This window comes from Sceloporus occidentalis, unplaced genomic scaffold (genome assembly GCF_023333645.1).
Source record: "Sceloporus occidentalis isolate IW3139 unplaced genomic scaffold, rSceOcc1.0.p SCAF_3, whole genome shotgun sequence".
NCBI lineage: Eukaryota > Metazoa > Chordata > Lepidosauria > Squamata > Phrynosomatidae > Sceloporus > Sceloporus occidentalis.
In genome coordinates, this window is record NW_028316983.1 from 131,480,126 (window position 1) to 131,704,976 (window position 224,851).

Below are 224,851 nucleotides of genomic sequence, written 5' to 3' on the forward strand. Positions count from 1 at the left end.
GTTAGCATCAGATATCCATCAAGGCTATGAAATCAGATATATTAGCCCCAGGCATATCCACTTTGCTCATGGACCCTGTGTGTACAGAGTGAGCAAGGTGGCTATGTCTGGGTAATATATCTTGATTTTATGGCCTCTCACTGTGTCACCCTCAGACACTGTCTGAGGCCACTCTATCTTCCATGGACCCCTCTCTTCAGGACTGGTAATTACGTATCACCTTTTCTAAGTCCTGATTTCTTGCTAGCCAACCTTCCACTCCTAATTTACTCTTAGCCTTATATGGTTCTTAAGGTTGTGTTGGATTTGTGTGTTTGCATGCACCTTCAACATTTCTAAATGAAACTGGAGTCTGCTGTTAGCAGTGGTATAGACAGGTGAAAAGTTCCCTTAAGTTAACCACCTCTTACAGGCCCCCTTTTGAGCTAACAATTCCCCACAAATACCAAGGTGACACTGACACTATTGGTGGGGACCCCCAAGTCCCTCCTCCACCTTTTTAAGGTAACACAACCCAGCAAGACTTTCCGTAACATACCTAGGGGTAACTTCTCAGCATTGTAGTACAGTAACCGTTTTACTAATGGAAAAGAATTCCCCTGGAAGACTAAAAAAAAGGCAACAGGTAACCAGTATTGCAAAATACAATATATTGCTGACACAACAGATGGTTATCAGAAAAGAAAGCAATTTTAGACACTGTTAACAGAGCAAGAAGAGAAAGAGAAATGTGTATTATCTACTACAATGCTTGGTGGAAATGTATGGAAAGCAGGAATAAATTATACATCACATTGTTTTAATCCCCTTCAAAACTGAGCCCAGAAAGCAGTCAGTTTATCAAGTTTGTTTTTTAAACAATTAACAGCTGTAAACCAACTGGATAAGGCTGATTTTAGGTTAAGGCACATTGTCTTCTGAACATAAACTATGTAGAACAAGCACAGGTTTACTTAACAGCTCACTGCACCCCTAACCCCCGCCCTCCAACTCTTGCGTTTTTTGACATTGAAATGAAATCTTGATTCTTTTGCATGTTAGGGCGAGTCCAGCATGGCGACGTTTCAGCATATCCAGCCGCTCCTTCCGTGCCTCAGAAGCGTCCACCTTGTTTTCATAGTCTCTCAACAACAGTATATGCCCAAGTAAGCCACACTTCTGCTGAAGCCTCTCATTGTCCATTCGCATCTTATCCCGAGCCTGTTTAGTCTTCGTTAGGATCTCTCTCTTTTGAGCCACTAAACCTTCAGCTGCCATTAGCTGGGCCTTTTGGCCTTGATTTTCTGCTTCCACAAACTGCAGCTTTTCTTTCACTGGAGATATGATTTGTACCGTGTTAGTAATCCTTCTGCGGAGCTTCAGAAGCTCCTCATTGCGCTCTTCGATCTTCTCATTGTAGGTCTGGTTCTCAATCTTCAACTGCTCAAAATCTATTAAGTGCAGGCCTTCTGCCAGCTCCTCCTGGGCTTTTAGGTTAGCTTCAAGTTTTTGGATCCTGTGTTTCAACTTTATATACTCTAGACGAACCTGGAATGAAGAAGAAGAAAAAACTACCATGGAACTACTTGAAGTACTACCAGAATTACCACTCAGCCCATTTTATCCTCCCCAGTCACCTTAAATTCCAAAGCAGTCCAAGTGTCTTGCAGCCTGCCTGATGATACTTCAGCTACTTTATCATGTTTACTAGTGAATACCTCCTGTAAGAAAGGCTTCATCCCCATTGTCTTAAACTGGAAATTAGAAACTTATTTTGGCCTGAGGGCTAAGTTGGCTCCAAGGAAGCACATTGGGGAGCAACATCCCATCAGCAGGTGGGCCCACATCCACTACTGGCATGTTGTTTTTCCTCATACATGCATAAAATGGGTTTTTGCTTTGAAGCAAACATACTTGGTATGTAGTGACAGTGCATCTCCAAGTATTTTGTGTGTGTGTGAGGCTGGTTAAGGAACGTTAATCCCCAAGGCAAATGTTAATCCCCAAGGCAAATATCTACAGTAAGTAAGGTGAATGGGGTGAGGATGGAAACATCCCTGCAAAGTTCCTCTGAATCCTTCCACAGCTTCTGATGATACCAGCCTTGCTAAATAAACTTATTGGCCTCCTTGCTGGGGTGAGGTTGATATTGTTCTGCACTGGCTTTGAATGTTCCTAAAGGGCTGGCTGGTGTTTATTATTATCGGAAGGTTGCAAACCTGAGTCGAGCTTAAGCCCTTTTGCTGGTACTGAATGCACAACCTTATGGCTTTGAGTGGCTGCAGTATAGGCATTTAACCACTGTGCCACCATGCCTCCTCTATCTATCTACTTGCATTGGCATGCTTTTGAACCGCTAAGTTGGCAGAAGCTGGGACTAGCGACAGCAGCCGGCTCCATTATGTGGTACGTGGACCTCGGACTGCCAACCTTTTTACTGTCATAACTGGTGTCTTGACCATAAGCCACCGTAATGTCTTGCCGATGATGGAATTTGAAGCTTGTTTTCTGGATTTTAAGAATTTCTCTAACCACATGGGCAGGGGGGGGGCACCTGCATGAATACCTTTCTATACAACCTGGACTGAGGGCAACAGAAGTATAGTGCCTAGGTCAAGGGAAGTAATAGTGCCACTCTATTCTGCTCTGGTCAGACCCCACCTGGAATACTGTGTCCAGTTCTGGACACCACAATTCAAAAAGGATGCTGGGAAACTGGAGTGTTTCCAAAGGAGGGTGAGTAAAATGGTGAAGGGTCTGGAAACCAAGCCCTATGAGGAACGACTAAGGGAGCTGGGGATGTTTAGCCTGGAGAAGAGAAGGTTAAGAGGTGATATGATAGCCCTGTTTAAATATTTGAAGGGATGTCATATTGAGGAGGGAGCAAGCTTGTTTTCTGCTGCTCCAGAGAATAGGACTTGGAGCAATGGATGCAAGCTCCAGGAAAATAGATTCCACCTCAACATTAGGAGGAACCTCCTGAGAGTAAGGGCTGTTCGACAGTGGAACACACTCCCTCACAGTCTCCTTCCTTGGAGGTCTTTAAGCAGAGGCTGGATGGCCATCTGTCACTGGAGATGCTTTGATTGTGAGTTCCTGCATGGCAGAATAGGCTTGGACTGGATGGCCCTTGTGGCCTCTTCAACTCCATGCTTCTATGAACAGTCAGGGCACCTTGAGAGAACTTGGCCTATGACCAAGATGGCCACTTTTCCTTCCTCTCCTCACCTCGGTCATCTCCCTCTCCTTGCCCTGCTCCCTGGCCTGGATCTGCTCGACCTCCCGGACGGCGGCCTGCCTGCCCCCGAGCCTCCTGCCCATGGTGAAGACGGCCACCTCCTTCTTGAGGGCCTGGTGGGCCTTCCACTGGGCCTCCAGCTTGGCCAGCCTCTCGCGGCAGGCGCCCTGCAGGGCGTCCAGCTGCTGCCGGTACCAGGAGCCCTCGGCGGCCTGCTGGCTGCGCAGCTCCTCCAGCAGCGACAGGTAGCGGCTGAAGCGCTGCTCGCGGTCGGAGATGTGCTGCTCCAGCTCCGCCCGGGCGGGGGCCGCCTCCTTGCCGACTTTGCCCAGCAGCTCGGCCAGCTTGCCCTGGATCTTGGCGTCGTGGAGGAGGCGGCGGCGGCGCTCGGCCTGCAGCCTCCGGCACTCCTCGGTCAGCTCCTCCCGGAGGCGGCGCTCCTGGGCCAGGCGCTCCTGGCGCTGCTCCTCGCTCTCGAAGCCCGCCGCCTCCGAGCCCTGGCTCTCCGGGCTGGAGCCCAGCCGCAGCGACCCCCCGCTCAGGCAGCGCTGCTCCAGCTCCCGCAGGCTGATGCTGATGCGGCGGCCCAGCTCCTCGCCCACCGCCAGCAGAGGCGGCTCCAGCAGCTCCCCCGCCGAGAAGGACGACGACGTCGGCAAGGGCGGCGTCCCCCGGGAGGACCGGGGCGCAAGGGACGCCGCCTCTTCCTCCTCCTCCTCCTCCTCCTCCTCGGCTTCGGTGGGCGCTGCCTCCGCCTCCGCCTCCGCCGCCTCCTCTTCCTGGGGCTTTGCCTCCTCCGCCGCCTCCTCCTCGCCATCCGGAGGCTCTCCGGGGGCTGCCGGTGGGGGTGGCTCCTCCGGCTTCTCTTCGGCCTCCTCTGCCTGCGCTTCTCCCTCAGCCTCCGAGGAGGAGAAGGCGGACACTGACTCGGCCTCCGGAGCCTCGGAGTGGAGCGAAGCGGCGGAGGCCTTTGCAGGGCCCTCCTCCTTCTCCTCCTCCGCTTTCTCCGTCCCTTCTTCCTTCATTTCTTCCTTCCCTTCCTCCTCCTGGAGCTCAGGAGCGGCCTCAGCCTCGGCCGCCTCCGGCTCAAGGCCCGCAGGAGCCTGGGGACCCTCCTCCTCCGCCATCTTCTCGTCAACTGCCGTTCCTAACTCCGAGCAGTGTCTCTAATCAACGAGGCTCCGCCCTTCTCGACTCTGATTGGCCGCTTCCTCCCCGAGGGTTCTAATTGGGCGGGGCTTGGAGTTCCTTCTCCTCCGCCATCTTCTCCTCTACTGCCTTTCCTAACCGAGAGGCGGTGTCGCTGCCTTCCGTCACTAAGCAACAAGCCTCTGGCTCCGCCCCCCCTCCGCGGTTGCGAGGGGAAACGCATAGATTCTTTGTAATTGGGCGGGCAATAAATAAATCATTTATTTATTTATTTATTATCCCCGTCCTCGACTCTGATTGGTCGCTTTCTCCCCCAGGGTTCTAATTGGGCGGGGCCTGGAGCTCTTCCTTCTCCATCTTCAACTGCCTTTCCTAACCCAGAGTCGCGTCGCTAAGCAACAAGGCTCCGCCCCCACTCCTTCGCGGTTGCGAGGGGAAACGCATCCCTGTCCTCGGCTCTGATTGGCCGCTTCCTCCCCGAGGCTTCTAATTGGGCGGGAGCCCTTTCCTCCCGTCGCGGACTCTGACGTCACTGGAGCGCGCCGGCCCCGTTTCCTCGGAGCGAAGGGAAAAAAAGGCACCCAAGATGGCGGAGCTGGGGAAGAAGTACTGCGTCTATTGCTTGGCCGAGGTGAGCTCGCTCCGCTTCCGCTGCACCGAGTGCGCCGACATCGAGCTCTGCCCCGAGTGCTTCTCGGCCGGCGCGGAGATCGGGCCTCACCGGCGCTGGCACGGCTACCAGCTGGTGGACGGAGGGCGCTTCACCCTCTGGGGCGCCGAGGCCGAGGGCGGATGGAGCAGCCGCGAGGAGCAGCTCCTCCTCGACGCCATCGAGCAGTTCGGCTTCGGGAACTGGGTAAGGCCTCGGCAAGCGGGGGCTAAGGACAGAATGAACTTCAACAGGGAGAGATGTCAGCTAGAAGAAATGAAATGCACAGATATAGGATCATTAAGGAGACTTTATACGTGTGAAAGGAGTCCAAGTGGACCACAAGTTGAACATGAGTCAACAGTGTGATGCAGCAGCTAACAAGGCCAATGCGATTCTAGGCTGCATCAATAGAAGTATAGTGTCTAGATCAAGGGAAGTCATAGTGCCACTCTATTCTGCTCTGGTCAGACCCCACCTGGAATACAGTGTCCAATTCAAATGGCCATCTGTCAGTGGGGATGCTTTGATTGAGAGTTCCTGCATGGCAGAAGGGGGTCGGACTGGGGGGTCCTTGTGGACTCATCCAACTCTAGGATTCCTCCCTTTCTTCTTCGTGGTCTCAGAAACAGAGCACTGAAAATAACTGAACACTATTCGCAGCCGCTGACCTGAGGGAACGACTGTCATCATCATCATCATCATCATCATCATCAAGCATTTCTAGGCTCATCGCCACACTTACTTTAGTGTGCCCATGCCATCCTAAACTACAAGTCTGGCCCAAGACACTCAGGTCAGCCCAGACAAGCTTGCTTTCCAAGCGCATTTGTCAGATGGCATCCCGTCGCCGTTGGTTTTCACTTCATTTCAAAGTGTACACTGAGACCAGCGATTCTCAAACTCTGGTCCTCCAAGTATTTTGGACTTCAGCTCCCAGGAGCCCCAGCCAAAAGCCAAGCATCCTGGGAACTCAAGTTCAAAATACCCAGAGGACCAAAGTTTGGGCACCGCTGCTTTAAACTACATAGTTTGAGCTTGATGTATTTAAAGGGTTTCCAGCTCCCACATCATTTTGCAGTCCCTTGCTCTATGCTGCTGATGGTGAAAATGTAAAATACAGCCATGGGTCCTCATGGTTGCCACCTTATTTGTCTTTTACCATGTAGACAGGAGAATCATTTAGGCATTAGTTTTCAAAGGAGTAGCCATGTTACTCTCTTGCAGCATTAAAAAGAGAAAGGAAGGAAAGAAGAGGGGGAAAGGACACCTGGCAGAACCTTTAAGACTAACTGGTTTCTGTGTTTGAATGAGCTTTTGTGGATATTAACCCACTTCTTCAGATGCAGGATTGTGTGGTATTAAGGCCTCAGGCATAGAGCTGTGAGGGTGGGATAGAATGTAATTGGGCCCAGAAGGATGCAAACCATGTCCCAAATAAAGTGCTGAAATAGATCTGAGCTGGTTGTCTGCAGTGTTGCATATCACTAAACCTGAGGGTTTATAGCTTTTGGAATTACATTAGAAACTGATAGACTGGCTCTGTGAATAGAAAATGCTTAAGGCTCAATTGAGATCTTAGGACTCTAATTTATTACTTTGCCCTCCAGGTTAGGACCTAGCCTTTATGTGCATACAGTAAACTAAAGTTGGTACTTGGAGACGGAGACTGTTCATATGAATGTATCCCAGTATTCTGAAATCTGCATTTATCAACTATGGCTTAAAAGTAATCAAAATGTGAGCCATTCCTATAAGAAAACCGCACCCCTTTGAAGTCTGATAAAGCCTGTCATCTGCATCATGCTGGAAAGATGCCTGGTTAAGAAAGACTGAGTAATACCAACTATGAATGCATGTGGGGCTTGGAAGAGGACTAGTAATCTATACCTCTCCAAGTGATAGATGTGGAAGGTTTTAACCAGTGAAAGGGCGGCTGCCAATTAGTTTTTGTAAGTTAATACACTCTATGTGGCTTCAAGCTTATACTGAAGCCACGCAACAGTAAAATGTATGGCGTGTGTGCCCATGGTATGCGTGCTGCACGCCATTGTGAGCATGCGCCCCATTGTTTTCAACGGGGCTTGAGCATATGCAGAATTCCCCTTACGTGGAGGGATCCAGAATGGATCCCCCGCGTAAGGAAAGGGCCCACTGTAATGGAGAATGTCATCCAGCCTTTGTGGAAGGGAGATCTGTTTGTAGCGTTCTCTCATTTTTGTGTTAAGACTTTTTCCGATGTTCATTTTTAACATGTTCGATTTGGTCGTTTTATTTATATTGCTATATTTTGTATCAATTTATACCTTCGCTATGTATTTGATTATTTAGTATAGCAGTTGCAGACTTGCTTCTATTCTTGTATTATTTTCATTACCATTTATTTGATCTGTTGTGAGCCTCTTTGCGTGAAATCATCCAAGAAACCCGCATGCAAATTAATTGATTATGGTAATTAAGAAACAGTGCTGTATTTGCACCCACATTTCATATTTCATACATCTTTTTAGACAGGGATAGGGAACCTGTGGCATTTTAAACAATGTGGACTCCAGGTGCTACCATCCCTTGGGATATTGGTTAGGGCTGGCCAGTCTTACATCTGGAGGACTACAGGTTCCTTTCCCTTTTTGTAAACAGTTGAATTAAGATCCCCCATATTAATAATTCTGGTACTCTTTCGTTCTGTTCTAGGAAGATATGGCTGCCCATGTTGGAGCATCACGAACACCGCAGGAAGTGATGGAACACTATGTGAGCATGTATATACACGGTAACCTTGGGAAAGCCTGCATCCCTGACATTATTCCCAACAGAGTGACTGATCATACCTGCCCAAGTGGTGGTCCACTTTCACCTAGCTTAACAATGCCTCTGCCACCCTTAGACATATCTGTGGCTGAACAACAACAGCTGGGTTACATGCCACTTCGTGATGATTATGAGATTGAGTATGACCAAGATGCTGAGATTCTGATCAGTGGCCTTTCAGTTAATTACGATGACGATGATGTGGAAATAGAATTAAAAAGAGCCCACGTAGACATGTACGTAAGAAAACTGAAGGAGAGGCAGCGCCGAAAGAACATCGCTCGTGACTACAACCTGGTTCCTGTTTTTCTGGGGAAAGACAGAAGAGACAAAGAAAAACCTTTGAAACGCAAAATCACAAAAGAAGAAAAAGAGCTGAGGTTAAAACTGCGGTCTCTCTATCAGTTTATGTCTTGTAAGGAGTTTGATGACTTTTTTGAGAACCTGCACAAGGAGAAGGTACTTCGAACCAAGATTAGGGAACTGCAGAGGTATCGACGGAATGGTATAACAAAAATGGAAGAGTCTGCAGAATATGAGGCAGCTAGACACAAGCGGGAAAAAAGGAAAGAAAATAAAAATATTAGTACTTCTAAGAGAGGAAAGGAAGATGGTAAGGATGGGGAATTTGCTACAATTGAAAATCTACCTGGCTTTGAACTGTTATCTGACCGAGAGAAAGTACTTTGTAGTTCTATTAACCTGAGTCCAGCACGTTACGTGACTGTTAAAACTATCATCATTAAAGATCATCTTCAAAAAAGACAAGGCATTCCATCAAAAAGTCGCCTTCCTAGTTACTTGGATAAAGTGCTAAAGAAAAGGATTTTAAATTTCTTAACAGAAAGTGGTTGGATATCAAGAGACGCTTCCTGAATCTTGTCCACTTTGGAATAGCATTATTATGAACAAAAGACCCGTTGTTGTTAAGAATATTTTGTTTACCTGCCTCCTTAAAACACACAAACACACCTAGGTTATATCTTGTAATATGTCGTTTCCTCAACCAATAGATTTTTTTTTAATTACATCATGCAAATGGTAACTCTTACTTTGTGCCCCACACTTGGACGTCATCTTGAGAAACATCACGATGAAATGGCTCACTGATTTGGTGAAACACGGAACCCTAGCAGTAGTTTTTGAGCATTTCTGCTGTACAAGCTGTTTTTGTAGGGGGTAGGGGAACCCTCACTTGTGTTTTTGGAGGATGCTATTTTCTGCACATTTACGTGGAAGTGACTTGAGATCGAATCTTCTGATCCTTTTGTTGAATGAGCCTGCATGTGCTGCATGTACCTCTTACTAAAGCTTGGATACCGAATTACAGAAGCACAGCAAAATTAGGATTTCTTGACAAGTATCTTTAGCTATGAACCTGTTTTGTTGTTCATTAGCAAAGCAATGTGTTCCGCTAGACTGGCAGCAAGATACCAGACAACAGGGCTTTAAAAATGCAGTACTCTATGGTGATCAGTTTTAATGGTAGATTGGCTTAATCATATAGGAGTGGGCAAATTCCTGGGGGCAATTTTGCCGGGGGGTGGGCAGCAATCACCACCCTCATCTCAAAATGTGATATATTGTTTTGCCTAAAAGGGGAGTTGACCCTCCACTTTCCGTTTTGAGAAAACCAGCAGAAATAAATACTAAAGCAGGGTTGGGAGTCATGGTGCTCTTCTGATGATGGACTGCAACTCCCAGGATTCCTCATGACAAGCAATACTGTCTAAGACTTCTGGGAGTTGCTTTTAGGAAACATTTAGAGGGCTGTATGATTCTCTCAACCTGAGCTACAACAAGGCTTCTCTTGGAAGCTTCTTATCACTAGTAATTCTTTTTCAGCCCTGTGGTCTTGGGCAGGCTATGCGATTTTCACCCCAATCTGGTTAAATATAGACCAGCTGCAGTTGGAAGGCTTGGCAAATATGTAGTATTCCAATTTTAAATGCAGTGGTGAGCCAAGAGTCCAGTGTGTTACTGCTTTTTAAAAACATTAATTTCATTTGATTGAAGGGGTAATGGGTGTCATCCAGACTGTCTGTGTGTTGCTAGGTTTTTAAATTAAAAAAAAAAACCCAGCTACATTGCCCTACAATGAGCTTAGGATAAGCCTGCACCAGTTGACTGACTAGGTTCACCAGGCGTGCAGCATAGCCTGGAAGGGACTTCATAACCTCCTTGGCTATTTGGGCATCATTTGGGAATCAATTGCAAGTTATGAAGGCTCATGCTATTGCAACACATAGTAGAGCAGACAGAAATCAAAGGATAAAAGGCAGGACTGTTGCTGTGAAAGGTGTTGTGTTTACTCATCCATTGCCATTTCATTTGCTGTTGGCACAGGTAGAACATCACGTAGCCATAGTCCAGGAATCCTTGTACAATTTGCCCAGTGCCTTTCTAATTAAGAACAGCACTCTTTGCTCGTCTCCAATCCGCTTTTAAACCTGGGGTAGCAGTGGCTTCACAAGCAGTTTTGCTGTGTAGTATAGAAACAAAAGGTTGAAAGCACCCTGGACTATATGTGTACAAGCTTTCCAGCATCAGCAGAAGTTGTGTTGATTATGCTGGATGCTGCAATGAATGCTTCTCATGCACCCAGTTTGCTAGAGAATGAGCCTTGCTATTTGTTACCTACAAATTTCTGGCCCTTGAAAACACAGTTCTCTGTACAGCAAGGGCAGCGCAGTCATAAGTTTTCAACAGTCATTTTTATTTCAGTGGGACTTTATCCACAGTAAATGTGCTTAAAATTCCTGTTTTCCAAAACTGTTTGTGAATACAGTACTGTTATATATGTGTATAATTCTGGACTTCTCCAATTCAGATGCAAGTGGTGGATTATAATTTAAATGTTCTTTCCATGAAATAAATTAGCACATCAGAGAGTGGTTTAGGGAAGCATTAACAATGATGTACCATTTCGTATCAGTGGTAGCATGTTCTACTATCTCAATCTGCTGTAGATCTAGCCTCTCTGTTACAAGTAGCTGTTGCTTCATATACTAATGTTTTATCACCAATCCGCAACTCTGTTTAGCTAGTCTGGTAACTTTGGCATATTCCAACTTCCAGCAGTTCATCAAATAGTAATGGTACGAAGACCACCGTCCTCAAGAAAACTTCAATTTCTGTGCTTCTCCATATGTTTCTTCTCAGATTGAGTTTGATCATTTACCATTTTGCCTTTAAAACTCTGCTCAGAAGTGTTGAGGGTGGGAATCATGTGGCTCTCCAGATGATGTTGTACTGTAGGTCCCAGCAGCCTAAAGCAGCATAGCTAGTGGTGAGGAATACAGTCCAGTAGATGAAGAGCTATGATTCCCAGCCATGTTATAGATTAGATACCCAGCTTTAGATTTTGGCCTTACTCAACAGTCTCATAATCTTCAGTGAGACTGAAGCACAACTAAGGGCCTTATCATATGAGGGAAAAAAGTCAAAGGAGATTGGGAGAGTAGTGGCTTTCTCTGTGCCTCATCTCATGCTGCTATAGCACTTCTGTTCTTCCCGAGGGTGGCAGTTGTAAAAGCATGCCTTTTGCGAAAGGGATTTTTTTGGCATGACAAAAGGCACATTTTTATGACTTTCTGTCTCCCTTGGAAAGAGAACAAAACTGCTACAGCAACATGCAGAGAGGCACTGACAAAGCCGCTACTCTTCCAGTCCCTTTCAGCTTTCTTTTCTCAAGTCTCTAACTCTCACAAACAGCAGGCCTTTTTAAATTCCTAAACGTTGTTACATTATCTAGATGTTTATTTAGGTCTAGAAGATCCATCAGAAATTGATAGTCTGTATGCTATCAATATATCTGTGAGATCATTTCAAAGAATCTCACAGATAGGGGAGACTAATGTAAGCCTTACATTTTGTTAGCCCTTTACTGATGCCTGAGAAGAGCAACTGGTGCTAAACATAACTTATTGATATTCCAAAAGTTTTCAGTGTGTGCGTTTATTACATCTGCAAAGGCTTTTACAGCGAGCACTTTCATAAGAAACATATGTTCTTGCAAAGCCTCTTTAAAAGTTTTCAAATAAATACTTTAATATCACTAATGTTTCATTAACGTTATTTAGAAGTGAATTGCTGGACTAGATCTCTGAACTAATGCTTGAGAAATATGGGTAGCAGAATTATTCCCTAACATGCATGCACATAAGTAGCACTGGGACAATTATTTTCATTGTTCAAGAAAGACAAATTGTACTTTTCACTGTGGTATGAACCAGATTATAACTGTTCAGTTGTCCTCCTTTTAATTATTTAATAATACACTTAAATTAATTTGATCTGTTTTACAGTATCAGGGTGCATTAGAGGGAAATATCTGTGCTGCTACCCAAACAATGTATGCTACTATCATTTTCCCTTCTCCATTAGAAAAAACATTATTAAAAGGGCTCCACAATTTCACATGGCTTTTTTCTAGCGAATATGACCATAGTGTCCGCTCTGCTGTGGATACAGGTAACTGGAAGCTCATCCCTAGAACTACAGAAGGGGATGTGGCAGTCATTCATTATAAAGCAAAAAGAGAATGCAAAACCTATGTCTGTATTTCCATTCTTGGCAGGCATTCCAAGCCTGGGACAAGCCCACACACCTGCTCAGTGCATGGGGGGAAGGGTTTTTTGTTTCCACATTGAACAGAATTTCAAGTACATACTTTTGTGATGTGAGGATATGCTAATCCATAATTTTGATGAATAACTATTATGAGGAGTATGGTCAATCTAACTAGAAGGAGTTGTCTTCACTAGGATGTATATTTGATGTTTTAAAGTAGGGCCCGACTGAGCTGCAAGTATAGCTGTATAGCAATAGCTACAAGGGAAAGCATCATATTTATGCAAGATGCCCATCTGGCAAGTTGAAACTTGGCTGAGCACTATGATGTGCTGGATGGATGTATATACAAATAGTTGTGTAGGCACAAATCAGGCCCATCCACATAGCCAAATCAGTGTAAACAAAATTCTGAAAAACAATGTACAACCAAATTTGGAAGGGGACATTTTTGTTTAAACAAATATATACATTTACACATAAAGAAAGTCATACTGGAGACTTGTACTTCACTACATTGTAAATTATTTCTGTAACTGAAAAATGTCACTACGCAAATTAAAAAATTAACAAGGAAAACCATAGTCATATTAAAAAAGCCTGAGTTAAGGTCTATGGTAGCATTTCAATACAAGTAAGGAAAACGTTTTGCCCCAAATGTACTTATAGGGAGAAATTGTTATAACCGATGATGGATATGACAGCCCCCAACCTTTGGTGCCAGGACATTGCAAAGAAAATTTATCGTCTTGTTTCAGGATTAATCGTTGTAACTTTAGGAAAAACCATCACAGTACCTGGAACGAAGGGTGTATTAAAGCCAGTGTGATGCAAGTATTGGATTATGACTCTGGAGATCAGGATTCAAAACCCACTGGGTGACCTTGACCAAGTCACACTCTCTCAGCCTCAGAGGATGGCAATGGCAAACTTCTCAACAAATCTTGTCAAGAAAACCACATGATAGGTTTGCCTTAGGGTCACCAGAAGTCACTTGAGCAACACGACAACAAAGAATGTATTTGCAAACCCCACACAAATACAATCAGGACTTCCTTCTCCTGCTACAGTTCTCCACAATGCCCAGTTTTCTAGGATTCATGGAGCTGCAGGAATGGGGAAAATTGCCAGTTTGGATAAAATCAGTGGGGTCTACGGGAAATATCTGCTTTTCTCAATCAGGCAGCTTATTACATCTACATATTTAAACCCAAATACATATGTTGGTTATTTGATGAGCACATGCTATGGATTGGTGTAGCTTTTAGAAGCATCAACTCTCACTTAGGATAAGCATCAGATAAAGGAATATGGATCTCCATCTGACAGATGAACACAAAATGGCTGACTGAGCAATCTGCAAGCCTACTTGAGTTCTCTCCATGTCAACATGATATATAAACTGCTGACTAAAAACACTTGAAATCTGAGAGGTAGCTCAAGAATATGCTTGTGTATGTTGAATCTGTTTTGACAAGACTACAGACAACAGTTGCCTGTATGAATCAGCCATTGAAAAGGGATGCCTGAATTTAGGCTATATATTTCCCTGGGGGACGCATTAATGTTGTAGTATAACATTCAATCCATCCTTCACAAAAGCAGGAGCAACCTATGGAAGACCCACCTGCCAAATCATGCTGCTAAATTGGGTTAGTGCTGCTCCCACCAAAACAACCATTATTCTAAGTCAGGGATAGGAATCATATTGCCCTCCCCATGCTATGCAGTGCAATAGAACTCCCACCACTGGCTGAGGTGCTGTAACCTTCAGTTCAGCAACAGCTATTCCCTGGCCATACTATTCCCAACTCCAGGCAAGAGGGGCAGTGGTTTTTACATTCTCTACAGCTTTGAAAGTAAAACCAAGATAATTTTCATATAAAGGTTGTATACTGTTTTGGAGACTAGGGTTACAGATGAGTAATTGAATGGGCATTTAAATGAAAATAATCTTGTTTTCATCTGCAGTATTTATCACTGCTACTACAGAATTGGTGAAGCTAAATAGACTAACTACACAGGAGAGCATTTAGAATCTGACTTTAGCATGAAACAAGCCTTTTCAAGTTTGCTATTTTTGTTCTGGCACTCTGATAAGTACAGCAATGTGAGTTTAAATATGATAGTACGCCTCACTTCCAGTATAAATCAGTGCAGATACTGAAAATGAAATGCTTCCAAGAAAGACTTGCGCTCAAACATGGTTCATTCAAAATAATCTAGTGTTAACCAGCAGGGTCCCAGGAAAAGTCTTCACCAGCCTTCTTTTAGCTATCTGTACTTGTGGACAAGCACTAACCTGTTGTCTCTGGCCTGTAGAGTTGTTCCCCATGTATGCACACACCAATAGAAGACTGAGAGTTTTATATCTGGAAAGTGCACAGTCCTAGCCCTGCTCCATTCTCTCTATATATGAAAGGACTGAAGCATGAAAGAGAGAAAAGCTTGGTTGTACTCCAAAGTACCAATTTCTGCAGAGATCCATCAACTTCTGTGGGCTCTCTACAGGAAGATATGTGAACAGATACATGCTTAATTAACTCAGCTATTATTGTCTTTCAAATTATTTCATCAAAATTTGTATAGCACTTCAAAGTTAGTAGTAGACTGATGCCACTTGTTATTAGGTACATTACTTGGAACAAAGGAAGTTTAGATGCTAGACTGGTGTGTAACCTTCTCTTTATGAAGGAATAAGCAAGAAACGGTGTGATATAAGATATAAAATTACACTGTACGTTCAAAGCCTTTCATCTTGGATAATATCTACAGTGCATTATTTTTGTTGATAAATTACCCAGTTACAATGCAGAATACCTCTGAATAATCACTATAAGGATACACAGGACTTTTACTTGGAATTCATACCACCTGCTTATTCATCTCTCCACATTATCCATATTCATTAAAAAAAAGTTTTAACATTGCTTCATCTGCACTGATGCTCCAACCATCATTTGGTTTAGCTTCCCACATCTTGTAGTGGAGCACTGTTCAGGAATCATAACGGTTGTGAGATGCTTTGATTATTTCAGGTAATATCGCTAAGGTTCTTTCACAACACCTACTAAAGCAGGCCTCAAAGTACGGCCGTGCAGCTTATATCCAACCTTAGATACTAAAGCAACAGTGCCAGGCTCTTTCTCTTCCATAGGAACATGGAACAAAGCTTCGTGTTCATATGGGTCAAATTTGGCTCCAAGTGGATTCAGTTTAATCAAGCCATGCTTTTTGAACACTTTCTGTATTTGAGCTTCTGTCATGGCAAGGCCCTCGTAAAGGTTCTTCAGGTGAGGATTTTCATCCTTCAGTTCCTCTTTGGGAACTGACTCAGTTGCTTTTTCCAAAACATCGGCAACTTCCAGTAAGTCCTTGCAGAAACTCTGAATTCCTAAGATGGAAAACCACAGTGAAACTTTAGGCACTCCATAAAGATACACTAACATTTCAAGTGACAGTAAGATGGAACTATTATTTTATGTTTACTTCTGAGATTTAAAATCGAATGAGATAAAGATTGGGCCAAGATATTATTTCTCTGCAGATGTAGTTACACTCATGGTATGGTCAATGATTTGAACAAGTTGGTGGCAGCAAGGAATAGAAAAAAGATGGGGAGAGGGGTTCACCATCTTTTAACTATTACTTCTCAAATGCCTGGCTCTGACTTATACTCTAGGCCAGGAGTGAACAACATTTTAGTGGCGCAAGCAAAGAGACTACTGCAAAAAACAACAAACAAAAACCACACAGACACACATACAGAAGTGGTCAGAAGTCCATGCCTGATTTGAGAAACATGGATTTTTAAAAACAGGGCTTCAACCTATAACTTTCATACCATTGATTTCACTGAATTACCCTTTCACTGGATTTAACTCAAATCTGTATGTTTATGAAAGCTGAGCATAACATTTACAGCTGGTGCTTTACTAGCAATCCAGACTTGTTCAAATCCACATTTAACTCCACCATGTAATATGGAGTTAACATCTATATAATAAAGTTATGTACATTTTTCCTTCCTTCTCGCTAACAAATGGATGCCACGGATATCTTATACACTTGAGTCTGTTTCAGAATGGAATGTCTGGCAGATGCAGTTTGTTAGGAATGCAAATATTTACATCTCCTTCAACTTATAGCGACTTAGTCTACATCTGGCCTCTCTTCTCTTATTTACAAAATGGAAATAAAATAAAATTACAGTTATACTCAAAGATATAGTCTACCAACTGAAAACAGGGCGTAGAATTCTCAGCATGCTCAAAGCAACACTGCAGTGTCATTTCTGAGTATCCATGTTTCAGTTTTCACTTATGTTTATAATGATGCTTTGGTTCTAGTACCAACAATCCTACACCCACCATATAACTTTGCTTCTTCTACCAATTTCTGAGTTCTCTGTCGTAGATTTTCAGCATCAGCCAGGGCACGTTTATATTTGTCCTGAAAAATAAAAATGAACAGTGGCAATGTAAGATTAGATGCTATGTGTTAAGCAGGCATGCAAAATGCACTATCCCATACCCGCTGGTTCATCCTAAAGCTATTCTTTCCTCACTATCCTTTGATCTATCCTAATTTATAACGGGTATAAATTAACATACAGAAGGAGGAGAAACACTAATCAAAAGCAGGATAAGATGTAAGAAACATGAAGTATACTATTAAAGCCTACGACCATCTGCAACTTTTGTGGCTCACTTGTATTACTCCAAGCCTTTCAAACTCAAGCTTTGCAGTATGAACACCTAATATAAACAGCTATTCAGTCCATTTGGATAACAAAGGTACATGTACGCTTCTTTTCTGTGGCACACTGATCAATTTACATAAATATAGCAATCTTCCTTGGAAGCCAACCCTATTTATCAATTAATTAATTCAAGGCAAACCCTAACCATCACACCCTTTCACACAATGTGAACCTACAACATTAATTAACTAGGGGGGTGGGGGGGGTTGAAAAAATTGCTATTGTAGTAGCAGTGATAAATTGTAAAGACTTCAGGATAGTCTCAAATTATTTATATATCACTTTATTTCATATCTTTCCTATGCTGATGCTATCACTTCAATTCCTGATTTCTGAATCGATTAACAAAATGTTATTTGAGTATTCTTATCCACTAAATTACAGTTGAGCAACTTGAACCTGCCACATGTGTTAGGCAAAAAGAGCGATTATCTGGAAGCCCACAAATGGTCCACTCCCACACTAATTGGCTCAAGTGAACAAGCAGAAAAACCACAACGATCCTTACAGTAATTTCTTTTAATTGTTCTTCCAGTTTGGTCTTCTCCTCTGTAAGTATCTTTCTGGCAGAGTCAGAATCAGGCTTCTGTTGAACATGGTTCTGGTTTGAGTCCTCTTCTACATTTGGTCCAGTGCTTTTCTCCTGTGTCACAGTACACAGCAGTTGAGAAGTTCTGAAACAAAATAAGGATCATTAAAACTGAAGCAACTTTCTGAGAGTAAAAGAAATTATCTAAGTGAAATTATATCACCCCCTGAGAAGGAAACCTCAGTAAACCAACTAATGACAAACACTGAATTTATTAGTCTTCTTTTTCAGAGCCCACAACAGATTCCATCAGTAAAATGATCTGCATTCATTGTTAAGACAACTAGGTTGCTGGATTTATGTTCAACCAAGATATGTTTCTGATTAAATTTATAGCTTATTATTCAGTTATATACATTATCAATAGGTACAAAAACACTTTCCAACAAATTTACATCAAAGTCTTGGATGACAGTTGATGAAGTGAGTTACTATGTGGCAGTTTTATGCTTCAAAGTCACCTTTCACACTCACAGTATATAAACTCATCCAAATTTTACAAAAAAAGCTGGTTTGAATTAACAAGATATCCTTACTATTGAATAATCTTCCTTCGGATCAATCTATCACTGTAGATATAACAACTTTATTAGCATAATTCAGAAAGATGGGGGCAAAATGGTATCTACAGGACCAATCTGGGGGGGGGGGGGCATATGCAGGCCATTTTTTCACCCAGCTTTAGGAAGACTTCTGTTCAACTATACCTTTTGATATTATTGTGATTGTCTTACTGCATTATAATTTTATTTGTAAGCCATCAATGTCCTGAAATACACAACTGTAAATGTGTGCCCTTACCTTTTGGTCCCTTAATCACCTGTCCAGTCATTCATACCATGCAGATCAGACTAATGTAGCATATTCTGGAGAGTACTTAGAAATGTTAATTAATGCAAACTGCAACAATCAAGACGGAAGAAGGGCTAGCTTCATAAAGTGAAACATCCTCACATTATGCTGTCTGCATTGGCTATTCAGTTGTTTTTGACCGAATTTGAAATGCTAGTTTTAACTTTTCCAACCTTTACGTAATCTGAGAACCAGAAGGACTACCATCCCATGTGTGTCTATCACTACCCTCAGTTCACCATGGAGGACACGCTCTCCACATTCTGCCATCTTCAAAAATGAAATAGGTAGGTCCATGAAACATGGGTTTTCTTGGAAGAGAGAATAATAAGAGTGAAAACACATGATAACTCCTTTCCAAAGAGAACACCTGGCTCAACTGCTGCTTGGCTCTTCATGAGCTATAAAAACTTGGCACTCTATTGAGTGACTGGCAGGCCTTTGCCTACAGATGAAGAAAGGCAATTAATTCAACCTCACTCCTTATGAAACCTGATACCATAACTCCTCAAGTTGATTCTTTCGGTCCACAGTCTCCAACTTGGGACTTTAGCCTAACGACAGATCCTATGGTTTTAACATCCAGTCAGGATCTTGTCTGGACTTTTCCATACCCCACCACTCCATGTTCTCTACTTCTTAAGTCACTTAAGACTTCTAGAGTACTCAGAAGTTGTAAGTTGCATCTACATTGATGAAATAATCCAGTTTGACACTACTTTAACTGTCATGGCTCAATGCTATGGAACTGTGGGCATTGTAGCTTGTTGCGGTATCACAGCTCTCTGACAGAGAAGGCACAATGTCTCACAAAAGTACAGTTCCCAGAATTCCACAGCCTTGAGCCATGGCAGTTAAAGTGATATCAAACCGAATTAGTTCTGCAGCGCGGATTCAGTCCCAATCACTGAAGTTGATCTTATCTCAGATTAAAGAGGCCATGGGAAATAGTTTTGCAGATGAAACATATCAACACAGGTTTGGCAGATTTTAGAAAAACTGAGAATAAGAAGAAAAACAGCTTTTCTGAAGTGCTGGAGTTTATTAATTTATGCAATTTTAAAGGCTTTGAGAAGACTATAATGAGCTTTACATTGTATTTAGTAGTTTGCTGTCAAATCCTGAGTGGGGGTAAATTTTTCAAGGGAGACTGCATGATTTTAATTGTAGCACAGGCTTATAGGCCCCTTCAAGACAGTGAAGTCTCAAGCCATTGACAACTGCAAAAGGACCAGCAACTCCGGAAGGACAGCATTTATAAATTTCACAAATTTCACAGTTAATATTTTCACCAGTAAATGGCTAAATTTATGTACTTGCATGTGTGAACCAGAGCTCACAAAGCTTTAAGATAACAGAAACCTTTGCAATTCAGAAAAATCTGTCGAAGTCCTATATATGGAAATCTAGCTATGCAAGACAGAAAAGGCAGGTAGGAAAGGCTGGAGTGAAGACTGGGTCAGTAGGACCAGTTCTGCCATTAAATGGAGTGAACAAACTGTCTGGGCAGATGAGCTCGGATGTCATTGAAGAAGGGGAAAACCTTGCTGCCACAGAGGTGCTGTCAGGATCCTCTGCCTCAGATAGAAGCAAGTAACTGCTAGCTTGACCAGTGTAGGTTTCTGAGGATACAGGTGAGACCCCACTGCCTGAAGCTTTATTTCAGGCAGCAAAGTGGTTTGAGTGTTGGACTATCAATTCTGGAGGCCAGGATTCGATTCCCAGCTTGGCCATGAAACCCACTGGGTGATCTTGGGCAAGCCACCATGCTCTTACCCTCAGAGAAAGGAATGTGTAAACCCCCTCTGAACAAATCTTGCCAAGAAAACCCCATGATAGGTTTACCATAAACCAGAAACTACTTGAAGGTGATAGAAAGATAGAGAATGACAAAACAGATAGGTTTTTAGATGGGATGGGGAAGATGGTGTTAGGCGAAATACAAGCAGGTATAAGGAGCTAGGGTAATGAAGGAGAGATAGGGGAAGAAAGAAGATGTAAGGACTTGAATGGTTTGAATGGGGAAGATGTGAGGTAATGTTTTTATGTGAGATATTTTTGTATGTGTATGTACATGTATTGATATTAGGAGGAACTTCCTGACAGTAAGGGCTGTTCAACAGTGGAACTTGTTGAACTTATGGTGGAGTCTTCTTCTTTGGAGGTCTTTAAACAGAGGCTGGATGGCCATCTGTTGGAGGTACTTTGATTGTGAGTTCCTGCAGGGCTGAAGGGGGTTGGACTGGATGGCCCTTGAGGTTTCTTTCAACTCTACGATCCTACATGTGAATAGAAAACAGTAACTCTTATCTGATTTTCAAAAGCTGTGACTCTAGACAGTGAGGTTGAAAAGGCAGGAATGTGCACAGACATGGATCTCATGAACTTTGTACTGACCCCACAGTGATGCAGAGCCCTTAAATGAGGCTGAGAGGCCCATCTCTCAAACCAGGCAACCATTGAATAGCTATTACATGACCACTCTTTCATCCTGAAGAGCCCCACCAGGACCCAGAGGAGAAATGAGCTGAAGACATTTTTATTTAGGCAGGCATTTGGTGGGCGAATTTTACTGGTGTAGTGTGAGGGGCTGTTTTTAATGGTGTTTATTGTTTTTAACTACAGCTGACTCTCTGCATTAGTGCTTTCCACTTTCGCAGTTTTGATTATTCGCAGATTTAGTTAATATGTTCTCTCTAGGAATCTCAGTGCAACTCTGCCAGATGTTGACCGCAGAGTGTGCTGGAGAGCCTAGGAGAAGTTCACAGAGAAAACACTGCCTTGGGCATTTGTAGGTCCTCCAGCATGATCCCATGGCCAGATTTTGGCAGATGTTGACCACAGAGTTGCACTGGAGGACCTGGAGATTCCCAGAGGTGCCCTCTCCAGTAAAAACATAGTGTTGTTTTCCTTTATTTGCATTTTTTTCTCACTTCCATGAGGGTCCTTCACTCCTCAGCCCAGCGAATGTGGAGGGACCGCTGTATGCTGTTTTTAACAGGCTTTAATATCAGTAATAGTTAATTAATTTTTAGCTTTTGAAAATCAATGTTTGAATCCCATCTTTTTACGTTGTTGTGACCTGCCTTGCATCCCACTATGGGATGTGTGTGTGTGTGTGTGTGTGTGTATATATATATATATGTATATATATATATATAAACAGTGCACACATATACACATATATAAACACACTTGTCCCTCCATATTTGCTAGGGTTAGGGGCACAATACCCCTGTGAATATTGAAAAACGCAAATAACCAAAATGCCATGTTTTTACCTGAGAGGACACCTCTCTTCTATGTCCTCCGGTGCAACTCTGTGGACAACATCCGACAGATACTGACCATAGAACTGCCCTGGAGGAGCTGCAAAGGCCTAGTAGAGTAGTCTCTCTGGGAATCTCTAGATCTCTCAGTGCAACTTTTAAAGTTGACCATAGAGTTGCACTGGAGGACCCAGATATTCCTAGAGAGAACATATGAATCAAATTCCTGGATAATCAAAGCTGCAAATATAGAGGGATGAGTGTATATACATACTATATATATATATATATATATATATATATATTTGTGTATATATATGTACACACACACATACATACACACATACACAGTATATATGTTTCTTCTTCGTGGTCTCTGCGAATCATACAAATGGGTTTTACTGCGCCTGCGCAGTGCTGCTCGGAACCTTCTGGAATCACTGGGCAGAGTTAACTCTGCAACATATTGAAACTTTTTGGCGGTAACTCCGCCCACCCGTTATAAAGCCCCTGCCTTCCCGCTCTTTTCCCCAGTTCCTTTTTTCCGCCGCGCTAGCTGCTTCTAGGAACTTTCGCTTGCTCTTGCTTGATTGGAATCACTCTCGTTTTTGACCTTCGGACTGTTTTTGACCATTCTCTCTCTCCCGCCCCTGGTAACTTTGGACCTTCGGACTGTTTGACTTCGTCTTTGGATCTCGCTTTGACTCGCAGGATGTCTCCTCCTTTCAAGAAATGTGACATCTGCAGCGGAAAGGTTCCTGTTCAGGACCCCCATTCCTCTTGCCTCTTCTGCCTGGGCCGGGACCACGACCCCAGGGTCTGCAGCCTCTGTAAGTCCATGTCCTCCCAAGCCCGTAAGAATCGGGAGTCGCGGCTTACGTCTGCTATTGCCCAGGGCAAGATCAGGGAAGGGGACCCTCGCCCGGCGTCTGCTCCTTCTGCCTCGGCTCCACCTGCCCAGGCTCGTAGCGGCCCTTCCAGCGCCCCTCCTTCTACTTCTCTGGGGCAGGACAAGGGGAGTTCAGACTCTTCTCGCCAGCCGGCCCGCGATGCCGCTCCCAAACCCCCGAAACATCCCCGCACATCGGGATCAGTCGGGCAGGAAACGGCTACCGGCCGTACGGAGGGAGTCTCCTCTGAGACATCGGGAACGTCCCGGGCGGCTCCGGAGAAGAAGAGGTCCAAGTCCAAGCCTGGATCGGACCCCACACCGAGGAACACTGCCTCCGAGGAACCCTCGGGCTCGAGGGATTCCGCTGCCTGTACCGAAGAGCGCGCTAGTCGGACGGCTACTATCTCGGAGTCCCCGATCCAGTTCTTCCCTCCGGATGCACCGCCTCGTCACAAGTCAGCCAAGAAGAGGCAGTCTTCAGCCCCGGAGGCGACCTCATCCTCTTCGGCTAAGAGGTCCAAGTCGACCTCCAAGACTAGCTCCCATACGAGCTCACCTTCCAAGAGGCGCTCGGACGACGCTTCCCTCCCTCGCAAACCTCACCGGGAGTCCCGCCGTGACCGCCCGCGTCCCGACTCTCCGGGACGGGTCGACCCTCTGGCCACGCCTATGGTGGGCAATCGTTCACCCACGGGAGACCTTCACCATTCGACTGCGAGCCGCGTTCGGGACACCGCTGCCCAGACTGTGCCAACTCAGACTCAGTCGGCGACAACGCTCCCTTTCCTCCTGTCGGACGACGAGGAGGTAGCTGATCAGCCACCGAGGTCTCCTTCTCCAGTTTTGCTGGCTCCACGCTCTCCGACTGATCCTCAGTATTATTACGACTCGGAGACGGACCAATTTTTTCTCCCGGTCCCTAAGGAGGTGGTCCTCTCCAAATCTTCCCGAGGTCGGGACCGTCCCCGGGATTTGGACCAACCTCGCGGCCAAGGATTCCATCGTCGCGAACTTCCTGACCGACCAGGCCCATCGGCAGCGGCTCCATCTCGGCGTGTGGACAGGCCTGTCGAGCACCCCAGACCGTATGCTGCGGTGGACTTGGTAGTTTCTGATTCCGAACCCGAGCCTGTGGATTCGGAATACTCTTCGGGAGATGACGATCCGGCCCGGAGCTCTCCACAGCTCTTGCACCACCCAGAGACGGCCTCTCCTACAGATGATGTCAGGTCGTTCCTCGAGCATGTCATCAAGATGTCCAGGGCTCTGGACATTGACCTCCAATATCCCGAGGAAGAGGCCAGGGACCCCCTTGAACGCAGGGTTCGCAGCAGGGCCCACTCTACACCTCTGGTTCCCTTTATGCCGTCCCTGGAAGCCCTGGTCAGACGCTCGTGGGACTGCCCCTCTTCCCTGGTGGGGCCGCCGCGCAAGATCGAATCCCTTTATAAGGTTTCGGCCCCAACAGCTCCGTGGCTGACCTCCCACCCTCGGCAGAATTCTGCTATTGTCGAGGGTGCCCAGCAAACTGCGACTCAACGGCAAGCGGCTGTGCCGTTTGATAAGGAGGCCAAGAAGGTCGATGCCTTGGCCAGGAAGGCATACGCGGCTGCAGCACTGGCGGTGAAGGCGACCAACTACACCGCTTGTATGGGTGCATATATTCAGACCCTTATGGAAGGCATCTCCCCCATCGTGCCCGACGTTCCGGATGAAGCCCAGCGAACCCTCACTGAGATTAGGGATGAGACCCATTCCATCGGCGCATGGCTCATCACTGCTTCCAGGAACGTCGTAGAGTGCTCGGGCAGGGCCATGGCGGCTTCCCTTGCCCTAAGGAGGCACGCTTGGTTGCGGGGTTCGGACCTCAACGCCAACGTGAGGTCTACGATCGAGGACATGCCGATAGATGATTCGGGCCTCTTCCATGCTGAGACGGATGACAAGCTAAACCGGAAGTTTAGGCTGAAGGCAGCGGCGAGGAAGCACGGTATGTCTGCCCCCACCCCTGCTCCATTCCGTAGGAGGTTCCGCCCTTGGCAACAGCAGCAAGGCCAATTCAGCAGGTCCTCCTACCAGGACCGGCAGTTTCAACAACAGGGCTCTCAACGCCAGAGATACCCTTCCCAGTCTCCGTCATCCTCTGGTCGCCGCAACCAGCCTTCTCGGTACCGCAAGAACCAACGGCAGGACCCTGACCAATCCAAAAAGAGGGCATGAGACCTTTCCGCGCACTTCGCCTCTCCCAGATACTTTTTGGACATTCTTAGGCCCTTTATCAACGTGTGGGCCTCCATCTCCTCCGACTCTTGGGTGCTAAACATCGTCCGTAGGGGCTATACCCTCGAGTTCGAAGAGCTCCCGACCACCGGGGCTTTCATTTCCACCCCACCCTCGGACACCCTTCTCGACGAAGTGCGCGCCTTACTGGACAAAGGGGCTATTTCCCCCCTATCCCCTGATTCCTTCCATGCGGCCTTTTTCTCCAGGTACTTCACGGTACCGAAGTCCGATGGGGGCATTAGACCAATTCTGGACTTGAGAGATTTGAACCTCTTCCTCCAATACCGCCGTTTTCGTATGGTAACTTTGGCCTCCATTTTGCCTCTCCTACACCAGGGCCTGTGGTTCGCGACGATCGATTTGAAGGACGCCTACTTCCACATCGGAATTCGGGAGTCCCACAGGAGATTCCTCGCCTTCGCCGTCGGCTCCGACGCCTTCCATTACAATGTTCTTCCATTCGGTCTAGCCACAGCTCCACGAGTCTTCACAAAGTGCATGGCCCCGGTGGTAGCTTACCTCCACCAAAAGGGTTACAGAGTCTTCCCTTATTTAGACGACTGGCTGTTTGTCGCGGACTCCCAACAGGACCTTCAGGATGCAATTTCATTCGCAATCCGGCTGCTGGACTCTCTCGGACTGGTAATCAACAGAGAGAAGTCACATCTCACCCCGTCCAGACAGGTCAAATTCATCGGAGCCATCCTCGACTCCGAAAGATGCTCCGCCTTTCTTCCACCAGACCGGTTCCAAGCACTGGTAAAATCACTGAGCCCCTGCGTATCCCACAGAAGAGTGAGAGCCAGGGACGTCCAGATCGCCCTGGGACACATGGCGTCCACGACCTTCGTGACACCGTGGTCGAGACTTCGCCTACGTCCACTCCAGGCTTGGTTTCTCTCGGTCTTCTCTCCGATGGAGGATTCCCCGTCCAGATGGTTAACGGTACCGAGACCGGTGGCCGCCTCCCTGGGTTGGTGGCTGGACGAACACAACGTGTGCGCCGGGATGCCCTTCCACCAGCCGCAGCCAGAGGTCACGTTGACAACCGACGCATCCCTAGAGGGCTGGGGCGCCCACCTCCTCGACCTAGTCGTAAAGGACAGGTGGTCGGACTCGGACAGTCTTCTTCACATCAATGCCCTCGAGATGCTTGCAGTCGAAAAGGCTCTGAGGGCCTTCGAACCCGCTGTGACAGGCAAGGTGGTGCTCTTGAAGACGGACAACACCACCGTGATGTATTACATCAACAAACAGGGTGGCACCAGGTCAAGCACACTCCTCGAGCTTACTCTCCGCATCTGGGAGTGGTGCATTCGGAGACAGGTTCTTCTTCAAGCAATCCACCTGCCGGGAGAGGACAACGACTTGGCAGACCGTCTGAGCAGATCGTCCTCGGTGTGCCACGAGTGGAGACTCCATCCGGAAACGGTCAGCGTCTTGTTCGACAGGTGGGGAACCCCCCAGATCGACGTCTTCGCGACCGCTTGGAACAGCCATTGTCCCCAGTTCTGCTCCAGGAGGCCAATGACCGGATCCCTCGGAGACGCATTCGCCTTCCTGTGGACGGAGGAGTTCCTTTACGCCTTTCCCCCCTTTCCTCTTATCATCAGGGTGGTCTCCAAGATGATGCTAGACCACACGGACGCGATCTTGATCACGCCATGGTGGCCGAGACAGCCCTGGTTCGCATCCCTTCTACATCTTTCCAGGAGGTGCTTTCTTCGTCTCGAACCTCGCCCGGACCTGCTGTCGATCCGGGACGGACGGATCCTCCATCCGGACATCGACAGCCTACCGCTGGTGGCTTGGAGAATCCTACCCTGACCGCCCTCCCTGACGCCGTGAAGTCGGTGATCCTGGCTGCGAGGAAACCTTCTACTCAGCGTTCCTATGCCTTTAAATGGAGGAGGTTTTGCCTCTTCCTTGAACAAAAGGGCTTATCTCCTGCACAGGTTTCCACTCCAGTGGTACTGGAGTTTTTGATGGCACTTTTGGATGAGGGGCTTTCCCTCGCATCCATCAAATGTTATCTCTCTGCCATCTGCGCAAAATATCAGTTCGGGGGGAGGGTGTCTTTTTTCAAGGACCCCTTGGTGAAAGGGTTCCTGAGGGGTTGTGCCAACCTTTATCCTCCTGCCTCGATACCGACACCGGCTTGGAGCTTGGAGTCGGTACTGTCCGCCCTCCAATCCAAGCCTTTTGAACCGATGGCCACAGCGGACTTGAGACTATTGACTTGGAAAACCGCCTTTCTTGTGGCCATCACCTCTGCCCGCCGTGCGGGCGAACTCTGTGCCTTACGGAGGGACCAGCCTTTTCTGAGATTCCACAGGGACAAGGTGGTTCTCCGTACGGACATTACCTTCTTGCCTAAGGTAGTGTCCGCTTTCCACATGTGCCAGGACATTGTACTGCCTACCCTCGCGTCGAACCCGACGTCAGAGGAGGAGCGGCGTCTGCATTCTCTTGATGTCAGGAGAGCACTGGCATTCTACCTGGACAGAACTGCTGCCTTCAGTCGGTCCGAGAGACTCTTCCAGTGCTACTCGGTACCGAAGCGGGGGTTGCCTGTGTCTGCGCAGAGGTTGTCCAAATGGGTGGCTGGTACCATCCACCTCTGCTATGATCTGTTAGGCAAGCCTCTCCCTGGTAGGGTTCGGTCCCATTCCACGAGGTCAGTGGCAGCATCCTCTGCATTTCTGTCAGGGATCCCCCTCGAGGATGTCTGCAAGGCCGCTGTCTGGTCCCAACCTCTGACTTTTATAAAACATTACAGGTTGGACACCAGAGCCATTCGAGACGCAGCTTTCGGGAGGGCTGTGTTGGTTTCAGGGTTGCATTAATTGCACTACTGATGGTTGTGTTTCAGCACTTATGTACATATGTTACTGTGTCAATTTGTTGAATGATAATTTGCACAATTTCCATGGACTGGTCTTGCACGACCGCTTGTTCCCTTCTCAGGTTTAGCAATGTTATTGCTATGTTTGGTCTGTGCATCTACAAAAAGACTGACTCCTTTTATGGTTCAGGGTGTTTATTGTAATAAATATGCCTTTGGTTTACCATAGCTATGGTCTCAGGACACTCCCTCCGCCGCATACCTAAGCTTGTCAGTCTAAACCCATTTGTATGATTCGCAGAGACCACGAAGAAGAAGGACAGGTTGCTCACCTGTAACGGTATTTCTTCGAGTGGTCATCTGCGAATACATACAAATCCCACCCGTCCGTCCCCTCAGTGTCCTGCTCTCTTTGGCTCTCTTCCTTCGCCTGCTTGGCGGAAAAATTGCGGAACTGGGGAAAAGAGCGGGAAGGCAGGGGCCTTATAACGGGTGGGCGGAGTTACCGCCAAAAAGTTTCAATATGTTGCAGAGTTAACTCTGCCCAGTGATTCCAGAAGGTTCCGAGCAGCACTGCGCAGGCGCAGTGAAACCCATTTGTATGTATTCGCAGATGACCACTCGAAGAAATACCGTTACAGGTAAGCAACCTGTCCATATCTATACAGACACTATATATACACACAGAGACACAATATAAATGTGTGTATGTACATATATATATATATATATACTCTATGTGTGTATAGATATACATATGTAAATATATACATACACATATTTATACACAGAGTATATATGTATGTATGTATATATCTATCTCTATATATATAGTATATATACATGTAAATATACATACACACACACAATATATATATATATATATATATACATAAACATACACAGACAGTGTGTGTGTGTATATATATATATTCAAACATATACATATTTGAAATTAATAAATAAATTAAACGAGGGATGGAGGGAAGGGCTTTTTGGCCCAGAGTGCAGGCCCCATTCTCCTCCTCCTGCTCTTCGCCTTAGCGTTCTAGCCGCCTTACCTCCACGGAGGCCCCGCGGAGAGGAAGACGTTCCTCCCGGCTAGCCCCATCACCCGCCGCACTCCCCTTACGGCCGCCGCCATAACGCCGCTTCCAGCTCCTTCCCCTTGACGCTCAACGGAAGTCGCCTCCAGCCAATCAGCGGCCAGGTGAAGAGCGCAGGGAGGCGGAAACAGCCAATCAGCAGCGCCGCTGAGGAAGGACGCTACGCTAGGAGGTGGGGCCTCGGCCTCTGGGGCCTCGTCGCAGAGAACACGTTCCCTGGGCCGCGAGGCGGTTGGCGCAGGCGCAGCTGCAGTCGGCCAAGTGCGCAGGCGCAAAGAAGGCGAGCGTTGTGGCCAAAGACAATAACTGTGCTCTTTAAGGAATTTTTGGACTTCAACTCCCAGAATCCCAGACTATTGGCCAACATGGCTGAGGCTTCTGGGAGATGAAGTCCAAAATCTCTCAAAGGCCACAGTTTGGGGACCACTGCATAGTTTTACTGCATGAACATATTCAGCTAACCATTCAGAACTCGTGATACAAACATTTAGGTAGACTTAGTCCCAAAACACACTGGAGAAATAACCCAGTTTGAGAACGCTTTAACTCTTTTTCTGGCTCAAGGCTGTGGAATTCTGGGAGTTGGAGTTTGTTGTGGGGTCCAGACCCCACAACAAACTCCAACTCCCAGAATTCCACAGCCTTGAGCCAGAAAAAGAGTTAAAGCGTTCTCAAACTGGGTTATTAATCCAGTGTGGATGCAGCCCTAATTTCACCACAATTGTACCCTGGATATTTCTTCAATGAAGTAATCTCATACAGCAAATTTTGGTCTTCCAACAACACCTCCTCAGAAAACCTTTCACACAAACTTTGTTTTACAATTTACATAGCCCTTATTTTGTCCCAACACTTAATCCAGATTTCTCCTTTGACCACATATTGTTCCTGACAGAAAATATTCTCTCCACAGTTGCTGTGCTTCCTTGAAGTCAAAGAATATACCTTACAATATTACAAAAGTTTTGAAAGTCTCAGTGTTCTTCACTCATTTGGGGACAAAAAATCTTTAACCATCGTCGGATACAGAAATTTTCTTTATTCCATTTATCCAATTGCCTCACGATTGTAGATTTTATGAGGGTCTACCAATGTAATACACAGGTTTCTTCTGTGTCTCTGTGTGCAGTGCAATGAATTCCGCATTCAAGCTGTCTTGTATTTATAGTTTCTTGTGGGTTTGGGGGGTTCTGTGGCCATGTTCTAGAAGAGTTTATTCCTGACGCTTCGCCAGGATCTGTGGCTGGCACCTTCAGAGATACACAGATGCTGGCGAAATGTCAGGAATAAACTCTTCTAGAACATGGCCACAGAGCCCCCCAAACCCACAAAAAAACTATGGATGCCGGCCATGAAAGCCTTCAACTTCACATTGTCTTGTATTTCTTTCCATTCAGGTGTCTTCCTTAATAGCACCCAACTGAACACCTCAGTGGCTGCATCCACACAGCAGAAATAATCCAGGTTGACACCACTTTAACTGCCATGGGTCAATGCTATTGAATTCTAGGAAGTGTAGTTTGTTGCGCCACCATGGAGTCCTGGTGGCACAGTGGTTAAATGCCTGTACTGTAGCCACTTACTAACAAATCACAAGGTTGTGAGTTCAATACCAGCCAGGGCTCAGGGTCAACTCAGCCTGGCATCCTTCCGTAGGTTGCTAAAATGAGTACCCAGCTTGTGGGGGCAATTAGCTTACACTTTGTAAACCGCTTAGTACATGAGTAAGCTGTACAGAAATGTACTTGCTATAATGTAAGAGAGCATAGCATAAAGGCCACAATGTTTTATATGCCACACAAGATCCTTCCTTCACCATCTTTTCTTTTCTAGACAGGGATTCGCGTTCCCGTATCTTTAACAGCCACAGAAGATGAAGATGCTCAACATCCATAGGTTTCCCATGAATGGGGATACACAAAGTTTGATATCTTGCTTGAAGTATCCAAAATTACCCAACTGCACCTATACCTAGGCTTATGCACGCATTTCATTTACAAACTTGGAACAATCACTTTGACCTGACTCTGTGGTTATGGTTGCGTTAAGGATTGTTGTTGAACTGGTGGAAGAGAAGTGCTTTGCCTACTCAAAAAGCACTTTTAGAAGGACTGGCTTTTAACTTTACAACATGCGGTCTCTGAACAAGTGCAGGCCTTTGACAGGAAATTAAATAAAAGTCAATGAATGGTGCAACTCTGTGTATATCTCTTCAGAAGATATACAAGTCGGTCGTTCAAATCTGCAGAGGTTCAGTTCCAGACCCCTCACTCCATCCGCAGATGCCAAAAACCGCAGGAACTCAAGTTCCGTGTTTTTAATGATTTTGCACAGCCACACCACCACAGACATGTGCCACCATTGGGGATAATGTGGTGGGGTCATCCCTGGATGCTAAAATCCACAGACAGCAAACCGTGGTTGGGACAGTCGAACTGTACATAAAAGATGAATTGCATCCTGTAAAACAGATAAACTGACTCTTAAAAAGGCACCTACCTCCACAGGAGTGGGGACAATATAGAATATGGAGTGCATGCAGCCCCTTTCAGCCTCACCCCCAAAATGTATATATTTACTTTGCAAACAGTGCTTCATTTTCTCCATATCTCCCCTCCTTAGGGTATCTTAGACCCAGAAGAAGCCCTTTTCAGACTGGGAATATATAATCCTTTTTGGAATCCAAAGCCCCAGAAGGACCAAAAACATAGCAAAATTATTGCATGTGGCCTCTAAGTAGTATAATTGATTTACAGAAAGACCAAAGGTTTAAAAAATTAAAGGTTTCGGTGTGTGGCAGGCAGCCCTCTAAGGAGACCAATGTGGTCTCTAGCCTACCCATCCCAACTGCCCCTGCTGTGGCCTGACTGTATTAGGGTGAAGAGGAACTTTTCGGGAAGCATATTGACTCATTTTGTACTGCTACATAGTGACAGAGGTACAAAGAAAAGTACAATTTCCTAACTCTTTTGTACCTCACTTTTGTTTGATATTTTAATTAAGTACTTCAACACAGGAAAGTACAATTATTTCCATATCACAGATGGGGAATTGCTTGGAAAGACACCCTAATTTGAGCCTAATAAGGAAGCAAGGATTCATAGCTCTCTCACAATCACTATAGTGCATCATTGCTGTTGTGTGCCTTCAAGTTGTTTCCAACTTATGACAACCCTGAGATGGTTTTCTTGGCCAGATTTGTTCAGAGAAAGGTTTGCCTTTGCCACTTTCTGAGGCCAAGAGAGTGTGACTTTCCTAAGGTCACCCAGTGGGTTCCCATGGATGAGTAGGGAATCGAATCCTGGTCCTCAGAGTCCCAATCCAACACTCAGACCATTACACCATGCTTATTTTCCGCTGCTCTAGAGAATAGGATCTGGAACAATGGATGCAAGCTATAGGAAAAGAGTTTCTGCCTCAACATTAGGAGGAACTTCCTGACAATAAGAGCTGTTTGACAGTGGAATATACTCCCTTGGAGAGTGGTGGAGTATCCTTCTTTGGAAGTTCTTAAACAGAGGCTGGATGGCCATCTGTCAGGGGTGCTTTGATTGTGAGTTCCTGCATGGCAAAAGTAGGGTTGGACTGAATGGCCCTTGGGGTCTCTTCCAACTATGATTCTATGTATTCCATTCCATATATGTATAGTGTGCCCGCGCTGAGTGCGGGCTTGGCATCTGTGGTTTGAGCTTCCGCAGACAGCAAGGCCCAGCTTTCTAAATGGACACACATGCATGTGGCAGTGCAAGCAAGAGCATGCACCCATTGAGAAGAACAGGACTTAAGGGTCAGCGTTTTTTAATATCCATGGGGGGGGGGTCCAAAACGGATCCCCGGGGATAGCAAGGGCACACTGTATTGTTTCATGTATTCTCATGTATTCATCACCTCTCTCGTGTATGCCACACTTTCTCTCGGCCTCAGGGGAAGGCAAGGGCAAATCCCCTCTGAAGAAACTTTACAAGAAAACCCAGTGATAAATTTGCCTTAGGGTCTCCATAAGTCGGAAATGATTTGAAGGCACAAAACAACAACAACAACAACACCTCACAGGGCTGTTGTGATGATAAGGTGGTGGATGGGACCATGTGTTGTTTGTTGGAACCTGACTTGTTTGATGGAAGGGAGGAGAATAAAAAAGAAATGTGATCAAAAGCTGTTTGTGTGTGTGTGTGTGTGTGTGTGTTCCCAAATGTGGCTGTTAGATATGGATGTGGATGTGTGGGGGGACACCAAGACTTGGCTCAGCTCTCTCAGAAGGGGGTGCTGGGAACCTTCAAAGCCTGTCCTTTTGTGAGGAAGGAAGGGAGCCAGCATGTAGTATAACCAGCCCCACACACTGACTGACTGCCCTGGGCATCAGGGAAAAGTTGCTCAGGCCCCTTGGCCCCAGGGAAGCCAGACCATGGTGCCGCTAGGGCTGTTCTTTAAGGAGGTAAGAGGGAAGGCACCCCAAAACCTGACCAGACCCACTTCCATCAGGGGAAGGACGTGCTAAAACAAATTGCTATATTTGCCCACAGGGAAACCATGCTTGCCCATAGGGATACAGTGGGTCCTTGTTATCTGCTGGGGTTTGGTTCCAGAAACCCTCATGGATAACAAAATCCGTGGATGTTCGAGTCGCATTAAATATAATGGAAAAGGAAAATGGTGTCTCTAATATAAAATGGAAAATCAAGATTTGCTATTTGGAATTTATACTTTAAATATATATACATATATTCAAGCCGTAGATGCTTGAATCTGTGGATAAAAAATCCATTGATAAGGAGGGCTGACTGTACTTGCCTGTAGAGAAATAACGGAAGATACATGCCCATAGGGAAAGACCGGAGAATACTGGCCTACAGAGAAATATTGGAGGATACTTCCCCATAGGGATACATTGGAGGATACTTGCTGATAGGGATACATAGGAGAATACTTGCCCATAGAGATACATTGGAGAGTACTTCCTCACAGGGAAAGACAGGAGAATAGCAATAGCAAGTACATTTCTATATCGCTTACTGGTGTACTGGGCGGTTTGCAAAGTGTAAGCTACTTTAGGTAAATTTAGAAGAACATTTGCCCACAGGGAAACATTAGATGATACTTGTCTATAGAGAAAGATCGGAGAATACTTGCCTATAGAGAAACACTGGAGGATACTTGTTGGTAGGAAAATACAGGAGAATACTTCCCCATAGGGAAACATAGAGGAATACTTCCCCATAAGGAAACATAGGGGAATAACTGCCCATAGAGACAGATAGGAGGCTATTGCCCAAAAGGGAAACATAGGAGAACACTTCCCCATAGGGAAACATAGGGGAATACTTCCCCATAGGGAAACATATAGGGGAACACTTTCCCATAGGGAAACATAGGGGAACACTTCCCCATAGGGAAACATAGGAGAACACTTCCCCATAGGGAAACATAGGGGAATACTTCCCCATAAGGAAACATATAGGGGAACACTTCCCCTTAGGGAAACATAGGAGAACACTTCCCCATAGGGAAACATAGGAGAACACTTTCCCATAGGGAAACATATAGGGGAACACTTTCCCATAGGGGAACACTTTCCCATAGGGAAACACTTTCCCATAGGGAAACACAGGGGAACACTTTCCCATAGGGAAACATATAGGGGAACACTTTCCCATAGGGGAACACTTTCCCATAGGGAAACACAGGGGAACACTTCCCCATAGGGAAACATATAGGGGAACACTTTCCCATAGGGAAACACAGGGGAAAACTTCCCCATAGGGAAACACAGGGGAACACTTCCCATAGGTCTTTGGTGTCAAGGCGTCCCATTTGAGGGGTCTTCTTCTTCTTCTTCCAGGGACGCAGGGCCCCTGTGTGTCCGGAAGGTGGCGCTGTCCCCCTCCTGGGCGTGGAAGACCCGGCGCGTCCTCTTTCCCACGCAGCGCCACACCGCCTCCCTCCTTCCCTGCCTCCTTCCATCCTTCCTTCCTTCCCTCCTTCATCTGCTCCATTGGCATCACCCTCATCCTCGCCCTGAGGCCGGGGATGGCGCCCTCGGCGGTGGCTGGGGAGCGGAGCAGGAGCAGGAGCAGGAGCCGGCTGAGCCCTGTGGGGCTGGCGGTGGTGCTGCTGCTGCTGCCCTTGGGGCTGGGGGAGGGGGAGGCTGGGGGAGCCCCCCGGGCGGCTTCCCCGGCCCCGGCCTCCCTCCTCAGCACCTCCTTCGTCCTCAAAGGCGACGCCATTCACAACCAGGCGATGGTCCACTGGACGGGAGACAACAGCAGCGTAAGTGGGAATGAGGCCATGGACCCTGCTGGGCTCCCCCTCTCTCAGGGGGCCACGGAATGGAGCAAGGCTGGAAACACCAAAGGCACTGCTTGCCCATAGGGAGAACCAGACTTGCCCAGAGAGAAGCATTGGGGTGCACACTGGGAATGCATACTATGGCTTCCCTAGGGGCAAGTGTGGTTTCCCTATGGGCAAGTATGGTTTCTCCATAGGCAAGTGTGGCTTCCCTAGGGGCAAGTGTAGTTTTCCTTAGGCAAGTGTGGTTTCCCTATGGACAAGTATGGTTTCCCTATGGGCAAGTGTGGTTTCCCTATGGGCAAGTGTGGTTTCCCTATGGGCAAGTGTGGTTTCCCTATGGGCAAGTGTGGTTTCCCTATGGACAAGTATGGTTTCCCTATGGGCAAGTGTGGTTTCCCTATGGGCAAGTGTGGTTTCCCTATGGGCAAGTATGGTTTCTCCATAGGCAAGTGTGGCTTCCCTAGGGGCAAGTGTAGTTTTCCTTAGGCAAGTGTGGTTTCCCTATGGACAAGTATGGTTTCCCTATGGGCAAGTGTGGTTTCCCTATGGGCAAGTGTGGTTTCCCTATGGGCAAGTGTGGTTTCCCTATGGGCAAGTGTGGTTTCCCTATGGACAAGTATGGTTTCCCTATGGGCAAGTGTGGTTTCCCTATGGGCAAGTGTGGTTTCCCTATGGGCAAGTATGGTTTCTCCATAGGCAAGTGTGGCTTCCCTAGGGGCAAGTGTAGTTTTCCTTAGGCAAGTGTGGTTTCCCTATGGACAAGTATGGTTTCCCTATGGGCAAGTGTGGTTTCCCTATGGGCAAGTGTGGTTTCCCTATGGGCAAGTGTGGTTTCCCTATGGGCAAGTGTGGTTTCCCTATGGGCAAGTATGGTTTCTCCATAGGCAAGTGTGGCTTCCCTAGGGGCAAGTGTAGTTTTCCTTAGGCAAGTGTGGTTTCCGTATGGGCAAGTGTGGTTTCCCTATGGGCAAGTGTAGTTTTCCTTAGGCAAGTGTGGTTTCCCTATGAGCAAGTATGGTTTCTCAATGGGCAAGTGTGGTTTCCCTATGGGCAAGTGTGGTCTCCCTATGGGCAAGTGTAGTTTTCCTTAGGCAAGTGTGGTTTCCGTATGGGCAAGTGTGGTTTCCCTATGGGCAAGTGTGGTTTCCCTATGGGCAAGTGTAGTTTTCCTTAGGCAAGTGTGGTTTCCCTATGGACAAGTATGGTTTCCCTATGGGCAAGTGTGGTTTCCCTATGGGCAAGTATGGTTTCCCTATGGGCAAGTATGGTTTCCCTATGGGCAAGTGTGGTTTCCCTATGGGCAAGTGTGGTTTCCCTATGGGCAAGTGTGGTTTCCCTATGAGCAAGTATGGTTTCCCAATGGGCAAGTGTGGTTTCCCTATGGGCAAGTGTGGTTTCCCTATGGGCAAGTATGGTTTCCCTATGGGCAAGTGTGGTTTCCCTATGAGCAAGTATGGTTTCTCAATGGGCAAGTGTGGTTTCCCTATGGGCAAGTGTGGTTTCCCTATGGGCAAGTGTGGTTTCCCTATGGGCAAGTGTGGTTTCCCTATGAGCAAGTATGGTTTCCCAATGGGCAAGTGTGGTTTCCCTATGGGCAAGTGTGGTTTCCCTATGGGCAAGTATGGTTTCCCTATGGGCAAGTGTGGTTTCCCTATGAGCAAGTATGGTTTCTCAATGGGCAAGTGTGGTTTCCCTATGGGCAAGTGTGGTTTCCCTATGAGCAAGTATGGTTTCTCAATGGGCAAGTGTGGTTTCCCTATGGGCAAGTGTGGTCTCCCTATGGGCAAGTGTAGTTTTCCTTAGGCAAGTGTGGTTTCCCTATGGGCAAGTATGGTTTCCCTATGGGCAAGTGTGGTTTCCCTATGGGCAAGTGTAGTTTTCCTTAGGCAAGTGTGGTTTCCCTATGGGCAAGTATGGTTTCCCTATGGGCAAGTATGGTTTCCCTATGGGCAAGTGTGGTTTCCCTATGGGCAAGTGTGGTTTCCCTATGGGCAAGTGTGGTTTCCCTATGAGCAAGTATGGTTTCCCAATGGGCAAGTGTGGTTTCCCTATGGGCAAGTGTGGTTTCCCTATGGGCAAGTATGGTTTCCCTATGGGCAAGTGTGGTTTCCCTATGAGCAAGTATGGTTTCTCAATGGGCAAGTGTGGTTTCCCTATGGGCAAGTGTGGTTTCCCTATGGGCAAGTGTGGTTTCCCTATGGGCAAGTGTGGTTTCCCTATGAGCAAGTATGGTTTCTCAATGGGCAAGTGTGGTTTCCCTATGGGCAAGTGTGGTCTCCCTATGGGCAAGTGTGGTTTCCCTATGGGCAAGTGTGGTTTCCCTATGAGCAAGTATGGTTTCCCAATGGGCAAGTGTGGTTTCCCTATGGGCAAGTGTGGTTTCCCTATGGGCAAGTATGGTTTCCCTATGGGCAAGTGTGGTTTCCCTATGAGCAAGTATGGTTTCTCAATGGGCAAGTGTGGTTTCCCTATGGGCAAGTGTGGTTTCCCTATGGGCAAGTGTGGTTTCCCTATGGGCAAGTGTGGTTTCCCTATGAGCAAGTATGGTTTCTCAATGGGCAAGTGTGGTTTCCCTATGGGCAAGTGTGGTCTCCCTATGGGCAAGTGTAGTTTTCCTTAGGCAAGTGTGGTTTCCCTATGGGCAAGTATGGTTTCCCTATGGGCAAGTGTGGTTTCCCTATGGGCAAGTGTAGTTTTCCTTAGGCAAGTGTGGTTTCCCTATGGGCAAGTATGGTTTCCCTATGGGCAAGTATGGTTTCCCTATGGGCAAGTGTGGTTTCCCTATGGGCAAGTGTGGTTTCCCTATGGGCAAGTATGGTTTCCCTATGGGCAAGTATGGTTTCCCTATGGGCAAGTGTGGTTTCCCTATGGGCAAGTGTGGTTTCCCTATGGGCAAGTGTGGTTTCCCTATGGGCAAGTGTGGTTTCCCTATGGGCAAGTGTGGTTTCCCTATGAGCAAGTATGGTTTCTCAATGGGCAAGTGTGGTTTCCCTATGGGCAAGTGTGATTTCCCTATGGGCAAGTGTGGTTTCCCTATGGGCAAGTGTGGTTTCCCTATGGGCAAGTGTGGTTTCCCTATGGGCAAGTGTGGTTTCCCTATGGGCAAGTGTGGTTTCCCTATGGGCAAGTATGGTTTCCCTATGGGCAAGTGTGGTTTCCCTATGGGCAAGTATGGTTTCCCTATGGGCAAGTGTGGTTTCCCCATGGGCAAGTGTAGTTTTCCTTAGGCCAGTGTTGTTTCCCTATGGGCAAGTGTGGTTTCCCTATGGGCAAGTGTAGTTTTCCTTAGGCAAGTGTGGTTTCCCTATGGGCAAGTGTAGTTTTCCTTAGGCAAGTGTCGTTTCCCTATGGGCAAGTGTAGTTTTCCTTAGGCAAGTGTGGTTTCCCTATGGGCAAGTGTGGTTTCCCTACGGGCAAGTGTGGTTTCTCCATAGGCAAGTGTAGTTTTCCTTAGGCAAGTGTGGTTTCCCTATGGGCAAGTGTAGTTTCTCCTTAGGCAAGTGTGGTTTTTGCATAGGCAAGTATGGTTTCTCTATGGGCATGTATTGTTTTTCTGTGGGTAAGTATGGTTTCTCTATGGGCAAGTATGTTTTTTCTATGGGCAAATATGGCTTCCCTATGGGCAAGTATGGTTTCCCTATGGGCAAGTATGGTTAGCCGGTATAAATTCACGTTTCACTAGTCCTGCTGGGAATGGAGGACATTTGGACATTCCTCCTGGACAAAAAGAAAAGGTAGGGTTTGAAATGGAGGAAAAAAGAGAAGGTCTGGCCCCCCTGCTCTGTGGAGACCTGCTGAGCCCATAGAAAGTGGGGTGTGTGGGGGGGACCCTCTTCCCACTCCTCCCCAAATGAACACATGACCAAAACTTTTTTTGGGGGTGGTCTTTAGACAATCCTCCCCTCCCCTTCCTTTTAGAAGGGTCTCCTCTTCCTTACTCTCTCGGGGGACAGCAAGACCTGAATGGGCTTTTCGAGTCTCCAGACTGGGTTGGGAGAAGTTGGGCCCCTAGTAGACCCCCTCTCTTATTAGAGAAGAGCTTCCAACTCAAGCCACTCTTTCTTTGGTCCTTCCAGCCATGTTAACTGCCCTCCAAGGATGTCCGCCTTTCACAGGACATATCCTTCATTTCAATCTTCTGGCCCGTAGAAATTCCCAAATGGTCCTCCCTTTGGAGCATGACAAAGAAGCATGGATTTATATTGATATGAGTGTTTTTAGCTTTTCGTACATTCTGCAGTGCCTTGACCTCCTTTGCAGTTTGGACAGCTGGCCACCTTGACCCTGACCCATGAGGAGCCTGTGGATGAGACATCTCCAAGACATGTCCTCCATTGCTCTGCTCACATCCTGAAAACTCAGTCCTGTGAGCTCCCTTATTGAGTCTATCCATCTGATGTGCTGTTGTCCTCTCTTTCTACTTCCTTCCACCTTTCCTAGCTTTATTATCTTTTCTAATGAGTCATGCCTTCTCATGATGTGGCCAAAGTATGATAGCTTCACTTTGATCATCTAGGCTTCCAGGGAGATTTCAGGGTTGGTCTGTTCAAGGACCCATTTGTTTGTCTTTTTGGCTGTCCACAGTATCATCAGTGCTCTCCTCCAGCCCCGCATCTCAAATGAATTGATTTTCTTCCTATCCGCTTTCTTCACTGTCCAGCTCTTGCATCCATACATGGTGATGGGGAACACAATGGCTTGGACAATTCTAATTTAAGTGCTCAGGTGTATTTCTTTACTCTTTAGGATCTTTTCTAGCTCTTTCATGGCTGCCCTTCCCACTCCCAGTCTTCTTCTGATGTCTAAGGGCGTGAATTTGGTCCTGCTGGGGTCTTTTCAGAATGAGGTAGAGGCTTATTAAACTTCCTGGATGGTCCCAGGTACAATTTGCCTGCTTGCTGTGCGCGCAACACTTCTTCTTCTTAAGACATACCTTTTCTTCCCAGAGCACTTTGGGAATTTTCATCTCTTAGGAGAAAGAAGTCCACACTGAGAGACTTGCTGGTTAGCAGTGTGTGCAGAAGTGGAGGGCAGGGGAGGACCCTGATATTCCCTAAGTTTGTACAGTATTTGTATAATATAGGGCTCACTCAGGGTCTTAGGCACTTCCCTAAGTCTTTGGGAATGCCTACTGCATGGATGACTTGACCAGCCTGTCATCCCAAATTTCCCTCTGCTGATTTCTCACTAATTTCATATAGGTTTTCACTTTGCTCACTCCAGAAGAGAGAAAAAGAGAGATGGGCAGTGCTAATGGCACTGGTGGAGAGAGCCTATTAGGATGTGCATGCAGAAAGCAGGCGGCATGGTCCAGTCATGTGGAAAGTCAGCAGCAATTCTGTTTCTCAGTTTCAATGGGAATGCAATGCTTTATTCACATTAGAAAGTGTCTGCCTGGGACAGGGAAAAGATGGCAACATCACATCTATTCCTTTCTGGTTGTCAGGGTGAGAGGAGTTACAGACTTTCAGACTCTCAAGGTACAGTTTGCACCATTGCTTCCCATTTGCCTTTTGTTTGTTCCTCACTGTTTGCTGTTGTTTCCAAATACCCTAAAGGCACCTGATCCTGTCTGATCTTGGAAGCTAAACAGGGTCAGCCCTTCTTAGTACTTGGAGAGGAGACTGCCAATGAATACCAGTTGCTGTTAGGCTATATTTCCAGAGGAAGGAGCTGGAAAAACTACTTCTGAATATCCCTTGCTGAAGAAAGCCCTATGAAAGTCTCCATAAGTTGACAAGTGACCTGAAGGCGCACACACACACATGTGTCCCTTGCTCTTTGTAAAGCTCAGGGTAGATTGATTTTAAATCACTGTTTAAAGATGATTTAATCGATGTTTTAAATTATTTTCTTATTTTGTGAACTGTATGTTTCCTGCACAGATGTACTTTAATAGTATTTGAATGTGGACAACAACTAAAACATAGTAGTTTTCAAATTAAAAAAAAACCTCTCTATACTAAGAGGATAATATAATGTCTTTGATCATGCTGCCTACATGTCGCTTTCTCTACTACAGAATGCCTGCTTCCAGACAGTGGATACAATGGATGGATTTTTTTTGGCAGTCTCTGTACACATGAAGGCATAATGAATAAGCCAAATGATATGTAATTTTGGCAACTAATCATCATATAATTAAATGCATTGTAGAACTGGTAACAGGATTAATAACAGGGATTGGTGTGTTGGATGGTTGAATAATTAAAATTAAAGTTGAAGACTAGGCAAGGGGTGCTGACCATTTACCATACACTTCTTCCTCTCCCAACAGCAAGTTCTCCTCAGGGGGCAGTTCTCCTTGGGGGTCAGGGAAAAAGATCTTGGAACAATAATACACCTCAGAAAAATCTATGAAATTAATGGGGTTGCTTTAAGTCAAGGTGCAACTTGAAAGCCCATACTTCGATTTTGCTTTATATGCAAAAGCTGAAACCCTGGAGAGCTGCTGTCAGTCAGTGTTGAGGAGGCTGTGGTAGATGAACCACTGGTTTGACACTATAAAGCAGCTTCCCATTAGTGTTATCATCTCCACCCCCATCTGTATGTAAATTTTCGCCCCCTTTCCTTGCTATATATGTGGTTGGGGTAGTCCCACATTTAAAGACATCTGCTTTCACCTACGCACATTAAAAGACATTTGCTTTCACCTAAATAAAATTTGAACCTAAGCAAAATTGTACCAGCTACTTCTTGCATGTCCTGGTTCAGACTGTGGGGGGAAACCACTTTCAAGAATTAACCTCACCATCCACCTCAAAGGTCTGTAGTTTTGTGTAGATGTGGATGCTTAGCTTACTCTTTTCAGCAATTTTATTTTGATAGCCTGCGGTTATCAATTTCTTAGACTACTAAAGCAAATTCTTTACTGAATATCTACACTTATAGTTACTTTAGCAGCATAAATGATATTAGTTCTGTGTCAATACCTTGTTTGTTAGTTTCATTTTGTCCAAGATTTCTTGGGATGGCAGAAGTGATGCAATTAAATATTTATGTGACACAAACACACACAAGAAAATTAACCTTTTCTCTGCATTTTATTGATAAGGATTGGATCTGGACTACATTAGTCATGCTTTAGTCACATTCAGATAAATGAGACTTGGAATTAGGTTCCATGTAGGCTGTGTATTGCTGTGTGCTTTTCCATATTTGCAATTACTATTGTCTTAGTTTTCCTTTGTAAATTTGCATCCATTCATTCTTCCTCTGCTGAAAATGTGCAGCCATCCAAGTGCATGCAAAACCGATGGATGGCTACATGTGCAATAATGGACATTTGTAGGAATTTCTGATGTTGCTGTTAACTGCCCTGTACTTGACTCCGACTCATGGCAATCCTGTGGATGAGACACCTCCAAGATTCCCTGTCCTACATTGCTCTGCTTAGATCCTGTAAATTCATACAGTTGGAGCTTGGTATCTGTGGGGGATCTATTCTGGACCCTGCTGCAGATACAAAAAATGCAGGACCTCAAGGCCTGTTATCCCTAATGGCAGTGTGACTGCTAATATGGCTGCTAATGTGGCCATGCACACACACCACCATTGGGAACAATGGGGCTTGCTGTATGCAGGCGCTTAAATTTGCAGATGGCAAGGTTGCGGATAATGACACTCCACTGTACTTGTGACTAACTTCATTGAGTATATCTATCTGGCTTGAGGTCTTCCTCTCTTCCTGCTTCCCCCCACCTTTTCTATCATTCTTGTCTTTTCAAATGAGTCATGCCTTCTCATGATGTGACCAAAGTATGACAGTGTCAGTTTAATCATCTTGGCTTCCAAGGAGATTTCAAGATTGATCTGTTCAAGGACTGTCCACAAGTTGATTTTCTTCTTATCTGCTTTCTTCACAGTCCAGCTCTCACATCTGTACATGGTGATAGGGAATACAATGGTGTAGATGATTCTAACTTTAATGCTTAATTGTATATATTTAGGGGTGGAATAGACCGCCATGAAGGGCTAGCTTCAAGCAAGCCGCAGTCCCAATCTCCCTTTTTGCAGGCCCAAAAAGAGGCGGCAAAGAGCTGCTCTTGTTTTTGCCAGCAAAAAGCCAGCTTTTCTTTGCTACTTTGGCTTTAAGATGCTCCAGCGCTGTGTGGCATCTAAACAATGCATTTCCAGAGCACCTGAAAGCTGTCCCACATGTGGGCAGCCGAGCGACGTGAAGCTGGCTTACTGGTGTCTTGGGGGCATGCGTCATGCATACGCCATGCTTCCAAGCCAGCTGAAAGCCGGCTTTTCATGCTGGTCTGTTCCGGCTCTTACTGTTTAAGATCTTTTCGAGTTCTTTCATTGCTACCCTTCCCATTCCTAGTCCTCTTCTGATTTCTTGGCTGCAATCTCCATTCTGATCGATGTTTGATCCAAATCTTTAACATTTTCAATTTCTTCATTACCTAGGATGAATTTACGTAGGTCGCCCATGGTCATTATTTTTGTTTTCTTTATGTTCAGCTTTAAGCCTGCCTTTGCACTTTCTTCTTTGACCTTCTTTAATAGTTGTTTCAAGTCTGTGATGCTTTCTGCTAGTAGTATGGTGTCATCAGCATATCCTCGTTCTTCCTTTCTTCACTCCTCCTTCTGCTGACTCTAAACCTGCTCCTCTTATGACATTCTGTGTGTACAAGTTGAATAAATAGGGTGATAGAATGCAGCCTTGCCTGATGCCTTTGCCATTTGGGAGCCATTCTGTTTCTCCATATTCTGTTTTAACAGTTGCCTCTTGTCCTAAGTACAGATTTCTCATTGGAACCATCAAATGTAATGGCACTTACATATCTTTAAGAGAGCAGATACTCCAGTAAAAACTGCATTGTTTTTTACTGGAGAGTTTAAGGAGTACTGAGCACACAAAAAGCCCAAACTCCTGTGAAGCATATGTGTCCCTATCACATGCTATCCGACAGGAATGAGGAGTATTTTAATCATGTACACTACATGGTGTATATCATGTCTCAGGAGTCCTGTGTGTGCGTGTGCACACCTTCAAGTTGCCTGTTGACTTAGGCAACCCCATGAATTTCCTAGGGTTTTTTAAGGCAAGGAATACTCAGAGGTGGTATTGCCAGTTACTTCCTCTGAAATATATCCTAACCGCTCCTGGTATTTGTTAGTGATCTTCTATCCAAGTACTAACCAGGCTGACCCTGCTTAGCTTACAAGATCAGACAAGGTCTGATGAGACATGGCAGTGATGTCTAATTTAAGCCTCACTGATTTTGATAGAATTAAAGCATAACTAATTTATAGCATAATCCTGTACGTGTCCCTCACAAGTAAGGCTTGCTGAGTTCAGTGAGATCTATTCTCAAGCACTGATGTCTGTTGTGGTGGGTACAATAGGTAGTCCTCCAGATGTTCTTGAACTGCAACTATTGGCTACCCTAGCTAGGACTGATGAGAACTGTACTCCAGCAATATCTGGAGGGCCATGGTTTCCCACTCCTGTAGTCTGTATCTAAATAATTAGGAGACATTCATTTTACAATCCAGTTTTCAAGCAGAACAGTTTCTTTTCATTTCACTTGCAAAGAAGGCACACAGAAACGAGCACTTACCATCAAAATGTTGAAAGAAGAATTTGGCAGAGCTTAACTGCACTGATTTGACATAAATGTGTGTGTCCTATTCATTCTTTCAGACAAGGAAAAGTTCTCTGCTTGGGCAGTTAACTTCTAATAATACTTTCCATGATATTATTCAGCACCATTTTGAGCATAATGTAATGTTTGCATAATATGTATGTATTATAGTCAAGTTAAAAAATTAAATTAAATATTTTTGCATCTTACAACTATATTGGGTAGATTTATATTTTGTACAAAGTGAACAGAAAAGGGTGTGAACACATAAGCATGAAGTAAAAAATAATAATGGAAAATGTGGGGCTTTGCACACACGATTATGTAACTAATTCAAAATCACAGTGTATGTTCTGATAAAAACAAAAATTCAAAATACGAACAGACAAGATTTAATTTCAAGCATGCATTCATACTGTGTCCTTAAATCTGACAATGAGTATCTGGGGGTGTGGAGAATGCTATCCTGCAGGTTCACTGAAGCCAGGACATGAAGTGTGGTGGGGGAAGTTTGGCAGATCTTTTTTGAAAGCAATAGGGAGATCACAAGTCAGCTCTGTCCCTACTTGACCCTGTAGATTCAAACTACAGGAAAAGAGATTCCATCTAAACATTAGAAAAAACATTCTGACACTAAGAGTTGTTTAACAGTTGAATGTGCTGCCTCAGAGTGTGGTGGAGTCTCCTCCTTTGGAGGTTTTTAAACATAGGCTGGATGGCCATCTGTTGGGAGTGCTTTGATGTTGTCTTCCTGCATGGCAGGGGGTTGGTGGATGGCTCTTGTGGTTCTTTCAACTCTATGGCCTGTTACAGACTGCCAAAATAAAGCTGCTTCAGGTCTCTTTGGAGGTATGCTATTTAAATGATGCATGGGTCCTAAGAGTCCGGAGTTCGCACCAAAGCCACACTCCATTCCTAAGCACTGGAGTGCAGCTTTTGGTGCAGCTTCCGGATTCTTAGGATGCATGCATCATTTAAATAGCATACCTCCAAAGAGACCCGAAGCAGCTTTATTTTGGCAGTCTGTAACAGGCCCATGATTCTGTGATTCTACCTGGAACATTCTTTTTGGAGCCTACCATCTGCAGGTTGCCTACCTCTTTGGATCCTACAATCTCCCCCAGGAGTTTACCCCCACAGACTTTGTAGAAGTTGTAAATTGAAGGAGCTCCTACCATATAAAAAAAATGCATCCCAGGTACATTAATATTGCCACTTTTTCCATGATCCAAGCTTGGGTCAACCAATTCTGCATTAGATAATAAGTGATCTCAGTATCGCTTTTATATTGTTCCATAGCTCGTGATTTGTTGTTATAAATATCACTTGAAATGCATAGTCTTGAAATGTGAACATGTAGGAAATGAAGGTTCAGCTGCCTTTATTTGAATTTGAACTTTATAAATCATATATGGATCATCAAACAAAAGTTTACAAAGATTATCTTGGTTTCCCCCCCCCCCCCCTCTTGGATGTATTTTCTATGTGAAATGATTACATCTGTTAGAGTGCTATTCCTGTTGCTAGAACTGTATATATTTAAAAATTACAGTCTACATTTCTTTGTAAAATAAACTCAAAGCAACTTAGAAGGAACAGAAAGATCAAGAAACAAGATGGATAGTCATTAATTTGTTAAATAAAGGTTTGATGATGGAGGACATAATTTTATATAGGGACAGCAAAAGAATGAAGCTAAGAAATAGCATGTGGAAGATAACAATTTAAGAAAGATTTTTCAGTATCTGAATATTTTTCTGTCCCCTAGAGTAAGTCTGATAAATAAATTTTGAGTATCTACGTCAGGATGGGCAAAGTGTGGACATGGAATACTATGTGGACCCCAAAGTTGGTTTTGTGGCCCCCAGTTCCCCCAGACCATCTTTTTTCTAGCCAATGAGGGGATGTGTATCCCCCACCCCTATATTAACACTGGTTTAGGTTAGTTGTCCGGCTGTTTAACTGCAATCCAATACTGTAAAATATTTTTAAAATAACTCTGTGTGGCTGTCTCAATTTACCTTTCTTATTCAATAAGAGTGTCATTTTGTTAACAAGGGCAGTAGGAAGGATTGGTTGCTCTCTTGCCTCTGACCATTGCAGAGCTATCCTATGAGCTTAGTAAAGCTTTTCCCACCAGCAATGAGGATTATGTGTAATAATCTCTAAAGAGGATCGTGAACAGTCATTACATCAGTGACAAAGACTACTGCTTGCCTAGTGGGTAGAGAGTGTTGGATTAGGAGCATGGAGAGACACATTTAAATTCTCATTCTGTTATGAAACACACTAGGTAACACTGGGCCAGTCACACACCACATCTACCCTACCTGTCGTGAGGATTAAGAGGAGGATTATGTATGTTACCCTGAATCCTTTCTGGAAGAGTCAGTATAGAAATAAAATGTGCAATTATATTTTTAACGTTGTTGTTTCAGTTATTTATTATATTTATTGTTGATTCTCTTTCTCTTAAATGCTTTAAAATGCTCTATCATAGTTTGACTCATATCCAATTGCTCAGTTGTTATTATTATTATTATTATTATTATTATTATTATTATCCTTTATTTATAAAGCGCTGTAAATTTATAGTTGATTTTTTTGACCAGACATTTCTTAGTCATAGCAGTGACCCATTGCAGAGTCAGGAAGCTTAGCATGGTGTTCTTGGGAATGGGTAGGGAGCAATACTTCCATATCCCACATGCCTTTTATAAAGCTGTAGTCTATAGACATGCACAAATACACATACCTTGCTAGTTGGTTGTTTTGGAACCTTGCAAGCTCTGACACCATTAGCATGTAGCACAATGGGTTTCCCACAGAATTATATTATCTTTTCCTCAATATACTGGATAGTGGCTTCTCTGGCTTAGCAGTGGCTGATATGATCCCAGAGTAGGACTTTAGTGGTGGTGTAGTACTAGAAATTGGGTGAAAATTAGGCCCCTTCAGGATGACTTTTAGGTGGGCTGAAGATGTAAGCAGTACTAAGGCCTCCAAGGATCTCCTCCTTGCTGATGGATGATTTGTTCTCCTTTTGTATGGAGCAGTGGAAGGATTTTGCAGGTACAGCAGCCCTGTATGCTGGTGGTAACAGTGACAGTATCAGTGATTATAACCCCTTGGCTGTATAAAACTTATTTGGAAAAGCTGAGAGATGTCTGTCAAGTGGATTATTTATTTTTAAAGCATTTTGCCTCATTCTTCAGCTACAAAGGCTTTAAAAGATCAATAATGACAGTTCCTGTTCTCTGGCTAATTAGTTTCTTGTAAGGAATTTGGTACAGCCAGTAATTATTACTATTCCCTTAAGACACTGAATCTGTTTTAAAAAAAAAACAGTGAAAGAGGATGGAACGGACTCACTGCAGAAATCCATGTGTAGTAGAAGATATCTGTAGTTACTGTGATATAGATCATGTTACAGAGGTCCATGTTTTCATCTTCTAATATAATTTGTCTTAAACTATCACTGCTGTTTCATAGGAAAAAAACAAATGCTTATTTCAGATATTATTGGCCTGTTACAGACTGCCAAAATAAAGCTGCTTCGGGTCTCTTTGGAGGTATGCTATTTAAATGATGCATGGGTCCTAAGAGTCCGGAGGTCGTGCCAAAGCCACACTCCATTCCCAAGCACTGGAGTGCAGCTTTGGTGCAGCTTCCGGATTCTTAGGATGCATGCATCATGTAAACAGCATACCTCCAAAGAGACCCGAAGCAGCTTTATTTTGGCAGTCTGTAACAGGCCATAGTCTTGAAATATATCTGCTTTGTAGGAAAATAAATAAATATCCATCCTGCTTTACCTTAATAAGAGTGACAGCTAAATGAAGATTGTTCAGAAAGCCAATAAACATCTGAAGACTAGATGCTGAGGGCAAACAACAGGCAGAGCTATTTCCTTAATGCCCGGATTATGAGTTTTCCAGAGGCCTCTAGAACAATATGCTCAGCTAGGTAGGTATCTGGCCTGATCTAGAATGGATGTTGTTATAATTTAAAATGCTATGCATTATGAAGATGAATGTTCTTTTATTTTTTAAAAAAAGCAATCAGAAAAGCTGATCTTTACTTTGGGATTAATTACTAATCTCATTATTTTTTAAAATTTACTTTTTAATTTGGCCTTTTCACTGTATAGATAGTTTGATGAGGTAATTCTTTTTTAAAAAAGAGATCAGTCTTCTCAGTGCACATTAAAAAGCATGCATTCTCTCTCTCTCTCTCTCTCTCTCTCACACACACACACAGACACACACTTTCAGGACTTTGCAAGCTCTTTTTTGAAAAAAAAAAACACCTTTTTTCCTGGCAAGTTTGCATAGATTTCCTTGTGCTTCTTCAGTGTAGCAAAAAAGCAGATCCAGCATTCTTTCTCCTTCTAAGCAAAAGGATTAATGGGTCGGGTGGTGCAAAAGTACATATTGAATGAAGAATTCCCACCAGAAAAATCAGGCAATGAATCAAAGAAAATATCTTGCAGAGAAAATGGAAGAGAAAAATCATGTTACGGAATCTGCCATTTCTTTGAGAATCATAGCTTGTAGAAGTATTGCAGCAATTTCAACATCAAGTTGTATTTCAGAGTCAAAAATCCAGTTTGGATGTCTTGGTAAGTCAGGGTTCCAAGGGAACCTGGAGATATTAGAGATTACTGCGTGAGCCCTGTCCTCACTGCAATCACGCTTGTTAAAGAAAACAGAATTATACCTGTTAGTAAACAGCCATTATCACACATCATCTCAATAATACTACTGTGGCTACATCTGCCAACCTGCTGTCTTCCTGACTCCCCCTTAACCCCATCTCCCTGCCCTATGCTCTACCCAGCATGCCTTTTGGGCTATTTTACTTTACTTTATTTTTTATTTTCAATTTTTCATGCACGTTCAGCTTTTCTACTGTGATTTAAGGGTTTTTTTTTTGGGGGGGGGGAATTAAATAGGAGGAAAAATAAAGGCAACCAGCCTGCTTGGGAAAAACAGGGGAGAAGGTGGAGACACTGACACCACATGATTGCCAATATTGCACCTGCCCTTGCAGTGATATTTTGCACTTGGGGACTAGCATGATTGTAAGCCCATTGATGGGTTGCAACTGCCCCAGCAATGACATTTCGCACTTGGGGACAAGCATGATTGAGAGTTCATTGTCAGGTTTCCCCTGTCAGTGAAAAGGGACGACCTAACCATGCCTCAGAGAGATAGCAGGTATAGGTTGGAAGTGTCATTGTGCAATAAGTATCACCAAAATTGCTTTTTTCCAGCTCTAACCACTGTTTAAAAATCATGTGTGATGAAGTTAATTGTTCACGAGTGGTATGCTATCAATGACCATAAACAGAAGTGGCTGAAGAAAACACAGATCTTCCATCCATGTTTACTTAGCATGACGAGTAACTACCCCAGTTCTGAGGGCTGCATTTATTCACACACTGGACCTTGGAAGTCTACACCTCTCTCACAGCCCCCTAGGACCAGTGGCATCACTAGGGAGTGCAGGGGTGTGGAGGTGCAGGGGTGTGGCCCGACACTTTGGTCGCCGCTCCCTTCACACCAGGTGACATCAGTGCCTAGGACCCCCCCCTTTTAATAATTAACCCCCCCTTTTTTGCTGAAAAAGCCCCCACATTATAACTGCATAGAACCATTTAGTAGAGTTGTTTCAAATGATCAAGGATCTGTTACAATCTGATCCAGAGGAAAAGGTTTAACTATTTGCCCACTATTTGCCCACCATTTCACAGACAAAATTGATTGGATTCACTCTGACTTAAATGCCAGAGTTGATACAGTCCCAGTGGATGTAACCTTGGCTCCAGTATTGATGGATACTGTTCAGTTTGTGCAGCCTGAGGATGTGGGCCGGATGCTTGGAGAGATGAGAGCCACCGCATGTGTACCAGACTCTTGCCTCTCCTGGTTAATTAAACAGGCCAGTGGAGGACTGGCTGAGTGAGTAAGGGAAGTGACTAATGCCATTCTTTATAAAAAGAATGATAAAAAGCGTGTGCATTGAAAGAAGCTCAAGTACTAGTTTCATTGAACTGTGAGCTCTCCCACTCAAGGTCGCTCTGAACATTGTGAGTTTGCAGCAGAGAAAGCATTTCCATGTTTTTAAAAAGTTGATGGCTGGTAGGAGATCCTCAAGTATGACATGACTATTTACACATAATTCCCATGCATTTCTCTATATTGTACAGGTTTTCACGTACATTTTGAGTTGAAAAATGTCATAATGAGAGGAGAGAAAATGTTCTGCCGCAAGAATTTCTCATGGCAATGAGAAATCTGCCATGAAAGTAATAAGGTATAACATTTTATTTCTTACTTGCTGCAGAAGAATCATAAGTGGAAGTGGAAAAGCTTAAGTTTAAAATTACCCTTTTTGTTACCCAAATTGATGTACACACACATCTTTCACACAAATATCAAGCAGGAAGGGATACTTGACAAAAGGTATCATTAAGTTTATTTGGGTTATGAGTAATTAGAATTCAGTTCCTTATGCTCAAGTGCAGACCTATTAATTCAGTACTTCAAAGAAAAATGACTTATCTAATAAGAATATTGCAAAATACTAAATATTGCTCTTGGCTAACTGAGCAACTTAATAGATACACAACACAGATGTATAACTCATTAAGAAATGTCAGACAAGAAGAAGCTATGTCTGCAGAGAGAGCTAGCCAGTCACTAAGCAACTAGGAGTGAGGAGCAGACCTTCACCAAAACACAGCTGCAGTGAAGCAAATTGGTGTTGAGGTGAAGTGGCAAAGTCACGGAACCAGCTGTGTATAGTGTGCAGGGGGGATTTTTAAAAGCGCTAGGAAACAGTGATGTTACATCGATTACCTTTTGCAAAGCCGCATACATTTCAGACAGTCTTCTCAGCAGCTCTCTTCAACGTATCAAAAGTCTTATTTCCAGCCTCTTAAAATTTAACTCCATGTAATGAACCTCTGGTAGCCTCTATTCCTGAGCAAATCAAATTTGGAGGAGGGTACCTTGAAAAAGAGAAGAACTACGAAAGAAAGAAGAGAGCTTATTTCCCTTTGCAACTCCACTTTTTCAAGTCAGGTGTATCTGGGTTGGTTTGGGGACATATATTTGCCTGACAGAAGATGCATGTACAGTCGGCCCTTCTTATACACGGATTTCTTATACACGGATTCAAGCATACACGGTTTGAAAATGTTCAAAAAAAGTATAAATTTCAAATATCAAACCTTGATTTTCCAATTTTTATAAGGGACACCATTTTGCTATGTCGTTATATTTAATGGGACTTGAGCATCCACGGATTTTGTTATCCACAAGGGATCTTGGAACCACACCCCAGTATATAACAAGGGTCCACTGTACTTGGAGGAGGAAAGTCAGTTTTGAGGTGTCCTATTCACATTGAACCTAGACAATGAGGATATTGAAGTAGTAAAAGAGTTCCCATACCTTGGATGAAACATTGATTAGAATGAAGACTGCAGCCAAGAAATCAGAAGAAGACTAGGGATGGCAAAGGCAGCAATGAAAGAATTAGAAAAGATCCTAAAGCGTAAATATATGCAACTGAGCACTAAAGTTAGAATTGTTTAAGCTATTGCATTCCCTTTTACCATGTATGGATGTGAGAGCTGGACAGTGAAGAAAGCAGTTAGGAAGAAAATCAAGTAATCTGATATGTGGTGCTGGAGAAAAGTGCCAAGAATACTGTGGACAGCCAAATAGACAAACAAATGGGTCTTTGAGCAAATCAAGCCTGAAATCTCCCTGGAAGCCAAGATGAGCAGACTGAGGCTGTCATACTTCGGTTACATAAGGCATGATTCATTGGAAAAGACATAATGCTAGGAAAGATAAAGGGAAGTAGAATGATGTCCTGAACCTGCATGGCTCCCAGCGTTGTGGGCAAAGGAACCACTTTGATGGCCTCCTGGAAGGGAGACCAGAAGCCCTTGCAGCCGACGCAGCGCACTGTGACATCAGATGATAGGTGAGGCCAAAGGGATTATAAAATTGGTGCACCCTTGCACATGGTCTCCTTTGGGTGTAGTTCCTCTGGAACTGCCTCGCTAGGGTCCGAAGGGCTGGGGGCAGGGAAAGACTATGCCCTTGAGGTTGGTCTGGGGACTTTCTCTCACGTGTAAACTGGCTTGGGTGGGAGCATCCAGATTTGCTTTCCACAAGAAGGCTGGTCGGGGAGCAGCCCAGTTAATGGATTGCACCACTGAGGTCAGGTGTCACCCATGGGAAGGCTGTGGAGGTGGTCAGTGAATGACTACTGGCTGAAGCTGAACCCACATCAGATTGCTCCCCCTATTGCTTCTTCCAGGAATATCACATTGTAAACAAGTCAATAAAATGACTCTTATTTAACACCAGCCTTGTATCTGGTCTTGTTATTCTGGGTTGTTCATCAAAAAGAGGAAGACCACAAGCTAGAAGGTCATAGGAAATTAGAATTCACTACCTTATTATCAAGTGCAGACATATTAATTTAGTATTTCAAAGAAGAAATGACTTATCGAATAAGAATATTGCAAACCACTGAATGTTGCTCTTGGCTAACTGAGCAGCTTAATAGACTCAATTAAGGAGGCCACAATTATGAATTTGCAGGACTAAGCAGAACAGTGGAGGACAGGGGTCTTGCAGATGTCTCATCCATGGGGTCACCATAGGTTGGGCTTGACTCGAGGGCAGTTAACAACAGCAACAACAAGAAAGAATTAAGCACCCTGTTGTGTTTTTAACCAACGACTATACTTGATTTCAAAAATCTGACCCAGAGTATCTCTGTGATACTTGAAGGGTTAGGGGGAAAGTGGGATATTCCAGATTAAGGTTGCCAAATTGAAACAGGAAATAACTCTTGTACCTTAAATTGTTGTGTAGAAGTCTTGTTTATAACACAAGCAGGTACTTGCTGAAATCCCCTATTCTGCATAACAGTTAAAGGCAGATTTAACAAGCAAGGTTCTTAAAAGCTGGTGGAGCACTGAGTAAACTTATTCAACAGCTCAATGTGCATTGAAAAGTCCTGTTTGAAATCACTGGTCAGCATTTACAACCAGTTAGAGGCTCCCACTTTGTGCCACTGACAGCCCCAAGCATGGTTGCTTATTTGTTCATTTGTACATCCATAGCCTACATCAGAATTCAAAGTGTGATAGAATGAAAGAAACCTTTGTAGTCTGTATCATGAGAATCATTGCATATGAATCCTCTGAATCGCTGCACTCTAACACCACAGCTCAACAGCAGAGATGGTGGCAGCATGCTTGCAGAAGCAGGGAAGGGATGGGGTTTTATATATGCTTTTATTAAAAGGGGTTTGCATATTTGCATCTGAGGAAGTAGGCTCAAGTCTGCAAAAGTCCATGCTTCCAGTTTCTTTCTTTCAGTTCATCTCGAAGGTGCATACTGATTTTCCAGAGTAATACAGCTATGTCTTTGAATTATGCTTTTATGTTTGTACTATTCACTTTAGTTTCACTACTACTGTCTGCCAGTATACCATAGTTCCTGTAGGATTCCTTTCCCCTCTTAGGTTTGAGGTTCTATAGCTTCAACCTACCGACGGCCCCAGCTCCTATGTAACACCTTAGCTCACTTAGAAGCTTACAGCTCTGTAATTGCTAATTCCACAGTTGCAAAGTCTCTGAAAGGCTTTTACCCACCAGCATAGCCAGTCTAGAGAAGTTGTGAGTGTGAAGCAATAACTTTATTATAATGGAATTAAGATAAATGGCTTCAGATTACTTAGTGTATAAAAGCATGTGGTTTCAGTTAAGCACTTTCCTGTATGTCACCGTTCCTCAAATAACTACCAATCTCTCCCACCCATATAAGTGTATCTGATATAAATCCACCCTTACCATTTAATCAAAACAACAAGCAAAGTTGATCCTAATTCCTCTAAATTCCACCTCCTACTCCTCAGTTTTCAAAAGCGTTCTTTCAAACTCAAAAAAATCACCTAATATCTCCAATGTTGCAAACACTCTTTCCTTCTCAAAAGACTACAGTCATCTCTCCCGATTCGCGAGGCAAGCCAGAAAGGATGTGTGTAGTGCCGCACGTGGGAATGCGCCACCATTGTAATCAATGGGGCTCCAATATTAGCAATATTCCCGATTCAGGGGGGTTGAGAATGGACCCCCGCAAATCGGAAGGGATGACTGTACTTATCTTAAACTATCTAATATACTCTCATGCATATTTCTGTATACATCATGGGATATAATACAGTACCAAGAGAAACAATATTGAAAAACATTGCCAAGCAATAGCTGTAGCTTGTGGTGGGGATAGACAGATGGACAGACAAACAAAATACAGTCTCCTAAATAGGAATTGTGCTATCTCGAATAATTTTTTCCTTCAGTCCCCAAATTTCTAGTATGGCAATAACTTAAAATGCCAGTTGAAATATAGCAATAGAAGCAGTAGAAATACAGCTTAGGCATCCAAAGAAAAGGAAAGGGTGGTTACCAAGGGAATGCAAACACAGCAGATGTAAGAGTTCTAGGTGTAAACAGTTTTCAGTGTCTCTCCTTGATGCTAGAAATTTCAGGACTGAAGGAAAATTTTATTTTGGGGGGACAGAACTTTTATTGGGAGGGGCAATTCTCTCATTCTGTCCTCCAGGATGTACACCCCTGTTTAAAAAATAATGTTTATATAGATTGCAGAATGTCATAATCAGCTTTCATTTAATAAAAACTAGATAAGTTTACTAAATTGAAAACTGGAGAGGTCTTCCATACTTTCAATGGATTTGTAGAAGAAGGAATTTCAGCAATGTTGTTTGTCATCCAACCAAGTAACCTGCTGAATTTCCTGCATCTACACAACCATGAAAAGTATGGAAGCTCTCTCTAGTTTTCATTCTGGCAGTCCTACAATGATTACAGTGCACACTGAATAATTGTACAGTATGGGCATGGCTTTGTCACTGGAAACTAGCCAACAGGGAATCTTAGATGCTGGAATCAAGTTTCCAAGTCCTTCCTACTTCTCCCCACAACATCCTTCCCCAAGATTTTAAAGGTTCAACTTCTTTTCTGTTGAAGCACTTCAATTCCAGACCTGCAGATCTGACCCATAGTGTGGTTGTGGTATGCATATTTTAAAGAAGGCATTCAGAGTCTTATGAGGAGAAATCCTACGGGATATTATGCCACTGTTTCTGTGTTTGCTGTATTTTATTGTGTTTTTATTATTAGCATATGTATGCTGCTTTCTTTAAAGTTGTAACAAGCCAAATAATGGCCCGGTACACATGGGTGGTGAAACGCTGCTCCTGTTTGCTGTGCAGCAGCATCAAGATGTGGCTGCACAGATGTGCACTTAAAAATAAGCCGCTCTGGGTGACTCCTTTTTTGCGCCGTCATAAGGGCTGCAGCCTTATGATCTCGCTTCTGCTGACAGGTGTCTGTATGCGGTGCCACAGCTGCGCAGCTGTGGTGCCCGCTGTGTGGACGGATGCAAGCACCTGTGATGTCACTAGGGCTGGGCGCCTCTGGACGCCCAGCCCTATCGAGTCCTAATATCGCCGCAACGTGCCCGTCTGTACCAGACCAATGTTATCTTTCTTTGAAATCTCATGCATTTACCATTATTTTAAAATATATGTGCCTTGGTTTCCAAACTAGTTCAAATGGAACAGAAATGTATTACTAACCACTAGAAGTACCCAGCTCCACTAGTGGCACTACCTTTCTGTGGTGGTGGAACTGTGTGAACCTGTGAGACAAGTGTGTAACCATATGATTCCCCCTAGGGGAATTATTAGCTCAATATGGCTGGGTTACACACCCCAGGATCTTCTCTGTGTTTATGGAGGTGAGGGACAAACAAAACCGCATAGACAAACTCTCCAAAGATTATATTTTATTTTAAGAGGTAACACACATACACTTTACATACACTTTCACAAGAACTGAGAAATAAAGATGTTAGTGTGCAACAGAATCAGGTCTTCTAATGAAAATACTGTGCCTAATGGTTTCTGCTCCTCTTGAAGATGTTCCTGGGAACGTACAGTAGGATCTCAGTTGCTCCCTGGCAGCATGAGTTTGGCGAGCGAGTGAGGGGTCTAGCAGAATGGAATCTGGCAGAGCTTCTGCCTGTGCATCAAGCTAATCCACCAACAAACAGAAGTTTGGGGTTTAAATAGGGTTTTTGAACCCTGAGGTATAGTCCAGCGGTTGTCTGGCTGGATGGTCCAAATCTTTGATGGTCCAAATCTGTGCAGAGGTAGGCATACTAGAACCCTTTTGAATGTCTCTTACCATAAAAACCTTACAATGAGGCAATCCAAAATGAAATAATAGATAGTGACAGAAGATAAGACTTCCAGGTTGGATGGCACTCAGTGAGCTACTGGGGTAGAGCAAAGGATAACTATGAGTAGTGTGTGGCTAATGATGCAGCTAGACTCAAAGGGAAAGGATGTCCAGCCGCCAATGTGCTCAGAGGTGAAAAGAAAATAATGGCCCACAGATTGGAAACAATCAGTATACATTCCAGTCCACAAGAAAGAGGACACCAGGGATCACATTTTAAACATACTCTCCAAATCTGGTGAAAAATCATGTACTTGTTTTTGTCATGATGCTCAAACAAACAGATTAACAGTTGGAAACATCATTTTGTTTATATACGTAGACAAATTAATACAGGAAATGTGGACTCAAAAACACAGACAGAAATCTGATTATTTTATGGCAATTAATCACATAATTGGAAACTGAACCTATAAACTGTGGGGGCAAAGGAAGTAAGTATAAAATTGTATGTTTATAATTAATTGCCTGGTAAGATCTGGCTTCCTGGTTTTGTTTATTAATGATAAAATGAAATAAGTGAAGGTGAACAACTAGGAAGGCTAATGGAAATTAGAATTGTATCTGTTCTTTGTACAGAGAAGCAAGGAATTCTATTTTTTTTATATCTGTAATAAAAATCCAATAAAACAATATAGTACAAAATGAGAAATGCGTTTATCCTCAAGGAATGAAGACTATGGTTTTCCCTAGAAAAATTATCTCAATAGAAGTCTAGCTGATTGTTTCAGAGTATTTGAACATAGACTAAAAGGCAAAAATGTGTACAATATGGCACATAGACCAAAACATAAAACATTTCATCCATTAGCAAAGTTACTTATGGAACGATTGGTATCATTTGCCCTAGAAACATTACCTCGGTTGGTTATTTTGCAATAACTGAAAGTTAACTACTGGTAGATGGAGAGGAGTATAATATATGTTACATAGGCCAATTTATTTAGCCATAAACAAATTTATTGTCATTGTTTTTGCCTGTAGCTTCGGTTCGTTTGGGGTTTGTTTTGCTTGATATTTTAATTTAATATTTAATTAATGTGGAGTTTTTCTTGTTTTTTCATTAAATTAGACAAGGTATGTATAACTTTGACTCAAGGTCTTAAATAGGGTGCTAAGATCTGTATTAAGTCTGTTAGTTTAAAGGCATCCTGTAAAAATAGTACGGTAATAAATTTTGCCTGTAGATCCTCATCCAATGACAGTAAGGTTGTAAGCCACCAAATAGTGACAAAGAAGGGATGGCTTTGTCATATCATGTATGAAGAATGCCTGCTTTATATGGGGCAAGCCAAACACATTAATACAATTAATTCAACAAACATTTGGTTTAATATGTTGTGTTAAAGGATTTCCATGTTTACTCAAGCTCTAAAAGTTTGGGAAAATACCTTCCATGCTGTTAACAAATGCATGGTAATATGGATATCTATGATATTCCTAGGTGGTAGTTAGTTCCAACTTTACCACTTTTGGTGAAGAACAGCAATTAGTGAGGGAGTGGCCTTTTTAAATCCAGAGGTTGTGTGTTCCTTAGAATAGGAGTCCACGCAGCTGAAACTGTCATGGAAGTAAAGCTACATTACCAATAACCTTTTGGAGAGGGGATTGTTGCACATTAGCCTGGTTGTAAAGCAAAGAAATTACATGTATGTCAGCGATACTGTCTCCAAATACATATGGTTTCCAAGAGACATAGTAGGCCATTCTCTTTATGGGGTTATCCACAGGGGGAAAAGGCTCATGTTCCCCCTGGACTCATGTCATCTAGTTCAGATGATGTGGGTCAAAACTCAGGGGGCAGGATCAGGCCTAATTTGCCAGACTGGTTGAGATCTGTCCCAATCCCAGGGTAAACAGCTGTCACTTTGGGATAATTTGAACCCTGGTTTGCTGCAGAGTTTCCTGGGCTGTTTAGGCAGCCCTTGAGCTCCTTACATTGCTGTGCTGTCGCTCATACTCAGAAACCCCCCATTGCCACATTTGATGTGCAAATGGGGTGCCTGACCACATGGGTGCAGCCAGGCACCCCATTTCCACATCAGATGCAGCAACCGGAGGCTTCTGAGTACTAGCAATGGTGCGGAAAGGTAAGAATCACACACCAGTAGTGGCTCCTGGGTTGGCACAGTGTGTAAACACCCGCCCTATGAGGTACAAGGCTAGAAGGTAGCAAAGACAACAGTGACACGGAGACTTAGCAGTTTTGTGGTAAAATAAATATAGGAAGCAACAGCTCTAGATATTCTACCTGCTGAGTTCCATATAAGGGGCTGAAGCACAGTGTTCTTATATCAGCTGGATGTTGTTGTTGTTACTGCTTGCTAACAAGTCAACTTCTACTTATGCAGGGCCCCCATAAATGTTCTTAAGGTATTCAGGGGTTCAGCATTGGCAGGCAGATTATTAATTTCACCTATTTGCAACAGGAGGGCAAATGACTTTTCCCATTCATTATCACTGAAGTTTCCTCAGATATGAACACTCTTACAAGCACAGTGTGCACTGTATTTAAATGTGCTCTCCATATGTTCAGTGTAACTTACTGCCAAGTAAGTATACATATAATAGAGTGCAGGCAGTTCATTGACAATTTCAGGAAAGGCTTAACTACATTGGAGTCTTGGTCCAATTTTGTCACATCGCGTCAGGGGTGCTCAGTGCCCAAACCTATTTGTGGGGCAGCTTGAGCCCACCACCCATCACCATTCCAAGGTTTCTAATGTGTGGCAACCCTACAAATGAGAGACTTCCAAGAATCCTGATCATCAACAGTTTTGCTCAGGTCTTACAAACTCAGGGCCATGGCTTCCTCTTTTCTTACTGCCTGCCACTTTACCAAGCATTATTGCTTTTCCAATGAGTTGTCCTATCTCATGATTTGACCAAAGTCCAATAGCCTTTGCTTAAGTGCCTGGCAGGCACCAGATATAATCTGATCTAAGGAGGGTAAGTCCAGGTTAGTACTTGAATGGGAGACCACCAATGAACACCAGGTGCTGCAGGCAAAACACTCTCTGAGTGTTCCTTTCCTAAGAAAACCCTATGAAATTCATGAGGTGGCCATAAGTTGACAGGTTGTAAGTTGACAATTTGATTCATGACTAAGTCAAGGCATAGAATATCTTCAACTATTTTTATGCATGATAAACAGAAATACAATATAATAAATTAAACCTGGCTCCTTATAAGGAACTTGTAATCTCCTTCACTTTATGACCTACACATTTAGAGTGTGGTTAAAAACCAAACAGCAGCACTGAGGCCCAGCTGTTTTAAGAGAAAAATAAGTGAAACGAAGGAGTGAAAGAGAAGGCCACTTCCAGCCATACTGCTGCTAAAGAGCCACATGCTAAATGGGAATCAGGCCTGATGTATCTGCCCAATCTATCTTGGTCATGAGTGGTAGGAGTCATGTTGAGCGCCAGTGTGGTACAATGGTTTGGGTTTTGGACTATGGTTCAGAAGACCAAGGTTCAAATCCTGACTCGACCATGGAAACCCACTGGGTGGCCCTAGGCAAATCACACTCTCTCAGCCTCAGAGAAGGGCAAAGGCAAAGGCAAACATCATCTGAAGAAATCTTGTCAAACATACCCATGATAGGGTCACCATAAGTTGGATACTACTTGAAAGCACACAACAACAAGGGATCATGTTATTGGACTCAAGTCCCAGTAGGCCTAGCTACCATCATGTTAAGGGATACTGGGAGATGAAATTCAACGTCTGGAGTTAATCAATTCAAATGTAATTGTTATCCTTTATTTTTTCTCCTGCCCTAAGGGTGGGCAGTTTCAGATTTTGCCAGATTTCACCAACCCTGACAAATGCCCTTCTCAACTATTTCCAAAGCTATATTATAAGTTTCAGATGTAGCACTTACTTCACCTTCTGATATCTTTACTTTAAGCTGTTGCTTGGTAACAAAGGTCTGTGCTGAGCATATGCAGTGCTATAGTGTGTCACCAACTATAGTCTAAAAATGGGTCTCCAATTGCATTTTAGTAAAAATTACAAACGTTCCACTCCTATAGTGGTGAAGCAACATCTAGGCATTCCACTTTACCTAATTCAAAAAATCTTCCCCCAAAAAGTACTGCTGAGAAATCAGCTGTCAAAGTCTGTCAAGCAAAGGATATTAACAGAACCTCCAAACCAGTAATATGTACTAATTTTAACATCTCTTATTGCAAAAGAAGCATAGTGCATCTTCAAACTCCTGCTCCTTCACCCCCAACTTCTATATCAGTCCTTGAGAAGATGGTTAAATCCTAACAAGAGACAGAGAGAAGGCACAACCTCTCAACACCTTTGTTGCCTGTCTTCTCCCAGAAGGAGAGCAGTGCTCTAACTGATGATAATGGAACAAATGATGCAGTAAGGGGACTGCTGCCCAGGATAGGTTAAGAAGTAGTAAAGGAATACCTATTCAAGTGTCCAGGGCCTGATAAGCTGCATCCAAGGCTACTAAAGGAACTTTCAGATGTGATCTCAGAGCCTCTGTCAATCATCTTTGAGAATTCCTGCAGTACAGGAGAGGTCCTGGCAAACGGGGGGAACGCAAATGTCATCCCTATCCTCATAAAGGTCAAAAACAATGATCCAAGAAACTACCAGCCAGTCAGTTTGACATTGATACCAGGAAAGGGTCTAGAAAAAATAATTAAACAACCAATCTGTGTAGATTTAGGAATACTGTGATTACTTAGAGCCAGTCTGGATTTCTCAAAAACAAGTCAACTAATCTTAACTCATTTTTTATAGAGTTACAAACTTGGCAAATCATGGGAGGGCTGTGGATGTAGTGTATTTAATTTTAGTAAGGTTTTTGACATTATATATTCTTGAGGGCAAGCTGGTAAACTGTGGATTAGACAGTGCTACAGATAGATGGATTTATAATTGGTTGACAGTTTGAAGCCAGAGAGTGCTCACCAATAGTTGCTCTTCATCCTGGAGAGAAGTGATTAGTGGGGTGCCTCAGGGTTCTGTCCAAGTTGCGGTGCTGTTCAACATCTTTATAAATGATTTAAATTCTAGTATAAAGGACATGCTTATCAAATTTACAGATGACACAAAATTGCAGAGAGGGAGAGAATACTCCAGAGGATCAGAATTCAAAATGATCTTGAGGGGTCTTTCACACTCACGTTGTTGTACTGAGGAGATCCGGGGAGATTCGATGATGTGATACCGAATTGAAGTTCCCCTGCATTTACCATAATAGCATCTCTCCATGGCATTTAATCCTATTGACATTCACATCATCATAATATTGATTTAAAATGGAACTTCCATTTTGAACGCATTTGATCATTCTCGTTTTTAAAAAAAATGTCAGTCAAATGATGCTCATCTTCGTCAGACTGTTTACATCAGTATTTAAAGGTACTTTCATACTGATAGAGACCGGCAGCCATGCAAAAGCAACAGTGCACATAAGCTGTTAAATTTTATTTTTTAAAAAGACCACTGTCTCATCATGTTCCCAAGAGAGCCCTCTCTAAGAACTCTAAGCTCTAAGAACCAGCCATTGATGCAGATAAGGGGACTAATTCACCAGCAGAAGAGAGAGAAAAAAGCTGAGCAACACTTTAAAGGGACCATTTCCCGAAGCGTGGAAAATTTGAACCCACCATATTTATGGAGCCGGTTTCCCTGCAACTTTGTGCCAAGAGGGAAAAACAATGGCACTTTGCCGGCAGGGCAAGACCAGTGGAATGTGTATGTTTCACCCCCTGCACATAACCCTTCCCTTCCTGAGTGCTCTGAATGGAATTGACAGCACGTTCTCATTTGCAGCTCTTTAAAAAAGATTGGTTCTTTCTCAAAGATGTGGTAAAAGACCTGGATTCAAAAGTACTGGGTTTAGTGGGTATTCTGCCAGCACCCCTGAAAACTGCACCAAGGGCAGTTTGTGTGAACATGAACAACGTGGAAATAACCTGGTTTCCACACCAGGTTATTTCATAGTGTGAATGAGCCCTGATGAATTGGTCCAAAACTAAGAACATGAATTTCAACAGGGACAAATGTAAGGTATTAGAGCCACCATGGTGGTTTGAGCACTGGGCAAGTCACATGCTCTCAGCCTCAGGAGAAGGCAATGGCAAACCTCCTCTGACAAAATTGTGTCAAGAAATCCCCATGATAGTTCATCTTAGGGTCCCCATAAGTCAAAAAAGACTTGAAGGCACACAGCATGCTCACACACTATATATAGGCAGAAAAAATGAAATGCACAACTACAGGATGAGTGACACCTGCCTGAAAGCAGTATATGTAAAAAGGATTTAGGGATCTCAGTAGACCACAAGCTAAACATAAGGCAACAATGTTGTGTAACAGTAAAAAAAAAATGGAGTGCAATTCTATGCTGCATCAGCAGGAGCACAGGGTCCAAATCAAGGGAAGTAGTAGTGCTACTCTATTCTGGCCTCCCCTAGAATATTATATCTAGTTCTGGACACCACAGTTGCAGATGGATGTTGACAAGATGGAATGTGTTCAGGGAAGGGTTATCAAGATAAATAAAGTTCTGGAAACCAAAACTTAGGAAGCTGGGTATATTTACCTTAGGCTGCATCTACACTACAGAAATAATGCAGTTTGACACCATTTTAACTGCCATGGTTCAATGCTATGAAATCCTGGGATTTGTAGTTTGGTATGGCAACAGAGTTCTCTGACAGAGAAGGCCAAATACCTCACAAAACTACAAATCCCACAATTCCATAGCTAATGCAGTTAAAGCGGCATCACGTTGCATTATTTATGCCTTTGAGAAGAGAAGTCTGAGAGGTGGTATGATAGTTGATAGCCATCTTTAAATATCGGAAGAGATGTCAAGCTTATTTTCTACCAGTCCAGAGATTACAACATGAACTAGAACATGAACATGATTCAATTTATGGGAGAAGAGCTTCCATCTAAACATTAGAAAGGACTACTTTATTATAAGAACTTCTTGGCAGTGGAATAGACAGTCTTGGGGAGTAGTGGACTCTCCTTCTTTGGAGGGCTCTAAAAAGAGGTTGGATGGGCTTTTTCAGGAGTGCTTTAATTGTTTAGTCCTGAATGGCAGGAGGTTTGACTTGATAGCCTTTGATTTTCTGATTCTCTGAGCCATTTTTGGCAAATAAGCCATAGAACCTGCCAGACCAATTTGTAATTATGACAAATAGTTATTCTGATTTACCCTTATAACACAGACCACAAACATCTAGTTCTTCTTTTTCTTTTCAGGACTCAGTCAGAAAACTGCTTTTCTAGGTCTGTATATTTGGCACTATTTAAATCAGATGTTGGAATCATGGAGCCCTCCAGATGTTGTTGGACTGCATCACATAAGCCCTAGCCAGCATAGCCATTGGTGAAGGAGTTGTCGTCCAGTACCATCTGGTGGACCATATCATTCCCACACTTGGTCTAAATGGATCAGTTGTACTTCATTGCCCATTGAACAGTAACAGCAATAGCAAGAACAACATCAACAGTACCTCTTTTAAGGTGAACTGTTTGGCTGCTCTTGGTATACCAATTACTGTATTTTATTATTTATCTGTTTTATTGTTATATTTTACTGTGTTGTAAGCCGCTTCGATCTTGCTGGAGAGGCAGGGTAAAAATAAAATTTATATTTTATTCTATTTCTATTCTGCCAATGACACCTGAAGTTCTTGGTGACTGTGTATGTCATTACATGAATCAATTAGATTTGGCACAGTGGTTTGCTGTCAGTGAAGGGATCATGTGTTCCTTTTTAAAGCAAGTTCCATTTCAAATCTCAAGGAAATTTACCTTGATTATTAGTATTACTCCAAAAAGGAAAGGCTCCTGTTGTGAAGTGTATGTGTATATAATTTGATATAGTGGTAGACTATATCTGTTTTAGAATTCCTTACCAAAGCATAACCATGAACTGCTACACAGGAAGGCAATTTTTAAAAACCATTTGTTGTGTGAATGTTGTATCAAGAAAATGCCAAGATACACAACTCTTCTTGGTCTCAGTTTCCAGGCTTCCCATTTTTATGTCAATAGAGGAGTGCTGTTTTGAGGACTGGGTTGGTATGGAAATATATTAGAAACATTGTGAGTTTGGGCTTTACCATTTCTTGTTTGTGTGACTGTTTATCTGCACAATAGCTTGGCAGCTATGACATCTGCCAGCCGGTGTTATAGAGCAAAGAACAGGAACAAAGATGTAGTGATCTGTGTTGCTATAATGAGGATCCATACATAGATCTCTCCTACAAGCTAAAGCATATGTTTGTGGCATTTAATAGAAATCATCAATACACCTGCCTGGTATTTGGCTGGCCTAAGTATCCATATAGGCACCTATCTTCTTCTAAATTGGGAGAGAAGGGAGAAAAGCAGCTCAGATGCCTTTTTCTCCTTCCTAGAGATTTTTATGGGGGAGGGATAGAGACCCCCAGGCATCTCTGGATTGCATTGATATTGTTTCTTTTATGTAAACTGTTTGAAGTTGACAGCAGTGGTAGCAAATATTTTAACAGTGGCATGCATTCCCTAATGAATACGTGTAGCCAGGCATCTGATCATTTACTTGTTAGCAGTCTGAGAAGAGAGATGGCATGAAAGGGGAGATGAACAGCTGCCAAGGCCTAATGAGAGTCGGGGAGGTGGTGCTGGTGGTGAGAGAATTGAGAGGAAGAATGCCACCCTGAGTAATGCGATGTGTCAGAGGATGGAAGCTGTTTCCATTCAATTGTGTTTTATTATTTTATGTGAACCATCTTGAGAATTCTTCCGGATTGAAAAGTGAAAGCAAATAAAATATGCAGATAATAGGTGTCTAAGGAAGCTGATGTGTGGTGTAGTACAGTTAAAGTACCATATTAGGACTAGAAAAACCCGGCTTTAATACTTACTTCACTGTCAAGCTCACTAGGTGAGTTTGGCTTACTGTTTCTCAGCCTATCCTTCCTCTCAGGGTGATTATGATTATGACCATTTCCTTCTCCTTTTGTGTCGTGTCTTTTTAAATTGTAAGCCTGAGGACAGGGAAATGTCTAATTAAAAATAATAATTGTAAGCCACTCTGATAGCCTTTAGGGCTGAAGAGCAGGGTATGAATACCATAATAATAATAATAATAATAATAATAATAATAATAATTGTTATGAAGATAAAATGGGGATATGCAATAATACTGCATGGCTCTGAGCTCAAGGTGCGTGGCCAAGATATACAGTCGGCCCTTCTTATACACAGATTTTTTATACACGGATTCAGGCATCCACAGTTTGAAAATGTTTTTAAAAAAGTATACATTTCAAATATCAAACCTTGATTTTCCATTTTTTATAAGGGACACCATTTTGCTATGTCATTATATTTAATGGGACTTGAGCATCCACAGATTTTGTTATCCATGGGGGATCTTGGAACCAAACCCCAGCGTATAACAAGGGTCCACTGTATTTTTAAAATGTAATGCCACATTCCGTTTTCTTGCCTATTTAACAGAAGTAAAATGTAAATTTAAATGAAAACAGTATGAAAATATATATAAACATTTCTTTAGAGTTTTATCATGCATATAAAAGTTATTTATTTTTAAGAATAATTTGTTCACGAAACAGGTCTTCTAACCATCAGAGAGTTCTGTTAAAATAAAAACAAAAATAAAATCATACATCTAATAACATAGCAGTATAAAACCAGCAGACTAAAAATACAGATATAAATGCAAAAGCTTGCATAATCAAAGTGCAAAATATCACCATGACTGTAGTAGTAAATATGATACCTTGGAGTCACAAGATAAATGTACAAAGGCAGAAGAGTAAGAGCCAGAAAAGGAAAAGTAACATTTTAAAAATGTTCAGAATTTCAAGTTCTGTTGGGAAAAGATTCCTCCTCTTGTCTTGCTGGCCTTTTAAGTCATTTACTGCCCACTTTTTAAAGGGTGGGTTAGTTGAAAAATTGAGATTTATTACTAACTAGCAGTGATATCCCGCACTGTTTGGGAGATTCATTAACCATGTTAATAATCATTCAATTTCATGTTCTCTGGAGAATGAGTGATTACCCATATCTCAGATGTCAGTCATCTTGCTCATCAGTGTCAGTTGCTCTTGAGAGAATATGCCTCTCCTAATGACTTTCCGAACATGCAACTCTGTGTTAATGATTTTTTAAAAAATTTCTTGCTTATTTCATACTGGCCAGTAATACTTTGTTACATGCCTTCAAGCCAATTCTTGAGTTATTCTGACCCTATCTAAGGTTTTCTTGACAAGAATTATTCTGAGAAAGTTTGTCATTGCCTTCACCTTAGGCAGAAAGAATTGGACTTGCCTCCAGTCATTCAGTGTATTTTTTTTAGCTGGGCAGGGATTTGAATACTAGTCTCCCAGGCTGCATCTGCACTGTGGAAATAATCCAGTTTCACATGTCTAACTGCCATGGCTCAGTGCTATGGAATTCTGGCCTCTTAGGATGCATGCATCATTTAAACAGCATACCTCCAAAGTGACCTGAAGCAGCTTTATTTTGGCCTGTCTGTATGGGGCCTTAGTATCTATACTTCCTCAGGATTAGGACTGGAAAGAATATGGTGTTAATTCTTGGTTGTTGTGTACATGTTTTACACCAGGTGGTAATAGCACATTAACTACCAGAGGGTTCTAGTAAACTTCCTCTGAACAAACCTTGCCAAGAAAACCCTTTGAGAGGTTTGGCTTAGGGTTGCCACAAGTCAGAAATAACTTGAATGCCAACAACAACATTGACAACAACATTCTGAGTAGACATTCATAGGGTTGCACTCTTCTTTGCACTCTGTTTCCATGCACTGCAATTCTGCATTTGTCTGCTTGGAGGTAAAACCGCATTGAAACCCCCCTGTCCTCCACTGCTCTGCTTAGGTCTTCTAAGATTCAGGTCTATGACCTCTGTAATCGAGTCTAGCCATCTGGCATGAGGTCTTCCTCTTTCTATTGCCTTCAACCTTTCCTAGCATTATTGTCTTTTCTAATGAGTCATGCTTTCTCGTGGTGTGGCAAAGTACGACAGCCTCAATTTAGTAATCTTTGGGGCAGTACAGATGGGAGGCTCCGTGCCGCCCATCTTTGCCCCGCAGCCCAGATGCACTGTCTAAAAGGAGCCGCTCTAGGCGGCTCTTTTGCACCATCATAAGGGCTGCGATACAGCCCTATGATGGCTCTTCTGCCCAGAGTCCTTTGGGCGCTCGGGTGCCCTTATGTCATGAGGCTGCGCCCCGTGTGGATGGGGGCGCAGCCTTGTGAAGTAATGGCGTTGATAGTAGGGCTCGGTGCATATGAACGCTGAGCACCATCGAGGCCTACTATCGGTGCAAACGGCCCATTTGTACTAGGCCATAGCTTCCAGGAAGAGTTCAGGCTTGATCTGTTTAGGGACCCATCTGTTTGTTGTTTGGCTGTCCTGGGTATTCTCTGCACTCTTCTCCAGCACCATATATCAAATGAATTTATTTCCTTTTAATCCTTTTTCTTCACTGTCTATCTCTCACATCAGTACATGGTGATGGGGAATACTCAATATCAATACTCAGTCTCAATATCAATGAAATAAAATTAGAGCCAAATTGAATTTTTGTAATACACCCGTCCCTCCACATTCACTGGGGTAGAGGGGCTAAGGACCCCTGTGGAAGTGGGAAAACTGCAAATAACAAAAACACTATGTTACCTAAGATAACACCTCTCTAGAAATCTCTAGGTCCTCCAGTGCAACTCTGTGGTCAACATCTGCCAGCTATTGACCATAGAATTGCTCTGGAGGAGCTACAAATGCATAGTGTAGTGTCTTGTCTAGGAATCTCTAGGTCCTTCAGTGTGTCGTTTGGTTAAAGTTGACCATAGAGTTGCACTGGAGGACCTAGATATTCCTAGAGAGAACATATTAATAAAGTTAGTGAATAATCGTATCTGCAAAAGTCAAAGCCGCAAATGTGGAGGGACGAATGTAACCCAAAAATATGAGCCCACTCAATCCAATCAAAAGTTTTTAAGGCACTTAGCGATAATAGGGACATTGATGTGTTGTGTGTGGTGTTGTCACTCACATTTAATGTTGTTCTTATTGCTTCTGATAAAATGCTTTCGTGGCATAAAACCAATTTGATCTTCTGAAATATAGTTTGTTATGAAAGAGTTTATTCTTTTGGTCAATACTAAACAATCAGATGGTTTGTAATTGAAAACCAAAGCAAAACATAAATATCATCCTAAGAACTCAAATATATTGAGTCTTAATGGTATATTTCTTTTACTGTATGATGCTGTACATTATTTTGGTTGTCTGGCATATATAGCTTAGTTCTTTTTCATTTGTTTTCTTTAGGTAATTCTGATCCTCACCAAGTACTACCACTCTGATATGGGCAAAGTATTGGAGAGTTCTTTGTGGAGGTATGTTTATTGATACAAATGTCTGTACATTGTGTGAATGTGAAGTAAATTGGGGCTATCTAACTGTTTTTTGAGGCTCTGTAGTCCCAGATGGCAAAGGATACAGCCAATATATACAGACAAAGGTTTTCAGAAAAGATGCTGTGCTTTTTTCCCTTCTTTCTAACAAATATCTTTTGAGTGAAGAAAAACCTGAAAGGAGTTTTAAAGCTTCAGGGCAAAGGATGCAATTTGCCCAAAACTAAAAGTGCTGGAAGCTGTGGGGTTTTATCATGACTTTTGCACCCTCTATCTGCAATATTTTGACTTACTGACCCATGCAGTGAATCTTGATTTCACAGTATCGTTCATGTTATCCAAGGCTGGTCTAAGAAACACCTGCCTGTTTTAAAGTTCTGTTGAGTTTGTTGTCAGGGGAATTGGTTGCTTTTTTTGTTTTCACAAATAATAAAAAGCAAGAAAACAGGGACTTCCTCTGATTCATGTAGTTCAGAATATCAACAGAATAATAAAGGTTGTTTTTCTGAATAAAGACACTATACCAAAGTAGAATTCTTTTCTATTGATAGTTTCATTAGTTTTTATGGAAATTTGAATAAAACTGGTAGTGTCAATAAATTGAAGATTTCTTGATTTATAAAGGTTCTTGATATATATAGGTTTTCAGAGGTCTTATATATAAAGTTCAGTGGGAGTGACTTTTAAGTTACTGGAAGAGGTTATTTAGGTCTTTTCAGTATAGTAAATACTTTATAATTTCTGTCTTATTTATTTATCACCACAATAGACAGTGGCCTATCTTGGGCTATATTCTTTTGGGAATTTTAATCGGGGTCACGCAAGAAAGCAGCAACCTGTTTTCAGCACTAAAACCAAGTTGTGGAACATAGGAGCAAGCAAAACATATATTTCTTTTGAATACATGCCAAATGCTTTCTGACTGATAGAGCCAGTTCACCTGTTCAGTGACTGGAAGTAGTGAATGTGCAGTGGACTATCTTTCCAAGTTCATATGGAAAGAACTATGTGGTTAATATTCTGAGTTGTGATGCCTGTGAGACCTCTGAACACCTGAGTGTTATATTGCTGTTCTTTGTGTCTGTTATTAGTAGGAATTTGGTTACTTTAGGATGATGGATATTGTTTGATAATGATATAGATAGATATTGTTTGTTTGGAAGAATGAGTATTTTACAGTTGGTCCTCACTATCTGCAGACTTGCCAGTATCTGCGGATGGCAAGCCTATGTTGTCCCCAGTGGCAGCATGTGCATGTGGCCGTGCCATCATTAGAGACAAGAAGATTTCACCTGAAGCCATATGCACGTGGCTGGGAGATTTACATGGGAGGGAGATCTCTGGTCCCCTGAGTGAGTCTGGGGCTCTGTTGGAGGACACCGTTGTTGTCGTGCACTTGTGCACCTCCTGTTCTTGGCCCCCTTCATGCGTACATGTGTATCCGAGGGAGGAAGCCTGAAGACGCACCTCTCCTCCCCTGTGATGGATACCAGCACCAGTGAACCTGGCGGATGGAGGGAGGGAGGGCAGCCCAACAGGGACTGAGATACTGCTGGAGGGGCCCTCCAAGGCAGGAGGAGGGAGTTGCACCATGTCTCCATCGTAGCCTAGGGAGAGGGTTATGTGCCCAGGCCCCGATCCCTACCAATACTTCCCCTGAAAATAGCCAGCCTGGCCCTGCCACCCATACTAAGAAGCCCCAGGCAAGGAGGGGAAGGAGGAAGGAGGGAAGAAAGAAGAGGAAAGGAGAGAAGGAGAAAAGAGAAAGTCAGAAGAAGAAAGAAGAAATGAAAAGTCTCCCTCATTTAATAATAATAATAATAATAATAATAATAATAATAATATGGTTTTATTTGTAATCAGCTTTTCCAAGGTTTGATCAAAGCGGCATACAATAATAGTATAAAAACATTCCAATAAAATCATTTAAAACAGCATAAGAAAAGCACAATGATCATAACAACAAAGGGCCAGATGAGTAGGGGAGTCAATATACACGTTCCAGGGTCGTTGATAAAAGAGGTAAGGGATACAATAATATCTCACGGTGGGAAGACTTGGGAAAAGAAATACGTCTTTAAATTCTTTTTAAAAAGATCTATAGATGTGGTGGAGCGGAGCTCATCTGGGAGACTATTCCAAGATCTAGGGGCTAAGATAGAAAAAGCCCTCTGTGAGGTCCTCAGATAGCGTGTTGTTGGGACCTCTAACAATTTTATCCCAGTCGACCTGAGTGAGCGGGGCGGATTATATGGGGAGAGGTGGTCCTCCAAGTACCCTGGGCCCAAGCCATTTCCCTCCTTCCCCATGGATACCAAGAGCTGACTAGTATTTTCTCTTTTATTTTTCACCAATTTTCCTTCCATTTGCTCTTCTTTCCTTCTTGCGCTCTTGAAAAATTGTTCAAGGGCTGAGGAATGTGACCACTAGGGTATATTATGTTTCTCCTAGTGCAGTTTATTGTACTGTGTGTCTTCAAAGAGTCCCAGCCTTTGTGCAATTCTATCCTCCTCCAACATACTTAGTCCAGAAAAACAGTATGGTCTTGTCCATAGGTAAAGCTGATTTCTTTTGAGATAATTTAACTTTCCAATGGAGGAGTTGCCACACAAGGTGGCATATAGTCCTTTGAGGGAGCACCTTCTATCCCTCCCTGTCAGTTCTTCAACCTTTCTGCATTCATTTGCATCAGTTGAATGAAATACAAAAATCATAACCAAAGTTGTAAGATAGAGCAGGGGCATGAACAGATATAATACAAATGAAAAATCCCATGCTTAAGAGCCTTGAGAAAAGAAAAAAAAAGTTTTCATATGACATGGAAAAAATGCTACACTTTGTGCCAGATGAATCATTTTAGGGAGAAAATTCCAGAGCTGTCACCACAGAGAAGGTTCTGGCTCAGTCATAATCTGCTTTGCCTCTGGTAGAGTGATCTATGGAAAATGTTTCCAAGACACATCAGATTCATGGGCAAGTGTGTGTGTGTGTGTGTGTGTGTGATGGAGAATTCAGTTGTTGAGTTACCTGGGTCATGACCATTTAGAGTACTAATGCCAAATGCCTAGCACTTTGACTTGTTTCAAGAAACAGACCAAGAGCTACTGCTGTTGTTTTAAAACTGTGGCAATCTCTTGCATGAACCTGGTTCCAGTTACTACTCTTGTTTCTATAACAGTATTTCTGTAACAGTATGCCCAGTACAAGGATAAACTGCACTAGGAGAAAAATAATATATCCAAGCAATCACATTCCTCAGTCTTACTCACAAAGCAGAATAGTAATTCAGATGGGATGTTACCAGACCTAGATAAGGACTAGATAAGTCTATCCGGTGTGTGTGTGTGTGTGTGTGCGTGCATTTGATTTACGAATTGCGGTAGTGAAAAGATTTTTAAGTCATGGAAACTACTTGGGGACTCAGTAGAGGAGAATGAATCTAATAACATTCCCAGACTGGGGACTCTTGACCATGTTGGTGGGAATTTATAGAAAACAGTGTTCAGAAACATCTGGAGAGATACAGATTCTCCACTCATACTTACTGAAAAAACATTATTCATTTTAGATCATTATTTTCAAGATGAAAATTACATCCATTTTATCTGGGCAAAGAATTGGAGGTTTTGGGCCCTTCTTTAGTCCATTACACATTATTGCATGTGGACAGTTCACTATTAACATGGTTTGAGCAAAATCTCAGCTTATGAATGCATAGATTTGAAGGCATTTGCACCATTCACCCTTACACTGCAGTTACATCTACATGCCAGGACATTTGAAAACATTCTCCTTCTGGTTGTTTTGTCTTGAAAATGTTAACATTTTAAAAATTCCCAAATAGTACAGGTAATAGCAAAAGAATCTGGTATTATGAGAACGTGGTATAGCAGTGATTCTCAAATGGTGAGGCAGGACCCCAGTGGGGTGCGAGAGTTACTCAAGGGGCCCTGATTCCTTCTTCTTCCTCTCCTCCTCCTCCTCCTTCTCCTGCTCCTCAACTTTTTTATGTGTAAAATTCCTACACGTATTGAGTTAAATATTGAATTCATTTAAATAAGACTGTTCTATTCTGAACTTTATTTCCCTATAAAATGTTAAGATATAAATTGACATGCATGTGCAAAAGAAAATACACACACTAAACAAACAAAATACGTTTAATCATGTATTGCATCACATTGGGGGCCAGTGTCTGCATGTAGATGTAAAGGGGGGGGGTCACAAGGGTAAAATTTAGAGAACCACTGTGGTATGTAGGAAGGGCTTTATATTGTGGGATCTCATGAAGGGAGTCATGGAATCTTTCTGTGTCAAATGGTGTCAGGTGGCTCCCATGTCAATGGGGCTGTTAATCCACTCCAGGTTTTAGCTGAAACTTTAAAATTGCTATCTAGGGTGCTAAGTACTAATGTCCAAATAGATACACTACCTTGCTCATATGGGGCTGTCTGCATGAGTGATAAAACATGGTTTCACCCCATTTTGAAAATTACCTGTTTAAACGATGCACATGGTGAACACAGGAGGAACCTGGGACAAAGCCATGCTCCGGGCTAAACACCAGAGGAAAATTATCCCATTTGGTCCAGTTCAAGCTGGAGAGTGCGAACTATTGCACTTGTTTGTGGACTGTGCACCAGTGCAAAGACAGGATAAGGGCCCAGCAGCATTGGTGCCCATAATTTTAGTTGCCCACTCATGAATTGATCGCACATGCACACAAGTGGTACGCTGCACCATTGAACCATGAAGCAAAATGTCAACCAACATGGGGTGTCACCAACAATACAATGGATTTAATCATAACATTTACAGACTGGCCAGTCCAAAAGGGGCCATGGGAGAAGGGAGGAAAGGGGACATGTATGGGGGGCATTCACGATGGGGTGGCAACGCACCATATGCATAGTTGATAGTGTGTGTGATTGATTGGGCGCTCACATGGCAGGTTGCTTGGGGCATCAAATAGGCAGGCAGGTGGGCAGGACAAGAGAGGCGATTGGTGGCTGCTGGTGATATATTCATGTGCACACATTCATATGTTTGGGGTGGAGGAGAAAAATAATAATGGCATGATACAGCTTGTATCGATTAATGTCCCATTTTGGCTGGTCCATCCTAGAAGAAGAAGTGGGTGATGTAGACTGCCTGTGAATGTTGAACCTGTTGTGGAAGCCAGCAATATGGTCAGCGGGTTCTTCCTGTTAATTGGGAAACCCTAGAGATAAGTTGGAGGTAAGTTGGCTTTTCCCCTCCATCTGCTCAGGCCCCTAGTGATCTGAAAAACTCTCTCAGCCCCGAGAATAAAAGTGGAGAGGTCTAGCGTCCAGGCTGCAGGTGGTCCCTGGACCTCATTTTTTTTTGTCTCTTGAGAACCCAGCCACTCCCTCCCATAATGAAATTGATTTGATGTTACTTCCAGTCACCCTATTGAGAGGAACTCTAAAAGAAAAGCGGAGGTATTTTGACACACTCAGAAAGATGAGTTGTGGTTTGGGGGAAAATTGGCTCCCATAGAGTTGCTTATTCTCCTTTAGAAGAGCATCCAATTATCTCTGTGGTACTCTAGACTTTTTACCCATGGGACCCTCCTTTACATCTACATGTGGACTCCCCCTCACTCAGGATAGTATATGAATACAAATATATTTTTATTTAATGTGCATATTTTCATTCACACATCCATTTATATTCATATTTTAATATTTTATATGGAAATAACATTATTCAAATTAGAACAGTTTTATTTAAGTAAATTCAATATTTCACTCAACACATGTGTAAATTTTACACAGCAAAAAAGTTTGGAAAAAGGAAGTAGAGGAGGAATAGCACCTTCATATTTCATTGCCCCACTCTGAGCACTTCTCATGTCTCTGTCCCCAGGGATCCCACCCCACCATTTGAAAACCACTGAATTATCTCATTATTAAAAGGATTTAAAATATTTTAATTTCATTATTTTTTCTCTGAACTTTAAAGTGCATAGAACGCACAAAAATTTTCATGGTGGCTTGGAATGTGTCAGTGTGGCTTTTTTTAAAAGAAGTGTTCCCAGGATCTCAGTAGATGCCAGAAATGATGTTAGACCTATTCAAGATGATGCCATGGTGATAAACTGGTACTGGAAGCTGAGAGAAGTGTTCTGTTAAGCTTGTGTTTATTTAGCCAACTGCAATTAAATGCTATAGCAATAAGCACATTAAAAAGGCCGTATACTAAAAATAGGTCCAAAGGCCTGGTGAAAGGTATGGCTAAAACCGAATAAAACCAGATTTTACTGGCAAGATGAATGCTTGCCAGTAAATACAGTGAATGCTTGTTATACACTGGGGTTTGGTTCCAAGATCCCCCATGTATAACAAAATCTGTGTATGCTCAAGTCCCATTAAATATAATGACATAGCAAAATGGTGTCCCTTATAAAAATGGAAAATCAAGGTTTGATATTTGAAATTTATACTTTTTTTGAACATTTTCAAACCATGGATGCTTGAATCCATATATAAAAAATCTGTGTATAAGGAGGGCCGACTGTATGTATGGAAATATGGCTTTAGTGATAGGCTGTATCATAGGAAGCCTTACATCGATTCAAGATATTAGTTCTTTTAGCTCATTGTTGTTGACCATGATTGGGAGCAGCTCTTCAGGGTTTCAGGCAGCATTTTCTTTTAGCACTACTAGAAATGCCAGGGATTCACTCTGACATTTTCTACATGCAAAGCATACACTCTCTCTCCACCCACTGAATTTGGGTGATTGGTCACCTTCCCTTTCCTTCCCTCAACTTTGCCATGGCCTTACTTCTTATCCTCAGCTTTAGTCCCTTTTGCAAACGAATTGTAAGTTTCACATCAAAGTAAAACAAAAATGTTTTCAAATGTGATGTTAGTGTGTTGTATGTAACTTGGGAGATCTGGTTTGAAGTCTGCATGTCACCATAAAACTCCCAGGATCACTTAAATTAATTACATTCCCTTACCCAGAGCTCTCTCTGGAAGCTAAGATGACTACATTGAGGCTGTTGTACTTCGGCCACACTATGGGAAGGCAGGACTCATTAGAAAAGATGATAATGCTAGGAAAGGTAAAAGGCAGTAGAAAGAGAGGACGACTTACTAAATGGATAGATTCAATCAAGGAGACCATGGGCCTGAACCCACAGGACCTGAGCTATGCAGTTGATGTCAGGAGGGCTTAGAGGTGTTCACTTATGGGGCCACTATGAGTCAAAGTTGACTGAAAGGCAATTAACAACAACACCTTGATGCACATCATATGATTGTTGTAAAGATAAAGTGAAGAAGAAGGGAGCTGTATAGAGCACTTCCAGCTCATTGGAGGGAAAGCAGGATACTTGTTGTTGTTGTGTGTCTTCAAGTCGTTTTTGATTTATGGTGACCCTATCAGACTTTTCTTTGCACAGTTTGTTCAAAGGGTTTCCCTTTTCCTTCCCCTGAGGCTGAAAGAGTGTGACTTGCAGAAGGTCACCCAGTGGGTTTCCATGCCTGAGTGGGAATCCAAACCATGTTCTCCAGAGTCGTAGGCCAATACTCATACTACTACACCATGATGGCCCTTAAAGCAGGATACATAATAAACAAATAATTTTCAAATGACTAATCAACTGTGATTTCAGTAATTGTATAATAATACTTCTAATACAGTCAGCCCATCATGTCAATGGGGCTTTGGTTTCCCCCCACCACCACAGATTTGAAATACCACAGGAGCTCAAGTCCATATAAGTCTATGGATGGCAATGTGTTTGTTTGTCTGTGTAGATATAGCTGCATGTACATGTTGCCGTTGACTTATATGGGGCATTGATAATGTGTTTGTTTGTCTGTGTAGGTATAGCTGCATGTACATGTTGCCATTGACTTATATAGCTAGCCTGATAATACAGTCGGCCCTTCTTAGGCATGGATTTCTTATACACAGATTCAAGCATCCACGGTTTGAAAATGTTCAAAAAAAGTACAAATTTCAAACATCAAACCTTGATTTTCCATTTTTTATAAGGGACATTGTTTTGCTATGTCATTATATTTAATGGGACTTGAGCATCCACAGATTTTGTTATCCACGAGGGATCTTGGAACCAAACCCCAGCATATAACAAGGGTCCACTGTAATTCAGTCTTGACCATGTTTATCATCCTGTTTATTATGAACAACTAGCATAGCTGGTCCTGTATAGTTGGATCCGTACTGGGAGAAAGTCAGGGTATAAATTAAATAAATAAATAAATAAGTACCTGCAGCAAAGCCAGATTCTTTGGTGCATTTCATATATGATTATATATATACATTTCTTACACAGATAGGTAAATTAAACTACTGCAATGCAGAGAGACCACGATAGATCAGAAAACTGGACCTACAAAATTCAGGGTACTCCATCCTTGGCAGAGACAGCCTTTTCACCTGTGGTGTCTTAAGTTAAGAATGCTCTTTTAAGAACATAATGAAGACACTAGTTGCTTCTCAACAACTGGCATCATCCCACTGAACTTGAACTTTCTATCTAACTTATCCTCCATAATTTTTTTTCAAAGTAATGTAAGGCCAGTAGCCATCACTATATCTTGTGGCAAAGAAGTACTTTTTTTTAAAAGTCCTGAATCTCTTGCCCATCAGTTTAATTGTATCAGCCCAAATTAATTAGTTCTTTCTGCACTTTTTCCACATCCTATATAGTTTCATAAATCTTTATCATGCCCCTCTCCACTTTTTTCTGTACAAAAATGGCCCCAATATTTTAGGCTTTCTTTTCAGGGAAGATGCATTTGATCACTGATAGGTTTGGTTACAGTTTTTGCAGCTGAAATAGGGGACTACTTCCCATTAATGTGTACATTTCCTATTTAGGTTTACATTTCCATGTATAATAATACTGTAGATTTGTGTAGCATCATCATTATAATGCAGTTTTATGGTTAATTTTTCCTAGTAATTCCTAGCATGGGATTTTCAGTTTTTAGTAGTGCTGCTTAATATGTTGACATACTTATTAATCCATTCACCACAGTACACAAACTTGATAAACATGGGAAGTCAATTGTAAATATCTATATTTGAAAATTATGTTCCATGACTATTTTGATATTATTTAGTGTATTTAGTGTATTATGCATGGTTGAATGAATGAATGAATGAATGAATGAATGAAACCATGAAGTAATACTCGGTAGTTTCTTTAGCCACTCTTACTTTTCACCAGTTACAGAAATCAAGGTTAACCATCATGTAGTTTTCTGCATCCCCCTAGTTCTTCTGTTTTTTAACAATGTTATGCTGGCTCCTTTTCAAATCCCAGTACAGAGGCTAGTTTTAGGGACAAATTATATATATTTTATTAGAAGATCAGCAGTTTTGCAGCTCTCTCTAGAGAAGCTCACTTGGCTTCTGCTCTCATGTCATTTCCGCATCAAGAAAAGACCCCCGTTGAATTAGTGCTATTCTACTGCTCCTATTTTGTGCTCTCACTATTGTGTTGCTTTTCTTGTTCATATGTGGTAGGTGTTTATCCATTGCGTCTGATTTGTTAGCAGTCCTGGGAGTGGTAATACTGCCGGGCAGGAAGCAATCTAAAAATAAATGGTATCAGCAGTAACCATAACATAGGCTTTGTTCTCCCACAATGAACTGAAAGGTGTATTTTGAAGGGAGTCTGTGGCCTGAGCTTTATCTTTGCATCATGCTGTGTGATTGCTGCTGTGCCTTCTCCCTTCCTTTTTCCTGAGGTCAAGGCATTCCAGGTACCGCTTCTCCTATTTTGTCAATGACTTAGATATGGGGAGATCTGAGTTCATTAGATCAAAGTTTTTCTATATTGTTTTTTTAGCAGGGAGGATTCTTCCCCCACTGTCAGAACAACTGAATGATCTATTATGTCACGGAGAAGACATATACAGATATACCTCAGTTAGAGTAGAAGATGTGTTCCTGGGCATTGCTTCTTTAGCAGAGCTGCCATTTACCTTGCCTGTTGTAGGCAGGCACATGCAGCTACAGTAGGATTAGCTAGAATAACATCACATTCTTCCCTGGTTTAAGCTTTATTACAGTGGTTCTCAAACGTCTTACCCTTGTGACCCCCTTTACATCTATATTCAGATTTCATCCCCCCCACTTGACATAGTATATAAATAAAAATGTTTTTTTGTTTGTTAAGTGTGCATCTTTTTCATTCACACATCCGTGTGTATACATATCTCAAGATCTTATAAGGAAATACCTCTCCTCCTCCCTAAGGCAGGCTCCAAACATCCTCTCCTGGCCTTTCTCTTCCCCTCCAGGACAGAAAAGGATTTGAGAAGTGGAAGAGAAGAGGGGGATGGAGGGATCAGAGACTCCAAGTCTTGTGAACCCCAGAGCAACTCTCATGTCTCCTTCAGGGATCCCTCACCACAGTTTGTGAACCACTGCTTTATTGTATTGTTTACTGATGATACTCTGTTGCAGCATGACACCAAAAGTCCCTTTTCATCATTTCCCATAGTGGTGTATGTACGCAGCCGTGCTGCCATTAAGTCCCCAATGGTGGCATGGCCGTATGCAGATGCCATCACAGTACAACGGGGTCTGTCCCTAATGGCGGTGTGGCTGTGTGCATGTGCTACCATTGGGGATAACACGGGCTTGAGCATCTGCTGATTTTGGTACCGGCGGGGGGGGGGGAGGGGGGAGGGCAGAACGGATCCTCCATGGATACTGAGGGCCAACTGTACAGTCAGCCTTTCATTTTCGCCAGGGATCCCTTCCAGACCCCCCCCCTACAAAAATGAATTTTCGCACATATTCAAGCCCCATAGTTTTGAATGGGGAAGTGTGCTTGTGAGTGGCTGCGGGTGCGCACCTTGAATATGCATCCCATTTTAATGCCCTCTGTTTGTCCTTATGAGTAAGCAAGGGTTGCAGATGTGAAGTCTGTGCAAATGGAGGGGCAATGGTAAATGTTTTTTCTACATCCACCATTTTTCCCCTTAGCTACTACAGTGCTTCCCAAAATGATTTGCTTAGAATGTGTATGTCTGCTCTCTCTGTACTGTACTGTACTCTCTGTACTGTACTGTTCTGTTGCCAGTACACTGGGGGGTGCAGGCCTAAGAAGGGGGGTGACACCCAGAAGGGAGGTGACACTCAAGAAGGGGGGATGACACCAGGTTGGCTCCCTGCCCCGCGCGGGCGCTGTTTGGGCTATGCAGAGGCTTTTCCTGGCACCCGGACTCCTGTATGATTATTGAATGTCAAAGAGGAGGAGTTAAGAATAATTTTTAGACTAAAAAATAAATAATTATTAATTATTTCTAAACTATAATGTATATACAATCCAGTTGATGGGATAGCCTCCTCTGTGGAACAACAGAAGACAGTTATCTCCACACCGTCTTTAAATCTCATGTCTTTTCAAGTATGACAGATACACTGATGACATCTAGCTCTATCTTTCTATTCCATTACTTTCTTCTTCAAAAAAGTTGCATTATCTCCAAATTCCTCTGATATTTTTATTTAATCTCTGCATACTGATACATGTAAATTATCAATCGTAACCCTTGGCCTCCACCTCCATGGAAACCCATCTTCTGAAGAGAAGAAATAGGGAAGCAAGTGAGCCATGGCTTCAAGTTGAGGTCACAGCTGAATCTACTTCATTTCTCCCTTGCCTCCTATTATCCAAATGGCACAATGAACAGACAAAGCAAATGTACAACTTCATTGACACCTGAAGAAGTTACTCCTCCAAGTGTTTGCTGATTCCCTTTGCATGGTACCAGGAGGAGCTTCTCCTCTAAGCAGTGGTCAAGTTCGTGACTCACAAGTTCTATCCTGGATGTCAAACAGCAACCTTCCTTCATTCATAGAAAGCCATGGAGAAAGGCAGAATGATTCAAGTGATCATGGGGGAGGGAGAGGGGAAGGGGCCCACCTCTTCACATAATCTGATCTTCTGTATTAATCCCAGATGACCCTCACTCTTGGTGTAAAATATGGTAGCATCCAAAATCCACAAAACAGTGATACTTTTATAGAGCCACTCCAAACCTACAAAAGACATGATGCAAGCTTTTGAAGCTCCGCTGTTTTTTTCATCAGGCAAAGGTGTTAAAAATCATACAGGAGAAAGAAAAATATGAGGATCTTAGAGTCATGGGCCTACATTTTCTCAAGATGTTGTTGTTTTTGTTGTTGTTCCCAGTTAAGATGATATGGAGGGATATCCATGTAGGCAGAGGTTATTCCTTTTGGCCATGTGGGCTCTGGGAAGCAAAGAGGCCAGTGAAGCTCAGAAAGCATGCATCATGTATTTTGTATATTTTGATGGGCCCAGCAAAGGGGTCCTGTTTTGTAGATTCTGGACGTTATTGTACTTTACTGTATGGCCAACACGGCTACCTCTGGATATGTTTTCTTGGTGTAAACGTTATCTTTACCCTCTTTTCAGTTACAGTAAATTGCTGGTCCAATTATGCCACCAACCAATGTCTTAAGAACAAATTCATTTTTCCTTCCCAACTGATGAGCCCTAGTGCTTCATAAAATTGTTTGTTGAATTCTTTCCCTGTACATTATTTTGCATTAATTATTATTTTATTATCTACTTTGTGCAGTGACTTGATATTTTCTATAAATAATCCCTATAGCTTAAAGTCTTCTAAACATTTTGCCAAAACACTTCTTTTCTCTATCTTTTAATGAATTTTAATGGTTTTAATTCTATGGAGTATTTATCTGGTTTTAAAAATATGTTTATGTCTTTTTACATTTCTGTATGTTTTTAAACTGTTGTGGTTTTTATATTGTGTAAACACTTTGAATCTCAATATTGGATAAAAGGTGGGCTATACATGAATAATAATGATAATAATAATAATAATAATAATAATATAAATAATGATGATGACCTAGATTCTTATTAAAATAACAATTAATAAAATTAACTCTGTTATTAATCTTTTATTTATTTTTCTCTCCAACTGGAGTACTTGTTTACTATCATTATTTGCTCTAACAGAGATTTTTAATACATGTTCATTTTTCATTTGGTTTTCTTACAGCATCTTTTACTTAGCCACTACATTCTAAACCAGTTAGATCTGATGAATTTTACTTTATATGGAAATCCAGTTACTTTCTTTATAAAAATGCATCAGATAAAGTTGTTGTGTCCTAGCGTTAATAACCCCCATATTGCCTTGCATCTGTTTTGGCTTTCTTTCTTTGGCCCTGATCCAAAAGTGCTCACATGCAAAAAGGCTTCACATAAGCTACCCACAGCAACACAGTCTCTAGACCTGGTTCTGTTGATAGCTGCACTGAGAGATTAATGAGAACCTATATTTTGCCAAGAGGAAGGAAGAAAAGATTGTTGCTAGTCAACTTGCATATGTTTTATGCATGTGTCAAATGTACTATAGGATTATTAATCTGCTTTGCAGGTTCACGATGAGTTGTTTTTATTGTTATGTGCCTTCAAGTCGACTCTGGACTTTATTACACAGGCTGCTAAGATGCCAAAATCGCGTTAGTATAAGAAACATAAACATACTAGTTTGGAGACAATAATTTAGCACCACGATGCTGCTATAGTCCCAGGTGCTGTCTTCTGCATGCTGGTCTTCAGAACCCCAATTTCCTGCCCCAAGCCCTTCCCAGCTTGCCTTTTGGCTTGTATTTTTAAAAATCTTCTTATTTTCAATTGTACAATTGCAGCAGTTCTGTAAAAAAAAAGCAAAAGCAAAACAGTAGTTGGGAGTTCTTTTGTGGAGAACACAGGCAGTTTAAAACATTGAGAACAGCCAATGGGAGCGAAGCTAGAAAAGATGGGGGCTGCTCCCAGGAGTGGGTATAAATAGAGAGGTGGAGCCAGGTGTTAGGGGAGTGTGTCATTGTACCTTGAGGGGTTAGCAGCTGAGGAGGCTAAGGGAGACTGCTGTGAGGTGCAGTTAGATGGGGTTTAATTACCCAAGTTAGGGACTAGGGGAGTCCGGAGTTAAGGTGTATGTGTTAATACCCTGAGGGATATGATGAGAAAGCTCATCAATGTCTCCCAGTTGTACTGTTTTTCCACTATTGATTCATGTGTGATAAGTTCCTCCTGCTGCGGTTCCGACATGCATGCAGTAATATGGTCTGAGTGTCTGCAATTCCGCTCCTCTGCTCCTCCTAGCTATATACAGTGTGCCCGCGCCATATGTGGGTGCACTATACGCGGCTTCCTGCTTACGTGGAAGTTACGCTAATGGTGCATGTGTCTGTGGTGTGCGCACCGCCGTGCCATCACATGCAAATGCCCCATTGTTTCCTATGGGGCGCGAGCATATGCGGATTTTCCCTTCGTGAGGGGGGTCTGGAACGGATCCCCTGCATAAGGGGAGAGCCCACTGTGGGTGTGTGTGTATATGTGTGTGTGTATTACTAAGAGATGGAAGAGATTATTAAAACCATCTGGAGAACAGATGAAATAAATAATAGGAAACTGAGGAAGTTCAGTTAAGAGTGGCTGCCAGTGTAACAGTTAACCAGAAGAATTAAGAGATATGGAGTCTAGACAAAGGTTCTGTGGGAACTAAGACTATAAGGGAACATTTATAAAGTGAAAGAAACTGTTAAACTTTGTAACCACTGAAGCAATTTATACATTGTATCAAGCCAGAATAACATCCTACAAGAAGATGCTGCAATCAATCTTGCTTGAAAATAAAATATGTTCCAATGGGTTTGAATGTGTGTCTCCCACAGCCCTAGTCCCATACTAAAACAACTACATCGTTTTCTTTGTGGGGGATTTTGGGCCAGGAGGCCATGTTCTAGAAGAGTTTATTCCTCTTCTAGATAACACCCTGAAAGCCTGAAAAACCCACAAAAAATATGGATACTGACTATAAAATCCTTTGACTTCACATTAAAACAACTACGCTATGCTGATCAGTTACTTACTATCAAATTAAATTTTTGTCTTGCTTTTTAAAATTAGTACTATGGCTTTGTGAAAAATAAGCTCCTGCACCAGTAGAAATGGAAACTATATGGATTGATCACTTGTAGGGAAGTAACCTCATTCTCCAAGGAAGCAATGAGTAATTTTAGCAATTTTTCCCACACTGTGAGAAAGTCTTTAGAAGCTGACTGTGCACATTTCCGGATTTATTCTGTGCCAAAATTCATACATGGAACATGTGTTGCATAGCAAACAGCATTTTCACTGAAGGAAATGACATTTTCTGTGCAGAATATATTTTATATTATTGTATTCTGTTCAGAAAATATCTTATTTCTTGTGCAGAAAATATATATTCTTCTACAGATATTACATCAATTTAGGAAATTATTGCACTACATTCTTAAATCGTTGCTATTCTACTTTAACTACTCTGACTGTCTCCTATTGCATTTTGGGGTTTGTAGTTCAGTGAGGCCTAAGAGCTCTCTGGTTGAATATTGTAAATGCACCTTTTTAAACTGCAAATCCCAGAATGCAACAGGAGGCAGCCAGAGCAGTTAAAGTGGAATAGCAAGTGCGAGAATCTCATAAATCCAGAACTTTGAAGATTCTCATCATTCCAGGATTCCCCTCAACAGGGTTTCCCTCATTGAGAAACATGTTTTTCAGTCTTTCCGCTCTATATTTTAAAACATTCTTTCCATTCCTAATCACTTGACACTATATAGAATACTGAGGTAGATATTTCAGCATGAGCAAACTTCCCAAGGCAGCAATGTTATTTCTTCTTTCACAGGAAGAGAAGGCAACTCAGTTAACTATCTTGTTGCAGTGATATTTACCATTTGATGTATGGATAGTACAGTGCACCCTTCCCTTACGTGGGTGATCCATTCCAGACCCTCAGCATAAGGGAAATACTGCGTATGGTGGAGCTCCATTGAAAACAATGGGGCTTGTGCTCACGGTGCAATGCGTGTGCTATGGGCACATGCATCATTGCCTGTTCTGGCACACAGCTTTCAGCATAAGCTGAAAGCTGTGTATGGCGTACCTGTGTATGATGCGGGTGTATTGTATTAAAAAAAACATGGTGTTCAAGTTAGTTATGTGTTTGGTTATGCCCCCAAAGGATTGCTTTGTGCTTTGTGACGACACCGAACTATGTACTTCACAATCAGGTCAGCAAAATGAAAAGATGATCTCTCCTCTCCTCCTGGATCTCTCCTCCTGGATTTGAGACAAAATGAAGTAACTGGATTACTTCAGACAGCCTTCAAGTTGGTTAGGAAGTCAGAGACAGACCAGTTTGCACATCCCCTTCTGATCATCCTTTTTACTAGTGGTGTACTACTAGCAGCGTTAATATATCAGTGACATTCAGTCATACATTCTTGATCTTGTATATGAATTCTGAATTGAGAACTATGGAGACAGTGGACCCATTCACATTACACACATATTATATTCCACTATAGCTACCATAGCAACACCCCATGGAATCTTGGGGCTTGTAGTTTGGCAACACACTTGATTTCTCTGGCTGACAGATCTAAATGCCATTCCCTAAATTGCCAATCCCAGGATTCTATGGGATGTTACCATGGCAGTTGAAGTGGAATATAGTGCTATAATTGTGTAGTGTGAATGGGCCCCAGAAGTGCTTACAATCACTTGCATTATTCATTGAAGCATGACACTAGTACTTTTTTATTTTTTGCACATAGAGGAATAAACAATGAGAGCTGCCCACTAACTTCCTGATGTAATATGAGAATCAGCCTTTAGATTGTGACTATTTCTGTTTCTGTCAAAGAACTACATTGTCCCATGTAAACCCTTGTGCACCAGTGGAAAGTGGAGGGTAGCATTCTTGTATTCTTTTTTTTTTTTACTTAACAGAAGCTATAGCTCTTCAGACACACACAGCTGTACTGTCAGGCTCATTTGTCTGATAAAAACTGGATGTTGAAACACTGTGAAACTGAGGTTTAGCCACTTTTGGTTCTTCTTTTAAAAAGGGTAGCATTGGGTCTGAACAGACAGGCCAAAATAAAGCTGCTTTGGGTCACTTTGGAGGTATGCTGTTTAAATGACACTTGCATCTTAAGAGGCCCAAAGCTACACCCAAGCTGCGCTCCGGTCCTTAGTACTGGAGTGTGGCTTTGGTGCAGCTTCTGGCCTCTTAGGGTGCATGCTTAATTTAAACAGCATACTTCCAAAGTGGCCCAAAGCAGTTGTATTTTGTCCTGTCTGTTCAGGTCCATTGGTTGAATGATTTAAATATTTATATACCATCCCATAGCCAAGGACCCCATGGCAAGAGACAGGCAAGAAAACACTGGACAATTTAAAACAATTGCTGTGTTGTTAACTCCTGTCAAGTTGACTGACTTATGGCAACCTTATGCATGAGAGACATCCATGTCACAGTGTCATCAGTAGTCCTGCTGAAGTCATGCAGACTCAGGGCCGTGGCTTAATTGATTGAGTCTATCCATCTGTAATGCAATTTTCCTCTTTTCCTACAAGTTAAACAGATAGGGTGATAAAATGCAGCTCTGCCTGACAATCTTGCCAGTTTGAAGCCATTCCATATCACCTTATTGTCTTGACAGTAACTTCTTGTCCCGAGTAAAGGTTACACATCAGAACAATCAAATGCTCCATTTCTTTAAGAGTGATCCATAGTTTTTTCATGAGCTACACAATCAAAGCCTTTGCTATAATCTATAAAGCACAGGGTGATTTTCCTCTGAAATTCTTTGGTGTGGTCAGTTATCCAGTGTATATTTGGAATATACTCCCTAGTGGCTCTTCGTGTATGTATTAATAAGAACTGATGTGTGATCAGTTTCCTCCTGCATTCCAGCATAGCAACTTTTGATTTCTTCTTCTTTTTCCCTCTGGAGTTGGAGCATACACTTGGATTAAGGTTATATTGATGGATTTTCCCTGAAGTCTTATTGATATTATTCTGTCAGATTTAACATTATATCCTTTCACTACTTTTGCTATATCTCTCCTAACTATTAATGCAACCCTGTTTCTTCTTTGAGTTCCATTTCCTGTGTAAAACACTGTGTAATTATCTGACTCCAAATGTCCCATTCCTGTCCACTTTAGCATACTCACTCCAAGTATTGCAATGTTTATATATTGTATTTCTTGTTTTACTATGTCTAGCTTCCCCTGATTCATGGTTCTCACTTTCTGCGTTCCTATAATATGTTGTGCAATTTCGAACTTTCCTTTCACCTTTCAGCATGCCAGCAGCTGAACATCCTTTCACCTTGAGTCCAGTTGCATCATTAATAATAATAATAATAATAATAATAATAATAATAATTTGTTTTATTTATATACCGCTATTCCAAAGATCATAGCGGTGAACAGCAAGTAAGCTAATTAGCAAGTAAGCTAATTTGCTCCCAACAGTCTGGGTACTCATTTTAGCCACAGCACTACTTGTAGTTGTCCTCTGCTGTACCCAAGTAGCCTTATTACCTGGGAGTTTCATCTTCTGGCACTATCTGTTGTTTCATTTTGACTTATCTCATCAGAGGGTTTGCACTAAAGGGGTTTACTATGCCTCTTTCTGTACAATACTAACAAGTATTAGATATGGTGTCATTGCTGTTGTCTCTGAGAGATTCTCCAGCAGTTGTCCACTACTGCTGTTGCCCAGTAGCTGTGTGGCATTTTTAGTCTGGTTCCTCAGCAAAAGCCTGTCTGACATGGGAGACCCTAGCCTCTTACCTAACACTTTATATAACCATTTATATCAGTTTAAACAATTTACATATTGCACACTAAAACAGAAACTAGAGCTCTCTTTCTAAACTTGCTACAGAAGAATGGTAAACTAAATTGCAGTGAATTACTGCAATGTCCATGAATTGGTGCAAAAATTCAGATTAGTTTTCATTTAATTGTTGCTCCACCTCATTGGTATAGATTGAGGGCCTAACAATATATGTAAGAGAAACTAGATCTTTGGGATCAGATGGAACAGAGAGTTGAAAGAAAGGCTGTGGGTGGAATCAACTCTGTCTTTTGACTGCTATGTCTGCACTTGAAATTGCCTGACAGATTGCTTTTTTGCTTGTGCGGTTCCAGATGTAAGTGTGCAGGGGACACACACGCACACGAACACACGCACACACAAATCTCCTCCTGCACCATTACCCAAGAAAATAAACTGTTATTTATCATCATGTATTTTTTACTCTGAGGCAACACAGACAAGAGAGAATTCTGCCCTAGATCCCATGGGAGAACCACATCAGAGCAGTTTGGGATTTTTTCCTTCTGCATTATAGGCTTTGCTTCATGTGTTCTCTGTAATTAATTAGAGTAATTAACTACATTTTAAAATAATTTAGTTATATTGTAATAAACAATGCAATTAGCTAAATAATGAGTTACTATACTTGCAGCCATGTTTTTGCTTTTTTTAGAATAACAAAGACTTAAAAAGTCACATTATGATTGTAACATGATGAAGACGAACTTCACTGTAATTGGTTTCAGGGACTTCTTTGGAGTTTTTTAAACAGAAGCTAGATGGCCATCTATCGAGGGTGCTTTGATTGTGTATTCCTGCAGGGCAGGCGGTTGGACAGGATGGCCTGTGAGGTCACTTTCATCTCTATGATTCCATGATTCTACTTTTATAGTTGCGGAGGGAATGTATGGCTTCATTACTTCGGTATGTTTTGTACCACATGCTGACAGCTTGGAGCCATATACAGTATGTCTTTTTTTTCAGAGCTTGGAAATAATAGTTTACAAATACTGTAGACAGCTGGAATGAAATTGTCTACATTCCAAAAGTACCACAATGATTGGAAACAAATTTATCTTATTGGTTTAAATGGTAACTCTTCTAGACGTTTAAAAAGAGACATTCTAACAGAATTTTTTTTTAATTTTATGCTATTATCTTATCAGTCCAAAGGGTTTTAAAAAAATGTTCATCGATCTAGTAATGAAAATATAATTAGAAAGACAGCAGTAGCAATGACTCACTTGTTAAGAGTTACATTGTGTGGCAGGATTATACACAGCACTGTGTATAATTACAGTGCTCTAGAAATAAAGTTTAATAATAATAATAATAATAATAATAATAATAATAATAATGGAATGAATTGCTTTCAAGACTTCTGTTATTTGAAAGCAACATTTTTTTAATATTTTTATTACACAAAAATATGATATATACAATATACAAATATGAATACCGAACAAATACAAATACAAACATATTACACAACAAAGCACGAATACATTAAACATACATGCTTATTCGTTACCGTTTAAAATTCTCTTCAAGTACTTCCAGCACCCATTATGGTACTTAGCTATCTTAACATATACTATATTCCACCACATCCAGCTTGAATTTCTTAGCTTTTGTTATCCTGCCTATCTATTCAAGGATAGAAGCAGAGTATAACTCATTTCAAGTTGGCATCTCTCAGAGTAATAAAGGCCTATAATCTAACTTCATCCAAAACAATCAATATATTGAGACGCCGTGCCATATCTATGGTATCTTAAGCCCACAATATATATCCAGACATTTCCATCTCTTATTTACTACAGTATCTTCATATCTTTGTTCCTCAAGCTCTCTGTCAACATATCCATTTCCTTAGCTTCTCTCAGTTCAATTAACCAAACATCTTCCTCAGGGATTTCCTTCCTTCCCCCCCCCCCCCAAAAAGCAATATTTATATATATATATATATATATATATATATATATAAGAATTCAGGAGGGTTCTGGGAGATAACTAGTTACTTGCTTTACAAGCCTCGGTTCATAGATCTACCACAGCCAAATGGTACAATAAGATTGGCATGTACACTGGCACATTATGCTTTTGTATATATGCCACATGGTTTCCTCCATATTCATGGGTGTTGGAAACCCTGAGATCCTTTTGGATTTTGATAAATAACAGAGTTTCAAGATGCACTGGGCACTAAGAAAAATAGGGATTTGCCAACTATGGCCTGATGAGACACACTGGCCAAAAGCGGTGTGCCGGCACCAAAACTAGGGTTCCAGAGTGCGCAGCAACCATACACTCCGGAATCCTAGTCCATACGGGTGGTGGCATCGTGGTGGCGTTCTGTCCACATGCATCTGCATGTCTCTGTGCATTGCGTATGTCACGCCGCACTCATGCTGTACGAAACGCACCACAAAAAAGAACCTGGAAGAACCAGGTTCTTTTTACTGCGGAGGGACGCTGTGCGGTTTGGCGGCTGTGGTGTCCTTCCACAGTTAAAACGGACAACTCCAGCCCACTGTTTTGGGATGGTCTGTACTGTCCCTATTTTTGATTCACTGTATGCTAACATAGTAATACATGTGGTTAATCCCAATTCTGTTGATTCTGCACTATCACAGAATCAAGTTCTGCATGAGAACTTGAGGCACAATATGGACTGGGAAAAATCAGCTTTTTATTCAGACAAGATGTCAGTTATTCTTAAACAAGACAGTTCGGAGACACAGATTCTAGCAAGAAACCTCCACTGAATGCTTTTCTGCTACAGCATAGGAAAAAGAGCACTGGCATTCATATTTCAGCAGGTGAGAAAAAGAAATGAATAACAGCAACCAACTGGCAGTACAGAATTTCTTCATAAATTTCTTAATAAATAAACTATGTTTGATAAAGATAAATTGAGGAACACTATTTTTATTTTCACAAGCTTTTAAAAGATTCTGGGTGCCTAAAAACAGAACACAAAGAAAATCTGAGATTAGTACCATCACAGAACATATTCACTGTACTTTGAAATACTAATTTTGGCACATTTTTATGTTTGAAACCTGATGTTTGAATGTATGATGGAGCCATAATTATCAACATTCTCACCCAGAATGATAGTCCTTTCATGTGGTTGCATTGGATTTCTGGTTGTTAAGTGGAATTTCTTTTGGGGATCATTTCCCAGTTTTGTTTCCCTAATCTTTTAAACATGCTGCCATCATTTAGAAAGAGCTGGACAACTGAAAGATAGAAACACATTCCAAAGCCAAAGAACTGGCTCAGGGTATGTTTTACCCTCTTCCCACTCCTGCACTCAGTTTGTCACCCTCAAAGAAAATGCGTTGCCTACCACTTTGGATTGCTTTTATTGCAGATGGGTAATTTATCTACTCAATGAACTCCTAGTGGAAGTATTCAGTAAGACTTTCTTTTGTGAAGATTCTTTAGATGCATCAAATTCAGAATGCGGCACTTGTTACTTGGAATTGGCTACAGCCAGGAAACAAATAGCACTCCAGTGAATGCTGACTTTTCTCCATCCAGTTCCATTATTTTGGTTTGGACCAGAAACACCTGGGTGGATTGGACCAAGATACTATTGGGATCTTCTGCTCTCGGTGTACTCCAGTGTGCATGAAAAACTTTAGAGGAGGTCATGCTCAGTAGTGATCTTCTTACTATCTGAAACTCAAGTAGAATGGTCACGTTGATGCTAAGAGAGGCCTACCAGGTGCTCTTGATATGGGAGTATTCAGGCCGCCATTTGCTATGTAGGATCCACTGCTAAAGATAATTCTTGGTATTGGTTCTTCAGAAGATACCATTTGGTATTGACTCTACATATTTTAAGTTTTATCTGGCTTTGATTTCTGTTTGTTTTGGTTTTAGTGTTTTGTTTTAAAATAATGTCTAGACTGTCTTGAGCTTTACCAGCTAGAGGTGAGATTGAAGTGTCCAAAGTGATGCATCAAATATGACCAGGAGTGCTTCAGATTTTACTTTGTATAGGCCACTGTGCCACAAAGTCGCTTCACAATTATTCAGTGACTTGTTAGTTGCAGATTCCACTCCCCTGGCAAGTTGTTTTGCATTGTGGCTTTTAAAATGCCTTTGATGTTTTCTATATTCAAGAATAAACCACAAGGTTGCTCAATGGGAAGGGCAAAGGATGAAGATTTGATGTGATTCAAACTGTGCAGGAAGAAATTAAAGTTCAAGAGCTTTGAAAGATGGATGCCTCTCAGCAGGAACTGAAAGAAGAATTACATGTAAGAATAGAAAACTGAGATAGGTTGCTAGGAAACTGATAAATGAACTGGAAGATAGGTTGAGAGGAAAAATTGAACAACAGATGGAACCTGCCTTTAGTGTCACAAAGACTGACAGTCATTCCCATGTAACTGGAGGGGTGTGAAATATCACAACTAAGCAATATGGTAGTGGATTACCTCTTCCTGTGTCCTGTCTAACATTGTCTGACGATATGTTGCTGTTCTTGCCATTTATAAATGGAAAAATAAACAGAAACAAAAAGTGAATGTGTTGTGGTGCCTACTGAAGAGGAAAGAGAAACTTATATGGCTTTGCTGGGTTAAATAGAAAAATGTTTCCATCTCTTTAGAATTGTGTCCCTTAGTTTCGGGGACTTTCCTAAAAACAAAGGGGTTCAACAGACCACCCCTAAGGTGTAGCCTGCAGCCGCCCCTTTTAGTGCCAGATTGGGGCCACAGCGATCCCATGCCATGGCCTTATTGCAAAAGTGGTTCCTTTCTGCCCTGTGGAAAAGGCACCGTAGCTGCCAGTCCCATGACTTTTTGGCGCTCCTTTGGCACTGCATCATCTGGCTGCAGTGCCAGAGGAATGCCGTGACACCGCCTGCCATGTGGTGTGGCGTTGGCATCACACAAGCATGGGGGCAGAATTGGAGCATGTGGCATGAGGACACTATGGCCCCACTCCGCCCCCATACCAGCCTATATGGCCGGTCTGTACACACTGAAACTGACCCAGTGAAAGCTACACTCAGCATATCTCTTTGACAACAAGGTATTGGGAATAGAGTGTTTATATGAAAGGAGACTATAGATGGCCTGACTCTTGGACTGAATAATAACCAAAGCTTTCACCAGAAGCAATAGCTGAAGTAGTGAATTAAGATGATCCGTCATGAAAAGAATTATTTTTGTTGATATAAACCATAGGCTTGAATTCTAAATAATTTGAAGCTAAAATGGTTAGTCAGTAGTTATAAAATTCTAATGGACAATGTGTCTGCTCTAGTTGGGTCTAGTAGTTGATTTTAGGCCACAGTCTATTTAAACAGTGAATACTAAGATATAGCCATGTCAGTCTGTAGAATCAGTATCTAGAGACATCTTGTAGCACCTTTGAAACTACTGTAACTGAAATAAAGAAGTTATTATTTATTATTATTATTCTTTATTTATATAAATCTTTGTAATCTATGAAGGCTCCTGCTGCCAACTTCTTTATTTCAGTTAATCTCAAAGGTGCTACAAGAACTCTCTACATAAACCCTGAATAGCCGTTTAAAGTCAGTTGGATATATACTACAGGGTTAGCCTGATTGTAAGAGTGTTATCTTAGGACTGAAATGGTCTTTAGCTAAACTAAGGCAGTGGCATCACAGAGGTTGTGCGTGGGGTGTGGACTGCACTGCGGAAGTGTGTGTGTGTGTGTGGGGGGGTCAGTCTTTCCTAGTTGCACTGGTAGAAGCAGTGGAATCCAGTGGAATTACACTATTACATCTTGGCTACTATTTTCCCCTGCACAAAGCATTTGAGCAAAATGAATTATTAGAGGATGTGGGTAAAGAAACTCTAATCTCCCCAACATGTTGATGTGTCTAGGTATCGCTGTTGTGTAAAAATGAATGTGTGTTGTATATGGAAGCATGTGGTGTCACTTTTTTCTCACTTTTACTCAGATTTCTGGAATCTGCCCACCTCTGGCCTATAGCCTCCAGAATCATAAGGAAATATGGGTCTCAGGAAGCACAGTCACAAACAATTCCAATGATAGATAAAAATGAGAGGTGCCTGAAGAAATCAGGCTGGATGACGAGATTTTATTAGGCCACAAACAAGACATGGAGGAAACGGAAATCACCTAGGAGGAATATATGCATGTAGCCAGTACTTGTAGAAAGAAAATCAGAAAAAGTAAACCTTGTTAGAGATGTTAAAAACAACAAAAGGGAGTTTGTTTTTGGCAATGGAACAAGAGGACGAAGAAGGAAATGGTGGAGCCACAGCATGGACAAGATAGTGAATGTTTTGGTTATAATTCAGGCCAAGTGTCAGGCCATCTATAGTCTCCTTTCATTTAAACAAACTGTTCCCCATTCCTTGCTGCCAGGGAGACATACTGGGCCAGTTTGTTTTTCAGGAGGAAAGTCCCTGAAATTAAGGGACACAATTCTAAAAGGATGGAAACTGAAAGATGGTCAACACTTACTTTCCCTCTGTTCTCTCCCAAAGGCAAACAGTGTTCTACTTGGTAAAAACAGAACAAATAATGCAGTAAGGCGAGTACAGCCCAGAATAGGTAAAGAGCTCATAAAGGAATGCTAAATGCTATTTATTTCCATGCTGGAAAGTAAATAATCATACATCCTCCAGTTTTGAAACAATGGCAGTTTGACATCAGGCTCTAATGGTCAGCAGTATCAGAGACTGAAAGGCACCTCTCATCTTTACTTGAGGTGAAAGTCCAGATGGAACAACAACTGCAAATATGCCCCTATCTAGAATTTCTTTGTTGAGAATATAGGCAATCTGAGTTGCCTTGCTTTTGGGATAGAGTACTATCTCTGAGTAGAAGTACATGACATCCACATGTAGATGTAAAAGTGGATTTCAAGGGTAAAAAATTCAGTACCAATGAATTAAAGTACAAGAAGTGCAAGAAAGGCCCATCAGTGTGCTTATTTTCTGAGTTAGCATTGGAGGGGGTTGATATGTGGTTTCAGTTTCCTTGCTTTTAGGAGTATTGCTCCAAGGATAGCTTTTGTTTTAAATGCTGATCTTTCTGAAATGTTAAGAAATCATAAGAGAAAAACCATAATAGTGGCTTTGGCCATAATAATAAAGCAGCCAGCTAAACTACAAAATAATTTATACTTGATGTAAAAAGCAGACTTCTCCCAGCTAGAACTAGAACCACTAAGAAAATCATCCTCACTCACAAAGAAGTGGGAGCTGCTATTACCATTTAAGTCTGTCCTTTAAAAAGAGGGGTCTGCATACTACTGTTTGTTTCTATGTACAGTGCTGTGTAAATCTACAGCGCTATATAAATAAAGTATAATAATAATAATAATAATAATAATAATAATGGTGTTACTCATAAACAAACCTCTCATGATGTGCTGATATGCTCCTCAAAGGTTTCTCCTAGAAAATACATTACAGGATCAGATTTGATGTTTTCCATTAAAAACTAGCTCTACCTAAGGACAATCATACTTTTTACCCCATAATTGTCACTTTACATTCTTTACTTGGGTAAAAAGCACAATAAGCTACTTTTATAAGTTGGCTGGATGGAGAGAAAGAACTAGAGTGCTTAACCTGAGGAAAATGGGTCAGAGGACACAATAGGGGAAATGCAGCACTGAATAAGTTAAGAGGTAGTACAGGAATACCAGCTTAATCTACATCTTCGACAGAAGTGACCAGTGGGGTGCTACAGGGTTCTGTCTGGGGCCCAGTGCTATTCAACATCTTTATCGATTACTTGGATGAAAGAATAAAGGATCTGCAAAATGGCCTGAATAGATTAGAAAGCTGGGCCAAAACTAACAAAATGAATTTCAACAGGGAGAAATGTAAGCTACTGCACTTAGGCAGGAAAAAAATGAAATGCATAGATATAGGATAGGGGACACCTGGCTTATCAACAGTACGTGTGAAGGGGATTTAGGAGTCCTAGTAGACCACAAGTGGAACATGAATCAACAATGTGATGCAGCAGCTAAAAAGGCCAATGTGATTCTAAGCTGTATCAACAGAAGTATAGTGTCTAGGTCAAGGGATGTAATACTGCCACTCTTTTCTGCTTCCAGGCCTCACCTGAAGTACTGTGTCCAGTTCTGGGCACCACAGTTCAAAAAGGATGTGGACAAGCTGGAGTATGTCCCAAGGAAGGCAACCAAAAATGTTGAAGGGTCTGGAAGCCATGCCCTATTAGGAGCGACTTAGGGAGCTGGGTATGTTTAGCCTGGAGAAGAAAAGGTTAATGGGTAATATGATAGCCCTGTTTAAATATTTGAAGGGATGTCATGTTGAGGATAGAGCAAGCTTGTTTTCTGATGCTCCAGAAAATAGGACCCGGAGCCAGGGACATAGCCAGGATTTTAGGGAAGGGGGGGGTCCAGACTAAGTGCCACCATTATAACGGGGCTTGAGTACGGTGATGTGGCAGCGCACACCATTCCTTGTATTTAGTGGAAGGGGGGTCTGGACCCTACAGACCCTCTCCCCCCCTTTGGCTACTTCACTGCCACAGCAATGGATTCAAACTATAGGAAAAGAGATTCCACCTCAACATTAGGAAGAACTTCCTGACAGTAAGAGCTGCTTGACCATGGTGTGCAGTGTAGCCTTCTTTGGAGGTTTTTAAACAGAGGCTGGATGACCCTCTATTGGGGGTACTTTGACTGTGCTTTCCTGCATGGCAGGGGATTGGACTGGATAGCCCTTGTGGTCTCTTCCAACTCTGTGTTTCTATAATTCTGCAGCATCAGTGAACAAAAACAACATGGTTCAAAAAATCTTTTCTGTGTGGGAGGCAACATGAAAACCTGTTATCAACCATAAATAAATGGCAACTAGAGGCACCACATACATATTTTATCTGCATTTACACATCATATTTTAAACATTATTTTCTTCTGGAAAAATTTTAATACATGTTTTCAAAGTTTTTTTCCAAAAAGGAAGGGGGAAACCGTTAATGATCAAAAACCTTTAATGACCAAAAGAGGAAAATGAATAGAAGTAATAGAAGCAAATGGAACAATACACACAAATCATAAAAATTATCTCTAGATGATATATATCTAAATAGAGAATATAGACTTGTCTATTAAGGATGTAAATTCTTCTGCTGAAGTCGATTGAACGTAAATGTACATAATTATTACTAGATTTCTCCTTGTTTAATGTACTGCAGAAAAGATCCTGGAATAATTTGCGTACGTTTTGGTTCTATATTAAATCTCATCATTACATGATGGCATTTACTTGTTTGCTCCATCGTCTGATACCGTGATGCATGTGACTATATTTAGTACATAACTTACATGAATAATATCATGACACAGTGGCTGCATATTTATAGAAGTCATTGTCACCATGGCTCCAGTGATAGGAGAAATGGTCATATACCTGCTTGCAGGCAGTAAAGTGGTAGACAGGGCAGTGTCTCAAGCTTTGGTTGTAGATCTCTTTCCCATTCCTTCCATTGGATATGGGATCCTTGCACTAATACGTGCAGAATGACACCAGGTTCTCCATAAAAACCACAGAAAGTCATTCACATTTTGCTTTGGCCTGCATTGTGTGCAGATAAGAGTAGGATAGGTGGAATGATATCTGTTAACAGAGCCTCACCACAGTCGCAAAGTATCTGTGGATTTCTAGGCCCTCTGATAAGGTAGAGACCAAATGAAAAAGGCTCTGTGTACCTTTCTAGAAATGCTATAGATAGAGCATATTTACTCCTACTTGCACAAATTCTCATTCCTGCTCCCACAAACAAAGATGAATTGTAACCTTGCTATTATTTTATAGAAATGAATTAGTAAAAAATAGTTGTAACTTTATTGTTTCATAGGCAATCACAGTTTAGTAGATAACAAACACTCCCTTCCAATACAAAAGGCACAGTAACCTTCCTACATATCAAAACTTAAGTACTAGAAGGTAACAGACCATTCTTATTACTCTTTCACAAAAATTTTCTACCAGCCAGAATAAATTTTGCACTCCTGCTTAGTCATAAAAATAGTGTTGCCTATAAAATATTGCTCTCTATATTAAGAGATATATAGGGGATCTTTTTGATAAAGAACAGAGAGTATGGGCAAGAAATTTTTTTGGGGGGGTTTTATAGTGAACAGCTTAACTAATAGCAATAACAACAAGAACAATCATTTTTATACCCATCTTTCTCCTCCAAAATGATACTCAGGACACCTTACAAATTAAAATAAGTACAATGCAGCTGAAAATTTGCACAGGATAACCATTAAAATAAAATTAAACAATTAACAATATTGAAATAATTTAAAAAATTACTAATAAAAATAATAACAAGCTATTTCAAATGGTAGAATATGTCTTCAGTTTTACCAAACTCAGAGATGCAAAGTCTTTGGTGAGATGGTATATTTTTAAACCACACATCCAAAAAAGCAATAAGCATACACTGGCTCCATAAATGTGTAAATAATTTTCTTAAAGGAGCCATATTAAGAAACGTAAGAAATGTACAATATTATTCAAAGCTGCCTATCAGTTTATATAATGGATAAAATAGATTCTTAATGGATAAAAATAGATGTGTAAGGATAGAGATGTGTAAAAGTAGATACTATTGATTTCAGTATGCAGTTCTTAGAGAATTTACACAAGAACTCTGTAGGGAGGTCACCAATCATACAAGCCAGGAACCAGTCATACAAGCCAGCTTCAGCCAAAATAAGGCAAATGCAACATGAGAACAGGTTTTAATGGAAAGTGATCCTGTCTTAGCCCTAAAAAAAAATGCAAAATAGATGCTTTGAGGGACATATGACAGAAATCTCATAAAAATCCAGTTGCTTCTCCACCTTCATGGGGGAATCCGTTCCAGCCCCCCCTAAGAAAATTAAAATTTGCCAACATTCAAGCTCCATTGGCTTGAATGGCAGTGTGAGCCTGGAAGCACCCGTGCGCGTGTACCACGGACGCGTGCCCCATGTTGTCCCCCTCTGTTTGTTGCCCACAAATGGGCAAGGAACACGGACTCCAAGTCTGCGAAAACAGAGAGGCAACTGTAATTCTGCACCATGTCCTGATGTACCATCATATTTCTGTATGTCCAACATACTTCCATCAGTTGTGGAAGTCATCTTCAAAAATATCTCAAGTGCTGCTACAGCTAGATTCTCCCTTGAAATTTAGAAGAACGCATCAGGGACTGTATGGAATTGCCAGGATTTCAGCTTCCAGGTGTGCCTTCTGTGGCAGGTGAATAGAAGATCTGAATCTCAAATATTTAAAATTATGTTGGTCTTCAGTGGTTTTATTGTCCAGCTTCAATGAATGAATTTTCCTACTCTTTCCAAAGCCCACCACTTTTGTTTTAGCTGATTAATAATTAAATGCTCCTTTATACTGACGTCACTCAGTTTAATAACCCCCATAACCCTTTTAGAGTAGTAGAAAGTTATAATTGGCACATAAAAGTATGGTAAGTTTTTATATCCAAGACTGAAACCAGAAAATAACTGAAGCTACACAGTTCTTGTACAACATTTTGATATAGAAGTTAAAGAGAAAGGGAGCTGACAGTCATCCGTGTCATAAAATGAAAAATAACAACAACTCTCTCTTCCCAATCATTTTATGCATCACTGTACATCAGTGGAACACGCATTTGGAATGGACACACAGCAGAGCATGGCAGTGATGCAGTTCAAGAGCAACATTATAAATGTATCATGCAAAAGTAGCTTTTGGTTTAAGAAGAGTATGGTGATGGAATTCCCATTCCCACAGGAGATACTGTAGGAATTCAGAATAAAGTCAGTTTTCTTTCCTCATTTCTTTTGTATTCCAAAACCCTACTAATTTGGATTGGCCCCCTAAGCTAGGTTCTTCAAGACACAAACCTAGATGCTGGGAAGAGAGAGTGGAATATTCATGTGATAAGTACAGATTTATTGCACTCCCAAATGTGATCTGCTACATGTCATTTCTTTACATCTAGAGAATTTTGAATTCAGACTGGGACATGCTCTTAAATAAATGCAGGTTACTGAGGCCAGGGGGAAGCAGGACCTCATTGATGTAACTTGATAAATGTAAGCCCTATCTCAGATTAAGAGGGCTCACCATGTTCAGGAAATGTAAAATTCAGCATCACTGTGGTATGTTAGTAAACCATATTCTGCTTTGGTCAGACCTCACCTGGAATATTGTGTCCACTTGTGGTCACTGCAATTCAAGAAAGATGTTGACAAGCTAGAATGTGTCTACAGAAAGGTGGTCAAAATGGGGAAATGTCTGGAAACCATGCCCTTAGGGAGATGGGCATGTTTAGCCCAGAGAAGAGGAGGTTAAGGGGTGGCATGATATCCATGTTTAAATATTTGAAGGGATGTCATATCAAGCAATAGAGGGGAGAAAGCTTGTTTTCTGCAGCTCCAGAGGCTAGGAAATGGAATAATGGATTCAAACTACAGAAAAAGAGATTCCACCTAAACGTTAGGAAGAAATTCCTTATGGTAAGAGCTGTTTGACAGTGGAACATACTGCCTTGGAGAGTGATGGAATCTCTATCTTTGAAGGTTATTGAAACAGAGACTGGATGGCCATCTGTCAGGAGTGCTTTGATTGTGTATTCCTGCACTGCAAGAGGTTGGACTGGGTGGCCTGTCTTCCAACTCAGTTTTTCTATCTTTTTGTTTCATCATGCCTTTGATTTTCAGTTGGTTGTGCACAGCGCTTTTTAAGTGGAGTATGCTGGACTTTGTTACATTTTAAACATACAGGTTTTTACTTTAATTTTAGTAGTATATATATATATATATATTAAAAAAGGTTTCATTATACAGTCGTCCATCCCACCCTGGAAATGGCTGCCGTAAAAGGCAGGGTCATTTGTGATTTTTCCACATTCATGAAGGCCTTGATGCCCTAACCCCCATGAATGTGGAGGGACAATTGTACATTGTTTTAATTGTATTTTGTTTTTAACTTATACTGTAAGACACTCTGAGTCCCTTGTTTAGAAGGAGGGTGGATTCTAAATAAATTAGTACACCCACACCTACATACCCACACCCCAGTGCCCTTCTGCATTCAAGGATTTCCTTCTGCCATTGTGCTATAACCTCTGTAGGATATCATGATCACCTTCTAAGTAGCAGGCATTCCCTGAATATTTCCTTCACAAAGTAAGTTCACCCTGGTACTGATGTGATCTGGGAGAACATGTGAAGTGTCTACACACATTTGTGAGAACCACTTAACACATCTATGTGATTTGCCTTCATGGTGGATTTCATCAGGTTTATGCAGTGAATATGTGTTGATTGATACCCTAGAGGCTTATCTGCCTTAACATTTGTACCATCACTAGCAATAGCCTATATCTGGAGGCCAGCAGGTATCCATTCTCCATTGTATTCCACTGATAAAAAGTGTGGCTTTTCCCCCTTCTAGTATTGGGCCCTGATTGCTGACACAATGCACTGTGACCAGTATATCAGCTGTTATCAGTGAATAAACTGTGACATAGATTTGTGTGTGTGTGTGTGTGGATAAAATGAGTAGGGGTCCTTCTAGGGGGACTCAGTATGATTAGCAATGTTCAAGAGACCACAATTCTGCCATGCAAATGTAGTTGTATATATGCTAGAAACATGTCTGCACATTATATGTTGTCAATCACTGCTTGCTTGTTAATGAGCTGTCATAGCTATCCTGTTCCAGTGCTTCTTGCATAGTGAATTGCTGAGATAGATTCCTGTTAGGCCCCTCAGTTCCAGAGCCTTCAAATATAACCAGTGAAGACAAAGCAAAGAGTGAGGTGCATGGAAGAACCTTTGATACCATAACTCATGGCCTTCCTGCAGAAAGATATGGTCTTACCATTGTCCTGGGTTTCAGAAGACAGCATTTCAGTCTCCTTGACCTTACAGAAAACAACATAGACAAAACCGGGCAAGGACCTCTAAAACTGAAAAGCACCTCTCTCCGGGAGGTGGGACCAATTATAGCACAGATCTTGTCAGCCTGCATTAGGATTTACTTGACTTCTTTTTTCTGCTGAGACAACAATCCTCTATAGTTGCAATAGGGAGGAAAACCTGGACAGTCTACTGGGAGCTGTCCAATTACGTTGACGCTTAAAGCAAATTGACCTGCCTTTGCTTGCCTTTACTTTGACTGTAACTGATGTTGCCTGACTCGGTTTTCTCTGAAGAGACTCTCCCTCAGGGCACCCACTTCCTTTGTGCATGTGCACCTCAGAGGGCAATGAAACAGAACAGTTTGCATTTAGAAAGAGGAGGCTAAAACGGAAGAGGTGAGAATGATATAGGGAAGGTGGACTGGTTCCCATGGGTCATTTACATTGTTAACTGCTGTAGTTCTAAGTGATTAGATACTGTATTGGTTTCAGCACAGACTCGCCTGGTTTTCCCAACTGCATCATGACCCAGCCAATGCAATATGAGACCACCAACATCTCCTTTGAATTTCTGTCAAGCTGGGGTCCCTGGCCTGGGGGACCATGAGTGAGACTCATTCTCAAAACTACTCCTCTTCAGAAAGGAGAGTAGCAAGAAAATAAGTGGCAAGAGAGTCAAAGCCACAAGTCCATGGTCCCTTGCATGGTTCACCAGGCAAGGGGGAGACAAAGGTAGCTATGGATGGAGGGGCACACAGAAAGGCCATAAATGAGTCCACATCACTTGTATTTTCCTCTCTAAGTGGGGATGGCTCAAGAGGAAAGAAGATGGCACACAACTTGGCCAGCACTGGAAGGAGGATCTCCTCCAAGCAGCAGCCCTTGCTTGCTACTGACCATGTGTAGTGAGTAGCAGGGTACAACTAGTGCACATTTCCACCTGCAACTGGAGGAATCAGTCTTCCAAGAACTGTCCACATTCTTTTTCCTGTACAGAGAATCTCTGCACCTGTATGGAGAGATGGATATAGAGACTAATGACACCAAGAGCAGGGTTCCAAGGAGGAGTAGCATTCCAGGGGAGGTCCTTACCCTGGCCTCATCCAGTCTGAATTCACACTTTCAGGTGATACATTGGATGGTACAGAGGAGAAAGTCTGCAATGGATTTTACTTGTGTTTTCTTGAAATGTTTTTGGAACAAATCAGGAAGCACGGGGTACTGAGGCCAGGATGGGGCACCAGTTGGCATTGCTAGCCTAAGTCAAAAAGAGGGCAGCACAGAAGTTGATGGTAAAAATTTCCATGGTGGAACAACCTCTGTGATGCAAATGACGTCTTAAGCAGTTTCTGCAAAATCTGCTCATCAGACCTTCCTTTAGATTTAGGAAGATTTAGCCACTTCTAGACTTAACACCAGGCACTCCTACTGCTATTGTGTGCCTTCAGGTTATGGATGCCCTAAGGCATACCTATCCTTGGGGTTTCTTGGCCTGTTTTGTTCAGAGGGGGGATTGCCTTTGCCTTCTTCTAAGGATTAAGAGAGTGTGATTTGCCCAAAGTCACCCACATAGAGTACAGATAAACAGATTGATAGAGTACAGATATTTTCTGAGCTATCCCATTAAAATGAAATAATGAACACTCAAGAGATTGGGAGATTGCATAGATATTGGAGGCTACGCGAAGGATAGTTAAATCTTCTAAAAGGTCATTATGAAACAAATTTGTATCTGTATGTCAAGAAATCCAACATCCTTCTAATATAAATATTAATTTGAATATAATATAATTATAAATGTAATTTAAATCACTGAAGACATCAAGTATAAAGAATTAAAATATCTTTGTGGCCCTTAAAATTTGTCACCCTGAGGCTGATGTGATGGGAGCAATGCCTTCCTCTCTCCGCTTGATAGAAGGAGCCGGTAGAACTTGGGAGTCAGCACTGGACTTCCTGCTCCATTTCTCCTTAACACTATTTTTGTTGCTCTGCCCAGCTATTTACCTAAGCTTATTGAATGAATTAAGATTCTGGGTAGACATATATGGGACTGCAGCATTTAACGGAATTATTATTTTAATTAATTTGCAATATGACATTTGCACAACTAAGGGAATGTAAATAAATACAGTTAAATTGATTTAAGCTTATCATGGTAACCACCGTTCAGAAAGCTGGACTTAAAGGCAAGATAAAGTAGATATTGGAGTGTAGGGATCCAGTCAAGCAATACTTGCTCGATTTTAAGAAAATAGGAAGAGCAAATTTGTATAATGCATTAACAAAAATCAGAACACTTGTCCTCTTGTTCTCCTCCAAGGAAGACATTAGGCCCCACAGTCTTGCAGAGGTCACATACACATGCAGGCGGGGGAGTCTTTGTAAAAATTCAGATAAATGTGGCATTCAGCTGAAAAACATGTGCTCAGATTTTATAATAATAATAAATAAAATCCCGCCTCTTCCTTTTTAGGGATTGAGGCGAGTAACAACAGTTCCCATGAAAGTGGAGTGGAGAAGGCAAAATAAACTGTTGTTCAGTACTCTCAACATTAAACAATGATTACCTTCATAGTTTACAAGCCATATGTACTAATTACACACACACACACACACACACCCTCATACAGCATTGTGAGAATTGTCATTCAAAACTGCGGAAATATTATTTCAGAACAGGAGTTTATGTTTGAAGAAGGCACTGGTCTTTTGGAAAGGGAATCATTTTACAGTCTCCCACCTAGGCATGCGCTCAAAAAAAGAGAAAAGGAAAAATGCAAAGGTAATTTCAAATAATGACATATTCTTCAAGAGGACACTACAGTACATGCGTGTTTTTTTCCCAGCCAAAAAAGAGGCTGCGTCCATCTTAATTCTGCTTGCACAGTATTTCTGCTGTGCATGCCAATCCCAATCCTATTTTTTACCTTTTGAACCCTAATACGAATTACACAGAAAGGGAGATCAGGGTTCCTTGTAAGGTAACACCCCCCCTTCCAGTAGTCCTCACAAGGTTCTGCTGCTTTCATGTGCTTCCTTAAAATGGCCCTGAGGCAAATCTATCCTCAGAGCAGGTGAGCAGCGCTGCTTCAGTAATGCATCTAATCCAATGTGCTTTCATTCACTAGGGAATTATGAAACAATACTAATATGTCAAAAGACTCTTGATTTTGTGAGAAACCAACTAATAATGTAGATGGTGCCAACAGCAAATCTTTAAAATGTTGAGTTGCAGTTCCTGTGCGTGAATTCTTATCCTTCTCAGTTGTGTCCAGCTTCTTAGCAATTATGATATTTCTTCCTCTCTTTTTTTTATGACCCAAGTTTCTCATTTTCAATTTCATGTTTTCCTGCTCGGAGAGTTACCTGAACAATTAACCTTTTCAAAATGTAATTCAATTCCATTAACCAAACCCATTCAGTTTAAAATGCTGTACTAACAAACTCATACATTAGTGACTGCCAGATGTATTGTGTTAAGGGTGTTCCATGTTAATACAGGAAATTGAAGTGCCAAGTGTTATTAAAGCAACATAGATGTGATGGTGTATTGAGTTGTAGCTTCACTATGGAATTAGGTGGCTGTCAGTGTCAGAGAGGTGTCTGTAGATCATAGATTTGTCTTCTGACTGCAAACAACTATCTTCCTGCACAACTGAAACTGGCACACACTCTTGTTCTGTTTGTGGGCTCCCCATAGGCAAGTGACTGATAGCTATATGAACAGAATTCTGGACTAGATAAACCTTTGGATCAGAATCCAACATGGGTCTTCTTATAGTCTTACCATTTGAAGTTACAATAACTCAACTTACAACCAAAACCATCCATACAAAATGGTAGTTCAATGCCTGTTAGATTTCTGGAAGTTGCTCATTAAAATTTAAACTCCTTTAAAGAAACTGTTCCATATGTCAGTATTGGCATGGATCATCCTCAGATCTACCTCTCTATTCTCTTACTTCAGCAAGATTCTTATCAACCTGTGGAGCCATTTTCTGAATACAGTCGTCCCTTTGTATGTACAAGGGATCCAGTCCGGACACACGCACCCCGCAGATAACAACAAAACATGGGATCTCAAGTCCTCTTGTTTCCTATGGCAGCGTGATGTGTGCACAGCTGCTGGTGCAGTCACATACACTCATGTCCATTAAAAATAAAAGGGCTTGTCATCCATGGAAGCTCAAATCTGTGAATGGCAAGCTCATGGATAAGAGCCTACTGTACAAATCATAGGATCCCTCATATTTCAAATATTTGCAGAACATGATTCATTTTATAATACTCCTTTGGCAGTGCCACCCCAACCATCTTGGCAGGGTGAGATAACTACATGCGGGTGGTTTTGTGTCTCATTAAAGGGTAGCAAATTCTTAATTATTTAACTTACGATTGTTGCATTTTTTCTTCCAGAGAGAGAATAGGCATTTGTAGGATATTCTGAATCAATTGCTAACAGATGGTTACCTAGTTTCCCTGGCATTACCCTTTAAAGCTGGGATGCAGGTTCTTTTCCTGTTGTATCCTTTACCCTACTGACAGAAGTTGAAAATGAAAAACAAAACCCCTCAACCCTTTTGGTTCTTGGCAGCTTTGGTTTCGACAATTGAATGTGTCCAGTCCTTTCAGTACAAGTGCTGAGCACAACAGCATCAGCATCCAAATGGCAGACAAACAGAGGAAACTCTCATGATTTCATCTCTGTTGTCTCCTCGCCTTCAGTGAGTTTGTTGTGGAGAGAGAAGAAATTTCCCCTAAACTCTGTTAACTGCAACCAGAATTAAAAATAACAGCTGGAAAAGAAGTTTCAAAAACTGATTGTTCCAGCTTCCCTTCTGTAAAACTGGGGGCTGGAACTGTAAATGCAAAAAGTATTCTGTTTTGGCCTTGTTCCAGGTGCACTGAACCAGGATGGCCCTGTGCCCTATTTCACAGAAATCTGTATTCGGTCTGCTGGTCCAACCAATGCCCATTTGCTACTTATATTTTTATTTATTGCATATATATATATATATATATATATATATATATATATGCCTTTCTAAGAACACAGTTTTATCAAAGTGACTTGCTCTATCAGACAGTAAATTCAACCAACAAGTTATGACACCACATTAAATGTGAAGGTGTCCCCTCTGTCTAAAAGGCTGATGAGGCTGATGACATGTCAAAGGCCAGTTTTAAGATAAAGTTCATGGTGGAGAACACTGTAACCAAGTGGACATGTACCTGGTCAGTTTGTTGACCAGATATTAACTCCTGATGGACAGCTTTGAGGCACCTCTGCTCTCCTTAAGAAGAACAGGGGTGCCTCAAAGTTGTTCATCAGAGTTAATACCTAGTCAATAAACTGAGCTGGTACTGTGGTGAGATAGACTGTTGTTGTGTTCCTTCAAATCGCTTTTGACTTATGGTGACCCTAAGATGAACCTATTACTGGGTTTTCTGGAGCTGAGAGTGTGTAATATGCCCATAGTCACTCAGTGGGTGTCCATGGCCGAATTGAATCCTTATCTGCAGAGTTGTAGTCCAGTGCTCAAACCACTCCACAATTCTGGCTTTTGATAATTTTGTTGTTGTTGTTAACTGCCCTTGAGTCAAACTTGACTCATGGCGACCCTGTGAATGAGACATCTCCAAGACTCCCTGTCCTCCACTGTTTTGTTTAGTTCCTGCAAATTCATACCTGTGACCTCCTTAATAGAGTGCATCCATCTAGCATCTGGCCTCCTTCTCTTTCTGCTTCCCTCCGCCTTTCCCAGCATTTTTATCCCTCCCTCCCAGTAAGTTTGATGTACTATATTTCTATTTAAATTACTGTATATTATTATTTCTAAACAGGAATTTGTACATACACATTAGACACATATTAACATGAAAATAATATTACAGAGCTGTGTCACCCTTTCTCTTCTTTTGTAGTGTGAAAGTGGCCACCTGACATTGGACTGACTCCCGCACGTATCTGCATGTGCTGAAAGAACTCTCCTCTGAATCTTTTATACATAAGCCTTTAATGGTCTGGTGTTTTTCCTGCTGCATGCTCCAAAAAGGCCTAAAATAAACATCAAGAAGTGCGCAGGCGGACAAGTGAATTGACTAATTATACCAATTAGAATGCCCCATAGTTTCTTTCATTTACACGTGACTAAGCAGAACAACAATCAATGTCAGTTTGAATTAGTATTTGGGAATACATAAGAAATCCGTAGGTGTTTTGAACAGCAATTGTAATGTATGTTATGCTGACATTTATGTCCAAATTTCCTTCAGATGTTTTAGTTTCTATGCTGATGAAAAATAGTTAGAAATTCACTAAACCAAAAAAAAAGTCTTAATAGGAATTATGCAAACTTAATTTCTCAAACTTTTAAACACTAACATTATAGGGTGAGCCTCCCTTATCTGAAATTCAAAATGCTTCAAAACCTGAAACTTTTTGAGATACAACACAAGTAGCGTAGTATGTACCTTTGCAAGGTGGAGAGGGATTCAAGGCTGGAGATATACGTGAAAGCTGGTAGGAAGAGAATCAACTCATTTGACTAGTGCTTCTCAAAGTGGTTTTTCAGAGACCAGTACTATGCTCCCCAGGCTATTGGCTGTCAGTCCATAATGAGTTTCCTAGAAGAAAAAAACAATGTAGCTAATGGGCATAAAATATGTTGCTGATCCCTGGCATACTGGAAAAGAATAATTGCTAGTCCACCAAATCAGATAGCATGAGAAGCACTGCCCTAGAGTAATGCTTCCTAAGCTGTCTGATGTGAGGGGCAGCAGGGTTTTCCCCCCCAGTGTGCCAGGGACTGGGACCATTTATTTTTTATTATATATTGAATTTAAACCCCACTTTTCTCCCAGGATAGGAGATTTGTGGCCATTTTGGTGCCCATTGATTACAGCTTTCCATGGATCAGCACTAGTCCATGGACCAGCTCATTGACTACCATTATACGAGTGGCACTGGCTTTCTCCAAGCTGGCATAAAGGCAAAATAAAAATTAAATAAACAGAACTTAACTTCAGGGCTTCTTTCTATCTTTCTATCTATCTGATGTCTAAAGCTCAACAAGAGCATGGTGGAAAAAACCTGCCGAGCCCATTGCTTTTAATATGTCAAGTGGTCTTGAGATGTTTGCACTTTCCTGTGCCGATTAAAGTGTTTGAATACCCTGTGGCCTGGATGAACACAAGATGAAGACCTAAGGAAATTAGATTTATTTCTTACTTTGTTTTTTCTACTTGACCTTGGCAGTTCCTGCAGAACCCTTTGACTTAAACCTGCTTGAGGTTCTCAAGGAAGCTGCTCCTGCTTCTTAAATTATGTCTTCTGTTTAAAATCTGTTTCTCTAAATTCCTGATCTATTTTCTTTATTGTCTCCCTTCTGTCTTTCTTTGGGTTATCTTGAGAAAAATCACCAAAGGGGCCAACATGGCCTTGCAGGATAAACAGTCTAATTCCTGTGTTTAAAAATATGATTCATTAATACTGCTGTACAGATATGACAGTCAAGATTTGAGTATGAGGACACATACTATTCTGATTTGTGTGTGTGTGTGTGTGTGTTGTGTGTTTCTGTCCAAGGCAAATACAGTGCAGACTTGACTTACACGGGGATCTGTTCCGGACCCCTCTGCGTAAGGCAAATACGACATAAACTCAAGCCCCATTCAATAGAATGGGGCTTGTGCTCGCAGCGATGTGTTGCATGCGAGCCATGGGCGCGCGTGCCATTCTCTGTATTGCAGCATGGCTTCCGCATAAAGTGGAAGCCACGTATGGCGCACCCGTTTATGGAGCGGGCGTGCTGTAAAAAGAAATTTCCTTCTATTTTGGGCAGATCCAAGGCATTTTATGTATAATATAAAGACTATCAGAACAGACCTGCTGTGTGTTGACTGTTCACGTACAGTATGAATTATTGTTAATGTCTAATTGTTGTTGTGTGTGCCTTCATGTCATTTCTAACTTATGGCAACCCTAAGGCAACCCTATCACTGGGTTTTCTTGGCAAGATTTGTTCAGTAGAGGTTTGCCATTGTCTTCCCCTGAGAATAAAAGCATGAGATTTGCCCAAGACTGCCCAAAGGGTTTCATGAATGAGTTGGAAATTGAACCCTGATCTCCAGAGTTCTAGTCCAACATTCAAACCATTACACTACACTGGCTCCATTAAAGCATCATTAGGACAGATAATATGTATCATAACTTTTCAATTTGGTGCTGAGAATTTCCCATCCTGGTGGTGTTAAAACCATATCCTTCAGTGTCTTATATAGAGATCAGTTATTGTTGTTTTCACAGTGGATGTGTGTGAGGTACCTTGGTCCACTTTAGCCCTTCTCTTATCCATGCAGATTATTAGTGGCTATTCCTTAGGATTGAGAGATCTAATGTTCTACACAGGTTTCCTAGTAGAATGGCTTTGCCAGGTGTACTTGTGTTTTTTCTGGTTCTGTTCTTCAATATCTAGCCAGCTGTGTGAATCAGTCAAGGCTTTCCAATCTCGCAGTATTATCAGTTGAAAGTGAGTTGGTGAAAGGCATTGATTTTGATGAACTGATACACAAGATACACAAGGAAAAATCTGATTAAGGATGTATCCACACTGCGGAAATAAAGCACCACTTTAACTGTCATGGCTCCATCCTGTGGAATCTTGAGATTTATAGTTTGATGAAGTATTCAAGCTGTCTGTCACCAAACTACAAGTCCCAGGATTCTGTAAGGATAAAATAAAGGCAGTTCAAGTGGTATCAAAGTACTTTATATCTGCAATGTTGATACATCTTTAGTTGAGATGTTCACTAAGTGCAGAAATGCTTGTGTATTCGTTCTTATTTACTTATTTATTTGGCATTATTTCATTGACAGTATATTTGCATATGCATTTCTCTACAACTTCCACATTATTTGGGCTGTTATTGATTATGAAAATCTAATCCATTAAGGCATCCCATGTAACAGTCAAGTTTAACTTTAAAAATGAACATAATTTTGATGTCATTCTTAAACTTTATTACTTTGAATTCTGTTGTTTTCTTACCAAATTTTCACTTTAACCATATGAAACTATGCAAATGTAAATATATTTAGGCTGTGCGTATGATATTGTAATATAAAGGTATAATTTTAATTTTGGTAGTTGTGTATGTCACTACTTCTGCCATTACAGTCAGTGATGTACAGGAATTACGATTTATGAGTAACATTAGTACCAAAAACATTGCTATGGATTCAGTATGATCTGGTATGGGAGGCAGTCCATGGGGGTGACACCATGAGTTACTGCTCTAGGTGACACCAGCCCTAGTAACACCACTTGCACCACCTATCTTGGGTGCTTTTTTCTTGAACCCATGAACCCGGGTTTCTAGAAAGACAACATGCTGAGTGAATCGTGGTAGCTCTTTACCCTGCTGATCCATCCCGTTGTCTGCAAACAGGCTTGCAGTTTGGTCTGCGAACCCTGGCATAGCAATCCTGTTTTAGACTCCCAAGCATCTTTAAAAACTGTTCTAGAGGGCAGGAAAACTCTATAGAGCAAATTTCAAAGTGATGTAGAGCAATGTAGAGGCGGGGTGTCCTGTTTTGTTGAGGTGGCTGTTTCCTAGCGCAATGATGGATTTGAACTGATAAGTGTAGAAATGTGTCTATTAATAAGTTCACCTGTTTTGTAAAAGAGAGGGAGGGGAAATATACTTAAACATGGTATGTTTTTTAAAATCCACATAAAGGATTATATTAATGTATTAATCTCTAGGGGCTGTACACATGGATCAAAAGGTCTATGTTCCCCCCAGCCTGGCATCATCTTGTATGGATGATGCAGACAATATCAGATGCCAGTCCAATGGCTGACCTCAGACCAAAAGGCCCTTAATATGATCAAAAATAGACCAGCTCTTTGTGGTAGAGTTTCCTGGCAGTTCTACTGTGACACTCAGCAGACTGCATAGCCACACTCCTCTTACGTGCCACCACTGCCGTACTTCCTCTAAAGTCCCCGTTGTGGTCTGTAACATTGGAAAGGGTGCCTGGACACATGGGTGAAGCCAGGTGCCCTATTTCTTCCCTTAAGGGTTGCATCAGGAACCTTCACGGTGGGCACGGTTGGGGCTGCAGGTAAGTGAGGTGTGACTGTAGTGGCTGCATGTGGCATTAGATGGGTGTGTGAACACTCGCCCATTGCTACACCAGCCCAGGAGTGAACCACAGGTGGCATACCATGGGGTTGACACGTGGTATTCTGCACATGCATATGGGCCATAGGTCACCTACTTCTATTGCTGGTATGTAAAATGAGCTGATGCTGGTTAAATATTTGGCATTACAATTTGGTGATGCCATTCTATTTTTGTATTAATTTTACTGTATTAAACTGATAGCCTTTGATTGACTGAAAAAGATAACTTGTTCATATTAATGTTCTCAAATTAGGTGTCCCTTTCTGTTTGAAAACATGTTCTTTCTTTCTTTCTTTCCCCCCCTTCAATTTATATCCCACTTTTCTCCCAAAATAAGACCCAGATGGCTTTAAAAATGTTAAGAAGAAAGTTTAGCTAAAAATGTATTTTACAAAGTTTAGATAGGGGCTAGTGAATGGGAGAGTGGAGCCACAGATTTGTTGCTGTTAAGGATTTGGTTGGATTTTTTATCTTGTGTTTCGTTTTTTGTTATAGAGGTCAGCTTTTCTATTGATGGGATTTCCTTAGAAGTTTAGATGACAATTTCCCTGTTTTGCAAATGTGAATGCAACTCTTACATTTCATTCACATGATATGCTTGAGGAGGACCCTTAGAATTTCAAAGTTATTTTCATGTTCTATTTATATCCGTTTGAAAAATGTATAATATGTGAACTATGTAATGCCTCTGTCTTGTTGAACTAACTAAATACAAGTTTATTGTCAGACTACATCTAAAAGTCTCTTTCCCCCTCTCCAGATCTTCAGATTTTGGAACGCTATATACCAAGTTGAATCTACAGCCCGGGATTGCTACAGTCATTGAAAATTTCTACATCTGCCCCACTAACAAAAAAAAGGTAAGGGGTTACTTTTCCCTAAATGTAGGCAATTCAGAAAATGGCTCTGGTTATTTTGAGTTAAGCAGAATTAATTCCTAGAGAAGTATGTTGTCTGTGTTTCTTTCATAAAGCAGCAACTGTTGGAAGTGTTTTGATTATGCTAACAGTGTAAAAAGTAATATACTTTGGAGTACCAACTTGAAATAGTTGTTACCTCACTGTCATTTATATGTGTTGTAGACAGGGCGAAACTAACAATACAGAGTAAAAGGCAAAACCAAACATCCAAGATCACAATTCATTGTACAAAACATTTCTTAAAAATTAAACATGGGGATGCTGGAGAACAAGACTGGAGGAAAAACATCATTTATTTGAAAGCATTTTAAATGTAGGAAATCTCATCCTTGTTGTCTGAAACACCATGTTCTGTAGATGCCTGCATGACTATCCCATTTCAGCAGCAGTAGTCTGGAATCAGTGATCATGCTTATTGTTTACATTTATGTTGACCATAGTAAAATCAGTGAGTCTTCTTTTTAACAATTGTGTTAGGTTGAGGCATTATCATGAGCGCTAAACCAAAGCGGAATATTGATGTATTTCTGTAAGGCCAACTTATACTTTGTAAGCAAATTTACAACTCAAATGGAAGCAATGGGCTTTTGGTAGGGGATCATCCAGTGGCTTGGTATCTCTTCTCCTGCCCCTCCACTGCTCGATTTCTCCTCACTCTGCCTCACTGCCACCCAGCCTTTCTTCCTACTGCTCTCCTAGAATGATATGCATGTTGTAAGTAGAGCAGTAACAGGGAGTCAGCAGACACGGGGCAATCCAGATACCAGTGCACCATACAGTGCAGCACAATACCAGTACTGAAGCAGAGGTATGATAAATATTGCCTCAGTATCAGTGCTTCAAAAACATGTTGTTGCACTGTAGAAGCCTTGTATGATAATCTCATACATTTCCCAGTCTTCCAGACATGGGAGCGTGTGGAGGGAAAGGAGGAATATGGGAGAAGGGAGGATCAGTGGAAATCATCTTCCCCCATTATTACAGTGTATATCTGTGTCTATATTTATAGTGAGTTTGGACAAATTTCAACCCTCCAGTTGTTTTTTGAACATCAGAGCAGAAACATGTAGACCAAAGAGAGAGACCAACTTTGGTTATTTCCCATAAAGTGTGTTTTAGTGTGTCACAGTATGACTGTGAATTGCTGGATTTGGTTTTACTTAATTATGATTAAGTGTAAGACATTTCCTTTTCTGATTGTTAAATGTTTCTATCAAACAATATTGTGCACATACAATGGTTGTTGCAAATAAATAATTATAATTTGATAACTCGTTATGAAAATACGTATAGAGTCTCTGAATGAAATCTGAATGTGTCAGACCGCCAATCTAATGATACCCATCAATGGAGCGGCACAACTTTCCCACCCTCCCCAATGTATTCTGGTGGTTTGGGGGCCCTCAGGAACTGACATTTGGGGTGATGCTTTTTTGCTGCAGTGAGTAATAGAGGATGGGAATGTTCTGAGAGCAGAAGTCCAGGGAACATTGTGTTGGATATTACCTTCAGAATGTGAATACATTTGAGAAGTGATAGAACCCAACTCTCATCTCAAATATTGGGCTTATCAGGGCAGATATCAAGTGTAGTGTCTCACTTTATTTGTGTCCCCAAGGGCACACCTCTGCTTTCTCCAATATGAGTTCTTATCATGTATAGGAGCAAAGTCTGTTATCTTAGACAAACTAGGAAGGCTAATTATTGTTTGTTTGATATGTGTGGTGAACTAACCAGTGATGCTCTAAAAAGCAATTAGCGGTGTGGTTTTTATTTCAGACAAATAACATACCTTACGCATTACAATGAAAACAAAAGAGAACATCCTGAACTAAATTACAGAAAGGAAAACAGAAACCTTGGCATAGAGTCCACATTACATCAGAGACAGAAATAATTACAATTTTTTTTTTTTTAAAAAAAAACACCTTTTCAACTGGAATTCTCAGTCCTATTTGCATGCACCTGCAATGCTGGGGGAGCCATTTCCCTATGACACTGGGAAGTGTGTGTAAGGGAAGCAACCACATGAGTAGGCCCAACTGTGTTGTTTTTTTCCACTTAATTAATCCTTTTCATCTCTCCCAGCCAACCAGTGTGTAATTAGACAGGAAAGGCCTGTGCCATTGGCCCCACTCACATAGTTCCTTCCTTCACACATAACCCAGCTGTGTGGGACTGCATTATGAAGAAGCCATCCATGTGGTGTGGGCCAGAGTCTCTTGTTCAATCACTCAACCCTGGCATCCCTTAACAAGACCCTGGATTTCTTCCAGCCTGTGACATTTTTGTTTTCATTCTTCTTGGTGCTAAATACTAAATAAGGCTGCCATCACTGTCACCTCCAATCTCGGTTGGTTAGAAGTCATGAGCGGTTAGCACTGTAATGAACTGTAAAAGATTGAGTTCTGTCATCTTTGTTAGTTTTGAGACTGGTAAAACCTCTGAGATCTATACTCCAGTTTTTGAAAAAGTCTCATTTCCACTTCCTCTTCTTAGTTACACTGTTCCCTTTGTTAGCATGGAACTGGGCATTTCTAAGATTGCAGGACTTCCTGGCTTCCTCTGTGTGTCACCCTTGTTTTAGTGCCCAAGACAGACAAGAATTGAAGTCTTGTTAGGATGTGATCATCAGGCGTGCTTGAAGGAATGGGATAAATTACAGGCTGCTGTTAAACGAGGTGACCCAAGCTGGAAGCATATTGATAATGCCCGGTAATTTGGCTTATTTGTCAATCAGTTGCTTCAAAATGACATTTGAAGGCCTGCTGGAGCGAAAGATGTCTAAAGCTGGACTTTGGAATGTAATGAATACTGCTTAGTTTTCAGGACGGATGCCACTAATTATGGGTTGCCTTAGGACAAAAGAATTCTAACTGCTTTTGTAGTTTACTATTGGTGAAATGGTAAAGGAATATAGCAAAATTAGCTTATCACAACATTCAAGACAGGAAATTATAAGGAATTTATTTCAGGACTTGGTCATGTTAATAGCTATATATTTTGGCAAATTTGGGAAACAGCTGCACGTCTAATGAGAGATGCTGAGGTTACATTGCTGTTTTGTGCATCAAGTGTGAAAGTAAAATACTGTATGTGCACAGTTGCATCCTGAAACATCTGTGTCTGGGAAATCTGTGCCATTGATTTTTCTCAGATGCATGTATGCATTTGAAAGCATGTTCTCAGAGGTTTGGTGCATGGGGTAACACTGATCAACCCACAGCTCACAGAAATTTTGAAGATACAGGATGTATTGACTAAAACTAGTTTGAAGAGAGAAGAAGAGGCAGAAACATGACACTGGCAGTGGCAGAAGGATGACTCACAAATCCATTGATAGAAGAGAGAGTGAGGATGAAAGTGAGTCTGGGAGAAAATCCAGAGCTCTTTTATTACCTGTGTTGATTTTGAGGTCCCCCTGGAATGTCATGAGAGAAAGGCTGTCAGAGACACAAGAAAAAGAGATCAGCCTGATGATCAAATGAAAGAAGAAAATCAGATGAAGAAAAGGTGTAAACAAAGATTGCTGGCAGAAAGTGGGATAGAATCCTATAGAGACTTTGAGCAAACAAACAACAGGAATGGTCAGAACAAGAGAAACACGAACCCAGCACCAAATTACAGATGAAGTGGGGATATCTATCACTGTTATTGAGCCTGCATTACTGTGCACATTTAGTTGGTAGGAAGGCCTTTTGGATTCCAAGGGGTTTGCTCTCTGCATCTCCCAGTATCCTTTGTAACACTTAAAAGAAGCCCAAGGGTGCAGTATTAGGGAGAAGGGGTGCACGACTCCTTTTTCGCAAGTCATTTCCTTTATAAGAATCTCCTCCATCCTCCCCAGCTGCTGAATATCTTGGCTAGTGTGGCAATGTCAAGCACAATACACATCTGCCCCTTCCCCAGCTGGACTAACAGCCACCCAGGGAATAACATCAAAGGGAAAAATCACTTATGGACAAAATTCTGAACCTGTCCACCTTGCTGTACTGGCCAATTGGTACCCTATAACCACTATGCATGCTTTTCAGCTTTAAAAATAAAGGTACTGGATAATCTGCATATAGATCTGTCACATCATTTGGAGTTTGGTCACAATGTGGAACAGTGAGAGAAGAACTAAGATTAGGCAAGTTCCAACATCAGAATGAGCAAGAGTGACTTCAGGCAAAGGATAGAACAGCAAATGTGCAGATGGAGAAAACAACCTTGACATTTAATGACTAAAAGTTAATTCAAAAAGTTTTGTAAATAAAGACTTTGTGGAATACATAGATAGAAAACTGAGGGCATGATTCAAAGAGAGAAACAGCTTTGAGTGCAGGGTCGAAAACACAGGAACAGACTATAAGTAATGTAAATTTAAGTAATAAACATTTGGGAAGGATTGTTAAAGGACCAGGATGGAAACTATATGGGTATTTTTGGAGGGGAGTTATTTTGGCTTTTTGCAAAGAGGGAAAGTTTAGTCAACTTGGAAGATACTTATTATGATTATCATGGAGAGGAGCGTGGGAAAATGACAGAGAGCCAGAGTTGTCGGGCAACAGAAGTAACAGAGTTGTGTCAGGAGAGCCAAGTCTAAGAGCCAACATGTGGAGATGTTCCAGCAAAAAGAGTGGCAGACAATTACAAATTTGCTAAACACTGAACAGTAATTAAGAAGGCAACAGAAAAAGAGGAGAGAAGAAATAGGAAGTTGTCAGATTAAGATCAATCAGGCAGGAAGAAAGAAAGAAAGTGTGGGATGAAGAAAGGTAGGAGAAAAAGCAGGACAGTAAACATAGCAAGGTAGCCAGGTGGAAACATAGAGGCACAGAAAGTGAATCTAGTTCAAAGATCAATATTGAATCAGTTCACATGTTACATTTGCATTGTAGGAGCTGCTTTTGCATGCTCTAGCAGTATGTATAAAAAACCAGGTGCAAGCAGGTGGATGACTTGTCTGAAATGCTTGGGACCAGAAGTCTTTTGGATTTTGGAATGCCTGCATTTGCATAGACGTACATAATGAGATATCTTGGAGATGGGACCGTTCTAAACACAAACTTCATTGTGTCATATACACCTTATACACATATTCTGAAGGTAATTTTGTTCACTGTTTTAAATAACTTTGTGCATGATACAAAGGTTATGTACACTGAACCATCAAAAAGCAAAGATGTCACTATCTCAGTTACCTACGGAAAAAGTTTTGGGGTTTGGAGTATTTTGGGTTTCAGAATTCCAGATAAGGGATACTCAACCTATGTAGCCATGGATGGTGAAACATTTCATCTGACTGAGCATGAGCATGACTAACAGGAGAAGCTGAATTCCCACATTTCTTACATAGAAGCTTTTGAAGTCTTTCATTTTTTACAGGAATACATAGGCATCTATTGTCAAAACCCCAAATCAACAAATACATCAAAGTTTTTAATATGCCAGTGAACCCTTTCTGTTGATTGTGTACATTCCCTCCATCAAGTTATTCAGCTTCTCATAAATCAATACACTTCTTTTGCTAAAACTGAAAGAACTAGTTATTTCAGTCAAATTGACAAAGGTAAATTATTAACATGTGACAGCACATGTTTTTTTTATTGAATAAACACAACATGCCTCCATATTTCTCAGGGATGAGGCAGCACATCTATCATGGAAGAGGGTGAGGAGACAGAGTGTCATTGAGACATCAAAAGAGTCATGAGACCCCACATCTTACATTTTTAGGAAATGGCTGACATACTGTCTCTCAGTTTGAACCCACTAGACAAGGATATAAACAAGAGACAAAGCTGCTTTTCACTCATTAAAATAAGAAAGATTTGGAGCACTCCAATTTAGGAAAATGATCATTGGGATCATTCACTGGCTTTTAATTGAAAGATGTGTTTCATATATGTATGTGTGTGTGTGTGTCTGTCTGTCTGTCTCTGTGTGCATTTGCACTGGTTTTGTTAGTAGTTCATTTTAAACTTGGTTTTAAATTTAATTTATGATTTTATTACACTTTTACACTGAAATAGAATTTTTTGTCCTGTATTAGCTTGGGAAAACTAGTGACCTGAGTGAAAGGTGGCTAAGAAAGTTATAAAATTAGTTAAGTAGTGGTCTGACTGTTCTGGCACACAACACAGGGGAGTGAGGTGGGAACTAAAAACTTGACTGAGCTTGCCATCACCTGTAATCCAAACTCAACTAGAGAAAGGGAGTGCAAATGGGCCATGTGACAACTCCAGCAGCCTTGTCTCAATTCGGCTGCAGCCATGAACCAGGTCCATCCAGCTATCTGAAATGACTGGCTCTCAGTGGATCTGGGTTTTCTTTCAGTCCCAACTACTGAACTGGCCATTAGAGAAGAGGAGGATAAGGAACAACAGGAAACCTAGAGGCAGCCATGACCAAAGGTTCAAAACTTGTGTTGGAAGAAAACCAGATCCCAGATGGGAAAGAGTTTTGTCTAGTGTTACTTAAATTGCAAGGGGTCCCAAGAGAGTGCCTACAAATAGTCTTCAGTGGGTAAACTGATTTAACTCAATAGGAAGCAGCAAGAGGGCCAGAGTAACACTATCTGAGACACAAGCTTTTGTATACCGATTCCAAACCCAATGAACTCCAGAAGCAGGTTCCAAATTAGTTTAGTTTATTTACAACAGGGGAACCAGCACACACACACAACACTCTCTCCTACTCACACAAGAACTAATAATGCAAAGGCAGTAGAAGATAGTGTGTTGCAGAATTGTAAAGAGGTAATCTTGTACCACTCCTGAAGTGTAGCTCCAAGTGTGGGGGCACCGGACTGAGGATGGCTCAGTAGCTACCTGCAGTTCATTGGGCACTTACTGAGGTGTTGAAATTGAACAGAGGTTCTGTCCAGTTTCAAACTAGACTGAATTGCTATTGTCCTGGCACATATTTTTATAGCAAGAAATGGGTCTTGTGGCAGTGTTTCCCAGGAGGGAAGAATGAAACGAGATATGCAAGAACGACTGGACAATTGGAGTGAATGTCCTCAAACAAAAAGAGTTTCATTTCCCAGCAGAGAAGGAGCCGAGCCTCCTTTAAATTGGGTGGCTCCGCCCACATGACTCCTGTTAGGCAGGGAGAAAGAAAAACAAAGGCCAGGGGCCTGACCCCGCCTATCAGGGCGGAGCAACCCCTTGTGGCCTCAGTCTTCTTCCTGCCTTGCTCCTGCTAGGACGCGTTCCACAAGACTTCCTTCAACTTTATTTGCCTCTGGGACTCACCTGGCTTAACCCCTTTTCGCTTTCTGCCTTTCCTTATTTCCTGCTTTAAAAAAAAAAAAAAAAAAAAAATCACTCCCTTCTTTCTCTGCTCTGTTTTCTCTGCTGCTTGTCTCTCCCCTCCCGCCCTCCTTCCCAGCCATGCCGGGAGGCAAAAAAGCCAGGGTGACCACCGAGGCGGTCTCCTCCCTGCCCAGGCCAGCCCCGGCTCTGCCGGAAGCCTGCCTCGCGGCTTCTGCGTCCCAACCGGGACACGGTGAGGAGACGCGGTCGCAGCCAGCCGAGGCCAGCCGCCTCCTGCTTGCTAGCGCCATCGGGGGCTCCCAAGCAACCCAGGCTGGGTCCGCTGAGGGAGAGCCCGCTACGGACGCCGCCGACATAGGGGAGGACGTGAGTATCCCTCCCTCGCCAGAGCCAGTCCCCACGCCCAGGAACCCCGGGGCCCAGGAGACCCTTCCCCCGGCTCAGACATCCCAGGGGGAAAAGGGCACTGTGCGTGCGGCGGCGCCATCTCGGGGACCGGGCCCCTTTAATTCGTTGGGTTTCCCTCCCCTCGTCATGTGGCCTGGGCCCTTCCCCTGCCAGACCAGCGGCAGCGACGCCCCCCCCCCCAGCCCCCTCTCCTCAGGAGAGCGCTTGGCCCAGTGCCTGGCCGGTCCCTTGGCAAGCGGACCCCACCCGCACCTCCTTTCTGCCATGGGGGGGTTTGGTCGCCCCTTTCATCGGGAGCGGCCCTTTCGGCCACGTGGGCTCCTATGGCGGCGGCCATCTTGGCCATGCGGAGTCCTATGGGGGCCGCCATCTTGAACCGGAAGTGGGCCCTAACCACCCGGCGGACGGGTCGGCACGTCCCCTGAGGCCATTACGCGGTGCTTCCTTCTCCCCCACTCCCCCTGCGAGAAGGCCAGCCACCGCAGTTCAGGGCTCTGCGGGCACTGCGCGCCCCCGGGAAGGGGCAGAGCCTGCTTCCTCCGGCTCTGGGGCCAGGTCCACCAGTGAGGGCTCTAGCGACCCTCTCACCCGCCGGACTGCCCTAGACCGTTCCCCAGCAGCCTCCCACTCCGCTGTCTCTGAACACTCCGAGGAGGATTCAGAGTCGGAGCATTCATATCGGCCGCCCTCCAAACGCCCGAGGTTCGGGAGGGTGTCGGGCAAACGTAAGAGGGCGCCCACCCAGCTGTCCTCGGACGAGGACGCCTTAGAAGCTCTCTCGGATTCCAATCATTCTGGAACCGAGGAGGGAGAGCTTTCCCAGGATGAGGATATTGACGATAGGGATGGGCCCTCTTCTTCCCGGCTCTTCAGTGCCGAAGATTATGTCCCCCTCATCAGGAAAACTACTAAGACCCTGGGGATCTCTGTGCCCTCTGGCAAGGCTCTCACGCCCGACTCGGATCTGCCCAGAGTGGGCGAGGATCTATTCCCAGTTTCGGCCCCTTCTATTTTAGAGGTGCCTTGCCCTTATAACATCATGCAGATTATAAGGGACGAATGGCAAAAGCCAGCTGCAGCTAGGCCCAACAGTAGCTTCACTCGTAAGCATTACATCCTGCAGCAGTCAGTCATGGACAAGCTTAAGGTCCCTTTGGTTGATGCTCCTGTGTCCGCCCTAGTCTCTTCATCAGTCTTTAGCCGCGACGGCGAGGACACCCTTAGAAGTCCGGAGGACAGGAGGGCCGAGGGAGCTCTCAAAAGAGTCCATGAGGCCTCCTCCATAGCCATTAGGGCCGCCACGACAGTCTCTATGGTCAGCAGGGCTTCTCTCCAGTGGTCTAAGGACCTCCTTGACATGCTCCCTAACGCAGACACTAGAGTTAGACAGACCATAAATAAGATCATCAAGGCATGGGCCTTCACAGCTGACGCCACGCTGGACACCGTCCAACAGTGCGCGAGAGCTCAGGCCGCGGCTGTGGCAGTAAGGCGCCAATTCTGGCTTAAGAGCTGGAATGTGGACTCCAGGTCTAAACAGAACTTATCCTACACTCCCTTCTTAGGCACTAAGCTCTTCGGCGAGTCTCTTGATCCAGTCTTAGTAGAGGGAAAAGATAAAAAGAAGGCCTTGCCTTCCGCTAAAAAGAAAGACGATAGGAGGCAGTTTAGGCAGCGTTCTTCCTTTCGTTCCTTTCGACCTGACTACTCCTCCTCTAACTCCTCTTCTCAAGCCAGGGAGTCCAGACCCAGACCCCGCTGGGGAGACTCCAAATTCCCCAAACATAAGGCTTCATTCTCCCATAAAGACGGCGGAGGTTCCAAGCCTTCAAACAAAAATAAACAAGCATGACAGAATGATTCCAGTAGGGGGCAGACTTCAGGGATTCGCTCACATCTGGGAGAACTCCACCTCGGACACGTGGGTCCTCGACACCATTCGGCATGGATACAAGCTTCAGTTCCATCTAAGGCCTCACGACATGTTCGCCCCCTCTCCCAGATCCAAGGATCCCGAAAGACACCGCCTCCTACTGGAAGCCATCTCTCACCTTTTGGAGATTCGAGCCATAGAACCAGTGCCACCGGACCAAAAGGGAAAAGGCTGTTACTCCACCATTTTTCTGGTCCCAAAGAAGAACGGCTCCTGGAGATCCATTCTAAACCTAAGAGGAGTCAACCAATTCATAGCCAAGAGGAGGTTCCGGATGGAAACCCTGAAGTCGATCCTGGACAGCCTCCAACCCAGAGACTTCCTTTCCTCTATAGACCTTCGGGATGCTTATTTTCACATCTTGATCCATCCGGACTCCTGACGCTTCCTACGTTTCAAATATGGCCGGCGACATTTTCAATACAGAGCCCTCCCATTTGGGCTTGCGTCGGCCCCAAGGGTGTTCACCAAAATCATGGTGGCCCTGGTAGCCCATTGGAGGTCCCGTCGACTCCACGTTCACCCCTACTTGGACGATCTCCTGATTCGAGCCCCCTCCAGCCGGCAGGCTGCCCTCGACACGCAGATGGTCCTCAAATCCCTGGAGGACCATGGCTTCCTGGTCAACCTGAAGAAGAGCTCCATCCTCCCCAGTCAGCAGATCCGTCACTTGGGCGCCAAGATCGACACTTTGGGGGGAACAGTGTGCCTGCCCTCAGATCGGATCCAGTCCATTCGCTCCTCGATCCGCAAGGTCCTGGACACTCCGTCCGCCTCGCTTCAGGCCCTGGCCCATCTCCAGGGGCTGATGATCGCAGCGATCGACTGCCTGCCCTGGGCGAGGTTCCATGCTCGCCCACTCCAGTGGCTTCTGCTCCCATACCAGAAGGACATTGCTCTCAAGAGGCCAAGAAGGATACTGATACCCAGGCGGGTGCGCCACTCGCTGACCTGGTGGACCTCACGAGCGATCGCCAGGGGGCGACCCATTTGGACACCACACAAGGTCCAGATCACCACGGATGCCAGCCTCCGCGGTTGGGGAGCCCACTGCGGGATCCACATAGCCCAAGGAAGGTGGGACCAGTGGGAAAGGACGCAGAGCATCAACTGGCTCGAGCTTCGGGCCATCCGATTGGCGCTCCTAGCCTTCAGACACTTAGTCAAGGACCAGTCAGTCCTGATCAGAACAGACAACATAACCGCCAAAGCCCATGTCAACCGCCAAGGGGGCACAAGGTCTCGCACGCTCATGGACGAGGCTCAGTCTCTCCTAACCTGGTCGGAGGACAATCTGGTCTCATTGGAGGCCGAACATCTTCAGGGTCTGCTCAACACCAGGGCAGATTGGCTGAGTCGGACCGACATAGACAACGGAGAGTGGAGTCTTCATCCAGATGTCTTCACAAGCGTCGTGACGGCTCTCGGAAGCCCCATAATAGACCTGTTCACCTCCCCGGTCAATGCCAAGACACCCAGATTTGTCTCAAGGTTCAGGACAGAGGGGTCAGAGGACATCGATGCCCTGAACTGCCTATGGCCGTCGGGTCTTCTCTATGCCTTCCCACCGGTGCCTCTGATTGCAAAACTTCTATCGAAGATTCGAAGGCTCAGAGCAGAGGTCATCCTGATAGCTCCAGCCTGGCCCAGACGTCCGTGGTACTCGGAGATCCTCAGCCTGTCGACACGGAGTTTGCCACTGCCCCTGAGATCGGATTTGTTGTCCCAAGGCCAAGTCTACCACCCACAACCAGCCTGGCTTCAGCTTCACGCGTGGAGATTGAGCGGCTCATGCTGACTACCTACGGCTATTCGCCCGAAGTAATCGAATCAATCTTGGCTTCCCGGCGAGCGTCAACACTAAAGATCTACGATTACACCTTCAGAGCGTTCAGGAGATGGTGTAAGTTAAAGAGGAGCGACTTCATCCACGTGACGGTTCCTACTCTTCTCCAATTCCTCCAGGATGGCTTTGACCGTGGTCTCAGGCCCAATACGGTCAAGAGGCAAGTGGCAGCTATTACATCCATCCTACCTCATGACGAAGCAGCCCGGATATCCAATCATCCCCACATCCGCAGGCTACTAAAAGGGGTCTCTAACAGGGCGCCGCCTACTAGACACCGGTTCCCTTCCTGGGACCTTCACGTCATCCTTAAGGCTCTGACGACGCACCCTTTTGAACCCATTAGAAAAGCCCCGCTCAAAATAATCACGTTTAAGACTCTGATGCTCACCGCCTTGACGTCGGCTCGCAGAGTGTCTGAGCTGGGTGCCTTGTCGGTGAGAAAAGAGCTCTGCATCATTCGGCCGGACTCGGTAGTGTTGAGGACCGACCCATCTTTTATTCCGAAGGTCAACTCTGCCTTCCATGCGGCACAGGACATCGTCCTCCCCTCCTTCTGTCCTCATCCCACCAGAGAGCTAGAAAAGATCTATCACACCTTAGACGTACGCAGGGCTATTAGGACATACATCAGGGCCACGTCAGCCATAAGAAGGTCAGACTCTCTCTTCGTCTCTTTCCAGCCAAAGTCTGCAGGCACAAAGGTTTCCACTTCCACTCTCTCCCGATGGATTAGGAACTGCATCACGCTATGCTATAGATCGCTAGAACTCGAGCCACCTGAGGGCATCCTGGCCCACTCGACGAGAAGTGCAGCGACCTCAGCGGCGCTAGTCACCAGTGCTTCCCTATCCGAGATCTGTAGAGCTGCCACATGGAAATCTCCCTCAACCTTCGTTAAACACTACAAGCTGGACCGCTTCCAGTCAGCTGAGGCAGCTTTTGGTCGCAGAGTGTTACAACAGATAGTCAAAGATTAGATATACATGCCAGCAGGCCCACCCTTAGGAGATTAAGCGGCTTTTGTAAATCCCAATTTAAAGGAGGCTCGGCTCCTTCTCTGCTGGGAAATGGAACGTTGGTACTTACCTGAGAGACGTCCCTTTCCAGCAGAGAAGGTCCGAGCATCCTTCCCACCGCTTGGGGATCGCATCCCTTTCCTCTGCTGGCATGGGGCCCACCGGGGTGGCGGCTCTGATCAGCTAAGCCGGACCTGTCCAGTCTACGGGGGCCTAACCTTATCTCTTCTCTAGCTTACAGGGAGACCATAGTTTGGCTTTTTCAGCTAGTCATTGACTGAGGCCACAAGGGGTTGCTCCGCCCTGATAGGCGGGGTCAGGCCCCTGGCCTTTGTTTTTCTTTCTCCCTGCCTAACAGGAGTCATGTGGGCGGAGCCACCCAATTTAAAGGATGCTCGGACCTTCTCTGCTGGAAAGGGACGTCTCTCAGGTAAGTACCAACGTTCCATTTCCAGAAGGAAACTTTCTTTGTCTATTGTATGCAAACAGTCACCAGGCCCAGCACCCACCATTATAATCCTTGATGAAAGGATTATGAGGATTATGATCTTGAGTGATCTATCTCAGCTAAGTGCCTTGACTTTTCCCATGCTAAGCCATCTGGATCTCCTAATGTGGCATGGCTGGTTTTCTGTACTGGGGTACTTTTTTGGCTACCTGTCTACAAAATCCCTTTTGATATTAATTTGATTTGAAAAGTCAAAGAAGTGTGACTGAGGGGCTAGATCCTGGGGTAACACTGGTACATTCCAAAGTATGATAAAACAACCTGAGTCATCACTTGACTTACTCTGTTGGTTCCTCTGCTATTTCCCTTGACCTGGATGCCATTTTAAGGATGAATTTGAAAATTATTATGAAAAACCAAAACTACTAAGATTATGCAATTGCCTTTAATTGCATACACACACACACAGACACACACACACACACACCGCAGCAGCCAATAATGTTAAAGTTACAGGGCGGTGGTGGAAGTTGAAGGCCATCTGCTGCAACTGGCGGTATTTTTTAATGGTAATGAAAATATGAATCATATTCAAATAATATCCCTTTCATTGTCTCACAAATCTCAGAGGATAGTTCTTAAGCTGACTAAAGATATGATGTTAATTTTGGATGTGCATTTGCTACAAGACAGAATAATCTAGCACCTCAAAGGTGAATGGTGCTTATTGTATTTAACAGAGGCAGAGAACAGGTGCAGAAGTCATCCGTCCATTCACAGCCATAGACCAAATATAAAAATAAAATACACACAAATGCAGCTAAAATTAATAAACATTAAAACAAATACTAAATACAGGTGCAGAAAGGTTCAAAAGAGGAAACCAATAGGCCACATCCTATATGGAAAGTAAAAACAACAATATTGACAATCATAATGGTAACTCACACCAGGATTTCTTATTGCGATTATAGTAGGCTTTTAAAATTACTAGCGATTAGTTTCAGCTCCACATGAAGGATACCAGTTGTTCCAGAGATAACATATGCTTGCAGAAAATAATGTGTCAAGTGGCTTAGCCATGGGTACAGTTGCAGCCATCTGGTAGTGATAGCCATAATCTTGGCAGCTTAAATGTGGTGGGTGGAGGCACCCATACACAACAGTACAATAGTTCTAGAAATCACAGCTGGGTAGCTGTGATGTTTTATTTGTGGAAGGGCTGGATCATTGACTGGTATAGGTCTGTTAACAAAATACAGGTATTCCTGGGCATGACTTCTTTAACAGAACCTTTGGTACCAGAGGCTCAAATTACATGGAAAGAATAGTGATAGATTCACACTCCACAAAAAAGAAGAGCAGTTCAACAAATTTCAGCAAACTAACAATATGCACACGTGAAATGAAACAGTCAGGTCAGGTAAGTCTTGCAGAAGTAAAGCAAAGCATTTTGAATCCTCGAGAGACCACTTGAAAGCTTCTTTCAGAATGCATCCAGCAGTGATTTCCTTCCCTTTCATTAGCCTCTGCTTCTTCTTATGATTTCCATTATGATGGTCAGATTTATAGATGTGTGCTTCTGGGTAGCTGGTGAAGGAGACTTATCTGCTTTCCCCTTTTCTTTCTCTTTTGGTGTTCAGTAGGCTACATAAGGGATTCTGGAGCCAGCTGCTGTTGCCTGTTGTAGGAGGCACACACACCTTCAGTAGAATCCCATTAACACTCAGCTCTAGCTTTTATTACATTGTTTACTGCAGAAACACTGCTGCAACCTGAAATTAAGGTCTTTGTTTCTCCAGCTCTCCTTCACCATCCTCCCAGTGCTAATCCTACTAAAAACCTCCAGTTATTCAAAGGACAAGGAAGAAAATGGGGGCTAGGAGCATGTAGAGACTTTGTAAAAAGGAGCTTCTTAGTCAGAGGCTTTGTTAGCTGGGGTATGCCTGTACAGTATTACATCCTCTATGTAACTACAAACACATGTGATCATAGATGCTTGCGTGTAGCCCATTTTGATTGTGAAAACATGTCCTAAGACATATATGTTTAGAAAATCATGCTGAGACATCTGTGCAAAGCTAGTTTCAAGAACAGTTGCATTTCTCTTCATATACAGTGGACCCTTGTTATCCATGGGGGGTTGGTTTCAGGAACCCCCATGAATAACAAAATCTGTGTATGCTCAAGTCCCATTAAATACAATGGCATAGCAAAATGGTGTTCCTTATATAAAATGGGAAAATCAAGCTTTGATACTTGAAATTTATACTTTTTTGAATATTTTCAAGCTGTGGATACTTGAATCCATGTATAAAAATCCGTGGATAAGGAGGGCCAACTGTATAGCTGCTAGTACACCTGAAGTCAAAGACTTCCTCCAAGCCTTTCCACCAACAGCCTTCCATGAGCAGAGTTTCTTCCTCTTATGTATTCCCAAATATCAAGATCTTTTTTTTTTACAGTGAGGTTATCCTGTATTGATGTTTAAGAATGCTGTTTAAGAATTTCCACACTACTACTAATTCTGTACTACTTTGGAAATGCTGTTCAATAGGATCTCATTTCCTCAAAATAGTTCCTGTCAGGTGGGGTCTCCTGACAGATAGAGACATTCCATGGCCACAGAAGACACAAGGCAAGAACAGGTTGCTTACCTGTAACTGTGGTTCTTCAAGTGGTCTTCTGTGCCTTCACACAACCCTATCTACCTACCCTGTTTTTCAGGTCCCTCTCTTTTCTGCGGACTCAAAACTCAGGAGGAGGTAGCTTGGGAGGCTTGAGCATGTGCAATAGGTGGTGAGGCGGGGGGGAGGGTATTTCCTGCCAAGCTGCTCAGCTTTGAAAGGATCTGTTGGTGGTCTCTGCGCAGGCACAAAACCCATTTTGAGAGCCACAGATGACCACTCAAAGAACCACAGTTACAGGTAAGCAATCTGTTCACTTATCTACATGTTGGCTCACCATTCAACTGTTGGTTCAACAGTTCTAGTTGAGGCTAACTAAAAGGATCCCAGCCTATGCAAATAAACAGGTCAGATGCCCATACCATTTGTCCCAGACACATATATATATACTTACTTGCTAATTAGCTTACTTGCTGTTCACCGCTATGATCTTTGGAATAGCGGTATATAAATAAAACAAATTATTATTATGGAGCCCTGGTGGCACAGTGGTTAAATGCCTGTACTGCAGCCATTCACTCAAAACCACAAGGTTGCGAGTTCAAGACCAGCAAAAGGGCCCAAGCTCGACTCAGGCTTGCATCCTTCCGAGGTCGCTAAAATGAGTACCCAGACTGTTGGGGGCAAATTAGCTTACTTGCTGTTCACCGCTATGATCTTTGGAATAGCGGTATATAAATAAAACAAATTTATTATTATTATTATTATTATTATTATTATTATTATTATATGTGGTGGTAATTCTTCCAAAAGGGATAGGAGGCAATGTTTGGAGGAAAGAAGGTGGGAATAATGAGAGTGGTTCTTTTTCTTCTACATGAAGCAATGCAGGAATCTTAGATGCCCCTTATAATATGAAAGTTGATTCCCCCCCCGACATCCAGTAAAATGCACAATATTGCTGTATCAGAATCCACAGAACCCTGAACACTAATCATTGTACAGAATTGAAGCTTTTACCCAGTTTTTTTTGCAGCCTTCATACTTTGTTCCAGTGGCTCCATTGCTTTCTGTGTGATCTTTACAAGCAGCTCTGCAAAACAGATTCCAGCTACCCTTTTTCTAGAGTTATAACATTGACCCAAGGAGCTGAAAATTGAAGCTCAGAGACAATGGCCTGTTACAGACTGCCAAAATAAAGCTGCTTCAGGTCTCTTTGGAGGTATGCTGTTTAAATGATGCATGGGTCCTAAGAGTCCAGAGGTCACGCAAAAGCCACACTCCATTCCTAAGCACTGGAGTGCAGCTTTGGTGCAGCTTTCGGATTCTTAGGATGCATGCATCATTTAAACAGCATACCTCCAAAGAGACCCGAAGCAGCTTTATTTTGGCAGTCTGTAACAGGCCAATGTTTCACATCTACCATTCTAATTCTGCTTAAATAAAAGTCATTCATAAGCGTGAGATTTCACACATTGGCTAAACAAGCTCAAAGGCTGAGGCAGACTTGTTTGTCACAAAACAATTGGACTGAATAGTGCCTGCACGTTTTGTCCCATAACTCTGCTCCTACAAGACACAGAGACATGTGTCTTTTCCCCCCCAGTGAAATCTTGGAATCTGAGCTGATGGGCCAAAGAGGCATCATGTAGCATACCTAGAATCCTGGTAAAACCTGGCTAACCGGGTGCCAAAACAAACCTAGAATCTCAAAAACAGTTGCTGAGAGTGGGGCATATATTGAACTGCGTGATATAAATTTCCAGGAAGAAAAGGAATGTCTCATCAGACAATGCGTAAAGACAACCGCTTTGTTGTAATTTACTGCCAAGTCATTTTCAAATTATGGTGACTCTATGAATTAAAGTCCTCTAGGAGTGTTGCTCATTAGTAGACCTACGTACTTAGGTCTTGCAAACTCAGGACCATAGCTTGCTGTGACAGTTTAGCTTCCTCAGGTTTTCTGATTCTGCCTAACAGTGAGCTAAGGTCTGGTTGATACCACAGATATATTTGTCATGGAGGTCAGTGACAGTGTTAATTTCTGACAGGTTTTCAGATCAATGAAGACTTGGAACTGTACTTTCTTTCAGCTAAAACTCTTGAACTAGCCTGATTGAAAAGTTACTGAGCAGCTATAAAAGCAGTAGTAGGATAAATTGCTTTTCTTTTCTTTTCAAGGGTTTATGCACCCACCTTCCATTCATAAAAGCGAGCCATAGATTTCTCCACAGGGGGTCTACAACAAAAGTGCTATTGTGGTGGGTCAAACTGTCAGTTGTGGTCATTGTCCACCAAAGATATCTTATGGCTATTAAAAATGAATGAATTGCTAAGGCCTATGTTTCTTTTTTTAAAAACTCAAAAAGAGCGGCTTCCCCAAAGTACTGAAAAATTTAACACACATTACTGACAGGGTGTGTTAAGAGGAGATCAGTTTTCGTGGCTAAGATCACTTGGTGAGTACGTATTAATTTGCTGCTAGCACTTTTAGTAATGTTATGCACTATGAATATACAGAGTACCGAATCTTGGGGAAGAAGTCAGTGACTGGAATGCCTATTATACCTGACCTTTCTCAAGGCTGCAAAACTGTAATGCTGTGCTTAGCAGGCTGCAAGGAACAGTTCAAACATGCTATTTCATGCTGAGAAGAGAAATAAACTCTGAAATATGTCTTGTACTCTTTCATCTTGACTGCGCTGTCCCCTTCTCTGATCATGTTCTCTCTGACTGTCCTATATTTCCCTCCTTACCAAACCCACAGTGTACCTTTTCTTTTCTCATTTTATGAGTGAGAAAAGATGGTTTCTTTGAAGGCAATCACAGTAAATTGAGTTCTGCTGCCTGTCAATAACTGATCAATAGCTGACAGAGAACAAGAGAGAGTGAGAAGAATTTGCCAGACTGCAGTCAGAAGAAGTTTAAATCCCCAAATTAATTTAAGATCAATCGAAAAAGACAATTTTGCCTTAAGTAAGATTTGTTCTCCTATTTTCAAAGGAATATACAAGTCAAAGAGCATTGACAGCTATTATATCTCAGTTATGCTTGCAAAATGACCAATTCAGAAGGATGTAGACCTAAACAGATGCCAGATAACCACAGAAAGTAGCTAGCTGATTCAGTACTAGATACACTATAAATACAATATACTAACAGTATAATATTAATATAGGGCTTCTCCAGATGGGGTAAATATGCTAGGAGGTTGTGGTATATGCTCCTGTAGTCCTTGGGATTTAAAAAAAAAATATCCAAACAACATTTCTGTTATCCCGTAATATTTTCTGACAGTCGCTGGCACCAGCTGCAACTTTTTATTCCCACCCTCAAATGGTTTTCTTTTTAACCCTGAGACATATTAGAAGAAAAAAGTATCCTTCTCTTGTCCCCATTTCTTTTTTAAAAAATTATTCTTAGAGTTATATTGCTAGAGTGCATTGATGCTTGAGTGAAATAACACTTTTACACTATAACACTGAAGATTTTTTAAAAAGAAATAATACATTTCACCCTGCAAACCCCGGCTTCTCCTCAGCAAACTGTGTCCCACTTTTTAAAGAGACCTTTGGAAGACCTCTAATGCAGATCCAATAAATCACTACAAACAGCTTCCAAAAAGAATCAAATGGGCAGTGCAGAGGCAACAACCAGCAAAACATGGCAAGGCCCAAAGAGTTATACTGTGAGTTATAGCATGCTTCTTCAGACCAATGTGGAAGAGCTCATATTGTCGTATTGTAGTACTCCAGGAAACAAGTGTTAAGAATAAAATATGACTTATTGTAGGCGCATAACTGTTTAAATCCTTAGTTCTGATTTCAAAGAAGAAACACCACACTCCTCCCAGCTCCCAATTTTGTCACCATAGCGTCATAAAAATTGCATAAATGACCACGGTGCGTGTGTGTGTTTGTGGACTCTAAGAGATCTCTTTCTGTGCATTCTCAATGTGTTCATCAACCCAAGATCTCACTGTTGAAAGCAAGAGCTGTATGCTTTAAGTTGCTAGGAAACTACTTGCCTAGCAGATGTTGTCTCCATTGAGTAAAGTTTATTTTAAAACATTGTAAAACCACATCACACTAGCGAGATCCCAGAGAAAATGGGAGTTAGATGCGATTTAAAGTACATTTGAATTTAAACAAAACTTGCAAATTTGGGGAGTTTATCACACTGAATAGCTTCTAAAAACAAAATAAAGTGAAGTTAAAGAGCAGTTAAAGTAGAGAAAAGTAGCAGCTTTTTACTTTTGGGTTGTTCCGAAACAGTAGTGCATGCACTGGTAACCTCACAACTCGATTTCTGCAATGCACTCTACATAGGGCTACCCTTGTACCTAGTCCGGAAACTGCAGTTAGTATAAAACATGGCAGCCAGGCTGATCACTGGTAAAACTAGAAGTGATCATATTACACCTATTCTGAAATCTCTTCACTGGCTGCCTATTAGTTTCTGGGTGCAGTACAAGGTGTTGGTGATTACCTTTAAAGCCCTACATAGCTTGAGTCCAACCTATATAAGGCACCACCTACTTCTGTACAATGCATCCTGCACCCCCAAGTCCTCTGGGAGGAATTTATTGCAACCCATAAAAACCAGACTAATGGCAACCTCCCAGAGAATGTTCTCCGCTGCCGTTCCCAGACTATGGAACGCCTTGCCGGAGGCAACGTAACCAGCCGAGACAGTTTCAAAAAAGCTGTCAAGACGGATCTTTTCCGGCAGGCCTTCCCAGAATAGTTCAATCTAATTTCTGTACTCTCCCTACTTAATGTAACCACTGCCTCTTTGAGAAAATTGCTGTCATTTTAACAGGTTGAATTTTAAAACTGTATTGCATTTAATCCTGTTTTAAAGAAGAAGAGCCTTCCCTCCATACCATCTGTCATCATCTGGCCTGGGAGGGAGTGAAAAGGCAGGGCCAGCTCGATTGGGCCTGGCCTAGATTATGAAGCAGAGCCCTCCCTCCAGTCCATCTGCTTGGTCCAGACCTCAGAGGGAGAGAAGAAATGCTGGACCTGATCCCCTTCCGCACTGTCATTCCCTTCTCCTTTTGTGTCTTCTCTTTTTAGATTGTAAGCCTGAGCGCAGGAAACCGTCTAATTAAATAGATTGTATGTACAGTGCTGTGTAAATCTACAGCGCTATATAAATAAAGCCTAATAATAATAATAATAATAATAAAGAGGAGGTCAATTTATTTATTGAGAGTATGTATTATTCCAATGTATTCTGGTCATGTAAGCCGCCTTGATTACTGCAGCAGAAAGGCAGGGTATAAAAATAAAGTTTATTTTATTATTTATTAAAAAGCTGCCATTTTTCTTCACTTTAACTGCAGTTTAACATTGTGTTATTTCATGTTAGCTGTGATGTCGTGGGATAAATTTCAGGCATTTCTGGGTTTTCTTCGTGTTAAATCACATTTAAATCCCGCTTGCCTGTGGGATCTCACTAGTGTGATAAAGGCCATATAGGAAATAAATGTAGGGAAATCTAAATCTTATGTTTGTTCTACCAACCTAATTTTCATGAAAATACAGTGGACTAGGGACTCTATTGCATGGGGTAAAAAACCCGGCTTACCGCTCCCGAATTGAATTCTAGTTTGGGAGGCAGCCGGGTCCTATCATACATAAATCACCACCAAAATTGTCATCTGGATACAGCCCAGGTCCCCGGAGATGCTTTGGCAGCCATTTTGTAAAGTTGGAAGTTTCCATTTTTGAAAAGGGACCAGCTGGACGCAGCGATCAGGGCAGCGATTTTGGCAGTTATTTACATACAATAGGACCTGACTGCCTCCTGAATTAGAATTCAATTTGGGAAAGGTAAGTTGGATTTTTTACCCCATGCGATAGGATCCATGGTCAACCCTATACCCAGCTGGTTCTACACGCAAAGCCTAGTTACAATGGGCCATCCACATTCACTGGAGTGAGGGACCCACACGAAAGTAGAAAAATCGCAAATAAATAACCACTGTCTTTTTTTACCTGCACAAACACCTCTCTACGAATCCCTAGGTACTCTAGCACAACTCTGTGGTCAACATCCACCATAGAATTGTTCTGGAGGACCTACAGATGCCTAGAAAATGTTCTCTCTAGAAATCTCTAAGTCCTCTAGTACAATGTCTGAAAAAGTTGGCCTCAGAGTCATGCTGAAAGACCTAGAGATTCCTAGAGAGCACATATTAATCAAATCCATGAATAATCAGATCCAAAGTCAAAGCCACAAATGTGGAGGGCTGACTATATTTTGGATTTCTATTTTAAAACAGCTTCTTGCTTTTTTGTTAGTCTGTCGGGTTTGGGAATTTCGTTGTTTGGGTGACCAGTCCCAAATCACTGCAAATGCAAATTGGCTTTTCAGGAATTAACAAGGCTGTTTCCTTCTCAGCTAAGGTCAAAACAGGGACAAGTGAAGGGGAATAAAGTTATGGAAGGCATTTTTCAATTTCATTCTGTAATAATGTTAATGCAGACTTTCAACTTCAATTTAAATGACAGTTTAACATAATAGTAATTAATTTTTCTCCTTTGCAAGATAATGCAATTGAATTAGATTTTTCAGCTTATTGACCCATTTCTACTAACTTCTTATCTCTATGAAATTGGGGGAGGAGAATCCCCAAATTGGAGCATGTCTGGATGATCTGTGCTTTCTCCTGTAGTCGGGAAGGGCCCAGTGAATATAAAGGTTATTAACTAGTACAGGCATAGTGTAATATGATCATACAACAAGCAGATACACAAGAAAGCAGTTTTTTGTTATAAATTCAAATGCTGGTATAAACATATCAAAGAGAACAGAATTGTGGCTGGATGTATGACTGCATGGAACACACAGAGAGTAAATACTTTGGCATACAACATAATGTACACAATATATACTCTTGATCTTAATTCAAGATAAAGACATTCCTCATTTCACTAGATTATCACAGCAAGACAGAAATACTGAATCAGTTATACACAGTAATGGTGGTTCACTCAGTCTTATCAATTGCAGCTAGGAAAAATGGTCTTTGGGACAGAGGTTAGACAGAAGAACAGAAAGAACAATTGTCTTAAGGTAGTTTGGACATAGATCACTTGGTTTGACCATTTGCTTGCTTTCCATGCTTTGTCCTTTTGAAATGGGTAGCCACAGCAAAACTGTAATTCTATACATACCTAATTTGGTAACGAGTAAATGGTATTGCCTTTAAATAGGCATAGATAGGATTGTGCTGGATCTCTGTCATCATAAACACAGGTACTCAAGTAAATGTCACTAAACTCAAAGAAGCTCAGATTTCTGAGTAAAGAAATGTAACACACTGTAAAGCTACAGTGAATAATTACCTGAGAATAATTCATCGAATAATAGTTTAAGTTGTGTTGTTGAGTTTGTTTACATCTTCCATTGACTCACAACTACTGTAGCTTGTACAAGTTTTGTCTCCCTTGTTCCTTTTACCTGTAGAGGTTTTTCAGATGAAGCAAATGTATTCAGGGGTTTCTGATTTCATAGAATCATACAAGAGACCGCAAGGGCCATCCAGTCCAACTCCCTGCCATGAAGGAAATCACAATCATGCATGGCAGGGGGTTGGACTGGATGGTCCTTGCGGTCTCTTCCAACTATACGATTCTATGATTTTATGAAATCAGAAACCCCTGAATACATTTGTCACTTTAGAGGTCAGGTGTTTTTTTTAAACATCCAAATTAAGTTTCTGTTGTCCCAGACTACAGCAATTCCCAGCAACAGCTGCGAAATGTTATTCCAACCCTCAAGTGGGTTTCTTTTTAATCCTGAGACAAATCAGAATTTTAAAACAGGATCCTTCTCCTTTTTCTCTTTTTAATTTTTTGTTAGGGTTGCATGCTATAGTGCATCAGTATGCCAGAGCAATGTTGTTTTTACACTATAACATTCTTTAAGAATTTATATATATATATGGAGAAAATTTGACTTTCAAGCCATAAGCTCACATGGCAAAAAAATATCCTGGTTTTTAATAAGAAACCCTTTGGGACAGTCTTAGCATACAACCAATAAATTGTTCCAATCAGGTCCCCCACAGAATAGAACAAGTGGATGCACAGGCGATCATAACTGGCAAAACCAAAGAGGGTATATTGCAAGAACTCATGCTTCTCTAGACCAGTCTGGAAAAGTCCATAAACTTCAGATTTCCCTTCTTCATTAACATATATGCCTTAGAATAGGCTCTTGCCTTTTTGCTCCATACCAGTAACTTAAAGATGCAGTTCTCACCTCATGAATGGCCACTGATAGCGTCCTCAGGACTCATTTTTAATATTGTACTGTACGTATGATTCGAACAGGCTTGAATAATACAGATTTTCTCTTCCAGTATTGATAGCCTTTGAAGATATGCTGCAAACCTTGTTCAGGGGGCTTCCCCTCTTATTTTGGATGGAGGACAATCATTTTTGTCTTGTAAAACTAAAAAAAGCATAGCAGCTGCACTGGAATAGAGGCCAAACAGTTTGGGAAACACCCAAAGGACTCTCAAAAGTAGACACATTAGTGGCCTAGGGCTACAGTTTCAGCTGATGTTTGCACCACTCCTTTAGACACCTCGGGGAGTGTAATTCAGCATCCTTCTTGTTCCCTGTTCTTGCATGTGCTTTAAATCTCTAGGGAACCCAGTTAATTTAGAAGACAACTTTTCCAATTATATATGGCTGAGGGCCTAAATACCCTAAAGGCACCAGATCCCATCTGATTTTGGAGCTTAGCAGGGTCAGCCCTAGTAAGTAGTTGGATAGGAGACCAGGAATACCAGGGGCTGTATATTTCAGAAGAAGGAACATGCAAAACTACTTCTGAATATTCCTTGCTGAAAGACTTTATCACACCAAGCTGATAAAGTGTCACAATCCCATTAGTCTAGCAATTATTCCAGATTGGGGACAACCATTATCACACAGCCTTTCAAATGTGTGATAGTGCTGCTTCTATGCCAGCCTCTGTCTCCTGCATGCCAGTCTCCATAGCCCACCTCCCTGTCCTAACCCCTTCCCAACATGCCTTTCAGCTTGCATTTGCTTATTTATTTTAACACAATTGCATAATCATGGCAATCCACTGGGTAAAAACTGGAATAAGAAAAGAAAAACAGCCTGCTTGGGAATAGTGAGGTGGGAAGAGGAAGGGGAATAATATCACTCATTTGGACCACGTAACTGCCTGCATATCAGAACTTATCACACTCTCTCAATAGCGAAAAAGCAGTCTGGTGGGGGGGGGGGGGGGGGCTATTGATGGGTTTTACCTATCAATGAAAAGGGCCACTCCAGCAGTGGATGTACTACAGACCAGCTACTGAACAGACACAATGGCATGTGATACGATATGGACACAAATGCTGCTAGCCTGCTTTAATTTTTCTTTTCAAGCCTGATGTGAAAAAATCCTAAGAAAACCGTCTGGAAATTAAGTCAGTAGGCGACTTAATAATAATAATAATAATAATAATAATAATAATAATAATAATATTTATTTCTTATCCGCCTCTTCCCATGGATCGAGGTGGGAAACAATAATGGAGCTTCTTGTCTTTCCTCCTAAGTCCACCCTTCAACACTCCTTTTCTGTCTCTGTGGACAACATTTCTATTCAACCAGTCCAGCAAGCCCGCAGTCTTGGTTTTATCTTTGACTCTTCTCTGTTGTGTATCCCTCAGATCCAGACCACAGCCAAGGCTTGTAGATTCTTTTTGTACAATATTGCCAAAATCCGACCATATCTCTCCGCCTCTACTGCCAAGATCCTGGTCCATGCCCTAGTGGTCTCACAACTTGATTACTGTAACGTCCTCCTGGCTGGGCTTCCTCTTTCTCACCTCCGTCCTTTAATTTCTGTCCAGCATTCAGCTGCACGCATTATCACATCCGCCCACCGCTCTGACCACATCTCTCCTGTGTTGGCATCCCTTCACTGGCTCCCCCTTCTTTTCCGCATTCAGTACAAGCTCCTGCTGTTGACGTTTAAAGCCCTCCATGGGCTGGTCCCTCCCTACTTATCAGACCTTATTTCTCCTCACCTTCCCACCAGGGCCCTCTGTTCTGGTAGTCAAGGCCTGCTGTCTCAGCCCAGGATTTCCTCTGCCCCATCTCGGATTCGCCCCTTTTCACTCGCTGCCCCTCACTCCTGGAACCTTCTTCCCCCGCGAACAAGAGCCATCACTTCTTTAACCAGCTTCAAAACGGAGCTGAAGACCATCCTGTTCAGAGAAGCATTAACAGGCATTGCATAATTGTCACTTGCTATTTGATGTTCTTTTGTTGCCTGTTTTATTGAATCATTTCCTGTATTGCTATGTATTTTATATGTATTATCCTACTAGAGAGGCCCCTTCCCCACCACCTTTCCCTTCTCCTTTTGTGTCGTGTCTTTTTAGATTGTAAGCCTGAGGGCAGGGAACCGTCCAATTAAAAAGATTGTATGTACAGCGCTGTGTAAATTTACAGCGCTTTATAAATAAAGGTTGTTAATAATAATAATAATAATAATAATAATAATAATAATTAACCACATCAGCTAAAACACATCAGTTTAAAAGGACAAATGAAATATACACGTATTAAAACAATCACATTTAAAATTCATCATGTAAAGTTCACAATTTAAAAATCACCCGGATAATCCAGCGGGAAGAGACTACAATGCTCTTTTAAACTCAGACAGTGTATTCAGCTGTTGAATCTCTTCAGGCAGCTCATTCTATAGTCTTGTGGTGGCTGAAGAAAAAGTCCTCTGGCTGACACTTGCCAACCTAGTCCTGGATGACTGGAATAAATGTCTGCCAGAGGACCTGAATGTATGAAGTGGATTATATGTGGAAGTGATCTTGTAGGTAACATGTAGGGCTTTAAAGGTAACAATCAACACTTTGTACTTTGCCCAGGAACATATTGGCACATATACAAACACAATGTGACCCAAACATTTGTTTAAAATTTAAAGGTTTTGCACTCTTGATCAGTTAGTGCTGCCCAAGTTTTTATGGGTTAGCCCTGTGAAAAGGCCTTGTGGAGAGATCCCCTAAGGGTTTGGTGATCCTTTCACACTCCATTTAGGGTAAAACAAATTAAAACAGCTGGTACTGCTTGATGACCCAGGTATCTAGATCCCTTTTATAAAACATAAAACATTAATGGAATGCCAAAATACTTGGGGCATTTCCAGACATGTAGAAAAGAATCCCCTGTGGTATGAAAGATTCAAAACCTTTAGGCAGGATTGGCCCAGCAGGGAGTTGGTGGTGCAGAGAGTGAAATTAAATTCTGAAACATAGTCTAAAAAAGGACAAATTACTTTTAATAAGTACAGGCTGGGAAAGTGAAAATGAAAATAATTGTGAAAGATAAATAGTAAGCATCATATGTGTAGCTGGATGCTGTAACTAGAGAGTACAAAGTTTCGGATTGTAGAGAAAGTATTTTACAGATGCCTAAGCCATCTTTTTAGTCTAGATGGATCATGATGCACATTGCTCTTTAGTAAACAAAGGCTTCCCCCCCCCTCCCCCTGCAGTCCTCTCAGATTTATTTTTCCAGAGGAACAAAGAGAGTGACATGGTGAGATTCCTTGTCTGGAGGGAACTTTGAGCAGCTGAGCCCCTGCTCTTTAGATATAGTGGAATCAAAAGGGGACAGGGAATGGGTCTGAGTTAGTGTGAATCATTTGAGCCATCAAATCCCCAGTTAGAGGATGCTTCCAGTCTTGACAGCTGAGCCATCAGGAGTAGGCGACTGTTCCTGAGCCATTCGGGATATATTTCCTCAGATCAGAACAAAGAGTTTTGCAAGGTGTCAAACTATGTGTCACGTAGGAGAGGATACACTGTCGGGGTTCACACATGGGCAGCTAGGAAGTTTATGTTTTAAGGGTTTTTTTAAGACAAAACTGGGCTTCTTCACAAGATCCACTGTAGGTCAAGGGCCTCAGGATCAAACTAGACAAAGTGCGCAAGAACCATGATTAGATCTCCTGGTATTTGTGTTCTTTAAAAGAGACAGGGATGGGTCACAGGTTTCATTCAAAATGTTGGAGAAGGTGAATTTTAATCCCTTTCCCAGGTATTTCTTCCATTAGGGAAATTTCTCAGAAACTGTCTATTTCCCCCTTTTGAACCACAGCTTGAAATTACATGTTTCAAAATTAGTTCAGTAAGGTTAAACATTAGAAATTAGATGTTTAATTCACTAGCGTAAACAGTTGAAAGTGTTAGAATTTCTTAAGTTATTATTGATTAACTGATTGATTAAAATAATAGGATTGGGCCAGGCCATGGGATTTAGAGAGGATGACATGAATGCTGCCATGTTATTTAGGGGAGTGCATTTTATTACTAGCTCCTTCAAAAAGTCTCTTTTTGCACTTTTAAAGTTACCTTTCTCAAAGCTGAGTTTGTCCACATGTGGGCTAAAAACCCCAGAATATGATCATTACCTGGGCATGGTGCGAACCCAGCATGACTAGGATCTTTCAGGATGAGAATGCTGTTCCAAAACATGGGATCCCCTCTTATAATCTCTTCAGTTAAATTTGTGATCTGCATCTTTCTTTTCTACTCAGTGCCATGAACACATGCATTGTACTTACCCTTCAAATGCCTTGTTTGCTATGGTTTACTTCAGCTAGAGGGCACAGACACATGCAGCAGTAAATGGATAACTAGATTGTTCAGCCTATCAAGAGTGAAAAACTCTTGATCTGAAACTTACAAACGTCTCTGAGAAGAACAGTGTCATGACTTCCTTCTTTATTGCCCTCCTTGCAGAACTTTTGAATGTCAGAAACCTAATCCAAAGGGATTTCTGGTTCTGCAGATCAGGTGTTCAGGGTCCTCTGGGAGGGGATGAAGGACTCCTTGAACAAAGTTCACTGTGTATCTTCAAAAGCTGGTAGAAGTCATTTCTTGTTCATATGTCCCTTCAGGTCAACTGATTTATGACAATGTTATCATAGGGTTTTCTTGATAGTTTCCTCTTAGGCTGAGAGAGAGCGATTCACCCAAGGTCTTCCAAATGATTCCCATGTCTGTACAGGAATTTGAATCCTGGTCTCATAATTTTAGCTCAGCACTCAAACCACTATACTGTACAATGCTGGCAGGAAGCAGTTCCCTCCAAGGAAATAGGTCCTTGGAAACTCTCAAATGCAGATCCAGCATACAGCTTTTGTTAGATAAAGAAGCATGGAAGGTGAGTGTCTGACCAGGGAAACAGCAGGCGAGGAGGAATGCTTAACATATTGGCTGCCTGGACCATTTCCTGTTCAAAATCACCTTCCAGCTGCCTTTCTTCCTGGACTGTTCCAGATGCATAGGTCATCTGGTACAGGATTTGAAGTGGAGAAATGGTGGGCGAGGAAAGGTTTAAGCATCCACTTCCTCACCCCTTCTCTGCTCTACTGTAAAATCCCATAACCGTTTCTCTTAATAGAAAAAATAGAAACCTGCAGAAGCATAATTGCACACCCTTGCATGTAATGGAACTTATTTTTTCTGTTGCCCACAAAATGCCAGTCCTTCCCTTTGCTCAGTAATTGATGGCCAAGTGGTGCAGTTCACAGTTTGTCTCTCAGGTACTATCACTGTTTAATGCACATAGTGCCAAATATGTGAGGAAGCATGCATATATATATATACCTAAAGTGGCTACAGTCTGCCCTAATATGCAACACTTCATTTACTCCCAGTGGAACCCCCTCATTCAGTGTTCTTCTACTATGTCAGCCTGGCAACCTTTCAGGTGGAAAATTGATTTCTTTTGTCTTGTTGTTTTATGTAGCAAAAGGCTGCCTCTCACCGTGGACCATTTTTCTGAAGACAGAAAAACAAGTATGTCACATTTATCTCACATTTACAGCAACACTCAATTATTGCTGCAGTCAGTTCCCTGGGCTCATATGTCTGGGAGGTTGGTTTTTTTAAATATAAAAACCACTAAAGAGAAAGGGATAAAGCACACTTTGCCTTTGACATACTTTTTGAAGGGAATTGGCATAACGTGTAATACCCAATTTCCCTTTCTGTGCTTAAAATCAAAACATTATTTTTGCTCGTAAGGTTCGGTGAGTTGAAATCACCCGTGGGCACTTAACACAGATTAGCACACTTATCCTTGCCCTCTTAACAAATGACAGCAGACAAAGCCAAATTGAGACATGCTGAAGTCCTAACTATCTGAAATTTAAGAGGCCCCACAATATTACTCCCCTCTCCCAGTTTCCCCCAGGCCTCATCCCATCCAGAGTCTGCAATTTCCTTAGTTTGTACATGAATCTGGCATGACCACAGACAACTATTTACCCCATTGTTACAGCTTCAAGATTATTATACAATTATTATATGTATATATTATTTGGACCTATTATAACATAGTGGTTTGGCCCAGATCTTGGAAAGTTACAGATAATTATAGTTATGGGCCCATACAGACAGGCCAAAATAAAGCTGCTTCGGGTCACTTTGAAGGTATGCTGTTTAAGTGACACACATCTTAAGAGGCCAAAAGCTGCACCAAAGCTGTGATGCAGTCCTAAGAGGCTTCTGGCCTCTTAGGACACATGCACCATTTAAACAGCATACCTCCAAAGCTTTATCTTGGCCTGTCTGTACGGACCCTTATATTATCAGGTTGCCTCATAAATTTCACTTGCAGTTACAATTTTTGAAGTCAATTATTAACTCTTCTGGTATTTTATAACTAATTAAAATTACTTATTTTAGTTCCTTCTTTTAAAAGCCATCTTACAAACAGCTCCCTTGTGATATAAAATACAGTCTCTTTCAGTTCATCTTAACATCCACAAGAAACACTGACTATGCCAGCTAGGGGTTTCTGGGAGGTGTCGTCCAAAAATGTAACTTTCTTTAGTTTTGCTTTGGACATCCTGTGCTCAAATTTTTCAAACCATTAAAGACCAGAACTGTTCTTTGCATTCGTTAACTGATCTGATAGGCCCTTATCTGCATTCTAACAGGTCTGCCTTGCATCCAACTGAGCCTTTCTGGTTTTTTTTTACCTTGAAGACAAAACTCAGTTACTATGGGTTATAGTACAGACAGGTAGAGTGATGTCTTTCTAGGATGCTAATGGAGAATATAGTATTCTAGAAATCAGCCTTTTAGTTATAAATACTTTGGTTTACGGAGTGGGGGTGGGGGAGAAAACTGATATTTGTGTATATGTTTTGAGATGTAAAAATGAAATATAAATTCAACATAAATACTTTTCAGGGAGTTATTTTATTACGGTTAGGTTATTTCTTATGGTTTTCTCCTAGTTGTTGTTGTGTGCTTTCAAGTCCTTTCTGACTTACGGTGACATAAGGTGCTTTCTTGGCAAGATTTGTTCAGAAGAGGTTTGCCATTGCCATCCCCTGCGGCTGAGAGCATGTGACTTGCCCAAGGTCACCCAGTGGGTTTCATGGCAAAGCAGGCAATCGAATCCTGGTCTCCAAAGTTGGAGTCCAATACTTGAACCACTGTGCCACGCCTGACTCTCAAAATCATGGGAACCCGACTCTTAACCGCTGCTTGCACTTTGTATTAAAAAAAAAAATATGAAACTCCCTCCAGCATCCATCTCAGTGTGTGTGCTGTACACAAAGGAAGCTACTAAATTTGACAATGTAACCTACATTCTCTCCTTTACCTTCTGAATTGTTACGTTCTTATTTCCAGTGACTGCTTGTTCCTGTGAACAATTGAAAGAACAATTGATGTGAGTCATCCTGACAAGATGTGGCTCCCTGGGGCCTTGAGCACTTTCATTGGTCGTAGTTTGTAGACCAGCCATGACCTTCCCATCCAGTTGTCATCTTATTCTCTTTACAGAAACGATGTTGGATGCCTTCCTGACACATGCACCCGGGGCTGTTACGCTAAGGCTGCCATAAGCGTGGCTAATTACAGTCGTGACTTTGGACACAATCCAGCCAAAGTGAAGCACTTTTAAGTGTCATCTATGTTAGTTGTAAGGACAAGCACAAGTATTATTACTCACTACCATTTAAATCTGAGAGTTTGACAGAGGTGTTTTCCCCAAAAAATAAAACTACAAAGCAACTGACCAAATCTGTCTTAACTTTAGGGAAGGAAGGTAGATTTTATAAAGGTTAGAATTACCAATCAAGGGGAAAGGTCAAGCAAAAAGGTTTAAAGTCTGCAACCATTGCTACCAATGTGTGTTACATTAAAGATTTCCACTTTTAAGTAGTTGAAAATTAGATTAAAAGAGTAGTAACTAGTTAAAAATTAAATTGATTTATGAGAAATGTGCAAAACATGGTGAGCTGCTTAGTAATACCAGTTTTTCTTTCTGTTTTGCAATTCAACAACTTGGTATATTTTTATACATTCACAGCAGCATGTTATTTTACTTGGACCTGTCCTAGTTTATCTGAAAACAATATTACACTTTCCATATAGTTTTCAGAACAAGCGTGTATGGAAACCAGCATGTGCTCCAAGTGATATACTTTATTTATTTATTTTTTAATTTAAAATTCTAATTCAGATCCTTAAAAACCAACTTCAAAAATTCAAGGTCACATGGGAAGTAAAAGGGCAACATTACATAAAAATAGGGATGGATTCAGAACACAGAGATACCTTCTTTGCACCAGTTCAATCATCAAAAGGGAATCATATTACAAAGGAAGACCCACTTCTCCTCCAATGTTGTTGAGATAAGATATAAGTGGGGACCATCGTTCTTCAAAAGGCAGAGGAAGATTCCATCCCCGCAACCTTCTAGATTGATCAGTGAGCTTTTCCATAAACCAAAAATCCCAAAACTGAGACCACCAATCAGTCATATTGTCCTTTCCAGTTTTCCAAGCCCTGGCAATTTCAATCCTGGCCAGTTCCAACAAAAATGCAATAGTACCTTTATTGTGTAAAGTCTTGTTTTCATTAATAAACAGTGAAAGCAATAAAAGTTCTGGAGAAGGGACAATTCTTTGATCAGTGATTTCTGAAACTTAGACGTGGTACAGATCGCCAGAAAGAGGTGCCAGGGAGGTGCCTCTCTTTGCTGCGCAGGAGCACCGCAGCATACAAATTGTGTGGCGCTGCTGCGCAGCAGAAAAGGAACCCCAAAAAGCAGTTCCTTTTTGTGGTGCCGCAAAGTGCCAGAGACGGCACGGTTACGTTGCACCTGGCAGCGCCGTTTGGAGGCGGTGCAGCTGCAACATCATTGTTACGCGCGCCGTCTGTATGACGCTGCTAGGGTGGCGGGCGTGTGCACATGCCGCCCTGAGGCAACCCTAGCACGTCGTGGACACGCCGCAAAGGGCCCATCTGTACAGGGCTTAAGTTAACTACTGAATGCCAAAATGCAAATACACTTGGACAATCATACCACATGTGCAGGAAGGTACCTCTATTACTACACCTTCTCCAACAGCATGAGCTGGGGTGCAAGTTGTAGAGGTGTGAGGTACCATCTATGCACAACTTTAAGAGTAGTTTCTTTCAGGGCTATAGAATTAGATTTATATGGGGAGTGTTCCAGATTTTAAGCCACTCTGAATCTGTTATTTGAATGTTTAAATCCATCTCCCACCCCACTTTATGAATCATCTCACAACCGAAAGTCTCCTATAGCATCCACTTATATATTTTTGCCACTCTGCCTTTAATGCAAGTATCTTCGTTTATACACATGCATTCAAACAGAGTAAATGAGCAAGGGAGTTCTTTCCTCCTAATGAGCTGAGATAAAAAGGATTCAATTTGATTCAGTTGCATCCAAGAGGGCTCAAAGGGGGAAAGGGCCTTGATCAGACACTCTCTGGACAAGTATAAGTGATGTACTTTATAAAAGCCAAAACATCGTAAGGATAACCAAATAATTGCCTTGAATCCCCTTTTGGTATATAAATCCAATAAATAAATAAATACCAGAAAGGAAACATTCCTATGAATAAATATGACCAGAAGCTGACTGCCTCATAAGAAGAGGGATCATAGGCAAATATTCTTCTATTAAGTGCATTTATAAGTAATGGGAAAATTGTTTTGCAGCACTGAGGCATCAGTTAAATTAGGAGTGGGAATCAGAATCAGTTGAACTACAGCATTCTTCATCATTGGCTGTTGTGTTGGTTACAGCTGCTGGAAGTTGCAGGTCAACAGCTTTTGGAGGGCTACATGATTCATACTTCAAATCATTAGCTTTAAGCACCGTCTTCCAAGAAAGATACAAGTTTTCTGCTTGTCTGAGTAGACTGAATTAATATCCTGCTCTTGTTGCAGCTGAAGCTTGGAGGAGGTTTTTATGAGAGGGAATTCTTGGTTTCCAGTATCCTATCACTGCTCCTTCAGCCCAATAGTGTTAGCTGCTTTCCTGGGTTTTTTTCTTCTTGTCAGTGCATCTCTTCGGCTACATCCGCACTGCAGAAATAATCCAGGTTGGCACCATTTTAATTGCCATAACTCAGTACTATGCAGTTCGGGGAATGGGAATTTGTTGTAGCACCAGAGCTCCCTGACAGTGAAGGCTAAATGTCTCACAAAGCTACAGTTTCCAGAATCCCCAAAAGCCCATTAAAGGCTTACCTACTGATGACTACTGTACTAAACTCACTTTCATGCTGATATTTTTATTTATTTAGTTAGTTTAGTTATTTCAAGGATTTATGTCTCGCCTTTGTCCCACAATGGGATTCCTTTGGAGGCGCAACAGTAGTAGGGGATGGGGGAAACAAGTATTTAACTTAAAAGCAAGGTACATACAATGCTCACCCTTTGCTTTCAGGTTGAATCATGCTTCTGGGGTGCTTCTGGGAATGCTCTTCAGATCATAAACAAGTTGATTGCTTTTTTAGCATTCCCAAAAGTGCAATACTCTCTTACAGGTCTACTTTCCCCAGACCTAGTCACAGCTAACTAGAAGCCCTACAGGTAAGGAGCTACAAATGACAGCAACGGAGAGAGAGTCCCATGTTTTCCAGCCATAAGAGGTGGCAAATCAAAACTGTTTTCACAGAAAATCTCTTTTATTACCATTGTTTGCTCAAAAGATAACCAGAGGATATGAAAGGCCTCTGAAGCAGAAATAATAAAAATGTCCAAAAACTAGATTAAAGTGATGGAATCAGTTCAAGAAAGAGAAAGAACATTCAGTTGCAAAGCAGTTTCCCTCTTCTGCCTTGGAAAGTCAAAGTCCCAGCAACTGAGCAATTGCTGTATGTGGGGAGATGAGAGAATGCTCCCATTATAAATTAGGAACACAGTGGGTTTCCACTGGGGTCTGGTTCCAGGACCCAGTGTGGATACCAAAATCTGTGGATGGTCAAGTGTCATTACAGTTGGCTTTCTTGAAATTTGTCTAGCCAAGTCCTTCTAGAGAATGGCTGTGTTATAGAAAACTCTGAGAAACCTGGATTTCATTTTTTTAAAAAATTAAATTATATTTGTAAAAAGTTAATATTTTCTTTTTTAAAATAAGTCATTGAGCTTATATGTTGCCAGCTGAAAAACTTAAGGTTTAAGCTCAACCATTTCTTTAACTGTTTAATTTGCTTTTTTAAAATGTTAACTAAATAGTTCATTCCCATGCATGAGAATTACCCGGTGTGGAAATCACTTTTGTAAGATCAGGACGAGGCAAATAAAAACGACTGAGGTAACAGATGTGAGTTCTCCCTTAGCCAACCATCCAGCCATTCAGGCAAGGGACCAAATATTTAGTTTCAACGAGACTGTTTGCTGGGATTTATCTATGTAGCTTTGTTCTGTGCAACAATATGCTGCTATATGGAAAGGCTGAATTCTTTTGCTATGTTGCAAGAGGCATTTATAATTTAATAATCAGCAAGGGACCTATACATTGAATTTGTTGTGTTGCTTCCAGATGACAGCCCCATCTGTGATGGTGGGGTTTGTGTCTCAACAGGCAGTACTAGAGAATGTGCAATTTTTTATAGAATGTAACCAAGAATAATATAGCGTTAGCAAAATTAATCATTTTAAAATAACATTTTGGGCTGTCCATTGGTCACTTAATTTCTAACATCTCAAAATCTGCTGTACAAAAGTAGCAATTAGTGCTCAATATCATCCTAGAGTAAAGCCAATTTGTGCTGAGTTCTTTGTCTGCTGGTTATGTACACATGGCCTGCTGAGTCTGTGGCATGGAAGAAAAAGCCAGTATAGGCTGACTGAGAATCATGGCTGCCCACGGACTCAAGCTGTCATGAGAGATGGCCCTTTGATTCAAGCTGATCTGTAGCTGCAATAGAAAGGAAAATGTATGGAACTATCAGGATTAATTTTTAGGTTTGGCGTGATGTGTTGCTTATAGTTAAGATGCCTGAACTGTTTTTACATGTACGTTTTATGGAGGAAGGGGGTTGTTATTGCCATGTGAAGAAAGGATAAATTATTGAATACCTTCACAGCAGTGACTCCAGCTGTCTTGAGAAAGAGGGAGCATCTTTGCCTTTTGGAGTATAATTAGTTGCTATGCAGTGGAATGGAAACTGTTGGAATACTTTGGAGTCTCATAACTGGAATTTTGTAGTGTTTCATTCTTGGCAGAAAATAATAGTCTGAATCTAATTAGGATTGCATCTACTGAATCAATGGGATTTACATAAATGTTGACTCACTATTCACTCATTGTTTCAGTGGATCTACTCCAGCTGGAATTATTAAGAAGATTCAGGGCAATGCTAGTTTATCTGGCTTGATGCCAGACATTATCTGAATAAGTTACTTTCCCACGATCATGATCATGTTAGTTCTTTATAGTGAAATCATTCCCAGTGTTCAAAATTGGCTGGGCCACAATGCAGCCAAGGGTGTATCCATACTGCAGAATTAAAACAGTTTGACACCACTTTAAGTACCATGACTCTATTCTATTGTACTTTGGTGAGGTATTCAGCCTGGTCTGTCAGAGAGCTCTGTTCCCCACCAAACTACAAATACTATGATTCCGTAGGGTAGAATCATGATAGTTAAAGCTTTAATTCTGCAGTGTGGATTTCAATGAGAAATTTGTGGCTACCTGGTCAGAGGCTGAATGTGGACATATTTATGTCCTCCTTGCATTGATGAGTGAGTCTATATGTCTGCATTGGAACCTCTGTGTCAAGTATAAGGAATCTTTAAAAAGTCTTAATTGTTTTATTTATTTATTCATATCCATCCACAATGGTTTCCAATGATTTCATGAATACCTTTCTACATCACCAAAGGACTTCAACAAAGAAATGAGAAGGGGGACTCAGAATAATATCTTTTTCCCACTCTTATCCATGTTCTTCCCACTCTCTCTCTCATTTTTAAAAAAAACTTTCTCACAATGGATTTGTTTTAATTCCATTCACACAAGCATATCGTTCTCACACCACAGAAAAAAAGACACAGCTGAAAGGAAAACAATTTTTTCCTCTTCCCAAGTGCCTTTCCTGCCCACAGGTTTGTTGCTTTTGTGTGCCTTAAGTTGTTTCTGACTTACAGCAATTCTAAGGTGGACCTATCATGGGGGTTTCTTGGCAAGGTTTTTTCAGAGTGGACTTGCTGAAAAGATGCGACTTATCACCCAGTCGGTGTCTATGCCTGAGATTCAAATCATGGTCTCCTGAGTCATATCCAATGCCCATGCCATTACACCATGCTGACTCTCTGCCAACAGGTTTAGGAAAACATAAAATTGTGTGAGGTGCAAGGGTGGGGTTCATCTCATGGTGGAGATGACAACGGCTGGTAGGTTGCCATGCTTGCTTCTTGCTCATGTGACCATAGATTTGAGATGTCCATTGAGGGAGAACAAGGGATCCAGTCCCAGCTTGTGAAGGAGCAGTAGGTGGACATGGTGGCAGAGACAGGTTCACTCACTCACTTAGTTCTGTTCTTCTCCTGCACATAGGAAAGTGGGCTTTCATACTCTTGCTACATCTCACTAATGATATGGAAACAGACAAAATGCTCAGTTTGATTGATATACTGAAATATAGTTTACATGGGTAGTATCCAATGGAATTGTTCTGTTGGCAGGACTCATTCCACCAGTAGAACTGGAAGGGAAACAATAGTGTCTTCCTCCATCCACACACACGTCCACCACCAAAACCTGTTTTGTAGGGCTGGAAAATCCCCTGGAGTTGTTTTTTGGGAGTCACAATGGGTTACAGACGGGAGGAGAAAAGAGTGGAAATGGGATATTTCCTGGCACAATGTTGGATTGAGGCCCACATCTACAGGATGTAATCAAAGCAGACAATACAAAACAGGTGTGTAGTTGTAATGGGGCAAAGTGAAGATATTGCCCTCCAACTAAGAACTCTACCCCCTGAATAGTTTTCTTTCACTCCCCAAATTTATCAACTGAAACTTCAGCTGAGCATTTAGAAATCTAGTTCAGGCACGCACGCACACACATATACACACAAAAAAAATTAAAATGGGCAGAGAAAGTTAGCAAAGTGAATTTAAACACACACAAAAAGAGTTCTAGGTGTGAATAATTTACAATATCTCATTGTCTGCAATACAAGAAATTTGAGGATTGAAGTAAAATATCATTTAGGGAGCAGAATTGTAATTGGAGGACACAATGCTCTCATTTTGCCCTCCTCCTCCATAGTTACACGTCCAAGAATATTCACACCAGTAGAAGTTTCTAATACCCAAATTCAGTTACATCATATGTTGCAAATTATTCAGCACTTTCATGCTTGGAACATTCAGAAATTCCCTAAAATAGCTGCAGTTGCAAAATATTTCTGTCATGTAGTAATTGAAAATTACACCAAAGCACATTAGGAATGTCATATTAACATAAAATAGCACAGAATAAAGACTGAAAATATACAAAGGCAAATTTAATGCTGCCATCTTTAGGCAAACCCTAGAACAGCATGTATTTAAACAAAGTTCCACTAAAATCAAACTGTAAAAAAACAATTAAATAAACAATTCTATTAAAACCAAAAAGTTAAAACAGTTTAGAACACATTTAAAACATATAAAAGCACAACACAGCACATTAAAAGATACTTCTGCCACTCAAGAGCCAAAGACATATCTAAGTAGAAAGGACTTTGCCTGCCAGCAGAAAGAGAGCAGAGAGGGGGCCAACCAGACTTTCGTGGAAAGAGAGTTCCAGGAGCAGCCACCAAGAAGGCTGTCTCCTGTGTCTTCATGTATTGTGCCTCTGATGGTGGTTGGACCAAGAAAAAAGCCCTTCCCTGAGGATCTTAAAAGTTGGGTAGGCTCATACAGGGAGGTAGGCTCTTCCAGATAGTCTGGAACCAAGCTATGTAGGGTTTTAAAAGTCATAACCCACACTTTGAAATTTTGCCCAGAAAAGAATTGGCAGGCAGCAAAACTGTTTCAACAGGTGAGTTATTGTTCCATGTAACCTGGCCTGGTAAGCAGCCTAACCACAGTTTTTTTGACCCACTGAAGTATGTGAATAGTTTCCAAGGGCAACTTTATGTAGAGTGTGTTACTGTAATCCAAAGGAGATATAATCAAAGTCACTGCAGGCACATTTGACATCACCAAGAGTGGACCTAGCTGGTACACTGGTTTTAGCTGTGCAAATACACTACTCTTGGCCACTGCTGAGACCTCATTCTCCAGACTTAGCTCTGAGTCCAGGAGTAACACCCAAACCTGAGAATTCCCTGATCTGTCTTTCATCTGACTAGGAGCACCCTATATTTTTTGAATTTGTTTACTTTCATCCAGTTCATTACGAATAGCAGCCTCCTTGCATGATGAGTAGCTGAATATGCTGCAGGCTCCCTGGGGTTTCCCACTAACCATTCTCTGTGCACTTGTTCCCTATCTACTCTGTGGAAAAGTATGAAAGCCTAAATGTCTGGCCCTTGATGTCTGATGAGTGGGACATAAATATAACCAATTATAACTTTCTTTCTGTGTTTAGAACAGAAGTGAGGAACAAATGACTCACCAAATATTGCTGGACTGTAATTCTGTCATCCTTCTCCATTGCTCTGCTCAGCTATGACTGACAGGTCCAAGAACATCAGGTGTGAACACAAGGCCAGCCTGTGCTCTGGTACTTTCACTGTGCCCAGGTGAAGGCTCTGGAAGGATAGTTCAGTAATCTTGGATGAACTGATAAACGATAGTATTCCATAAAGAAGCAATAAGCTTGCCATTTTCATTTCTTATCCAGAAGCTGATGAGCCAGGCCATTTCTTTTGTGCCTGTTAGCGTGTGTGTCTGCTGCCTTGTGATGTACTGAAAAGATGTGGAGTGGTAGAATTGCTGAACTATACACTTCTGTGTGTATGGGTATAATACATGCTCACTTTAAGTACATTTCTTTTGACTTTACATTGTCATTTCATGAGAAAGAGATGTAAAACATAAAAAGAACCTCTGGTTTTGCAGATTGTAGACTGACAGTGGATTTTCTTTTTCCTTAAAAATGTAGCTGCAGTGATTACTTCTGGAAGCATTTTATATTTGTACTGTTAGATCAGAATAGTTAAGAACTGTTTGCAAGCCAGTTCCCCTTTGGTAGGAGTTGAAGATTGCAACATGGAGCTTTCTCCAACCACTTACAGCAGAGCACTGGAGCACCTGGAATTTGAATATCTCCAGGGAGCACTGGGATATTTCCTATTCGAATTCATGTTCAGGAAACAGTGCTGAGTAAACATGGATCTAATTTAATCTCTATATGATTTGCATTTTAATTTTGATTAAGGTTGCATTTTAATTGGATGTTCTGCTTTGATTATACTTTTTCTATAAACTGTCGTTACTAGGCTGCAACTCTTGGGAGATGGGTGGGATAGAAAATGAACATGATGAATAAACAAACACCTTCTCGAATGAACCCCACTTACTCCATTCTCTGCTGCTAGTAGGGAATTGCCCTACCTCAGTGCAATTTGGGACTGACTGAAATTTTCAAAGTAGAGAATTCGACAGTGCTACAGGGGATGAATCTGCTCAAAACATCACAATTGTGCTATTAAGTATCACATTAGATCATGATTAATGTGCATGGTGATTTGCAAATTTTAAATTATCAATCTTTGCAGCATTAATTTGAGGGAGCATCCATCCTTTAATTTTACAGATGTGGGACAGAGTCTGAACAGTGGTGCCTACTTAATTAATTTCTCATTTAAGATTTCTTCCCCCAAGTGGCTGTGTTAATCTTCTTCTGGAGAACCAGTTCAATGTCCTCCTTAAAACAACTGTCATCATTGGTGAATATTGTAGCACAGATTCAATATAAACACTGAAAATGAGCAGCAGGCATTTTGGGATGCCTCCATCATAGATGTCCAGAAATATTGGAATAGTATATGACAGTAGCTCATCCTAGGGTCCTATACTGTAGTGTTTCATTTTCATAACATTAGATCTAAATAGGCGTGATCCTGGAAGGGTGAATATATATGTCTGGCGTCTTTCCTTTAACAGTATCAGTTGCTGTGGAGTCCAAAAGGGATTGAAACCAGAGAGCGGGTTAACCCTTTTCCATAGGTGCAGAATATCCACCTTCCTCCTCACCTCACCCCACAACACTCCCTCCGTTCTGGGCATAGGTAATTGAAGCAAGCACTCTGGGCCATTGTATTCTATAGATATGAGCGCAAGCTTCCACACAACCTAAGCTGTTCAAAGTCAATCCAACATTTTCTATAATTGTCACCTGGTTTGGTTTTCATTTGCAGGGAATCTTTAGCAGTCCACAAGCCCGTGAAGGGTCCTGGCAGAACTAATGTAGTTTGACATCACTTTACTGCCACCACTCAATGCTATGGAATTCTGGGATATGTAGTTTTGTGAGATATTTATCTTTCTCTGTCAGAGAGGTTTGCTTGCACAACAAACTACAAATCCCAGCATACCATAGCCATGACAGTTAAAGTGGTGTCAAACTGCATTAGTTCTGCAGTGTGGCAGCAGCCCAAATCTTCCAAAATTGCCCACCCCTTATATAATTGGACTATCACAGTGGTTGTCTCAGGCCTCATTCCTACTTACAGAAAAAGTGGTTTGCGATCCAAATCGATGGATTGATTCGACAGCGAAGCGTGGTTCCCACTACATTTGCCCCGATCACATTTCCCCTGTAAAATAACCCACTTGTGGTTCACATTCATGAATGAATCGGTTCAAAATACACCCGCTCCAGCCAGGCAAAAGGGAAAATTTAAATTGATTTTGATCTGCATCTTGTTCACACTTGCACAGAATAGATTTATCCAAAAAGATGCAGGTTAAATGGGTCTGGTGCATGGCTCCCCTCGCCGAACTGCTTGAGCGATTCAATTTAAGGGGGAACCAGAATCATGTGAACCAGTTCAAACCGAACTGTGATCCAGTTTAAAAGGTAGTGGGAATAAGGTCTCAAAATCTCTTTTGCCTTTTGCCCTGTTACAGAAAGGTGGAGTCTGTGATAGACTGATGTGATGTATTGTTTGGTACAATCAGATGATGTGTGTTTGTCAGCTCCTGCATTTCTTGGTTTTTTAAAAAAAAACACCAAGGGAGTATCTGTAAACATACTACAGCTTTCTTGTTTGATCTCTTGTTCTTCTTTTACAGATAATTCTTGTAAGTTCGTCCCATAATGATCTGGACCAGAGTCTTTTCATTAGCACAGATGAAGGAGCTACTTTTCAAAAGCACCCCATTAGCTTCTTTGTGGAAACATTGATTTTTCACCCGAAGCAAGAGGACAAAGTGCTTGCGTACACAAAGGAGGGACAGGTAAAAAATTAAAAGGGGCCATGTGGCTTTGCTTTTGATATTTTTAAACAGTAATACTGAAATGTGTTATGGCCCATTTGAAGGAATGGTGTTGAGTATCAGGGGCATTATTTAGCAATGAATTCATCTGGTATACCCTGTGTTACACATGCTTGCATGTCATGCTGTTCCCCTACAGTTGATGCCTCAGACCCTAGTGTGTAAAAAACCTTGTATTTAAGGTGATGTTCAGCTGACATGACAGTGGTGATGGTTCACTCATATGTATAAGTCACCTCATGATAGTGTATCCAGCAAGTGGGGAATATCCATGTAGAAATTAGCCATTATGATATGATTATTTAGTTGATGTGTGGGCAAAGTTTGTTCTATCGCATGTTTTTGGATCTCCTCAGCACAGCCAGCAGTGAGGAGTGCTGGCAGTTGAAGTCCAGCAAATAGCTGGAGGGATGCACTTTGCCTGTTTCCAGTTTAGATACACCTGGTTTCACTTTTCTTCTTAGTTGTATTTTGCTGATACTACAAGAAATTTGATCTGTTGATCCTGTTGGCTTTCTATCCTGTTCCTAGAATCAAATACTAATTTATGTGTGCTTGATGTATTTTGGAAGAAGAATCAGATAAGAGCTGTATTAATTCTGGTTTATTTTCCTTTCATTTTTAGCTTTATGCATCTCTTGACTTGGGGATACAATGGACACTCATGCAAGATCATGTGTCAAAAGACCATATATTTTGGTAAGAGGCTTACTGTTCCCAGGCATTGTGTGATTGTTATCTGACTGTTATTTGATATTTGCTTGATATGGGATATTCAGTGTTTTTAATTTGTTGCTTGCTTATTATATCTAATGCTATCTTGTCTTATTATCTATTCTTTTATATGTATTTTGTTATTATCCTGTAGAATGTATGCCATTGGCAGGTTTCATTTTTATTGATTTTTTTATTGTATGTGCAGTGCTGTGTAAGTCTACAGTGCTATATAAATAAAGTATAATAATAATAATAATAACAATAATAATAATAAAATACTGTTCCCCTAAAGAAATAAATGAAAGGCAGGATTGGTAGAGAAACATGGTACTGATCAATTTTTGAAGATTTCTGACACAGTTAACAAATGCATAGTAATTCAACACAAACTTAGAAATCCAGCATGGTGTAGTGGTTTGAGCATTGGACTGCGACTCTGGAGACCAGAGTTTTAATTTTCTTAGCTATGGCAACCCATTGGTAACTTAGAGTTACATTGGCGAGTTACAGACCGCCATTAAAGTACGCACAGAGCGCGTACTAGGGTTAGGAAGGAGCGGTGCTTCTGCACCCCCCTAACCCTAGCACGCGCTCCGCGCACACAAAATAACAGCAGCCGTTCCACACGGCCGCCGTCATGATGGCATCACGAACACGCCGCCTCCAAACAAGGCGGCGCGGACATGACGTCATCGCTCCGCACAAGGGTGCTTAATGCGCCCTTTCGGCGGAGCAGGAAGGAGCTCTGAAACAGAGCTCCTTCCTGGTTTGCGTCGCTGGTGCAGCCGTGTGAAGGCTGCACCAGCGACGCAAATCAGAAAGGGGCCAAGCGGCCCCTTTCTGGGAGTCCCCGCTGCTGTTGGGGTGTCCTTGGGGCTTGAAGCCCCAAGGACACCCCTTTCCAGGCCGCGGGGAAGCGGCCTTTTGCTGCTTCCCCGCGGCCCGGAAAGCGGCGGATCGGGGCCTCAGCAGCTGCCGTTCTGGCTGCTGAGGCCCCGATATACTGGGGAAAGGCGCGCCTACAGGCCGCCCCAAAGGGGCGGTCTGTAACGCACCATTATCTCAGCCTCAGAGGGACGGAAAAGAAAACACCCCTCTGAACAAATCTTGCAAATAAAACTAGATAGAGTTGCCATAAATCAGAGACAATTTGAAGACACACAACAACAAACAACAAATGTATCTAGTATCTTTAGATCCTCCTTAAATATTCATAACAGATGATGAATTTTAAAAGACAGACTTTCCTAGATTGAGATGTCTATAGTGTAATGCCAAGCCCGCTGTCTTCTTTTTTGATTTGATGTAGTTTTAATGACAGATTGACTCTCATTCTGTCTTCTCTTGTTAGGTAATTATACTAGGTCATGAGTTCAGTTTGTTTTCCTGAAAGGTTTTCTAATATGGATTCTACTGTGGCTGTCAGTAGGACATATTCTCTCTGGCTCATTGTTCCTTAGCTAACAAACACAACTTTCAAGGGGACATTTCTTTGCTACTTTAAAATTCCCTGCCATGACCCATAAAGCCCTAAATTCTGAGCCTCAGTGTTCTGTTTCTGTAAAAGGATACAATTTTCTTGTGTCTTCTGAAAGATAACTTTTATTTGCCCCATTGTACAGGGTTGCTAGATTGAAAACTAGAGAGGATTCTTTACCTTTACTAGTTGCTTGTCATGCACTTAGGTATCAAGCAACTCCTGCTGAAATTCCCTTTTTCACATGACCATTAAAGTTATAGCAGCAGGTGTACAGGTGCCAAGTTATCACTGTGGCAACCCTAGGTACTACTGCGGCCCACCCCTCTGACATGGGCCCATATTGGCAACTCGAATTTGTACAAGTGCTTTTTGAAGGGGGAATTTTTTCTAAGTTGCTGCGTTGGATGTTTTAATTATAAATGCTGTTTAAAAGTTTAATAAAGTCTGGCTTGTACCTAGGGTTGCCAGACTTTAAAAGTTATATGGAAGAGGGCTTTCCAGCAGCTATTGCTTGCTACCTGGTTGTGTGATAAGCAGCACCTGCTGAAATGCTCCCTTCTACACAACTGTTGAAGGAACAGAAAGCCTCTCTGCTTTTCAGTCTGGAAGTCCTAGTTGTAATTGGGTCCAAGAGTTTGTCAGGAATTTTCTCACTGCCAAGATCAAGGCTTTGAACATCTTCTTTCTCTTGCCTTGGTGAGCTGGGAGGAGGCCTTTTGCTGCCTCACACATTTTCACTGGAGTCCACATTCAATCATGGAAAGCTTTTATAAGAGGAATATGCAACCAGGTGGTGAGACAAATAATGCATATAGTGGGTATACACTGAATGTTTAGCTGTTAAGTGTTTGGTAGCACATGGGCTCAGATATAGATGAAGAATTCACACGCATTGGTAAGGGCTGGCGTAGTTACTATAACAAAAGGGAAAACTTTGCAGCTATAGATCCAAACCCTCTACTGACTGAGTGGAGAAACTCACTCAGTGAGCACAAAGCAGAAGTGAACACTCTTTAGTTTATTTCCATATAATTTCATGGCTCCAAAATCTGTTAAGATAGATGCTTGTTTTTCACTCAGTTATTTAGTTTTTAAATGTTTTGTTACTGAAGCAACAACAAGCGTTACTATTCATATAGGAAAGGTTAAAATAGAGGGGGGAAATTAGATAATGGAAGGAGCAGAGGACAGTGACAAGATAAGCCATGAAACAGTGGACAGCTATATCATAAGCAAGTCTGTTTGGGTAAAAAAAAAATCATAAATAAAACATCCTCTGCTATGAAGATCAAGATATTTCCTGTCTTTCCAAGTAACTGAAAGTGCCAAAAGATATTAGCCGTTCATGCTAATTAGAGCAGAGTGTTTATTCAGTACGCTTTACAAAAAAACATCCCCAATAGAAACAGTATGTAGCAACAACATTTTGAACTTGTTGTTTCATTGTAGTTATGAATAATGCTGTTTTGACTGGATGATTAAACAGTTCTTCTCTCATAAACCAACACTGTGAATTGCAGATCTTGACTCTATTAAAGTGTTTGGGTAAGCTTAACATTAGCAGAGATGTGGTGCAGGAAGACAAACGGGAGAAAAATCTCTAGAGTTTTCTGTGATGTTGGCGCGTGCTTTGCGTTGGTGTCTTGAGGATGCCTTTTCTGAAATCTCTCTTGAACAGGGACATGAAAGTGAATGTCTTGGGGGTCCCAATTAGAAAGGATTAGTGACAGAAACAACAGATTTAATTTGGCCAATAACTTGAGTGCTGTTTCACTCGTATAAAATGAATATATAAGGGCTGAATTTGTACAGTGCTAGAAATCAGATATTGTCTGGAGGAAACATAAATGCTGCTAAGATCATTCAGAGCTATTTTGAATATGGTGCAGCCCAACTCCTCTGCTCAAGGTAAATTTTGAAGGTATTCAGTTTACTAGTAAATCCTGCCATGTGCAGTGAGAGCAAGTGATGCCATAACAAGATGCCATTGTAAAATTTACTTTGTGAGGCATGTATGTGTCCTGCATGTTAGGAAATGATACCACATATTAGAGTTGCAAATCTAATACCTCAGTTTTTTGTGCATTTTTGGGCTATGAGGCCATGTTCTAGAAGAGTTTATTCCTGACATTTTTGCCAGCATTTGAGTTCACATTAATACTTCAGTTTTCCCAAGACAGCAGGTTTTCCATGGAAGAGGTGTAAAATAAATGTATTACTCTGAAAAGACAGTAATTTTCTCTATTTATAAATGTACTTAATTGCCTTTCAATTAAAAATGTCCACAGTGGGGCACAAAAGTAATAATCTTAATCATAATCATTATAATATAAAGGCATCTAAAAACAAACAACACAGAAACATCCACATACGAATAAATAATTCAAATTACAATTTTAAAATAATTTTGGAAGTAGACATACTTCACCAAAAATTCAGTGGAATAACGATGTTGCTTTGCAAATGTTCTTTGCCACATTGCACCCTCAAATCATACTGGAGAAAGAGGCCAGAGGTTATGGATGTGGGTTCTCCTTAAGATATGCTAAATGTCAGGGACATTTAGAGCTTTGGAGCACCTTACTCCTTACCCTTAGTTTATGTTAGAAATAATTCCGTGTTGCATCCACATACTTCTTATGCCCAAAATAAGAATGTTGTACAGCAGATAGAATGCTGTACTAAGGACTTCACAAACATGTGGTTAAAAAACAAAGCTAGCTAAGTGAACTTAACCCAGTCAGCATCTTTAGGATCTAACTTAATGCACAAGATTGTTGTAAGATTAATGGAGAACAACCTTAGGTGCAGTGCCAAAAGCTCTCTAGGAAAAGGTACAATATAAGTATGATAATCAATGATTAATAACTTTTTATGGCCAAGGAGTATAATGCTGGAAAGTAGATCATAAAGCATGCCGTCATTTAATCTGCCATCTGTTTTGGTCCTTCTGTTTTTCTGTTTAATCTTTGTTGGTACTTTAGTTAAAAATAATGTGGCAAGGAAAATAATGTCTGGCTTCTTGAAGGGAAATGGTGGTGAGGGAGATATATATATTATATAATTCCTTCTGTGTACCTACTCAGTGATTACAGCTGTTCTGTGATAATTTTTGGTTTTATTATACTCCTAGGGCTGTTGATGGAGTTGATGGAGACCCTAATGTGGTTCACATGGAAATCCAAGATCCCACTGGAGGTACCGTTTGGGATATGACAGCCATTTCTTGTATTTAAAAAATACTTTTAGTTAGATATATACCAAATTTGGAAGCTCAAGATGTTATAAAATTGTTTCAACCAGCTAACTCACTTCTGTCCAGCAGTTTATAAAGGAGTTGACTGTACTTACCATTGGTGGCTTAATCCCTCCATGAGCATTATGAGATAAGTTAAATCCTGGTCTGGCAGGTATAATAAATACATGTGTCAGTGTTAGTTTGAGGGACAGAGTTTTCAGTACAAAGTTTTCTTGGCCTTGAGATTGCCTTTGTACTATAATATAATTTCAACTACAGATGAAGAGAGAGTAGGCTAATATTCATTCTTTAAACTGATAAAAGTATCTAGAACAGTGATGGTGAACCTTTTAGAGGCCGAGTGCCCAAACTGCAACCCAGAACCCACTTATTTATTGCAAAGTGCCGTGTCCCTCTGGCTTTCTAGTAACAAACTCTGGCAAAACCTGAGCTGGGGCGACAGCACATGTGCCCATAGAGAGGGCTCTGAGTGCCACCTCTGGCACGTGTGTCATAGGTTCGCCATCACTGATCTAGAATATATTTATAATTGTTACAGTATTTATAATATAAATCAAAGGAGTTGAGAAATCTAAGGTGCACAAGAGAGGAGAGGCTAAGAGAATAAGGGTGTTACATCTAACATGTATACTGTCTTCATATATAAATACACAGAAGTTCTATTGAGCCATTTGTCTATTTGTATGTAGGGCTAAACTGGGGCAGGAAAGTGTGTGGATATGTAAGCCCTGCCACAAACCTTACAGTGTACAGCAGTTTCCAAGATCTTGATGCACTGAATACAAAGGTCTGTCTAGGAATCTCTATTCACCTTTGGCAGAAGATGGTTATAGAGTTGCTAGGAACAGGGAGCAAGCATTATCAGTGCTCACAATCATTATCATTATTATTATTATATTTTTATTTATATAGCGCTGTAGATTTACATGGGATATTTAGCTGAACGTAAACATCTGTACCAACCTTCATGCCCAATGTATTACAGTCCAATAGGAGTGAATGGAGTCCAGTAAATTAATTATCCAGTACTAGAGGGTAATTTGAGCTTTTTTTCTCTGATCTCACTTGATAAACAGTTATGGGCTAGAATGAAGTTGCTGGTCTTTGCTGGTTACTCTCTGGCTCCAAAGCCAGGGTTAATACTGTAAACTACAGTAATCTCTTCTGCTGAATACTCTAGTCATCTCTTCTTATTCAGTGTTTTACTGTGTTTTACATACGTTGTTAGATGGCCTGTTCTATTTGTGATGTAGGGTGATAACAGAAATTCTAATTAGTTAATTAACTAACTGTTGGAAAAGAATGTTGGCATGTTTAAACACTGTGCCTTATTTTCATAACATGTGTTGACTTTTTCTCTGTCCCTTTTAGGTTTTCACTACATGGCCTGTCAGCTTCAGAACTGTTCTGATAAAACACTGAGATCGCCCTTCCTTGGTAGCATTGACAAGAACTCTTTGACAGTGCAGGATAACTACATATTCCTCCAGGTAATGCCACTAATCAAACGTTTATTGAGAGCAAATGCTGCCGTGTTCAGTGCAGCTTTGTGAGGAAGAAGCATGCAGGATTGTTGCCGATGTAACAGGGAGAATGAGAAAACATGATAAGATGTAAGGAGGAATTTAAATCAGGTAGGTTGAAGCAGGTGCTTGACCAGCTCAGGTGCTTAACCTTGGATATTTGCCCCATCCCTTTCCTTCTCTCCCTCCCGAAACTGGAAAACAAACTGTTGAAAAATATTTAGCTTTTATATTGCTTTAGATCATTCAAAGAATCTTTCTTGTATTGCCTTATATTCTTCACAGCATTCTTTTTGGCTTTGTCAGGATTATTGCTCTCATCCTGAAGGATTGAAGCTGGGAGAATGGGGCTGTTCTGAGCTCACTATGGTCTCTTTGGCACATTCTCACAGTGGTCATGTTAGTAAAAATAAAATGGAAACATACCACTTTCAAGGTAGCCATCATTGTGCCTCTCTCAATCATGCTGCCCCCATTGCATACTCTTCCTGAACTCTCCCTTATACCCTACCAAGCATGCCTTTAGGGATTTTTGTTCGTTTGTTTGCTTGTTTGTTTCACTTTTCCCATGCAATTCTGGAGCTCTGCTGCAAAGATTGAAAAGTTAAAAAGAAAAGAAAAGAGATAGAAAAATATAAATAAAGGTAATCAGGGTGCTTTGGAACAATGAGGGGGAGGGGGATAGGGAGAAGGAGGGACACTGACATCACATGATTGTCCATCGCACAACTGTCCCAGAAGTGACATTTCACACCTGGGGACTTGTGTGATTGCCAGCTTATCCATGAGCTTCCTCTGCCAATGAAAAGGGATGGGTCAGGGTGAGTATTGCCAAAGCCACTTCTTTCTTAGTGTAATTGCAGTTTAAAAGCCACATATAGTAATGTCCTTGGTGAATTTGTGGAAGGGTTGATTTACAGCACCAAGAGCTTCCTGATTTATAACTTGGACTCTGAGTCACTGCACTATAGTTACACTCTAGGGAAAACTGATGAGTGGGAATTGTATATAGAATTCTTATTGGCAGTCCAAACCATGCATTCCTTGTCCACTTCATTCACTCTCGGTACCTAACATTCACAATGGCTTTTTCATGCAGTGATAAAACAAACAATTTAACATAGAATGTAGGGATGCAGTGCTATTTCTCTGTGTTTTCCTCCAGCTGCAATTATTGCTTTGGTGAAGGAGATGTGTCTTGGTATCATGTTTGGTGATGAAGCGACTGGATGTCTCCCTACTTTGCCAACTTCTTCCCCTCCTCCCTCCCTCTTTCCTTCCTTCAGCATAATGATTTCTGGTGGTCTAACTGGAATGAGTGGCATATGCAGAACAATGGCTTCAATCTCCTACCTAGTTGCCATGATTTGTGTAATCTCATAAGTTTAGGTCCTTCAAGCAAATAGACTAACTTGGGTCTATGTATGGGCTAGGATGGGGCAGGAGGGTGGCACAGAATTGTCTTCTGCATCTGATCATGGTGACATGGCAGTTCTAAGTCTTTCTGTTCATGCAGTTTTTCAAAGCTTTTCCAGAGAGCACAAAGTAAAAACCAGCAGATACAATAGTGGTTAATTGTGAAGTGTCTGTGTGTATTTGCCTATTTATTATATTCAAAACATACAGTGAAGATGATTAATATGAGCTATTTACAGAATGCAGTGTGAGCAAAAGAAAGAAGCACGGAGGAAATTGAAAGCATTTGTGGGTTTAGTCAGTAGTGTAATAACTTGCATCTCTGAACATACCATTGATAATTAAAAATCAAATAATATGGGCAACGGATAAATTTTTCTCCAGTGCATCAGACAATCCTGAAATCCTGTAAAAAACAAAACAAAACAATGCTGCATCTTCTGTATTTATTTACATATTTCAAACAAAAGAAACATCCAGCAGTTTTGCCATTAATAAATTCATGTTCATGATCTCTATACTTGAAAGTCTTCCAAATTCGCTGTTGCTTGTTGTGTGCTGAACAGGAGGGAAACATCAATGGAAAGTAAAAGATTACAAGAATCGTGTTATGCTGCCTTACTGCCACAGTGACATATCAATCTTCCTGACTTCATCTCCTTAGTTTTAAAAATCCTGCCAGGAAGTCTTTGGTAATGTTCCATTAACCTATTTTTAGTCAGCTATTTTCTGATCTATTTGTATTACTTTTGATTTTACTTTGAAATCCATGAGAATGCTATAGAAAGCACATAGAGTGTGAGTTATTTTTCTACGTGGTGGCTCCAATTTCACTTCGTAGAATGGAGCAATTTAAGATGATGAAATTCACCCAGGTCCCCCCACCCTTGTCTTTACAGCTGCTATGCCAGGATGGTACTCTTTCTAATCAGGGAATAGGTTGTGTGTGTGGAAGTTTAAAAAATGGTGAATGGTGTGTTGTTCACAGAGAACAGGCCACCCAAAAAAGGTGAGGGGAACAGCCCCAACAATGCATTTCCCCAGTTAAGAAACAAAAGGTGGAATGAAACAGAAAGTGTCTTGCCAAAACAATGCAGATAGTACTGTCAAAAAACTTGCCTCTCTCATTTCTCCCTCTCTTGTAGTAGTTGCCATTACAGAGTCTACAGTAGTATGCTTTCCTATCTGCTGATGCTGGTCTGTGTTTTTTTAACTGCCAATAATAGGAGATTATCACACCATCAAAAAAGATGGGAGCGTAGCAATATGCTCCAATCAATATTGTGAGATAACGCAAAGATTATCACACGATGTGATTTTCCTGTGATTAGCCTGTGAATAAAGAGGAATTCTATCACCACTTTTTATTCACAGGGATTTTCTGTGAATAAAAGGTGGCACTAGAGTTCTTCTTTATTCACAGAATAATCATCATGGGATAATCCTGACGTCATGCGACATGTGTGATAATCATCATGTTACTGCGCAATATTGATGGGATCATACCACTATGCTCCCATCTTTTTTGCTGGTGTGATAATCTCCATAGTCTTATGTACTTGTTTCTGATGAAAAACAGCTAACTTTGTTCCCCCCTACTTTTTCTTTCACAGACATCATCAGCAAACCAAACAAAATATTATGTGTCTTGCCTTCGGAATAAATTCATACAGATGAAACTGCCAAAATATGCTTTGCCCAAGGTAATACATTTCCAAAATAAATTACTCCTTTGCTTCCATCTTTCCAGAACCAACTTGCTCAGTGTTGTGCCCTCTTTGCTTTAAGTATTTGCAAGAGTCATCAGTTCTTTAAAAGTTTCTGTAACATCTGTCTCAGGTTGTTGGAAAAAAGATGAATTTATTATTGAAAATATCCAATATGTTTTGGCCTGGAAATATTTTTATGGTTTAAAGAAATGGGACAATTTGTGGATAAAAGTAATTGTGACAAAAAACAAGTTACAATTTGCAAAATCAATTATATGTACATTTAACGCAACATCAAATTACACATTAATTGTCTTTATTTAAAAATGCATATCAAACATAATAAACAGGTACAGATATAAAATAATACTTACAGCTTTAAAATTGACCTGCAAGGATTCTAAAAATAGTGCCTCCAAAGCTAATGCCTGGCAAGTGATAATTTGCAAAGTAGGAGGAAGAGTATTATGCAATTCCAATTATTTCAATGCGCATCATGGACATAAGGCCAAATAGGACTATTTTTTATATTAAAGTCACCCCCCCCCCCAAATATCTTGATACTTTCTCTCTTTTACAACACATCTATTGGGTGTTTCTAGTCTTTTTTGCTTCTCTAACATTTCTGAAAGTTTTTCTTGTCCCAAAGTCAAGCAGTTCTTATTCCCAGCCTGCAACTTATAATTGAAATACCCTTATTTCCAATCCCCTACACCAAGCCAACAGAGAAGGTAGAGGCTTGCAAGGCCTGTCCATAGAATAGACTGTTGTACTGTTACTGTTTTCAAAAAGGTACTGATTCCTACACCCTAAAGCGACATAGGGACTTAACCTCTCATTGAAGGTAACCTCAGCTAGAAAGGGTCCCTACTTCACTTCTGTACCCTGGCTTATATTGCCAGGAGTTCAAAGCTGCTATTGATTCTATGCACTTTCATATCATTGAATGATACTATCTAGAAATGAGTCATGAAAACCATACCAGTCCCATTCCATATCTTGTAGGTATAGTGCTGGTAATTACACAAGCCAACTCAATCACCTTTGCAAAAATGGTTATTTCTGTCCTCCCCTAATCCATTTACATTTCCCAGTCTTGAGTCCTCCATTTTAATCATATGGAACCCATTGGCTCTTATCCACCTTGTATAAGCAGGTAGTGCAATGTGACCTTTGATCATCAGCCTTTCTCCTTCAGATAATGCCAGCCAGATTGGTTTGTGGGTGGGAATGATAATATGTTCTCTTAGACCTTATGCAAGCATGAGTAGGTTATAAATTTTGTGCTGTCTGGTACACATTGTATTTTGTATTGATCTTTTTCACTTCAGGATTTACAGATTATCAGCACTGATGAGAGCCAAGTGTTTGTTGCTATCCAGGAGTGGTATCAGACTGACACGTACAACCTCTACCAGTCTGACCCACAGGGTATCTCCTATTCCATCGTGTTAGAGAATGTCAGGAGCACAAAGCAACCTGAGGAAAACGTACTAATAGATATTCTGGAGGTAAAACACCTGTTGTTTATTGGATACTAGTTTTGTTGATTCCTGTCTTTTGCTGACTCTTACGACCATTTTTAGCTGTTTCTCCTATTGTTATGGATGTCTTGAATCGGAAGCATTTCTCTTTTGCTGTAGTGAAATATTTATGACATGATTACACATTGTATTTCCCCCTGCCACTTTGACTAGGTTCATTTGGTTTCATGTATGTGTGTCTGTGTGAAACATCTTGGGATACTTCCACATGGTCTAGATTTCTGAAATACCTATTGCTGCAAATGTTCTTATTACCGCAAAACATTTCACATAGGTCATTTGTACATGCTAAGGGGGTGCGGCAGGTTTAAACATACCACCAAATAGCTCCAAATACCCAGGAGACAAGAATTTTGTTTATTGTTATCAATCAAAGAAGCGCTGATTACTGTAAAAATCTCACAAGAGCATCTGATTGTTTTATCCTCAAAACAAGGAGTACAAGTGTACCCAAAATTATAATAATAATAATAATAATAATAATAAAATTTTATTTTTATACCGCTATTCCAGCGATCACAGCGGTGTACATCAAAGAGTAAGACAATTAAAACATCAGCATGACAATAATACAAAGTTAACAAAGGGTTAAAGTATTTTCTGGTCACTTAAATATCTGATATTGGGTACACACAGCCTAGGATAATTCTAAGAATGGCTTAATCATATAAAGCAAGCACCTCTGTAGACCCATCTCTGCCCCCCTCAAGTTTATATATAGGCATTATTTATTCTCTGTGTGCTTGCTGTTTACACACACCCAGATCATTTGATGGGAGCACACTACCATGAATTCCAGTTAGTTTCATCTAGCTGACTTTCAGTAACAAAAAAAAACTGCAGCTGGTGACCATATGGCACACTTTCTCTCCCCACCTTTTTTCCAGTTCTAAAGGAGACAGTTAATTGTATATTGGATAGATGTATGGACATTGCTTATTAACCTTCTTGCATTTTATATTTAACATGTAGGTGAGAGGTGTCAAAGGAGTGTTTCTGGCCAATCAAAAGATAGATGGAAAAGTTACCACTCTGATAACCTTCAATAAAGGCCGTAATTGGGACTATCTTACACCTCCAGCTGTTGATATGAATGGTAAACCAACTGCCTGCAAACCGGTAAGGTTCCTTCTGCCCACTTTAAGCAGCAACAAACAAACAAAAATTGAAGATTCCTTTAGGGTGTGGTATAGTATTACACTTGCTTGGATTTTTTCCCCACTTCAAAAACATTTATTCAAGAATGTGGTAAAATATAAGCATGCGCCACAATTATGTAGTTCAGTTTTCTCAGTATATTTCAGGTCCTGGGTAAAGGTTCTTGTGCTTTAATGTTTCTCTGTGAAAGACATCCCTGCATGTATAAACTTAGCAATCAGTCAAAAAGCTACCCATGTATTCTTCCTCTGGACATGCATGTTTCCTAAACACACTTATTTTTTTCTGGGAGACCTTTCAAGCCTGAAACATGGAAAGAGTCCAGGCAGAGCTGTATCTGTGATTCTACTGTACATTCATGCTCTGGAATGTATGATTGTTTGGTTCTTAACCTATATTGAATGGCAACATTGGTCTGTGGAGATCCTGCATTGTATTTATACTAGAATCAAGATCCCTTTATGACCCACAGTGTTAAAGACCTCCCCTAGATGATATAATCCATGTTTGGTACCATATAATTGACGGAGGCGGCCAGGCAGGGGAAAGAGCCTTTCCTCTTCTTTCTCCTCCTCCTCTTCTTCTGCCTCCTCTCCTCCTCCTCTTCTTCCTCTTCTTCCTCCTCCTGTTCTTCTTACTCTCCTCCTCCTCCTCTTCCTCCCCCTCTTCTTCATCTTCTTCCTCCTCCTCTTCTTCTCCACCTCATCCTTTTCTTCCCCTCTTCCTCCCCTTTTTCTTCCTCTCTACTTCCTCTTCTTCCTCCTCCTCCTTTTCCCCTCTTCTCCTCTTCTTCCTCCTTTTCTTCTTCTCCTCTTCCTCCTCCTCTGCTTCTTCCACTCTTCCTCCTCTTCTTCTGGTTTTTGGCCAGAAAGGGAAGCACATTTCTGCCATCTGTCTAGGAATAATGCCAAATGTCCTCCATTTTGATCATGGCTAAGAAACATGCATTTATATGAAAAAAAAATTTAAATCATCAATTTTTTGCATGTCCTCCATTTTTTAAAAAATGTGCCCTACATTCGAAAAATGTGTCCTACAGTTGTCCTACATTTGTCCCGGTTTGGAGGTCCTGACTTATGGCAACCCTACCCGGACCCTACGATCCACAGGAGAGGCCCTTCTCTCTATCATAGCACCTTCATAGATATACTAGAGGTGGGGAAATGAGTAAAGACCCTTCTCAATGGCCGCCCCTTTGGAAATCCCTCCTTAGGGAGGCTAGAATGGTTCCCTCCTTGCTGCCCTTCTGTTGGCAGGCAAATACTTTTTTTTATTCAAAAAGGCTTTTAGAATTGAAGACAAAAGGCTGTAAGTGCTGTGTTGTTTTAAATTGCATTGTTTAACTTTTAACATCTTTTTAGAATGTATGGTTTTAATATGATTAATAGTTTAATTTTGTTTTAATGTTGACTTTTTATTTGTTTTTAATATTTAATGTGCCTTGAGTCCCAAACTTGGGAAAAAGATGGAATATGAATAAAAATATATGTTGTTGTTTGAAAACTAAAATGTATAAGCTCATATGATAACTGCTTGCTAAGGTTTTCTCCTTTTCTAGTATGTCTGTTCCAGACTAGCACTCCATAGATTTATTGGACTACAAATTCCATCAAATATTGGCTGAGACTGATGGGAATTGTAATCCATCATATGCAGGTATAGACTGGGAAAAGTTGCATATTGGTGCTGCCCCAGGTATAACTAGAATTCTGAATACTTGCTCATAGTATAACTGGGAAGCTAGACATGGAATGAGTTCTTAATGAACACATTTTTATAATTTCTGTCAAGCAAATTTATTCTGGGCATTATTTGTATAAACAAGTAATTAGGATATGAAATTAGCTATCATTCTTTTTCTATAGTCTCAGTGGTACTTGAGAATACCTACTTGCTCCCGTTTCCATGGTTTGTAAAATCATAAATGACATAAAAAATAAAATAACATAAAAGTGGGTCCATAATAGAAAAAGATTCAAAACAAATACATGCTATGTTGGACAAAAAGCAGTAAAAAATACTCTACAACCCCCTATAGTTACAGCTTCTGAGAGGCACAGGCATTTTCATCTGATGGAGTTAGGTGAAAAGGTTGCATCAACCAATATTTCTAAAAAATAGTTTTAAATAAATATAATTGAGGTATATAACAGAAATCCTTTTACATCAGTATTTGCTGCCGAACCAAATTAATTGCTGTTGTTGGCTAGTATAGCCATTATGGAAAGCTGTATGTGCTTTCATTTGGTTCATATGGGATTGCCTTGGTTTTATCTCCAGTGACTTTTTGCCTTGCCTTCTTTATCTTTAAAATGTTCCAAGCAGCATGACTTGGTATCTAAGGGGACAAAGCAGACCTTGAACAAGAAACAGGAATTGGGGGAGGGGGTATTATAATGAACTGAGTGTCAACCTCAGCATCTCTCCATTGAGAAATGCTGCTGGGATATCTATTGAAAAAAAAATTGGATTCGTTAAAAAAAAGTTGCTTTATTCTTCATTATGATATGACTTGGTCACATATTCTTATAATGCTTTCCTATGAAACATTTCCCCTTTAAACAGTGCATGTAAATCCCACTAATGTCTCAGTCATAAGGTAATTATCTTTTGGCCTCCCCTCCCACTCCCTGTCATGTGGAAGAGGAGGTGGAAAGATAATACTTACAATACTGACCTACCCTGAAGGTTTTTACTGGGGGGACAGCAAGAAAATGTATGAGAAGTGCTATTGAAAATGATTAAGAATCATTCATTTTTCCCTCCTTATTTTCTGATTTATCTTTTGTATCATCTTTTGTACCATGTGTCATATTTTCCTGTATCTTTATCTTCCTCGTTGCTTCTTTAATTATCTTACCATTTCCTTTGTTCTCATCCTTTATACTGTGTGTGGCACATAATGACATTTCTCTGCGGTTCTGCAGTTGCTTTCTGTCATTTTGTATTCATGTTTTTCCAGCACTTCTTTTTTTTTTCCCCTGGATAAGGATTTTTTTGTTCATCTGTTGTAATGAATTACAGGATCTGTGTCTGGTGATGATAATAGTGAAGCCGTGGACACCATTGATTCAGGTCATGAGATGCTGTAAAACACATTAATATTGTATAGGTTTAGTCTCCCTTATCTGAAATGCTTTGGACCAAAAGTGTTTTGGTTTTCAATTTGTTTGGTTTTTTATTTAATTTTGAAATATCTGTACTTACATATATGTACAAATGGAATATTTTGGAGATGGGACCCAAGTCTAAACACAAAACTCATTTATATTTCATGTGTACCCTTATACTCATAACCTGAAGGTACTTTTATATAATAGATGTAATATTTTTGTGTATGATGCAAAGTTTGTGTTCATTGAACCAGCAAAGATGTCACTGTCTTAGCCGCCCATGAAAATAGTTTTGGTTTTTGGAATATTTCGGATTTCAGAATTCTGGATAAGGGAGACTCAACCTGTATCTGTTGAATACAGTCATCAGCCTAGCATTGTGAATTGGTCTGAAGGCTACTTTGGTTGAGAAATAGGCTCATTCAAATGTCAGGGACAGAAGGAACTCAGAAGAAGCTAGTATGATGATACTCAAGGAAACTAAGGCAGGAAAGCAAGATGGTCAGGTTGGAAGAACAATGGAGAGCTGACAGTGAACTAAAATGAAGAACCTGAAGGAAGGATGGGAGAGAGAACCCTGGTGAAAAAGAAGGGGATAAGAGAAAAGAACCATGTATACCACTAGTTCTTAAGACAAGAGAGGCAAAATACCAGTGTCCCTTCACCTGCTGCCTTCCAAATGTGTTGGCTTATGACTCCCATCATCTCCAGACAACATGGAAAATAGTATAAAATGTTGTGCATTATAATTCAGCACATCTAGAGGTACCAAACTGGGTATTTATAAGTCACATTGAGTCCCGGTTTTGGAAAAAAAAGTCAGAGAGTAAGTAAGAGTGATGGTGGTTGGGATGGGGGTAAGAATAACAATAAGCCATTGGCTGTCGAACATCTCAAAGAATGGGCCTGAGGATACTGAAATGGAGGGGAACAGGCTCAAGTGTCATACTAAACTGCTTTAGCAAACTTCAAAGAGAGGGAGACAGAAGAAGCAACTTATAGGGAAAAATAGGCACTAGAAGAAAGAGGGATGGTAATGGCTTAGGACTGAAGAAGGGAATGGCAAAGGAGTAAGTGGTCTGAGGCACATCCTCATAAGGTTGAGGAAGATCTTATGAAAGGGGGAGAGGAAGAAAGTACACAGGACTTTATCACACAAGCCTCAGTCTTGCTGCAATCGTGTAATTGAAAGAGAACGAAAGCATACCAGTTTGGGAGCTTTCATTACTACAACTTTCTTCAATAGTGTGACAAGGTTTTTTGTGTGTGTGTGACATCTGAGTTCCCTTTGCGTGCCATTCCTCATTCCCTCTTAACCCCGCTTCTCTGCCCTGGTCTCTCCCTCCGTCCCACCTGCCTAAATAGAAATGAGAGTATCTTCTTGGAAAGAGATAGTCATTCCTTCTTTAGCAGACTGGGAGGATGCAGGGGAAGAAACCGTTTCTCCACACTCCTGCCTACCAAAGCAGAAATAAGAGTGTTTTCTTGCTAGGAGATGGTCATTCCTTCTTTAACAGGGTGGGAGGCGCATGAGAAGCTGGCTCTGGAATAAGGATGAGGGAGAGGACCGGACATCAACACCACGTGACTGGCAAATAACAGAACTGCCACACAAGGAAGGTATCACACTTGAGGGCAAATGATACAGCAGCATGTTTGGAGCTTATAGATGGGTATTCCCCATTGATGAAAAGGAACGCTTTAGCCGCAAAGCATCAACAAAAGAGTAATGGTGTTGTACAATAAGTATTACCAAAGTGCTGTTATCTTTAATAGCAGATTTAAAGGCTTATGTGATAAACTCCTTAGACAGAGAGCCAAAGAATTCACTACACCAGCACTCTAAGAAATTATTTTAAGTTAAATAACTTAATCCCATGGGCCTAGTACAGTCGACCCTTGTTATACGCTGGGGTTTGGTTCCAAGATCCACCATGTATAACAAAATCCGTGTATACTCAAGTCCCATTACATATAATGACATAGCAAAATGGAAGATCAAGGTAAATTTATACTTTTTTGAACATTTTCAAACCGTGGATGCTTAAATCCGTGTATAAAAAACCCATGTATAAGAAGGGCCGACTGTACAGCCTGTGGAAGTTTCTCACCCAATCTGCCAAACAACCTGGGAAAATCCCACCCTGTGCCCAAAAGTCTGAAAAAGGAAATTAAATACACTTGAAAATTCTCCATGTCTCTGTATAGAAGATACATGTGCAATTTAGGTGCAGAACAAATAGAAATACTAATGAAATTACTCTTAGTCACAGTATTTTCCCCATAGCAGACAGAACTGAGTATGGAAGCATCCCTGTGAAAACATGTTTTCCTCTTCTTGGGTCGTGGTTGTTGTTTTTGCCATTTTGAGGTGTCTACTCAGTCACTGTGTGGCTCTGTGGCACAGTCACTTTTATTCCTGGTAATATTTCACAGTGACAAAGTAAAGGATGTGTGACTTCTCAGTATACTACTCAAATGCAATGGCATTATTAATGAAACGTTGCATTATCTGCTATACAGCGTTGCTGCTGTTGAATGTACACATTGCATTATCACAGCAGTAGCTGCCGAAGTAACACAGCAGCAACAGCAGTATCCTTTCATGAGGTAGTTACCTTTGTCTCTCCCCAGAGATCTGTCATTACATACCATTTACCCATAGTGTGGCTGTTTCAAAAATTAGAGGCATTCCTGCCATTCTGCTAAAAACAAAGATTTTCTTTGTTATCTTTATAGCCTGATTGCCACCTTCACCTCCATCTCCGCTGGCCAGACAATCCATATGTGTCAGGAATGGTTCATACCAAGGATACAGCACCAGGACTCATAATGGGGGCAGGTAAAAAAAAAAATAGAGAGTGAACTTTTGTTTTTGGTGTTCATTGATTTAAAAAGTGACATTATACTACAATTCTAATATATTTTCCATTGCATCCTATATGTCTATATTAACTAGTTGACTCATTTCCATCATGTCTGATTATTTCCATTGTGCTTGAAGGACCAGGTATCACAGAAAGGAACCAAAAGGGTGGGGATAAAATCTGCCCAAACTTAAAAGGAACAGGATTGTTCCCTTTCTCCTTCCCACCCCATACTGTATTTTGCCTGTTTTTCTGAATGCTGCTAAAGCCACACCTGTTGTCATCTCTTAGCTATGGAGAAAGCATCATCTCTCTCTTTTTTTCCCCTCTCAGCAAAGGAGTGAAGGGTCAGGGCAGCAGCAAGCATCTGGCGGGAAGAAAGTGACCACCACTGTTGTACTGAATGGAATATTATGTTCCTCCCCTCCTCAGACACATTGATCTGGAAATATCCAAGCCCAGGAGTAAAGTTCCATGGCTTTGTGCAGCTCACAGAGCGACCAGGCTCCCCCCACCCCCAGTTTCTTTTTCCTTTCCTTCCTCAGAGTGATAGACTAATGCAGACATCATTTGCCAAATATGGTCTTTCTGATGTCCCAGTGTAGCTCTTTCTGTTTCTTCCAATAAATACGTCCCCTTCCATGACAGAGTCATTTGAAGCAGCTAGATTGGTTTCATGGCTCCCCAAGAATCTAAAGTTTGCTTCGTCTTCTCAGAAATAATTGATTTTAGGAATAATGACTGGGAAATTATTCAGGAGTGAAAGGAGCTCATGAATGAGAGGGCTGAAAAGTGCAGTTATGCTAATTGTAGAGATACTAAATTGTTGCTCTTCCAGACATGGGAAAGATATCATGAAGTGGTGCAATTTGCTGCTGTACCTCTCACTTAAAAATATTGACAGCATTTTGTCAATCACGCAGTGTTTTCAGCTATTTCTTCCCTCTCCCTGGCAATATTCTGAAGTACTTTGTAACTATCTGAAAGGCAGGGTTGTTTTTTTAATTGATATACTTGCTTATCACATGGGTGTGATGATCAATATGGGTGTTCCAATCCATTATCCCATCCCTGTTTTTAGGATATGCCTGCCTTATTTCCCTTTCCCCACCGAAATGCCTCTTTTCTGATGTCATTTTCTCCTCTAAAGCCTCAGTGCTAAAGTGGTATGGTCCAATAATTTATTGTTGTTTTGGGGAAATGTAGCCTCCCCCTGCCAATATATACATGATTCAGTTTCAACTGGGGTGCATTGTGCCCTTGGAAAACAGAAAAATGCAAGATCAGAAAAAGAGGACATCACTCCAACCTTTCCTTCACTTGACTGAAAAAGAAATGCCTGCCGTCTGCATTGATAACTCCAGTTGAAATTGAATGGTGTGTGTGTGTGAGAGAGAGAGAGAGAGAAAGAGAGAGAGAGATCTTTCCAAACACAACAGTAGTGTTTCTAGAACTTACCACTTTGACATTATGGCAGGAGCTGTTGTAATGAGATGACAAAAAGAGGCATCTGTTGATGCAAACAAAGGTGTATTTCAAGAACATGACAAGAAATGTTTTCTTTTTTCGGTGTTTGAAAGCAGTGCCTAAAAATATTCACCTATTCATTTATGTTGGTCCATCATAACTTACCTCCCAAGGGAATCCTTCCTGACTGGTCATTCATGAGAAACAAACTTAGAACAAAACAAATCGTGCTGTTGGGAAAAACAGCACAATTCCTGTTGGATATGGACATCAAAATAAGCAAACCACCACTGAAAGGCCCATGGTTGGTTTGGCCCCTCCTGCTGCACATAGAAAGAATCAGCACTGGGAATCGGCATGCTCATTCCCATGGAATCTTCTCCAAACACCCCTTTTGCCTGAATATAGCTATTTTAATTTTTTTGGCTCTTCAGTTGACTCTACTTGCTCTAAGGGATGTCATTATAACTCAGGATGATGGGCTATGGAGTGAAGTGTCCTATTCACTGCATATTCCTTGATTAGCATGGATCACTCCTTCAGAGGTTTAAAATGATGGAAGGCTGGAAACTTAGGGAAAGCAGCAAGGCAGACCAGTCTTGCCATCATGTTTTCATTTTTCTTCACCAAATTTTAAACATATGAAGAAAAAGAACCCCTGAAAAGATCTACAGTGGCATTGTGGGCTACACCATTTCAAAGGTGGGAAGAACCATGTTTTTGAATACAAAAGAATGTGAAAAAAAATCACCCAAACTTAAACATAAAAAATTGACATACCAGTGGAATCCTGTTGTGTTAGTTTATTGGCATGCTGATAATGTATGGTTTGTGGTTAGGCCTTTAAAAATGATGCCAGCACACCAATCTCAGCTTGTATAGTAAAAAATGTAGCAGCTCAGTCTACCATGAAATGATACACAAAATGAAGAATAACTCTTCAAACATTACTCCCATCTTTACTTCTAAGCCCAGGAGTAGGCTAGTTCATGCACTTTATACTTTCCCCCTGTTTCTGTGTCAGCAATCCCCATGTGCTTCATATCATATTTAATTTAACATCTGATTTTAGAGACCTTGCATGTATTGGTACAATCCACATATTGAACTTGCTTTCAGTGACCTTGTTCTGCTCCCAGTCTTAGGAAATACAGAAGTGTATGCAAGTATGAGCATTGATTCAGTTCAACTGTTAGTATAGGATAACTGGGAACTACACAATGAAGACTCAAGGCTAGAGACAGGCACTAAGAGAAGCAACATTTATTTTGAAGTTCATAGTAAAGTGTACAGTCCTCCATAAGAGAGCTCATTATTTTCCTCTGTCCAATGAGTGTTTATATCTGTAGAAGTTGTTTGGGCAACAAATAAGACAACTTGCATCTTAAAATCTAATTTGTATTACTAAAGTGATATCTCTTGTGACTGGAAGGCACATATTGTGAGCCACAATAGCTCCTCTGGAGAGGAACAAAGGAAGAAGGAAGGTGTCTAAGATAGATGGAATTACAATTTCTGTAATTCTATCTGGGTGCAGATAGGAGGGGAGGATAATACATTTTCTGGAAGCTTTTGACATACACTGTTGAAAACCAATTTAAGATCTGGCTTTGACTAATAAATCAGCTTGGGAGATGTGTCATAACCTTGGCTCTGAGACAGAAAGCAGAAAAGCAGAATTTTTTTAGTTAATTACATTTCAGAAAAGTGTATTTTGACAAATGCAGAAGAAAGTCAGAAAGTAAAGTCCCGTTGAAGGAAGAGCTGAGAGTGTGGATGTTTTTTAAAAAGACAGTAAAGCCACAGTTGTAAACCATTGTAATAATAATACAGCCCTCCTGCCCTAACTGCAGGCTTGCCATCTGTGGATTGAGCGTCTGTGGGTGGCAAGCCCCATTGGCCCTAATGGCGGCCTTGTGTGCCACCATTAAGAACCACGAGACTTGAGGTCCCACGGTTTTTGGCATCTGTGAGGGGTTTGGAACAGAACCCCCATGGATACCAAATGCCAAGTGTAATAATAAAGAATAGCAAAAGGCCAAATTGGTTGTACAGGGATGTTTGTTTGTTATATGACAAGAGTGAAGTTACAAGGACAAAAATGTTGATATAGCAAATTTAAGATGAAATACGAATCAAAGGCAGGGAATGGGCTGCAGCTAGTACAATCTCCTAGAAGCAGCAAGAAGGGATGTTAGAAACAGAAGGAAACCAAGAGATACAGGAAGGCCGCGGTTTATTTTACAAGAAGAGATACAGAGAAGTAATACACCCAAGAATGAATTTCTCAATAACTGCTTGAGTTCAGGTTTCACAAAGAAGTTTAGTTTTGAAGATATGCGTCCCCCTTGATCCAGACATGAACCAAAGAGCCTGTCTAAAAATACTGGGTTAATGAAAATTAATTCAGACAAACATGACCCCCTAAAGGTGGGCCTGAAGTTCAAGGAGGAGTGAGCTGTTCCAGTCTCCTTGCTATGCCTGTTCATCATGTATACCATTCAGATCTGGGGTCTCAACTTTCCCTAATAGTGGTGATGGAAACTGAATCCATTTTGGTGGGCCATCATAGTGGCTACCATTTCCACACTAGAACGCTTGTGGTTGCTGCAAAGTTAGGATGAACGTACATGTCCCATTCCCAGAGAACTGAAGCAGGATATTTGGAGGGCTTATCAGATTCCATTACTGATTCAGACATCTCTCCCCTTGCATACTGAGCTGCAGGGCCGTGTCTGTAGTGCCACTGGTGAACTTTCATTGAAAGGGGAAAAATGGCTCAGTAGTAGAGTATATTTGGAAGTTGCAGGTCTGGTCCTTGGCATCCCCCAGTTTAAAAGGAGCAGGCGAGGGCCAAAACTCTAATTCACATGATACACCAGTGAGCTGTTGTAAATCAGTCAACAATGCAGATTAGAATATTTATTGGACCTGGTATAGACAGTCCTGAATTTATGCACAAGTTAACTATGACAGTTTGGGGCCTCAGATTATGAGGTACCTCTGCATTATTAGAGAAGTCAATCCTCCACTATTTCATCCTGTCATGCAAGGATGAATAATGACAATAGTTTTCTCCCCAATGTGGAAGAAAATGTATATTTCTACACAGTGTTTTTTTCCGTATAAAATGTCCCAAAGTGCAGTGGAAATGTTTTGTGTCACAAACCACGTTTTTTTTTTGTGCAGAAAATAATGTTTTCTGTGTAGAAAATTGTATTTGTGCATGATACCAAAATGTTTTTCTAAGAATAATTTGTCTAGATCACTTTGGGAGATTTAAATAGTGGGAGAAAATAGTGCAATATTCTTGCTAGACTATTAATCTTCCTGTTAGGGTTTTGTAGTGGTCAGGAAGTATGTTTTTCAACCTAGGAACAAATAAGAATGAATATTCTGTCTATCCATACTCTATATACAAAAACAAAGTACAAAAATTGTGCTCCCATTTCAAATTTTGGTAATGACATGGGGCTTCTTAAAACAGTTTAACACACCCTAGGGTTTAAACAGGTCTTAATCTGATTTTGAATGTGAGACAGCTTCTTTGTTCTTACCATTAATCTGTTGTACCAGTAGTGCATAGGAGATAAACTGCTAACTTGACTGGAGTGGTGTGGGAAATTAAAATGACATAGTCCTATTTTTAAGAAACAGTCATATCAAGAAGGAGAGATAGTTGATTTGGTTAAATTTAGATTCCTCACATGTTATGCTTTGGGACTGTTTGACCTGTTGTTGTTGTTGTTGTTGTTGTTGTTATGATTATTATTGCTGTTAGTAACCTCAAGCAAATGGACAATGTGGTAAACAGTTTCTGTGTAGCACTGAAACCATTGCTTACCCATCGGGGGGGGGGGGGGGGGGAGCGGGTGTTACAGAACTTATTGCAAATAACACATATGTAGGCCTAGTAATTCTCGCTTATTTTATCTGTGTTCTCAGGAAATTTGGGTGCCCAGCTTGTTGAATATAAAGAAGAAATGTATATAACATCTGACTGTGGAAAAACCTGGAGGCAGGTAAAGAAACGAAGATGCAACTGGTTCATGTCAGTATATGAATTTATAAATATTACTTTGATTAACACTGAACTCTCACAGCTCCATAAGCAATAGTCTTGATCCAGCTAAGGGAATAGATATGGAGAAGTGCTCTGTACATGTACTACAAACTGGAATAGATGGTGCACATAAGAACAGGTGCTGCACATGCAGGTCTGCCTAACCCTGCCCAGCATCATGCTGATATATAGTTATAGTCCTCATTGAATCATTGATGACAGGCTCAGTCATTTCTTCTGTCAGAAATTAGAATTATTGAATATTGACAATGATTTAACATCTATAGTCTGCAGAAAACATTCTGCTTTTGCACACATACAATTGGATTCAGGCCAAGTGTGTACCTGTGAAGTCAATGGTTTTCATGGCCGGCATCCATATTTTTTGTGGGGTTTTCGGGCTCTGTGGCCATGTTCTAGAAGAGTTAGTTCCTGATGTTTCGCCAGCATCTGTGGCTGGCATCTTCAGAAAATGCTGGCATAGAAGAGAGTTGGATCTCTCTCTCTCTCTCTCTCTCTCTCTCTCTCTCTATATATATATATATATATATATATATATACACACACACACACACTCTGTGTGATCCTGGGTTGGTAGGAGTGATTTCCATGTTAATCTGTGTATTGTTCTGTTGTTGAATGGCAAGGCCCCGGGGTGGGAGGATATGCAGTGAGGATTTGTGTGGGTTTAATTAGAAATCCATTGTCTGCTGGGAAAACTCCTGACCCTGGGTGGTTTTCATTTGCATTTGCTGGGTCTTGATTTTGGTGTTTTTCAGGACTAGTAGCCATTCACCAACATTCACCAACATTCGGCAGGGTCACACTATGTCACACACACACACCTCTCTCATTTCCATGCTCGCATTTTTTGAAGATGCTAGCCACAGATGCTGGCGAAACGTCAGGAAAAATCTATCATTTGTCTCCATTTCTTTTGCTATAATTCTAATACATTTTCCAATCATCTTCTACTCTGGTTACTGCAGCGTTCTCTTCACTTGTGTTCCTTTTTCACATATCAGTGGTTTCTCCTCTAACAAAAACACCTCTGCCAAAATGAACACATCCCTTGTTGTTCAGACCACATATTCATTTTGAGTGACTTGCTATCCTGTTTTATATGCAGCACAAATTCATGGTCCTTGCCTTGAAAGTTCCTCGCAGCCTATCTCATTTTTCTTTTGTTTTTAAAGATGTCCCTGCTTGTGACCTTCATTGTTCTAACTCAGTGGTAGTTGCTGTTTTAACACAAGTCTTCCAATTCAGTATTACTGTACCATAAAAAGGTGTAAAGGAATCTAGTAGCATCTTTGAGACTATCAGGTTTATTCTAGCATGAGTGTTCATTGATACCAGTTCACTTCTTAGGATGCACCGTCCACCTTTTCTTTTTACTTGAAGTAGTGGATACATATCCACCAAAGTGCATATAAGAACCATTTGGTCTCAAAAGGTGCTACTGAATTTCTGTCTTCCTTTTATGCTGAAAAAGACTAATTCCAGTGTTTGAGGGGAGTTTAAATATTAGTCATTGGGGAAACCGTTGATTATGGAAATATTATGATCCTCCTAAATCAAATCAAACCAAATCAAATTATATTTCAATGCATTATAAGCATTTAAGTTAAATGTATCACATGCAATACAATCAAGCTAACATATTTGTAATATGTTGCTCCTTGGCTTCTAGGTTTTTGAAGAGGAACATCACATCTTGTATCTGGACCATGGTGGAGTGATTGTAGCTATCAAAGATACCTCTATTCCACTGAAAATACTCAAGTAATTTTACAAAAAAATTCTTTTATACACTTAACCACATTTTCAGGCTTAAGAATGTTCTGTTGATTGAAATGAGCTTTTCCCTCTAAGGGGATGAGCAGATGCGCCCGGATAGCACAGGCTGAGACCCTGCTATTCTAGCCCAGGTACTCACTTGGGTTGGTCCCTGGGTCAGCATGAGACAGACAAGTGTTTACTTGCCCATCCCCATGCTGCCCTGGGCCCACTACCAGCGCACATGCCATACCTTGCCACAACATCACTCCTACTGTGAAGCCCTCCTCACTGCGCCTGATGTGGAAACAGGGCACCTGGCTGCACCCAAGTGGCCAGGCATCCCATTTCCACATCAGATGTGGTGACGGGGGAAGTTCACAGTAGAAGTGATGATGTGGCAAAGTAAGGAACGAGGGGGTGTGTGTTTAAACAGCTAGGGTTTTTTGCAGAGTTTCCAGCAAATTGCAGCACACCAGGGATCAAATTGACCAGGGGTAAAAGATGTTTACCCCAGGATCAGGCTAGATCCACCGTATCTATGTCTGGTCTTCCAGGATCCAGTCCAGTCCTGGCCCTGGGGTTTTGGCTTGCATTGTCTAAACAGGACCATGTGAGGCTGGGAGAAACACAGGCCTTTTGGTCCGTGTGGACAACCCCAAAAATCCTCCTGCTGATTGAATGTAGAAAATTATTCTTCTAACATTTGATCAGCACTATTCAGTTGGTAGTTACGATACTCAGCACAGACTTCTGTGAATGATACGAAAATCAGAATGGATAATACAAAATATGAACATCTGAATGCATAAAAGAGATAAGGAGGACAATTATTATTTATTTATTTATATAGCGCTGTAGATTTGCACAGCGCTGCACATAAAAACAATAAATATATAAGAGTAAACCTGCCTATGGCGTACAATCTAAGAAATAATAGGATAATACGTATAAAATACATAGCAATATAGGAAATGGGACAACCATTTCTTTGGGCCCAGTTTTTTTAAATTTGATACTTATAGAGACAGTACATGGAGTAGTAAGGCTTTAATCCCATCAAATCTCTATTTTCAAGACATGAGGGTTACTCAGGTGATCTTTTGTACTTTTTACTGGATTTGCAGCTGCACATATAGACCTTGCACACAAATTGAATGTACAAGCAGAGGGACACTACAGGAGATCATGGGAACAGAAATGTGTTGGTTGCATGGAGGGAGTGAAAAATCATTGTGATCCCACTTACTTTGTACATACATTTGCTGTGGTTGGGATGCTCATATTAGTAGCTCTGTCGAGAACAGGAACTAAAATGCTAAGGAGCAAAATATGCTAATTTTGTTACTAGCATAGTTACCTAAATTTTAAAATAAACCTATAGATAGCTTACTGTTTCTGAAAAATAACTCAAAATGTGTTACAGTTCATGATTATGAAACCATAAACGTTAATCAATTAACATGCACAATTATGGTAATAATACAAGCCATTATTATGATAATCCTCATCAGATAAATGTTTTAAAATGCAAGAACTGCAGGCTCAGTGATTTGTCAAAAGGGCAGCTCACTCAGTTAGGAAGGTCTCAGGGAAGAGAGAGTTCTTTAAAAGTTTGCCATAGTTGGTACCTCTCAAATATGAGAAAGAGGCATTATACAAGATAACTTCCATCACAGAAAAGGCCCGTTTCTGGATTTGTCCACCTGATGGCAATCTGTATGTTGTGGTATAATGTGCAAAGCCTCCCCTGATGACCTTATCAACCATGTAGTTTTATATTATGGTCTACCCAATAACCTGCTTCCATGGTTTTAGGTACCAGCAACAAGGCCTTGAAATTTGCCTTGTATGTAATAGACAGTGAGTGCAGTTGCTTCAACAGGTGCATAATATTCCATTCAGGTGTTGCTGCACCTTTCAGATCAAATGCAGAAAAACAAGATGCGACTCTTCAGCATACACATAAGACTTAGTAAATATTTCCTAGAAACAGAGATAATTTTCAGAGATCAGGACCCCATCCTCTGGGTATTGGAGGTAACACTGATTTTGATTTGCAGGTTGTAAATTGATTCTTTTGTAGAATGAAATTCAGGAAAGTCTATAACCTTCTCATTGACTAGAAAGTTTGGCCCTGGGAGGGTGAGCAACTGGCTCCTGCCTTAAGATATGGGCAACTGGGTTATCACAGTAGATGGGGACATGATTTGCATTTTTCTAGATGCTATTACATTCTGTCCATTTCCCACAATTATCTAAATATGCTTTATACTTGAGGCACTAATGTCACTCTAGAAGAACTGGGTTTATATCTATGAAAGCTCGTGCTAAAATAAAAACAGCTTTGAAGGTGCTGGCACATTTTTGTCCCCCTCCCTTCCTCCTTTTTAGGATGCAAGAGACTAATACAGCTACTTCGTTGAAAACAAAGTAGCAGTAGATATTTTCATCCTAGCATAAACATTTACTATACATGAAAAAGCGTTTTCTGTATGCTTTTCCTTTAGGATGCTTAACATTTATTCAGTGTGCTGTGCAGGACTTGTTGTTCTGTAGGGAATAAGAAGCTCCATGTCATTTCAGAACTGCAGTTTGAAGAGCTGATATAGCTGTCTTGGAAAAATAATGTTGGCAGAAGAACAGCTGTTTAGTATAATGACTTTAATAAACATCCACACTCAAAGAACGGTGGATGGGAACAGCTTGCTGTCTTATCCTCACATGACTATTAGGAGGATTTGAACTATTAGGGAATGGATCCTTTAAGATTTGTAATCAGTTTTTTAACTGTTTTGGTTTTTTAAACTATTATAAGCTGCCTTGGGTCCCATTTTGGGAGACAGATGAAATACAAGTGCAATAAGTAAATAAATATTTGCAGCTTAACAACTTTGCTCTTTGTAATTCCTGTAGCTAATTAAGTCATCACTACTTATGATGATGATTATGTTGATGATAATAATAGTTAAACCTATTCTATATAAATCAAACCTATAATAAATAGAAAACAATATTGCTTTCCTTACAGATTCAGTGTGGATGAAGGCCAAACATGGAACACTCATAATTTCACTAGTACCTCAGTTTTTGTGGATGGCCTACTCAGTGAACCTGGGGATGAGACTTTAGTCATGACGTAAGCAACATTTAATGCACTGGCTCCCAAGCTCTATGGGGAAATGTTGTCAATAACTTTAACAAAAATACTAAGAATGTGAAAACTGTAAGCTTTGGAGCTGACCCTAAAATAGGCATTGCTGACAATTAATTGGGCAACCAGATATGTGTAAATGTGTGAAGACTTCAGAACTCAGTGGAGCAAAACAATGTGCATACACAAGTTACATCCATTGCATCAGAACCAGCCCTGTATGAGACAGGCTGTGATTCAGGAGATGTCTGAAGCTTTCCTTGAGGCAAAGAAGGCTGAAGGACATTGTAGAGAAAATGAGGGGAAAGCAAAGCTGGTGTTCAGTGGTCGCTCTCTAGAGTTTATGTCTGCTTACCACTTCTTTAATGGGAAGGGTAAGAACATTGAGCTGTTAATATGTGAACATTTGTATAAGACAGCATGAATATTATAGTGCTTAAACCTAACACCTAGAAGAAAACTTTCTTGCTTGGTGTTATCCTCTTGCATTTTGTTCCTTGGTCTTTAGCTGGAACCTCATTCAGAAGCTTTTAATCTTTCTCTTTAGAGTCTTTGGACACATAAGTTACCGCTCTGACTGGGAGCTTGTTAAAGTAGATTTCCGTCCATTTTTCCCACGGGAATGCACTGATGAAGACTATCAGCCATGGGACCTGACAAATCTACAGGTACAATCTCACAACTTATTTGGTGTCAGTGGATATGTCACAAGTAATGCTAAAGCATGGTTTAGTGTTGCATACATAGAGTGTAATGAGCCTCAGGTCCCTTCCCTGTCTTTTTTGTATAATTCCCATTAGAACAAATTTGTTACTGTGTGCCTTCAAATCATTTCCAACTTATGGTGACCTTAAGGCAAATCTGTCACAGGATTTTCTGAGAATGTGTGACTTGCTCAAGTCACGCATTGGCTTTCCATGGCTGAGTGGGGAATTGAACTCTTGTCTCCAGAGTTGTTGCTGAAACTACTGCACCCAGCTGGAGGCTGGAGCGTCCCATTTCTCCAAGTTATGGGAAATGGTTTACATTATAACTATAGTTACTGCTTATTGTTGCTGTGTGCCTTCAAGTTGTTTCCAACATATGACGACCTTAAGGCAAACCGATTACATAATTTCCTGGAGCTGACAGTGTGTGGTTCACCCAAGGTCATACAGTGCAATTCCATGCCAAGTGGGGAATCGGAGTTACCATATATACTTGTGTATAAGTCAACCTCATGTATAAAACAAGGGTATGTTTTGCGGCCAAAATTATGGATTTTGCTATGACCCATGGGTAAAGACATAAAATTATAGAATCATAGAGTTGGAAGAGACCACAAGGGCCATCCAGTCCAACCCCCTGCCATGCAGGAAATCTCAGTCAAAGCATCCCTGACAGATGGCCATCCAGCCTCTGTTGAAAAACCTCCAAGGAAGGAGACTCCACTACACTCCAAGGAAGAGTGTTCCACTGCCAAACAGCCCTTACTGTCAGGAAGTTCCTCCTAATGTTGAGGTGGAATCTTTTCCTGGAGCTTGCATCCATTGTTCTGGGTCATGTAACAAGCAAATCTTTTCCTCTCTTTTGAAAATGCACAGAGGGAAATACTTAGGAAGAGCTGAAGAGAAGGATAGGATATGTTAATCTGAGGAGTTACAATGGGTTAGGTGGGTTGTAAATGGCATTCCTGATTTTAAAATGCCTACATCTATACAAATACAGATAGAGAAAAGACTATAAAAGAGGAAAAAGGATAAGAATGCAGCCTAGGGGGGAAAAAGAGGGAGAAGGAGGAGAATAACAAGGAAATCAACCTGCCTCTGTAAGAGACCCAGAACAAAGTCAGTGGCAACAGGTGGAGGCAAGAAGCCCTTTTTGGTGTGGCAAGGCATGGCAGCAGCACTCCTTACCCATTACATCTCCCTTGCCCAAACCAGAGAAAGAAAGACAGCCTTCCCTCCTTCCTCGTTTTCTTTTTTGACCCAAGCAGGATTCAGCAATAATGTGGAGGAGCCCATAGAATGCAGTGCTACTGCCATTTTGGGTGATTGAGGTGTCACATAGCAACTGTGGCCAGTTTTGATAGGGGCTTACAATATAAGTCTTGTGAGCTTGGCAGTCTCTCTGCAGATAGGCTTATATAGTAAGCTCCTATTAAAAATGTCAGTCGCTGTCTCTCTACAGAGAGGCTTATTCCAGTACAAGTCAACCCAGTTTTTTGGGGTTGATTTTTTTTTGTCAATTTATTTTTGGCTTTTACACAAGTATATACAGTACCTGTAAAACTATGATATCAAACTACAGGTTGAACCTTATATAACCATTTCTGTTTTTTTTAACCATGTGTATAAAGGACAGGTTTCCATATGTGAGTGGAAAATTCTTTTGTTATGAAAGGGAATGGGACACATTTGATTATATTTCCAATGCATATTAGCATTACACCTGAATGAGACTGATGTTACAGATTACATTATTCTTTCTTAACCTAAATTATTTTTATTTCAGGTAAATCAGACTCACAGCAGACTTTTAAGGAGTTACCAGCCTTGATTAATATCAGTCAAGCATTACAGATGTTGAGTGTTATATAGTAATATCATATCATAACCAACCCTATGCATGATTTTACTGCATTGTTTTTAATGTAATACTAATGTATCATTATTAATGCATTATTTTTATCATTATTGTTTTAATGCTATTGTTTTGTTTCTTTTATGCTGGTCTTTGACTGTAATAAAGTATTATATTCTATTCTATCATATCATATATCATATTGTATCTTACCATTTCATGTCATTCAGAACAAGTCACTTGTTAGCTCAGGTGAGACAGCTGGCATTGTTAAATTAAATTTATTATACAAATTATAACAGCAAAACACAAACCCAAAATATAAAGAGTCACATCATCATATCAGCTATGGTCTTCTAGACCTGCTATGGAAAGAGGAGAAGAGAAAGTTAAGAGGTGATATGATAGTCCTGCTTAAATATTCGAAGGGATGTCATATTGAGGAGGGAGCAAGCTTGTTTTCTGCTGCTCCAGAGAACAGGACCCAGAACAATGGATGCAAGCTACAGCAAAAGAGATTGCACGTCAACATTAGAAAGAACTTCCTGACATTAAGGGCTGTTCGACAGTGGAACACACTCCCTCGGAGTGTAGTGGAGTTTCCTTCCTTGGAGGTCTTTAAGCAGAGGCTGGATGGCCATTTGTTAGGGATGCTTTGATTGAGAGTTCCTGCATGGCAGGGGGTTGGACTGGATGGCCCTTGTGGTCTCTTCCAACTCTATGATTCTGTGAATATCAATTGTGTCTCTCCAAAAGACTAATCGTCCACGTGGGGGTTGCAATTATCCTTGTTGTTTGTGGATATATTCAATAAAAAATTGCCATTCTTCCTCTAACGTTTCCCTGGTTTTATGTCCTTTGTTGATTTTCATTTGAAAGGAAGGTTTTTCAAAAAGCCAGTTATCCCACACCCTTGACCACCAATCAGCCAGTTCTTGGTCACTTCCATCCTGGCTGCTGATATTAGAAAGGCAATCAAAGCCCTAAATTTCAACCTACTGTTATTCCTAACATATGAGGATAGCAATAAAAGGCCCATACAGAAGTCAGTCTTTTGCTGTGTTATACTAGATTCAATATCCAGGACCTCTGTCCAAAATCTTTTTATCTTAGGGCATTCAACCCACATATGTAGGTATGTGCCCACCTTTTTACAGCCTCTCCAGCAGCCAGGTAATGAGGATTTTCTTATTCTATGGCCTGTTACAAACTGCCAAAATAAAGCTGCTTCGGGTTTCTTTGGAGGTATGCTATTTAAATGATGCATGGGTCCTAAGAGTCCGGAGGTCGCGCCAAAGCCACACTCCATTCCTAAGCACTGGAGTGCAGCTTTGGTGCAGTTTCTGGATTCTTAGGATGCATGCATCATTTAAACAGCATACCTCCAAAGAGACCTGAAGCAGCTTTATTTTGGCTGTCTGTAACAGGCCTATATAATTGAATTGGTGCCAGGTACCATTTGTGGGTTATTTTTAGTGAGATCTCTCTTTCACTGGCCAATCTAGCAGTATGAGGAGGGGATCTCCAAATTGAGGCCCACATTGCATCTGTTAGATCTAGATCTAACTGCCAAGCTATTTTAGCATGTATATTTTCCCATGTATTCTCAGAACTAAGTTCCAGTGAAAAATCTGGTGCTCAATTAAAGATTTAATGTGACTTTAGTTCATGAAGTCTTGTGTCATATTTAATCTTTAACTCACCACAAGACTTTTCTTAAAAAAATTACTTCTGAGAAAATATACAGGGAATTACACTGCAATGTGTGGGCTTTAACAATACTGGCTTCTCATCGTTCTGTATGATTTGAAATGATAGGAGGCGATAGGATACGATACGATATTATTGTGTAACACGTAACATCTATTACATTTAACTTACACTAATCAAGGTTGATAACTCATTAAAAGCTTTCTGTGAATCTCAGATTCCTGGTTCCTGGTTCTGTTTTCGAAAGGGAAAAAAGGCCCCCATTTTTGTCATTAAATAGTATATGGGGTTGGGGAATAAAGCTAAAGAAATTACTTCGTCCTAGAGAGTGTAAGGGGCTGTTTGAAGTTCAAAATATTAAAAACCAGAGCTATGGAAGACATGGGGGGGGGGCTCTAAATTTGGGGAAGTCTTTGATGATTTCTCAGCCAGCTATAATTTACCATGCAAAGTATTTAATTGCATGGTTAGGCCTGCTTTTCAGTCTTTTTATTATCAGTCCCCATCCTATATATTAAAAAAAGCTTCTTTATTATTGTATGCATCTTGTCAAGTCTTTTAAGCAATGGCAATAATCCATATATGTATACAGTAATTATCATTTTTCATTTCATTACCACAGCAGTTTTCTATCCCAAATGATAAATTGTTGGATTAAGATTATTTTTTTTTTAGTAAAGCATGTTATATATCTCAATCTACAAAGCCAAGCGTAAAATTATAAACATCCTTATAATTTCATGCTAAAAATAGAGCTAACTGAAAGAGGTTTTACCTAAAGGCTGATCATTCTGTCTTTTTTAAAAATGTAGTTAATACACATTGCATTTGTAATGCTTTTCAGAGAAGGTTTCTTCTGAGTTTTGGAAACTGTTCCAAAAATGGATAGCACAAGCTGAAGTCTTTAAATAACAAATGCAAAGAAGTGATTTTAGTGTAGTATACATGTCTGCTAATTACAAGAGCTACATTTTGTTATTCAGGGTGAACGCTGCATCATGGGTCAGCAAAGAAGTTTTCGTAAGAGGAAGATTTCGTCATGGTGTATTAAAGGAAGAACCTTTATGTCAGCACTCACTTCCAAAGTCTGTGAGTGTAGACCTTCTGACTTTTTATGGTGAGCCTTTTTATAGGTCTTTGCAGTGGTTTAAGCCTGGACATCCTACATGAGTCTCATTATTTATCTGATTTGTAGAATGTCGGGATACTCAAGAGTAAACTCCCTCCTCCCAATGTTCATGTGGCTGCAACATTAAATTCTAAATATCTTTCTATTTGTATTTGGACACATTGAGTTATATCCAGAATCTGCCTTCCATTTGTGGAAGGAATACACTCACGTAATGTGGCCATGCCACCCTTCCACACACCATAGCACATCTCACTCCATTGAGCAGAGGACCCTGATTCTCTACGATGGTTTTTCAGGGGGGTGGAGATGCTGCAATGGAGTTAAGGGGGCAGGAAGGTCTGTATATGACTAAAACATCTTAATCTAGATTCAGCCCTCTAAAAGCTATATTTCTGAACAAATATTTTTGAGCAAATTAATTATACTATTTCTGAAATCTGTGTTTCTGAATGATAAAAAAATGCTGTTTCAATACTTTGAAAAAAACAACATTATTTTTACTGTTTTTTTGTGAATAGGGGTAGTTAGCCAATTCTTCATTTTTTATTTATTAAAAATCGTACTTAACCTTTCAGCCTCCAAAGGCTCTCAGAACATCTTATAAACATATTTTGAAAACATGATAGAGTATGTGTGTGTTGGCTGGGGGTGGGGGGAACTCAAGTAATAAATGAGCCCTGGTGGCGCAGTGGTTAAATGCCTGTACTGCAGCCACTTACTCAAAATCACAAGGTTGTGAGTTCAAGACCAGCAAAGGGGCTCAAGTTTGACTCAGGCTTGCATCCTTCCAAGGTCGCTAAAATGAGTACCCAGATTGTTGGGGGCAAATTAGCTTACAGTTGTAAACTGCTTAGACACTGCTTAGGCGTTATGAAGCGGTATATAAATGAAGCTTGTTTGTTTGTTTGTTTAATAAAGAATTATATCACATCAATTTCAATTATGGGAATATTTTTGGGAGTATGAGAAGATCTTTAAAGCCATCTGACCCCAACTCTACTCTACTTTTCTTTTGAATTAAATTCAGGTGAGCGATAAGCTCATCTCATAAAGCTTATAGTCCGAGTCAGCTAGGAAACATTGGAATTTTGTGGGTGGAACCCGGGAGACATGGATTGCATTTACAATGTGCTGAGGGTGGGCATCAACCAATAATTGGGCTCTCTACACAGTGGGCTCTATGAGCGCAGATGATTTAGCACACTTATATAGTCCATCTGTAAGCTTGTGGAACATGCCATGTTACACAACTATGTTAGAACTGTTCTGCTGGAGAAGACCATGGTGCCAAGCTAGCCAGTGCTGATACAGAGAGAAAGATCTGATCTACCATGATGGGGATTCAGCTGCCCAGATTCTTGACATAAAGCATTTATCTGGGTAAAAAAATGAAGGGGTATCCATTGTGGTAGAAAGAGCTGCTATATAGGCTTTCCCACTTTGTGCTTACCAAGATGCATCCCTGGAGGATGAAAGGAGGATACCGGTGAGAGGCATTATGTCTGCTTTGTGGCCCCCTATGTCCATGTTGAAACTTAGGTTGTAGGACTTAGGAGTCTCCTACAATGGTAAGTACCAGAGAGAAGTGGGATTTACACACCAAGATTTGGCACCTGTGCAATGGTGCCCAGGCCACATACAGTGTAAATTGCTCATTCTCCATGTTAATATAAGTAAGTTTTTCATATTTGCAATTGCTGAAACTCCTAGCAAAGGCAAGTCTGTTGAATAATTCATTTTTTTATTCTGTAGTGATTATGGGTTTGAACGTTCAGCAGTACCAAAATCTGAATCTAGTGCATGCTTTGCTGACTTCTGGTTTAATCCTGGAACACCTCCTGAAGACTGTATCCTAGGACAGGCCTACAGAAGCAGCACAGGGTAAGTTCCTGGGTAGTTTCTGCCATTGTTGTATTAGTTTTACTGCATTAATTGCCTTTCTAAATAAGTATTTGTGTCATTTTGTTATTTAGGATGCATTTAACATGTAAATCATCATTTGGTTCATATCACTTGCAGAATAATTTATACAGAACAATCTAACATTCCAGGCAACCTGATTCCAAGGAACTTATCACACAACACTGTAATACTGGAATTGCACTGCATTTGTCCCATCTTTGCCTGGAGCTTATAGTTCCCCCAGTCCTGTATCATGTTGTACTGCTTTTGGGTCATTTGGGAATTGATTCTTTTCCCACTTGAGACAATACATTAATGACTCCTGTCCAGCTATGGGTGTGAATATCTCATCCTGCTTAATTGAGATATTGGGAACATAGTGAGCACAGTGTGAGTATGGTTTCATTGGTCCTTCCTTTGAGATTTCCTGGGCATCTCCAGCAGGAAACCTCCAGATTACATCTATTGGTTGGGCTGGAGTAACACTTCCTAAGAGTTTCCAAGAGAATTGCTCTATTTTCATTCTCCATTTCCAGCATTTTCTTTGGTTGTGGTGGGGATTATTTTACTTTTTTTTTTAATAAGGGGTAGTAGCACAATTCTGATGTAATGCTGTTAAGGAGTGATGCTCAGAGAAACCATAGGGTTCAGGAAACATTTAAAGAAAAAATAAAGAGTAAATATTTGTTCTTATGTGCCTTCAAGTCATTTCTGACTTATGGGGTCCCTAAGGTGACCCTATCATGGAATTTTGGGGAGCCAAAAGTATGTGACTCACCCAAGGTCATCCAGTGTGTATCCATGGCTGAGCGGGGAATCGAACACTAACCTCCAGAGTTGCAGTCCAGTGCTCAAAACACTACACCACTCTGGCTCTCAAAGAGTAAATATATAAAAAGTTTAAAGAGTAGGACAGAAAAGTAGAACTAGGCAAGTATTTATTCACAGGAAAGAAAACTTTAATTTTGTAACTATGGCCAAAAACAGACAGCCCTAAAGGAGCAGCTCCGTGCCACCCCTTTGCTCGCTGCATCAGGACTGCAGCAACTGCACATCACAGACCTGAACCGGCATTTTTCCAGCCCCCCAAAAGAAGCAGCAAAATGCTGTTCCTTTTTGAGGTGGAAAAAACTGCCCTTGCTGCCACTGTGGCGGTTCTTCCTTGTTTCTTCAGCGCAGTGTATGTAAATGCTGCACCGCATAAATGTCATGACATTTCTCCACTGTCTGGTTGGGCGGGTGGTGTGACGTCGCTTTGGGAGCGGAGTCCGGATGGGTGGCGGGTGGTCACCATGCCCCCCACTCCACCCTGACACTGGCATTTCTTGCTGGTCTGTACAGCTAGTGAATTGTATAATTTTATCACATTTGCTTCAAAACTGGACTTGGCCCATCAATCTCAATCAAAGTATGTGTTGTATAGAACTGACCTATTGTAGTCTATGTAACCTAATTAATCTCAATTGGACTGGTTTTGTAATTACACTTATGTAATAGATCATAGTGCCTGATTATGATGTTTAACAACAACAACACCACATAAAACCCATTACAACACTATGTAACAAAAGGACACAATGGTGGATATCACACGACTGAAATTGGAAGTATAATCCAGTGTCATCCTGAATGCAATCATGCATATTCACGTTATTGCTCGAAAGGTTACCACACACGATCGCTGGCAGTCTGAATGCAATCATGCGTCAATCCAGTTAAGTAAATTCGGTGAACTAGCGAAGTCACAAACCCTATTCCTAGGCAACTTCACACTCAGTGCGCTGTTGTTTGGTGTGATGTGTATGTCTCCTTTGCTCCTGGTTCCCCCCCCCCCAATCCGGAAAGGTGGAGGGGGTTCCCATGAAGCCACACTGCAATTTTGGTTCAGGTTTGCTTCCGCTTGTCCTTCAGCATTGCTGAGGGGGGCCTGCTGCCTGCTAATTAAGAGCCATGGACCGGGAGCTATTGGATATCCATTATATTCACGTTTTAACGTGACAAGAGTGAATATATGCTCGTTTTAACATGAATAGAGCATGTTCTTTCAACCATTCTTCCCGCCCCCTCCATCCTCTTTTGTAAATTGTGGGGCTCCTAGCTTCCTCTCTCTCACTCTCCTAAATATACTATGCTCCAGTCATCTGGAGTCTCACTGAGCATGCGCAAGGGTGCCAATTTGCAATTAAGAACCCACCAATGTGATGACTTACTTTGCACAGAATCTGGGTTGCATTCAGGGAGGCCATTACAGCGAATTTAAGGTGTGATAAGTAATCACGTAATTGCGTGAATTTTCGAATTGACCTCGCTATCTTCTCTTTCGAAATTGAGAGCCTCCCACCCCATGTGATATCCTCCAGTGTTACTGTAGACAAGTCTGCAGCTGGCTTCTTCAGTAGAATTGATGATGACTGACAATGAAGTTTATGGCTTTATCGTCAACGAGAATGCAGTGAAGTGAGTGGGGATTTATAATTCATTTATTATTATTATTTGTAGTGAAAATAGGTTTGAATCCATTCAAAAGATGAGTGGTGTGGTCTTTATTGCACCTCTTTAGCATCTGTATCAATGCCACAGACTCCAAAATGCAGTGGTGTGTGTGTGTCCAAAAGGCTTCTAGATTCTGGAGGTTATCCCGTACACCACATCATGCATTTTGACCAGTGGCATGGTGGTAAATTTGGCACCAGACCTTCATAGTCCAGCCGTGTTGATCTATAAATGTATTAAAAACATTTCTGGCAGTTTTCATCTCCACAAGGAGTACGTATCTTGTATAACTTGACTACTCAAAACTAATTCTAATTCAAGACTGGTTCTCTCAGGGTGGCAGGAACAGCAAAAGAGCCAGGAATGAAGCAGCTCTTCTTTTTTCTTTCTTGCCCCTGATATTCAGAGGTGTATCACTTCTTGAGATTCCACTGAAGCTTCTTGACTAGTAGCCATTCATATTTTCCCAGGAACTAGTTTGATTCTCATTTAAAGTTTTCTAAACCAACAGACGTTATCCCATCTTGCAGGACTATATTTATCCCTGTTATCACTGCCATCCTGCTTTTGGGATTGTCTTTGGCTTGGTTCCCCAACCACAAACCTGTATCATCACTTTAGAAGGAATTGATGGGAAGTGTTATGTAGCTTCTTGGGGCACCAGTCCCCTCTGAGTTGGACACACTATCTATTTCAATGCCTACTTCTGCTATGCAGTAATATATCTAACTCCTAACTGTTTAGTAGACAGTTAGATGATACACACTCTCTTTTTCTCTCCCTCTCCTCTTTGTCCTACAGATATCGCAAAGTGATATCTAATGTATGTGAGGGTGGTGTGGACTTGCAGCAAAATACATCTCAGCACCTGTGCCCACTGACTGCTCCCAAAGGACTACAGATCAGCATTAAAGGGGAAAGCCTGGTTGTTAAGCCTGGAGAAGATGTCACCTTTATTGTCAAACAAGATCAGGTAATTGATATTTCCCATCTGCTTCGTGAAGGAATCAGAATTAATATGAGGTAGGGAAAGTGTCTGTTCTCTGTTTGGTGACTGGGATTGAAACGGGCAGCTTAACTGAAATACTATCTATCCCATTATCAGTACACAACATGTTTTAAGATACTCCCTTATAGCAGAAAATCATTTCTGGGCAGAGCAGTGGTACATATTTCATATGATGCTGTGTAGCGGGGACCAACTCTTTGGAGGCAACAGATCATTAAAAAAAATCCTTCAGGAGAGCATTGCCTCTTGAGAAGAGACAGATGGCCAAACACCTTAGTTGACTCATTCAGGAGGAGAGGCTTGTCCCAGACTAACTCTATCTACCTAATAGTTCTCAGAGTCCCCGCCTAATAATAATAATAATAATAATAATAATAATAATAATAATACCACCAGGTTCTTCATTACTGGTAGTTTGTTTGGAGCCCAAAGAATAACCTACATCTGCAGAAATCCCCACTAGGGGAAATTCCCCACATAGTATTTTCCTTAAGGCTTGTTAGTACTTGGAACAAGTACTAGCAAGCCATTTCTTTTTAAAGAGCAGGTGGAAATACAAACTATAGGCACCTATTTTCTATTACCCTTTTTGATATCAGAACAGAAAAGGAATGGCATGCCATCTCAGGGCCCATCGACAGACAATAGACTGACATGATACTTATTTGTAGAGGATGAGAATAATGGCTCTCATTTTGGGATACTAAATTTTCCCCTCTGATGCTAAAATATCCTGGCATCTCAAGATGTCATGTGAATAATGTGAAGCCCCCCCTTCTGCTCCCAGGAAATATAATGATCTGGGCACAGCAGAAGAGATAAGGTGACTAATCCTGGAGCATTATTCCCACAAGAGAGACTCTCCTTTGTCCATACCTTGTAGGAGATAGTCTACACCCTGGGCTACTGGGATGCATCAAGAAACCTGCTCTGTCCTCGCTGTATTTTATTGTGTTTTTAATAGATGTTTTAATTGTAATTTGTTTAATCCTATTTTAAGGGGGGGAATTTGGAACATAAATTTGTAAATGTGGATTTTAACATGTTGTAGCCGCTTTGATTGTCTTGTCACAGAAAAGCGGGATATAAATAAAAGATTTATTTATTATTTATTTATTATTTATTTATTTATTTATCAAGTTGCCCTGCCAACATTGCTGAATAAACCTGGGCAAGGGGACCCATCCAGCAGTCCTAACCCAAGAAATCCTGTAAAAGCCACTGAATGCATGAAGACCCCTCTATCCATAAATATAGAAAATCGTTAATGTCATTCTTTACCCATACACTGAGAAGCAAGCTAAGTGATTTGTTGTCACTGCTGCAGCCCCCAAACTGGCCAATTCTGTCTGTTGGTGCAGTGCTGAGCCATCCCTTGAGAAGAAACAAGTGGAGATTTTTGCAAGGTGAGAAAGGAAATAAAATAATCCTGTCCCACAATGCAGGGGGCAGTATTTTCTGATTACTCATTCTCAAGCTCAATTTGAGATCACAGTGGAATCAGCACCTGTATCAACATTGCAGAATTCATGCAGTTTGATACCACTTTAACTGCCATGGCTCAATCCTATGGAATTCTGGGATTTGTAGTTTTGTGAGATATTTAGCCTTCTCTGTCAGAGATCTCTGGTGCCCCACCAAATTACAAATTCCAGAATTCCATAGCATCAAGCCATGACAGGTAAAGTGGTGTCAAACTGGATTATTTCTGCAGTGTGGTAGGAGCCAAAGACAGTGCAGAGGTTGAATTGACAGAGGAAGTAATGCTGGAAGGCCAGGCTGGATTAATCAAAATTAGGTTGGGCTAACTTTAGATTGGAGACTGGACTAATTTTCGCTATTGTTTAACCAAAACTATGAGGATGTCAGATACACACATTTTTGAAGGTATACATCTGAGTATTCAACAGCTTTGTAGTGTATATACTTTGCTCAGTACCTCAGGTGGAATGGGCAAGATAATTTTCTTCAGAGATTTTAATGATCCCTGTTTTAATTTCTGACTAGATCATCACATTTCTGATCTAAGCTGTCAAATAAAATGTTGGCATATGGGTCTCTATTATAAGCCTCTTTGTAACCTTGAGTTTTTATTGCTTCAATTAAAATCTGTTATTAGATGTTGTCATTTAGTTGTTTCATATAAACTGTGAGAACTTGGAGCAATAAATTGGTTGCAAGATACTCTTTCTCATCACTGCAGTCTGGTCAAATCAGGATACATTTTCCATTATCCAATATTTTACGTTCTAGATTGTTCTGGAAATTTTGTGGGAGAACAGTTAGGGGGAAAAACCCCAAATCAATCTGAGGTCATCTTATCACTACCTCCTGTTTGTATTCTTCAATATTAGACTCATATGCTCTTTATTAACAGTACAGCAGGGATGGAGACCGAAATAGAGGCTTCCTCTTCTGAATGCTCAGGAAGAAGTTTGGAATTCAAATCAAAGGGAAGCTTAATCAAATTGATCGAGTCTAGGCATCTGAGGATATATACTCAAGTTTACAAAAGCTCATGCCACCAATTTCTTTCTTTCTGTTAGTCTCAAAGGTGCAAAAAGATCCCTTTGCGTACTGATTTTCCAGACTAACATGGCTATGTCTTTGAATTGTCTTTGGCTGAACATGTGGATTCTTTTAAAAATTGCTCTCATTTTGGTTATTCTTGGCTTTTCATAGGGAGATATTTTAAATACCAAGTACCAAGTGAATCTTGGTGATGGCGTTAAGGCAATGTATATGAACCTCACATTGACAGGGGAACCTATTCTGCACCGCTATGCAAATCCTGGGGTTTACCGTGTCTCAGTGGTGGCAGAGAACGCTGCTGGCCGAGATGAAGCAGTTGTGTTTATTCAAGTTCATTGTAAGTCTTTACTTCTTTTTCTTCATTTTCTCTAGTCTTTTGTCTCCATCATTATCCTTGTTATTAGCCTTAGCAGTACTAGTATTGTAGTCATGCTACTTTGCAACTGTCTGTAGAGGGATGTCTTTAGACATATTGGAGAAGAATTGAGACTTTAATCCATATTTGGCATCTAGGCTGTTTCTTTTTGAACACAAGGTATGTCTGTTGAGTGTTAGTGGGGGAGGCTTCAACTTTGTTGTGCTATCAGGGCTATGGTTAAAATAGTTAAATAAATGTAACCATATATTGATTTCTTCTCATCCCTGGCCATTCAATTCAGCATACATACCGATAAAGCTTCTGCACCACTACAAGAGAATTGTCACACATAATTTAAAAAGCAAATGCTGTTGTCATTTGTGCACTTCCGTTTTTCCACAACTCCTGTAACATCCTGTATATACTCCACTATAAGTCGATCTCATGTATAAATCGAGGGCAGATCTGGGGACCAAAATTATGGATTTTGCTATGACTGGTGGATAGGCCAAGGGTAAAGTTTCAGAGCATGTAACAAAGGATCTAAAGATTGAAGCAAAGGAAAATAATGCCAAAGAACTCACAGAATTCCAGAAGGCATAACTGTTTGTGCTCACCCTAAAGGCTGGATGAATGAGAGAACAGAAGGGGGTTAGTACTTTCAGGACAAATTACCTTTCACCAGGGGATGGTTCCTTTTTAAATAAAGTTAAAGTACCTTCCATAAATTGACACATGGATAAGTTAACTCAGGTTTTTTGAGTCAATTTTGACTAAAATTTCTACACTTATACATGAGTATATACAGTTGTTTATTTAAATATAAACCAAACTGTAAAGTCAATCAGCCAATGTTTATGTAGAGCTTCTTGTGTTCTAGGACTAAAGTGGTACAGGAAGCAGTAATTTAAATGACTTGTAAAGCCCTCAAGAACAGCCAGAAGGAGATCTCACTAAATACAAGTGTGTGCTTTTTTTGGGCTGGGAGGGGGGGGTGGGAGGCAGGAAGATAAAATAAAGTAGGGAAAATAAAAGGGAAATAGTTTTTGTGGGGTTTTCAGGCTATATGGACATGTTCTAGAAGAGTTTCTTCCTGGGAAATAAATTAGGTGAATTGCAAGAGATGAAATAACATCACAATAGGAATTGCAAGCCAAGCAATCCGGAAAAGATGGGCATCTCTAACACATCATTTGTCCTTCTCAGAGACAGTTGTTCCCACACTGCCCCAGTCCTCATTTTCCTATTTGTACCATCAAGGGAATTGCACTGATTCTGTTCCCTTCTTAAGGAGTTTTTGTTGTTGTTGTTGTTTAACAAAAAAAATGACAGAATCAGTGGGAAAACACAGGAAGAGATCATGTGTGGATTGTCATGGCCTGGTTTGTTGTTGCTGTGTGCCTTCAAGTAATTTCCAACTTATGGAGACCCTAAGGTGGGGTTTTCTTGCCAAGTTTCTTCATAAAGGGTTTGTTATACCATCATCTGAGGCTGAGAGTGTGTGACTTGCCCAAGATCACCCAGCAGGTTTCCATGGCTGAGCCAGGATTTGAACCCTGGTTTTCATACTCCTAGTCCAATACTCAACCACACCACCACCCTGGCTCTTTCATGTCATGCCTTGGACTCTCCATTAAATCTAATGTCTTATCACACCATGGTGTTATGGAGTCATAGTGATGCATTAGTCCCACTATTGCCTAAGCCTTATCGCATGACACAATTGCTCTTCTGTTGTTTTCCCATGAGAGATTGTTTTGAAAGTGTTTCTTTTTATTAACACACCAAAAAATCATTAATGGCCTCGTTTCCTGCTCCTTTCTTGCTGTGATTTCTCATGCAGACGTTCAGTTGTGCTTTTATAGTGATTTTGGATGGTCAGTGGGCATGCTTTGGGTGGTTCACTGCCCTTCCCACCCTACCTCCTTTTCCAGTCCCATTCCAGGGGCTCTCTCTCTCAAGATGTTTACTTGTCCAGTGCCCACACTACCAAGAAATGTTGGGCTTTAAATGATTGCTATATAAGTATTTACAAGTATTGTTACCCTCCTTACACCAGCATATAACCTGGCTGCCCAAATAATGTTCATTCAGTGCTTTTAGGGGACACTACTCAAGGTTGGTTTGCTCAGTGGATATAAACAGGCTTGGAACATTCACATGATCTCTTCAACTTTTCAGGTTTCAATATTCAGGGTAATTTGATTTTAAATAAGACTTACTTCCTCCATTTTCTTACACATTTCATTGAGAATGCACTATGGGAATGTGGTTAACCTCATCATTGTGGTCTTTCACCTCAACCTCTTTACAGTGTGCTCTCTAGAATTTGCCTGAGAAATGCTAAAGTAATGTATCTCACACTCAGAGCCTGCTTGGATGAGATTGCTGAAAAGTTGCAGAACAATTTGAAAAATTAATGGCTTCTTAAGTAATGTTTGGAACTCTTTCCAGTTCCGCTACAGGCTTTACATTTAGAAGTAGTTCCTGTTATTGGCAGAAACCAGCAGGCGAACCTGTCAGCCATCATCCTGCCAAGGAATGCAAACTTCACACTGTTTTCCTGGTGGATAGGAAACAACCTTCAGGTATTGAAAAGCAATTGCATCTAACTTTCCTAGTATTTAAAACTTTTTTTTCCCAGTGGAATATTACAAGAAATCTCGAAGAAACATGTTCCTAAAACAACCAGCTTTATACTCTTGGGTCATAGTATGTTGTTGAACTTTTGTGTATTGTATATCCAACGTGTCTCCTTGGCATTTCCCTTCGCATCTTTTCCAGTATAGTCTCAGTTTCCGTTGCAATTTACCATCTTTGTGGGGGTGTCTTTTGAATAGCAGTACTAAGAACCATTTCTCTGGAAGGGTCATAAAAAGGATGTTTATGTATGTAATTGGGAGTGTATGTGCAAACGCAGACACACACACTCACGTGTCATCTATTTTACATTAAGTTTCAAACACTTTTTTTTGCTTACTTTTCTCAGATTGGCTAATTTTTCAGGTCTTCTCCTCATTGGCTCAAGAGCCTTCTCTGCCAATTTCAGTTAGATTAGATATTTAGAACGAGAGAAAGGGTGCAAGTAATTCAAACACAAATTTCTTGGCAGATCAAGAGAATTCCTTCCAGTTGGAACTGGTGATCATGATGTAATCTTCCTCCTTTTCCTTCGTTCTTTGTTCTGGGACTGTGTGCTTGGCCAAGAATGCAGCCAGTCCTTATTTGCCACCTACTCCCAAGCCCTTGCAAATAGTTGCAACCTAAAGGACTGAGGAAAGCAAATATGTTTGGGGTCTTGGCAAGGATCTTGTTCAGGATTTGCCAACATGCCAGGTAGTTAAAAACTCTTTCTTTTTGACTTTTTTGTTTTTGGTTTTTGTTCTAATGGAATTCTCATTTTGCTATTTTGTGTGTGTGTGTGTGTTTTCTGCCAGTATTCATGTATATTTTTCTTTTTGAGTACTATATAAACGTAAATTCTGATTTTTTTAGTTTGTGAAGTTGAAGGCTTTCATGGCTGGCATCCATAGTTTTTTGTGAGTTTTTCGGGCTGTCCGGCCATGTTCTATAAGAGTTTATTCCCGACGTTTCACCAGCAGATGCTAGCCACAGATGCTAACGAAATGTCAGGAATAAACTCTTAGAGAACATAGCCACATAGCCCGAAAAACCCACAAAAAACTATTTTTTTAGTTTGTTACTTTTCATGTTGTACCACAGATCTTTCACCCACCATCTTCTCTCATGTCAGGTTTGGCTCACATGTAACAGACAGTGCTTCTGTATTTAGAGGTTCTTTTCATAAATAGCAACCCTTTAGGATTGGGATAAATGGTCTGGATACAAGTGACAGCTCAATGAAAATTTCTGCTTGCTGCAGAATGTCTCGGAAGCAAATCATCTGTAGACGTGTGTTTTAAAAAGCTCAAAGCCTTTTGAGAGTTGGTAGAGTATAATTTTGAGGCCTGGGCTGCATATATAGTCCCAATTGCTGGGACTAGCAATTGGATTTAGTCCATGGGTTTAGACCATGGTTTTAGGTTCCAGGCATTAGGTAAGCGACCTGTCCTAGATGGGGCCATACTTCCTCTGAACATACAAGTGTATAATTTGGCTGTATTCCTACATCCATCTCTGTTCTAAAGGCCCAAATGGAGTCAGTGGCTTAGAGCACTTCATGCCTTCTTCAACAGGCCTATCTGCTAGAGCCTTTCTTAGACATGGATAATTTAACCACTGTCATTCATGACACTAGTAACTTTCCAATTAGAGTATGTGGAACTAGAAGATGATTTGGAATCTGCAGCTGGTGCAAAACACAGCAACTGGATTGCTGATTGAGATGGCTTATGGAAGCCTCTAGAATTAAAGACATTACCTAGGCTGTCAGTATGTTCCCAGCTTGAAGTCACTGTGTTGGTAATGACATTTAAAATCCTAGATGGCTTGAGACCTCAATATTTGAACTACTCCCCATATGTGCATACCTGAGGAATGAGATCTGCTGGAGAACTCCTACTCTGTGTCGCATCAGTGGGTGAAATACATTTTTAAATTGTTCAAATTTTAAATTGTTTAAATTCATTTTATATAAAACATACTTGTCTTTTGTTAAAGGTTGAAATGATTATAGATTTGTTGCATATATTTGCTTGTAGCAGACACATGCTAATTAGCATATGCACTGAAATTCTATTTTAAAAAAACCAACAAGATGAAGATGACAGAAGATATGGAGCGTAGGCCTGTCTAGAAATGTGGTTCTCACTAGATCTTGACCCCTTTCTTCCTAATCCTTGATGCCTTGGAACAGTCTGTTGTTATTCCATGCTCTCTGTACACTCTGGAGCATTTGCCAGGGTTGAGCTTCAGAGAGAATACAGGTTCCAAAGTTGTTCTTTAGTGAGCTCTCATGCAATTGAAGCCTTACTTTGATCAAATGAAAACATCACATTTATGTATTTACTTATTTAGAGTTTACCATCTTCCTTTTCACCCAGAAAAGGTGCTCAACAAGAGCAAAAGCCTAAATGAGATATAGTTGACCCTCCACATTCATGGGGGTTAGGGGAACAAGATGCCTACAAATGTGGATAATCCACAAATAAGGTGAGCCCCCTTCCACCTCTCCTCCAATCCATGGAACAGCTGTCTCAGGCATGAGCAGGGCTGGGAGAGAGCTCACGAATAACCAAATTTATGAATGTCAAGTTCACGAAGGTGGAGGGATCACTGTACTTCATCATCAATTTTTTGACAAGTACAATGTTATCAAGATTTTTCTTCATCCTTTATGAATTTGCTTCAGCGCCTAAATCAGTGGTGCCCAACCATTCTAATGCCGTGACCCTTTAATACAGTTCCTCATGCTGTGGCGACCCCCAACCATACAATTATTTTCATTGGTACATGCAAATATGTGTTTTGTGATGGTCTTAGGCGACCCCTGTGAAAGGGTCATTCGACCCCCAAAAGGGTCCCGACCCACAGGTTGGGAACCACTGGCCTAAATGAACATGTATCCATCCCACCTTTAGCCCTCCAATTATAGACAACTAATTTGTTAGGTTGTTTTGTCAACTTTTTACTCTTTTTATAGTTCAGTCATCACCTTGTTTTAGGGGTTGTATGCTGGTGGCCATCCTCTTTGTTTCATGGAATGCCCAGGAATGACTCAACAGCGAAGGCATTTTGGGGAGCAAAGATGGTGGATGCCTGCAGGTGATACCCCAAAATAAATCTTCCTGTGGCATTAGCACGTTAAAAAGCATTTAAAAAGGGGAAAAGACTGCTGCCAATGGCATGTCCTCTCAAACCTTTCCATTTTGCTTCCGGCTCCAAAATTCAGCCAGCATACCCCTTAAAGAATCCTTCCCCTTCTCCAAGTTTCAAGCTATAAATTCACAGTCAAAAACTTTGGTTTTGACTTTAATTTTTTCTCTCCTTGCCTACTCCCCATCCTTCTCTCTCTCTCTCCTCCCTCCCTTTTTAGCCAGTTCTTACACTGGAGAATTTTTTGGTGACCAATTTTGAAGAGGTTGGGGAAGTCAGAGTTACAGTCCAGGCTTCCTGTGGCAACTCTATGCTCCAGGATTCCAAGATTGTCCGGGTTTTGGGTGAGGCCCTTGCCTTTATATTGTTTGTTTTGTACTATGCAGATTTTACACCTTTACCAGCTTGTTGCAGATGGAGTCTGTTCTGAATTGTCACAGCTCTGTGGGTGCGTCAGCTGTGAAAATTAGACATTCTGGCACACATTAACTCCTGGGGCATGAATTTCACTCCTTCATTTGCTGTTTTGTTGCATGCATACATGTATAATTCAATATGTATAATGCATACATGTATAATGCAGCCCATTAGTTTCCGGGCAAGATACAAGGTGTTGGTTTTAACCTTTAAAGCCCTACATGGCTTGGCTCCAGACTACTTGTGGGAGCACCTCCTTCCATATAACTCACTTCACACATTTCGTTCCTCTGGGAAGAACCTGCAACAATCTAAGAAGACTAGGTTGTCTGCGGTGACTCAAATGACCTTCTTATCTGCCACTCCCAGGCTCTGGAGTGACCTGCCGCATGAGATCTGTCATCTTACCACCTTGGAAGCCTTTAAAAAGGCAATCAAGATGGATCTCTTCCAGCAGGCCTTCCCAGATCAGCCTCCTTGACCTGCCTCCCCCTACTACTAGTAGTACCGCTGCTGCTGTTGTTATTCCTACTGCTCCTAACATTGATATTGACATTCGTACCGATATCACCATCCCTGCCCTCCCCCTCCTAAAAGATAACCTTTCCTGCACAATTCACCCACAATGTTTTTATTTTATTATGCTTGTATTGGCATGTTTTTACATTATCTGCTGTTTTATCCTATTTTATGGTTTGGAGTCATATTTTATGATGGGGGGAGGGCTGGGTTCTTGGGATTCTTCTTTTTTAAACTGTAATTTTAATTGCATTCTATGTCATTTAACTGTTGCAATCCACTTTGATTACTTGAGAAAAAGCAGAATATAAATTACTATTCTTATTCTTCTTATTATTAGCTGTTCTGTCTTTTCTGATGTCAAGAATTTGAGATAGGAAGAATGTAGGTAATGATTTCAAAATGCTGCCAGTGATTAAAAACTTTTTGTAGTTCCCATACTCATCTTTCAATTTATGATGCAGTCTTATTTTCTCTGCCTTTTATCAGACCATTTTCAAGTACTTCCATTAAGATTTTCTGAACATCTGGATGTGTACAATCCAAACATACCAGCCTGGCGGGAAGACATTGGTCATGTGGTAACACAACGGATAGCAAAGGTGCTCTGATCCATTGCTTCTCTTTCTCTCTGTCTCTCTCTCTCTGTCTCAAGCTGTACAACCTGAAGGGTCATCAAAATTCTTACTCTGGTTGCATTATTATAAACCATACTTAAGGCCATTCTGAAAAATTATATGCAGTTTCATATTGTATATATACAAAATCGTGAAAGACTCCACCTCAGCCATACCTTCATTGGGGAATTGAAGAAGAATTGTTTGTACTCACTTTGAACAGGACCATTATTTGTTTAAAAAAACAACAGAAAAAGGAATATAATCTGCAAAATAGTTGCTTTTGCAGTCATCGTTATCAAGGGGCTTTGATGCTAAAATGGATGTAGATATCACAAATGTGGATTAGGTAAACTTTATGTCTGGATTTTACTCTTGTTTTATGTATTGTGAGGGAGATTGTAGCTCTGTAACAATGTACCTCAGACTGCTAACCCCACCTTCAAATTGTATAAACTGCAAAGGGCACTAGGTAACAACATAATGACAACACAGTGTAATGAGAAACACATGTATACATTAGAATTAAAAATAATTAGTGTTTTAAAACCTCCAAACCCACTGGTCATCCCAAGATTCAAGTTTCCAGGTTTAAGACACATGCATTCTCTGTTATTGTTATTATAGATAAATTACTTACATTTTTCTAATCATATTTCTGATTACAATTCTTTCCCCTCCATATCAAAGAGCTTTTCAAATCTTGAGTAATAATTGTAATGTCATATATGCAGTTTGTGCTTAGATCTGAATAAAAGATCAAATTCAGGATATGCTAATGGAGCTACAATTGAGCAATTCAGTGACAGAGCAAATACATTTCTGCATGGTTTTTCTACCTTCAGGAAACAGGCATACCTGAAGAAGGTCTTGTGACCGTGGTAAAACCTGGACTGCCCACAACAGCAGATTTACATGTTCTTCTCTCAGTGAACCACTTGAAAAGGAAGAGAACCATGTCTACTGATAAAGTAAGCAAACTGATGAGTTTTATTTTCATTACAGTCTCTGTTGACTTCATCTCACTCTTGAACAAATGAAAGCCAATGTTTTGGTTTCTGTCGCCTCTATAAATGTGTCGAATCTTTTTCACTCACTGTCTTCAAAGTACTTTGGGAAGGGACTGTACTGCATTGTACTTCCCATAATCAATTTGCAGTTACCATTGTAGCTGAAGAGCTCATTCTGTGCCATTGTATCCCTACAATTTAAGGGTAATGGTTTCATACCCCTCATCCCTAGGAACTGACAGCATTGACATAAGGAATAATCACTTCACCCACCACATCCCATGTGGTGTCTCAGTATTAGTGGTGCAGTGTGAAAGACATCCTATTAGGTTGCAGAGCAAGGTATGATTCATGTGCTGAATGGCTACATTCTGATTTCTTGACTACCTTTCAAGGAGTGCAAAGCACTGAGCTTTCAATTGGTATAATGTGATATGGAAAAACATTATGCTTAAGTACATCACACATTGGTACAATCAGAGTCTCAGGAAACATCTTCCATTTCCTCTGTTCTGGATATCTGGAAATGTAATGGATTTGGGATCTTTTTGATTTAATATTCTGGTTCCCAATGTAGAACATGGCTAACATTACTGTTCTTGTTTTCAGAGAATAGCTGCTATTAAACAGTCTTTGAAAGCCCATAATATCACTTTCTTCACAAGAGGAGGACAGTGGGTCTTTGTGACGTTAGATGGCTCTGATTCAGGTAAAATATGTGCACCACCCTTTTGACAATCAGTAGAGTCCCTTCCGGGGGTGGGGGGATGTTTCCATAGGCTTAAATCCAACTTTGGGCTATAGAAAGAGAAAAGAATCTTTAGCCAGCAGGTCTGATCCAACCCATGAGTAGTCCCAAGCTCACCCATGGAAGGTCTGGGAACAACCTTTTCCCTTCTGAAACCCCACTTCCTCACCAAAATTTTGCTCTCTAGACTGAATTTTGATCTCTAAATTGTGAGATGTTTGCCTTCCCAGTTGGGGAATCATGCTTCTTATTGCTGATCAGTGATTTGCAGTAACAGCAAGATTTCATGCCAATCACCTTTCCCCATTTGGAAAGTGGTTGGGGCAGAATTCCCACCCTTGTGGTTGGTCATTGATTGGAGATAACATTAAAAGTGTCCCTGTCCTGTTCGCCTGCCCAGTTGTAAAGGCAAACAGGGGAAAACCCTGCTGTTATGGAGATTCAGTGATGATTACTTAGGAAGGCAGTTGGTGAGCCAGGAAATAATTTTAGTTATTTTTAAATCAATAATTGGGGTTCATACAGGGATTCCTTTTGTCTTACCATTTGCTGTCCAAGGGGAGGTAAGGAATGTGAGGAGGGACTTTCTCTATAAAGACATGGAATTATATGCCTCTCTCTGCACAAAGAAAATAAAAATAGGAAGGAAGGGGGCAGGAGCCAGACGATATATGAGGCTTAGCCAACAAGTCTCATTCCAGGGGCGTCTGGCCCTGGGAAGAGGAGAGTTTGCTACTCTTATTTACAAGACATCTCTTAGTATGATAGGAATTTCTGTGTCTCTCTTCCCAGCCCAGATCTTCTTGTCAACATAAAATTTCCTCTGTGGGATTTCTCAGTCCTCTGGAGCAGATTTTAACAACATGCACACTGCTGTGTGGGTGGGAGGAATCACTGTTGAATCCAGTCCCCATGTTGATGATAGTAGCAATACTGGTTATCAGTTCAGAATTCTTCAATAATAGCAATTAAGTTTATATACAGAGACTTGAATATGCTAATTGCTGTGAATCAACCGTTTCAATAAACTTCAAAATTGAAAAGATAGATTTTGAAATGAGGCCACATGGAATTAAGATTAAGTAACCTACTTTGGTTAAGAAAATGAAAAAAAATGGTTTTGAATATGTTATATGGAAGAAAATCCTACTGAAGTAAAGACAATGGTCTTCCAGAAATACAAGTAGGGTTGGTATGCTAATCCCACTAATTTAACTAGGCTGTGAACCACATGGCTCTACAATTGTTTGACAAAGACCTCTCTCCAGGAATGGCAGAGGCATGTGAAGAAGATGAGAAATGCCACAAATTGGGAAATGCGTCCCATCACTTATAACAAACCTGGTAGTCTGGGAAGGATTTCCTTTGGATTCTAGAATTCCAGACAGCCCTTCGCAACTAGATGTGCCCTATCTACCTATAAAATGACTATCTAAATGCAAGCACTTATAAACAATTTACAACAAAAGTGTATTACCTTTTACTGTAACCATCAAAGCAGTTTGAAATGCTTTCAGTAAGTAGCCATATAATTTCTAAAGCCCAGGTCCTATATAAATGATGATGGTGATGATACCTAATGTAATATGTAAGTACATGCTATATAAAGTATATGCTATATGAATATGAATCATATGCTATGTAAACTATATACTGATAATGTATCCTAATGTGAATTGCATATAATATTTGGGAGTGTGATTTCAGCATTTTTGTGCTAATGCTAAACAAAGAAGCTAATTATGCTCAGGACTGAACTTATCAGTGTGGCTCTCTGATTTCAGATTCTCAAAGCATTGGAGGAGGTGGAGGGTACTGGGCAATAATGGCCCTTTTTGTAATCTCTCTGGTGGCTGTAGGAGCTATCATCCTGTACAAGTTTAAAAGGCAAGTAATTCTGCATACATGCAGGATCTGTACATATAGCAGGCTTTGCATATTATTATTTGGGATGAAATGCAATATACTCCTTTGCATTCCTTTATTGCTCACACAGTCCTGGACATTTGGATAATTAAGTGAAAGGTTTTCCTCAGCCTCACCCACTTCCTCCTCAATTCTCCCTCTCATCCTGCTTGCCCCCTTTGAGGAGCATAATAAGGTTATAACTACAGTATTTCTCTGGAACCAAAAGATCAACCTAGCTAAACCCATGATCTCCTTCATTTCTAATCAGAATTAAGTTCCATTTAATTCAATGAAACATGCTCCCTTGTAAGTGGTTATAGGATTGCTGACTCTATTTCTAATGAGCCTATCTTTCTTAAGTTGGTAGTTAATAATAATAATAATAATAATAATAATAATAATAATAATAAGAAGAAGAAGAAGAAGAAGAAGAAGAAGAAGATTTATTTATATTCCGCCTTTTCCTTTTAGAATCAAGGTGGATCACAAAGCAAAGGGAGCAAAATACAAAATACAAAGTTAGGGAGAGTCATGGTCTGGCTACTGGGGACCAACAAGGCCATGTTATCAAAGTAAATTAATTTGGGCTGCTTTAACTATTAGTCTCAGGGCTATTTTGATTCCATCTCCGACCTTTGCTGCCAATGTTTCACATGTGTTTTGTGAAACAGAAACAAACAGCAAAACGAATGAGTGGCAATAGCACTCCCCCCCATAAGCCTTATTATACAAAATTAAGTGATTTAAACAAACACATATTAAGGCAATATGGGTACAAGGAATAATGGGCTTGTTACATCCCTTAACTTTTAAACTGGAGAAACCACAGACTGAATTTGGGATCCCTGCTTTCACTGCTCTTTGCAAACCACACTTCTTGTTTGGAGTTTGGGAGGCAGAGAGGATGCAGTAATTCTCCGCCTTTGAGTCATTTTAACTGATATTCTGGCCAAACACAGTTTATAAGAAAGGATCCCAAGACAGCATTTCCCAATATGACAACAATTAAGTGATGGGCTTTGGGGGGCTTTGTTGAATGATGTCAACTTTAAAACAAAAGCCCTTTTGAAGGATCCAATAACAAAATGTGTCCCTAAGGGTTAATAGTGATGACTGTTATGCCATTCTTTGTAAATTCTATGATCTGTTCAGAAAATCAACATTCCAAGTAATGAATTAATGGGTGCTAATTTAATGAATTCAGATTATTAATTCAAGTTATTAATGTTGAGAACCAGCTTGGTGCAGTGGTTTAAATACTGGACTATGACAGTGGAGAACAGGGAACAAATCCCTGCTCAGCCATGAAACCTACTGGGTGACTTTAGGCAAGTCACACTCTCTCAGCCTCAGAAGGAGGCAAAGGCAACCACCCTGTGAACAGATCTTGCCAAGAAAAAACTGTGATAGGTTTGCCTTAGGGTTGCCATAAATAGGAACCGACTGGAAGGTACACAACAACAAATCATTCATGTTGCCACTGGACATGAATAAATCAATTTCCAGTCCCTGCCTTTGAACTGGCAGGCACAGTGGAAGTCCTGTGCTACCCAGGTAAATGCCATCTTCCTCTGTGCTGAATTTATGCAGAGGGTGAAATGATTTTCTTCTGCTTGAACATGAAGGTGAATTGCAGAATCTGGAATGGCCAATGAAATTCACTCTCATTAAGCAAAAGGAAGGTAATTTAAACACTGGATAGACAGAGGAGTCTTGTGCAGCCTCTGGAGCATTCCACTCTCTGTTAAAACTCAGTAGAGTAGAAACTGGTGATTCTCTACAGTATTCATTGGTTGCCAGATATTCTGCTTTGTCATAAATACCATCACTGTAAGAGTCAGGGAGTGGTGTTCAATTGACTTTAAATATAGTCACAAGTCAAACTAAACAGAGTTACTAAAGATCTAGTTTTTTTGTTATGAGTAACAGGAAATCAAGGCAATTGGTTGTTCTAAAGACAAATTTTAAAACAAAAACTCACCTTAGGTTTCCTACAGACAAAATTTTTAATGTGCAGTTGTCTTGCCTCATTCACAGAAATTCCAGGAGGTTTAGATTTTGTCATCTTCCATTTATAACCATCCTGCCTTTCAATCCGTTTTTCTTTCCACAATAAACGAAAACAAAATAAACAGAAAATGGAAAACGGAAGCACTATATATGAGGGCGTAATGGCTCTGCAAATCCAAATAGGAAAGTATTATAAGTTAGAAATAAATTTCTCTTTGTTAGTTTCTGTGACATTGTACGGCCAAATTTAAGATTGCTTGAAGTGATTTCACTTTCCATTTAATGTTTGTGACATGCAAATTTCAAAGTGCATTGTGGGAATAAGGGTTTCCTTAGCCTGGAGAAGAGAAGGTTAAGAGGTGATATGATAGCCCTGTTTAAATACTTGAAGGGATGCCATACGGAGGAGGGAGCTGACTTGTTTTCACTTGCTCCAGAGACTAGGACCCGGAACAATGGATGCAAGCTAAAAGAAAAGAGATTCCACCTCAACATTAGGAAGAACTTCCGGACAGTAAGGGCTGTCCGACAGTGGAACAAACTCCCTTGGAGTGTAGTGGAGTCTCCTTCCCTGGAGGTCTTCAAACAGAGGCCATCTGTCGGGGATGATTTGATTTGGATTTCCTGCATGGCAGGGGGTTGGACTGGATGGCCCTTGCGGTCTCTTCCAATTCTATGATTCTATGATTCTAAAAAGGCAGAAGCCTTCAGATGGAAAAAACACACACCCTGATATTGATTTGACAGATTACGTTTAATTCAGTACAGTATAGAACATGCCCTCTCTATGCTTTCAACAGCCATTAAAACAGATTTTTCAACAGAACATGTTAGTTTAAATCCTTCTAGAGAGTGTTGCACCTTCAGAAATTTACATTGTGATCAACTGTTGCTTTTTTGCTGTTTTGTGGCTGAATTCTAAAAAATTCATTTCAGCTTCAAGAGCAGCATCAAACATAGGAATAAGTAACACTGGTGTTGGGGTTGATTTTAAATTGCAAAAACTCTCAACAACACCCCACATAGCCAGGTCCCCAAGGAGAATCCACTGTGAGTGGCTAAAATATGTGTGTCTATATATGTATTGTTCAACACCCTCCTCCCAAAAGCAGCAATACATTTATGAAGATATCTCCAGGCCTATGCATACCTAGGACTAATCTCTTGAACTCAGCTGCTGACTTACTTCTGGCTGCTTAGATTTTGATCAGTAGAATGCACTGAGCTCTAACAGCAAGAGCAAAGCAAAACAAAAAGCTTAGTAAAAGAGAGTAAAATAAAAATAAAACTTCTGCTGGCTGAAATATGACATGGCTTTCCATTCATGTTAAAATGAGTTACCTCAGTTTCAAACTGTCTTGCAAAAATGACCACTTCGGCTACTAGGGTGAAGTAGGAATCCCACCAATGAAAAGAAAAGTGGTATCCATCCTCTCCTTGACCCAATTGTAGCTGTATGCAACAAGTAGTGTTTCTGGGTTGCAAAGGCTCAAACCTTTCAGCATCCAAAAGTATTTCTAGCCACATGGAGCTATACATCCATAGCTCCTGCGTGTGCTTCCACATGTGGTTCACTTTTGAAGGATCCGTATAAAACACTATAATGTTCAAATTCTTTCTTATGCCCTTAAGGAAATTACCAGGCAGAAATGTCTATGCCCAGATGCAAAATGAAAAAGAACAGGAGATGACCAGTCCAGTAAACCACAGAGAAGATACTCAAAACATCATCCAAGGGGAGGAATTCATTGATGATGATCTTGACTGTCAAACCCTAGGAAATGCAAGAGGTAGGTACACATTGACCTTTATCACTGATATGTTTCTGGGGCAAGATCCCAGGCTGAATAACAACAGCAGCAGCATCAAATGCTATATTGTTGCCACAGTCACCAGATAAATTACACTAATGTTAGTAATCTGGCCCAGATGTTTAGGATCCTGATGCTGCATGAAGAAGAGAAAGAACATTGTAATAATAATGGCAATGAGTGTAAATCTTAGTGATAACTTGAGAAGTGCAATAAATGTTAGTGACCAGAAAAAAATGTATCGTCAAAACATTTCTTTGTCTCGGTTTCATAACCATTAAGCAGTGCATAGCAGTTGTGTGTGTCAAAGTGCAAAGAAAGGTTTTCTTCATTGTACTGAATTCATTGTGGGCTTGCAGCTGAGTTCTGACATTCTGGATTTTTAAATTATATATTAGCTAAATTTAGATTTATGAGAAAGTAAATGAAGGATATATTAGATTAGTGGAACGTACAGTATAATACTTTATATGTTGACTCTCTCAGATTAGTAATGGAGATGAGCAGTGCCCCCTACAGTCGGACATGACTTGAAAATCACATTAAAGGATAAACCTTTACCTTTAGTTACAAACTGACTTTTAAGCTCAGTCTTTTGACTTGTCTAGGGAGTTGAGGCTAGTCCTGTCATTTAGTTCCTTAGTGTAGGAAGAAAGGCAGACCAGAGGTAGACCATTAAGTATAAAGAGGCAGTGACATCAGGCAGCAAAATATCTTGGGCCAGTCCTGAACAGACCTGAACACTAGAGGGAGTGAAGAGGCCATGATAAAATTTCTTAACCTGGCAGAGTAGGTCCTATATTGAATGCAGTGAGACTTATATCTGACTAAACATGAATAGGATTGTGCTGTTAACATCCAAAACATTAGTTTGAAGCTCTTTCAAAACATTAATCGAGACAGTCAGGATGGAGGTTGGCGTTGGGGGAAGAAATGTATGAAGAAAAGTATGAAGTCAAAATAGTCTCAAGGTTACCAGGCTTCAAGCAGTCTGAAGTTGACTATAACATCGAGGCAAATAATGTTTCAGAAAACTCTAAGGCAGGATGGGTAACTTGTGAACTTCTAGATGTCCTTAGTCTTCACCTCCCACTTTGCCTCACCATTGACTATGCTTGCTAGGGTTGATGGGAGCTGCAGTCAAAGAATATCTGCAGGGCCACACCATCTTCCTCCTGCTCTAAGGTTTTTCCTTTATTTGAATACTACTTGTTTTGCTTCCTGAAAAATCCCTTTTGGTGTAGTGGTTGAGGGCTTAAGTCGTTTTCTGTCAAATGAGGAGTTTGATGACATTGATAATCCATCCTGAACAAATCCCTGTGGGGGCAGAGACCGCCATGGAAAGTGAGCTGCAGACCGCAGCAGTGCCTCCATCTTCTTTGCCTGATGAAACAAGAGCAGCAAGCTCCCCCAAGTTATCTGCTGGAAAAGCTTGGATGATCACTGGGTCCAAATTTGAATGGGTTCTTGTCAGCTCACATTATGACAACCTTGGTAAAAATGACCTGAGATGAATGCATACTCTAACACTTTTGCCACCGTATTTGGTTCAGAGGTTCTCAAAGGTTATGATCCGCAATTTGCCATGTAAGATTAAGATCAGAGCCAGCCTTAGTATTTGGCAGAGTGAGGAGCTTGCCCTAGGCAGCAGGTGCTGGAGCCAGCAATGGCAGCTACTGAACAATTCTCACTCATTTTCCCTATCCTCTTGAGACTGTATCCTATAATGGCATGCTTCTTGATTCTGACCTAGTTTGGCCTAGTTGGTTTTTTTGTCAACATCTCACCAAATTGCATTTCTTTCAATGAGTTATGGACAACACTATTGGAAAAAGGGCCTTTTGTTGATCTCAGGTTACTCAGTCCAGCAGGCATCATGTCATGTGTGTTCATGCATTGTCGCTGCTGCTTTGCAGCATTTGTTTGAGGGAGCAATGCATGAATGGGTGGCAAGAGACTGGAGCATAGAGCTGGATGTGGTGTGGTAACTATTTTTTGTCCATTAAGCTAGCTTACTTCCCTCTTGTACAACGGAGAACACGGTTAAATGTTCAATTAAGATGCTGATGTCACCAATCCCAGTTTGATGTCTGCATATAGAAAGGGGGGCAACATCCTAGGTTTTGTCTCAGTAAAATATCTTAGGACGAGCCTGATTAAGGGTCCTTCACATAATATGGAAGTGTTGTTCTTATGTTCAGCCTCTCATTTAAATTGACCTTTTGTAAGTACTTAGTAATTGTTAATGGCTGACAAATGCACACATTGCTAATGTTCTTGTGGTTCTAAGTTTTACCACTGACATGGGACCACTTTCTTGCTGGATTGAATGGATGAATTTGAGGTTTTGTGGCCTCACTTAAAACAGTGATGAGAAAGGAAGATATAGCACTACTGACTCACTACCCTCAACTGTCTCGGAAGTAAATGCAGTAGTGCTTGTAATCTTTCTCAGATTCCTGTCATATCTAAGGCTCTGTTTGAAAGATCAGTAATTTGTCATCATATTCTGAACGAAACTGCTGGCATTTCTTGCATCCTTGGTAGGATCTGAGCTGCTGTGCGTTCCATTTGGTCTTGGATGGGCATTGCATTCAGCAGAAATCGAAAGGACTGGTTGCTGGGTGAAAGGGAGAATAGAAGGTGGCAATAAAGATTATTGACAGAAGATATTTGGTGGCTGGCATATGACATGAAGCATGGTTTTGGGATGGAGTATCTTTTTCTAGTTCATATTGCTAGACTGGTGCTTTGGCCATTTAAGATTACTGAAGCAGGTTCTTTAGGGCATGGTCAGGAGTTTTTAGGGCCCTCCCAATATTCTTGGACTGCCAGTTCCATCAGCTGCCACCATAGTCTTAGCTTGATGATACTAATGTAGTCTAACAACATCTACAGAGCCAAACAGTCATCACACTTGCCTTAACTGCTCTTGCATGTTTAGGAAGACACATGTTAATTTTTATGATTTTCAGGTGAGAGGCTATTTAAGATTGAGCCCTAAAGAAGATGGAAGGAGAAAAGTGTGATAAAAACAGGGAAGGATTACATAGGATTACATAGTTGTCTGTCATGTCTTTGCAAATCTAGAAAAATAATCAAGGTAGTACCATTTTACTTTGTGCCAGTGAGTGCATTTCCTCGCATTCTCCTGATCCTCCCTCCTCATTTTGACACGATCTCCCATTTTGATGTTAATACATCTGCCATGCTACTCCACATTTTCTCCTTGCCTTAATTATTATCTGTGCATCTGATCCCAAGACCTCCTTCATTTATTCATTAACCCCAGTAGTGTATTTTCATTGTATAATTTAAAAAATCACTTAAGCTTCTACCCTTTAATGCCCTCGATATCTACAAAGCAGGAATACTGTTTCTAGAAGGGTATTTAGGGTTGCTTTGTTCTCAGTCAGAAAATTTTGTTAGCCTGGGTCACTCCAGCCTCCCTGCTCACTGCCCATTGGCACAGCACTTAAGGCGCAGCACTTAAAGGACAGGGCTCCTATCCCTTTCATGGCTGTGTTGAAGTGTTATGTTATTATTGGGAGCTGCCATGGAAGACACCAGCCGCACCCTCATGGGGAAACAGGGACAGTATCTAGATTAAAATAATAGAGAGGTGTTGGGATCACCTGTAAAGTTTTTAATAGGAAGTACAGATAGGAAAGAGAGTCAGCTTGAGGTGAAGGTTTGAGTGCTGAGACCATGATTCAAATCCCTAAGCCATAAAAACCCACTGGGTGAGTCTTAGAGAAAGACAATGGCAAGCATGCTCTGAACAAACCTTATTGAGAAAAACCTGTGATGGTGTTCTCTTGGGGTTATCATAAACTGCTTGAACGGAGGGCACACAACAACTATACAGATAGAAAAGTTGGTCCCCTTGAGATCTAGAAGGGAATGGATTAACTCACTGATTTTCAAAGAATTGCTCTCAACCTCCTGTGCAATCATCAAAATAAACAAAAGCAATTTAGTTGTGTTGGCTTGGGAGGGACTAAACAAATTACTGATAAATCAGATCTTTCTGATAACTAGTCCTTTACAGAATGTCCTCCTCCTTCCCTTTTCATTTCTGTAAGTCCTTTATTCTTTTTATCCAAATCTGAAAAATGGGCTTTACCTTGGCAAGAGATTCTTACAATGTACTTAAGTGTATACAAACATGAATGCAGAATCCCTTGCTGAATGAGGGACAGCTGGCATATATGGTGCCCAGCAGCCTCATGTTTCAGATAGATGCCCAGTGGGTCAGATCATGTTTTGGAGGAAGGAGTAGGAGCTGAATTCAGCCCTGCCTCTGTTGTCTGTCCTTTTGCACCCCAACCATCAAGTCAGCAACTGGTGGGTGCCTTCATTCTTAGTTTGACTGGGGCTATACCCAAAGTACTAGTCTATATAGCTAGTTCAGGATGAAGTTATAAATAAGGTGAACAGTTCTGTTACATTCAAAAATTCTGTGGGAATCTTCACTGTCCTGTTCTCACCAATGAGAGTATTTAATCAGACTCTTCTTTGTTACAGCATGGAATTAAACAACACCTAGTTTTCTGCTCGCTCTCTCTCTTCTCATAATTTTGGAATTTTTACAGTGGCATATTCCAGACTCACCCATCCACTTCTTTTGTTTTTATATATTTTATGTTGCCTACTTTATCGCCACCCCCAACTTGGGACTCCTCCACACCATTACCTTGCAGTGGCTCCTTCTGGGAGAGGTGGAAACTTGAACAGCTACAGAGTTCCCTTATTGCTGATGGCAGTCAGTGTCCAGTCCCAGGTCAGTGTCATCTTGAAAGGAAGCCTGTGGTTCCATTCTTTCCCTTCATCTTCTCCCCTCAAACTACTATATGGTGTCACTCAGCTCAGAACTGTAGGACTTCACTACATTTTATCACAAGCCAACATGTTCACCACCACAACACAGACCTGTGTTTCCACTCTCACCTGGCGTGATTTGATGAGTCTACCCTCTCACCTGGTGGAACTATTCCCAAAATAAAAGGGGAGGGGATAATGTTAAAATCCTGTAATTTGCTGATCTTGGTGCTTTGTTTTTCTCCTCTGTAGGCAATCTCTCAGGCGTGGTTCTGAGTATTAATTCAAGGGAGATGCACAGTTACCAGGTTAGCTGATGTTCACAACTGAATTCGTAGACAAGACTCTTCCACTGCTGGATTCCTCCTTTCCCCTCTGAAGACCTAACTAATTGTGGGAAGCAGATTCTTAAATTGTCTTGACATTAGGTACAGCCATGTGTTACTTGGAGAGAAAGTTAATACACTTTGTGTTCATGGCTATTGACTTTTGCTTTTTTACACCTCAAACTAAAATAGCAGATCTGTAGTCCTAGGCACACTTGCAACTACTTTTCTATCTTTTGTGTCCCTTTATTTCTGTATGTTCATTTAATCAAATGCATACAGCACTTAGCTCACTGTGGCAGCATCAAGTAGAAAGCTGTAATTCTTGAGCCATGAAGACTGGTTAACAAAGCGGCTGGCAAGGTGAAGCAGAAATCTAGTGGAAGGTTGGGAATGTTTTCCAATTTTAAAGAGTGACTGCTGGATACTGATGTGATGCAGCTGAAGAATTCTGAACAGATGCTGCCAAGAGACATGCTGAGTACTCCCTAGGATGCCTCTCTGAGACAATGCAAGCCTGGGCCACAAAACCGTGTTAACAATATAAATATGAGAAAGTGTATGAAGCTTCTTGTACTGTTCACCTTGCTACCAAGAAGCTTCCTGCCTTGTTTTGCTCCCAGACCAAGTTTTTTCCTTACCAGACACCATCTACCCTGATTTAGGAGGGCACCACTAGACTGATTAGTAGTTTGCAACCCACGTAATTACATTGTATTCAGCTTGGGCTGCCTTACCTTGTTTTGGTCTCCAGAACAGCAAGTGTAATTACTTTATTTTTAAATTTCTGTAACCGTTTTTGGTGTCTTTTTAAACTTTCTATTTTTATAGCTATACAAACATTCCTGTCTCAGGATAGTGCTGTCAAAGCAGCATATTTGGAACTCGCTGTTTTATTCTTTTTCCTATTTCTACTGTGGAGCTGAAGAAACTGAAAATATCACTGCCTTGGATGTGTTTGACAATCTGGTTAATTAAATTGGAGAATTAATTCAATTTAAATGATTGCACTTTCTCAGTTTTACCCCCTCGGTATCATGCCTCATTCATCAGAGTGGAGTTGAAAAGGACAATTGTCTCATGTTAGAGTTGTTGTTATTTGGAAGCTGTGCAAGTTTAGTTTTGTGATTGCCTATTCTACCCCTAGTAGCTTAGTGGAGGCAAAAATGGAAAAGCTGCAGCTAGAGTGGTGGCATTTGTTCTGAGAGTCATGTGTAAGAAGTGAATCACAAAGCTTCCTGGAATAGTGCACTGAGCATCTTTCTAATAATCTCACCATATCTACCAGAGTGACCCTGATACTTTTTAGCAGGGGTTACTGAACACCAGTAGGCAACCAAACATTAAATAAGAATTAATTGTGCAACGCTTATTGTATGTATTGGATGGCAGTATCTCCAAGATGCTAATGTATTCTTTCTGTTGAAAGCACATCCCATTTTGTCTTGTATTTTGCTCACCTACAAGCACTAAGGCAAATCCTGCAGAACTATGTCAAGCACAATGCATTTAGGAACTGACTGTCCAAGTGGATGAGAATACTGCTGGGAATCAATGGCAAGTCTTCTTTGCCACCTGCCTCAGGATCTCTGTTTGTCTTTGTCCATGCAGCAAATCTAATTGCCCTGCACATAAGCTGATAGAAGAGTGACATCTATCTCCCTGCTGCCTTACCTGTACAGAAGATAAAACAGCGGTTGAGGAAACTCTGGGCACTAAAGAGTCCCAAGGACTTCAAAGAAGGGAAGGGTTCTTCAGAAAGTATATGTGCTTTGGAATCCCTGGAATTCTTGAATTAAGGAACTGATCTCTTTGGTTTATGGCTTATAGCACTCTGTTGGCAAGTGGGAAAAAAGCATTACAAGATGTGGTTGGAAGAAACCTGTCCACCAGGATGGAGAGAATTTTGAGAAAATTTAGAAACCCAGTGGGAAAGGTATGCCACCTAGGGTTTGGAGCGCATGTCCCTGCAGACTGATCAGTTTTACAACTCTAGCAGAAAGGAATCTTGTTTACACTTAATAGTGTTACATGGAACAGTTCTGAGAGAATTGACTTAGGAGGGGAACTTTGTACTAAGTGCAAATCAGTCAGCTGGTTTCCAGTGATAACAAATTTAATTCTGGAATTTTAGTTTTGCCTAAAGTGAAAATCTTGCTTCTAATCTTCAAGCGGAGAACCCCAACCCAGATGCCATTGAATGGAAATTCCCATACAACCCCACAAATCAAAATTTTGGGGCCTACAGCTTCTTTAAATGCATCTTCCTTCTTCTTCCTGTTTTTGTAAGTATGGCTCATGGTGCTTTCTTCTTAGTCAAGACAAAGGCAAGAGAGGCAGCTGCTCTTGCCCCTATGTCTTTTCAGTTTGTCAGAAACATCTAAGGATACTGGCATATCTGGTCAGTCACCGTATCTGCTTGAACCGATGGTGTGATAAGGAATTTCAGGTGGCCAGATTTAGGATTGGTCTTTGACGGCTTGGTACCCTGAAGATGTGTTAGGCTACAACTCCAACCATTCCCAGCCACCAGGGCCATTGGTTATGCTGGCTGGGGTTGATCGGGGTTGTAGTCCAATACTTGACAAGAGCGTTAGGCTGGGAAAGACTGTTTAAGAGTTGTGTAAAGAGTACAGGATTTCATAAATCCAAGTGTTTCTCAGTTTAAACTGATGAGAAAGACACCTTGTCTCAGGTGTGCAGGTTGGTTTCATGGGTAAATTGTTTCTTTGTTAATAATTTGAAGAACTATGTTTGTATATCAGTCCTAAATTAGCAGATCAAAAGCCTCATGACAAGAAAATGATGAATAGGTAACTTAATACAACTGCTGCACTTACTAATTGGTGCAAATTCCATCAAGATTAATTGCTTTTAATTGCTCTCCCCCATTCAGTGGGAGAATGCTTCTGTGGGATTGTAACCTTGTTAATGTCCTACCACTTAGACAAAAGTGGTTTGCGGGGAGGGAGAGGAATATCTAGCACAGATGGACCACATCCGGAGACCTTCTCCAGTGTACCAGTCAATATACAGTAGCTAAAAAATGTTTGAAAATGGAAAGAAGGGGCTTCCAGTGTCATGGTAATAACATTAAACAAACCAACTTTTGTAGATGCAAAAGCATCTGCCACTAGCCACCTCTGTGTGCTCTATTTGCTCCTAACCTGTCGGGGACATCTGCTCCTTAATATTTTGTTACTTTTAAAAAGCTTAAGCCATGGGGGAGCTCCTGAAATAGGAAATTCTCATAATAAAACAACGATATTTAACATCAAAGTTAAAACGTGCTGTTTCCAACTTAGTGGCAAAGAAAGGGGGACTGTCCTTTCTTTTCCTAGCAGGAAATCTTGTTGAACTTAGCTTGAATTTACTTTCAGGTTACACTGTTTGCTACTAATTTTTCTTCTGCTTTCTGGCTCAGGTCCAATCACGGTTGATAACTGAAGTGTAGAAGGAACAGGTTGTGGCTCCACATCAGTCCTGGATGATGTAGGAGGGAAATGCCAAAGTACTCAGTTCTGGAAAGGTAGATGCCAAGTGTAGTTAAAAATGCCATTGCTTCTGGGCTATAAACCCTCCCATCTTCAACTATGCTGGCATCAACTTCCCAGATTTAGGGAATTGATCTTGGTAGCATGAGACTTTTTTTTTGGTCCCAGTTGGCAATGAACTGTGTTGACAGCACTTTATAATAATGGAGAATTAATCTTTTCAGGTGGCATTTAATATAATAGCCATCTGACTATTGGACCTGGCAGCTGTAAAGAGTTTCTGTTCATGCCTGGCAGGGAATGACAAGTGATGCTTCTCCTCCTGGAGTCCCTCCCAGTCTCTAGGAGGGGATCTATAATTTTCATCAGTGTCTCAGTGCAAGCCAAGACCTATGTGATATTTCTAAATTCTCCATTGCTCTAGTGTGCTATTCCCATCCCCCCCCCCCCCCCAATAATTTGAGCAGCCTCTGTTAAGGATTCCATCTGGTCACTGCCTACAAAAAGAAAAGCACACTAGAGAGGCCCTGCCAGTTGCTTCATGTTCATGGAATTCTTTCCCCCTGAAGGTTTTCCAGAAACCTGCCCTGAGCACATTTTGGAAACTGTGATTAGTCCTGCAAAAATTAGGCGTGTCTAAATGGGGGCCTTCAGCATTTTGTTGTGCATTTTCATTCCTTTGTTTTCAGTGGGACTTGGATGGACACACCTAGCTTTCCTTGGATTGCATCCATTGTGTATATACACTTTGGGCTTTGGCAAGCATTAAGAATGAGATGGGTGTGTTTTGATGGAGTAGGTTTTATTTTGTTAAGTCTTCTTCTCCAGCTTTTGGAGTTCAGTCATCACTATGTAAGATAAATGTTTCCAAAAATGTTATATACAGTGGAATTGGTGATGAAAATTACTGTACCTGAGTTTTACTAGACTTACTTCTCCTGTAGACTATCGTACTCTCCAACTGTCCCAATTTGGCAAGGATAGTCTCAGTTAATCCTTTGTCATTACACCTTTCAACTGCTTTTAAAATGTCTCAGTTTCTTTCTTCTCTTCCCACTTCCCCTCTTTTTCCTTAGCTTACTTCATTTGCTGCAAGCTGAGTTCAGGGTGCAAAAGTAGTTGGCATTCTCTTAACTCAGCAGAGTGGAGAGGAGGGAGCTGAGTCTTGCTGTTTTTGGTTGCCATAAGCTGGAAATGACTTGGATGAAGCAAGCTTGTTTTCTGTTGCTCCAGAGATTAGGACATAGTGCAATGGCTTTAAGCTACAGGAAAAGAGATTCCATCTAAACATTAGGAAGAATTTCCTCATGATAAGAGCTGTTGGACAGTGGAATATGTTGCCTCGGAGTATAGTGGAGACTTCTTTTCTGGAGGTTTTTAAACAGAGGCTGGATGGCCATCTATTGGGAGTGCTTTTATTGTGTATTCCGGCATGGCAGGGGATTGGATTGGATGGCTGTTGGTGGACAGGAGCAACAAAGCAGGTACTGTAGATGTACCCTTAGTGATCTGTTCAGTTAGAATGCACAACACTGTTCTGTGCTCACTGATGTTATCTTGAATGTAAATGTATGAACCAGCCTGAAGTAAGCTAGAGCTACCAAGAGGTAGTTGCTGGATCAGATAAGAAGAAGGCAAGCCCTTTCCAGGGTTCCTTTAAGCAACCAGAAGCATGTCCAAGGTTGTATCACTGAGATCCAGCAACATGACCCACCCACCCCTGCAATCTCTGGAGGAGTTCCAGACCCCTCCTGGTTACATGGCATTGCCTTCATTCACTCCCTACTATAGTCTCACTCACATTTCAGGTTACCATAAGTTGAAAAACCTCTAAACCGTTCGCATAATGTGACACCCAATACCTGATTATAGCCAGAACCCTAACCTATGATGAATAGCAGAGAGGATAGCAGTAGCCTTAGCGATTACATTTCTGTACTGCTTATCAGTGAACTAGCACTCCCTAATCAGTTTACAATGAGTAAGCCAATTGCCCTCCACAAGCTGGGTACTCATTTTGCCGACCTATGAAAGGATGGAAGGCTGAATCGACCCTGGAGCCCTTCTCTAGGATCAAACTTACAACATTGTGGCTGCAGTACCACCAGCATTTAACCACTGCCACCAGTGCTCCTTTATAGACTCCTAAGAGTAGCAGGTAACGTACTGGGAAGAGGATTATCACTTCTGAGTTCCTTAGCAGGCACGAGCAGAACTACTCATTGAAACCCATTCTGCTGTTGAGTTTAAAAAAAAAAAAGATCTTGTAAGGCTCCTCCAGTAATGTAACCAAACAGCCTAATGATGAATAATCACAGTTTGGACTATCTATTTCTAGTCCAAGGAACTCCTGTAGCCCTCCAGATGCTGTCAGAATGTAAGTCCCAGCAGCCACAGGAATGTTGAGGAATGTACAGAGTCTTATCCAGAGGGCCATGTGATCCTGACTTCTGTTGCAGGCACATGGAAAACATTGAGTAGAACGTTTCCTGCTATGTGTGGAGCTATTTATTGGAGAGATAATTGGAAGCAATGAAGTCTGTAGATAGGTGTGGCATGCATGCTGATGCCTTGTAGGCTGAGTCTAGGGAACTTCAGTACAGCCACTGATACCAACCAGCTAGTTTAACAG

At 41.4% G+C, this 224,851-nt stretch overlaps 4 protein-coding genes across 6 annotated transcripts; 2 read left to right on the forward strand and 2 right to left on the reverse strand.

Moving 5' to 3' along the window:
* Positions 1 to 626: 626 nt before the first annotated feature.
* LOC149316811 (cilia- and flagella-associated protein 184-like) lies at positions 627 to 4,577 on the reverse strand. Its single transcript, XM_089516325.1, has 2 exons — positions 3,208 to 4,577; positions 627 to 1,527 (listed from the first exon to the last, which is right to left on the reverse strand). The coding sequence occupies exons 1-2, from the start codon at positions 4,342 to 4,344 to the stop codon at positions 973 to 975; spliced, it is 1,692 nt and encodes a 563-aa protein (XP_089372451.1). The 5' UTR covers positions 4,345 to 4,577; the 3' UTR covers positions 627 to 972.
* Positions 4,578 to 4,860: 283 nt separating this feature from the next.
* On the forward strand, positions 4,861 to 11,883 carry TADA2B (transcriptional adaptor 2B). 2 transcript variants are annotated; one of them, XM_089516326.1, is made up of 2 exons: positions 4,861 to 5,222; positions 7,710 to 11,883. In XM_089516326.1, the coding sequence occupies exons 1-2, from the start codon at positions 4,953 to 4,955 to the stop codon at positions 8,700 to 8,702; spliced, it is 1,263 nt and encodes a 420-aa protein (XP_089372452.1). In that variant the 5' UTR covers positions 4,861 to 4,952; the 3' UTR covers positions 8,703 to 11,883. The 2 variants fall into 2 exon arrangements, with proteins under 2 accessions (XP_089372452.1, XP_089372454.1); XM_089516328.1 differs by having other exon boundaries at positions 4,943 to 4,997.
* Positions 11,884 to 15,064: 3,181 nt separating this feature from the next.
* Positions 15,065 to 29,060, reverse strand: LOC149316813 (grpE protein homolog 1, mitochondrial-like). Its single transcript, XM_089516329.1, has 4 exons — positions 28,952 to 29,060; positions 17,669 to 17,834; positions 16,769 to 16,850; positions 15,065 to 15,792 (listed from the first exon to the last, which is right to left on the reverse strand). The coding sequence occupies exons 1-4, from the start codon at positions 29,032 to 29,034 to the stop codon at positions 15,446 to 15,448; spliced, it is 678 nt and encodes a 225-aa protein (XP_089372455.1). The 5' UTR covers positions 29,035 to 29,060; the 3' UTR covers positions 15,065 to 15,445.
* Positions 29,061 to 35,001: 5,941 nt separating this feature from the next.
* Positions 35,002 to 219,721, forward strand: SORCS2 (sortilin related VPS10 domain containing receptor 2). Of its 2 annotated transcripts, XM_089516330.1 has the most exons (28): positions 35,002 to 35,263; positions 69,599 to 69,666; positions 113,314 to 113,413; positions 155,613 to 155,777; positions 156,442 to 156,515; positions 161,147 to 161,211; positions 162,644 to 162,762; positions 165,825 to 165,914; positions 167,252 to 167,431; positions 168,437 to 168,583; positions 174,475 to 174,577; positions 180,015 to 180,091; positions 181,826 to 181,917; positions 184,943 to 185,050; positions 185,613 to 185,733; positions 190,321 to 190,454; positions 192,222 to 192,350; positions 195,666 to 195,837; positions 198,556 to 198,742; positions 201,218 to 201,351; positions 204,759 to 204,882; positions 205,964 to 206,076; positions 206,937 to 207,062; positions 207,711 to 207,810; positions 209,634 to 209,736; positions 213,400 to 213,557; positions 218,282 to 218,361; positions 218,652 to 219,721. In XM_089516330.1, exons 1-28 carry the CDS (start codon positions 35,024 to 35,026, stop codon positions 218,673 to 218,675), a joined length of 3,333 nt encoding a protein of 1,110 aa, XP_089372456.1. In that variant the 5' UTR covers positions 35,002 to 35,023; the 3' UTR covers positions 218,676 to 219,721. The 2 variants fall into 2 exon arrangements, with proteins under 2 accessions (XP_089372456.1, XP_089372457.1); XM_089516331.1 differs by lacking the exon at positions 218,282 to 218,361.
* Positions 219,722 to 224,851: the final 5,130 nt, after the last annotated feature.

Bases quoted from the DNA above. Each gene is read 5' to 3' on its own strand.
- LOC149316811 (XM_089516325.1), bottom strand. From the start codon at position 4,344: ATGGCGGAGGAGGAGGGTCCCCAGGCTCCTGCGGGCCTTGAGCCGGAG. The intron at 1,528-3,207 runs GTGAGGAGAGGA...TCTTCATTCCAG, and splicing joins AGGAGAGGGAGATGACCGAG to GTTCGTCTAGAGTATATAAA.
- TADA2B (XM_089516326.1), top strand. From the start codon at position 4,953: ATGGCGGAGCTGGGGAAGAAGTACTGCGTCTATTGCTTGGCCGAGGTG. The intron at 5,223-7,709 runs GTAAGGCCTCGG...GTTCTGTTCTAG, and splicing joins AGTTCGGCTTCGGGAACTGG to GAAGATATGGCTGCCCATGT.
- LOC149316813 (XM_089516329.1), bottom strand. From the start codon at position 29,034: ATGGCGGCGGCCGTAAGGGGAGTGCGGCGGGTGATGGGGCTAGCCGGG. The intron at 17,835-28,951 runs GTAAGGCGGCTA...ATTTTGTTTCAG, and splicing joins TCCGCGGGGCCTCCGTGGAG to AACTTCTCAACTGCTGTGTA. The intron at 16,851-17,668 runs GTAAGGATCGTT...TTTATTTTTCAG, and splicing joins AACAATTAAAAGAAATTACT to GACAAATATAAACGTGCCCT.
- SORCS2 (XM_089516330.1), top strand. From the start codon at position 35,024: ATGGCGCCCTCGGCGGTGGCTGGGGAGCGGAGCAGGAGCAGGAGCAGG. The intron at 185,051-185,612 runs GTAAGCAACATT...CTTTCTCTTTAG, and splicing joins GATGAGACTTTAGTCATGAC to AGTCTTTGGACACATAAGTT. The intron at 190,455-192,221 runs GTGAGCCTTTTT...TTTATTCTGTAG, and splicing joins AGACCTTCTGACTTTTTATG to TGATTATGGGTTTGAACGTT.